Source organism: Scyliorhinus canicula, chromosome 18, assembly GCF_902713615.1.
Source record: "Scyliorhinus canicula chromosome 18, sScyCan1.1, whole genome shotgun sequence".
Classification (NCBI taxonomy): Eukaryota; Metazoa; Chordata; class Chondrichthyes; order Carcharhiniformes; family Scyliorhinidae; genus Scyliorhinus; species Scyliorhinus canicula.
In genome coordinates, this window is record NC_052163.1 from 109,622,792 (window position 1) to 109,885,065 (window position 262,274).

A 262,274-nucleotide genomic window follows, 5' to 3' on the forward strand; every position below is an offset into this window, starting at 1 on the left:
TGCTGCCACCCCTGGGAAACAGCGCCTCCTGCTGCCACCCCTGGGAACAGCGCCTCCTGCTGCCAACCCTGGGAAACAGCGCCTCCTGCTGCCACCCCTGAGAAACAGCGCCTCCTGCTGCCACCCCTGGGAAACAGCGCTTCCTGCTGCCAGCCCTGGGAAACAGGGCCTCCTGCTGTCACCCCTGGGAAACAGCGCCTCCTGCTGCCAACCCTGGGAAACAGCGCCTCCTGCTGCCACCCCTGAGAAACAGCGCCTCCTGCTACCAGCCCTGGGAAACCGCACCTGTTGCTGCCATCCCTGGGAAACAGCGCCTCCTGCCGCCACCCCTGGGTAACAGCACCTCCTGCCGCCTCCCCTGGGAAACAGCGCCTCCTGCTGCCACCCCTGGGAAACAGCGCCTCCTGCTGCCACCCCTGGGAAACAGCGCCTCCTGCTGCCACCCCTGGGAAACAGCGCCTCCGACTGCCACCCCTTGGAAACAGCGCCTCCTGCTGCCACCTCTGGGAAACAGCACCTCCTGCCTATCCTGGGCAGCCTGGAGGGGAAATCTGCAGATGATCTTTCTTCAAAACTGAGATAATTTAGGAATGTGACAGAAGCAAGTGGAGGGCGGGAGAGGGTTGGTGAAAAAGGTAGAACAAAGGGAAAGTGATACAAAGTGGACACAGGAGAGATTAAACGATAAAAGAGATGATGGTGAAAGTCACGTGCACCAGTTCTGACGCACTTCCTGCAGGATTTCTCCATTTCAGGGACCCGCATTTCTCAGGCCGCACCCACCAGGCTATTGATCGGCTGCCTGCTCTCAGAGAGACGAGTGAGGATTGGTGCGGAGTCCGAATACTGGCTGAATTGTCTTCCAGTCACATGACATCTCTACATACTGCACTTTGAATGAAGCAGAAAATGTTAAGAAATGGCAAAGTCCTTTATTAAAAGCTGTTACAAAGAGTCAATCAGACCAAATCCAGCAGATGGAAAGTAAAAAAAAAATACGTGAATATTAAACAAGTGAGAACATGCGCAAACACAGGATGGAACTTCTGTTAAAATTGCACTCCGTTTTTCACTGGATCAATCTGTGTCACAGTTCAAAGCAGAACCACTTGGATTTTAGAAGGCATTTGGCAAGGTGCCTCATCAAAGGTCATTGTGGAAAATAGCAGCTCCTGGTGTAGAGGGTCACATATTGGCATGGATAGAAGATGGGCCGGTTAACCGGAAACAGAGGGTCGGCATGAATGGATCCTTTTCTGCTTGCCAGGATGTGATGAGGTGTGGCGCAGGGATCAGCGCTGGAGCCTCAACTCTTTGCAATTTATATAAATGACTTGTATGAAGGAGCTGATTGGTAAAGCCCGATGTGTGTTCGGGAGTTGATGCTTGTGGGGATGCGGGAGGGCTGATGTGTGTTGGCAGTGATGGTGGGGAGGGGGAGAGGGAGCTCGATGACTGTTGGTGGGGGGGCGGAGGGGGAGATTGATGTTCAGTCCTGATCAGGGCGCCCTTTAAAGATGGCGCCCCGGTCCCGGTGGAACCGTCCTTGTCAGCTCTGTCAGAGCCCTCAAGACTGATGGGAAATCTTTGCCCACTCATTTTCTTTTCTTTACAGAGGCTCAAGATCTGGAATGAAAACTGGGCTGTGCAGCTGGAGCGTTCCAGGCCGTTTTCAGGCAGAGCCATATGTTATCCCTCTGCCCAGTCTGCCAACTCAGGCATTATTGGTTTTGACCTTTGACATTATTGGTGAGTCTTGACCAGTTCACTGGGTTGGTTGACTCGCCACATTAACACCTGAATTAACACACAGACAAAACCAGGCACTTGCTGCCAATCTGGGTGTTTCCTCCGGCCATGAATAAAATAAAAGAACACAACTTAAGAAACCCCCATTTGGCACAATTTGCAGGAAAGGAAAGTTAATACGGGCAGCAGTTAGCCTGGTCACGCAGCCCCAACAATACACAACAGCCATCAGTCAACATGCTTGCTCATTCCTCAAGGATATTGTGTCTGAGGGTGGGTGCCACACATTTACAGAAAGTACAAGCCTCAGCGTCAGTGTTGACCAACCCAAACAGCAACATTTACTCAGCGAACGGCAAAATAAAACCCTGGATTTAATTTATGGACGTCCTTTTGTTCCACTAGAGCAAGGTCCCAGAATAAGATGGTTAGATTGGTCTGTGAGCAAGGTCCCAGAATAAGATGGTTAGATTGGTCTGCGAGCAAGGTCCCAGAATAAGATGGTTAGATTGGTCTGCGAGCAAGGTCCCAGAATAAGATGGTTAGATTGGTCTGTGAGCAAGGTCCCAGAATAAGATGGTTAGATTGGTCTGCGAGCAAGGTCCCAGAATAAGATGGTTAGATTGGTCTGCGAGCAAGGTCCCAGAATAGGATGGTTAGATTGGTCTGCGAGCAAGGTCCCAGAATAAGATTGTTAGATTGGTCTGTGAGCAAGGTCCCAGAATAAGATGGTTAGATTGGTCTGCGAGCAAGGTCCCAGAATAAGATGGTTAGATTGGTCTGCGAGCAAGGTCCCAGAATAGGATGGTTAGATTGGTCTGCGAGCAAGGTCCCAGAATAAGATGGTTAGATTGGTCTGTGAGCAAGGTCCCAGAATAAGATGGTTAGATTGGTCTGAAGAACTGAGTGTAAAGGTGAAGGACAAGTTGCTTTTGGCACCATTGATTGACAGGTCGAATTGTCCCTTCAAGAAATGGTCTTTTTTTATTTGAAAAGGATTGGTTAATTAATTCAATCAAACACTCCCAGGACAGGTGCAGCATGGGGTTAGACACAGAGTAAAGCTCCCTAGACACTGTCCTCGTCAAACATTCCCAGGACAGGTGCAGCATGGGGTTAGACACAGAGTAAAGCTCCCTAGACACTGTCCTCGTCAAACATTCCCAGGACAGGTAGGTCACATTTGAATGCTGAATACAGGGTTAAAGACAGGATTCTTGGAAGTGTGAAGGAACAGAGTTATCTTGGGGTCCACATACATAGATCCCGCAAAGTTGCCACCCAGGTTGATAGGGTTGTTAAGAAGGCATATGGTGTGTTGGCTTTCATTAACAGGGGGATTTATAAAACCCTAGTTAGACCACACTTGGAATATTGTGCCAGTTCTGGTCGCCTCATTATAGGAAGAAGATGGATGCTTTGGAGAGGGTGCAGAGGAGATTTACCAGGATGCTGCCTGGACTGGAGGGCATGTCTTATGAAGAAAGGTTGAGGGAGCTCGGGCTTTTCTCACTGCAGCGAAGAAGGCAGAGAGGTGACTTGATAGAGGTGTACAAGGTGATGAGAGGCATGGATAGAGTGGATAGCCAGAGACTTTTCCGTGGGGTGTAAATGGCTGTCACGAGGGGACATAATTTTAAGGTGATTGGAAGAAGGTATAGAGAAGATGTCAGAGGTAGGTTCTTTACACAGAGAGTGGTGGCCGTGTGGAATGCACTGCCAGCAGAGGTGGGTGAGGCAGAGTCATTCGGGGCATTTAAGCGACTCTTGGACAGGCACATGGACAGCAGTAAATAGAAGGGGTGTAAGTTAAGTTGATCTTAGATTAGGATAAATGGTCAGCACAACATAGTGGGCTGAAGGGCCTGTATTGTGTTGTACTGTTCTATGTTCTATGTTCTAACATGGATTAGATACAGAGTAAAGCTCCCTCTACACTGTTCCCATCACTCCCAGGACAGATATAGCACGGGGTTAGATACAGAGTAAAGCTCCCTCCACACTGTCCCCATCAAACACTCCCAGGACAGGTACAGCACGGGGTTAGATACAGAGTAAAGCTCCCTCTACAGTGTCCCCATCAAACACTCCCAGGACAGGTACAACACTGGGTTAGATACAAAGTAAAGCTCCCTCTACAGTGTCCCCATCAAACACTCCCAGGACAGGTACAGGACGGGGTTGGATACAGAGTAAAGCTCCCTCTACACTGTCCGATCAAACACTCTGTGGTTGGATACTGAGTGGAGTTTCTAAATTACAACAGATGTCAACCATTAATATTTCACTTTTCAAGTTTGTAACAAGGTCAGAAGTCTAGCAAACCTTTAACTGGGATGAGAAATACTGAAAACTCTCCCAAGGAATGTCCAGCTGCTGTTTTACTTTCTGATTATCAATGGGTCACAAAGAATTGGCCTCAAACAGCCACTCCACACTTCACCAACAAGTGCACATGATGTCTAAGTGATCACGTTGCACAACTGGGGTCAGATCCTTGGCTGCGTTACACACTACTTTATCAAAGTGTGTACAATGATGAATTTAGCTTTCATTGATGAGAATTAGGATGATATTTTTAGTTCTCACAATGTTGTATCCTTGGTTGTAGACACATTCAATAGTTCTGTGCTGAGATGTACCAAACACATTGTTATCCAATCTTGTGTAAACCTGCGGGATTGAAAAATGTCTTATGTTGTCATAAATACATGGGTGACTCAAACTCTCAGCCAATCCTGATGCATCCTTTCCATCACTGTGACAGTAGCATTTGGCAGTTTTGTAATTTGCTGCATTACAAAAACTGCACTAACATTAAGATCGCCACCCCCCCCCCCCCCCCCCCCCTCCTCAAATCCATCTTGAATGTAACGTTTTCCAATTGTTCTGGGCTGGCACCTCTGCAGTTCAGTCTTTAACTCTTCCTTTCTTGCGATTTCGTGTTGACTTCCTGGCTGGGGCGTTTGAAACAATTGTGTTCTCCTCGTGCGCTTCCTGTTTCTCAGACTGGCTTTGCAGTTTAGTGTCTGTGCACATGGCACCCTCCCTGCTGCGTGTCGGTGCCTCCTTTCTGTGGTGCCCGGTTTCTGGTGGACTTCCTTCAGTCCTCAAGGAGCTTTGAGTCTTTCCCTGACAGCAGAGTAAATCTGACTGATGTGGGCGACGTACAGCACCCAGCGTGGTGGCCATCGTTTCCACCTCGGCATGCAACACCAGGCCCTCTGGCCTCAGCGTTGGCGCCCGCTGCTTCCGCATGCTGCTCGTTTCTGAGCCTCCTGCTGAGAACTGTCCAATAGGATCTTGACCCAAGCCTTGAATGGGACTGGTCGCATGACATGTCCATTCCACAGCTCCCCTTTGATAACTTTCCATCTCTGACTTATGAACTTCGATTTGTGGCACTGATTTCAGGCTGGAGGGTTCTTTGAGATCGGAATCTTCTTCAGATGTTGCGTCAGAGCCAAAGCTCCCCTTCACCCTTGCTGCTTTATACTCCGGACATTTCTCCTCTATTCTGCCTGCTCCCTCCCTCCCTCCACTCACTCCGCCTTTCTTCGTTCTTTCCCACTCAACAGCAACAGTTGTTACATCAGCTTCGTCAACGCTCACCTCCTGGACTGCTTCTTGTTTTTTAAATGAATCACGCCGTTCTGACCATATTAGCTTTTTCATTACGACTCTGTCTTGGTCGTTCTCGTGTCTCTCGGCCGTCGACTCCCTTAGCTTCTGAGTTCCAACAGGATCGTGGCCCAAGTTCTCTCCTGGACCCTGCCCGCCGGGTAAACTTTGGTCCTCGCCCACCTCACCCAGATTTCCGCACTCTTTCTGCAAAGTTTCATTTATTCCTTCACCGGGAGGTGTTGCCGCCTGTTTTCCTGAGCCACTCTGTTTCTTATCGGCAAGATAGGCAGCCGACAGCTTCTCTGCCGACTGCACACGTTTCAACAGCGGCGATCGTGGTGAATCCCCAGCGCGGGCTCGAATCGAATGCCTAACGGTGGTTGGGGGCGACAGCATCTTGCCAGGGTACGCCTGGATGTTCTTTGAATAGCCTGGTAAAGGAGATGGGGAGCGGTGTGGAGAGGGCACTTGGGGCGTTGGTGATGATGTGCATGCCAGAGGGGAGGGTGGGATACTGTTGATAGATTTCCGCCGGCCAGCCTTGTAACGCTGATTACTGGGTTTGGGACCCAGCCCATGGAGAGTGCAGGGTCTGACGCTCCCAGCTGGTGAAGTTGGAGCACTGGATCCAGGGGAAGTGCTCAGAGGCGAGTTGGTCCCTATAAGAAAGCGAGAGTTAGTTTCTTTTTTTTTTTTTTTTTAAATAATTTTTATTGAAATTTTTCGATACAAACATTTACCCCTACTACATTTTAAATTATAACACAACAAATCCCCCCTGGAAAATCCTCCCCACGCCCTCCCCCGCGCGCACCCCCCCACCCTCCCCCCCCCCTCCCCCCCCCCCCCCCCCCCCGCGCTACCAGTCTAGCAACCAAACCGTTTTTCCCTTTCTACCGATGGCCTCGGGCAGTCATTGCCCGCGACCCCCCGCTGACGTGCTCCCTTCGTTGCTATCCCCCCCCCCCTCCCTTCCCCCCCCCCCCCCCCCTTTCTCCCCGGGTTGCTGCTGTTTCGGCCTCCAGTTCCTATCTCTGATCCAGAAAGTCAAGGAAGGGCTGCCACCGCCGGAAGAACCCCTGTACCGACCCTCTCAGGGCGAATTTGATTCTTTCCAATTGGATGAAGCTTGCCATGTCGTTTAACCAGGTGTTAACACTTGGTGGCCTTGTGTCCCTCCACTGAATCAAGATCCTTCTCCGAGCTACCAAGGACGCAAAGGCCAATATTCCGGCCTCCCCTGCCTCCTGTACTCCTGGCTCCACCCCAACCCCAAAAATCGCTAGCCCCCACCCTGGTTTGACCCTGGTTCCCACCACTCTCGATACCGTCCCCGCCACCCCCTCCCAGAACTCTTCCAGTGCCGGGCACATCCAGAACATATGTACATGGTTCGCAGGGCTTCCCGAACACCTAACACACCTGTCCTCACCCCCGAAGAACCGACTCATCCTAGTCCCCGTCATATGGGCTCTGTGCAGCACCTTAAATTGGATGAGGCCCAACCTTGCGCACGACGACGACGAATTGACCCTCTCTAAGGCATCCGCCCATGTCCCATCTTCTATCTGCTCTCCCAGCTCCGCTTCCCACTTGTCTTTCAGCTCCTCTATCGATACCTCCTCCACCTCCTGCATTATTTTGTAGATGTCCGAGACCTTCCCTTCTCCGACCCAGACCCCTGACAGCACCCTATCACTCACCCCTCTATCGGGAAGCAAGGGAAATCCTTCCACCTGTCGTCTGGCAAATGCCTTCACCTGCAGGTATCTAAACGTGTTCCCCGGGGGGAGCTCAAATTTCTCCTCCAGCTCTCCCAGGCTCGCAAACCTCCCCTCTATGAACATGTCCCTCAGTTGCCTGATGCCCGCCCTGTGCCAGCTCTGGAATCCCCCGCCAGTGTTCCCCGGGACAAATCTGTGGTTCCCTCTCAGTGGCGCCGCCATCAGACCCCCCACTTCCCCCCTGTGTCGCCTCCACTGCCCCCAGATTTTAAGGGTGGCCGCCACTACCGGACTCGTGGTATACCTTGTGGGGGGGAGCGGCCATGGTGCCGTTACTAGCGCCCCCAGGCTTGTATTGCCGCAGGACGCCCTTTCCATACGTTTCCAAGCTGCCCCCTCCCCCTCCATCACCCACTTGCGCACCATCGATGCGTTCGCCGCCCAGTAGTATCCGGAAAGATTGGGCAGCGCTAATCCTCCACTGTCCCTACTCCGTTCCAAGAAAATCCTTCTCACTCTAGGGGTGCCATGTGCCCACACATAGCCCATAATGCTGCTAGTTACCTTCTTGAAGAAGGCCCTGGGGAGAAAGATGGGCAAGCACTGGAACAGAAACAAGAACCTCGGGAGGACCGTCATTTTGACTGACTGCACCCTCCCTGCTAGCGACAGCGGTACCATGTCCCACCTCTTGAACTCCTCCTCCATCTGCTCCACCAGCCTTGAAAAGTTCAGCTTGTGGAGGGTCCCCCAGTTCCTTGCCACCTGCACCCCCAAGTACCTGAAGCTCTTTACTGCTCTCTTAAAGGGGAGCCGCCCAATTCCCTCCCCCTGATCTCCCGGGTGTATCACAAAGACCTCACTTTTACCCACATTTAATTTATATCCCGAAAAGTCCCCAAACTCCGCTAGTATTTCCATTACCTCCGGCATTCCCCCTTCCGGGTCTGCCACATACAACAACAAATCATCCGCATAGAGTGATACCCGATGTTCCTCCCCTCCCCTTGTCAGTCCTCTCCACCCCCCTGAACCCCTCAGTGCCATCGCCAACGGTTCGATCGCTAATGCAAATAGTAAGGGGGATAGGGGGCATCCCTGCCTGGTACCTCGATGGAGCCCAAAATACTCTGACCTCCTCCCGTTTGTAACCACACTCGCCATCGGGGCCGAATACAGCAGCTTCACCCACTTGATAAATCCCTCCCCAAACCCAAACCGTTCCAGCGTCTCCCACAGGTATTCCCACTCCACCCTATCGAATGCCTTCTCCGCATCCAGTGCTACCACTATCTCAGCCTCCCCCTCCACTGCTGGCATCATAATCACATTCAACAGTCTCCGGACATTTGTGTTAAGTTGTCGTCCCTTTACGAACCCCGTCTGGTCCTCATGGATTACCCCAGGCACACAATCCTCTATTCTGGTTGCCAGGACCTTTGCCAACAGTTTGGCATCTACATTCAAGAGGGAGATAGGCCTGTAGGACCCGCACTGTACAGGGTCTTTGTCCCGCTTCAGGATCAAGGAGATCAGGGCCTGTGACATTGTCGGGGGCAGAACCCCCCCCTCTCGCGCCTCATTGAAGGCTCGCACCAGCACTGGACCCACCAAGTCCACATACTTCTTATAAAATTCCACCGGGAACCCATCCGGCCCCGGCGCCTTCCCCGCCTGCATCTGGCCTATCCCTTTAACTAGCTCCTGCAGCTCTATCGGCGCCCCCAGCCCCTCCACCCGTTCCTCCTGGACCTTTGGGAACCTCAATCTATCGAGGAAGTTCTCCATTCCCCCCCTCCTCCTGGGCGGCTCAGACCGGTACAATTCCCTGTAGAAATCCCTGAAGACCCCGTTCACCTCTTGCCCCTTCTGCACTACGTTCCCTCCCTTCTCTCTCACTCCCCCAATCTCTCTGGCTGCATCTCGCTTGCGCAGCTGGTGCGCCAGCATCCTGCTCGCCTTTTCCCCGTACTCATAGACCGCGCCCTGTGCCCTTCTCCATTGCGTCTCCGCCTTCCTAGTGGTCAGTAGGTCAAACTGGGCCTGTAAACTGCGCCGCTCCCTCAACAGCCCCTCCTCTGGTGTCTCCGCATATCTCCTGTCCACTTCTATAAGTTCCCCCACCAGTCTCTCCCTCTCCTGCCTCTCCTTCCTTTCTCTGTGTGCCCTTATGGAGATCAGCTCTCCTCTGATCACTGCTTTCAGGGCCTCCCAGACTACCCCCACCTTCACCTCGCCCGTGTCGTTCGTGCCCAGATATCTCTCAATGCCCTTCCGGACCCTTCCGCACACCTCATCGTCCGCCAGCAGCCCCACATCCAGGCGCCACAACGGGCGCTGGTCCCGTGCTTCCCCCAGTTCTACCTCTACCCAGTGTGGTGCATGGTCCGAAATCGCAATGGCCGAGTACTCCGTGTCCTGCACTCTCGAAATCAGCCCCCTGCTCAGTACAAAAAAGTCTATTCTGGAGTACACCCTGTGGACGTGGGAGAAAAAAGAATACTCCCTCGCCCTTGGCCTGCCAAATCTCCAAGGGTCTACCCCCCCCATCTGCTCCATGAACCCCCTTAGCACCTCTGCCGCTGCCGGCCTCCTATTCGTCCTGGAACTCGATCTGTCCAGCCCAGGGTCGAGCACTGTATTGAAGTCCCCCCCCATGATCAGGCCCCCTGCCTCCAGACCCGGAATGAGGCCCAACAGGCGCCTCATAAAACCCGCGTCATCCCAATTCGGGGCATACACATTCACCAGCACCACATTCTCTCCCTGCAGCCTGCCCTTCACCATCACGTACCTACCCTCCTTATCTGCTACCACCTGCGCCGCCACGAACGACACCCTCTTTCCCACCAAAATCGCCACCCCCCGGTTCTTTGCGTCCAAGCCTGAGTGGAACACCTGTCCCACCCACCCCCTTCTCAGGCGTACCTGGTCTACTACTCTCAAGTGAGTCTCCTGCAACATTGCCACATCCGCCTGCAGTCCCTTTAGGTGTGAAAAAAACCCTTGATCTCTTGACCGGCCCATTCAGCCCCCTCACGTTCCAAGTAATCAACCGGGTCGCGGAGCGACCCGTCCCTTTCCCCTGTCTGTTAGCCATGTCCTGTCCCCTGTTCGCCCCGGGTCGACCCTCCCCTTCTGACCCGTTCCCCATGGCGATGGCCCCTCCCCCTCTCTCCTCCCGTTCTTCCCTTCCCGTCCTCGGCCTTTCCAGCAGCAACCCGGTATCCCCCCCTAACCCCCCTTCCCCCCCCCCCCCCCCTGGCTAGGACCCCTCCTAGCCGCGGTGTATCCACCATCGTACTCCCGAGAGTCAGCTGGTTTTCGCTGACCCGGCTGCCCCTGCCACACTCCGACTCCTCCCGATGTGGGGGGGGAGGGGCCTCCCCCCCCCTTGCCATCCCTCTCTGACCCCGCTTCAGCGCGGGAAAAGCCGCCATTGCTGGCCACACCCCACTCTTCTCTCCTCCCCCTTCCTCCGTCCCGCGCGCGGGAAACAGGGGAAAGCCCGCGCTTTCGCCCGGCCACACCCTACCCCGCCATCTTCAATTCCACCCCCGTCCCCATCCAAGCCCATAAAAAAGCCCCCTTAAAACGAGAGGAAGAAAAAAGAGAAAAAGAAAACACGCATAACCAACTTGCACCCCCCCGTCCCGCCTCCCCAACTTAACAATATAACAATATAAATAACAAATCTCAAATAAATACATAAATACATAACTATGCCTGCATAACTAAATAACTACCCAATAATAACGTATTTAACCATCACCCTCCATCGAACAGAACAGTAACCATAACCCTTAAAGAACAGATCAAAAAGCAGTAAAAAAGTAAAAAAAAAAAAAAAAAAGGCCCCCCCTACAACAACAATAATTAAGGGAAGTTGGCAACGGGAAGAGACACACAAAAAGGAACAAAGAAACCCCCCATAACACAAGTTTCAAAGAAACCAAACGATCCATCAACTTTAACCAAGTTCCGACCTGGCCTAAGAAAGACATGGGCCACTTGATCAGTCAAGGGTACTCGGGCGGCCTCGACCGCCGGCGTTCCCAAGTTCTAGTTCAGGTCCAGCTTTTCCTCCCGAACAAAAGTCCATGCCTCCTCTGGGGTCTCAAAGTAATGGTGCTGGTCCTTGTAGGTGACCCACAAACGCGCTGGCTGCAGCATTCCGAACTTGATCCTCTTTGCGTGCAGCACCGCCTTCGTCCGGTTAAACCGGGCCCGCCGCTTTGCCACCTCCGCACTCCAGTCCTGATATATCCGCACCGTCGAATTCTCCCATTTGCTGCTTTTCTCCCTCTTGGCCCACCTCAGCACTTTCTCCCGATCACAGAAACGCTGGAATCGCACCAGCACCGCCCTCGGGGGCTCGTTTGCCCTAGGCCGCCTAGCCATGACCCGATATGCTTCTTCCAGCTCCAGGGGCGATGGACCGGCCCCCTCTCCCATCAGGGAGCTCAGCATCTCCGCTACATATTTCGGGAGATCAGGCCCCTCCAGGCCTTCTGCTAGGCCCAGGATCCTCAAGTTCTTCCGCCTCATTCGAGTGTCCAGCTCCTCAAAGCGGCTCTGCCATTTCAGGTGGAGTGCCTCGTGCACCTCCACCTTTCCCACGAGGACCGTGGCTTCCTCCTCCCTCACCGCCATCTCCTGCTGCAGCTCTCTTATCGACGCCTCTTGGGTCGCCTGGGCCCCCATCAGCCTTGTGGTCGTCGCGTTCATGGACTCTAAGAGTTCCACTTTCAGCTCCGTAAAACACCGGAGGAGAGCGGCCTGCTGCTCCTCCGCCCATTTTCTCCAATCTTCTAGCGCGCCACCGGCCGCCATTTTGGTCCTCTTCCCCCGCTTTTTTCGGGGAGCTGCTGCTGCTTTTTTTGTCGCCCCACTCCGAGTACCGACCATAAAGTTGGTCTCACTCTCCTCAGGGAGCCTTCCCCCACCGGGATTCGTCTTTACAGTACCGTCGGGGCCCTCCAATCGGCCCTTAAACACCTTTGTCGCAGGAGCTGCCAAATGTGCGACTTAGCTGGTCATAGCCGCAACCGGAAGTCGAGAGTTAGTTTCACTCATTGACCTTTACAAAACTATGTCCGTGTGTGTCTGCTTTTTAAATTGAAGCCGCAACTCTGTCTCTACTGTGAAGTCCGCTCAGGGACAAATTTGAACCGTTTACAACCCAGGGATGGGGAAAAAGATAAAGAAACATGCAGTTAACCGTAACAAAAATGGGGCTCGTTTGCCCCACAATCCCAACCGAAGAAAAGTAAATCAACCGCGGAATGAATTGCTTCGTCACCTGGCTGGAGCTCGGGGGCAGGGGTTTGACAAGGAGTTGCTGGGCCTGGAGATAGGCTGAGAGTGGGTGATCCAGGAACACTTTCGCCAGACGAAAGGGGCTGTTGCAGGGAAGACGAGAAGCTTTTGCTTGTGTGCATCGCCCGTGTCGGCTTGGAGGACTTCTGCAAATGTGATCTCTTCCTGTCAACAGCAAAAGTAACATTTCATTAATTTGCTTCCCTCAAAGGGGAAAACCAAGGCCCAGGCTTTTCCTGCAAACACAGCGAACATAGCAAAGATTGAAGATTTTAAATGTAGCACAGGCTGCGGGGCAGCTAACATTACGATTGTAATGAACTCCAATTGGCTTTATTGGTTGGCCAATTGGAGTATGAGCTCCCTCAATGATAGCTCATTGAGGGGGCCCATATAATCACCTGTGTAGGCTTTGTGAGCCAGTCTTAAGTTGACTGGACTGCTAGCAGCACTGTTTGTAGCTGCTCCTGTAACATCGTTATTGTAAATAAATATTGGTGTGGTGACGGAACTCCTGCCTCCCATGGATTACTACAAAGATCTTGTTCTATATGCCGCAAACATTAATGTGACTTTATACTTTGGTGAATAATCTGGTTTCAAACTGAGTAGTGCAGAACATTTTAATAATGTCACTGCCCTCCGTAAAACGATTCTGCAATTTCATCCACCTTTTCCTTATTCTCTCTTGCAGGGTTTCCAGCGTAGGTTAGTGACGTCCGACTTAATCCAGCATCAAGCATGTAAACAGGAATTTCAAGCTGCAATTTTCCAGGGACAACATGTTTTTGTTGTGAAAACTATACTTAACTTTACGTTGAGCAAGTAGATTGGGAGCTTTGTTCCCGAATGGGATTTGGAGCTTTTGCACATGTACAGACTGGGAGTGGCGTACACATGTACAGACTGGGAGTGGAATACACATGTACAGACTGGGAGTGGAATAGGCATGTACAGACGGGGAGTGGCGTACACACGTACAGACAGTGGGTGGGTTACACAGGTACAGACTGGGATTGGGCTACACACATACAGACTGGGGGTGGGTTTCATATACAGACCGGGAGTGGGCTACACATGTACAGACCGGGGGTGGGTTACACATACAGACTGGGAGTGGAGTACACATGTACAGACCGGGAGTGGGCTGTACACATACAGACTGGGAGTGGGCTGTACATGTACAGACTGGGAGTGGGCTACACATGTACAGACCGGGAGTGGGCTACACATGTACAGACCGGGAGTGGGCTGTACACATACAGACTGGGAGTGGGCTGTACATGTACAGACCGGGAGTGGACTGCATATGTACAGACTGGGAGTGAGCTACACATGTACAGACTGGGAGTGGGCTGTACATGTACAGACTGGGAGTGGACTGCATGTGTACAGACTGGGAGTGAGCTACACATGTACAGACTGGGAGTGGGCTACACATGTACAGACGGGGAGTGGACTGCACATGTACAGACTGGGATTAGGCTACACATGTACAGACTGGGAGTGAGCTACACATGTACAGACTGGGCTTGGGCTACACATGTACAGACTGGGAGTGGACTGCCCATGTATAGACTGAGATTGAGCTACACATGTACTGACTGGGAGTGGACTGCCCATGTATAGACTGGGAGTGAGCTGCACATGTACTGACTGGGAGTGGGCTACACATGTACAGAATGGGAGTGGGCTGCACATGTACTGACTGGGAGTGGGCTACACATGTACAGAATGGGAGTGGGCTGCACATGTACAGACGGGGAGTGGACTGCACATGTACAGGCTGGGATTGAGCTACACATGTACAGACTGGGAGTGGGCTACACATGTACAGAATGGGAGTGGGTTACACATGTACAGACTGGGAGTGGGCTGCACATGTACAGACTGGGAGTGGGCTGTACATGTACAGACTGGGAGTGGGCTGCACATGTACAGACTGGGAGTGGGCTGCACATGTACAGACTGGGAGTGGGCTGCACATGTACAGACTGGGAGTGGGCTGCACATGTACAGACTGGGAGTGGGCTACACATGTACAGACTGGGAGTGGGTTACACATGTACAGACTGGGAGTGGGTTACACATGTACAGACTGGGAGTGGGTTACACATGTACAGACTGGGATTGGGCTACACATGTACAGACTGGGAGTGGGCTGCACATGTACAGACTGGGAGTGGGTTACACATGTACAGACTGGGAGTGGGTTACACATGTACAGACTGGGATTGGGCTACACATGTACAGACTGGGAGTGGGCTGCACATGTACAGACTGGGAGTGGGTTACATGTGTACAGACTGGGAGTGGGCTGCACATGTACAGACTGGGAGTGGGTTACATGTGTACAGACTGGGAGTGGGCTGTACATGGACAGACTGGGATTGGAGTGTGCATGTACAGACTGGGAGTGGGTTACATGTGTACAGACTGGGAGTGGGCTGTACATGGACAGACTGGGATTGGAGTGTGCATGTACGGACTGGGAGTGGGTTACATGTGTACAGACTGGGAGTGGGTTACATGTGTACAGACTGGGAGTGGGCTGCACATGTACAGACTGGGAGTGGGTTACATGTGTACAGACTGGGAGTGGGCTGTACATGGACAGACTGGGATTGGAGTGTGCATGTACAGACTGGGAGTGGGTTACATGTGTACAGACTGGGAGCGGGCTGTACATGTGCAGACTGGGAGTGAGCTACACATGGACAGACTGGGAGTGGGCTGTACATGGACAGACTGGGATTGGAGTGTGCATGTACACAATGGGAGTGGGCTAAACATGTACAGACTGGAAGTGGAGTGTGCATGTACAGACTGGAAGTGGGCTACACATGTAGAGACTGGGAGTGGTCTACACATGTACAGACTGGACGTGGGCTGTACACGAACAGACCGGGAGTGAGCTACACATGTACAGATTGGGAGTGGGCTACACATGTACAGACTGGGAGTGGGTTACATATGTACAGACTGGGAGTGGGTTACACATGTACAGACTGGGAGTGGGTTACACATGTACAGACTGGGAGTGGGTTACACATGTACAGACTGGGAGTGGGTTACACATGTACAGACTGGGATTGGGCTACTCATGTACAGACTGGGAGTGGGTTACATATGTACAGACCAGGAGTGGGCTACACATGTACAGACTGGGAGTGGAGTACACATGTACAGACTGGGAGTGGGTTACACATGTACAGACTGGGAGTGGGCTACACATGTACAGACTGGGAGTGAGCTACACATGTACAGACTGGGAGTGGGCTACACATGTACAGACTGGGAGTGGGCTACACATGTACAGACTGGGAGTGAGCTACACATGTACAGACTGGGAGTGGGTTACACATGTACAGACCGGGAGTGGAGTGTGCATGTACAGACTGGGAGTGGGCTGCACATGTACAGACTGGGAGTGGGTTACACATATACAGATTGGAAGTGTTCTGTACATGGACAGACTGGGAGTGGAGTGTGCATGTACAGACCAGGAGTGGGCTACACATGTACAAACTGGGAGTGGGCTACACATGTACAGACCGGGAGTTGGCTGTACATGTACAGACTGAGAGTGAGCTACACATGTGCAGACTAGGAGTGGAGTGCACATGTACAGACTGGGTGTGGGCTACACATGTACAGACTGGAGTGGGTTACACATGTACAGACTGGGAGTGGGTTACACATGTACAGACCGGGAGTGGGCTGTACATGGACAGACTGGGCGTGGAGTACACATGTACAGACCGGGAGTGGGCTACACATGTACAGACTGGGAGTGGGCTGTATATGTACAGACTGGGTGTGGGCTACACATGTACAGACTGGGAGTGGGTTACACATGTACAGACTGGGAGTGGGTTACACATGTACAGACCGGGAGTGGGCTGTACATGGACAGACTGGGCGTGGAGTACACATGTACAGACCGGGAGTGGGCTACACATGTACAGACTGGGAGTGGGTTACACATGTACAGACCGGGAGTGGGCTGTACATGGACAGACTGGGCGTGGAGTACACATGTACAGACCGGGAGTGGGCTACACATGTGCTGACTGGGAGTGGGCTGTACATGTACAGACCGGGAGTGGGCTACACATGTACTGACTGGGAGTGGGCTACACATGTACAGACAGGGAGTGGGCTACACATGTACAGACTGGGAGTGGGTTACACATGTACAGACAGGGAGTGGGCTACACATGTACAGACCGGGAGTGGGCTACACATGTACTGACTGGGAGTGGGCTACACATGTACAGACAGGGAGTGGGCTACACATGTACAGACAGGGAGGGGGCTGCACAGACATGGCTCTGCATTTTTAGTATTTTGGGTACAATGCACGTGTGCATTAGCAGATGCTATGAATCTGCAGGTCAGGTCCCTGAAGAAGAGCAACATGATGTAGGCAAGTGTCTCAAGCAGCTGACAGGTAGACGGGTAAGAGATAGGTCCCAAAGGGAGAGGGGACAGGGATGTGTTCTGAAATTGTAAGTCCCAGAGAGGGGAGAGGGACAGGAATAAGTTCCATTATACTTACAAAAGGAGGACAGGGAAATACGCAGAAAACAGGAAAATGGATAGGGGGGAGCAGACTTTAAGATGGCAGCCAAACATTGGTGATCTCATCCTGCAGGCCATTGGGGCAAAGGTATACCTTTGGAGCAGTAGGCTTCTGCTTGGCACGGCTAAAGAGCTGAAATTGTGCTTGTGAATTTGTATTTGAGTGCATTGTGAACCATGGGAACGGAATCTCAGAAGGTGAGATTGAAACCCTGTGAGATGGGCTTTTGCTGATGCCACCTGAGGTCAAGCAACATTTGGAGAGAATTCCAACATTTAATGTTCGAAGGTGAAGACTGGAACCTCTCCTGACAGTGACAGAGTTTCAATGAGATTGGTTGACTGGCAGTGTTACTGACATCTGGGTGGTTTGTTGAGAAATCCATGGACTCCGCCTTGGTCACATCTGCCATTTATCGTGTAGTGTGGTATTTTGGATCACAATTGGCTTGTACCTCATATTTATCCTGAAGGTCAGAGTATTAGTTAGATATTGTAAAGAGTTTATCTTTCTGACCTTGTGTAATAAAGTTTATTTTTGTTTGCTCAGAACCTGTGGAATCTTGTGGCTTTATTGACTTGAGTAAGCATCTTGAATCTCAAGCTTTGTTTGCTTCAAATAGAGCTCTATGGGTCCCAACCCGATCTTCCCAAAGATTTGAGTATCTACATCATAAAGTGTCAGCATACTTGCTGTCATTTCCACTTTCAAAATACTCGCTCCCCTGGTGAGTACTTAATTTTGAAAATCACCATTGATTAGAAACCACAGCAATGGCGCTGCTGCATTGGTGCTACTGCACCAATGCTGGACCATAGTGGTGGAGCAGGGCAGCAATGCTGCGAGAATACTATCACCTCCAATTTCCTTCACTGTTGCCGATCAAGATCCTAGAACGCCTTAAGAACATAGAACATACAGTGCAGAAGGAGGCCATTCGGTCCATCGAGTCTGCACCGACCCACTTAAGCCCTCACTTTCACCCTATCCCCGTAACCCAATAACCCCTCCTAACCTTTTTGGACACTTAGGGGCAATTTAGCACGGCCAATCCACCCAACCTGCACGTCTTTGGACTGTGGGAGGAAACCGGAGCACCCGGAGGAAACCCACGCAGACACGGGGAGAACGTGCAGACTCCGCACAGACAGTGACCCAGCGGGGAATCGAACCGGGGACCCTGGAGCTGTGAAGTCACAGTGCTATCCACTTGTGCTACTGTGCTGCCCTTCTCTGACAGCACTGTAGGTGTACATACCCCACAGGGACTGAAGAAGAAAGACCATCAGCACCTTCTCATGGTCACTTGGAAAGAGCAATAAATGTGGCCTCAAGACAGTCAAGGCAGAAAAATGACAGCAGTTTCAAAAACTACTGCAGTCCAGATGTCCGATTCACGTAAGATATCTGCCATTACTCTTGAGCGCTTTATCAGGTTAGAGGATCAGAAGAGCCGCTGCAATTTTGCACCCATGTTTGCCGCAGGCTCTTTTAAAAGAAGGGAACCAGGCGCAGGAAACCCACCCTTCAAAAATGGCACCCTGATCTCGGAATTCCTGGCTGCCGGCTTGTTCCGGCCTGACATGGCCCTGCCCCCGGGGTGTTGGCTGTGGGCCACGCTTCCAGATTTCAATGATCTGGACAGAAAAGCTGGCTGTGCAGCCTGTGAGATGCACGCCTCCGCCAGCACAGGATGGAAATTTCCCCCATCGAATGGCGGGGCATCTGCCAATTAGCAACACAACAGCCGGCAAATAATGCTCGCAGTCCTGGGCGACACATGGAAGCAGAGATTATCTGGAATTAATACGTGACAACGACGACCAGGTAACTGAATCCACACCATCAATCCATCTCGCGGAATGATACTGATGTTCAATAATGATGTTCAATAATGAACATTCACCTTGGCACAGGGCCTGGTACTGACTGCAGGACTATTATTAACGACACAACTGAGATTGCGACCTCACAGTGCGAGGAATCTCATACTTCACCCAGCTGCCTTTGGCAACTAATGTCTCATTGAACAGATACTATTGGGGGGATTTTCTTCTCCCATTTTTGGTAGGCGGGATGAGCGTTGGAAGCGGACAGTCTGGTGGGAGGCCCAAAATGTGATTCACACCAGCGGGATTTCTCCTTGCGATTGTTCCCCACCAGCCCCGCCAATGATGTAACGTGAATCCCGACGTTGAACACCAGGGGCTCGATTAGAATACAATAACATGTAATCATCAAGCCTCTGTGCCTAATAATCCCCTCCCTGCTGCCACGTTGTGCATGTCAACTTGCCGTGAATCACGACAGGTCACCCACGATGTGCACCTGGCAATCCAGAGAAGTTCCGGCGAGTGCATCACTCAGTGGAGAGGGGGGGTCCATTGCCCGGGAAATGCCATGGGGCAGTGTTCAGGGGCAATGTCAGAGGGCAGTGTGAAGGGGCAATGCCGGTGGGTGGGTGGGGGAGGCTGTTCCGGGGGGGGGTGAGTTGTGGGGGGCGGCTGTTCTGAAGGGAGGGAAGTGGTGTTACGTCGGGCTTTTTCGTGAGGGGGGTGTTCCATAGTCGCTGGTGTGGTGTTGGCGGGGCGGTGTCCTTTGTTTGGGGGGGTGGGTGGAGTTCAATTGGGGGGGGGCGGGGGGGTGTTCTATTTTGATTTTTTTTGTATCGGGGCATCCTATAAAAAGGGGTGGCTGGCTGTTATTATTCCAGCCCTGACTGTCCTGGAAGGTGAGGAAGTTATATTTTATGTCTGTCTATATCCTTAGAAATGGTGCACTAAATGAAACTTACCTGTCCTGGCCATCCTTCTTTCGACCCTTTTTGCTACGTCGCGCCATCTTGCCCCTGAAGCTCAGCTTCCTGGCAGGGCCAATCTTTATTGAAGTGTTTTCCAGTGGAGTAGAGGACAGAACCACCTTGTTTCCGCTCTGTGTGAGAAAGAAGACAGTCCGTTATCGAGAATTGTTGGTAGCAAAAGGAATGTCATGGTCAAACTCTCCTGACAAAAGGATTTATGAAACAACTGTATTTACAAGATGGAAAAGATAAATATTGGCCCAGATCTTCCAACCTGTGTGTGTGTATATGTGTGCGTGTGTTTGTGTTGGGGGGGGGTGGGGGGGGACAGGGGTGGGCTATAACCTGGAGGCACCCCAGAAGATGTGCTGACGGACCCTGAAATTCCCCACATGAGGACTGCATAGGAATACTGTTGAAAATTTCCACTTTGATCGGGCAATGACCCTGCACTGGGAACCATCACAGTAAAATCAGAGCCTTTGAATGGTTCTGCCTCTCAGAGCAGCATATTCGGGAATTGCTAGAAGGATCAAAATCACTTCTAACCCCGAGCTAACTATAATACTGACCACCCCCGACCCCTCCATCGGACTCCCAACTACACCCCCGACTCCCAGCACCCCAACTTCAACTCTTCCCCAACGCCCAAAATCCCCCACTCCACATCCCTCCCAAGCACCTGACCACCCAATCTCCCACCCCCACGCATGATTACCGGCCCATCCCCCACTACCCATCAAACCCCCCCCCCCCCCCCCCGGTCATAATATCCACTCATGTATATACTGAGATGCAGAGAGACAGTGATTAACACATAGGATGACCAATGAACACACAACACAGAACAACCAATCACCAGACAGGACACCACCACTATAAAGCCCACAGGGCATTAAGGCTCCCGCTCTCTCGGGACCCAGACACTGAGACAGTCAGAGTGCACAAGTTTGTCAGCACTATTACCATGCGGTAGTTAGTAAGTCTGGTCAAGCCAGTAAGAGGTCATCAGTTGGATTAGTAGAGTGTCAACCCACAGCTGAACCTGCACAGCAGTCCATAGTTAAATAAAACCGTGTTGGATCATCTCCAGTGTCAGACGTTTGTTTCTAGCTTCCCTGCATCCAGTTGCAGTCAACGTCGAACCAACCTGCCTAACACATCACCCCCAACTTCCCCAGCGCCCACCAACCCCTCAACTCTGACTATCCGCCAAATACCCACCACCACCCCAACCACCCGACCAGCCCACAAGACCGACTAACTCTCGTTTACAGCCCCACCCCTCTGACCTACCAACTACCCCTACCTCCCCATTCCTCCCCCCCCCCCCCCCCCCCCATCTCCTTACTGGCCCCCCATCTCCAAACTGTTCCCCCCAGCTCCCCAAGCCCCTGACTTTACCAGCCCCTGTCTGCACAAATCCAATCCAATCCAACCCATCCCCAACTGTATCTCCCGATGCCCCTCAACCCCCATCAACCTTTCCCACCCTGTGGCTCCCCAGTCTCGGGAATCGTAGTTACACAAATTATAATATCATTAATGGGCTTCCCTGCTGCATTAATCCCCCCCTCCCCCCACCCCCTCTCCCCACACACACACACACACATTGGGAGCTTCCCCCTCGCCAATGTGACATCACATTTTTTTACAATTTCTTTTTAAAAATGGGAACCAGGTGAAGGGAATCCGCAGTGCCGGGGCAGTGCCAGAGATATCATAGAATTTACAGTGCAGGAGGCCATTCGGCCCATCGAGTCTGCACCGGCTCTTGAAAAGAGCACCCTACCTAAGCCCACACCTCCGCCCTATCCCCATAACCCAGTAACCCCACCCAACACTAAGGGCAATTTTGGACACTAAGGGGCAATTTATCATGGCCAATCCACCTAACCTGCACATCTTTGGACTGTGGGAGGAAACCGGAGCACCCGGAGGAAACCCACGCACACACGGGGAGAACGTGCAGACTCCGCACAGACAGCGACCCAAGCCGGGAATCGAACTTGGGACGCTGGAGCTGCGAAGCAATTGTGCTAACCACTGTGCTACCGTGCTGCCCTAAAAGATCCAGGGGGGTAGTGCCAGGGGGGAAATGTCAGGGGAAGTGCCAGGGAATAGTGCTGGGGGAAATGCCAGGGGCAATGCCAGGGGGCAGCACTGGGAGAGGCTGTCTGGGTAGCTCCATAATGGGTGTGTTCCTGTGCTTCTGATGGGGAGGGGGGGGGGGGGGGGGGGGGGGGAGGGGTGTCCCCATGTGCATGTGGGGCTGGCTGACTCCATGTGCGTGGGAGGGTGACTTTGTGTTTTTTTTATTAATCGGAGGTTGGGTTGCCCTTCGACATGGCCAGATACGCCCGGCCCTGCCCTGCCAGCGTGACAGTTTTGGCCATGCCTTCTGATTTCTCTTCATCCAAATGCTGCACAATATGCAAGAAAAGCCAGCTGTGCAGCCAGTGAGCCGTACGCTGCTTTTCCCGCCTGAGCCACCACTTTGATGAACAAAGGGAAAATTCTACCTCGAAACTGCACACGGCATTCCAGATGTGGCCTCACCAAAGCTCTCGGCAACTGTAGAAAAGCTTCTTTATTCTTGTACCCCAAACCCCTTATAATAAAAGCCAACAAGCCATTTGTCTTCCTAATTGCTTGCTGCACCTGCATTCTAATTTCTGTAGAAGAGTTTAACGGGCTTGAAACATTTAATCTGCTTCTCCCTCTACAGATGCTGCCAGACCTCCTGAGCAATTTTCCTCCGCATTTTATAATAATAATAATCTTTATTGCTGTCACAAGTAGGCTTACATTAACCCTGCAATGAAGTTTCCGTGAAAATCCCCTAGTCACCACATTCCGGCTTTTATTTCAGATTTACAGCATCAGCAGCATTTTGCTTTTATTTATGCCATCTTTCTGTGTTCCTCGTATGAGTATACACAAGCGTCTTTGAGCATCAACAGTTACAAGTTTCACCACCTTGTTAAAAATATTCTTCTTTTATATTCTTGTGACCAGAGTGAATAAATTTGAACCTCCCCATATTATATCCCATCTGCCACCTTGTTGCCCACTCACTTAACCTGTCTACATTTCTTTGCAGCCTCTCTATGTCCTCCCCACAGCTTACATTCCCACCTAACTTTGCGTTGTCAGCAAACCTGAGACACATTACTCTCTGCCATTATTATAGATTGCTAATGTCTGAGACCCCAGCACTGACCCTTGTAGAACTCCACTAGTCACAGCCTGCTAACTTGAAAATGCCCCATTTATGCCTATTCTCTGCTTCCTGTCCTTTAACCAATATGCCATCCATGCTAAGATATCACCTCCAACTCCATGAGCCCTTATCTTGCCTTTAATCTATTGTGAGGCACTCTACCTTCATAACAGCACTGTGGGTGTACAAACACCCCATGGAGTCCAACGGTTCAAGAAGGTGACTCACCCCCACCTTTTTCAAGGACAATTCAGGGTGGGCAATAAATGCTGGCCTAGCCACCAATGACCAGATCTCATAAAATGATGTTTAAAAAAAAAGGAATAATTGAAGAACAGACAACGTGGGACATGGAATGTGGAGGGGCGGACACTGTGAGATTATGAGTTGAGGATGGGATGGACTCTGTGGGATATCGATTGGCTGCATTTCCTATTCAGTGAATTATAATAAACTCGCGCCATTGAGAAATATGACAGAAAATACCTTCAGGAGGAGGCCCACCACATCTGTGTGAACAAGCCCCAGTACTGATTCGCCGTTGATGTGTGTGATAAGGTCACCAGCGCCCAATCCTGCCTCGTGAGCTGGACTTCCTTCTTCCACACCCTGTAACAAAGCAAAAACAAGAGCTGGGCTACAAGCTGGAAGGCCATTAACATGAACTCGCGGTTTCTGACCGCAGTACAGCCTTTCCCGAAATTATCTAGTAAAGCTGGAGCTCTGGCTGTGAGGCCACCATTTGTAAAGTTGACGAGCTCTTACCATTGCATTGCCCAAGGCACCCTGGCAGTGTCAAGCCTGCATTGTCAGGTAGGCACTGCCAGAGGGTGAGGCCTGAAAGGGGGCAGGCCTGACAGGGTCGGTGTCTGAAAAGGATGGGGCTTGAAGGATGGGGGCATGAAGGGGGGGAATTTGGTGACCTCATAGCACCTTGTTGGAGGGGGGTGCTATCACCGGCGATTTTGCTGGAGGAGCTTGATGCCAGTGAGTAGGTGGGAGGGGGGCTGAAGGGAGACCCATTGGCAGAGCCCCGATGCCAGCGATCTTGGGGGGAGGGGTGAGGAGGAGGGCCAGAGGGAGGTAATGTCAGCGAGAATGATGGAGTGGGGTGGGGGGGGGGGTACATTGAAACCCAATGCAGACGATGTTGGGGTGGGTAGGGTGCCCTTTTGATGGGTCAGTGCAGACTTGATGGGCCGAATGGCCTTCTTCTCACTGTAGGGATTCTATAATTCTATCGACAAGACATAAGTCAGGAGTGTGATGCGCATACTCTCCACTTGCCTGGATGAGTGCAAGTCCAACAACACTCAAGAGGCTCAACAGAATCCAAGACAAAGCAACCCATTTGATTGGCACCCCTTCCACCATCGATGAACAGTGGCAGCGGTGTGTAACATCTAAATGTTGCACTGCAGGAAATCACCAAGGCAGCACCTTCCATACCCATGACCACTACCATCTAGAAGGAAAATGACGACAGATGCCTGGGAACACCACCACTTGGAAGTTCTCCTCAAGCCACCCACCATCCTGAATTGGAAACATATCGCTGTTCCTTCACTGTCACTGGGTCAAGGTCCCTCCCCAGCAGCACTGTGGGTGCACCTACACCACTTGGATCACAGCAGTTTGAGAAGGCAGCTCACCACCTCCTTCTCCAGGGCAATTAGGGACGGGTTATAAATGCCTGCACAGTCAGCGACGCCCACATCCCATGAACGAACGAAAGAAAATAAAAATGGAAACAGACAAGTGAAGGCTGGAGGAGAAGGATGTTCCTCAGTCAGACACAGGCCCAGTGGGTTGCATTTAATGTCAGGGGCTCAAAGAGCCATCCAGCTTCAGCGGGACTCTGATAGCTCATTCCGCCGGCGGCCGAATAAGTGGGGGCTATGCTCGGACTGTTCTCCTTACAGAGGACAGTGGGCAGTGTTTTGTTCTGCTCTTGACGTAGCATAAGCTGCTTCCTTGATGTGCACTCTGACAAAGGAAGGTTCAGACTTGGAGATAGCTTTAACATGTTTATTAAACTGTTAACAATTCTCCTACTCGGATTCGACTCTCCTGTTAATCCTGCTAGAGCTACTCAGACTGACGAACCAGTCAGCTACAATCCACGTGGTGGGTGTGATGTGTTTCAAATCAACCCTGTGTACTCACTGAGAGTCTCCACTGGAAAGAGGAAGATCATGTGTGCTGTGTCCTTTTATATGGGTTGGTGTAATGCCCTCCTGTGGTAGTGTCACCTCTGTGTGTATCGTGAATGCCCATTGGTCGTGTCCTATCTTACTGACCTATTGTTTGAATGTCTGTGTGTCATGTCTCTGGTGCTCCCTCTAGTGTCTATCTAGTCTACGTGTATTTACATTGACCCCTTGTGTATTTACAGTGATGCATATCACCACAGGCAGTGTCCCAGAACTTTATCCAATCTGAGGCCCTGTTGCTCATCGGGAGCCTGTTCTGAGGCTTCAGCTACAGGTGAAGGCACTTCGATGACCAATTGGCAGCGCCATTGTGTCAACATATTTTAATAGAATCTCGGGGTGAGCTAGCAAAGGCACATATTTATTAATTTGTTAGAAAAAAGTGATGTCTGAAGACTGGCGGATAATTAATGCCATTCCTATATTTAAGAAGAGAGTTAGAATATGGCCCAGGAATTTCTAGGCCAATCAGTTTAACATCAGTGGTGCAAAAAATAATGGAATCCTTACTAAAGGTGAACATCCAGAAATGAGAACATTAGCAATGAATAGTCAGCATGGACTTCAAAAGAGTCGACCGACTTTGTTGAATTATTTGAGGAGGTAGCAGCCAGAGTAGACAGTGGTAATGCAGTAGATGTAGTTCATCTGGATTTTCAAAAGGCCTTCGACAAGGTGCTCCATGACAGATTAATGAAGAAGGTTAGAGATTGTGTAGTCATGGGACATGTAGCGAAATGAACTGGGAGCTTGCTTACCTCACAGCAGGGCCCCACCACCCCCACCACCGCCTCCTGCTCCCCACCCAATGTGAGCAAAATGCTTGCGGGGGAAGGAAAAATGCCCATTATTTGCGACGAAAGTTGTTCAATTGAGCTCCCATCAGTGGCACAGTTGCCAGTCTTCCTGCAAATGGTAAAATGCCACGATGATAGAAGACATCAGTATGCCCCTGACATCGTCCCCTGTCATTTTGCCAACCTTCCCACGCCCAGTCCATCACCAAGCACCGACAACATTTCAGCCAGTATCTCTTTCTAGCTTAGACCCCAATTAAGTTTAGTCTTACCCAAACCATGTGATGCACAGTATATACATCACTCTCTCCCACATAGACGCGAATTGCCCGTAATGTGAATCCAAACTTCCTTCCAGAACTGTGAATAATTATTGGAGGTCGCAGACTTGTGATGTTCAATGAGTTATCGCGACTTGGCGAGGAGTCCCTGGATGAGACATTTGATGAAAGAGACCTTGGGGACACTGGACTAACTGCTGGTGCCGCACCAAACTCATCTGTAGAAAGGAAACATTTAGACCTGTCAGAATGAGTCCATTGATTAAGGAATTGATTAATGAACTACTTGAACCACTTCGCTCTCTGATCAAGTGGACCATCTTAGACTGTTTTGAGATTGAGAAGATAATGTAGATGAGAGTTTGCAGTATCAAGATGAAAATTATAAAAATTGTAAAGTTAAGCGGCGTGATTCTCCGTCCTGCCAGATCCGTTTTCCGGCACGGCACCCCCCAGCCAGCAGCAGGACCCTCTGCCCCGGCAGCCGGCCAATGAGAGTTCCCATTGTGGTCACCCCCACGCCGGCGGGAAATCAGCGGGCGTGAGTGTGCTGCCGGCGAAGCGAAGGATCCCGCTGACAGAGAATCCTGCCCAAGGCATTGGATGATGGGACCCAACAGAAGATGACAGAAGTCAGACGCCCAACCACCCTCTCTTTGAGTCTCTGCTTCCAATGATCTCTCTGAGTCATTCACTCCCATAAAATACCAAGGATCCCGAGGTAGCTTGAAATCTGCACCCAGATCTTTTCTCAGCTACTTGGAAGAACTTCAACGTCCACCTATAATTTCCATCCCAGGCCCAATCCATTTCCTGCTTACCGCCTATGATTAGGAGCGAAAGGGCAGAGATAGACGCAGATTTGGGGACTGTAATTCCGGTGGACAACCGATTCTTCTCTGTGATTTCAAGCTGACCCTCGATTCTGTGAGTTGTGGGACGCACTCCTTTCGGCGTTGAGTTTCTGTGCCCCACACTGTTGCTACGCAGACGCATGAGATTAATACTGTTGCTGAGAACATCTGAAAAACATCCAACAAGTCAAAATACACAGGCTCCCAACAAAATGAATTCCAATAGACTCCGAGCAGCTACAATGGTCAAACCTTTGAGATAAAAGATGTAATTGTTTGAAAAATAATGATTCACTGCAAGGAGATATGATTCTGCAGACATGAGTTGTATATCATAGAGATCATAGAATTTACAGTGCAGAAGGAAGCCATTCGGCCCATCGAGTCTGCGCCGGCTCTTGGAAAGAGCACCCTACCCAAGGTCAACACCTCCACCTTATCCCCATAACCCAGTAACCCCACCCAACACTAAGGGCAATTTTGGACACTAAGGGCAATTTATCATGGCCAATCCACCTAACCTGCACATCTTTGGACTGTGGGAGGAAACCGGAGCACCCGGAGGAAACCCACGCACACACGGGGAGGATGTACAGACTCCACACAGACAGTGATCCTAGCCAGAATCGAACCTAGGACCCTGGAGCTGTGAAGCAATTGTGCTATCCTCAAGGCTACCGTGCTGCAAATGTGAGAATGTATAAGATGGTTATGTTTCCTTTCACCCCCTCCTCATAATGTACACTTGTAGAGATTCTCACCTGAGAATGTTCGGGCCCTTGGTCTGTTTGGCTCATTTTGCACCTGTAGATCCATCAGTCCTTGCCTGTCAGGCCGCAGCGCTTGTTGGGTCAGTGCACAGATCTCACTTTCATCCTCAGTGGAGAACGCAAACCATGGCACTGTCTCTGAGCTGGGATTGCAGGAGGTGGCAGTGGCACCTCTCTCAAAGTGGGAGCAAGCTGAGGATGCTCGCGGTCGCAGGCTGTTTAATAAAAGAGGTGGAAGATTACAGTTCACACAGCTGTGCACGATCTCCTCTTCAACAAAGTCTTAAACATTAGAATCATGAAACCAGAATGGAACAGCTGAGCCATTCAGTCCATCCAGCCCCCTGCTAGCTCTTTGTGCATCTACTCGCTGAAAGATCTCAAAAACTTGTCATCCTTGAAAGGTCTGGATGTATTTTTGTTTTTACAGAATGCCCCCCCCCCCCCCCCCCCCCCCCCCCCCAGCCCAGACTCCCCAACCAGCAGAGATCATTAAAAGCACAATACTGCAGACGCTGGAAATCTGAAATAAAAACAGGAAATGCTGAAAGCCCAACTGCATCTAACAGCATCTATGCAGAGAGAAACATAGGGACGGAATTCTCCGGCCCCCGCCGCTTGTCAATGGGATTTCCAATTGAAGCCAGTATGACTCTGGCCGTGATCGAACGTCCACGCTGCTCCGGAAAAGCAGCTCACCGCAGCGCAGCGTGGCTGGTAGAAGCTGGGAGACCCCCACTCCCGGGATCTATCCGGCTCGTAGCACCTCACAAGATTTTAAGTAATCTCACGAGATGCTGCGGTGTAAATCCCGCCCACAATGGCAAATCTGCATATTAGAGCGAGACGAACTTATCAGAGAATTTACAGTGCAGAAGGAGGCCATTCGGCCCATCGAGTCTGCGCCGGCTCTTGGAAAGAGCACCCTACCCAAGGTCAACACCTCCACCCTATCCCCAGAACTCAGTAACCCCCACCCCCCAACACTAAGGGCAATTTTGGACACTAAGGGCGATTTATCATGGCCAATCCACCTAACCTGCACATCTTTGGACTGTGGGAGGAAACCGGAGCACCCGGAGGAAACCCACGCACACACGGGGAGGATGTGCAGACTCCGCACAGACAGTGACCCAAGCCGGAATCGAACCTAGGACCCTGAAGCTGTGAAGCAATTGTGCTATCCACAATGCTACTGTGCTGCCCTACAGCTGAGACAGCTAGTCTCATTTTAATGTGCAGTTTACCGAAGTACCCAAAGCATTGGGATCTATCCCCTTTGTCTTGGAGACCTTGAGTGAGTGCAGTTCTGTACTGGTCTCCAAAAATGGGGACCAGGCGGAATGGCGCTCATGGGGGTCTCACAGGGAATTGGAGGCCCCCAGGTGCATGCCCCTTGGGCAGGGTTGTACCTTTCACAACCTCTCCCCAACGAAACATGGAGAAGTATTCAGTCCCCACCTAAAGCCAAGATCACCTTCTCCGTTTTGGTAACATAGCCCAACCCTGCCCCTGCCCTGTGAGACGCTTTCTTCTGTTAACGGCAATGTAAAGGTACCAGAATGAGGCTGGTTAGCTCAGTCAACCAGATAGCTGCCATGTGATTCAGAAGGTAACCAAAGCATAGGTTCGATTCTTGTTCTGGCTGAGGTAAATGTGGGCCTTGCCTCCCCATTCTGCCCCCTGAGAGTGGCAGGCGATGGCAAACCCCTGACCAGAATTTAAAAAAAACACAGAGGAAATGACTCAGGGTAAAGTATCAGCCGATAATGAGTCAAGGAGCTGCCTTTGGGCGGGCACCACAGGGCAATGACAATATACAGTTGCTGGTGGAGCAGTCGATGCTCCCGATGTCTCAGTATGTTATGGAGCTCTCTGCCTCACCCTTGAGTCTGCCTCTGGAGGGACATTCTCCCATCCTGAGGGCAGGACTTTCCAGTGCCATCAGCAGCGGGCGTCACGGCGGACAGGATGGGAAAATGTAGAGAATGCCCAAAAGTCAGTTTCCCGCCGACGTAAAAATAGGTCGGGATTTTCCACCCCCAACTTTCATGATGGAAATTTACATTGATTTCAATATCACGGATATTCACGAAAGAGGTAGCTTGCCAGAATCACGCCCACTCCATATTATAAAGCCACACAAGCCTCTAACTAAACAAACTTCATTCACGAGCTGCTCTTGTGGTTGCTCTGACGCTGTGTCAAGCTGTACAGTCAAAAAACCATTGGGGACTCAAGGGGGGGGGATCAAAGGCACAGGCCGTTTGTAATGAAGAACTGTACCCCCGGTGTAATAGAGAACTGTACCATCCTATTGTGTGTAATGGCAAACTGTATCCCCGGTGGGATACGGTTGGCGGCACGGTAGCATAGTGGTTAGCACTGCCGCTTCACAGCTCCAGGGTCCCAGCTTGGGTCACTGTCTGTGCGGAGTCTGCACGTTTTCCCAGTGTCTGCGTGGATTTCCTCCGGGAGCTCTAGTTTCCTCCCACAGTGCAAAGATGTGCAGGACAGGTGGATTGGCCATGCTAAATTGCCCCTTAGTGTCTAAAGGGGTTGGGAGGGTTCCCTGGGTTACGGGTATGGGGGTGGAGCTGTGGGCTTAAGTAGGGTGCTCTTTCCCAGGGCCGGTGCAGACTCGATGGGCCGAATGCTCTCCTTCTGCACTGTCAATTCTATGTCTATGTCAGTGTGTGTAATGGAGAACCATGCCCCCAGTGTGTGTGTAATGGAGAAGTGTACCATCCCATCGTGTGTGTAATGGAGAACTGTACCATCCCATTGTGTGTGTAATGGAGAACTGTACCATCCCAGTGTGTGTGTAATGGAGAACTGTACCATCCCAGTGTGTGTGTAATGGAAAACTGTACCATCCCAGTGTGTGTGTAATGGAGAACTGTACCATCCCAGTGTGTGTGTAATGGAGAACTGTACCATCCCAGTGTGTGTAATGGAGAACTGTACCATCCCAGTGTGTGTGTAATGGAGAACTGTACCATCCCAGTGTGTGTAATGGAGAACTGTACCATCCCAGTGTGTGTGTAATGGAGAACTGTACCATCCCAATGTGTGTGTAATGGAGAACTGTACCATCCCAGTGTGTGTGTAATGGAGAACTGTACCATCCCAATGTGTGTGTAATGGAGAACTGTACCATCCCAGTGTGTGTGTAATGGAGAACTGTACCCGAATGTGTGTGTAATGGAGAACTGTACCCCAGTGTGTGTGTAATGGAGAACTGTACCACCCCAGTGTGTGTGTAATGGAAAACTGTACCATCCCAGTGTGTGTGTAATGGAAAACGGTATCATCCCAGTGTGTGTGTAATGGAAAACTGTACCATCCCAGTGTGTGTGTAATGGAAAACGGTATCATCCCAGTGTGTGTGTAATGGAAAACTGTACCATCCCAGTGTGTGTGTAATGGAGAACTGTACCCCAGTGTGTGTGTAATGGAAAACTGTATCATCCCAGTGTGTGTGTAATGGAAAACTGTACCATCCCAGTGTGTGTGTAATGGAGAACTGTACCCCAGTGTGTGTGTAATGGAAAACTGTACCACCCCAGTGTGTGTGTACTGGAGAACTGTACCATCCCAGTGTGTGTGTATAATGGAGAACTGTACCATCCCAATGTGTGTGTAATGGAGAACTGTACCATCCCAGTGTGTGTGTAATGGAGAACTGTACCATCCCAGTGTGTGTGTAATGGAGAACTGTACCATCCCAGTGTGTGTGTAATGGAGAACTGTACCATCCCAGTGTGTGTAATGGAGAACTGTACCATCCCAGTGTGTGTAATGGAGAACTGTACCATCCCAGTGTGTGTGTAATGGAGAACTGTACCATCCCAGTGTGTGTGTAATGGAGAACTGTACCATCCCAGTGTGTGTGTGTAATGGAGAACTGTACCATCCCAGTGTGTGTAATGGAGAACTGTACCATCCCAGTGTGTGTAATGGAGAACTGTACCCCAGTGTGTGTGTAATGGAGAACTGTACCCCAGTGTGTGTGTAATGGAAAACTGTACCCCAGTGTGTGTGTAATGGAGAACTGTACCACCCCAGTGTGTGTGTAATGGAGAACTGTACCACCCCAGTGTGTGTGTAATGGAGAACTGTACCGTCCCAGTGTGTGTGTAATGGAGAACTGTACCACCCCAGTGTGTGTGTAATGGAGAACTGTACCATCCCAGTGTGTGTGTAATGGAGAACTGTACCGTCCCAGTGTGTGTGTAATGGAGAACTGTACCCCAGTGTGTGTAATGGAGAACTGTACCCCAGTGTGTGTGTAATGGAAAACTGTACCATCCCAGTGTGTGTAATGGAGAACTGTACCATCCCAGTGTGTGTGTAATGGAGAACTGTACCCCAGTGTGTGTGTAATGGAGAACTGTACCCCAGTGTGTGTAATGGAAATCTGTACCATCCCAGTGTGTGTGTAATGGAGAACTGTATCCCAGTGTGTGTGTAATGGAAATCTGTACCATCCCAGTGTGTGTGTAATGGAGAACTGTACCCCAGTGTGTGTGTAATGGAGAACGGCTCCAACCCGCACATGCGCGGATGACGTCATCGCACATATGCGTCAAACCCGCGCATGCGCGGTCCGTCATGCCCCTCAGCCGGGGGCGGCGGAGGGACAAAGTGTGCGGGAATCAGATCCACTGCCCGCGATCGGTGCCCACCCATCGCGGGCCCATGCCACCCTTGGCACGGCCGTGCCAATCGGTGGCATGGTTGTGCAGAACGGCACTTTGCGGCCGTTTTCACGAACGGTGAGAGCAGGTGTGTTTAAATTCGTGAAAACGGCCGTAAAGGCCTGGGAAATCGGCCCATCGGATAGGGGAGAATCGCTGCTCGCCGTAAAAAAACGGCGAGCAGCGATTCGTGTCGTGGGGCGGCCGTGGTGGGGGGGGGGGGGAATAGCGGGAGGTCGGAAAAAATGTCGGGAAGGCCCTCCCGCTATTCTCCGACCCGTCGTGGGGGCGGAGAATCGCGCCCAAGATCTTCTTTCCTGCCACATTTGTTCCCTTGGCCATGGTTTTGCTCGATAGTAGGTAGGACAGTGGGTATTTCAATCATCGAGGAACCCCCTAGTGCCTGTGCCATGGAGATCTCTGCCTCCACAAGTGTCTGTCTAATGAAACTTCTTAGCTTCTCTCTAGTGTCAGTGTATACTGGAGCTCTCTACCTGCCTGTGTCTAATACAGCTCTCTGTCTCCACCTAGTGTGTGTGTATAAGGGAGCTTGCTGCATTCACTGTTGTCTGTGTGCAGTAAGATCAGGGAGCGATTCAGCATTCAGTTGAATCTCGCCAGACGTTTTGAGCATCGCGAATCTTGAAGTCGGGTACGTCGAATTGCACCCCAGAACTTAATAAGTTGAACCAGGGGTCTGAGAAGCCGCAGTCAATAGAATTTTCCTAATATCTCTCTCTGATGACAACCACTACCTCTACCTGTGGTGTATGTTTCATGAAGCTCTCTGCCTCCTCCTGAATAAAGAATTTCACTTAATAGAGTCATACAGAGCAGAAAAGGCCCTTCAGCCCATCAGGCCTGCACCAACAAAAACTATCCCTAATCTCGCGCGAAACCCACTTACCAGCACTTGGCCCATATCCCTGAATGTGCTGGAGTTTCAAGAGCTCATCCAAGTACTTTTGAAAGGTTGTGAGGTTTCCAGCCCGCACTACCTTCCCAGGCAGTGCATTCCAGATTCTCACCACCGTCTGAGTTGAAATGCTTTTTCTCAAATCCCCTCGGAATCTCCTGCCCATCACCCTAAGACTATGCCCCTTGTGATTGACCCCTTATCCAACGGGAACAGCTGCTTTCTATTTATCCTGTCCAAACCCCTCATAATCTTATACCCCTCAATCATATCCCCCCTCAGCCTTCTTTGCTCTGAAGAAAACAATCCCAGCCTATCCCTATAGCTCAGATGTTCCATCCCAGGCAACATCCTGGTGAATCTCCTCTGTGCCCCCTTCCAGTGCAATCATCTCCTTCCTATAGTGTGGTGACCAGAACTGCACACAGTACTAACTAACGTTCTGTACAGCTCCAACATAATCTCCTTGCTCTTATATTCTTTGGCACGACTGATAACGGCAAGTGTACCAAATGCCTTCCTTAGTAACCTATTCACCTGTTCTGCCATCTTCAGGGATCTGTGAATAAGTACCCCAAGATCCATCTGTTCCTCTGAGTTTCCTAGTGTCCTGCCATTCATTACATACTCCCTTATCCTGTTTCTTCTTCCAAAGGGCATCACCTCGCACTTGTCAGGGTTAAATACCATCTGTACATCTGACCAATCCATCTATATATTCCTGTAACCTACAATCATCCTCTTCACTGTTAACCACCCTACCAATCTTGGTGTTGTCTGCAAACTGACTTATCATTACCCCCGAAAGTGAATATTGGGTGGATGTTCAAAGTGTGTGTTGTTCTTTCCATTACATAGTGTGGATTGCCGCTATGGTTTGCAAGATGTTGTTTGGACTCGAGGCTTCCTGCTCCTACTCACTGTCTGACCTTGGTCACGTCTCCAAATTCAGAAAATCTGAGGGCGCTCATTGTCTGAACCCACACTTGGGGCGCGATTCTCAGCTGGCCGATGGGCCGAGTTCCAAGCCCTTTACGGCTGTTTTTACGAACGGCAAACACACCTGGTCTGGCCGTTCGTAAAAACGGCCGTAAAGTGCCGATTTTTAAAACCATGGCACCGATTGGCACAGCAGTACCACAGCCGTGCTAAGGATGCCATGGGCCCGCGATCGGTGGGCACCGATCGCGGGCAGCGGGTCCGATACCCGCGCACTCTTTGTCCTTCCGCCGCCCGCTGTATCACTTCGCGGGGCGGCTGAGGGGCATCCCGGCCCGCGCATGCGCGGGTTTCGTGCAAATGCGCGATGACGTCATCCGCGCACGCGCGGGTTGGAGTCTTCCAATCCGCGCATGCGCGGCTGACGTCATGTGATGCGTCAGCCGGCGCAAACTCTGGCAAGCGGGCTTAATGAAATTCGTTAAGCCCGCGATGCTGGAGTTTACGGCGGCGGCATGCTAGCCCCGACCGGGGACCAGAATCGGTTCCCGGTCGGGGAGGGGGAGGCTGGCGTCAAACCCGCCCGGATTTGACGCCAGCCTTACGATTTCTCCCTGTCTGGGAGAATCGTGCCCATTGGGTTTGGATATTTCACGGGATCCAACTGGGCCGGACAGGAGCCAGCAACAGGCCCGGAAGAAGCTCTGATCTTACCTGGGGCTTGTGCTCAACATGTTCTTTGGGCTGCTCCACCCTCCTCGTTCCTCGCCGTGGCTGCATTCAGCCGATGACATGCTCGGGCTGGAGGGAGCTGCCAAATACTCGGAGCTGCTGTAAACCTGTACACATGTCCGAAATCAGAAAAAGTCACAACGTGAAAATTAAAACCAATGAAAGGCAGAATGATTAAGAATGGAGCGTGTGGCTTGTACGCCTCTAAAATGCAGCACAAAGCCCTTCACAGCAGGAATCCATTTTATGAATACATACATTCATTGACCCAGCCTCTGCTGTTCACTGGAGGAGAGGATCCCAAAAAATAAACTCTCCGAGAGAGCAAATTCCTCCTCATCTCCGTCGAGATGGGAGACCCTTCATTTTTAAACTATGCCCCCTATTTTTAGATTTTGCCAGAATAGGAATTATCCTGGTATCTGCCTTGTCGAGCCCCCTCAGAATCTTGTAACTTTCAGTAAGATCACTGGCGCGATTTAACGGGAAAAAAGCAGAGTCCCGTTTTGGGTCTGCAACGCCAAGAATGACCTCGCTATCAAACGGTACTCTGTTTTCTTTTAGCCTCAGTGAGACTGATCTCTGGACCATCACCGTAGCCTCAATACCCCCCCCCCAAAAAACTTGTTACATGGTCCTCGAGCCTCCGCCCCCCCCCCCCTCACCCTACCTCATGAGGGCAGGGTTCTCCCAATCCCTGGCAGTGCTAACCTGGCACCCAGGCACCTTGGCAATGTCAGTGTAGCACCCTGACAGTGCCCCTGCCAGCTTGACAGTGCCAAGGTTCCCGGGTGGCTGCAGGAGCCCCCCCCCCAGGAGCCCCCCCCCCCCCCCCCCCCCCCCCACCTGCCCATCAGCTGCCACCTTTGTGTGGACCAGTGCTAAATCCCACCGCGGCAAGATCTCCATGGCATGGGCGTTCGATCCTGGGCTTTTGGAGAATCCAGCGGCAACATCTTTAAAGTGAGCCTAACCGCTCACTAAATATGCAAATCTGGATCCCGCCCAGTGGGGGCAAGATCCAGGTTGCAACGTCTCGCGAGATCAAACGAGATTTCGCGAGGCGTCCTGAGCATCGCAAATCTCGGGAGCGCTGCGACGAGTCGGTTCGAACGGGTCCCACCTCTCATTCTTCTAAACTCCAATGAGTATAGGCCCAACCTGGTCAACCTTTCCTCATAAGGCAACCCCTTCACCCCAGGAATCAGCCCAGTGAACCTTCTCCGAACTGCCTCCAATGCAAGTTAACTCCCTTTTGAAATAACGTGACCAAACTGTATCCAGTACCCTGGGCGGACCTCAACAACGCCCTATATAGCAAGCCATCCTCATTTTATGCTCCATCCCCTTTGGCGAGAAATAATTTCTCCTCATCTCCATCTGAAACAGCACATCCCCTTATTATTAAACTCCCAAAAGAGGAAACCTCTTCACCACGTGCACCCTATCGAATCCACTCAGGATCTCATATGTTACAAGAGGATCATGTTCCATTCTTCTAAACCCCATTGGGTGTACCGAACCAGTTCAACCTTTCTTCCCTGTACAAGACCCTCATAACAGGAAGAAGTTGAGTGATACATTATTTGTTTTTGTATAAGTTTAAGATACTAGTTACAGACCCACGTTTTTGAGTCTGAGAACTAAAAGTCCAATTAAAACATGCTATAATCAGTCTTACCTGGCAAATACTTTACTATGAGGCCATTAATTAATCGTGAGCTCTCAGTATTTGCTCCCTTACAGTGCAGCACTCTCTCAGTACTGACCCTCTGACAGGGCAGCACTCCCTCAGTACTGACCCTCTGACAGTGCAGCACTCCCTCAGTACTGACCCTCCGACAGTGCAGCACTCACTCAGTACTGACCCTCAGACAGTACAGCACCCCCTCAGCACTGACCCTCCAACAGTGCAGCATTCCCTCAGTACTGACCCTCTGACAGTGCAGCACTCCCTCAGTACTGACCTTCTGACAGTGCAGCACTCCCTCAGTACTGACCCTCTAACAGTGCGACACTCCCTCAGTACTGACCCTCTGGCAGTGCAGCACTCCCCCAGTACTGCCCTCTGACAGTGCAGCACTCCCTCACTACTGATCCTCTGACAGTGCAACACTCCCTCAGTATTGACCCTCTGACTGTGCAGCACTCCCTGAATAGACCAACGGATCTTCACTAATGTTGTACTGCCATACCTTACTGAATCGGTGTGAACAAGATGAAAACTGTCTAATCTCCAGAGATGAGTCTTCATCATTCGTGTCCTCATCCTCCTCTGATGCAAAATGCTGATACTTCTCTGAGCGAGCTGCATAAACACATTGAAAATCTTACACAGTGATCCATGAATCGATCCTCATGAATATAATTACTGCACCCATGTCCAGACGGACTAATTACTGGTCATGGAGGCTAGGATAATCACTGGATACTGGGAAGCTGGGATAATCACTGGACCGTTGGAAACTGGGATAATCACTGGACACTGGGAAACTGGGATAATCACTGGACACAGGGAGACTGTGATAATCACTGGGCACAGGGAGACTGGGGATAATCACTGGACACAGTGAGACTGGGATAATCACTGGATACAGTGAGACTAGGATAATCACTGGACACAGTGAAACTGGGATAATCACTGGACACAGTGAGACCGGGATAATCACTGGACAAAGTGAGACTGGGGACAGTCACTGGACACAGTGAGACTGAGGATAATCACTGGACACAGTGAGATTGGAGATAACTGGGCACAGTGAGACTGGGGATAACTGGACACAGTGAGACTGGGGATAACTGGACACAGTGAGACTGGGGATAACTGGACACAGTGAGACTGGGGATAACTGGACACAGGGAAACTGGAGGATAATCACTGGGCACAGTGGGCGGGATTCGCCCGTACCCGGCTGGGCGGGGGGTCCCGGTGGGAAGGAGTGGCGTGAACCACTCCGGCGTCGGCCCGCCCCAAAGGTTTGGACCCCACCGGCCGGCGTGGAAGGCCTTTGGCGCTGCCGAAGGAACTCCGCTGGCCAGCGCGGGTCCGCGCGTGCACGGGAGCATCAGCGGCTGCTGACGTCATCCACGTGCATGCGCAGGGGGGGTTTCACCTAAATGTCAGCCATCGCGGAGGCTGACATGGCCGGTGCATTGGAAAAGAATGTCCCCACGGCACAGGCCCGCCCGCGGATCGATGGGCCCCAATCGTGGGCTAGGCCACCGTGGGGCCAACCCCCTGGGACCAGATCGACCCGCGCGCCCCCCAGGACCCCGCATGCACTGCCACGTCCCGCCAGTAAGGGACCTAGTCTAATTTACGCTGACAGGACTGGCAAAGAACAGGTGGGACTTCGGCCCATCGCAGGCCAGAGAATCGCCGGGGTAGCATCTGCGACGGCTGCGGACCGGCACGGCACGATTACCGCCTCTGCCGAATCTCCGGAGCCAGAGAATTCGGCGGCTGGCGGGGGTGGGATTCGCACTGGCCCCCGGCGAGTCTCCGATCTGGCGGGGGGGTCGGAGAATCCCGCCCAGTGAGACTGTAGATAATCACTGGATACAGTGAAACTGGGATAATCACTGGATACAGTGAAACTGGGATAATCACTGGATACAGTGAGACCGGGATAATCACTGGACACAGAGAAACTGGGATAATCACTGGACACAGTGAATCTGGGATAATCACTGGACACAGTGAAACTGGGATAATAACTGGACACAGGGAGACTGGGGATAATCACTGGACACAGTGAGACTGGGATAATCACTGGACACAGGGAGACTGGGATAATCACTGGACACAGGGAAACTGGGATAATCACTGGACACAGGGAAACTGGGATAATCACTGGACACAGGGAAACTGGGATAATCACTGGACACAGGGAGACTGGGGATAATCTGGACACAGGGAAACTGGGGATAATCACTGGATACAGTGAGACCGGGATAATCACTGGACACAGTGAGACCCGGATAATCACTGGACACAGTGAGACCCGGATAATCATTGGACACAGGGAGACTGGGGATAATCACAGGACACAGGGAAACTGGGATAATCACTGGACACAGTGAGACTGGAGATAATCACTGGACAAAGGGAGAGTGGAGATAATCACTGGACACAGTGAGACTGGAGATAATCACTGGACAAAGGGAGAGTGGAGATAATCACTGGATACAGTGAAACTGGGATAATCACATGACACAGGGAAACTGGGATAATCACTGGACACAGGGAAACTGGGATAATCAGTGGACACAGTGAGACTGGAGATAATCACTGGACACAGTGAGACTGGGGATAGTCACTGGACACAGTGAGACTGGAGATAACTGGACACAGTGAGACTGGGGATAGTCACTGGACACAGTGAGACTGGAGATAGCTGGACACAGTGAGACTGGAGATAATCACTGGACACAGTGAGACTGGAGATAACTGGACACAGTGAGACTGGAGATAATCACTGGACACAGTGAGACTGGAGATAACTGGACACAGTGAGACTGGAGATAACTGGACACAGTGAGACTGGAGATAACTGGACACAGTGAGACCTGGACAACCACTGGACACAGTGAGACTGGGGATTATCACTGGACACAGGGAACTGGAGAACATCACTGGACACAGTGAGACTGGGGATAATCACTGGACACATTGAGACTAGAGGCAATCACTGGATATAGTGAAACTGGATAATCACTAGACACAGTGAGACTGGGATAATTACTGGACACAGGGAAACTGGGATAATCACTGGACACGTGAGATTTGGGACAATCACTGGACACAGTGAAACTGGGATAATAACTGGACACAGTGTAACTCGGATAATCACTGGACACAGGGAAACTGGGATAATCACTGGACACATTGAGACTAGAGGCAATCACTGGATATAGTGAAACTGGGATAATAACTGGACACAGTGTAACTCGGATAATCACTGGACACAGTGAGACTGGGGATAATCACTGGACACATTGAGACTAGAGGCAATCACTGGATATAGTGAAACTGGATAATCACTAGACACAGTGAGATTTGGGATAATCACTGGACACAGTGAAACTGGAGATAATCACTGGACACAGGGAGACCGGGATAATCACCGGACACAATGAAACTGGGATAATCACTGGACACAGGGAGACCGGGATAATCACCGGACACAATGAAACTGGGATAATCACTAGACACAGTGAGACTGGGGATAATCACTGGACACAGTGAGACTGGGGATTATCATAGGACACTGACACTGGGATAATCACTGGACATAGTGAAACCGTGCCTAATCACTGGACACCATGAAACTGGGGTTAATCACTGGACACTGGGCTAATCACTGGACACAGTGAAACTGGGGCTAATCACTGGACACAGTGAAACTGGGGAGAATCACTGGACACAGTGAAACTGGGACAGTCATTGGACACAGGGAACTGGGGAGAATCACTGGACACTGACACTGGGCTAATCACTGGACACCATGAAACTGGGGAGAATCACTGGTCACTGACACTGGGCTAATCACTGGACACCATGAAACTGGGGAGAATCACTGGTCACTGACACTGGGCTAATCACTGGACATAGTGAAACTGGGGAGAATCACTGGTCACTGACACTGGGCTAACCACTGGACACAGTGAAACTGGGGAGAATCACTGGTCACTGACACTGGGCTAACCACTGGACACAGTGAAACTGGGGAGAATCACTGGACACTGACACTGGGCTAATCACTGGACATAGTGAAACTGGGGAGAATCACTGGACACTGACACTGGGCTAACCACTGGACACAGTGAAACTGGGGAGAATCACTGGACACTGACACTGGGCTAATCACTGGACATAGTGAAACTGGGGAGAATCACTGGACACTGGCACTGGGCTAACCACTAGACACAGTGAAACTTGGGATAATCACTGGGTACAGTGACATTAATTCTTGGGGCGACCGGCAGGGCACCATCCCACACCAACAATTCACTGCTAGTAATGCATTTTGGAAGATCTAATTCAAGAGCGGACTATATGGTCAACGGAAGAGTCCTGGGGGAAATTGATGTACAGAGAGATCTGGGAGTTCAGGTCCATTGTACCCTGAAGGTGGTAACGCAGGTCGATAGAGTGGTCAAGAAGGCATACAGCATGCTTGCCTTCATCTGACGGGGTATTGAGTACAAGAGTCGGCAGGTCATGTTACAGTTGTATAGGACTTTGGTTAGGCTGCATTTGGAACACTGCGTGCAGTTCTGGTCGCCACATTACCAGAAGGATGTGGATGCTTTGGAGCGGGTGCAGAGGAGGCTCACCAGGATGTTGCCTGGTATGGAGGGTGCTAGCTATGAAGAAAGGTTGAGTAGATTAGGATTGTTTTCGTTGGAAAGACGGAGGTTGAGGGGGGACCTGATTGAGGTCTACAAAATTATGAGAGGTATGGACAGGGTGGATAGCAACAAGCTTTTTCCAAGAGTGGGGGTGTCAATTACAAGGGGTCACGATTTCAAGGTGAAAGGGGGAATATTTAAGGGAGATGTGCATGCAAAGTTTTTTACGCAGAAGGTGGTGGGTGCCTGGAATGCTTTGCCAGCGGAGGTGGTAGAGGCGGGTACGATAGCATCATTTAAAATGCATCTAGACAGATATATGAACGGGCGGGGAACAGAGGGAAGTAGATCCTAGGAAAATAGGCGACAGGTTTAGATAAAGGATCAGGATCGGCGCAGGCTGGGAGGGCCGAAGGGCCTGTTCCTGTGCTGTAATTTTCTTTGTTCTTTTCTTAGTAATGAATGAGTAACTGCTCTTCTGTGATTTGCATCGTAGAATCCCTGCAGAAGGAGGCCACTCGGCCCATCGAATCTGCACAGATCCTCCGAAAGAGCACCTTAACCAGGCCCACCTTGCACCCTACCCCCAGAACCCAGTAACTTCACCTAACTTTTAGACACTTCAAGGCAATTTAGAGTAGCCAATCCACCTAACCTGAGCATCTTTGGATTGTGGGAGGGAACTGGAGCACCCAGTGGAATCCCACGCAGACACAGGGAGAGCGTGCAGACTCCACAAAGAGGGACACCCGAGGCCGGAATTGAACATGGGACCCTGGGTTTGTGAGACAGCAGTGCTAACCACTGTGCGACCGTGCCACCCAATTTTATTTTGAGGGTTTTGCGTTTTGACTTTTGTACTCACTGTCAAAGTAACTCGTGTCATCCTCAGACTCCAGCTGAGGGATGAACTCCGCTTTCTGTCGCAATAATCCATTCCAGTCCAGTTGTAGAAAGAAAATATGTTGTTTTACCTCAAGCGCCCCACCTAAATACCAGAAAACAGAAATCAGACAGCATATGGAGGGAAAAATCCACCAACCAATCCCATCCCCCACACAGCCCCACACCCAACCCAGGCCCACCCCAGATGTCCTATCCCCTATGTAACACTAACACTCACCCAGTCCCAACTCCCTTCACCCCAACCCCACCCAGTCCCAACCCAGTCCCAACTCCCTCCACCCCAACCCCCACCCAGTCCCAACTCCCTCCACCCCAACCCCCACCCAGTCCCAACTCCCTCCACCCCAACCCCACCCAGTCCCAACTCCCTCCACCCCAACCCCCACCCAATCCCAACTCCCTCCACCCCAACCCCACCCAGTCCCAACTCCCTCCACCCCAACCCCACCCAGTCCCAACCCCCACCCAGTCCCAACTCCCTCCACCCCAACCCCCACCCAGTCCCAACCCCCACCCAGTCCCAACTCCCTCCACCCCAACCCCCACCCAGTCCCAACTCCGTCCACCCCAACCCCACCCAGTCCCAACCCCCACCCAGTCCCAACTCCCTCCACCCCAATCCCCACCCAGTCCCAACCCCCACCCAGTCCCAACTCCCTCCACCCCAACCCCCACCCAGTCCCAACTCCCTCCACCCCAACCCCACCCAGTCCCAACTCCCTCCACCCCAACCCCCACCCAGTCCCAACTCCCTCCACCCCAACCCCCACCCAGTCCCAACTCCCTCCACCCCAACCCCCACCCAGTCCCAACTCCCTCCACCCAACCCCCACCCAGTCCCAACTCTCTCCACCCCAATCCCCACCCAGTCCCAACCCCCACCCAGTCCCAACTCCCTCCACCCCAATCCCCACCCAGTCCCAACCCCCACCCAGTCCCAACTCTCTCCACCCCAATCCCCACCCAGTCCCAACCCCCACCCAGTCCCAACTCCCTCCACCCCAATCCCCACCCAGTCCCAACCCCCACCCAGTCCCAACCCCCCACCCAGTCCCAACTCCCTCCACCCCAACCCCCACCGAGTCCCAACTCTCTCCACCCCAACCCTCACCCAGTCCCAACCCCCACCCAGTCCCAACCCCCCACCCAGTCCCAACTCCCTCCACCCCAACCCCCACCCAGTCCCAACCCCCACCCAGTCCCAACCCCCACCCAGTTCCAACTCCCTCCACCCCAACCCCCACCCAGTCCCAACCCCCACCCAGTCCCAACTCCCTCCACCCCAACCCCCACCCAGTCCTAACTCCCTCCACCCCAACCCCCACCCAGTCCCGAACCCCCAACCTGTCCCAACCTAATAACAAAAATAATGATAAAATGTTGGCGTTTAATTCAAGTGGTTTGTTTTACAAAGGGTCAGAAGTTATGTACAGAGCTCTGCTCCGATCTCACCTGGGGTAACTCAATTTAGTTATGGACACCGCACCTCAGGAGAGAGGAGTGAATCTTACATCAGGGAAGGCATCCAGCCTCAAGCCCCTTCCACATAGAAATCTAGTTTGCAGAGAGTGGATCGCAATCTCTGATTACCAAAAGGGATCACGCAGGGCTGTGGACCTGGTAAAATGCTCTTTCAGAGAACCAGTGCAGACCCATTGGGTCGAATGGTCTCCTTCTGCACGGGAAAGATTCTGTTATCCTGTGATTTGTTGGTATTTAATGGGGGAACCAGGCGGAGGAGGAATATTAATTTACATTTGGACAAATCGCCAACATTTGTGTAATGGCCAAAGGACAGGGCAAGGCGACTCAAGGGTCACGGGGAGGGGTTGAGGGACAGACAAGGGTCAATCAAGAGTTAGAGTACTTCAGTATCTTGCCACAAGCTCCAAGTATCTTTGGAAATTGACAAACCCTTTTGAGTTGCTCTTAAACATGGGACGACGAGCTCTTACCTGTCCCCAGGCGATCACGAGGATTCTGCCTCAACAACCTGCTGATGAGATCCTGGGCTTCGGGGGGAAGTATCTCTTCTCCCTCTGGCCAGATGATTTCATCTGCAACACACCAATAACTGGATTTCATTTCTATTGTCCTGGTTATACCTCCTGCCCAGGTCATCTCACTCAGGACCCAATCACCTCACATTGGACACCACTGCCTGCCTGGGTCACACCCCCAGAACCCAAAAAGATGTGCAGGGTAGGTGCATTGGCCACACTAAATTGCCCCATAATTGGAAAAAAAAATAATTGGACATTATAAATTTTTTAAAAAGCAAGGTATTCTCTTTAATACTGTATTAGATATCCGGGCCCGGATTCTCCCCTACCCGGCAGGGCGGGGGGGGTCCCGGCGTGTCGGGGTGGCGTGAACCACTCCGGCGTCAGGTCGCCCCAAAGGTGCGGAATTCTCCGCATCTTTATGGGCCAAGCCCTCACATCGAGGGGCTAGGCCCGCGCCGGAGTGGTTCCCACTCCGCCAGCTGGCGTGAACGGCCTTTGGCGCCATGCCAGCCGGGGCCGAAAGGACTTCGCCGGCCGGCGTAAGTACGCGCATACGCCGGAGCGTCAGCGGCTGCTGACGTCATACCGGCGCATGCGCAGGGGAGGGGATCTCTTCCGCCTCCGCCATGGTGAAGACCATGGCGGAGGCGGAAGAAAAAGAGTGCCCCCACGGCACAGGCCCGCCCGTGATCGGGGGCAGCCCCCAGGGTCAGATCGCCCCGCGCCCCCCACCCCCCCCCACGCCGGTCAGGTAGGTGGTTTAATCCACGCCGGCAGGAAAGGCCTGTCAGTGGCGGGACTTCGTCCCATCGCGGGCCGGAGAATCACCGCAGGGGGCCCGCCGACCGGGGCGGGATTGACGCCAGCCCCGGGTGATTCTCCGACCCACCGACGACCCCTCCCCCCTTACTGGTAAGTCTCAGTTCATCTTAGTATTTGCTTTTTTTTTACAATTTTAAAATAATTTACAATTTCTCTTCCCGATTCACTCCCAGCAAGCGTTGCGGGTGCAGGGGGGTGTGGGGGAGGGAGAGAGGGGGGGGGGGGGGGGGGGGGGGGGGGGGGGGGAGGTCCCTTCTCCATTGCATTCTGGAAATTCCGTATTCATTCACCAATGCAACCTACCACTAACCACTTGTCCAAAAAGCTCTTCTGGTGTCTCCCCAAAGAATGGAGCACAACCGACCAGGAATTCAAACAGAATGACGCCCATAGCCCACCAGTCCACAGGTTTGCCATATCCCTGTCGGAGGATCACTTCTGGAGCAATGTATTCGGGAGTCCCACAAACCTGTGAAAAAACACAAAGAAGTATCATCAAACATAGCCACACGATCCCTACAGTGTAGAAGGAGGCCATTCGGCACATTGAGTCTGCACTGTCCCTCTGAAAGAGCACCCTACCTAGACCCAATCTCCTGCCCCATCTCCGTAACTCCACGGGCGGAATTCTCCACTCCCGGGAAAAATCGGGAAGGCCGTCGTGAACACGGCCGAGTTTCACGACGGCCTCGGAGGCTGCTCCTCTCACCGTATTCACCCCCACCCGGCGGGCTAGGAGAATGACGCGACGGCGGCGCCTATGTGACGTCAGCCGCACATGCGCAGGTTGGCCGGCTCCAACCTGCGCATGCGCGGCTGACGTCACATCGGCTGACGGCTCAAACCCGCGCATGCGCGGTGGCCGTCTTCCCCTCCGCTGCCCCGCAAGACGTGGCGGCTTGATCTTGCGGGGCGGCGGAGGGGAAAGATTGCGTCGATTTTAGACGCCGGCCGACGATCGGTGGGCACCGATCGCGGGCCAGTCCCCTCCCGAGCACGTCCGCCCCCCACAAGCTTCAAACGGGCCTTTGGCGCCCATGTTCACGTCGGCAGCGACCAGGTGTGGTTGCCGCCGTCGTGAACCGGTCGCGAACGGCAGGCCGCTCGGGCCGGAGAATCGCCGGTCGCCGTGAAAAACGGCGAGCAGCGATTCTTCCGAGCGGGGGGTGGGAGAATCGCGGGGGGTACCAGGGGGGCGTGAAATCAGTCGTCCGGCCCTCCCGTGATTCTCACACCCGGCGTGGGGAGCGGAGAATCGCGCCCCACATCTTTGGACACCAAGGGGCAATTTTCCATGGCCAATCTATCTATCCTGCCCATCCAACCACACTCACCTGATCTCAAAATAGAGTGGCAAAAGTTCCCCTGTCCTTTGACTATTCAAATCTTCATCCTACCCCCGTCTTTGACCCTCCACCCGCCAATACCCCCTGGTAGCCAAACATTTTACCCTTTAATCCAATCCTATTCAGTGTCCCCTGGCATCTGCCTCCTGCCCTCCAATGTCTCCTCTCACCAACCCCAACACCATCTGAAGATCCCACATGCCAACCACTTGCACTCACTGACCCCGTTGTGTTTCTAACCCCAGCAGTTTTCAACACCCTCTCAACCCCCTCTCACCCCCACTTACCTGTTTATCAATGAACTCCCGGGTGTCCTTCTCAATGTGATCCTCATACAGGTTGGTAGTCATGTTCATCAATCCAACCCTTGACAGCCCAAAGTCGGTCAGTTTAATGTGACCCATCGAGGTGATCAACAGGCTGAAAGCAAAGCAAATGGTCATCACTAACTGACCATTCAACCCTTCACAACATCTCTTCAGTACATTAGAAACTCCAGCTGGCAGGATGTCTAACTCTAACCCCATGTATGGATTGGTGGAAGGGGTAGTAGCCGTCAGTACAGGATGAACATTATCAGTTCTGGGGAAATCAGTGGTCAGTGTGATGGGTAGCGGTGAGTGTGAAGGAGGGGTGCACTGTGGGAGGTGGGGTCTTTAGTATGAACGGAGGGGTTTTGGGGTGAGGAAGAGGGTAGATATGGAGGGATTTAATATGGGGAGGGATAGTCAATGCAGAAAAGGGATATATGCTGTGGGGGGAGGGGTCGGTGTGACAGCTGGTGTAGGGGGGGAGACAGGGGCTTCGAGGCTTCGCTATGCTCCCAAATTAAACTGTTCAAACTGTAGTTTGTTAAAACCATTTATTTACAGCTGCAATACATGTCAAATCTGGAAGTGGATATAAATAACATCCCTAACTGGGAGCGGGTGGAACATGGAGGCAATCCTTGTCTATAACAGATGCTTCGTGAAGCTTGCAAAACATTCCTTACTTGTCCGGTTTCAGGTCCCGATGCACAATGCCATAGTTGTGGAGATATTCTAGGGCCAGAACTGTTTCTGCAAAGTACATTCTGGTCATGTCAACAGGCAGGGGACCAATATTCTTCAGGAGATTGGCACAGTCTCCACCTAATTGACACAGAGCAGAGGCAGTCAAACCCAGTGCTGGTACCTTGCATATCCCAATATTGCTCACTGCAACATTGCTGATTATGTCACTATTCAGAGGCTGGGCCCCAGACTCTGGGATTCCTGCCCTAAACCGCTTTGCCTCTCTCTTCTCGTTTACGATGCACCTTAAGGTCGACCAAGATTGTGTTCAGCTGATACCTCCCTTTGTGATTGGTGTCAGATTTTGACCCATGTCCCTCCTAATAAGCACCACGATATGTTTTGTAAATACCAATGCACTACTGGTGTCCTGAGCACAAGAATCATAGAATCATAGAATTTCCAGTGCAGAAGGAGGCTATTCGGCCCATCGAGTCTGCACCGGCCCTTCAAAAGAGCAACCTGCGTAAGCTCACTCCTCCAACCTAACCCCGTAAACCAACCTCACCCAACCTTTTGGACACTAAGGGGTCATTTATCATGGTCAATCCGCCTAACCTGCACATCTTTGCACTGTGGGAGGAAACCGGAGCACCCGGAGGAAACCCACTCAGATGCAGGGAGAACGTACAAACTCCGCACAGTCACCTGAGGCTGGAATTGAACCGGGGTTCCTGGCACTGTGAGGCAGCAGTGCTAATCACTATACCGACGTGCCATACCTCAGTGATTTGCCTTTTACAAAGTTTTAATGTGTTTTCACTGAGGTTACAATGGTGATGGTGGGAACGGTGAAAATGTTTTGTCAGTCGCTACAGTCAAGTCTGTTAAATGCAGTGAATTTGAATCTCATGGGCTGGATTCTCGGGTCGCCAATGGCGAAATCGCATTCGGCGAACGGCCAGAGAATCAAAATTCCCAATCAAATCGGGGTGGAGCCGCTTTCGCGATGCTCCGCCCCCTCCAAGGCGGCGTACTCTGTGAGCACGCTGCCCCACGTCTTGAGCCCCCCCTCCCCCCCAACCCGGTGCTCCGCCCCAGAGCGGCCGAGTTCCCTTCGGCGTGGGTCTTGTGTGGGCTCACCCGTCGGGATCTCGGCCTGGCGGCTGCAGACTCAGTCCAGCGTCGCCACAGTCGGGGGTGGGATGATCCGCGGGCGGGGGGGGGGGGGGGGGGGGGGCATTATTCTGGGCTGAGGGTATTGTGGGGGCCTGGTCCGGAGTGCGTGAGCCGGCCGAAAGGGGGGGGGAACTATTTTGCAGGCCGTGAATCGGAGAATCCAGCCCCATATCTCTCAATCTCTTACCTCAGCCTAAGAACAAAGAAGAGTACAGCACAGGAACAGGCCCTTGGGCCCTCTAAGCCTGCGCCGACCATGCTGCCCGTCTAAACTAAAATCTTCTACACTTCCGGGGTCCTCTATTCCCATCCTATTCATGTATTTTTCAATTTGCAATGTTCAGCCCTGAACAAGTTCTGTGAATCATCCATTGAAGACCCCCAGCAGGGTCGGAGAATCGCCTGGGGCCGTCGAAAATCCCGCCCCCGCCGTGGCAGAGATTGTCCGCCACCCGGGAAGTGGCGGTGGTGGGAATCTTGCCACTCTGTTCGGCGAGGCCTCTGCGGTGATTCTCCGGCCCGATGGGCCGAAGTCCCGCCGCTGGGAGGCCTCTCCCGCCGCAGAGGTTTGAACCACCTCTGTAACGGCGGGATCAGCGGCGCGAGCGGGCCCCGGGGTCCTGGGGGGGGGGGGGGGGGGGGGGGGGGGGGGGGGGGGGGCGATCGAACGCCGGGGGGTGCCTCCACGGTGGCCTGGCCCGCGATCGGGGCCCCCGCTCAGACTCCGGGCCAGTGCCCTGGGTGCACTTTTTCTCCTTCCACGGCCACCACGGCCTCCGCCATGGCGGAAGCGGAAGAGAAACCCACATTTGCGCCAGTCTTCTGGTGCCAACCGCTCCGGCGCGGGGATGGCCCCCAAAGGTGGGGAGAATTCCCCACCTTTGGGGAGGCCCGACCCCTGAGTGGTTGGCGCCACTCCCCTAAGCCGGGACCCTCCGTCACGCCGGGTAGGGGAGAATCCAGCCCCAGGTATGTTACAGTCCATAAAGCCAGTTGGTGAGGGATGGTGCTGGAGGCAATCTTTACTCAGGCTTATATTTATTTACAGCGATTGATCATAAGCTTCCGCCTCCCAACTCAACCGCTCCTGGTTTCAGTAAGCATTTCCTTAAATATCCTCAAGTAAAGTCCCAATGAATGGCCTCTACCTGGAAACAAGATGTGGGCGTCGCTGGCTGGGCCGGCGCTTAGTGTCCATCCCTAATTGCCCTTCAAATTGAGTGGTTTGCTGGGCCATTTCAGAGGGCAGTTAAGTGTCAACCACATTAGTCAACCAGATGGCTTTTCACAACGATTGACAAGGGTTTCATGGCCACCACTGGACTTTTAATTTCAGATTCTTATTGAATTCAAATTTCACCATCTGCCATGGTGGGATTCGAACCCGGGACCCCACAGCGTTACCCTGTAGCACGGTGAATGCAATTAAACCTCACTGACATTCCTGGGCTACCCCACATAACCCACCCGCATTGTCTAGTTAGTCACCATTCCCCCAGCTACCTGGCAACAGATTAAAGCAAATTACTGCGGATGCTGGAATCTGAAACAAAAATGCTGGACAATCTCAGCAGGTCTGACAGCATCTGTGGAGAGGGTAAAGAACTAACGGTAGCAGTGGTTAGCACCGTTGCTTCACAGCGCCAGGGTCCCAGGTTCGATTCCCGGCTTGGGTGACTGTGCGGAGTCTGCACATTCTCCCCGTGTCTGCGTGGGTTTCCTCCGGGTGCTCCGGTTTCCTCCCACAAGACCCGAAAGACACGCTTGTTAGGTGAATTGGACATTCTGAATTCTCCCTCAGTGTACCCGAACAGGCGCCGGAATGTGGCGACTGGGGGCTTTTCACAGTAACTTCATTGCAGTGTTAATGTAAGCCTACTTGTGATTAATAAAGATTATTATTATGACATTTCTGCTAACAGCCTATAATAATAATAATCGCTTATTGTCACAAGTAGGCTTCAAAGAAGTTACTGTGAAAAGCCCCTAGTCGCCACATTCCGGCGCCTGTTCGGGGAGGCCGGTATGGGAACTGGATGACTCTTTGTCAAAGCTGGCAACAGTCTTCCCCGATAACTCCACCTTGTAGTGTCCACTTACACCACACCATTTCACGGTCAGTGTATTTAAATGTATTAAACTTGTTCTTTTTTCACTGTGTGCAGCAATGACCAAGCCAGGTAATAGCTTCCGCAGTGGCTAAATGGAGCTCTCTGAGCGCTCCACTGGATTTTGTCAGGGGGCCATCTTCAATGATGAGTCATTGATTGGGGTGCACCGCAGTTACAGTCCGGACTCCCTGCAAGGCCTCACTTTTCCCGATTTGCTGCACAAAGGCCTTGGCCAGTGGGGAAACGGTTGAGGAGTGACCAGTGTTGGCGTGGTAGGTTGGAGTCGGCTCGGCAGGATGTGGGATCTGTGATGAAGAAGTGGTTTTTAACGGTGACGTGTTTGTCTATTCTTGCCTCTGCTGTCATTCCTTGGCATGGTGGCCTTGGCCAGGCAGGCTGGTGTGAACTTGTGACTGTATAAAATGCATCAATTTCCATGGATTGTATAGATTCAATGGAGCTGAGTTAATTAAAATCAGTAGCACAGGTTCGAGGTCAGTACATTAGTTCACTGCTGTATAACCCATATGAATCCAGTAACTCCAATAGATACAAACGTCTGTGACTAAACAAACCTTTAATGATGATTCATTTCCCCCCTTGGGTCACAGGCCCAAGTTATAGTAATAGATATAAGATCACAATTTTGGGAAATAACCTTCACTACTTGTGACTCTCCAGCCCTACCTTCCACATACTCCATCACCATGCAGAGGTGGCGCCTAGCCTCGAAGGAGCAATACATGCTGACAACAAACGGGTTCTCGGCAAACGTTAAGATGTCACGCTCGACAAACACCTGCTGGATTTGATTTCTCAGGATCAGGTTGTGTTTGTTGACCTTCTTCATGGCAAATCGCTGTCTTGTTTCTGTGTGTCGGACAAGGTACACTGCTCTATAGGGGGCACAAATGTCTGGTTAAACACTCATTCACGCCAACTCGCTGCAACTTCTCAAGGGAAAGGATTTGACGGGCACCAGTCTTTGACCTACCCATATGCTCCATTACTGATCAGCTTAATGGTCTCAAAATCGTTCTCACTGGGTTTTCTCCGTGTTGGAATGGAAGCTGCTCGGTTCTGATGAAATAACGTTTTTTGAATTAAAAATGATCATTCTCCCTTTATCAAAGATTCAGCAAAAAATGTGGAATTGGCGTCATGAGAAACTTCAGAAAGCAACGCCAAACCCACTGATTACCAGGGTCCCTTGCCTCGTTCTGCTGCCTCCTCAATCTGTTCACTGGCCCCCTCACCCAGCTCAGATGTCCCTCTCGCCCGGATGTTGCCCCTTTGCTGTTCTGCTGTTCCTGTCCTGTGTTACTCAATCACCCAATTCTGTTACCCCCTCACCCTGTTCTGTTTATCTCCCACCCTGTGCTGTTACCCCCTTATCTTGGTGTTGCCTCCTGCACTGTTCTGTTGCCCCCTCGTCCTGTCCCGTTGACCCTCGGTGGGTCCTGTTCTCCCCCTCACTCGGTTCCGTTAGCCCTCGTCCTGTTCTGTTGTCTTCCTTCATCTCGAGACATCCCAAAACAATGAAGTGTTTTTGAAGGGATGTCACTGGAGAAGGAGATTAAGTTGCCACATTATACACAGCAAGCACCCATATGATGTGAATATTAGCCAGGAGAATTTAGGAACCCACTCATTCTGGGAACATTGGTGCCAAATGATCACTTCCAATTACCTTAGAAGGCAGATAGAAAGAAGTCTCGCAAGAAAAATGAGATAGAGCAGAATTTCCTCTAACCCTGAATGTGCAGCACAATCTCAGTGCTGTCCCTCTGACAGTGCAGCACAATCTCAGTATTGACCCTCTAACAGTGCAGCACTCCCTCAGTACTGACCCTCTGACAGTGCAGCACTCCCTCAGTACTGACCCCCTGACAGTCCAGTGCTCCCTCAGTACTGACCCTCTGACAGTGCAGCACTCCCTCAGTACTGACCCTCTGACAGTGTAGCACTCCCTCAGTACTGACCCTCTGACAGTGCAGCACTCCCTCAGTACTGACCCTCTGACAGTGTAGCACTCCCTCAGTACTGACCCTCTGATAGTGTAGCACTCCCTCTGTACTAACCCTCTGACAGTGTAGCACTCCTTTAGCACTGGCCTTCCGACTGTGCATCAATACTGATGCTCTGACACTTTCTCAGAACTGACACTTTGAGAGTGCCACACTCTCTCAATACTGTCCCATTGACAGTGCTGGATTCATTTAGGACTGATACCCTGACAGTGCAGCATTGACTTCAGTACTGACCCTCTTGACAGTGCAGCACTCCCTCAGCACTGACTCTCTGACAGTGCAGCACTCCCTCAGTACTGACCCTCTGACAGTGCTGCACTCCTTCAGTACTGACCCTCCGACAGTGCGGCGCTCCCTCAGTACTGACCCTCCGAGAGTACAGCATTCCCTCAGTACTGACACTCTGACAGTGTGGCACTCCCTCAGCACTGACCCTCTGACAGTGCAGCACTTCCTCAGTACTGATCCTCTGACAGTGCAGAATTCCCTCAGTACTGACCCTCTGACAGTGTAGTGCTCCTTCAACACTTACCCTCTGACAGTGCATCATGTATGCATTCCCCCAGTTCTGACCCTCTTGCAGTGCAACGCTCCCAGTACAGACTCTCTGACAGTGGGGCACTTCCTCAGTCCTGACCCTCCACCGGTGCATCATTCCCTCAGTACTGATCCTTTTACAGTGCAACGCTCCCTCAGAACTGACCCTTTGACAGTGCAACGCACCCTCAGTACTGACTGTCTGACAGTGCTGCACTTCCACAGTACTGACCCTCTGACAGTGCAACGTCACCTTAGTACTGACTCCCTGACAGTGCGGCACTTCCTCGGTACTCTCTGACAGTGCAGAGCTCTCCCAGTAGTGATGCTCTGACACTTTAGTGCTGCCTCAGTACTGACCCTCTGACAGTGCAGCACTCCCTCAGTACTGACTCTCTGACAATGTAGCACTCCCTCAGTACTGACCCTCTAACAGTGCAGCACTCCCTCAGTACTGACTCTCTGACAATGTAGCACTCCTTCAGCACTGACCCTCCGACAGTGCATAATTCCTTCAGTACTGACTCTCTTGTCATAGATATCATAGAATTTAGTGCAGGAGGCCATTCGGCCCATCGAGTCTGCACCGGCTCTTGGAAAGAGCACCCTACCCAAGGTCAACACCTCCACCTTATCCCCATAATCCAGTAACCCCACCCAACACTAAGGGCAATTTTGGACACTAAGGGCAATTTATCATGGCCAATCCACCTAACCTGCACATCTTTGGACTGTGGGAGGAAACCGGAGCACCCGGAGGAAACCCACGCACACACGGGGAGGATGTGCAGACTCGACGCAGACAGTGACCCAAGCTGGAATCAAACCTGGGACCCTGGAGCTGTGAAGCAATTGTGCTAGCCACAAGGCTACCGTGCTGCCTCAGTACACTCCCTCAGTACGGACCCTCTGACAGTGCAGCACTCCCTCAGTACTGACTCTCTGACAGTGCCGCACTCTTTAAGTACTGACCCTCTGACAGTGCGCTCTCCCTCAGTACTGACCCTCTGACAGTGCGCTCTCCCTCAGTACTGACCCTCTGACAGTGCGCTCTCCCTCAGTACTGACCCTCTGACAGTGCGCTCTCCCTCAGTACTGACCCTGACAGTGCGCTCTCCCTCAGTACTGACCCTCTGACAGTGCGCTCTCCCTCAGTACTGACCCTGACAGTGTGCTCTCCCTCAGTACTGACCCTGACAGTGCGCTCTCCCTCAGTACTGACCCTCTGACAGTGCGGCTCTCCCTCAGTACTCCCTGGGCTATTGGCCTAGACTGTGTGTTCTGGCCTGTTATTCAAACAAAAAACATTCTGTCTCCTTGCCATGTACCATTAACCCTCTCATGTATTATATTGCCCCTCTTTACGAGATCAACATTGCTACTTCCCATCATCAAAAACAATGACATTGCAAAAGAAAAAGGATAATTATGCTTACTCACATCCTGAAAATCAGAAGACTGCGGGGAAATTGAGTTTAAACCGTCCAATTGAAAAATGTCTGGATAAAGTTGGAAATAGAAGTAAACTGAGTACACGTAATAACTGAAATAAAAAACACTCCAATAATAGTGAGTGAGGATCGGTGAAAAAAAATGTATAAAGGAATTAAACATGTCGTAGAAAATAATCAATTAGACATCCCAGAGAGAAAATCGGAAAACACAATATTACCCTGGAGTGGATCCTTGGTCAAGCCCAGCTGACTGATGATGTATCGTGGTATATCTGTCTTTATTCCTTGCCCAATCTTTGCATGTCCCTCTGCTGCTTCCAATAAGTGATAAAACTCTTCAGGGTCAAACTCCTGCCACAAAAGTCCAGAAAAATGATTAGACCATAACTCAAATAAGCACCTAAGGCAGGGCAAGAGACACTCACTGTGTAACTGTACAGGATCACTGTTTATTCAGAGTAAGGGTCACTCACTGTGTAACTGTACAGAGTCACTGTTTATTCAGGGTAAGGATCACTCACTGTGTAACTGTACAGAGTCACTGTTTATTCAGGGTAAGGATCACTCATTGTGTAACTGTACAGAGTCACTGTTTATTCAGGGTTAAGATCACTCACTGTGTAACTGTACAGAGTCACTGTTTATTCAGGGTGAGGATCACTCACTGTGTAACTGTACAGAGTCACTGTTTATTCAGGGTGAGGATCACTCACTGTGTAACTGTACAGAGTCACTGTTTATTCAGGGTAAGGATCACTCACTGTGTAACTGTACAGAGTCACTGTTTATTCAGGGTAAGGATCACTCACTGTGTAACTGTACAGTCACTGTTTATTCAAGGTAAGGGTCACTCACTATGTAACCGTACAGAGACACTGTTTATTCAGGGTAAGGGTCACTCACTGTGTAACCGTACAGTCACTGTTTATCCAGGGTGAGGATCACTCACTGTAACTGTACAGAGTCACTGTTTATTCAGGGTAAGGATCAGTCACTGTGTAACTGTACAGAGTCACTGTTTATTCAGGGTAAGGGTCACTCACTGTGTAACTGTACAGAGTCACTGCTTATTCAGGGTAAGGATCACTCACTGTGTAACTGTACAGAGTCACTGTTTATTCAGGGTAAGGGTCACTCACTGTGTAACTGTACAGAGTCACTGCTTATTCAGGGTAAGGATCACTCACTGTAACTGTACAGAGTCACTGTTTATTCAGGGTAAGGGTCACTCACTGTGTAACTGTACAGAGTCACTGCTTATTCAGGGTAAGGATCACTCACTGTAACTGTACAGAGTCACTGTTTATTCAGAGTAAGGATCACTCACTGTGTAACTGTACAGAGTCACTGTTTATTCAGGGTGAGCATCACTCACTGTGTAACGGTACAGAGTCACTGTTTATTCAGGGTGAGGATCACTCACTGTGTAACTGTACAGAGTCACTGTTTATTCAGTAAGAAGTCTTACAACACCAGGTTAAAGTCCAACAGGTTTGTTTCAAACACGAGCTTTCGGAGCACGGCTCCTTCTTCAGGTGACTCACCTGAAGAAGGAGCCGTGCTCCGAAAGCTCGTGTTTGAAACAAACCTGGTGGACTTTAACCTGGTGTTGTAAGACTTCTTACTGTGCTCACCCCAGTCCAACGCCGGCATCTCCACATCACTGTTTATTCAGGGTGAGGATCACTCACTGTGTAACTGTACAGAGTCACTGTTTATTCAGGGTGATGATCACTCACTGTGTAACTGTACAGAGTCACTGTTTATTCAGGGTAAGGATCACTCACTGTGTAACTGTACAGAGTCACTGTTTATTCAGGGTGAGGGTCACTCACTGTGTAACTGTATAGAGTCACTGTTTATTCAGGGTAAGGGTCACTCACTGTGTAACTGTACAGAGTCACTGCTTATTCAGGGTAAGGATCACTCTCTGTGTAACTGTACAGAGTCACTGTTTATTCAGGGTAAGTGTTGTTCAATTTTGTTTTGTAATCAACGTGATGCAGGTTTGAAGCTCACCAAACATTCCAGGAGTCGAGCCGGCCTGGCGATGACCATCAGCAGCTTCTTCACTAACTGGGTAATAAACATCACCTCATCACTGGCTGCACGTTCATAGGCCTGGGAGAAAGTTCCAGAAAGATCGTAAATGTCAGAGAGGTTCAGTCAGACCCTCACACCTCACATAGTTATACAGACTGTAGCTGGGGTTGGAGAGGGAGCCGGTGCAGTTCGGGGCTTGAGTTTCAGGGACCATTTAGGAGTTCAGGATGGTGAGGGGCGTGTGTTGGGTTTATAGGGTAATTATGTGGGTGTGGAGTGGGGTGTTTAGGGGGTAAGGGGTGAATGATGGGAGTTCAGGGTGATATGTGGGTGTGGGGTGGGGTGTTTAGGGATTAAGGGGTGAATGATGGGGGTTCAGGGTGATATGTGGGTGTGGGGTGGGGTATTTAGGGAGTAAGGAGTGAGTGATCGGGGTTCAGGGTGATATGTGGGTGTGGAGTGGGGTGTTTAGGGAGTAAGGGGTGAGTGATGGGGGTACAGGGTGATATGTGGGTGTGGGGTGGGGTGTTTAGGGGGTAAGGGGTGAGTGATGGGGGTTCAGGGTGATATGTGGGTGTGGGGTGGGGTGTTTAGGGAGTAAGGGGTGAATGATGGGGGTTCAGGGTGATATGTGGGTGTGGAGTGGGGTGTTTAGGGAGTAAGGGGTGAGTGATGGGGGTTCAGGATGATATGTGGGTGTGGAGTGGGGTGTTTAGGGAGTAGGGGGTGAGTGATGGGGGTACAGGGTGATATGTGGGTGTGGAGTGGGGTGTTTAGGGGGTAAGCGGTGAGTGTTGGGGGTTCAGGGAAGAGAGTAGAGGGTTCAGAATTCACTGGGCACAGTTCTTTCGAGGGTTTATGGGAGTTGAGGAAGGGAGGGGTGCGAAGGGGCTGAGGGGTTTGGGGTGCTCTATGGGGAATTTGGGGTGTTAAGGGTGTGGTACCTCAAGGGTAGGGTGTGGGTTTAGGGCGTGTGGGGTTTGGGGGGTATTTCAGGGGCTTGGAGGGTGAGGAGTGGGCTGATGAATGAGGGAATACTTGGGGATATGGAGGAGTAGTGAATTTTCAGTAGGGTGATGGGGCAGTGATGTATAGAATGGACCTGCTGAAGTCTCTCCAGCCTCAGACTGGCCCCCTCGGAGGCAAGAACTCTACCTGGGCTTTTATCGTGCACCATCAGCCCAATCCAACTACAACTGCAACATGTGGTGGGATCCTGGGGAGGTTGGGGGCTTACTGCATAGGGTTGGTTGTAGTGGGCTGCGGGTTTGGGGTTTGGTATGGGGGGCTGGGTGGGTAGGGTGGAGGCTACATGGGGGTGGGGAGTTCACTGGCAGTGTCTGTGCCCCTGCAGGTTGAATATTGTGCCTCGGGTCTCTCCCTGAAGCACCCCAATCTCAAAATCCTTTCATTCTGTCATCTCACCGACCCTCTTACATTCCCATTATAAACCATTGACTGCTCTTCTCTCCTCCTGTTCCTCCCCAATGTAAAGCCTGTTCGGTGGAGGTGAGGGGTAAACTCAGTCACTATAGGACAGGCTACCATCGATGGATAAGAAACCTTCAGAGACAATGCTCCACGTCACCATGACTTGACACTTGGAAAAATAATTATTCTTAATAAATACAACCAACTCAAATTTGTCAAAAGCCCCTGTGCTCACTGGCCCCTCACCCCCTCTGCTGACTGAGCTCTCACCCCTGTGCTCACTGGCCCATCACCCCCTGTGCTCACTGACCCGTCACCCTTGTCTCACTGAACCCTCACCGCTGTGCTCACTGACCCCTCACCCCTGTGCTCACTGACCCATCACCCTCTCTGCTCACTGACCCCTCACTCCTGTGCTCACAGACCCTTCACCCCTGTGCTCACTGACCTATCACTCCTGTGCTCACTGACCCCTCACCCGTGATCACTGACCCCTCACCCCTGTGCTCACTGACCTATCACCCCTGTGCTCGCTGACCCCTCACCCTCTGCTGACTGACCCCTCACCCCGTGCTCACTGACCCCAAACCCCTGTGCACACTGACCCATCACCCCTGTGCCCACTGACCCCTCACCCCCTGTGCTCTTTGACCCCTCACCCCCTGTGCTCACTGACCCCTCACCCTATGTGCTCACTGACCCCTCACCCACTGTGCTCACTGATCCCTCACCCCTATGCTCACTGACCCCTCACCACTGTGCTCACTGATCCCTCACCCGTGCTCACTGACCCCTCACCCCTGTGCTCACTGACCCATCACCCACTGTGCTCACTGACCCCTCACCCCTGTGCTCACTGACCCATCACCCCCTGTGCTCATTGACCCCTCACCCCTGTGCTCACTGACCCCTCACCCCTGTGCGCATTGACCCCTCACCCCTGTGCTCACTGACCCCTCACCCGTGCTCACTGACCCCTCACCCCTGTGCTCACTGACCCCTCACCCCTGTGCTCACTGACCCCTCACCCCTGTGCTCACTGACCCCTCACCCCTGTGCTCACTGACCCCTCACCCCTGTGCTCTGCTCACTGACCAATCACCCCCTGTGCTCACTGACCCCTCGCCCCTGTGCTCACTGACCCCTCACCCCTATGCTCACTGACCCCTCACCCCTGTGCTGACTGACCTACATGGACTCCAAGTCCGGCAACACGTGAATTTTAAAAATTCTCACTTGTTTTCAAATCCCCCAATGAGATCGCTCCTTCCCTATCTCTGTAATCTCCTCCAACCTCAAAAGCCTCGAGGTCCTTGTTCTCTAATTCTGGCTTTTAGGCATCCCGATTTTAGTTACTGCTGTGCCTTCAGTTACCAAGGACCTGAACTCTGGAATCCCTTCCCTAAAGTTCTCTGTTTGCTACCTTCCTCTCCTGTAAGATACCCCTCAAAACCTATTTGACCAATTCTTCTATCTCCTTGAATCGTGTTGAAAAGAGAGACATCATACAGAAACTTTTCATTTCGTACTCTTCAGGACAGATGCAAAAATACCAAATTTCAAACACTTACCACAATTTATACTACTGGGGAAAAGAGTACTGACAGGCTGGCAGGTGGATCTGATTGGCCGAGGCACTGCATGGAGCAACCAACCGGAAACTATTGGTTCTCCAAGTTCGCGGGTAATTCAATGAAGGTGCATGGCTTGAACATTCTCCTTTTGTTTGCAGAGTATAGGACCCTGTGTATGAATGCATGTCACCTCCAACAGTCTGCCTGCTGTACAATTTTAGTGACGCTGTGTGTGAATCTCAGTCTTGGCTCAATGCCAGGTACATAGGCTGTAGTTCCAATGATTGACTGATCGAAGCAAACAAGATATTTCTTCATTTATTCATAATAAGCAGAGCACAGACTACTCTAGCCCAGCCTGCACTGGCAACCCCCCCCCCCCCCCCCCACCCCCCAACAGCCCCTCCAAATGTTCTTTTCTTCATTTATGTGATGTGGGCATCCCTGGCTACACCAGCATTTATTTCTCATCGCTAATTACCCTTGAGAAGGTGGTGGTGAGCTGCCTTCCTGAACCGCTGCAGTCCATGTGGTGTAAGTACACCCAGAGTGCTGTTAGGGAGCGAGTTCCAGGATTTTCACCCGGTGACAGTGAAGGAACAGCCGATATAGTTCCAAGTCAGGATGATTAGATGATGATTACTGTTAGATATGATTCTGTGATTGAGCAGCACTTTCTGAATAATCCTGAGTGCGCCAACACGTCTTAGGCAGTCCCTCGGAGTAGACAGTAAAACTGAGTTCCCAGGTAACTGAGGAGTCCAATGCATGATCTACGGTCTCTGTCACAGGTGGGGCAGGTGGTGGTTGGAGGAGCGTGTGGGTGGGTTGCGATGCGCACCTTTCGCTGTTGATGCTTGGCATCAGCTTGCTCTCGGTGGTGATACCCGTGGTGTTCGGCTCTTTCCCAGATGCTTTTCCTCCACTTCGGCCAGGTTGGGTTCGGGATTCCCAGCTATCAGTGGGGCTGCTGCACTTTTTCCAGGAGGCTTTGAGGATGTTCTTGAGGTGCTTCCTTGCTGTGTCAACATTCTGGATAAGGTGCTTGATTCGGGAGCCTCACGCCAGGCATGCGGACAATGTGGCCCGCCCAGCGGAGCTGATCAAGCGTGGCCGATGCTGGGGAGTTGGCCTGAGCAAGAATACAGGCGTTGGTGCGCCAATCCTGCCAATGTTTAGCAGGATCTTGTGGAGGCAGTGCTGGGGGCATTTCTCCAGGATTTCGAGGTGCCTGCAGTACATAGCCCCCATCTCTCAACCATTAAGGAGGCAGCTATCACTACTGTTCTGTGAACTATCAGCCTTGTGCTGGGTCTGAGCTCCTGATCTTCAAATACTCTCTTCCCCAGGTGACCAAAGGCTGTGCTGGCACACTTGTTGTTCCTTAGTTGCCGGGATTGTAACATTGTTCATTTATGCTTCCTAGAAGTGACATAAATTCATGCACAGAAACTCACAAACAAAAGGAATATGTTCAATCCTTGCATCTTTTTTTAAATTGCCCAGAAGCAAATGGAGCCTATCGTTCTCTCCTGCTTTCCCCATGGTCATGCCTTAGCCAATCAGAGTTGATTTGCCAACCAGTCAGCATCCTTTCGTCCTGTAGAATAAATTGTTGTGATTGTTTGAAATCTTGTTCTGATAAGTGCAAGATGGAAAGCTTCGACAACAGATTCTCACTTTTAGGTTTGGGCTTGGTTGTGTAGGGTAGGATTGAACTGGTCTGGATTGGGTTGGGTTGAGCTGGATTGGACTGGACTGGGTTGAATTGGACTGTGCGGGACAGGATTGAGCTGGACAGGGCTGGATTGGGCTGGATTAGGCTGGATTGAGCTGGACTGGGTTGAGCTGGATTGGACTGGACTGGGTTGAATTGGACTGTGCTGGACTGGATTGAGCTGGACAGGGCTGGATTGAGCTAGAGTGGGCTGGATTGGGTTGGGCTTAGCTGGACTCGCCTGGACTGGGTTGAGCTGAATTGAGTTTGACTGGATTGAGCTGGACTGGACCAGGCTGGGCAAGGCTGGGCTGGATTGGGCTGGATTGAGTTGGATTGAGCTAGACTGGGTTGGGGACTCACATCCTGCAGCAACTTCTCCAAATTTTCCTGTAGCTCAAGGAAGTAGCGGGAGGTGATGAGGGCTCCATGTGACTTCTCCAGACAGTCTCGCGCCAGTTCGATGATCTGATGGTGGATGAACCCGAGCAGTCCATCAGCAAGTGGCAAAACGCTTTCGGGCGAGTAGCTGCTGATAATGTCCTGAAGTCGTTCCTCCATCTGAGCTGTGGCCTAGCATCAAGGGAAGAAAAAACAATCCAGTTAACAGGACAGTAAATGGGTAAAAGGTTACACAGAAAACACATCCCAGCAGAGATTGGAAAGGGCAACTTCAAACTCAACAGGACATTGACGCGTCCGGAATATCCCACTCATTGGTACCAATGACATGGATAGAAAGAGAGATGAGATGCAAGCAGATTTCAAGGAAGATACAGAGATATGTGAGATCTATAATGTGGTGATATTGAGTGTGGGTGGGGTTATCTAAGTATTTGAACAATATTAGAGGAAAGGAAATGAAGGGGAGGAATTTATGAAATGTGTACAGGAGAATCTCTTTGAAGTTTATGTTCTCAATCCAACTGGAAAGGAGTTATTCCTGGATCTGGCACTGGGGCATAAGCTGGTCCAAGTGGACATGGTGGCTGAGAAGGTATGTTTAGGGAAGAGTGATCATCAAATCGTAAAGTTGGATTAATAACGGAGAAGAGCAAAGAACAATTCGAAAGTAGAACTTCCAAGTTTGAAGACTTCAATGAGATGAGCAGGGAAATACCAAGGATAAAATGGAAGCAAAGACTGACAGGACGAACCAACAGGACAATAGACAATCTTTAAAAATATGTTCCAGGAACAGACGTGATGCATTTCTGAAGGACAAAAGGTAAAGAAACCAAACTCAGGGCTCCTTGGATGATGCTGTTAGCTGAATTCTTCAACAGACCACCAGGCCAAACACAAAAGGGAAGCGAAGAGAAAAATAAGACTGACAAAGCGAGAGCATGAGAATAAAATGACAGTTTTAGAAGTCATAGAATTTACAGTGCAGAAGGAGGCAATTCGGCCCATTGAGTTTACACCGGCCCCTGAAAGAGCACCCTATCTAAGCCCACACCTCCACCACATCCCTGCAACCCAACCTAACTTTTGGACACCAAGGGGCAATTTAGCATGACCAATCGACCTAACCTGCACATCTTTGAACTTTGGGAAGACCCCGGAGCACCCGGAGGAAACCCACACAGACACGGGGAGAGCGTGCAGACGCTGCACAGATAGTGACCAAATCCGGGAATCAAACCCGGGCCTGGGCGCTGTGAAGCAACAGTGCTAACCACTGACCCAAGCCGGGAATCATACCTGGGCCTTGGGCGCTGTGAAGCGACAGTGCTAACCACTGTGCTACCGTGCTGTCTCTGTCCTAACAAACCCAACTAGGTGACTAGTGTCCCTATCGTCCTTACCCAGTTTAGACCTACATGTGACTCCAGTCCCACACCAACACAGCTGGTGCGTAAATATCCTCTGAAAAGGCCACACAACTGTATAAAACCCAAGCATTAAAGGAAATCCCAAACTATTCTGTGGTGTGTTACAGTTTACTAAGGGAGTCTGAGTTGCTTTGGTAACATGCACTTTCACTTTCATGTTGCAGTCCTGAAGCTATGGATAGTGATGGCAGAGGCTCCAATTTTCCCTCCACCACACGACTGACCAGGAATTTCTCACTCTCACCGCTTGGCATTGGCGGGTATTTGGAAGGATTTGCAAATAGATACTCAAACTGTTTGGCCATGTTATGAACACACCTTCCATGGCCATCAAGTCCTGGGTGGGACTCAATCCTAGAGCTTCCAGCTCAGAGATAGGAACACTACCCACTGCACCACAAGATCTCTGACATTCTTCTACTGACATGCAAATGAAAATTAGATGGTATTAGGGAGAAAGAGAGTAATAGATGCTGAGAAATGCAGGGAAACCAGAATATGAGCAGTGTGTATCGGTGTTTACTAAGGAATAAGATCACACAAATTAGGAGCAGATGGAGGCCATTCAGCCCCTCGAGCCTGCTCTTCCATTGAATAAGACCATGCTCTGATTGTGACCTTAATTCCACTTTTCTCTATGAAATAGAAGGCTGAGGGATGGGCTAATAGAGATAGTTAAGATTATGAATGGTTTTGATAGAGTGGATATGGAGAGTTTCTTTTCTTTGTGGAGTAGAGCAGAACTAGAGGCCATCAATATCAGGTAGTCACCCAGGAACCCAATAGAAACATCTTTATCTAGAGAGTGGTAAGAGTATGGAACTCACTGCCATAGGAGTGAGAGGTATATTGAAGTGAATAGTATGGACACATTTAAGGGGAAGCTGGACAAGGTGGAGGAGGGAATAGAGAGTTGGGATGATAGCTTTAGACGAGAAAAAATGGGAGGAGGTTCAAGTGAAGCATAAACGCCAGCATGGACTGGTTGGGTTGAATGGCCTGTATGCGTGCCATTTATCTCCGGTATTCATATGTAATAATGGGGAAGAAAGCTGTAGACTACAGGAAAATATACATGGACTCGTTGAATGGACAAATAGTATTCAATCTAGAGAAATGTGAGGTAATGCATTTGAGGAGGGCTAACAATGCAAGGGAATACTAAGGATGTGTTGAGGAACCAAGGGACCTTAGAGTGCATTTTAACAGATCCCTGAAGGTAACTGAGCAGTAGGATGAGATGGTTAAGAAAGCATATCGAATCCATTCCTTTATTTGTCAGGATTAGAATACAACAGCTGGGAGATTATGCGAGAACTATATAAATGCTAATTAGATCACAGCTAGATTACTGCATATAGTTCTGGGCAGTGCATCAGAGTGTCATGTGAGAGTGCCTTTAAGAAATGGATGTTTGAGCAATGTACCTTTAAGAAATGCCGTAATGACAGAGTATGGGTGGAGCTGGGCTTTTAGCTCAGCCATTTTGAAGTTTCTAGTTTCAGTTTGAGAGAGCAGCTGAAAAGTGCCTGGCTGGTTTGCTGAGAGCTGCAGGAAGGCTGGTCTGGTGATTTCTGCAAATCCAAAGACTATAAATGTATTGAATGTAACCAGTTGTGCTCCTATTTTGAAGGGTTGAAGTCTTTTGGAGGTTTAAAAGAACAGTTTGCAGGATTGGGTAGTGTTGTATTATTTTTGGGGATTATCTTTGAAGTAAGGGGTGTTAAGAGATCCAATGTTTATTTTAAAAGGTTAAGTTGGGTTTATGGAATAAACATTGTTTTGTTTTAAAAACCAGGGCCGGGATTCTCCCCTACCCGGTGGGGCGGGGGGTCCCGGTGTGATGGAGTGGTGTGAACCACTCCGGCGTCGAGCCGCCACAAAGGTGCGGAGACGGGCTAAGCCCTAACATTGAGGGACTAGGCCCGCGCCGGAGTTGGCGCTCCGCCGGCTGGCGTGGAAGGCCTTTGGCGCCACGCCAGCTGGGGGCGAAGGGACTTCGCCGGCCAGCGGAAGTCCACGCATGCGCCAGAGCGTCAGCGGCTGCTGACGTCATCCCTGCTCATGTGCAGGGGAGGGGGTCACTTCCGCCTCCGCCATGGTGAAGACCATGGCGAAGGCAGAAGGAAAAGGGTGCCCCCACGGCACAGGCCAGCCCGCCGATCGGTGGGCCCTGATCGCGGGCCAGGCCACCACGGGGGCACCTCCCGGGGCCAGATCGCCCGCGCCCCCCACAGGACCCCGGAGCCCGCCTGCTCCCACCGGTAAGGTAGGTGGTTTGATCCACGCCGGCAGGAGAAGCATGACAGCGGCGAGACTTCGGCCAATCGCGGGCCGGAGAATCGCCGGGGGGGGGGGGGGGGGGCACGCCGAATGGCGCAGAGCGATTCCCGCCCCCGCCGAATCTCCGGTGCCGGGATTGACGCCAGCCTCCGGCGATTCTCCGACCCAGCGGGGGGTCGGAGAATCCCGCCCCACGTGTCCATAATTGTAATACCACACCTAGGGAACAAGCCGTGTGCTTCAAGAGGAGATTTGCGAGGATATTTCCTGGATTGGAGAACTTTAGCTCCGAGGAAAGATTAGAAAGACTGCAATTGTTTCTTCGGAACCGAAGAGTCTGTGGGAGATTTAACTGAGGTGTGCAACGTTATGAGGAACCTAGATGAAGTGGACAGGAAGAATCTATCTCTATGAGCAGAGAGGTCAATAACCAGGGTGCATGTATTTAAATGAATTGCCAGAAGGCTCAGAAGAGAACTGTTTCACCCACAGGGCGAGAGGGTTCTGCAGTTCGCTACCTGAAGGAGCACCACAATTAAAAATGATTGTGCATCTGAAGTGACCGAACCTGTAGAGCAACCAAGAGGCAGGAAGTGGGATCAGGCTGGGCTTCTCTACTTTGGACATTACAGACAAAATGGGCAGAATGGCCTCCTTCTATGCCATATCCATGCCTCCCTGTTTAACCCACCACCTTCTGGTTCAAATTCAGGCATGCTACCCAGAGACAAAACTGATACCATGCAGTATTCAACGTCAAGCCTGCAATGTGACAGTGCGATGTTAGTATAACTTGACAGTGCAACATTAGATGTTTTATCACTTTGATATCTTACCTTAGGAAACCTCTCTCGGTAAACATGATTCATCATCACAATCTCATTATCAAAGGAGGCAGAAGATCGCCCAGGGCTGCAAGGAAATAGGAATCTTGAAACATTATTGATGTTAGAGACAGTTTTGCTGTTATCAGAGTCGGGATAATGTAGAAATGAATACACACCCAAAAGCAAGGGGGGGGGGGGGGGGGGTGGAGAAGGCACAAGTTGGAGAGCCCATTGCCCCAACTCCCCATTAAGTCAGGGGTATGAAACCTTGAGGTCACCTTTGTATGCCTTGAGCAACTGAGGCAATACTTAAGGGCCTCTTCCCACGACTGCTAGTAGAAAGGCTGACGGCCTATCTTTCAGGGGGGTGTTCATGTGCCCTGTGCCTATCAGGAGGCACTGTCAGCAGCAAGGGCTTCCCCAGAGCAATAGCCGCCCCCCCCCCCCACCCGATTTAAAACTGAGTATGGGTGGAAATCAGGAATAGCAAGAGTCAGAACACAGCTGGGAGTAGATTATAAGCCCCTTAACAGTGGTTGTACCACTCAGATTATTGGAGCCTGTAATAAATGAAATGCTATAATTGTGGGGGACTGTAACCTTCATATAGATTGGGACAATCAAATTGGCAAGAATTGGCTACAAGATGAGTTTATAGAATGTTTACATGATATCTTAGATCTAGTATACTGTAATGAAGCAAGATTATTTAGGAGTTTAATTGTAAATGATCCACTTGGAAATAGTGATCATAATACTTTTCAATTCCAAGTTACGTTTGAAAGTGACATATTCCAATCACAAACAAACATTTTAATCTTAAACAGGGCCAGTTACATAGTATAAGGGTCGTTCCTATTGATCCCCATATTTCCCCTTTCTTTATTTTTGGTGTTATTTTTGATCCATGCTGAATGATCATGTATCTTTAAGTCAAGCAGCAGCGAGAATGAGGAATTCAAGAAGTTGCAAAATAGTGTATGGTGCTGCTAGCTTTGAACAGCAAGATCCAGACTTTGTGGCACCTGAGAGCTGGGGTGGGACTCGGTTCGATTGGTTGGCTGGTGGCCAATGAATTCGTCAAAAGACCCTATTCCGCCTGGTAACAGGTGGTAATTGGATCCTGCCTGAGTGGCACGATTCTCTCTTTCTCTCTCATAGCCAAGCTGTTTCAGTGCAGCTACAACACTGGCACTTACCCAGCAATGTGGGCAATTGCCCAGCTATGTCCTGTACACTAAAAACAGGACAAATCCAACCTAGCCGATTGCCGCTCCATCAGTCTACTCTCGATCACCAGCAAAAGCAATGGAAGGTGTCGCCATTAGTGCTATCAAGTGCCACTTACTCAGCAATAATCTGCTCATTGTGGCTCAGTTTGGGATCCACCAGTCTCTGAACTCATTACAACCTTGGTCCAAACATGGACAAGAGCTGGACTCAGGAGGTGAGGTGAGAGTAACTTCCCTTGGCATTTGATTGAATGTGGCATCAAGGAGTCCTAGTAAAACTGGAGTAAATGGGAATCAGAGAGAAAGGAGACTAGTGGATTTTCACACTACTTCATTGCAGTGTTAATGTAAGCCCGTTTGTGACAATAATAAAGATTATTATTATAAGCTCTTCACTAGTTGGAATCATATCTGGCACAAAGGATGATAGTAATTGGAGGTCAATCAACTCAGCTCCAGGACATCACCACAGGGGCTTCTCGGGGGAGTGTCCTTGGCCCAATCATCTCCAGTGGCTTCATCAAGACCCTACCTTCCATCATAAGGTCAGAAGTGGGGATTTTCGCTGATGACTGCACAAGTGAATCTGTGGAATTCGCTACCTCAGAGTCTGGTGGATGCAGGGCCAGGAAGTAAATTTAAGGAGGGGTGTGACAGATTTTTAATTGGTAATGGGTTGAAGGGTTATGGAGAACGGGCAAGACGGTGGAGTTGAGGCCAGGATGGGATCAGTAATGATCACATTGAAGGTGTTTAGGCTCAGGAGGCTAAATTGCCGACTCCCGCTCCTGAGGCTTGTTTTTTAGGGAGAAGATGCTCTGGCTGCTTTCACAATCCAGCTCATGGTCTGTAGCATTGTAAGTAACAGAGAGGAACATATCAGCCACGGTAGAATGGCGGAGCAGACTCAATGGGCCAAATGGCCTAATTCTGCTCCTATATCTTATGAACTTATGAACCATGTTCAGCACCATTTGCAACTCCTCAGATACTGAAGAAATCCGTGTCTATATACGGTAATATTAGGGCTTGGGCTGACAAGTCACAAATAACATTTGCACCACCATCTTCTCAGGACAGTTAAGGACGGGCAATAAATGCTGCCCTAGCCAGGGATGCTCACATCTCGCGAAATAATAAATATCTGATACAAATCATGTCTGCTCCCCATGGGCTTGGGGAGATAGTGTAACCAGTAAAATCTTCACTGAGCTGAAAAACATCAGTTCACTATATCCACAGGATTCTCGGTGGTTTAACATTGATGATGCAGGTCCTTTCATTAATGTAGTCTACACTGCTCTATTTACTGCAAAGTAATCATGGGCTGGATTCTCCCGTACCCGGCGGGGTGGGGGGTCCCGGCGGGACGGAGTGGCATGAACCATTCCGGCATCGGGCCGCCCCAAGCCGCACCTTCAGGGGCTAGGCCCACCCCGGAGTGGTTGGCACCCTGCCGGCCGGCGGGATAGGGGCTTGGTGCCACGCCAACCAGCGCCGAAGGGCCTCCGCCGGAGGGCGCATGCGCGGGAGAGTTCATCTCCGCATCGGCCATCGCGGAGGACCATAGCGGCCGATGCGGAGAAATAGAGTGCCCCCACGGCACAGGTCCACCCGTGGATCGGTGGGCCCCGATCGCAGGCCAGGCCGCCGTGGGGGCACCTCTTGGGGCCAGATCCCCCTGTGACCCCCCAGGAACCCCGGAGCCAGCCCACGCCACCAGGTCCGGTTTTTCGGGGTGCGGGAGAATTGGGAGGATGGCGGGGGCGGGATTCACGCCGACCCCCGGCGATTCTCCCACCCGCAGGGGGGGTCAGAGAATCCCGCCCCATATTCTGGTTATACAGCAGACTTCATTAAACCTAATCCCAATAAAGAATAGAATAGATAGTGGGGTGACTTCCCATTTTGTGTCATGGATTCATGCAGCACAGAAAGAGGCCCTTTGGTCCATCATGTCTGTGCCGGCCAGCAAGCACTCATGTATTTTAATCCCATTCTGCAGCACGTGGTCAGTGACCTTGCCTGCTATGGCGTTTCAAGTGCCCATTCTCTGCAAGTTGAGTGGTGGTTTTGGAGTCCAGAGCTGCTGATTTATTTGTCCTGGGCTCATTATTTCCCGACGCAACGCAATGTGTCTTCTTGCTGGCCTTCCTACCTTAGACTCCTAGATCGAGGCCTAATGGTGGGTGAATGGCGTCCCTCCTCATCGGCAATACTGTCCGAACTGCGAAAGTGTTTGGAGAGGAAGCGAAGCTCCTCGGCTGTCGGCTGGAATGGCAACTGATGTAAATGCTCCTGAGAGGAGGAGGACGACTGGAAAATATCATCAAAATAGGAAGAAAAATGGTTAAAATTCACCGAATGAGAGATTAATAGGCCTGGACACCAGAGTTAATCACAAGTATGTCAGTTATGAGGGACTCACGGAGAGATTTCTCTTCTCCGTTCCACACATTCCCCCCTGCCTTCACCACTCAAGCTGGCTTTTGGCCGAATTCGCCCACCCTTAATAATAATAATCACTTATTGTCACAAGTAGGCTTCAATGAAGTTACTGTGAAAAGCCCAGAGTCGCCACATTCCGGCACCTGTTCGGGAAGGCCAGTACGGGAATTGAACGCACGCTGCTGGTCTTGTTCTGCATTACAAGCTAGCTGTTTAGCCCAGCCCCTTCCACCACAAACCCCAATTTTCCCATTTTCTACCACTTCCCATCATCCCCATCCTCCCACTACCTTGGTCCTCGATCTTCCCCCTCCATTCCTCCCTTCTCCCTACCAACCTCCTTTATCACATCTCCCCCTCCCCCTCCCACCCAACCTACCCTCCCTCTCCTACCCTTCTCTCCCCACCACTGTCTCACCTTCCCCATTCTCCCCTCCTTCCCACCTCCAGATGAGAAACGTCCCAGACTGGGAAGGATTCTGAGACAATCCGATGATCCCAAGATGAGTAACTTACTGAGAGGGTAGAGCTGGGAGTGTTGGTTCCATATCCTGATGATGGGAGTGAGGCCAAAGACCATCGACGACCATCCACCCTGACAAGAAGCAGTTAGAGAATGAAGAGTCAGCTGAACAAAATCCTCTCACAAACTCATCCAATTCCAATCAACTGGGCACTTGATCTCAAGCTGAAGGTGTCAGTGAAGTGGATCTAGCTGATCAAAGAACATCATTACTCAATCAGATAGCCTGAAACAGGGGACTGGGATCAGGATTGGGACCAAGGGCCTAGGGATTGGGGTTTGGAGACAGGGTCTGAGGTCAGGGGTCAAGGCTGGGATTTGAACTCGGGGTCTGGAGCCAGAGTAGTAATTGGGTTTGGGGGCAATGGTCAGGGCTGGAATCAGGTTTGGAATTTGGGGCTGTCACAAGACAGACCCCAGGAATGCAGCTATCACAGACTTGCACAGTTAGTGAAAGGACCTTGGTGTGAAGAAAAGACCTTAATCAGTACTTGAAGAAATAATCCAGACTAACATTTTGGGAGGAGGATCTGTTAGATCTGAAAGATAGAAGCCAACTGCAAGAGGAAAGAGCCTCAGTCCAATGGGCTAATTTCAGGAACTCTCAATTCTAGCTGATATTCAGCATAAATACAAATTGACAAAGTCCAAGATTTACTTCACAACCATTGCTATATTTACTAATCAGATTGACCCAGATTACAAGGAAATGTTTACAATGAGCAATGGGTTTTAGGTGTAATGGACTATGGACTATGGGGCATGCCCGCGGATGGAGGTGGCTAGCACGAGGGGACATAGCCTTAAATTGAGGGGTAATAGATATAGGTCAGAGGTCAGAGGTGGGTTTTTTACGCAAAGAGTGGTGAGGCCGTGGAATGCCCTACCTGCAACAGTAGTGAATTCGCCAACATTGAGGGCATTTAAAAGTTTATTGGATAAGCATATGGATGATAAGGGCATAGTGTAGGTTATATGCCTTTAGTTTTTTTTCCATGTCGGTGCAACATCGAGGGCCGAAGGGCCTGTACTGCGCTGTATCGTTCTATGTTCTATGTTCTATGATCATAATGGGCAAAGGGCCCTAAGTAGAATGGACACTGGGGATGGGCATTTTGCATAACTGTAAGGGACAGTGGGGAATGGTTGCAATAGGGTCATGTCTGAGATCGGCAAAAGGGCCATGAGTGTAATGGGCAAAAGGACCATGATTGTAATGGGCAATGGGACCATGAGTGTGATGGGCAAAAGGACCATGAGTGTAATAGGCAAAAGTGCCATGACTGTGATAGGCAAAAGGGCCATGATTGTGATAGGCAAAAGGGCCATGACTCTAATGCGCAATGGGACCATGACTGTGATTGGCAAAAATACCATGAGTGTAATGGGAAAAAGAGCCATGACTGTAATGGGCAAAAGGGCCATGACTGTGATGGGCAAAAGGACCATGAGTGTAATGGGCAAAAGTACCATGATTGTGATGGGCAATGGGACCATGATTGTGATGGGCAAAAGGGCCATGAGTGTAATGGGCAAAAGGGCCATGATTGTGATGGGCAAAAGAACCATGATTGTGATGGCAAAAGAACCATGATTGTGATGGGCAAAAGGACCATGAGTGTGATGGGCAATGGGACCATGATTGTGATGGGCAAAAGGACCATGATTGTGATGGGCAAAAGGGCCGTGAGTGTGATGGGCAATGGGACCATGATTGTGATGGGCACTGGGGCCATGAGTGTGATGGGCACTGAGGCCATGAGTGTGATGGGCACTGGGGCCATGAGTGTGATGGACAATGGGACCATGATTGTGATGGGCACTGGGGCCATGAGTGTGATGGGCACTGGGGCCATGAGTGTGATGGGCACTGGGGCCATGAGTGTGATGGACAATGGGACCATGATTGTGATGGGCACTGGGGCCATGAGTGTGATGGGCACTGGGGCCATGAGTGTGATGGGCACTGGGGCCATGAGTGTGATGGGCACTGGGGCCATGATTGTGATGGGCAATGGGACCATGATTGTGATGGGCAATGGGACCATGATTGTGATGGGCAATGGGACCATGATTGTGATGGGCAATGGGACCATGAGTGTGATAGACACCGGGGCCATGAGTGTGATGGGCACTGGGGCCATGAGTGTGATGGGCAAAAGGACCATGAGTGTGATGGGCAAAGGGGCCATGAGTGTGATGGACACTGGGGTCAGGACTGTAACAGGAGCATGCTGGTCTCAGATGGGTGTCCAGGAAGGAGACAAATAGGACAGTGGGAATTTAATTTTTTCCTATTTCCAATATTCTTCATTTCGGATCACTGGGACACTCTGCAATAATCCAATATACTTGGTGGAGTTCAAAACACAGAAATTCACATTACCTTCGAGCAAATGGGAAGTTGGGAGCGATACTGATGAGGGAATTCCTCGGACTGTCCAATGGACTTCCAGCTAAAAAAAAACCACAAACAAATTGTTGAGGAAATTAGGAAGTGCCATCCAAAGTAAACAACTTGGAAAAATAACTAAGGAATGATCTCCCTTTACACTGTCCCCATCAAACACTCCCAGGATAGGTTCAACACAGGGTTAGATACAGAGTAAAGCTTCCTTTACGCTGTCCCAATCAAACACTCCCAGGACAGGTACAGCACGGGGTTAGATACAGAGTAAAGCTCCCTCTACACTGTCCCCATCAAACACTCACAGGACAGGTACAGAACGGTGTTAGATACAGAGTAAAGCTCCCTCTATACTGTCCCCATCAAACACTCCCAGGACAGGTACAGCACGGGGTTAGATACAGAGTAAAGCTCCCTCTACACTGTCCTCATCGAACCCTCCCAGGACAGGTACAGCACGGGGTTAGATACAGAGTAAAGCTCCCTTTACACTGTCCCCATCAAACACTCCCAGGATAGATTCAACACGGGGTTAGATACAGAGTAAAGCTCCCTCTACACTGTCCCCATCAACACTCCCAGGATAGGTTCAACACGGGGTTAGATACAGAGTAAAGCTCCCTCTACACTGTCCCCATCAACACTCCCAGGATAGGTTCAACACGGGGTTAGATACTTAGATACAGAGTAAAGCTCCCTCTACACTGTCCCCATCAAACACTCCCAGGATAGGTTCAACACGGGGTTAGATGCAGAGTAAAGCTCCCTCTACACTGTCCCCATCAAACACTCCCAGGACAGGTACAGCACGGGGTTAGATAAAGAGTAAAGCTCCTTCTACACTGTCCCCGTCAACACTCACAGGAAAGTACAGCACGGGGTAAGATACAGAGTAAAGCTCCCTCTACACTGTCTCCATCAAATACTCCCAGGACAGGTACAGCACGGGGTGAGATACAGAATAAAGCTCCCTCTACACTGTCCCCATCAAATACTCCCAGGACAGGTACAGCACGGGGTTAGATACAGAGTAAAGCTCCCTCTACAATGTACCCATCAAATACTCCCAGGACAGATACAGCACGGGGTTAGATACAGAGTAAAGCTCCCTCTACAATGTCCCCATCAAACACTCCCAGGACAGGTACAGCACGGAGTTAGATACAGAGTAAAGCTCCCTCTACCCTGTCCCTATCACAGACCCCCAGCACGGGGTTAGATACAGAATAAAGCTCCCTCTGCACCAGGATTGTGCAACTTTCCTTGTACATTTCAATTTTTTTCTCACTCAAGGAACCCATTAGCAACAGAAGAATAAAGTTTGGCACAATGTTAAGTATGATTTTTTTTTTCATTTCAAGTATGAAAAGATTCAGCCCCTGCTGAGCAAAAAAATTGCCGAAATAAGAAATTGTGTGTGTGCATACATTATAAAGATGAGCAATAAATAAAGATGACCATTAGAGTGTGAAAGGGCGAGTGTGTGCGTGTCCAGCTCATTCCCAGTCTCAGGCTGCTCGCTCACTCACCTTCAGCCAGTGTGAGGATGGGTGAGTGCCTGATTATTGTGTGGGAGTGAGGGTGAATGGGAACCCTGAAACTGGAGTGAGTCAGACACAAACCCTCCCCTCTGTCTCACCTTTCCCTCACACACACTCACCCCTCTCACACATATACACACCTCTCACACACACACTCACCCCTCTCACACACACTCACCCCTCTCGCACGCACACTCACCCCTCTCGCACGCACACTCACCCCTCTCGTACACATACACACCCCTCTCGTACACATACACACCCCTCTCACACACATACACACACTCATCCGTCTTTCACATGCATACCCCTCCCTCTCTCACGCGCACACACACAAACACACACACAGCCCTCTCTCTCACACACACGCTCACCCCTCTCACACACATACACACACCTCTCACACACATACACACACCTCTCACACACATACACACACTCACCCCTCTCACACACACTCACCCCTCTCACACACACTCACCCCTCTCACACACACTCACCCCTCTCACACACACTCACCCCTCTCACACACACACTCACCTTTCTCTCACACACATACTCACCCCTCTCACACACACACTCACCTTTCCCTCACACACATACTCACCCCCTCACACACACACTTATCCGTCTTTCACATGCATACCCCTCCCTCTCTCACCCGCACACACACAAACACACACACAGCCCTCTCTCTCACACACACACTCACCCCTCTCACACACACTCACCCCTCACACGCACACACTCACCCTTCTCTCTCACACATACTCACCCCTCTCACACACACACACTCACACTCACCTTTCTCTCACACACACACTCACCCCTCTCACACACACACACACACACACTCACCTTTCTCTCTCACACATACTCACCCCTCTCTCACACACACACACTCATCCGTCTTTCACATACACACACACAAACACACACATACATACACACACACACCTCTCTATCTCTCTGTCTCACACACACATGTACAGACACACAGATATAAAGTAAACATTGGGCCAGTCAGGTATCTGGATTGGATATACACTTTACAAATGATGTCAGTATCCATATGGATTGTTGTTCAGCCCTCGATTTTTGCCAAGACAAATTGGATCATGTATTGGTTGAAAATCCACCATGATTCAGGGATATTATCAGTGTGTTCATTACCCATTACAAGGGACATTTAGAAAGATGTTATGGGGACAACTCGACACGACCATTAACACTCTGCCCATAAGAACTTTGTCAAATCTCTCCCCGTTTCCATCTACCACTGACCTTCAATCTATTTCCAGTCCCTCTTAAACAGTATAAAATTCATCACATTTCTCCCTCTCTTTAACTCTAGAGAAGAGTCATACAAACTCAAAACGTTAACTCTTTCTCTCTCCACAGATGCTATCAGAGAAAGGCTGGGTTAGCAGCCTGGCCTCCGGGCCCCGAAACCGCTCTCAGCGTATCGCCAACATTTTAAATGTGCATCAATTCCCCAGCGAAGGGCCCCAGGGCTGCTGCTGCTCCACTTCCCCATCCCCCCCCCCCCCCAACTCCGGGCCGACCCAGGCCGGTCAGTTGCCATGTCAGCCCAGGTCGAGTAGGCTGCCCACTCCCTGCCCCTACTACACCGGACATTTCTAGAAACTGTTTCATCTCCTGGACGGGAAGGATACGGGAAGAATAGGTAACACAAGTGGATAGCATTGTGGCTTCACAGCGTCAGGGTCCCAGGTTCGATTCCTCGCTGGGTCACTGTCTGTGCAGAGTCTGCACGTTCTCCCCGTGTCTGCGTGGGTTTCCTCCGGGTGCTCCGGTTTCCTCCCACAGTCTAAAGATGTGCAGGTTAGGTGGATTGGCCATGATAAATTGCCCTTAGTGTCCAAAAAGGTCAGGAGAGGCTATTGGGTTACGGGGATAGGGTGGAAGTGCGGGCTTAATTGGGTCGGTGCAGACTCGATGGGCTGAATGGCCTCCTTCTGCACTGTATGTTCTATGTTCAGAGCTGCTGCCTTTTCCAGTATTTTCTGTTTTTACTATGTCCTTCCTCTTTCACGTAAACATACCAAACATGCACAAAGTTTGGTGAAATAATAATGCAGGTCTTTACTTGAAAGTAAGCCATTATATAGATAATGTTGATTAGGGAGCTGTGAGTCCTGCAAAAATCCCACAATTCATGGGCCTAATGCATCACATCCTGTCAAGATCAGTCATGGTTGACAATAGTTTAAGATATGCTTCTTTAAAGCACATCGTATCACGACATCACACTTTTTTTCGAGCTAAAGGTTTACCTTACAGAATTAAACCATAACCATGACAGCACGGTAGCACTGTGGATAGCACAATTGCTTCACAGCTCCAGGGTCCCAGGTTAGATTCCGGCTTGGGTCACTGTCTGTGCGGAGTCTGCACATTCTCCCCGTGTGTGCGTGGGTTTCCTCCGGGTGCTCCGGATTCCTCCCACAGTCCAAAGATGTGCGGGTTAGGTGGATTGGCCATGATAAATTGCCCTTAGTGTCCAAAATTGCCCTTAGTGTTGGGTGGGGTTACTGGGTTTGGGGATAGGGTGGAGGTGTTGACCTTGGGTAGGGTGCTCTTTCCAAGAGCCGATGCAGACTCGATGGACCGAATGGCCTCCTTCTGCACTGTAAATTCTATGACAGCAAAACAAAATAATTTTCCAGACGCTTTCGATTGTTGCACCAAAGGCCTTTTTCCGGAAGCTAGACATGATTATTTCAGAGTTTGTGTGGGTGGGGGAGGTGCCAAGAGTAAAGAGGATCCTGCTGCAGAGGCAGAAGGAAGGGTTGGCGCTGCCAAACTTGCTGCATTATTATTGGGCGGCGAGCGTGAAGAAGGTGAGCCAGTGGTGGGAAGGACAGGGGGCCGAATGGGTTAGGATGGAGGAAGAATCCAGTCTGAGGTCTATGGTGACGGCGGCGTTGCCACTGGCGCCAAGGAAATACACGGAGAGCCCAGTGGTGCAATCCACAGTGAAAGTGTGGAATCAGTTGAATCCACATCGGCCCTTGGAAAGAGCACCCTATTTAAGCCCACACCTCCACCCTACCCCCACAGCCCAGTAATTCCACCCAACCTTTTTGCACACCAAAGGGAATTTAGCATGGCCAAGCCACCTAACCTCCACATATTTGGACTGTGGGAGGAAACTGGAGCACCCGGAGGAAACCCACGCAGACGCGCTGAGAACGTGCAGATCCCGCACAGACAGTGACCCAAGCCGGGAATCGAAACTGGAACCCTGGATTTGTGAAGCAACAGTGCTAACCACTGTGCTACCATGCTGTCCAATTTTACAGTTTGTACAGGGATGTCGGTGTTAATGCCGTTGTACGAAAACCATGGATTTGAGCCAGGGAGACAGACGGTATGTATGGGATGTGGAGAGAAGTGAGGTAGTCAGGATGAGAGACGTGTACCCGGAAGAGAGTTTTGCTAATATAAAGGAACTAAAAGAGTGGGTAGAGCTACCGAGAGGAAGCGAGTTTAGATACTTGCAGAAAAGGGACTTTGCACAGAAAATCTAGAAACAGTTCCCCAATTTACCAAATTGTATCTCCCTGGGAGAGGAGATAACATGGGGAGTATGGAGCGAGGCACTACGAAGGGTGAATTCAACTTCCTCGTGGGCGAGGATGAGCCTGATACAATTCAAGGTGGTAAACAGGATGCATATTGTGGTGATATGCATCACTGTAGATACACAAAGGGTTAATGTAAGTACACGTAGACTAGCTAGACACCAGAGGGAGCACCAGAGACATGACACACAGACATTCAACCAATAGGTCAGTAAGATAGGACACGACCAATGGGCATTCACGATACACACAGAGGTGACACTACCACAGGGGGCATTACACCAACCCATATAAAAAGGACACAGCACACATGAAATGAAAAATGAATGAAAATGAAAATCGCTTATTGTCACGAGCAGGCTTCAAATGAAGTTACTGTGAAAAGCCCCTAGCCACCACATTCCGGCGCCTGTTCGGGGAGGCTGTTACGGGAATCGAATCGTGCTGCTGGCCTGCTTGATCTGCTTTCAAAGCCAGTGATTTAGCCCTGTGCTAGACAGCCCCAGCCCCATGATCTTCCTCTTTCCAGTGGAGACACTCAGTGAGTACAGACACAGGGTGGATTCAACAACACACCCACCACGTGGATTGCAGCAGTTCGTCAGTCTGAGTAGCTATAGAAGGATTAACAGTAGAGGCGAATCCGAGTAGGAGAATAGTAAATAGTTTAATAAACGTGTTGAAGGGAGGTCCGGGTGGGGATGGTCTGGGAGGCTCTGAAAGCAGTGATCCGGGGGGAGCTGATTTCCATCCGGGCCCATAGGGAAAGGAGGGAGAGGAGGGAGAGGGAGAGACTGGTGGGGGAGCTCCTGGACGTGGATAGGAGGTATGCGGAGGCCCCGGAGGAGGGGTTGCTGGGGGAACGACGTACTTTGCAGGCCAAGTTCGACTTGTTGACCACCAGAAAGGCAGAGACACAGTGGAGGAGGGCGCAAGGCGCGGTATACGAGTATGGGGAGAAGGCGAGCAGGATGTTGGCGCATCAGCTCCGCAGGCGAGGTGCGGCTAGGGAAATTGGTGGAGTGACGGATAAGGGTGGGAATGTGGTGCAGAAGGGGGCAGAGGTGAACGGGGTCTTTAGGGACTTTTACGAGGAACTGTACCGGTCGGAGCCACCGGTGGGGGGGGGGGTGGAGAGCTTCATGAACAAGCTACGTTTCCCAAAGGTGCAGGAGGAGCTGGTGGAGGGGCTGGGGCCGCCAATAGAGTTGGAGGAGCTAGTCAGGGGGATTGGCCAAATGCAGTCAGGTAAGGCGCCAGGGCCGGATGGGTTCCCGGTGGAATTTTATAAAATGTATGCGGATCTGGTGGGCCCCCTGTTGGTGCGAGCCTTCAATGAGGCATGGGAGGGGGGGACTTTGCCACCAACGATGTCATGGGCATAGATCTCTCTGATCCTGAAGCGGGATAAGGACCCCTTGCAGTGTGGATCATCTCGCTCCTCAATGTTGATGCTAAGTTGCTGGCGAAGATCCTGGCCACCAGGATAGAGGACTGTGTGCCAGGGGTGATACACGAGGATCAGACAGGATTTGTCAAGGGAAGACAGCTTAACACGAATGTGTGGAGATTGTTAAATGTTATTATGATGCCAGCAGTGGAGGGGGAGGCGGAGATAGTGGTGGAGCTGGATACGAGAAGGCGTTTGATAGAGTTGAGTGGGGGTACCTGTGGGAGGTGCTGGAGCGGTTCGGATTCGGGGAGGGGTTTATCAAATGGGTGAGGTTGCTCTACGAGGCCCCGATGGCAAGTGTAGTTACCAATGGAACGAGATCAGAGTACTTCAGGCTCTACCGTGGGACCAGGCAGAGGTGCCCCCTGTCCCCCTTGCTTTTTGCACTGGCAATAGAACCTCTGGCTTTGGCGCTGAGGGAGTCGGGGAGGTGGAGGGGCCTGGTGCGGGGTGGGGAAGAACATAGGGTATCGCTGTATGCGGACGACCTGCTGTTGTATGTGGCGGACCCAGAGGGGAGAATGCCGGGGGTGATGGAGCTGTTGGCTAAGTTTGGGAGCTTTTCAGGCTATAAGTTAAATCTAGCCAAGAGTGAGGTATTTGTAGTACACCCGGGTGATCAGGAGGAGGGAATTGGGAGGCTCCCGTTTAAGAGGGCAGTGAAGAGTTTCAGATACCTGGGGGTGCAGGTGGCCAGGAGTTGGGGGACTCTCCATAAGCTTAATTTTACCAGGCTTGTGGAGCAGATGGAGGAGGAATTCAAAAGGTGGGACATGGTGCCACTATCGCTGGCGGGTAGAGTGCAGTCCGTCAAAATGACGGTTCTCCCGAGGTTCTTGTTCCTTTTTCGGTGTTTGCCCATCTTTATCCCTAGGGCCTTTTTTAGGAGGGTGACTAGCAGCATCATGAGCTTTGTTTGGGCGCATGGGACCCTGAGGGTGAAGAGGGTCTTCTTGGAGCGGGGTAGAGATGGCGGGGGGCTGGCGTTACCCAATCTCTCGGAGTATTATTGGGCGGCCAATGTGTCGATGGTGCGCAAGTGGGTGATGGAGGGGGAGGGGGCAGCATGGAAACGGTTGGAGATGGCGTCCTGTGGAGGCACAAGCCTGGGGTCCCTCGTAACAGCGCCGTGGCCGCTCCCTCCTACAAGGTATACCACGAGTCCGGTGGTGGCAGCTACCCTCAAGATTTGGGGGCAGTGGAGGAGGCATAGGGGGGAAGTGGGGGGCTCGATGGAGGCTCCGTTAGGGGGAACCATTGGTTTGTCCCGGGGAACATTGATTGGGGGGCTACAGGGTTGGCACAGAGCGGGCATCAGACAGCTGAGGGACCTGTTCATTGATGGGAGGTTTGCGAGCCTGGGGGAGTTGGAGGAGAAATTTGGGCTCCCCCGGGAACATGTTCAGGTATCTGCAGGTAAAGGCGTTTGCTAGGCGGCAGGTGGAGGGATTCCCTTTGCTTCCCGCGAGGGGGGTGAGTGACAGGGTGCTTTCGGGGGTCTGGGTGGGGGATGGGAAGATATCTGATATCTACAAGGTAATGCAGGAGGTGGAGGAGGCGTCAGTAGAGGAGATAAAGGCTAAGTGGGAGGGGGAACTGGGGGAACAGATCGAAGATGGGACATGGGCTGATGCCCTGGAGAGGGTTAACTCTTCCTCCTCATGTGCGCGGCTTAGCCTCATCCAATTCAAGGTGCTGCACCGGGCCCACATGTCCGGGTCTAGGTTGAGTAGGTTCTTTGGGGGCGAAGACAGGTGTGTCAGGTGTTCGGGGTGTCCAGCGAACCATGCCCATATGTTCTGGGCATGCCCGACACTGGAGGAGTTCTGGAAGGGGGTGGCGAGGACAGTGTCGAGGGTGGTAGGATCCAGGGTCAAGCCAGGCTGGGGTCTCGCGATTTCTGGGGTTGGGGTGGAGCCGGGAGTGCAGGAGGCGAAAGAGGCCGGTGTGCTGGCCTTTGCGTCCCTAGTAGCCCGGCGGAGGATCTTGCTACAGTGGAAGGATGCGAGACCCCCAAGCGTGGAGACCTGGATCAATGACATGGCGGGATTTCTCAAGCTGGAGAAGGTCAAATTCGCCCTGAGAGGATCGGTACAAGGGTTCTTTAGGCAGTGGCAACCTTTCCTCGACTTTCTGGCTCAGCGATAGGGTACTGGGTCAGCAGCAGCAGCAACCCAGAGGGGGGGGGGGGGGAATGGGGGGGGGGGGAATAGGGGGGGGGGGAAATGGGGGGGGGGGGAATAGGGGGGGGGGAATGGGGGGGGAATGGGGGGACGGACGTTGACTCTGTTTGCTTATTTAATTTTAATTTAATTTATTTTTAAGTTTTCTTGTTGTTTATTGGGTTTGGGGGGGTGGGGGGGCGAGATACATGCGTTTATACGGTCTTGGGGGTGTTACGGTTTTTATGGCGTTTTATTGTGGCTTTTCATTGTTTGTTGTTATATTTTCTGTAAAAATTTCAATAAAAATGATTTTTTTTAAAAAAATAAACGTGTTGAAGTTATCTCCACATCTGAACCTTCCTTTGTCAGAGTGAACATCGAGGAAGCAGCTTATGCTACGCCAAGAGCTTAACAAGACACATATGACTCGGACGAGGATGAGTGGGTTCTTCCAGGGAGTGGCAGATTAGTGTGAGAAGTGTGGGCGGGGACCAGCAAACCACCCACATATGTTCTGGTGCTGCGGGGAAGTTGGAGAGATACTGGGCGGGAGTGTTTGCGTTGCTAACGAAGATCGTGGGGGAGGATGTTGGGCCGGACCCTTTGTTGCCGATATTTGGAATATCAGAGAATCTGGAGCTGATGGAGGGGAGGAAGGCTGATGTTGTGGCCTTCGCCTCTCTGGTTGCCCGGCCATGTTCGTGACCATGTTTGAGAACTTGGTTGTCGCACAGGGGGGTGGGGGGGGGGGATTTACAGTGCAGAAGGAGGCCATTCGGCCCATCGAGTCTGCACCGGCCCTGACAAAGAGCACCCTACTGTAGCCACCTGGGGTGGCCACTGCCCAACACAAAATGGAAGATTGCAAGGAATGCAGGGAAAATGGACATGTTGTAAAGCAAGCAGCTTGCAAATCGATTGTATATTGGGACGACTGCAGAAACCAGTTTTGACTGTTGCAGAAACCAGACAGCACTGTGAAAAGAAACCAGTTAACATACTAATGAGGCGATACCGGGCGATCCCCAGATACAATGGAAACAAGTTAAACACAGATCGATACATTCGATGGAAGGCCAGACACTGTGGTGCCAGAGAAGCCCAAAACAATAAGTCCCAAGAACCGCCCCAGTGACTGAGGAACTACCCCATGATTGGAGGGTTCAAACATATCGATTGGGAAGAGACCCAATCGATTCCAAGCAGGTAAGTGAGTCCGCCCAAAGGGGCGCGGATCCCCTGGGATCTATAAAAGAAAGGTCCCACACCTGGTTCAGTCTCCTGTCTCCTGGCTCCTGTCTCCTGATCCAGCCTTCGGACAGCAGCCACCAACAAGTAAGTGCCTTCCAACGACCGCTACCAGAGATAGGCACTTCTGACCCCCTTTTCAATTGATACCAACCTGAAGTCTGCAGACCAGAGCAGAGCAAGAGGCCTTGTTCCCTGACCCAGCAGTTCCTTCGAGATAAGTATTAGTTGTTTAGTAGTAGGAATAAGTTTAATCCTTTTAGCGTGTGCATGGGTAGTTATTATAATTGTATTATAATAAACTCTAGTTGTTTGGACTTACTAATTGGTGTACGGTTTTATTGCTTTGAACTTCACCTTGAAGCTTGTGGCGGTGTCTTAACGACACCTGGCGACTCCAGAGCTTAGACAAGAAACAGAGCCAAATTGAGTGTTCAGCACACTCACACAGAAGTCACAACACCACTGAAGCCCAAGTATCTACCCTATCCCCGTAACCCAGTAACCCCCACTTAACATTTTTTGGACACTAAGGGCAATTTAGCTTGGCCAATCCACCTAACCTGCACATCTTTGGACTGTGGGAGGAAACCGGAGCACCCGGAGGAAACCCATGCATACATACATGAATGGGCAGGGAGCAGAGGGATACAGATCCTTAGAAAATGGGCGACAGTTTTAGATAGAGGATCTGGATCGGTGCAGGCTGGGAGGGCCAAAGGGCCTGTTCCTGTGCTGTAATTTTCTCTGTTCTTTGTTCTTTGACATGGGGAGAACGTGCAGACTCCGCACAGACAGTGACCCAAGCCGGGAATCAAACCTGGGACCCTGGAGCTGTAAAGCAACTGCACTAACCACTATGCTATCCTGCTGCCCGGGATCACAGCAATAAATGAACAAGGCTCTGAAATGGTCATTTGCTTATCTATTTAGCTCTAGTTATGATCATCGTTGCTAGAGGCTGATGGCGGTTTCAGAATGCTGGTTTAGGATGCTTTATGTTGCATTTCAAACCGTGTTCTGTTTGCGATATGTTTGCTCGATGTTTCTGGTTGTGGTGTTTCTCTGATTAGGCATCAGTGTTTCATCACACTGTCATGCCTCCTTGATATAATCTTGGGCAGGATTCTCCGCCCCCCCGCCGGGTCGGAGAATCGCCGGGGGGGGGGGGGGAGCGGGAATCGCGCCGCGTCGGCCGGTGGGCCCCCCCTCCGGCGATTCTCCGGCCTGCAATGGGCCGAAGTCCCGCCTGTTCCATGGAGGTCCCGCTGCCGTAAATTGGAGTTGGTCCCTTACCAGCGGGCAGGCTCCGGGGTCCTCGGGGGGGGGGGGGGGGCGATCTGGACGGGGGAAGCCCCCACGGTGGCCTGGCTCGCGATCAGGGGCTGTACCGTGGGGGCACTCTATTCCTATGCGCTAGGCGATGGGCGGCGCGAAGGTGACCCCCTCCTGCTCATGCGCGGGGATGACGTCAGCAGCCACTGACGCTCCCTCGCATGTGCAGACCCGCGCAGGCCGGCGGAGTCCCGTTGGCCCTGGCTGGCACGGCGCCAAAGGCCTTCCACGCCGGCTGGCGGGGCACAAACCACTCCGGCCTAGCCCCTGAAGGTGCGTAGGACGTCCGCACCTTTGGGGCGGCCTGACGCCGGAGTGGTTTGCGCCACTCCACTGCACCGTTTCTGCCCACCCCGCCGTGTCCAGAGAATCCCGCCCCTTGTTTTTTTTTTCATTCATGGGATGTGTGACAGTGGCTGGAACAACATTTATTCCCGATCGCTAATTGCCCTTGAACTGAATGGTGTTTGACCAGGTATTCAAGAGTCAACCACTGTGGATCTGCAATCACATGCAGGCCAGGCCAGGTAAGGATGGCAAATTCCCTTTGCAAAAGGGCATTAGTGAACTTAATGGTTTCATGGTCAAATTTCACCACCTGCCGTGGTGGACTTCAAATCTAGAGCCTCAAACTCGGAGTCTCTGGATCATTAGTCCAGGGACAATATCCCCCATGCTGACCATTTCGTTTTTAAAATAAACTTAATGTAGCTAATTCTTTTTTTTCCCCAATTAAAAGATAATTTAGCGTGGCCAATCCACCTACCTTGCACATCTTTAGGTTGTGGGGGTGAGACCCATACAAACACGGGGAGAATGTGCAAACTCCACACGGGCAGTGACCCGGGGCCGGGATCGAACCTGGGACATCAGCGCAGTGAGGCAGCAGTGCTAACCACTGCACTACCATGCTGACCATTTCTGCTGGATTTTCTATTTAAGCTTTCGCTCCGATGTTCAGGTTAGCTACTTCATTGCATTTTTTAAAATTTAATTTATGGGATGCGGGCATCGTTGGTTAGGCCTGCATTTATTGTCCATCCCTAATTGCCCTTGAGAAGGTGGTGGGTAAGCTGCCTTCTTGAACCGCTGTAGTCCCTGAGGTGTAGGTAAACCCACTCTGCTGTTAGGGAGAGAGTCCCAGGATTTTGCCCCAGCGACAGTGAAGAAGCGGCCAATATATTTCCAAGTCAAGGTGGTGAGTGGCTTGGAGGGAACCTCCAGGTGGTGGCGTCCCCATGTGTCTGCTACCCATGTCCTTCTAGATCAGTAGTTCTCAACCGGGGTCCACATGGACCCTGGGGGTCCATGTAACATTACTGGGGGTCCACACAAAGAAAATACCGAATTGGGGGTCCACGGTGATATTTTAGTGGTCCATAGAGCAATTCTACTTCAGAACAATTGTTATTACTGAGAATTAAATTTTTACAGTAATCTACGCCATATTAAAATACTAAAAGTAGAAATATTCATGTAGCTATGAATTGTTTATGGCAATCAAGTAGAAGAAAAAAACTTTACATTTGACAGTGTCGTAAATTTAAAGTTACCTAGAACAAACAGAGGTGAAAATCACCCATCGTTTCTCCTTGACAAGTTTAATGAATGATTTAACACAGTAATCACTAGAAACTGTGTATATTTGATATGAATTGGTTATTTTTAGAGTAATTTAATTCAATTTAGTAAAAAGTTTTTTTCATTACTTTTCATATTAGAATAAGTTTGGCAACGTACGAAAATACCGCTAATCCGTTTCCAACCCTCACGGTAAGGTAGATGGACTTTAGTCATCGGACAAAATATAAGGATTAGTTTACCACGCATATAAGAAGCTTTTTTTTCTGTGGAATAGCTATGGGGCCCACAAAAAAAAATTAAGAGGAAAAGGGGTCCATGGGTTAAAAAAGGTTGAGAACTCCTGTTGTAGATGGTCGCGGTTGTGGGTTTACCAGGTGTTGTTGAAGGAACCTTGGTGAGTTACTGCAATGCATCTTGTAGATGGTACTCAAAGCATGTTGGTCATGGGCATCTTTTAACTTCCCCTGTTTTTTTGAGTAATGCATCACATATTCCTGGAAGTATTTATGAGTGATGATGGGGAGAATTGACCACACTTATCTGCCGAACAGTATTTCTGTGTTGGTTCCACAATGCATTCAGAATGGGATACATATTTGGTTCCAACTGTGTTACGCAGCCTGTTAGTTGATGATTTGCATTGCAGAGTTAGGGGGAAAAGTGTAAACATTGGGTTTCTCATGGCACTCCTCACGGTCTCTCATCCTTGTCATTGTCTCGACGATGGCGACCGTGGGCATCTTGCATGTTGGTAGGCCTAAAATCATCGATCTGTGGTATCCATGAGATAAAGTATGTGGGGTGATAACGAGACTGGAGTGTAATTAATCCTAGGAATCACTGAGCGGGATTCTCCAACCCCCTGCCGGGCCGGAGAATCGGCGGGGGACAGCACGAATCCCGCCCCCGCCGGCTGCCGAATTCTCCAGCGCTGGGGTTTTGGCAGGGGTGGAAATTACGCCGCGCCGGTCGGCGGTCGCTGGCAGCGCCCCCACCCCCCCCAGCGATTCTCCGGCCCGCGGTGGGCCGATTCGCCGCCCGCTTTAGGCCGGTCCCGCCGGCGTAAATTAGATCTCGTACTTACCGGCGGGATCTGACTCTGCAGACGGCCTCCGGGGTCCTCGGGGGGGATCTGGCTCTTGGGGGTGTCCCCACGGTGGCCTGGCCCGCGATCGGGGCCCACCGATCAGCGGGGCGGGCCTGTGCCATGGGGGCACACTTTCCCTCCGCACCGGCTGCTGTGGACCTCCGCCATGGCCAGTGCGGTGGGATGACGCCAGGACATGCTGGCGCTCCCTGCACATGCGCCAACTCGCGCCGGCTGGCAGAGGCCCTTTGCCATCGGTTGGCGTGGTGCCAACCCCGCCGGCCTAGCCCCTGACGGCGCGGAGGATTCCGTACCTTCCGAGCGGCCCGATGCCGGAGTGATTCACGTCACTCCTCCACACCGGGACCTCCCACCCCGCTGGGTAAGGGAGAATCCCGCCCCTCATCTCTGAGCCGTTGTACAGTGTGTTTGGCAGAGGTTGGTCGAATCATTTGCCACTTCTGTGGGTACATATATTTCAGATGCGAAGTGGAAGGATGTTTGCACCCTCACCGATTTTTGCACAAACCTTATGCTGACCCTTCATCTGTGGATATATAATCCAGATGGTGATTCTGATGGTACCTCTCCATCAATACATTCTTTGGTGTGAAACATGCTGAATGTTGGCTCAGTTTGTGTATCAATGGTCTGATCATCTTTTGGCTTGACTAGACATATTGTGGGTCTTGTTTTGATGCTCTGGGTTGGTTAGAATGTTGTACCTCCCTGGCCCGTTTGTGGCTCTTCACAACATTGAACCACTTGTCTTGGTCTTTGCTTTCTGCATTCACATTTCCAATGTCCTCTGTTGCCACGTGAAATGAAATGAAAATCGTTTATTGTCACGAGTAGGCTTCAGATGAAGTTACTGTGAAAAGCCCCTGGTCACCACATTCCGGCGCCTGTTCGGGGAGGCTGGTACGGGAATTGAACCGTGCTGCTGGCCTGCCTTGGTCTGCTTTCAAAGCCAGCGATTTAGCCCTGAGCTAAACCAGCCTTGCATAGGGTGTTAAAAGCTGGGCAATTTCTGGGTATATGTATGAGGCCTTGCGAACTAGGCTTGGTGAACGAATTACACATAGTCTATAGACTCTGTTTACCCATCAGTATGGCTTTGTACTCGTGTCCACTTTGTAGTACTGTTTCCACACTGTAACCTTTGGGTTGGCCCATGATATCTTTTTGGGAACTTTTCCATTGAGTTAATGCTGTCATGAGCTTGATTATTCTGTCAGCTAATGCAGCTGCCATGAAGGGTCTGATCTCACCAAATGGGAACAGAGTACCACAGTGAGCACGCTCACAGTGTTGGGGAACATCCCGCCACCCAACACCCATTCAATTAGATACGGGGCCTCAGCGGGGAACGTGCGGTACTCAGCCCCGTGTTCTGCACTGAGGAGCTCCGCTCGCGAGAGATCCAGGCGGCACAGTGGTTAGCATGCTGCCTCATAGCGCCGAGGACCCGGGTTCGATCCCGGCCCCAGGTCACTGTCCATGTGGTGTTTGCACATTCTCATCTTGTCTGCAACCACAACCCAAAAGATGTGCAGGGTAGGTGGACTGGCCACTCTAAAATTGCCCCTTAAAAAATAGTCGTTCCCATTTTGAACTAGCTTACTGACATCCAATGCCTGAGGTAAGCTCCCAGATCAGAGGTACGGTGTGTAGAATCTATACAGAATTGCAGAATCACATGCACATGGTGAGTTTTGATGCTGTTTTGCTTTCACGCCAATTATTTTCCTCTGCTGGATATGGGAGGGTTGAAGATTGTATATTTTGCAGTCAAATCTTCAGAACCATGTTGCCCCATGTTACATTCCTCTTCTGATAAATGTAAACATGCAAACTGTGCACAAGGATTGGTGAATCAATAATGTGGGTTCTTTATTTGAAGGTAAGATTATGTACAGATAATATTCACAAAAAGAGAGGGCGGCACGGTGGCGCAGTGGTTAGCACTGCTGTCTACAACACTGAGGACCCGGGTTCGATCCCGGCCCCGGGTCACTGTCTGTGTGGAGTTTGCACATTCTCCCCGTGTCTGCGTGGGTTTAACCCCCACAACCCAAAAGATGTGCAGGTTAGGTGGATTGACCACGCTAAATTGCCCCTTAATTGGAAAAAAATAATTGGGTATTCTAAATTTACTTTTTAAAATATTCAATAAGAGGCTGTGAGGCACATGTGAAATGAAAAAATGAAAATGAAATGAAATTAAATGAACAAGTCTGATCTCGACCACTGCTGCTTTTGACTGTCCACACGTCATGGAAGAATACATTACATCCTCTTGAGGTGGGTAATGAGTGACAATATTATTCCTCTTTAATGGTTGATTCACACCATATCACAACACCTGTGGGATTCGCATCATCTCCAAGTCGCGGACACCCTCCTCACTTGGAATTATGTTGTCACCCCTTCAGTGAAAATCCTTCCCCAACACCTACACCACATGGACTGCAGTGATTCAAGAAGGTGACTCACCACTACCTTCCCAAGGACAGTCCAGAATGGATAAGAAATGCCAGCGAGTGATATGTTCAACATTGAACTTTATTTAAAACCTGTCAGTAGGGGTCACCTGAGGCTCGGTTCCTGAAGAACTGCTGCCCTTACGGCTTGAATCCCTTGGTAGATTCTGCAGCGGCCAGTCAAACAATGTGGCTGCTTAGCTCCAGTATAAACAGGAATCTGCCCCTGTGGGTGAGCAGGAGGTCAGTTCAGGTCAGCGAGCAGCTACTCCCCCACTCACTGAAATCTACAGCAATCGGCCAAACGGGTGATTCCTTGGGTTTGGAGTTTCAGCGTGAAATTCACACAGGAACCTGCTTCCACCGCATTGCCAATGAGTATACATTGCTGCTATGTCGATCGCACAGGTTTTCGAAGAAGATTCCAGAACACGGATTTACACTTTGAACCCCCTCCCCCCTCAGCGATTGCAAATCGTGGGCGAGGAACAAAGAACTGATTTGAAATGGTTCTGAACGTTGTGTTACCTACCTGCTGGCACAGAGAGTGGCGAGAGTGGCCGAGAGAGACTGGGAGATGGCGAGTTGACCACAAGGCTCTTCCTGGTGCTGCGGCAACTGAAAAATTAAGAAAACAACATTCAGCCTGTGACAGTTCAGGAAAGGGGTGGCGTCCATGTGGGCAGAAAGTGGGGAACCGTGAGGATGACCAAAACTACATGCATAACAAGAACAACAACGTGTACAACACCTGTAGCAGAATGGAACATCACAACCGGCGGGATTCTCTGATCCTGAGGCCACGTGCGGAGAATCGTAAAGGCTGCCGTGGGACAGGCCGTGACCCACGGCAGCCTTCACGCCCACTTCCGGGGCCGATTCTCCCCCCTGGGCGGGACTAGGAGCGCGGCCCCGTGCGTCACGCCAGCTGACGCGGCCGATGACGTTTGCCGCGCATGCGCAGGTTGGCGTCTTTCTCCTCAGCCGCCCGGCTTGATCTTGCTGGGCGGCGGAGGGAAAAGAGCGTCTGTTTTGGACGCTGGCCCGACGATCGGTGGGCACCGATCGCGGGTCTGTCCCCTCCCGAGCACAGTCGTGGAGCTCCCGTGCCAATCGGACCTCTAGATGCCCAAAACGGGCATCTGGCGCCCGTTTCACGACGGCAGCGAGCAGGTGTGTTTGCTGCCCAGGTGAAACGGGCATGAAGGGCCGGCCGCTCGGCTCATCGGTCTCGGAGAATCGCCGCTCGCCGTGAATGGGTCAGGCGTGGGGGGTGGGGGAGAATAGCGGGAGGGCGTGAAAAATGTTGGGAGGCCCTCCCGCTATTCTCCCACCCGGCGTGGGGGGGGGCGGAGAATCGCGCCCTAAGTGTTCACACTGTCGGAAACGCCGTCCCATTTCTCAATGGCGTTAACACAGCCTCAGGATCAGCAATTTTGGCCCCTACAGGGGCAGAGCACGGCACTGCTGGCGCCAATCCTCCGCTCCAAGGAGTAAGCTTGTAGATGACAGTCTTTGTTTTGCAGCCTGTACTGGTTTTCCTGCACCGTACTCACACCCTCCCTGGAGAGGGAGAGACTGATTTCAGCAAACCTTGCCATCAGTCCGTCGTTCACCTTCAGGCCTCTGTAGTTCCAGGAATCCAACACCCACAGGCTTACTGGAGAGTGTTAGCTGTGGGGCTGGGAACAGCGCTCCTTCACTGGAGAGTGGTAAGCTGGATCTTTTTGGAGAGGATCTAGTTGGATCTCTTCACCGGGCTGCCAGAATCAAAACTGAAACCAAACTAAATCCTTGGAGCTCTGAAAGAAAGTCCAGTGGGATCAGTTCCAATCACCACCTATTATCGGGCAGAGCCCAGCCCCTTGGGCCCATTCATTGGCCACCAGCCAAATCAATCAAACCAAGTCCCCACCAATCTCTGTTATCGACGTTGATCAGTCTCCAACTCCAGTTTAAACCAGCACAGTAATCTGTTCTGCTAAAGAATCCTCCTGCTTGAATTAAAGGTACACTACTTGTCTTAAAGACCCATGTATATTAATCATTCATGAATCAAAAATGTCAATTCAAAAAATAAAAGGGGAAATAAGGGAATCAACAGGGAAAAAACAGGAAGGACGCTTACATTTGTCACATCCAATCTCTTTTTGTTTCATTCATTTAAGAGTTATGGACAATTGACCATCCCAAATTGCCCTTGCGAAAGTGGTGGTGAGCTGCTTACTTGAACTGCTGCAACCCATGTGGCGTAGGTACACCCACATTGCTGATATGGAGGGATATCCAGGATTTTGACCTAGCGACAGTGAAAATACTGATGGAGGTCCAGTAGGGGGCTGATGCACAGCCGAATATAGAAGAAAAACCAAGGGTGCGATTCTGCAAAATGGAGACCGAGTGTTCGCGCCGTTGTGAACGCCGTCGCGCTTCACAATGGCACGAAACGAGCGTGGGGTCAACCGATTGTGGCCCCCACAGGGGGCCAGCACGGCGCTGGAGCAGTTCATGCCACTCCAGCTTCCCTTCCCGGCGCCAAATGGGCGCCGTGCCAACCCGCACATGCGTGGGGGACTTCTTCAACACGCCGGCCCCGACGCAACATGGCGCAGGGGTTCTGGGGCCGGAAGCGGAAGAAAGTAGGCCGGGGGGGGCGATCGGTGAGCCCCGATCGCGGGCCAGACCCCATCGGAGGCCCACCCCAGTGAAGGAGTGCTGTTCCTCGCCCCACAGGCCGCCCCCCCGACCCTTTGCGCAGAGTTCCCACCGGCATCAACCAGGGGTGAACAGCGCCGGCGGGACTCTGCCGTTTCCGCGCGGTCGCTCGGCACATTCGGGCTGGAAAATCGGCGACCCGGCCACAGAGAGCGGTCGGCTACCGGCGCCGCACCAAACACCAAATGCCGCCGATTCTCCGCACCTCGGGGAATCGCACGGCATCGTCGAGGCGGCGTGGCGCGGTTGCGGTGATTTTCCGGCCCGGCGCGAGGCTGGGTGAATTGCGCCCCAAGTGACTGTGGAAGGCAGGGTGAAGAGGAACATGTTAAGGCACAAGGGAATATGGCAAGGGTAGATGGCATTTTGTTTATTGCAAGGAGTCTTACAGGTAAGACAGATGAATCAAGGACAGTGATTAACACATGGGAGTATGATATTATTGCGATCAGAGAGACAGTGGGTGGGGCAGGACTGGCAGCTCAATATTCCAGGGTACAGAATCTTCAGGCAAGATGGGGATGTAAAAGAGGAAGTGGTGTTGCATTATTAATCAAGGAGTCAATAACTGCAGTGAATAGGGATGATATATTAGCAGGCTCCTCAATTAAGGCCATATGGATAGAACTTAAAAACAAAATGGGAACAATCACATTACTGGGAGTGTACAATAGGCCCCCAAACAGTCAAGGAGAGATAGAAAAGAAGACATGTAGGCAAATCTCAGAGAAGTGTAATAAGATAATAGGTTAGGATGGCGCTGTATAAACCACCACAGTTATAGTTCTGATCACTGCACCAGAGGAAGGATGTGATTGCACTAGAGAGGATACAGGGGTGATTCACCAGGATGTTGCCTGAGCGTTGCAGCTATGTAGAGACGGTGGTTAGACTGGGTTGTTTTTCTCAGAGCAGAGAGGACTGAGGGGGATATGATTGAGGTGCACTAATTATTTGAGGGTCAGAGATGGGGTAGGTAGGAAGGAACATTTTCCTTAGTAAAGGGGTCAATAACCAGAGGGCATTAAGGTTAAGGTTAGGGTTCGGCAGGAGATTTAGGGGGGATTCGAGGAAAAACGTTTTCACCCAGAGGGTAATGGGAATCAGGAACTCACTGCCTGAAAGGGTGGTAGATACGAAACCTTCACAACATTGAGGATACATTTAGTTGAGCACTCGGAATGGCATGGTGTACACTGACCCAAGTGCTGGAAAATGGAATTAGAATAGATAGGTGCTTGATGGCCGACGCTGACACGATGGGCTGAAGGGCCTCTTTTTGTGCTGTAAAACTCTATGACTCTGGCTCCCACTCAAGGCAGTTGCAGGGTTAAGGTTAGGATTGTAGGACTGTAATGAAGTTTTTTGGATATCCAAATCTTTTGAGTATGTTCCACAGAATCTTACAATTCACTGAGTCAAATGTTTTGGTCAGGTCAGTTCATACAATGGACAGACATATGTAACATACATGATCCAGAGTTTACAGATGACTGCAGTGTTGTTCGCCAATCAGCACCAGATCTGCAAACCGCTTTCAACCTCTTCAATTCTTCATTCAAGGAGCACAGCCTGTCCTCGAATGTTGTCAAAACAAAACTCATACCATCCCACATCTGGTCATCCAAATATTCCACCTCCCATATATGTTGAGGGAGAGACTCAGGAATATTTCCCACCTTGGCAGCCACCGCTCTCAAAAGACTACCACTGACCACGGGCTCCAACAATGAAACAGCTGCACCAGCTCAGCCTTCCCCAAACTACGACAGTGAGTGTCAGACAACAAAGACCCCCACAAGTGAACAAAAGTCTTAGTGTGCAGTCAGCACACTCCTGTACTGCAGCGAGACCTGGACCGTACATCAGCAGCAGAGAGATTCCATCAGCAATGTCTCCGCACATTCTCCGGATTCAGAGGGAGGACTTTTGAATAAACACTAGTGTTCTTTTTGAAACCAGCTCCACAAGGATTAAGGGAAAATTCCTGCAAAATCAACCATGATAGACTGGACACTGCGTCCAGATGCGTCAAAAACCATCTTCCCACCAGGCCCTGTTTATCCAAATCTCAAATGGGCAGCATTCGGTGCAGACTCGATGGGCCGAATGGCCTCCTTCTGCATGTTCTATCTTCTATTCCGGAGGACAAAGAAAACACGGGACACACATCCTGACTCTCTCCTTCAAGCACGGCATTGACATTAATAACTCCAAAAGAGCCCTTCACCACACCACACCCACTAAGGGGCTATTCAGCATGGCCAATCCACCTAACCTGCATGTCTTTGGATCGTGGGAGGAAGCCGGAGCACCCGGAGGAAACCCACGCAGACACGGGGAGAAAGTGCAAACTCCACATGGACAGTCACCTGAGGTCGGAATTGAATCTGGGTTCCTGGCGCTGTGAGTGTAGCCACCGAAGTTGGCCACTTCCCGACCCAAAATGGCGATTTACAAAGGTTGCAGGGAAAACTGGACAATTATAAAGAGACAAGCAGGTTGCAGAATGTTCCTGTGTATTCTGTCTGCAAAGAAAGCAGACAGCACCGAAACCAGCAGTTTGCATATTAATGAAGCGATCCCCGGGAACAATGGATACAACGATTAGCTACAATTGGGACATTCTATGGCAGGTCAGACTTCCTGGCGCCAACGGAGTCTGAAACAAAAGGAAACAAACCAGTTAGGAAGAACCGCCCCGCGATCGAGGGACAGCCTCAGTATTGGGGGATTCGTACCAATCGATTGGGATGAGACCCAATCGATTGACAGTAGGATCGGGGTCCGCCCAAAAGGGGGCGAAGCCCCTGGGACCTACAAAAGTCAGGTCTCAAGTCCAGTTCGCTCTCTTAGCCGGCCCTCCCAGCAAAACACCTTTGCAGCAGCTCTCTAAGAACTTGAACATGAGAAGGAGAGGCTGGACAACAGCTACACCGACAAGTAAGTGTCCAACCAACGCACGCTATGAGAATAGACACTCCTGACCCCTTAGCCCGTACCAACTGGGAAGCCTGCAGTCTCAGGACAGAACAAGAGGCCATTGTTCCCTTATCCAGTGGGTTCCCTTATGGAAGATAAGTATTGGCTTATAGTGGTAGGAATAGTTTAGTCCGTTAGTATTAGTTGCATGAGTATCGATTTACTGTGTAAATAATAAACGTGTTTGATTGAACCTTACTAACTGGTGTATTGAGTCATTGATCTGAACTTGAACTTGAACCTCGTGGCGGTATCATAAGGATACCTGGCGACTCTAGAGCTAAGGAATAAAACAGAGCCAATTGAGTGTTAAGCACACTCACCAGAACGAGCAACATGAGGCAGCAGTGCTAACCATTGTACCACCTGCCACCCATTCATGAATCATATTGAACACTTATATTTCCCTTTTTCACCAATATTATTCTAACTACAAGATTCTGTGGGAGATGGGGGTCAGAACAGCAGCAGAGAATGGCACCACATTCGGAACTGGGACAACATTGGGAAATAAGAGTCAGGAAAAACGCAGGAGGTGGAAGAAGTTACAGAATCGGGAGTATCGCTTCATGTCACCCAGCAATAGCAACTGCATTTTCATAGTGACTTTAAAGTGGTAAAGCATCCGAGAATCGATTATCAAATGTTGTCACCAAACCAAGATTAAAAGCTTAGTTAAAGAGTTTGATTATGAACAGTTTCTTAAAGGGGAGAAAGGCAGAGAGGTCTGTGAAGGGGAAATTCCAGAGTTTGTGGTCCAGGCAGCTGAAGGCACAGCCACCAAAGATAAAGCAATTAACATCGGCCCTTGGCATCCGGGTTCCCCAGTTTGCATATAGGGGTTGCCCCATTAATGCTCTGAGCATCCCTCCAGGAATTCCCCACGTAAGGGTTTACCCGGCAATTGCCCAGAAGAGCTAACTTCCTCTGGACAATTGCGCTGCGCTGGAAATAATCAGACAGAAACTGTTTGAATCGCTAACTTTGGAGGTTCTGCCAGTTTTACCCTGATAATTATTCTGAAAGAGTTAGAAGGGGAAAATAAACTTCTGACTGCAGAATAACTGCTGAAACATCCAGACCCAGCCTTGCACGGGACACCCCCCCCCACAAACACGGACCCCCCACCCCCCACGGGACCCACCACACCACACCCATGCCCAACCCAACTCCCCCCACCCACCCCCTGACATGAACCCACCAACCCCTGCCCAACCCAACCCAACACCTACTCCAGTGCGACCCACTCCGATCCCCCCCCCACTAACCCCCCCCACCCCACCACCACCACTGCATCCAACCCCCCCACCCCAAGGTGGCGAGGTTGGAACCTTTGTGTAATTAATCCAACAGTTTGGAAAGGTACATTGCTTTTCTGATTCTCGAGTTCTATTTTATAACACTCGCCATTTCACTGTCTCTCTTTATCCATTTGCAGCTTTCCTTGAATTTCTCTCTTTAAAATTCTGAAACAATCCACATCCCTTTTTCCTCTTTGCCTCCCTTCTTGACTTCAATCAGGGAAAAAGTCTCCTCAGATACCCATCCTTTCCATCACAGATACCCATCCTTTCCCATCACAGATACCCATCCTTTCCATCACAGATACCCATCCTTTCCATCACAGATACCCATCCTTTCCATCACAGATACCCATCCTTTCCATCACAGATACCCATCCTTTCCATCACAGATACCCATCCTTTCCATCACAGATACCCATCCTTTCCATCACAGATATCCATCCTTTCCATCACAGATACCCATCCTTTCCATCACAGATACCCATCCTTTCCATCACAGATACCCATGCCATCCTTTCCATCACAGATACCCATCCTTTCCATCACAGATACCCATCCTTTCATCACAGATACCCATCCTTTCCATCACAGATATCCATCCTTTCCATCACAGATCTATGGGGCAGGATTCCCGTTCCCCGCGCCGATTTTGTAATCGGCGATCGGGTTGAGAATCACTGTTTACGACCGAATCGAGGATGGCGCCTTTTTCGGATGCTCCGCCCCCATTGAGGAGTACCGCCGCCACGCACGTTGGGATGGCCTCAGGATGTTAGCTGAAGGCCCTCCCCTGATGGTCCGCCCCTGATGGGCCGAGTTCACAACGTCAAGGGGCACTTGTGCTCTCGGTCTCCGTGAACCTGACGTGGCGGCTGCAGACTCTGTCCAGCATCGCCACAGTCGAATGGGGAGCCATGCCTCTGGCCAGGGTGGGGGGGGGGGGGGGTCTTCGCAGATGGCCCTGGGACTGGGTGAGGGGTGGTCCGGGGCTGGCAAGGGAGTGTCCAGGCGGGCACTATCTTGCTGGTGTGGTCCACGCGCGGCCGGCGCCATGTTGTACGGCGCGACTGCTGCGGTCGTCGCGTGAGCATGCGCGGCCACAGACCCGGCAATTCTCCTGCCGTTTATAGCCGGAAGGCTGTGTGCTTTGTTTGGCGCGGATGCTCGCCCCTCACCGGTCGGAGGATTGGTGCTGGGTCTCGCCGATATTTTCAACAAAGAACTAAACACTTCCTCCAGACATAACCTCAAAATCGGAGAACCAGCCCCCGATATCCATTTCAGATATCCGTCCTTTCCCCCTAACCGGCTGCACAAATCCCCCCATTTCCTTTATTATGTCCTGCAGAACACTTTGTGTTTTGCCAAAGCTCTTCTGGTGGTCTCTCGTCAGTCACCATCTAAAGAGCTTTGGATTTGTTGGTGATTTCCACTGCATACGGAGCTGCTTATCATCCTTAAGCTCAACTAAATTCAGTTGTGTCATTAGAACCTGTTTTATATTTTTGCTCACTCTTACCTTCAGTATTACTATTGGGTAAATGAAGATCAGTGTTACCGTCTGCTTTTGGACACATCTTACAATTCTTTGGACAGGATCACAATCAGTTGCTCTAGCCTTGTAATCAATCTTCTGTTAGTTTGTCCATTTGGAGAGGTCTAGGTGTATCCTTGATGATACATAAACAATGTGTTGGCCAGAACCACATCATGTTCTTCACAAAATCCCTGGAGGTGTTCTCCAGCTTCATGAACCTCTCCTCATCCAAATGAACCAATCGCTAGCTGGGCTTGATCCATAAGTCATAAACCAACCTCTGTTTTGAAGTCACCCGTAACTAACAAAAGTCTTTCTTTGGACCTTGTTTCGTCACCTTCAACACGTTGTGATAGAAATCCACAGCATCTTCTTCCACAGCAGTCGATGTAGGTCAATAACTTTGGGAACCATCTGACAGATTAATAAGGGGATCAGAGTTATGGGGAGAAGGCAGGAGAATGGGAATATGAAACATATCAGCCATGATTGAATGGCGGAGCAGACTCAATGGGCCGAATGGCCTAATTCTGCTCCTTTGTCTTCTGGTCTTATGAATCAAAGTGATGTCTCTTGGTGTCGCACGAAAGTCCACAACTATGACACTACCACTAGTTCAAATCCAATTGGGCTGCAACCAAATGCTTGTGTATCCATGATGCGACTCAATATAGGCTGCATGCATCTGCTCCAGAGCAAACAATGTCTTCCCAGTGTTGTGAAGTGTCTTTACCATCCCAATGTACTTCTGCCAGCCACACATATCTACACCAATTCTCCACATTTCCTTTGCAAGTAACTGTACTTCGCCAAGGTGGAGCATGCTACACACGAGCAATGTTCCACCTCTGAACTTCTTGCAGAGTTGAACTAACATCACGTGATAAATTTCCTGGCCCTTTCATACTGAAAATAATGCCCATTTCCTTTTCTTCCGGGAGCACATTTTCCTTCAACCCTGTTACTCTGCAGGAGTCGTGGACTATGATTTGCTGGGTGATGTCAAGTTGGTATCAGTTCTGCTTTGCATCCATTGTGTTTGGGTAAATAAGACGGTAGGGCTCTTAGTCTTTCTGTCCTGCAGCAAGGGAACCATTCTCCTGCTGTACTGCACAGCAGGTTGGCCAATGCCACCTTAACTGTGGTCATCTATCCAGCCAATGTGCTGAAGAACCCACTGCTGCACAAGTCTTCACTTCCCACATTGCCGGGCACTTTTCAGAGTTCCTGTTGAACTTTGCGGAATGTGCTAGGTGTTACTTCAGTTAACAATTTCACCACTTATAGCATAGCCTCAACAAACAATCTCCCTACTTTGAGTTTACACCCTTTCACCATGCTGAGGCGCAGGTCAGATTTTTTTAAAAATAATTTTTATTGGAATTTTTTTACAGAAAATATAAAATATAATGACAAACAATGAAATGCAACAAAATAACCCATAATAACTGTAACACCCCCCAGACCGTATCAACGCATGTATCACATCCCCCCAGCCCCCCCAACCCCAATGAACAAGAGAACTTAAAAATAAATTAAAATTAAATAACAAACATAGTCATCGTCCCCTGCCCCTTTTTTCCCTCCCCCTTCCCCCCCTTTTCCCTCCCCCTTTTCCCTCCCCTTTTTCCCCCCCCCCCCCTTTTCCCCCCCCCTTTTCCCCCCCCCCCTTTTTCCCCCCCCCCCCCTTTCCCCCCCCCCCTTTTTCCCCCCCCCCCTTTTCCCCCCCCCCCCTTTTCCCCCCCCCCCTTTTCCCCCCCCCCTTTCCCCCCCCCCTTTTCCCTCCCCTTCCCCTCCCCCTTTTCCCTCCCCCTTTTCCCTCCCCCTTCCCCCCCCCTCCCCCCCGGGTTGCTGCTGCTACTGTCCCCGTACCCTATCGTTGAGCCAGAAAGTCGAGGAAAGGTTGCCACAGCCTAAAGAACCCTTGTACCGATCCCCTCAGGGCGAACTTGGCCTTCTCTAGCTTAATGAAACCCGCCATGTCATTGATCCAGGTCTCCACGCTTGGGGGCCTCGCATCCTTGCATTGTAGCAAGATACTTCGCTGGGCTACTAGGGTCGCAAAAGCCAGCACACCGGCCTCTTTCGCCTTCTGCATTCCCGGCTCCCACCCCAACCCCAAAAATCACGAGTCCCCATCCTGGCTTGACCCTGGATCCCACCACCCTCGTCACCGTCCTCGCCACCCCCTTCCAGAACTCTTCTAGTGCTGGGCATGCCCAGAACATATGGGCATGGTTCGCTGGATTCCCCGAGCACCTGACACACCTGTCTTCACCCTACTCATCCTCGTCCCAGTCATGTGGTCCCGGTGCAGCACCTTGAATTGGATGAGGCTAAGCCGCGCACACGAAGAGGAAGAATTAACCCTCTCCAGGGCATCAATGCCGGGGCCCTGCAAGGCTGCGGACTTAGCCCCCCTATTATACTCCTTAAACACACACAACTGTGTGTCAAAATATAGCTGCAACTTCATCTACACGTTTGTTGATAACACGACCATAGTGGGCCAGATCTCAAACAACGCTAAGTCAGAATACAGGATAAAATCTAGTGCAGTGGTGTAAAGACAACAATCTCTCCCTCAATGTCAGCAAAACTAAAGAGCTGGTCATTGACTTCAGGAAGCAAAGTATCGTACACACCCCTGTCTGCATCAATGGTGCAGAGGTGGAGATGGTTGACAGCTTCAAATTCCTGGGTGTGCACATCACCAACAATCTGTCCTGGTCCACCCACGTCGACACTATGACCACAAAAACACAACAGCACCTATGCTTTCTCAGGAAACTAAGGAAATTCGGCATGCCCAAACTGATTCTTACCAACTTTTACAAATGCACCATAGAAAGCATCCTATCTGGCTGCATCACAGCCTAGTATGGCAACTGCCCGGCCCAAGACCGTAAGAAACTACAGAGAATCGTGAACACCGCCCAGTCCATCACACAAACCCACCTCCCATTCATTGACTCTGTCTACACCTCCCGCTGCCTTGGGAAAGCGGGCAGCATAATCAAAGACCCCTCCCACTTGGCCTATTCACTCTTCCAACTTCTTCCATCGGGCAGGAGATACAAAGGTCTGAGGACACGCACTAACAGATTCAAAAACAGCTTCTTCCCCATTGTTACTCTCTTACCACCCTCTTATGGACTGATCTGATCTCTTCACACATCTTCTCTACTGAGTAGTACTACACTCCTGTATGCTTCACCAGATGCCTGTATCTATGTATTTACATTGTGTACTTTATGTTTGCCCTGTGTATTTTTTTTTCATGTACGGAATGATCTGTCTGAGCTGCACACAGAACAATACTTTCACTGTACCTCGATACAAGTGACAATAAACAAATCCAAATCCAATCCACACTGCCCTGCTCCCTTCCCATTGCCCTGTACCAATCCCAAACTAACCACACTGCCCTGCTCTCCTCCTAAAGCCCTGTACCATTCTTTGTTTAAATTTCTTCTTACTCTTGCTTGAAACATAGAACCATAGAAAATAGGGGCAGGAGGAGGCCATTCGGCCCTTCAAGCCTGCTCCGCCACTCATTATGATCTATCATCGAACTCAATAGCCAGACTCTGCCCCCCCCCCCCAATATATCCTTTGATCCCATTTGCCCCAAGTGCTATATGTAACTGATTCTTAAAAACACACAATGTTTTGACCTCAACTGCTTATTGTGGTAACAAATTCCACAGGCCGACCACTCTCTGGGTGAAAATGTTTCTCCTCAGCTCAATCCTAAATGGTTTACCCCATATCCTCAAGATTGTAACCCCTGGTTCTCGACACCCCAACTGTCGGGAAAATCCTTCTTGCATCTACTCTGTCTGGTCCTGTTCAAATTTTATACGTTTCCAAGTGATTCTCCACCTCATTCTTCTGAACTCCACCGAATACTAACTGACATAATCTTTCCTGACACGTCAGTCTTGCCATCCCAGGAATCAGTCTGGCAAACCTTCTTTGCACTCCCTCTGTAGCAAGAACATCCTTCCTGCATCTGCCATTCATTTGCCAACTGACTCAACTTGTCCAAACCACACTGAAGGATCTCTGCATCCTCCTCACAGCTCACCCTCCCACCCAGCTTTGAGTCATCTACAAATCTGGCGATATTACATTTTGTTCCCTCATCTAAGTGATTTATATATATATATATAGTGATTAACTGGGGTCCCAGCACACCAATCCCTGCGGTACCCCACGAGTCACTGAGTGCCATTTGGAAAAAGACCCGTTTGTTCTCACTCTTTGTTTCCTGCCTGCCAACCAGTTTTCTATCCATCTCACTACACTACCCCCAATCCCATGTGCTATAATTTTAAGCACTAATCTCTTGTGTGGGACTTTGTCAAAAGCCTTCTGAACGACCAAATGAACCACATCCACTGGCTCCCCTTCATCAATACTAGGTAAATTCCCAAAGAATTCCAATAGAATTGTCAAACATTATTTCCCTTTCATAAATCTATGCTGACTCTGCCAGTGCTGTCACCGTTTTCCACGTGTTCTGCTATAAAATCTTTGATACTGGATTCCAGATTTTCTCCACTACCAATGTCAGGCTGATTGGTCTAGAAGTCCTTGTTTTCTCTCGACCTCCCTTTTTAAACAGTGGGGTTACATTACCTACCCTCCAATCTGTAGGAATTGTCTATAGAATCTTGGAAGGTGACCACCAGTGCATCCACTATTTCTACAGCCACTTCCTTAGGTCCTGTGTGATGTAGATTATCAGACCCTGGGAATTTGTCGGCCTACAATCCCATTAATTTCCCCAATGCCATTTCTCTACTAATACTGCTCTCCTTCAGTTCCTCCCTCTCACTAAACCCTGCTTTCCCCAACATTTCTTGTATCTTATTTGTGTCCTCCTTTTTGAAGACAGAATCAAAGTATGTATTTAGTTGCTCAGCCATTTCTTTGTTCCCCATTATAAATTCCCCTGTTTCTGACTGTAAGGGGCCTACATTTGTCTTCACTAATCTTTTACTCTTCACATATCTATTACAGTCAGTTTTTATGTTCCTCGCAAGCTTACAATCTTACTGTACTTTCCCCCTCTTAATCATCCCTTTGCTGAATTCTAAACTGCTCCCAATCCTAAGGTCTGTTGTTTCTTTCTTGGCCAATTTGTATGTTTCTTCCTTGGATTTAATATTATCTCTAATTTGCCTTGTAAGCTATGGTTTGGCCATTTTTTCTGTTTTACCTTTGCACCTGAGAGGAATAAATAATTGTTGCAGTTCAACCATGCGCTCCTTGAATGTTTACCATTGCCTGTCCACTGTCATTCCTTTAAATAACGTTCCCCAATCCATCATAGCCAACTCACGCCTTTATATCATCGTAATTTCCTTTATTTAGATTCAGGACCCTAGTCTCAGAATCTACTACGTCACTCTCCATCTTGATGAAAAATTCTATCATATTATGGTTCTTCATTCCCAAGGGCCCTCACACAACTAGATTGCCAATGACTCCTTTCTCATTGCACAATATCCCTTCTAGGGTGGCCTGTTCTCCAGTTGGATCCTCAACATATGGATCCAGCAAAGCATCCCACAGACACTCCAGGAATTCCTCCTCTACAGTATTGTGACTAAATTGATTTGCCCAACATATATGCAGATTAAAATCACCCATTTTTACAGATGTTCCTTTATCACGTGCGTCTCTAATTTCCTGTTTAATGCCATTCCCAACATCGCCACTACAGTTTTGGTGTTTATATACAACCCCAGCTAACATTTTCTGCTCCATGGTGTTTCTCATCTCTATCCATACAGATTCTTTCCTCCCTATTGCATTAATTTCATTTTTAACCAACAATGCCTTTTCCTTTCTGTCTGTTCTTCCTAAATACAGAATTCCCTTGAATGTTCAATTCCCATCCCTGGTCACCTTGCAGCCATGTCTCCGTAATCCCAACAATACCATACCCATTTCCATCTATTTGCGCAATTTATTCATCCACTTTATTGCGAATGCCCACGCAGAGGCACAAAACCTTCAGGTTTCCATCCCCCTGCCATTTTAGATTAAACCCTCCCCAGTCACTCTAGCAAATACTCCCCCCAGGACATCAGACCCGGTTCTGTCCAGGTCTAACTGTCCAGTTTGTACTGGTCCCAGCTTCCCAAGAACCAGTTCCAATGCCCCAGGCACCTGAAACCCCCTCCCTCACGCCTTCTCTTCTGCCATGTATTTATCCGATACATCCTGCTATTTCTACACTGACTAGCATGTGGCACTGGTAGTAATCCTCATATTACTACCTTTCTTCCTAACTCCATATATTCTGCTTTTAGGACGTCATTTTTTTTCTAATCTATGTCGTTTGCATAAATGTGTACCGCGACCCCACCCCCCTCCCCCTCCCTTCCAGAATGTCCTGTAACCGCTCCGCGACATCCTTTACCATAGCACCAGGGAGGCAACATATCATCCTAGAGTCTCATTTGCGGCCACACAAATGCCTATTTATTCCAGAGACACAGTGGTTAGCACTACTGCCGCACAGCGCCAGGGAACCAGGTTCAATTCCAGCCTTGGGTTACTGTCTGTGTAGAGTTTGTACATTCTCCCCATGTCTGCGTCAGTTTCCTCCGGGTGCTCCGGTTTCCTGTTTCCTCTCACAGTCCAACAATGTGCGTATTAGGGGGATTGACTTCAGGAAGCAAAGCACTGTACACACCCCTGTCAGCATCAACGGGGCCAAGGTGGAGGTGGTTAGCAGTTTCAAATTCCTAGGGGTACACATCTCCAAAAATCTGTCCTGGTTCACCCACGTCGACGCTACCACCAAGAAAGCACAACAGCGCCTATACTTCCTCAGGTAACTAAGGAAATTCGGCATGTCCACATTAACCCTTACCAACCATAGAAGGCATCCTATCAGGCTGCATCACAGCCTGGTATGGCAACTGCTTGGCCCAGGACCGCAAGGAACTTCAGAGAGTCGTGAACACCGCCCAGTCCATCACACGAATCTGCCTCCCATCCATAGACCCCACCTACACCTCCCGCTGCCTGGGGAAAGCGGGCAGCATAATCAAAGACCCCTCCCACCCGGCTTACTCACTCTTCCAAGTTCTCCCATCAGGCAGGAGATACAGAAGTCTGAGAACACGCACAAACAGACTCAAAAACATCTTCTTCCCCACAGTTACCAGACTCCTAAACGACCCTCTTTTGGACTGAAGTCATTAACGCTACAGCCCTGTATGCTTCACCTGATGCCGGTGTTATGTGGCTATATTGTGTACCTTGTGTTGCCCTATTACGTATTTTCTTTTATTTCCATTTCTTTTCATGTACTTAATGATCTGTTGAGCTGCTCGCAGAAAAATACTTTTCACTGTACCTCAGTACACGTGACAATAAACAAATCCAATCCAATCCAATCCAATCCAATCTAATCATGGTAAATTACCCTTTGGTGTCCAGGGACGTGAAGAATATGGGGAATACGGGAATAGGGGCCAGTGGGCATGGGTCGAGTGCGCATTTGAAGGGTCGATGCAGATTCGATGGGCCCTTCTGCACTGTAGGGATTCTATGACTCCTCTTACATTGAATCCCCTATAACTATTGTATTCCACACAGACTCCTCCCCTCTGCAGCAGAATCACCCGCAGTGCAACAAATTTGGTTGTTGCTGCTTTCCCCTGGAGGCCATTCGCCCGAACAGTATCCAGAGCAGTGTATCTGTTTTGCGGGGGAATGGCCACAGGAGATTCCTGCACTGCCTGCCTCGTCCACTTACTCTGCCCTGTGGTCACCCATTTCCTTCCTGCCGAAACCACATGTTATTGCAAATTCCAATGATTGCGGAAAGAATGATCTCCTGATCTCATCTCACTCTCATGGTAACTTTAATTGATCTTCCTCATTACTGAATCCCAAGCCAGTGAAATTGGGGGCTGGATTTTCACCATCTGCATCTGATGTTAACGGCAGTCGAGTGAACAATGGGTTGAGAATGCAGTCGACAACCTCTTGTTCCATTGACCTCTTGCTCCATTGACCCTAGTCAGGCACTGTCATGTCAGGTGTCCATAGTTCCCACCTGTCCATGTGATGGACTCGTTCAATATTGAAACCAGGGTCCTGTGCTGTAGGGACATGTCAGGAGTAAAAGTGAGGCAGACGTGGAGCTCAGAGAGAGAGAGAGTCGCCAGAGTGAAGAGTCAAACAGAGATGGAAAATTAATGTCAGAGGAAGGAAGAGACTTGCATTTGCGTAGGACATTTCACAGCATCTGCCGCTCCAAAGCACTAGACATCCAGTGAGTACTTTTGAAGGGTTGTCACGATTGTAAAATAAGAAACACTGCTGCCATTTTGCACCCAGTAGGATGGCACAAGCAACAATGTGATAACGGCCTGGTCATCTGTTCTCTGATGTTGTTTGACCAATAAAATATTGGCAAGGGCCCTGGGGGAAACTGTCTGCTCTTCTTCAATAGTGCTCACGGGATTTTTGATATACACCTGAAAAAGCAAATGGGGCCTTCCCTCACCTAAAATACAGGACCTTGAGCAGTGCAGCCCTCAGCGCAGCTCTCCCTCAGCGCAGCCCTCCCTCAGCGCAGCCCTCCCTCAGCGCAGCCCTCCCTCAGCACAGCTGTCCCTCAGTACAGCCCTCCCTCAGTGCAACGCAGCCCTCCCTCAGCGCAGCCCTCCCTCAGTACAGCCCTCCCTCAGAGCAGTGCTCCCTCAGTGCCGCCCTCCCTCAGAGCAGTGCTCTCTCAGTGCCGCCCTCCCTCAGAGCAGTGCTCTCTCAGTGCCGCCCTCCCTCAGAGCAGCCCTCCCTCAGAGCAGCCCTCCCTCAGCGCAGCCCTCCCTCAGCGCAGCCCTCCCTCAGCGCAGCCCTCCCTCAGCGCAGCCCTCCCTCAGCGCAGCCCTCCCTCAGCACAGCTGTCCCTCAGTACAGCCCTCCCTCAGAGCAGCCCTCCCTCAGCGCAGCCTTCCCTCAGCGCAGCTGTCCCTCAGTGCATCTGTCCCTCAGTGCAGCCCTCCCTCAGAGCAGTGCTCCCTCAGTGCAGCCCTCCATCAGAGCAGCAGTCCCTCAGTGCAGCCCTCCCTCAGCGCAGCCCTCCCTCAGCGCAGCCCTCCCTCAGCGCAGCTCTCCCTCAGCGCAGCATTCCCTCAGCGCAGCCCTCCCGCAGTACTGCACTGGAGTGTGAACCTTGATTTTTGTGTTCAAGGCCTGCGGTGGGACGTGCAACTCAAAAGACAAGAGTACCTGATTCACACAGGATAAGTGATGATTTGGGATATTTCAGTCAACCGCAATTCAACCGCTCGGCCCTAAACTGAAAGATAGAACTGGGAAAGACAAAGCTCTTTGAGGAGACAATAATAAAAAGTAGGATTTCCAGTGGTAAGAGGAAACAGAGCATCAGAAAACAATGAATGAAATAGTGTTGATGTAACGTGGAAACTGTTTTCTGAGGATTATGTTCTCAGGAGAGGTGGGGATGTAGTGATGACTTCACTGGATCAGTAAACCAGAGACCTGGACTAAAGCTCTGGGGATGTGGGGTACTACAGCAACTGATGGAGTGTAAATTCAATTAATAAATCTGGATTTATTGAGCTAGTCTCTGTAATGGTGGCCATGAATTAATCGTGGAGTTTTGTAAAAGCCCTTCTGGTTCACTAATGTCCTTTTAGGGGAGGAAATCTGCCGTCCCGACCCGGTCTGTCCTACATGTGACTCCAGATCCACACCAATGTGGTTGACTCTGAACTGCCCTCTGAAATGGCTGAGCGAGACACTAAGTTCAAGGGCATTTAGTGCTGGGTAACAAATGCTGGCCCTGCCAACGATGCCCGCATTTCATTGAGGTAATTTTTTTAATGACTGGATAAGCCAGGACATGAGTCCGTCTGGTCTTTTCAGTCTGCGATTGCGAATGGAGTGCTGGTCACACTGCACTTTGTGAAATATCTGTGACTGAAATATCCCAAATCATCACTTATCCTGTGTGAATCAGGCCTCGGGGCCGGATGGCCTATTCCTGCTTTCGTTCCATCTCAAACAATTGGCAAGAGAGTTCAGCACTTACCAAAGAGTCCCGGGGAAAGGGGGGGGGGGGGGGGGCTGGGCACAAGCAGGGGCATCAAATACTGCAAATATCCACTTTAAAAATGTACCTTTTGGAGCGTTGAAGCAGACTTCCTGTCACAAAGTGGCTCTTGTAGTTGGGGAACCCCATCCAGTAAATCGGATCAGACATGTTTGCACCCAGATAGTTCCTGATTTGGAATTCTAAAGGTTCAAATCAAACGTCGGCTTGGGATGTTGAACGCAGGGCACCTCAGGTGTTTTCAGAATTGAGTCCGAAACTTGCATCTTCTCAGTGCTCAGCTCTCCGAATGCTTGCTGAATACAGTGTGGCCGATCAGCTCTTTGTGTGTGTGTGTCTGCTGCTTCCTCTCTCTCCCACACACACACACACACACTCTCTCTCTCCCTTACTACTTTCTATCCCATCCTCTCTCTCTTTCTCTCTTCCACTGACTCTCATCCATCCGGTCTCTCTCTCACTCACACACGCAAACACTCACATTTGCTGTCTTTCTTTCTCCCACTGACAAAAGATCATTGCTGAGGTCGGGCCTGACTGCTCCGCCACTCACTCGCGCAGAACTGCCTCGTAGACCCTGGCGGCTCAATCGGGGCCTCTGGTGAGGGACAGAATCCTCAGTCCAAGGGAGGGTCTGCAAGGGGACAGGGAGTGTCAAGGCCGAGCAGCTCCAGGCCGGCTACAGGGTCGGAAGCAGCTTTCTACTCGGGTGACAGGAAGCTGCCAGCCAGCTCTGACAGGGAGGAGTTGTGGTCAGGCTTGTTTATGCTGCCTGTCGTGAGGCCTTTGTTTGAAGTGAAGTTTTAGGGGGCAGGACTTTCCTACAGGAAGAACGTCCACAAATAACTGCTGAGAAGTGACAACAAAAGCACAAAACACTTTCCCCCAACTCTGTGCGACCACAGAACTCGTTAAACTGGAAAACACCCCCCTCCCTCCTCCCCTCCTCATCTCAAAGATGACTGTGAGCAGATCCACAACATATTCAGTCTCCACAGCATTTTGCTTAACTGGGATTAAGATGGAATAAGCATAGAACATAGAACACTACAGCGCAGTACGGGCCCTTCGGCCCTCGATGTTGCGCCGACCTGTGAAAGCATCTGAAGCCTATCTGACCTACACTATTCCATTTTCATCCATATGTCTATCCAGTGACCACTTAAATGCCCTTAAAGTTGGCGAGTCTACTACTGTTGCAGGCAGGGCATTCCACACCCCTACTACTCTCTGAGTAAAGAAACTGCCTCTGATATCTGTCCTATATCTATCACCCCTCAATTTAAAGCTATGTCCCCTCGTGTTGGTCATCACCATCCGAGGAAAAAGACTCTCACTGTCCACCCTATCTAACCCTCTGACTATCTTATATGTCTCTATTAAGTCACCTCTCAGCCTTCTCCTCTCTAACGAAAACAACCTCAATTCCCTGAGCCTTTCCTCGTAAGACCTTCCCTCCATACCAGGCAACATCCTAGTAAATCTCCTCTGAACCATTTCCAAAGCTTCCACATCCTTCCTATAATGTGGTGACCAGAACTGCACGCAGTACTCCAGGTGCGGCCGCACCAGAGTTATGTACAGCTGCAGCATGACCTTGTGGTTCCGAAACTCAATCCCCCTGCTTATAAAGGCTAGCACACCATATGCCTTCTTAACAGCCCTATTAACCTGGGTGGCAACTTTCAGGGATTTATGTACCTGGATGCCGAGATCTCTCTGTTCATCTACACTACCAAGAATCTTGCCATTAGTCCAGTACTCTGCATTCCTGTTACTCCTTCCAAAGTGAACCACCTCACACTTTTCCGCATTAAACTCCATCTGCCACCTCTCAGCCCAGCTCTGCAGCTTATCTATGTCCCTCTGTATCCTATAACATCCTTCAGCACTATCCACAACTCCACCGACCTTCGTGTCATCTGCAAATTTACTAACCCATCCTTCTACACCCTCTTCCAGGTCATTTATAAAAATGACAAACAGCAGTGGCCCCAAAACAGATCCTTGCGGTACACCACTAGTAACTGAACTCCAGGATGAACATTTGCCATCAACCACCACCCTCTGTCTTCTTTCAGCTAGCCAATTACTGATCCAAACCGCTAAATCACCTTCAATTCCATACTTCCTTATTTTCTGCAATAGCCTACCGTGGGGAACCTTATCAAACGCCTTACTGAAATCCATATACACCACATCAACAGCTTTACCCTGATCCACCTGTTTGGTCACCTTCTCAAAAAACTCAATAGTTTGTGAGGTATGACCTACCCTTCACAAAACCGTGTTGACTATCGCTAATCAACTTGTTCTTTTCAAGATGATTATAAACCCTATCTCTTATAACCTTTTCCAACATTTTACCCACAACCGAAGTAAGGCTCACAGGTCTATAATTACCAGGGTTGTCTCTACTCCCCTTCTTGAACAAGGGGACAACATTTGCTATCCTCCAGTCTTCCGGCACTATTCCTGTCGACAAAGACGACATAAAGATCAAGGACAAAGGCTCTGCAATCTCCTCCCTGGCTTCCCAGAGAATCCTAGGATAAATCCCATCTGGCCCAGGGGACTTATCTATTTTGCCATTTTCCAAAATTGCTAACACCTCCTCCTTTTGAACCTCAATTCCATCTAGCCTGGTCGACTGAACCTGAGTGTTCTCCTCGACAACATTGTCTTTCTCCAGTGTAAACACTGACGAAAATATCCATTTAACGCTTCCCCTATCTCCTCTGATTCCACACACAACTTTCCACTACTATCCTTGATTGGCCCTAATCTTACTCTAGTCATTCTTTTGTTCCTGATATACCTATAGAAAGCCTTAGGGTTTTCCTTGATCCTATCCGCCAACGACTTTTCGTGTCCTCTCCTTGCTCTTCTTAACTCTCCCTTTAGGTCCTTCCTGGCTAACGTGTAACTCTCAAGTGCCCTAACTGAGCCTTCATGTCTCATCCTAACATAAGCCTTCTTCTTCCTCTTGACAAGTGCTTCAACTTCCTTAGTAAACCACGGTTCCCTTGCTCGACAACTTCCTCCCTGCCTGACAGGTACATACTTATCAAGGACACGCAGTAGCTGTTCCTTGAAAAAGCTCCACATTTCGATTGTACCCATCCCCTGCAGTTTCCTTCCCCATCCTATACATCCTAAATCTTGCCGAATAGCATCATAATTGCCTTTCCCCCAGCTATAATTCTTGCCTTGCAGTATATACCTATCCCTGCCCATTGCTAAAGTAAACATAACCGAGTTGTGATCACTATCACCAAAGTGCTCACCTACATCTAAATCTAACACCTGGCCGGGTTCATTACCCAGTACCAAATCCAATGTGGCCTCGCCCCTTGTTGGCCTGTCTACATACTGTCAGAAAACCCTCCTGCACACACTGTACAAAAACTGACCCATCTATAGTACTCGAACTATAGTATTTCCAGTCAATATTTGGAAAGTTAAAGTCCCCCATAACAACTACCCTGTTACTCTCGCTCTGTCGAGAATCATCTTTGCAATCCTTTCCTCTACATCTCTGGAACTATTCGGAGGTCTATAGACACTTCCTCTTCAAGGTGGGCAATGAGAACGCGAGGGTCTCGCTCAAGCTGCTGCTGATGTGAGGCCAGAATTTTAAATTGGAATCAGGACGGATGTGAGAATGGTGGTGAAATGTGTGATGGTAAAGGGAGCAAGATTAGGGCTGGTTTAGCACACTGGGCTAAATCGCTGGCTTTGAAAGCAGACCGAGGCAGGCCAGCAGCGCGGGTTCAATTCCCGTACCAGCCTCCCCGAACAGGCGCCGGAATGTGGCGACTAGGGGCTTTTCACAGTAACTTCATTTGAAGCCTACTTGTGACAATAAGCGATTTTCATTTCATTTCAAGATTATAGAGAAGTGAGAATAGACGCAAAAATCTGCAATAAGAGAATCAGGTTGCTACGGAAAGCACAAGAGGTCAAAAAGCAAGAGGTCGAGAAGCAATGAGATTGAGAATAACAAAGTCCTTCGCAGAAACATAGTAAGAGAAAAATGAGCAACGAGGCTTTTTTCCAACAATTTAATTTGTGGCGGGTTTTTCAGGGAGCGTCCAGTCGACTCTGCCGGCGAGTTCCCCACCGCTATTCAATGACCCTTAGCCACTTTTTTTGGGTCCTGGGGAGTTTCTAACCGGTTTAGGCCACACTTAGGGCGGGATTCACTGGCCGCGTCCGTCCAGCGACCGGAGAATCCCGCCCGAGGTCAATGGACTTTTCCATTGTCCGCATCTCAGCTGTGGTGTTCTTGCGGCGGGCAGGGCGGAAGAATCCCGCCCTTAGAAATTTTTTTACCATTGAACTGAGAGACCAGGCCGCCATTTTGAAAAGGTGCCCCGATCTCGAAGTGAGATTGTGAGTCACCCCCCACACACATGGACACCACCCCACACCCTCCAAGTGACGTCCCCCCTCTTCAGGCCCCCCCAAGCCCCCTAAAAGCACCTCACTTCCACGACCACCACCTATCACCTATTAAACCTCCCAGAACTTCCTGCCTGCAGTCTCCCACCCTCCAAACACCCCTCCACCCTCATTTCATGGGGATGGCCTTCCTCAGCCCCTGACCATTGGTAGTGCCAACCTGGTACTCGGGCACCCTTGCACTGCCACCCTAGCACCCAGGCGGTGCTTCTGCTGGCTTGGCAGAGTGGCAGAGCCAAAATATCACCTGGGCATTGCCAAGGTGCCCACATTCCAGGGGAAGGGCCAGGGCGCAACGCTACACTTACCGTGACCACACTTGAGGTCTCCAGTGGTCCGGGAGGACCCCTGGGTGCCGTTCCACCCGGTCCATGTTTGTGCGGACCAGCACTGGTTGGTGCCCGGCTGTAGCCTCCATGAGGTGGCCGAAGAATCGAGGGAGGCTGCTGGATCCCGCGCAGGTAGGTCGTAAGTAGGTTTACGACCTACTTCCGGGAGCGACATTTGGTCATACCCGTTTGGGGCATAGTTCCGACTCCAATGTCTCGCGGGACTTCGGAGAATCTCATGAGGCACGGAGCCTGTCGGGAGGCTCGATGGAAGCGTCTCCCGGGATTCTCCAGCTGGAGAATCGTACCCCAGGTGTTGAAGCCGGACAGAATTCTTGGACTTCCACAACAGCAAAACTGGCACCGCACCTGGACCAATTCAGCGACTGTGGAGGGGCTAGCACCAGTGCCACGTGGAACACAATCGATTCCAATGAGAAACGATGCAGGATTCGGCTGGTCCGTGATTGACACTCGGGAGGCTGACATGCTGCAGCCGCACATACACATTACAATCTCCACACACACTCATCCCAGCCAACAAGGTGGCACTGGTTGCGCTGGAGTGTGCCAATCCTGCTGATGGGTCGGTTGAGGCCAGAGGACACCTAGGGGGGTGGTCTTTGGGGACGGCCATACGACCTATGGCCTTATATTCACAGTCGGCTATTAGCAGTGTGCGCATCAGTCCAAAGATGTGCGGGTTAGGTGGATTGGCCAGGCTAAATTGCCCTTAGTGTCCTAAAAAATAAGGTTAATGGGGGTTGTTGGGTTACTGGGATAGGTATACGTGGGCTTGAGTAGGGTGATCATTGCTCGGCACAACATCGAGGGCCGAAGGGCCTGTTCTGTGCTGTACTGTTCTAATTCTAAAAAAAAAAATCTGCATGGCTGCCTTGCAGACCACGGCAATAGTGTTTCGTGCCGATCCACCCTGACCCCATGGCCCACATCCTGCCCACCCCCCCCCCCCTCTACTCCCCCCGGCCCTGGCAGAAGCTCCCCTGGCTGTCAGCAAACTATGGTGACGTTGGACACTTTCGTACTCCCTCTCTAAGTTCCCATTTCACGATTTTTCAAAGCACAAGTGAACCGTGCCATCGGGAATTCGCCCCAGTGGAGACGGAGCATCGCAGAGGCCCCGGGGAATACCGGATCAGGCCCGCTAATGATATGCCAACAGTGTTTACTGTATATGTGGAGTGGAACACATTGACGCCGCTGTCGAGGTGACGGAGAACTGCGATCAGGCAGGAAACGGGATCGGTGCCTTCTGATACTCCAGCCCCCACTGGTATCAGGATCGAGATTCGTGCCCGGTGCCAGCGGGAGGATGCAAATGAGCCAAAGAGGGGTAAGTACAGTGAAATCACATGCTTGAGTTACTGGAATGGACTCAGTGCTGGGAATGCACTTACCTCTCTTTGATGTGGTCAATGTTTATAAACATTGGGGTTTCACCACTCTGGCCAGTGAACTGTGAAGGGAGATGAATGAATCAAAACTGCAGATGGTTTGTAGAAGCTGTAAATCACAGATCACTACGGGAAAGCTATGAATGGCTTGCAGTTAATGGATCTGTGGGAGCCAGAAGTAGGTCACAGCTGCCCTCCTTCCAGGAATGGACACGTGGAGCTGCAAGGTAAGTGTTACAGCCCTTCTTCTTACTGCCCCTGTCTGGACTGCTCTCTCTCTTCTGTGGGGGGGTGGGGGGTGGGGGGGTGCTGTGTAGGGAAGGGGGGTCTGTGGGGATCCTTTTAGGCAGGAGCTCCCTGTGTTGTGTCTCCCTATTACATGGGTCTCCTTCTGTAAGGGCCATGAAGAATCCAGCATGAGTTTGTAGAGTCAAACAGAAAGTAACTAACTGTATTGACAACAATGTGTACACAGCAGCAGTAGTTCCCTACTGTTTCCCTCTCGGGCTGGTACCACATTGGTCGGCTCTATTTATACAGATGAGCTGCTAATGATTATCTTCCTCCCTCATTGGGGGAGCTCATATTCCCCAAGGAACATGGGGGCAACCAATTGTCCCCAGCCAATAGGATCCGGGCAGGTTTTGACATCTCCCTATTACAGGGGTCCCTGTGGGGGAGTCTCCCTATTACAGGGGTCCATGGAGGGGGGGGGGTCTCCCTATTACAGGGGTCCCTGTGGGGGAGTCTCCCTATTACAGGGGTCCATGGAGGGGGGGGGGGTAGGGTCACCCCCGTACTTGGGGGTAGGGGGGCACCCAGGCATTCTGGGAGTGGGAGGCTGCTGTGCAGTCCGGGGGGGGGGGGGGGGGGGGGGGGGGGGGGGGGGGGTAGTCGGTCACGGGACCTCCCTATCGGGCCGCCCACTCAATACGGTGGCCATAAAGTGGGATTCCCTGGGAAGCTCTCGCATTCCACGCCACACAAATTTCCATGGCGTGGAACACTGAATTGTATCCTGCTTTTCGACCCCCAAGGGGATAATCGTGCCCTAAATACCAGTTTAACAACTCAACTACATACACCTCCAAGATGCAGCCCTGTATGGGTTCTGTCTCCATTCTGGCCTCCTCCAGCCTCTTCTACACACAGCCTAAGAACAAAGAACAAAGAAAAGTACAGCACAGGAACAGGCCCTTCGGCCCTCCAAGCCTGCGCCAACCATGCTGCCCGTCTAAACTAAAATCTTCTACACTTCGGGGGTCTATATCCCTCTATTCCTATCCTGTTCATGTATTTGTCAAGATGCCCCTTAAACATCACTATCGTCCCTGCTTCCACCACCACCTCCGGCAGCGAGTTCCAGGCACCCACTACCCTCTGTGTAAAAAACTTACCTCGTACATCTCCTCTAAATCTTGCCCCTCACACCTTAAAACTATGCCCCCCAGTAATTGATCCCTCTACCCTGTGGAAAAGCCTCTGACTATCCACTCTGTCAGTGCCCCTCATAATTTTGTAGACCTCTATCAGGTCACCTCCTTCAGTTCTAATGAGAAGAAACCGAGTGTATTCAACCTCTCCTCATAGCTAATGCCCTCCATACCAGGCAACATCCTGGTAAATCTCTTTTGCACCCTTTCTAAAGCTTCCACATCCTTCTGGTAGTTGGCGACCAGAATTGAACACTATACTCCAAGTGTGGCCTAACTAAGGTCTATATAGCTGCAACATGACTTGCCAATTTTTGTACTCAATTCCACGTCCAATGAAGGAAAACATGCTGTATGCCTTCTTGACTACCTTCTCCACCTGTGTTGTCCACAGGTCTTTCAGTGACCTGTGGACCTGTACACCAAGATCTGTCTGACTGTCAATACTCTTGAGGGCTCTTCCATTCACTGCATATTCCCTACCTGCAGTAGACCTTCCAAAATGCATTACCTCACATTCGTCCGGATTAAACTCCATCTGCCATCTCCAATCTGCCATGTCAAATTCCTATGTCGATCTGCCTAGTCTCCAAACGATCTAAATCCTGCTGTATCCTCTGATAGTCCTCATCACTATCCGCAATTCCACCAACCTTTGTGTCATCTGCAAACTTGCTAATCAGTCCAGTTACATTTTCCTCCAAATCATTTATATGTACTACGAACAGCAACGGTCCCAGCACTGATCCCTGCGGAACACCACTAGTCATAGCCCTCTAATTAGAAAAGCACCCTTCCATTGCTACTCTCTGCCTTCTATAACCTAGCCAGTTCTGTATCCATCTTGCCAGCTCACCTCTGATCTACTATCACGTGACTCTCTTTATACAAATTCGTGGGTGCTACTGTTTCCTCGCCCCATATGATACTTTGCTCTGCCCAAGCACTCTTCTACTACACTCTTCTACATCCCAAATCTTTACCCAAGCCCAAAACAAATTTTACTTCCGTGCTACCTCTTCTCCCACCCACAAATCTCTGATTTTCCAAATTCAGGCACTATGGAGGCTTGATAATTCTTCCAGATTTCATTTGTTTCACATCTGGGAGGAACAGTGGTCTCAGTTTGCTTAGAGTTTATTTTCCCAGTTTGGAGTAGAACTCATACTATTCAGTGTCTCCAGCTTTTAATTGCCACCGTTTGATTCACCTTTTGTGCTCCTTTGAGTTGCGTTTCTCTTCATTGGCAATACGTCTTCTGTGATTGGACAACAATCTTGGAGATTTACGTTTCAAAAAATGGAACCTTCATTTCACAATTTCACCCAAATACTCAGTTACTTCTTATTTTCCAATTCTTTTCCAAGCCAATTAATCTTTTAATTCAGCTCAGTGGCCACTCGAGTGAGCTCAGTCCTCTTTGTTTCAGAGTTATCTGCAGAACTCTTATATAGGTTTAACAAGCATCCCAGCTCTGGGTCACTGTCCGTGAGGAGTTTTCACATTCTCCCCGTGTCTGCGTGGGTTTCACCCCCACAACCCAAAAAGATGTGCAGGATAGGTGGATTGGCCACGCTAAATTGCCCCTTAATTGGAAAAAATAATTGGGTACTGTAAAAAAAAAAATTTTTAATTAAAAAAATATATAGGTTTAACAACATTCTGCTCCTTTCGGAATCGTCCATCCATGGTCCCTGACTGCTCCTTTGACTCGTTCAACTCACTTGCTAGATCCTCACTCTGTTTCTTGGAATTTTCCTTATCAGCTCTTATAGTCTGGATCTGACCTTACGCATTGCACGTCTCCTCTTTCATGTTATTCAGATTGGATCGAAGTTCAAGAATTTCATCATTTTTGCTCGATAATTCTGCATTCAACTACTGTCTGCACTCTCCCCAACTTGGAATTTAAAATATTTGTCAAAGGCTCTTAATACCTCATCGAAGTTAGCTGAGGATCCATCAATGCCTCACATTAGGATTGCTTCAGCCACAAACACACAAAACAAGTATGAAAACATCTTAATATATATTTTTCTGTTTCTGGCTTAATCCTGATGTACACGTGCAATGAAAATATTTTCTCCTCCATGACACCCAATATGGGTCTGGTTTGGCCCTTGATTTAGTCTAAGTTGGTCTGGAAGTTTTAATTTATTATCCATGGCAGTTTTCCGTAAGAGGGGAGTACACCTTTAAGTGATCGTTCTCTCTTCCAAGATGGCCGTCCTGTCAATACTTCTTCACATTGAGGTTCCCTGCACTTTCCAGTGTTTCTAGGCTCTCACTATTTTGTGTTTTATATTTTTCTGCGGTGGCACCTTGGACTGACTGTTCCGAGTCTTCGCAGCAGTATCTGAGGGTTCACGAGTCCTGCAACTGTCAATTCCCAGCTTTTGTTGGGGTTTAAAATGCTGTTTTTTGTTCGGAGTGAGCTCGGCCCCCATGCGGTCAAGTGCCGACTCAGGACTTAGGCTGTTTGCGGTGTGTTTTAAAACAGCAATTCTGACTGAAAAGCTTCTTTAAACTTCTTCTGCCCGGAAACCTAATTTGTTTAGCTCACCCTGCCAGGTCTTCTGACTCTGTGTTCACTTAGGTTCTTCTTTCCATCTGCAGAGTGGATTATTCTTCTGCCATTTAGCCTTCTTTCTTTATTGAACTTTGCTCAGTGTTTTGTGACCTTGTCTCTTCAGTGTTCGATCAGGTCTGGTAATGGAACTTCTTGAGGTGATGTCCAGCTGTGCCTTCTCGTATGTCAGACTGGAGTTTATTCTACTTCTTCAAGGTTTCAGGGTCCATTATTCACTGCCACCATGTTGTGTTATTATAATGACATAGAACATAGAACATAGACCATACAGTGCAGAAGGAGGCCATTCGGCTCATCGAGTCTGCACCGACCCACTTAAGCCCTCACTTCCACCCTATCCCCATAACCCAATAACCCCTCCTAATCTTTTTGGACACTAAGGGCAATTTATCATGGCCAATTCACCTAACCTGTACGTCTTTGGACTGTGGGAGGAAACTGGAGCACATGGAGGAAACTCACGCAGACACGGGGAGAACGTGCAGACTCCGCACAGTGACCCAGTGGGGAATCGAACCTGGGACCCTGGCGCTGTGAAGCCACAGTGCTATCCACTTGTGCTACCGTGAAGACACCAATCACTTATAAGGGATTTGAAGAACACATTGTAGGTGGATTTCTTTAGACTTGACATGTAAGAACAGCTTGAAGACATCGGGCGCGATTTAACGGGGGGAAAAGCGTCCCGTTTTGGGTGCGATTTAATGGGATATTTCTTGGCCCAAATAGCACCAAGAACAACCTCGCTATCAATTGGGACTCTGGGTTTTTTTCTGGTCTTGGCAAAGAATGCCGCGCCGAGACTGCATTTACCTTAATTTCCTGCACTGACAATCGCTCAAAACCCTCACAGCAGCCTCTGGACCCTCCCCCAAAGCCCCAACGTACTTGTTAAGGGGTCCTCGGGCCCCCCTCACACCACCGCATAAGGGCAGGGCACCCCCGGTTCGATCCCCAGCACGGGCAATCTGCCATCCGGTCACCTTGGCACTTCGAGCCTGATAGTGCCACCCAGGCATCCTGGCAGTGCCAGACTGGCAATGGCAAGGTGTGTGGGTGGCAGCGGGAGTGCCAGGGTACTACGCAGTCCAGAGCCCCATGATCCAGGAGCCGCCAATGGCCTGGGAGACCCCTCGCGAAGGCGCCATTAACATCTCGTCACTATTTGTGTGGACAAGTGCCAAATGGTGCCATGTCGAGATCTCCCGGGCGCTGATGTTCGAACCCAGGCCTGAGGAGACTCCGGCGTAACTGGCTCAGGCTAACTGCTCACTTAAATATGCAAATCTGGATCCTGTCCAGGGAGCGCAAGATATTGTTAGATCTCGCGAGGCATCCTGAGCATCGCAAATAAAGGCGCATTGCGCCCGAGTCAGCTGCCACAAGGCAGTTCGATTGAGCTCATCAGCAGCAGAGCTGTGTGCGCTGCATACTGCTCACAGGCCAAAGTGAAACTGAGACTGGATGACATGACAAACTTCCTTTCTGGTGAAGGCAGGCAGCTGTCCCTTAAGGTCGTATTACCACATTGTTCAACATGGGAGAATTATCCAGAGTGGCTTCACAGAGCTGAATAACAGGCACAGCACATTGGACACAATGCAACACCGGGTCTCAAATGTTGTTTGATTTCTCTCTTGTGAAGTACTTTGGGGGCATTAAAGTCAGTACAAGAATGAAAAAATGAAAATGAAATGAAAATCACTTATTGTCACGAGTAGGCTTCAATGAAGTTACTGTGAAAAGCCCCTAGTCGCCACATTCCGGCGCCTGTTCGGGGAGGCTGGTACGGGAATCGAACCGTGCTGCTGGCCTGCTTGGTCTGCTTTAAAGGCCAGCAATTTAGCCAAGTGAGCTAAACCAGCCCCTGGGATGCAAGTTATTGTTGTAAATCCAGCCAAAATTTGGGCTCATCGCTGGAAGGAAGAGCCCAAACTCAAGATCACAGTGAGTGTAATCCTGACACAATGACAATCAACATCAATTGTCAGTTCCTAGAACTTCAATCAAGCTTTCTGAAAAGCTGCAATCAGATCTACAACTACAAATTGACAGAACTCGAACATACCTCAAGGTCAATCTGTAGCTTGGGTTGTATGAACAACCTCTATGCTCATGCACGCGGATATTCTGGGCAGTAACGTGTTAACGTTTCTGTCAACCTCACACGAACTGGTTTGTGTGACCATTTAGGAATTGTATGGTGTGGAGGGTGAATGACTGGCCTCTCCTGCAAACCACAAGCTTCAGAGCTGGTTAGTATCTTAAAGCAGTGCGAGAAAGTGTTGAGTACTTACACACTGTGCTTCCTTGGCAAACTCAACTCCTTCTGCAAAAAGAAAGAAACAGCACTCAGCTCAAACAATATCCCAGTCATGGGAAAAGGTTCAGCCACAATGTTACATCTGCTGCAGCATAATCAGCCATGAAATATTTGTACAGGGACTGACCATGTCAAAAAGCATTTCATTGGAAAACCTGCATGACATTGAAGCCGGGGACGTTACTCTCTGTGTTATTCAATGACGTTTCCTTTTTTAAAAATTTAGAGTACCCAATTATTTTTCCCAATTAAGGGGCAATTTAGCTTGGCCGATCCACCTACCCTGCACATCTTTGGGTTGTGTGGGGTGAAACCCACGCAGGCACGGGGAGAACATGCAAACTCCACACGGACAGTGACCCAGGGCCGGGATTCGAACCCGGGTCCTCAGCGCCGTAGGCAGCAATGCTAACCAACGTGCTGCCCCTTCAATGACGTTTCTTACTGTGCAACACAATGTTTTTATTTATTCGTGGGATGTGAGTGTCACTGGCTAAGCCGGAATTTATTGCCCATTCATAATTGCCCTTGAGAAGGTGGTGGTAAGCTGTCACCTTGAACCACTGCACTCCATGTGGTGTAGGTACACCCACAGTGCAGTTAGGGAGGGATTTCCAGGATTTTGACCCAGCGACAATAAAGGAATGGCCAATATATTTCCAGTCAGGATGGTGAGATACCTGGAGGGAACGTTGCAGGTGTTGGTGTTCCCATGTGTGTGCTGCCCTTGCCCTTCTAGAATCATAGAATTTACAGTGCAGAAGGAGGCCATTTGGCCCATCGAGTCTGCACCAGTTTTGGAAAGAGCACCCTACTGAAACCCACACCTCCACCCTGTCCCCGTAAACCCAGTAACCCGACCTAATCTTTTGGACACTAAGGGGCAATTTATCATGGCCAATCCACCTAACCTGCACATCTTTGGATTGTGGAAGGAAACCGGAGCACCCGGAGGAAACCCACACAAACACGGGGAGAAAGTGCAAACTCCACACAGTCACCCGGGGCCGGAATTGAATCCGGGTCGCTAGAGCTGTGAGGCAGCAGTGCTAACCACTGTGCCACTGTGCTGCCCGGATGCTAGTGGCCGCAGATTTGCAAGGTGCTGGCTAAGTTCATCTTGTAGATGGTACACTCCTGTCCTCATGTATCGGTGATGGAATATGTTAAAGTTGAAGGTAGTGGATGGGGTGTCAATCAAGTGGAACTGCTTTGTCCTAGTTGGTGTCAAGCTTCTTAAGTGTTGTGAGTTACTCCCCTCAGAATTCCCAGCCTCTGACCTGCTACACTATATATATATATATATATATATATATATACACACATATATATACAAAATATAGGGCTAGCCCAGTTCAATTTCTGGTCAATGGTGAACTTCAGGATGTTGATAGTGGGGGATTCAGTGATGGTAATACCATTGAATGTCAAGAGGCGATGGTTAGATTATCTCTTGTTGGGGATAGTCATTGCCTGGGGGCACCTGTGTGGTGTGAATGCAACTTGTCATTTAACAGTCCAACTCTGAATGTTGTTCAGGTCTTGCTGCATCTCAGCAGGACTATTTCAGTATATGAGGAGTTATGAATATTATTAAACACTGAACAATCATCAGTGGACATCCATGCTTCTGATCTCATGATGGATGAAAGGTGAAGAAGCTGAAGATGAGGAGCTCCTGCAGGGATGTTCTGGGACTGAGATGATTGACCTCCAACCACTCCAACCATAACTACCTTCCTTTGTACCACGTATAACTCCAACCAGTGGAGAGGTTTCCCCTGATTCCCATTGGTGTCAATTTTGTCAGGGTTCCTTGATGCGATATTGAGTCATTGCGGAGTCAATGTCAAGGGCAGGTGCTCTCACCTCACTCAGAACATAAGACCATTAGAGCTGGAAGCAGGAGTAGACACCACTGCCTGTCAAGTCTGTTTCGCCATTCAATGTGATCAGAGGTGCTCAATGACTTCAATGCCAGTGTCTCGGCCATTCCTATGATTCCCCGAGGGAGAACAATCTGTCTTAGCCTGAAACATATTCAATAAAGGTGCAACTACGACCCTTTGGAATTCCGATGATTCGCGACGCTTTGAGTGAAGAAATTTGTTCTTATCTTAGTCCTAAATAATCACCCTCTTTGACCGGGGAGTCAGGGTGATGGAGCACTCTGAGACATTGCCTGAAGGTATGCATAATGGTTACTATGGTTATTTCAGGCTGCTGCCTGACTGGCATGTGAGACTGGTCCCCTAATCCTGGCACAAGCCCCCAAGATGTTAGTGAGCAGAAATCTGGGCAGGGGGCGTCTTTGCAATTTATGGTGTCAGCTGGTCCGTCCAGTTCTATTCTTATTCAACTTTTCCGTTTGATTGAACTGAGTGGCTTGTCCGGCCTTTTCACAAAGTCAGATGTAGGCCAGACCAGGTAAGGCTGGCAGATTTCCTTCCCTCAGGGACATTAGCGAACCAAATGGACTTTTAAGCAGTCAGTGGTCGTCCGGGTAATGGTGACACTGAAACTAACTTTCAATTGCAGGTTTTATCAATTGAATTTAAATGCCACCATCTGCCGTGGTGGGATTTGAACCCATGTCACCAGAGCATTAGCCTGGGCCTCTGGGTACCGGTCCAGTGACATTACCACTATACGACCGCCACTATCCCACAATGTCACACTCTGCATTATTGATGTTGCTCTCTGTCCTGGGATTTATTCACAGATTTACTCTGTTCCTCACTGTTGGAAGCCAAAAGTCTTCTGTTCTCTTACCTGGAGCCCACGGCGCCTCAGAATGTTTGGTTCATCCATCAACTGGCCACTCTTTACTCAAGTTCTCTCACCTCGTGATTGTGTCCCTGAGCTGTCCTGTTCCGCGTTTGTTTCCCTGGCCAGGTTTCTCTCTCGACCTCTTTCTATCTTTCTGTCTGATCCCTGGCTAAGGGAGTCTCACTTCACTCTCTCTCTGATTCTCTCTCGCTCTCTCTCTCTCTTGTATGCTGTACAAACACTGAATTAAAGAATTGCTTCCACCAGCTTCAGCTGGTCTGCATCAGCTGATCGGGTTGAGACTGAATGAACAGAGAAACAGGGAGAGAGGGCAGTGACACTGTGACAGGGGCTTGCCTCAGCCTCCCAGTTCCAGCACCAACAATTGAATCAATGTGAACCACATGCAGTTTTTTCTGAGTGCTGACATCATTGGGGCTGGAGCTTGCAATGGGATATCAGTCGCAACAAGTAGTCTCCATGGCAACCTCAAGAAACGGCCACTAAAACCTCCCACCCCCCCCCCACCCGCCATAGCCTGTATATCTCATTAAGCAAACAATTAGCATCCTCGAGTAGCACTTCCGCTGTCCCCTCCTGAGGAGCTTTACAATCGGCCCTCAGACACATTCGATATCACACACTTGAGGGGTTGGTTTAGCACAGTGGGCTAAACAGCTGGCTTGTAATGCAGAACAATGCCAGCAGCGTGGGTTCAATTCCCGTACTGCCCCCCCGAACAGGTGCCGGAATGTGGCGACTAGGGGCTTTTCACAGTAACTTAATTGAAGCCTACTTGTGACAATAAGCGATTGTTATTATTATCCTGACTCACTTGATTGGCAACTTTTCTGTGCCCCGAGCCTAGCCCCTTTCCCCACCCAAACCTTACTACCCCAGCCCCACCCACCTCCTGGCCCAGCCAGCTCCTCCCAACACTTGACCATGCCCCGCCGCCGTCCATGCCCCCCCCCCCCCCCCCCCCCCCCCCCCCCCCCCCCCCGATCCCCCGACGTCCCCGCTCACACAGCAGCTCAGCCTCTAATCTCATTAATTCATTTCTGTTTTGCCCGATCATCTTTGGTTTCCATTTAGCTGGAGCGGATCCATTCTCATGCCATTGGCTTGGGCTGTCCCTTGATTCATTATTTTCAATCTGGATTGTTCCTGCCCTTTTCCATAGCAGACCTAAACCCATGATGTTATGATCACTGTTTCCTCAATGTTCCCTTATTGACAGTTCATTCGCTTGTCCCACCTCATTCCCCAGAACCAGATCCAACACTACCTTCCTCCTCATTGGAAACATACTGATGTAAAAAATCCTCCAGAGCACACTTCAAAAACTCTTGTCTTTTTCTTACACCATTACAATTCCAGTCTATATGAGGAAATTTAAAGTCCCCCTTATAATACTCAAGTGTATCACCAATCAGTTGTCCAGCCAACCGAGCTAAACCGGCCCCCGTACCGGCTGAGGTTATTCATGGAGACCCCGCCTTCTCAACCTTGCCCCTCGCCTGAGGTGTGGTGTTCCTCTGGTTCAATGACCATCAGTCTGCACTCCCCCTCAAAGGGGAAAGCAGCCTGTGCTCATCTGGGACTATGATGACTTTACTTACTTTACTTTATTATACTCTTATCATTTTGCATCACTCTCATTTCCCTACAGATTTGCTCTTCTCAATCTTTCCCACTATCTGGTGCCTTGTTGAGTACACACAGCAATATAATGGTACCTCTGTTGTCCTTCAGTTCAGATTCTTTCCTTAACCCATCTGGGAAATCCTGAACATGTTCTTTAATCCATGTCACCACTCTTCCTCAATTCTTTCCTTATCTTTTCTCAACACCTTCTATCCAAGAAGGCACAAGAAGGCACAGTGTATCCAAGAAGGCACAGTGGTTAGCACTGCTGCATCACAGTGTCAGGGACCAGGGTTTGATTCCAACCTCGGGTCACTGTCTGTGTGGAGTTTGCACGTTCTCCCCCCCACGTCTGCATGAGCTTCCTCCGGGTGCTCCGGTTTCCTCCCATAGTCCAAGGATGTGCAGCTTAGGTGTCCAAAGATTGGGTGGGGTTGTGGGGATAGGGTGGGGCATTGGGCCTATGTAGGGTGGCCGTTCGAAGGGTCAGTGTAAACTCGATGGGCCAAATGGCCTCTTCTGCACTGTAGGGATTCTATGATTAATATTTTTTGCACTTTTTTGAGGCACATCTTGGGCTTTGTCACAACGTCATATTCCCAATTGGCTATCTCACCTGCAGCCCATTTATTTAGTCACCACCACCGGCAAGTTCCCCTCCAGGTCACTCACTAACCTGACTAAATATATCATCATTCCTTCATTGTCACTGGGTCGAAATCCTGGAGCACCCTTCCTAACTGCACGTTGGGTGTACCTGCACCATATGGACTGCAGCGGTTCAAGAAGACAACTCACCATCACCTTCTCAATGGCAACTAGAGATGGGCAATAAATGCTGTCCTAGCCAGCGATGCCCACATCCCTTTACCGAGTAAAAACACATTCTATCACATTCCTGTCTTGTAGGTAGTGGACAGGCTTTGAGGAGGCAAGAGGTGAGTTAATCATCACAGAATTCCCAGTGTCTGACCTGCTCGTATAACTATAATATTTATATGGACAATGCAGTTCAGATTCTGGTCAATGGTAACCACCAGGATGTCACTAGTGGGGGATTCAACAATGATAATGCCATCAAATGTCAAGGGGAGATGTTGTATTCTCTCTTGTTGCCTATGACAATTGCCTGGCACTGGTGTGGTGTGAATATTACTTGCCACTTATCAGCTCAAGTCTGGACATTGTCCAGGTCTTGCTGCAATTGGACATGGACTACTTCGGTATCTGAGGAGTCGTGAATGGTGCTGCCCATTGCGTAGTCATCAGCGGACATTCCCACTTCTGACCTTATGTTGGAAGGAAGGTCATTGATGAAGCAGCTGAAGATTGTTGCGCCTAGGGCACTACCCTGAGGTACTCCTGCAGTGATGTCCTGGAGCTGCGATGAATGACCTCAGGCTACCACAACCATCTTCCTTTGTGCCAGGTATGACTCCAACCATTGGTGAATAACACACCAATATACCCCATACCCCTCACTGTATCACTCTGATATACCCCACACCCCTCACTCTATCACTCTGATATACCCCAGACCCCTCACTGTATCACTCTGATATACCCCAGACCGCTCACTGTGTCACACTAATTTCCCCACACCCCCATTGTAAAACCCTGATAAACCCCACACCCCTCATTGTATAACTAGTATACCCCACACCCCTCACTGTATCACTCTGATATACCCCACACCCCTCACTGTATCACTCTGATGTACCCCACACCCCTCACTGTAACACTCTGATATACCCCACACCCGTCACTGTAACACTCTGATATACCCCACACCTCACTGTAACACTCTGATGTACCCCACACCCATTATTGTAAAACCCTGATAAACCCCACACCCCTCACTGTATCACTCTGATGTACCCCACACCCCTCACTGTAACACTCTGATATACCCCACACCCCTTATTGTAAAACCCTGATAAACCCCACACCCCTCACTGTATCACTCTGATGTACCCCACACCCCTCACTGTAACACTCTGATATACCCCACACCCCTTATTGTAAAACCCTGATAAACCCCACACCCCTCACTGTATCACTCTAACATACTCCACACCCCTCACTGTGTCACCAATGTACCCCGCACCCCTCACTGTATCACTCTGATGTACCCCACACCCCTCACTGTAACACTCTGATATACCCCACACCCCTTATTGTAAAACCCTGATAAACCCCACACCCCTCACTGTATCACTCTAACATACTCCACACCCCTCACTGTATCACACAGATTTCCCCACACCCCTTATTGTAAAACCCTGATAAACCCACACCCCTCACTGTATAACTAATATAACCCACACCCCACACTGTATCACTCTGATATACCCCACACCCCTCACTGTATCACTCTAACATACCCCACACCCCTCACTGTAACACTCTGATATACCCCACACCCCTTACTGTATCACTCTGATGTACCCCACACCCTCACTGTATCACTCTAACATACCCCACACCCCTCACTGTACCATTCTAACATACCCCACACCCCTCACTGTATCATTCTGATGTACCCCACACCCCTCACTGTATCACTCTGATGTACCCCACACCCCTCACTGTAACACTCTGATATATCCCACACCCCTCACTGTATCACTCTGATGTACCACACACCCTCACTGTATCACTCTAACATACCCGGCACCCCTCACTGTATCACTCTAACATACCCCACACCCCTCACTGTATCACTCTAACATACCCCACACCCCTCACTGTATCACTCTAACATACCCCACACCCCTCACTGTATCATTCTGATGTACCCCACACCCCTCACTGTATCACTCTGATGTACCCCACACCCTTCACTGTAACACTCTGATATACCCCACACCCCTTACTGTATCACTCTGATGTATCCCACACCCTCACTGTATCACTCTAACATACCCCACACCCCTCACTGTATCACTCTAACATACCCCACACCCCTCACTGTATCACTCTAACATACCCCACACCCCTCACTGTATCATTCTGATGTACCCCACACCCCTCACTGTATCACTCTGATGTACCCCACACCCCTCACTGTAACATTCTGATATACCCCACACCCCTCACTGTATCACCAATGTACCCCGCACCCCTCACTGTATCACTCTAACATACTCCACACCCCTCACTGTATCACACAGATTTTCCCACACCCCTTATTGTATAACTAATATAACCCACACCCCACACTGTATCACTCTGATATACCCCACACCCCTCACTGTATCACTCTAACATACCCCACACCCCTCACTGTAACACTCTGATATACCCCACACCCCTTACTGTATCACTCTGATGTACCCCACACCTTCACTGTATCACTCTAACATACCCCACACCCCTCACTGTATCACGCTAACATACCCCACACCCCTCACTGTATCACTCTGATATACCCCACACCTTCACTGTAACACTCTGATATACCCCACACCCCTCACTGTATCACTCTGATGTACCCCACACCCTCACTGTAACACTCTGATATACCCCACACCCCTCACTGTATCACTCTGATGTACCCCACACCCTCACTGTAACACTGTGATATACCTCACAGCCCTCACTGTATAACTAATATACCCCACACCCCTCACTGTATCACTCTGATATACCCCCACACCCCTCACTGTATCACTCTGATGTATCCCACACCCTCACTGTAACACTGTGATATACCTCACAGCCCTCACTATATAACTAATATACCCCACACCCCTCACTGTAACACTCTGATATACCCCACATCCTTCACTGTATCACTCTGATGTACCCCACACCCTCACTGTAACACTGTGATATACCTCACAGCCCTCACTGTATAACTAATACACCCCACACCCCTCACTGTATCACTCTGATATACCCACACCCCTTACTGTATCACTCTGATATACCCCACACCCCTTACTGTATCACTCTGATGTATCCCACACCCTCACTGTATCACTCTAACATACCCCACACCCCTCACTGTATCACTCTAACATACCCCACACCCCTCACTGTATCACTCTAACATACACCACACCCCTCACTGTATCATTCTGATGTACCCCACACCCCTCACTGTATCACTCTGATGTACCCCACACCCCTCACTGTAACACTCTGATATACCCCACACCCCTCACTGTATCACCAATGTACCCCGCACCCCTCACTGTATCACTCTAACATACTCCACACCCCTCACTGTATCACACAGATTTTCCCACACCCCTTATTGTAAAACCCTGATAAACCCACACCCCTCACTGTATAACTAATATAACCCACACCCCACACTGTATCACTCTGATATACCCCACACCCCTCACTGTATCACTCTAACATACCCCACACCCCTCACTGTAACACTCTGATATACCCCACACCCCTTACTGTATCACTCTGATGTACCCCACACCTTCACTGTATCACTCTAACATACCCCACACCCCTCGCTGTATCACTCTGATATACCCCACACCTTCACTGTAACACTCTGATATACCCCACACCCCTCACTGTATCACTCTGATGTACCCCACACCCTCACTGTAACACTCTGATATACCCCACACCCCTCACTGTATCACTCTGATGTACCCCACACCCTCACTGTAACACTGTGATATACCTCACAGCCCTCACTGTATAACTAATATACCCCACACCCCTCACTGTATCACTCTGATATACCCCCACACCCCTCACTGTATCACTCTGATGTATCCCACACCCTCACTGTAACACTGTGATATACCTCACAACCCTCACTATATAACTAATATACCCCACACCCCTCACTGTAACACTCTGATATACCCCACACCCTTCACTGTATCACTCTGATGTACCCCACACCCTCACTGAAACACTGTGATATACCTCACAGCCCTCACTGTATAACTAATACACGCCACACCCCTCACTGTATCACTCTGATATACCCACACCCCTTACTGTATCACTCTGATGTACCCCACACCCTCACTGTAACACTCTGATATACCCCACACCCCTCACTGTATCAGTCTGATATACCCCACACCCCTCACTGTATCACTCTGATACACCCCACACCCCTCACTGCATCACTCTGATATACCCCACACCCCTCACTGTATCACTCTGATATATACCCCACAGCCCTCACTGTAACACTCTGATATACCCCACAGCCCTAACTATATCACTCTGATATACCCCACAGCCCTCACTGTAACACTCTGATATACCCCACAGCCCTCACTGTATCACTCTGATATACCCCACAGCCCTCACTGTAACACTCTGATATACCCACAGCCCTCACTGTATCACTCTGATATACCTCACACCCCTTACTGTAACACTCTGACATACCCCACACCCCTCACTGTAACACTCTGATATACCGCACAGCCCTCAGTGTAACACTCTGATATACCCCACAGCCCTCACTGTAACACTCTGATATACCCTACAGCCCTCACTGTATAACTAATATACCCCACACCCCTCACTGTATCACTCTAACATACCCCACACCCCTCGCTGTATCACTCTGATATACCCCACACCTTCACTGTAACACTCTGATATACCCCACACCCCTCACTGTATCACTCTGATGTACCCCACACCCTCACTGTAACACTCTGATATACCCCACACCCCTCACTGTATCACTCTGATGTACCCCACACCCTCACTGTAACACTGTGATATACCTCACAGCCCTCACTGTATAACTAATATACCCCACACCCCTCACTGTATCACTCTGATATACCCCCACACCCCTCACTGTATCACTCTGATGTATCCCACACCCTCACTGTAACACTGTGATATACCTCACAACCCTCACTATATAACTAATATACCCCACACCCCTCACTGTAACACTCTGATATACCCCACACCCTTCACTGTATCACTCTGATGTACCCCACACCCTCACTGAAACACTGTGATATACCTCACAGCCCTCACTGTATAACTAATACACGCCACACCCCTCACTGTATCACTCTGATATACCCACACCCCTTACTGTATCACTCTGATGTACCCCACACCCTCACTGTAACACTCTGATATACCCCACACCCCTCACTGTATCAGTCTGATATACCCCACACCCCTCACTGTATCACTCTGATACACCCCACACCCCTCACTGCATCACTCTGATATACCCCACACCCCTCACTGTATCACTCTGATATATACCCCACAGCCCTCACTGTAACACTCTGATATACCCCACAGCCCTAACTATATCACTCTGATATACCCCACAGCCCTCACTGTAACACTCTGATATACCCCACAGCCCTCACTGTATCACTCTGATATACCCCACAGCCCTCACTGTAACACTCTGATATACCCACAGCCCTCACTGTATCACTCTGATATACCTCACACCCCTTACTGTAACACTCTGACATACCCCACACCCCTCACTGTAACACTCTGATATACCCCACAGCCCTCACTGTAACACTCTGATATACCCCACAGCCCTCACTGTAACACTCTGATATACCCTACAGCCCTCACTGTATAACTAATATACCCCACACCCCTCACTGTATCACTCTGATATACCCCACACCCTTCACTGTATCACTCTGATATATACCACACCCCTCACTGTAACACTCTGATACACCCCACAGCCCTCACTGTCTCACTCTGATATATACCACACCCCTCACTGTAACACTCTGATATACCCCACACCCCTCACTGTATCACTCTGATATACCCCACAGCCCTCACTGTAACACTCTGATATACCCCACAGCCTTTACTGTAAGACCCTGGATACCCCACATCCCTCACCGTAACAGTGTGATATACCTCACACCCCTCACTGTGTCACTCTGATATACCCCACACCCCTCACTGTAACACTGATGTATCCAACATCCCTCACTGTAACACTCTGATATATCCCACACCCCTCACTGTAACACTGATATATCCAACACGCCTCACTGTAACTGATATACACCATACCCCTCACTGTATCATTCTGATATACTCCCACACCCCTCACTGTGTCACTCTGATATATCCAACATGCCTCATTTTAACACTGATATATTCCACACCCCTCACTGTAACACTCTGATATATCCCACACCCTTCACTCTAGCACTGATATATCCCACAGCCCTTACTGTAACTCTCTGATATACCTCACACCCTCACTGTATCACTCTGATATACCTCTCATCCCTCGCTGTAACACGAGGGCAGCACGGTAGCAGAGGGCAGCACGGTAGCATGGTGGTTAGCATAAATGCTTCACAGCTCCAGGGTCCCAGGTTCGATTCCCGGCTGGGTCACTGTCTGTGCGGAGTCTGCACGTCCTCCCCGTGTGTGCGTGGGTTTCCTCCGGGTGCTCCGGTTTCCTCCCACAGTCCAAAGATGTGCGGGTTAGGTGGATTGGCCATGCTAAATTGCCCGTAGTGTTCTAAAAAGTAAGGTTGGGGTTGGGGGGGGGGGGTTGTTGGGTTACGGGTATAGGGTGGATACGTGGGTTTGAGTAGGGTGATCATTGCTCGGCACAACATCGAGGGCCGGAGGGCCTGTTCTGTGCTGTACTGTTCTAAAACACTTTGATATATCCCACACCCCTCACTCTAGCACTGATATATCCCACAGCCCTTACTGTAACACTCTGATATACCTCACACCCCTCACTGTATCACTCTGATATACCTCACACCCCCCGCTGTAACACTTTGATATATCCCACACCCCTCACTCTAGCACTGATATATCCCACAGCCCTTACTGTAACACTCTGATGTACCTTACACCCCTCACTAACACTCTGTTATGCCACATCTCTGACCTTGTTTGACTGATATAGGGAGCCTGCGCTTTCGCTGGCACAGACTGTTTCCCTGGCACTGAATGCTTTCATTGTTCTCGATGCTGGCCATGTGCCAGCGTAACCCTCCGGTGCCAGCATTCTAACTGATTAAGATGCAGGAGCCTCTAAATGGCCTTCTTTCAGCTCCAAGTCTCTCCCTGGGGAAGACAGTCAACTCTCTTCGCTCTTCTCCTTTCTGCTTTTTGTATTCCAGTTTCAGATTTCTTGATATTCGGCTCAAAGTTAATGCCTGCTTGATGCTCGCAGAATGTGGCAGCTTCAATGACCCATCGCAGCCAGCCATCAAACTTCACATCAGCTCCACAACACAAAGCACGGTGAATGAGTCAAGTACTGTCAATGACAGTGAGAGAGTTAGAGGGGTGATGGAGAGACACAGCGTGAAATGTTCTGCCCAACAGTCTGCACAACTAATCAGCAGAGCTTGGGATGAAGAAAGAGCACCTGATCCCAACCTCATCCCAGCCTCATCCCAACCCGATCACAACTTGTTCCCAGCCGAACCCCAGCAAAATCCCTGTCTGATCCCAGCCTGATCCCTGTCTGATCCCAACCTGATCCCAACATGACGTCAGCCCCATTGCAGCCCAATTACGTGCCTGGTGATCCCAGGCTGATCCTGGTCGATCACAGATGATCACAGCCTGATCCCGGCCCTTCCCTGAATGGATGTGAGCCTGACCACAGTGAGATCTCAGGCTAATCCCACAATGATTCCGGATTGATCCAATACCTGAGCAGTGGTGAAGAGGAGCATTCCAGTCAGGGCTCAGTTAAGAGGAGTGCAGGGTAAGGAAGGTTGAGGTGGGGGGAACGTCCAGAGGCGGGAATTGGGTGAAAGGAGGGAGACAGGACTTTGTATGGACGCAGGAGCAGCAACAACTGGTGAGTGTGAGTGACCCTGAGGGAGGAGCTGCCAGGGAAACAGGCTGCACAGCCCGGGGGAGCTTACAGTGGGCATATAGTAAAAGATCGCACCGGATATTAACTCAAACACAGGGAGGGAGCGGGGTTGGGGGCTGTACTGAGGAATAAGAGGGTTTCCCTTGTGTCTTGCCAAACTTAATGCCAGAACCTGATCAATATTTTTGTCTCCATTTCCTGTCGAAGCCAGATTGAGAGTCTGGAGTGTGTGTGGCCTTGGGAGCGGCCAGAGAGCAGAGATGAGGGAGAATGGGATTGGAAAAGCCAGAGTAAAAGCAGGGTCTGGAGCAGAGGAGAAATTGGAGGTCTGGGTGATAGGACACTGGGTGGCGAGTACCTGATTATGGGTGTTGGCGAAGCAGGTGATGTTTGGATGCAAATTGCTTTTGTTTAGCTACCAGATTTCCCGTGTGACCAGGGTTCAATTTCAACTGTGGTTAAATATGAGCTGTATTATAATATTTACATTAAAGAAGTAAGTGGGCAGGTTGCAACAAAGGAACATAGGCCTCAGGAGCTGGAATAGGCCAATTGACTCTCAAGGCTGTTCTCACATTCAAAAGGATCAAGGGCGGAATTTTCTCATTTTATGTCTGAGGCCACAATTTAGCAGCCCCATTGATCGCGGGCGCTGATTATACTAAATGTATTCAAATGAGATTTCTATCATTGCAGGGTGTGATCCCTATTACGTCTTTTAACAAAGACAAATGTCATTGTATTGTTGTGTTATTTACCCTGGGGTAACACAGACTGCAACTGGATGCAGTTGGACTGTAAAGCATACACCAAACTTAGACGTTAGTTCAATAAGATTTACTGAACTTCTTTAACAATGCACACAGCTTGTTGTGGGTTGATGCTCTACTACTCTAAGTGTCCTAACTCTAACTAACTAGACCAGACTAGCTCTGATCCATATGTAGAAGGTGCTAACTGATATATACACCCTGACTATCACTACAGTTGTCACCAGTGGAAAGAGGCGGAGTGCTGATGCCTCATATGTTTTATAGTAGGAAGCCCCCCTCACGTGTTCTGTCTGGTGATTGGTTGTGTTCTGTCCTATGTGCTGATTGGCTAACCTGGGTGTCGGTCACTGCCTGTCTTTACCTCATGATGTGCATGGGTGCACATTATGACATGTATATCAAAAGGAATTGAAGCATTGTTAATTTAACACAGCAGAGTTCCCGATGAGGTGGGGAATGCAGCATCGGATAAATAACAGAATCGATGCAGCCTCTAGTCCCCTACGGGCAGCGGCATCGAGGTTCACGCTCCGTGCCAGTAGGAAGATGGATCATTCCTATTAATGGGCTGGGCACCAAATTCACCATGCCCACAGGGGTCTCCGGTCCTCTGGGCCGGGACTCACCTGCACGAGAATTGGTGCAGCTATTTACCAGCGTGGCCTTGACACTGTGGACCTTGCAGTGAGTTAACCATTGTGGTTAGTTTCACACCTGACTACTTGAAATCCACTCAAGCACCAAGGGGGATGAATTAGACAATCCCTGGAAGCTGGGTATGGGTGGAAGCTGTCAATCAAAGCCTAGTAAAATCAATTTCACATAGATATGAATGAAAGGCTTTCAGATCAAAAATATGAATGGGTTTAAACGCAATTCTCTTTCCAGGAATTCACAAGTGCTGCATCCTTTGCCTGAGTCAGCAGGTGCATTGCACAGGTGAGTTTTTTAAACCAGTGATTTTTCTTTAAGGGAGTTGCCCCCAAAATCCATCGGAGGGCCATCCCCCCCCCCCCCCCACCAGAAATGCTGACCTCCCCGTCACCACCAGGCCCCCCACCATCCCCACACCAGAAACCCCCGACAAGAGAGATCCTCACCGGAACCCCGCCCCATTACAGAGACCCCCACCGGAACCCCTCCCCATTGCAGAGACCCCCACCGGAACCCCTCCCCATTACAGAGACCCCCACCGGAACCCCTCCCCATTACAGAGACCCCCACCGGAACCCCTCCCCATTACAGAGACCCCCATCGGAACCCCTCCCCATTACAGAGACCCCCACTGGAACCCCTCCCCATTACAGAGACCCCCATCGGAACCCCTCCCCATTGCAGAGACCCCCACCGGAACCCCTCCCCATTACAGAGACCCCCACCGGAACCCCTCCCCATTACAGAGACCCCCATTGGAACCCCTCCCCATTACAGAGACCCCCACCGGAACCCCTCCCCATTACAGAGATCCTCATCAGAGCACACCTTTAATCGAGACCGCCCCCCAATTACAGAGGCCCCTACCAGAGGTCCATAAGAGTGACCCCTGCTTGGAAGCTCCCTCTAAGAGAGACCCCTGCCCAGCTATTAGAGTACAGTCCAAACAGAGACAGAGAAAGAAAAATCACGGGTTTAAAAAACTCACCTGTGCAATACACCTGCTGACTCAAGCAAAGGATGCAGCACTTGTAAATTCCTGGAAAGAGAATTGCGTTTAAACCCACTCATATTTTTGATCTGAAAGCCTTTCATTCATATCTACGTGAAATTGTTTTACTAGGCTTTGACAGCTTCCACCCATACCCAGCTTCCAGGGATTGTCTAATTCATCACCCTTCGTGCTTGAGTGGATTTCAAGTAGTCAGGTGTGAAACTAACCACAATGGTTATAAACATCTAGCTATGATTGACAGCTCTTGGACCACATCAAAGGCAGTTAAGTGCTTTCTGCAGAGCAGAGAAAAAGAGGTAGTGAGAGCACTTAAATTGCTTTGGTCCAGGAGCTGTCAATCATAGCTATATGGGGAAGCCAGGAGGAGAGAGAGGAAGGTGTGGAAGGAAGAACTGTCCTTTTTTAAGCAATAATAACACAAGTTCCATTTGTCCATCTCTGCCTGTAGTTCGCCAATCTTATTAACCACACTCTGTGTGTTCACATACATGCACATGAATCTTGATTTAGGCTTTTTACCTCTTTCCCCTTATTCTGACCCAAACTAATGACTTACTATTGCCTACTCTAGTTCTTATCAAACCCTCCGAATATTCTATTTACCTTGATACAATTATCTGATATATTCTCTTTATCATAGAACATAGAACATAGAACAGTACAGCACAGAACAGGCCCTTCAGCCCTCGATGTTGTGCCGAGCAATGATCACCCTACTTAAACCCACGTAACCCGTATACCTGTAACCCAACAATCCCCCCATTAACCTTACACTATGGGCAATTTAGCATGGCCAATCCACCTAACCTGCACATCTTTGGACTGTGGGAGGAAACCGGAGCACCCGGAGGAAACCCACGCACACACGGGGAGGACGTGCAGACTCCACACAGACAGTGACCCAGCCGGGAATCAAACCTGGGACCCTGAAGCTGTGAAGCATTGATGCTAACCACCATGCTACCGTGAGGCCCCTTTGAAATGACAATTACATAGTGAGCATTCACATTGCCACAATGTGATTATCAGTTAATACTTCTCTATCGCCCACTGCTGGTCTGTCTCCTCTCTCAATTTCCCCTCAGATTCCGATCCCCCCTCCACTCGAGTATAACCACCCCCCCCCCCCCCATGCCCACCGCCACCACCACTACCACCCAAATAGCACTATCAAACGTCCCTGTGAGGACATTAGTACAAGTCCTGTTAAGGTGTAAACCATCTTCCGTGTACAGGTCCCACCAACCACAGAGCCAGTCCAAGGCATCAAAAATCTAAAACCCTCCCTCTTACTCCATTTCTCAAACCCTGTATTGAAATGCCCAGTTGTTCTCTTGCTATGCTCATTAGCATGTGGCACTGGGAGCAATTCTGAGATTACCACTCTCGAGATACTGATTTTCAATTTTCTTCCGATCTCCCCAAAAGTCTGGTTTCAAGATCTCATCCCCTTTTCCGCCTAAGTCATTGGTCCCCACGTAGGCCACAACCTCTGTCTGCTCGTCCTTCCCCAAAAGACTGTCCTGCATCCGTTCTGTGACGTCCTTGACCCTGGCACCAGGGAGGCGACAAACCATCCTGGAGTCATGCCCACTGCCACAGAAACGCCTGCATGCTCCTGTAACTAGGCAATGCCCTACTGCTATAGCACTTCCACTCTATCTGCTCCCCTCCTGAGCATCTGAGCCACATGTAGTGCCACAAACCTTGAAACCTCTGAGGGGCCATCTCCCTCACCAGTCTCCAAAGTGGAAAAGCGGTCAGATAGCGAGATAGCCTTGGGGGATTCCTGCACTACCTGCCTGTTTTTCTCAGATACTCTGGTGCCCAACCATTCCCTCACTGCCTGTGGACTGCTTACCTGCAGTGTCACCACCTCTCTCAACATGTTGTCCACGTAATCATCAGCCTTGTGGATGCACCACAGTGACTCCAGTTGCTGCTCAAGTTTCACAACGCAGAGCTTGGGTTTCTGTTGCAGGTGACACCTCCTGCAACATTGTTATCAAGGGACATTTGTGCCTGCACAATCTCCCACATCCCACAGGACGAACATTCCACATGGTCAAGCATCACTGACATACCTTAAAATGTATATAAAGTGTTTACTGCAATGTGGTACAGTATAAGAACTCACCTGTCACTGATTAATCATCTCCCCTGTGACAAGTCCAGAAATGCCTATATTTACCAACCAATCAATTTACTCTGACGTTACTTTTAACTACTTTCATGCTGTTTTTGACTGCTTGAACCTCTTCCCTCTTATTCTCAGAGCTATGCCATATCCTTTCCCTTTCTTTGAGACCTTCCAATATGTCAAATATCCTTGAATATTCAGGTCCTGGCTGTGGTCACTTTGCAACCGAGCACAAAGGAAAATGGTTGTGGCTGTTGGAGGCCAATCATCTCAGTTACCAGAGATCACTGCAGGAGTTCCTCAGGGGAGTGTCCTAGGCCCAACTATCTTCAGCTGCTTCAACAACAACCTTCCCACAATCATAAGGTCAGCTGTGGGAATGTTGGGGGTCACTGTCTGTGTGGGGTTTGCACATTCTCCTCGTGTTTGCGTGGGTCTCACCCCCACAACCCAAAGATGTGCAGGTTAGGTGGATTGGCCATGATAAATCGCCACTTAATTGGGAAAAAAATAATAATTGGGTACTCCAAATTCAGAACTCCTCAAATAATGAAATGGAATGAAAAAAATTAAATGAAAATCGCTTATTGTCACGAGTAGGCTTCAATGAAGCTACTATGAAAAGCCCCTAGTCGCCACATTCCGGCACCTGTCCGGGGAGGCTGGTACGGGAATCGAACCGTGCTGCTGGCCTGCTTGGTCTGCTTTTTAAAAGCCAGCGATTTAGCCCAGTGAGCTAAACCAGCCCCTGCAAGCCCTAATGCAGCAAGACCTGGACAATATTTAGGCTTGGGCAGATAGGTGGCAAGTAACATTTATGTCACATAAGTGCCAGTCAATGACAATCGTGAGCAAGTGAGAATCCAACCATCACCTCTTGACATTAAATGGCAGTACCATCTTTGGATCCCCTGCTATCAATATCAATATCCTCGAGGTTACCATTGACCAGAAACTGAGCTGGGCTAGCTATATAAATACTGTGGTGACAAGTATAGATCAGCGGCTGGGAATTCTGCGGCGAGTAACTCACCTCATGACTCCCCATCACCTGTCGACCATCTACAAGGCACAAGTCAGGAGTGTCATGGAATACTCACCACTTGCCTGGATGAGTGCGGCTCCAACAACAATCAAGAAGATTGACACCATCCAGGGTGGACCCCATCCACCACCCTCAATATTCACTGCATCCACCACAGTAGCAGCAGTGTGTACGATCTACACAATGACTGCAGTGATATCAGCTTCAAAACCTATTGATTGCCAGCAGGTTCCCAAGACCCGCTGGAGGTCTGGAAGCGAGGATGGTGTTGGTGTTACGACCCCAATTGATGGTATAACTGGGCAGGAAGATCCCAGAATGGAACCCTGGCTCAAAAGACCGTACCTTTTACATTTTTAATAAAAAGTGAAGGATCAGAGTCACGGAACTACTAATTAGTTTTAACAACAATAAAAAAAACATTTGTTAAACATCAAAAACTTGTATTATGTTACAACACGTCTTTACCACCCCCCCGCCCCCTTAGCTTAACAATTACACCCATGTTTTAGGATTAACACTGATTGCAAAGTACATCTTAATCTACAATGGTTTCATTAGCATAAAGTCCCTTTTAAGCACACAAGATGACTGTGCTCTGAAACCAGGTCAGTGTCTGCGGATTACTCCTCAGAATCCCCCCAGAAGATGATCACATGAGAGTTTCCAAACTTCACTCATAAAAATAAGCTGTAAAATCTTTTCTCAAAATATTGCTTTCGCTTAACAGTATGCCTTCCGAAATCCAGTCCAGGTTTTACAAATCACTCTTTGAACTAACTTTCTGCTCCACTTTTAACAGTGAATCTAGTCTACGATTTTAGACCACTCCCTTTTAGGTTTCCTTGAACTTAAGTGCTTTTACACAAATTTTGAAATCCAGCCACCGATTTCCATAATTATTTCAATTCACGTTCCACAAACCTGAAAATCACTTCAGATATCGTCCCAGCATCTCAGCGTTCTTCTCGGCTCAGTATGTCTTTACTGAACAGTTCTCTGTTTTAGTTCCTTTAAACTCAGACATCTTGGAAACGTCTCTTCATTTCCCTATTTTTCCTTAACTAGCTCTTCAGATCCCTGCATTTGCTTTCTTAACTATAACTTCATGGTATGGCTTTTCTTCTAGCAAAGCTGTGAGATACTTTCCCTCTCCAATCTCACAGACTAACTACTTCCAGCAGAGCTGTGAGAGCTGTCTTCTCTCTCACTACCTATCTCCGAACTGCAATCAAATTAGCTAAACTAAAACTTAAAGGCTTATCTACCTTACAAGGCCCCTGATGCTAAGCAACAACTTATCCTACTCTCAGCTTTTATTTATTCTTCATGCTGTAGCTCTCTCTAAGCACAATAGAATCCAAGTAGGAACTTAACGAACCCTCACACATGCAAACACCTTTATCCATAATGAATCTAACTATAGATTCTACCTTCCAGGAACAGAAATATTGAATTAAATCCACTTAAAACTATACCTTATTTCCATAGTGTTTGCCAATACAAGAATAATTAATTTAAAACTACCTTTGTTTTCTGAACAGTTGGAAACTCCATGATAACCTTGGTTTATTGCGGGTCTTCACAATGCCTTTGTTGCTGACAATGTGGTCCAGGAATTGAATTGGTGTTTTGGAAAACTCACATTTCTCATTCAGCATCAGCCCTGCTTCCTGCAGGTGAACTGAGACTGCTCTAAGTCTCTGTTCATGTTCCTCCACCAAGACACCACCATGAACCAACACAATTGTCCAAATGGCCAACGACCCCCTGAAGGCCCTGCAAAGTGGCTAATATTGGACTTGGGAATATTTATGATGCTGACGTAACTCCAAACGGCAGGCGGTTAAAGCAGAATCCGCTGAAGTGTAAAATGAATGTTAGCAGCCTGGACTCTTTGTCAAGAGGGTGTTGCCAAAAGCCTCCGTTTGTGTCCGGTTCTGAAAGTTCCGTGCTCTTTGAGAGATTAGTCAGCCTTTCATCCACTGACGGCATGGGGTGTATTGGTCTGGCTCCAGGTTTATTGAGCTGGGCCAGGTTAGCACAGACATGGCTGGAGCTGTTCCGCTTTGGGACTGGGATGATCCCGGAACACCATGCAGCTTTTTGTTGACCATGTTTGTCATCTCATCCTGCTGCTGCTACCACTGTCTCAGGAATGGGTGGGGAATCGTACGCGGTGTGAATTAGCACATGGGTTTAACAGCCTCTTTTATAGAATTTCATAGAATTTACAGTGCAGGAGGAGGCCATTTGGCCCATCGAGTCTGCACCGGCTCTTGGAAAGAGCACCCTACCCAAGGTCAACACCTCCACCCTATCCCTATAACCCAGTAACCCCACCCAACACTAAGGGCAATTTTGGACACTAAGGGCAATTTATCATGGCCAATCCACCTAACCTGCACATCTTTGGACTGTGGGAGGAAACCGGAGCACCCGGAGGAAACCCACGCACACACGGGGAGGATTTGCAGACTCCTCACAGACAGTGACCGAAGCCGGAATCGAACCTGGGACCCTGGAGCTGTGAAGCAATTGTGCTATCCACAATGCTACCGTGCTGCCCTTTTGTTGTGATCCTGTACGTGTTTTCCAGTTGCCCCAGTCCTATCAAGATTTTCCGGAATTCACATCTGTGCCAAGCCCTTGCTGGCTGACCTTGTCAGTTTACTCTAACAGCTTAAGATCAACACAGGTTTTGCAGCTTTAGTAGTGAACACACCTGGCTGAGGATCATAAATAGACTCTCCGGGATTGTTTTATTCTGGTATCTCAAGGTGCGTCAGGGCTGGTTTAGCACAGGACTAAATCGCTGGCTTTTAAAACAGACCAAGGCAGGCCACCAGCGCGGTTCAATTCCTGTACTAGCCTCCCCGGACAGGCGCTGGAATGTGGCGACTAGGGGCTTTTCACACTAACTTCATTTGAAGCCTACTTGTGACAATAAGCGATTTTCATTTCGTTTAAAATGGTCCTGTGTCCCTTACACAGTTCTGACTGCCCAACTACCTGGATTGCCTTTTTTTCCAGGGTTAGATCTTCCTTTGCTTGCATGAGGGAGTACACCATCCATCACTCCTATCACTATTCTGTCTATGATGAGTTTTCTTCATTTACAACCGTCTACCGTCCTGCACACACCATTGATTAATGAATCAACAGGTTCTCCTGGCCTTTGGCTTCACTTATTGAATTTAGCTCCTAGGAATGTCTTATTGGTTCTTAGATTAAAATTTTAGTAACTTTTCGAATTTTGCAGATGATTCATTAATTCCCTGTCATGCAATCATGTCATCTAAGAATAATAATAATCTTTATTGTCACAAGTAGGCTTACATTAACACTGCAATGAGGTTACTGTGAAAACCCCATAGTCGCCACGTTCCAGCACCTGTTCGGGTACACAGAGGAAGAATTCAGAATGTCCAATTCACCGAATAGCACGTCTTTTGGAACTTGTGGGAGGAAACCGGAGCACTTGGGGAAAACCCACGCAGACACGGGGAGAACGTGCAGACTCCGCACAGACAGTGACCCAAGTGGGAATCAAACCTGGGACCCTAGCACTGTGAAGCAACAGTGCTAACCACTGTGCTACCGTGCAAATCTGCAATCGGAGCTGTTGAGTAAAGCGGTGTGTTCACCTGCTCTTCTTCTGACTCTTCATTTGACCTGACCGATGATCTACCTTTGGAATCTTTTCTTCCACCATCTCCAATTTTGTGTTTGACCTGAGCCTTGGATTAATCAAACTGATTTGGAAGTGGGAAGGTTGATCCATGTTCAAAAATGTTTAAGTGTATGTGTAGCTTTAAGAGATTTCTGAATTCCATGATGCTGTTGCCATTCACTCGAAGACAAAGGGGTTGCCCACATTTGCCGGTTTTGGCAACACCGCAACGGTGCTCAGCTTGGAAAAACTTTTTTAACAATGGCTGCAAGGATCGGCTGCCTGTCGAATATCCTTGTTTCCTCTTCCTACAAATCTGTCAGACCCGCTGTGTTTTTCCAGAATTCTCTGTTTTTGTTGCACGGTTCTCTTATTCAGCATTTTAGCTTTTTTTTAGATTCACGTGTCCGTCAAATTCAAGTTTCTGCTTTTTACCGAGCTGAACAGTCTCAATGTTCACGAAATATTTAATTAATTATTTCTCTTTTGTTTCGGGTCAGCTTGGACGCCACATGTTCCGGCTCAAATTCGGGGTTTGGGATTCCGTAACATGTTTGTTTCAACCTGCACGTCTGACATCCAAATTATTTTAAAGATTACTTGGGACTTGCTGCAGCCTTGAAGTTTAAAAGATTTAGCTCACCCTTGCAAGTTCTGCTGAGTCTGCACTCTGAAGCTGGAAATTCCAAAAGAGATTCAATGGAGTTTTCTCTTGTGCTGCAATGAGGAATTTTAAATCTCTGCCTTCAGCTTCCAACCCTTTCTTTGGAGTTTTATTCTGGTGATTTTTCCTCTGCACCTCTGATTCTGGAGCTTCTTTTCAGGTCCAACTGCTTTGTTGAATTATTTTCTGTCTTCCAGAATTTCAGGCTGTCTCTGCATTTTAACAAAGTCAAGGGGTTGTATCCCTCTGTTGTGACTATATTGTAGAGTGTTGGTTACATCTTGGTAGGTTTGATGAAGTCTTCCTAGTCTTTAGCAGGTCAATAGTAAGTCCTTGTGAACTATTTGAACTATTTACAAATATACAATAATGGGTACAAGCTCCATGCTGAGGTTAGTGCACCTCTGATTAACACCAAGCTGACCCTGGATGCAGGTCATATGCTCTCTTTTTTTTAAGAGAAACAGACAACTTTATTCCTGAACAGAACAGTATCCAACTTTATTCAAGTAGCAAATTTAAAACTCCATGATACTTGGCAAAATAGGATTGAATTCAGTAAATGGAGTCAAAACACATTCCAAATACCGAATGTGTCGATAGGGGGAATATTGGAGATACTGCGAGTATTTGGGGTCTTTCTTAGGGTACAAGCTGAACCTGGACAAGAGTGAGTATTTTGTGGTGTCTCGGCCGGGGGTGTTGGGAGGGGGTGGGGGGGGGGGGGGGGGGGGCTGCCATTCCGTAGGGCAGAGATTCACGTTAGGTATCTGGGGGTGCAGGTTGCCCGGAAGTGGGGAGACTTCGCAGGTACAATATCTCTAGTTTGTTGGGGAGAGTGAGTGAAAGCCGATCTGGCAAGGTGGGATGGTCTCCCTCGGTCACTGGCGGGGTCGGGTACAGGCGGTTAAAATGAATGTGTTGCCGCGATTTCTGTTTATTTACCAATGCCTACCGATTTTCCTGCCAAAGGCTTTATTCAGGGGGATTGAGGGAAGGATTACCTCGTTCATATGGGGAGGGAAGGTGGCCAGAGTGAGGAAGGTGCTGCTACAGAGGGGAAGGCAGGCAGGGGGTCTGGGTCATCCGAACCTGATGTACTACTACTGGGCGGTGAATGTGGAGAAGGTGCGGAGCTGGGTCAGAGGGGTTGATTCCCACTGGGTCAGAATGAAGGAGAGTTTATGCAGGGGGTCGGGATTGAAAGCACTAGCAACAGCGCCGCTCCCGATAGCCCCGGGGAAATACTCAGGGAGTCCGGGTTGGGGGCAGGTTCAAGGGAAATGCCGATTCGGGGGAATCACAGATTTGAGCCAGGGAGGTGGGATGGAAATTTTCGGAAATGGGAAGAGAAGAGGATTAAGACACTAAAAGATTTGTTTCTTAGGGGTCGGTTTGCAGGATTGAGGGAGCTGGAAGCGAAGTGTGGGCTGGAGCAAGGGGAAATGTTTAGATACATGCAGTTTGAGATTTCGCCAGAAAGGAGATACAGAGCTTCCCAGAGGAACCGGCCTCCACATTGCTGGAGGAGGTGCTGACGACAGGGGGACTGGTGAAGGGGGTAGTGTCAGCGGTGTATGGAGCTATTTTGGAAAAGGAGAAGGTACCACTGGAAGGGATCAAAGCAAAGTGGGAGGGAGAGTTGGGAGAGGATATAGAGGAGGGGGTCTGGTGTGAGGTGCTCCGGCGAGTGAATGCCTCCACCTCGTCTGCGAGGTTGGGGCTGATACAGCTGAAGGTGGTATACAGAGCGCACCTCACGAGGGCGAGGATGAGCCGATTCTTTGAAGGAGTAGAAGATGTGTGTGAGCGTTGCGGGGGGGGGGGAGCTAATCACGTTCATATGTTTCGGTCATGTCCAAAGCTAGAGGATTACTGGAAGGAGGTTTTTAGGGTTATTTCCAAGGTGGTGCACGTGAAACTGGACCTGGGTCCTCAGGAGGCCATATTCGGGGTGTCGGAGACCAGCCAGGGTTGGAAACGGGCGTGGAGGCAGATGTTGTAGCCTTCGCCTCGTTGATCGCCCGAAGGCAGATCCTGTTGGGATGGAGAGCAACCTCTGCACCCTGTGCCCTGGCTTGGCGGGGGGACCTGTTGGAATTCTTGACTCTTGAGAAGGTTAAGTTTGAACTGAGGGGAAGGACAGAGGGGTTCTACAAGTCATGGGCACTATTTATTGTGCACTTTCAAGAACTGGATAACATCGAACATTAGTTGGGGGGGGATGGGTGGGAGGGTTGCGGGGGGGAGGGGGGCTGTGTGTATTAAGGTGACTATGGGTAATCCCGGATTCCTTTTTATCATTTGTTTATGTGAACATGCGGGCTAATGTTTGGGGGTTGGTGGGAGGATGGGATCGTTGTTATTGTTATAGGGACTGACATATTTGTTGCTGATTATTGTTTATTGTTGGTGGGTGTAAATTTGGGAGAAAATGTGAAAAAGGAGGAGAATAAAAATATTTTAGAAAAAACACATTCCAAATAATCTTTTCACTTTAAAACAGTTCTTTTTAAAAAGTTACATTTTTCACATTGTCCAATTGTCAAGCAAGAATAATTATTTATTTCACATGGAGAGCAAAAAATGCCACTAACAGCTACCAACATTAATAAATCTTCAAATGACAGCATAAATAGAAAATGGTTAAATTTAGGGGTTCAGGGAGCAAAAAAAGTTTAATCTCGAGCAGTTTCAGCATGCATGTCAGTATACAAAGTCTCCAGAAAGTAAAAACACACTGCAGAAATGTGCAACGTCTGCTCAATCAACCTACAAAAATGTTGCATTTATAAAAATTGATTAAAATATTCCTTTCAAGGGCAGCACGGTGGCCTAGTGGTTAGCACAGCTGCCTCACGGCGCTGAGGTCCCAGGTTCGATCCCGGCTCTGGGTCACTGTCCGTGTAGAGTTTGCACATTCTCCCCGTGTCTGCGTGGGTTTCGCCCCCACAACCCAAAAACGTGCAAGCTAGGTGGATTGGCCACGCTAAATTGCCCCTTAATTGGAAAAATGATTGGGTACACTAAATTGATAAAAAAAAAAAAAAATATTCCTTTCAATTGTACAAGTGACAGGAGATTAGCAAACTCTCCAGACTTGGACATGACTTTTTTGCCCACCAGCATTCTTCAATTCTCATGCCTCTTTATTGTCCCCATTTTGGGCAGGGGCAGCATTAGGCTCCTGACTCAAATCACTTGCTTTCCCTTTAGTGACCTTTGCTTTCGGTTTCTTGGTTTTCTTGGCTGGTGCCTTCTTAGTTAGAGCTGCAGGTTGGGCAGTCTGCTGCCTGGCTCGTGATGATCTCCTCAGTACTGTAGATGTTTGGACCAGCTTGCGGGGCATATTGGCTTTGGGTTTGACAGTCGGTGCCAAGTTGAAGGAGCAGGCCGTTAGGCGGGATTGTGATCTGGATATCAACGCTGCCTCTCCGGTCATGTGCTCTCTTATATCACTGTGTGGATGGTACTTTACTCAGTCCCACATTAACTCTCGATGTGCCAGAACCTTATTGTGACAGGAACAGGTGGAGAGGAGAACAGGGGCTGGGTTCTCAGCTCTCCAGCGCCGGAACCGCATTCGGAGGTGGGGGTGCAGAATCCATGTTCACGCACGAAATTGGGAGCGGCGCCGATTCCTCGATTCTCCGTCCCCCGAAAATTGCCGTACTCGGGGAGTACGCCACGCCGAGTAGCCACCGCTTCAGCCCATTGCCTGAGGCCTGCCCCGCTATTCTCCATCGCCGACCGGCCGAATTCCCGACAGCGTGATTCTAACATGGTCCTGCCATTCGAGACCCTGGGGTCTCAGCCCGGGCGTGCCACAGTCGGGGGAGGGCCGATCGGAGAGCGGGGGGGGGGGGGGGGGGGGGCTTCATTTGAGCCTGGGGGCTATGTGTGCGGGCAGTCCGGGGCGGGCGAGCGGCCGTTGCGGGGGAACTATTTCGGCGGTCCAGGTCCGCGGGCTGAGTCCGCCATGGAGCACGGCGCGGCCGCTGGAGGCCGCCGCCATGCGCATGTGCGGCCTCTGACCCGGAAGTGCAGGGGACCGTATCAGCAGCTGGTGCTGCGAGCTGTACGAGAGCTGCCTGCTAGCCCCCAGCAAGACGGTGAATCTGTGGCCTTTTGACGCCAGTTTTCCTGGCGTAACAGACCCCAGTTTGCACGTCGGCGTGGGGACGTAGTCCTGAAAACGGAGAAGCCAGCCCCCTATGTATGTGGCAGAATTTTTTATTAAACTAATCCTGAGGCACTTTCTTGAGCCCCACGCAGATCCCTCTTTTGTTTACATCTTAGACTTAACAAATATCTCCGCACCCAATGGGTGAGATTTTCCACACACCGCACGGTGTGTTTCATGGCAGCTGGGGCTGCCCATCATTTGCGGGCGGTGGGATCTTCTGGTCCCGTCGCTGTCAACGGGGTTTCCAATTGTACGCCCCCCCCCCCCCCCACCCCAACCCCTGCTGCTGGGAATCTATGGTGGGCGTTTCGGCATTGGCGGGATTTCCCATCGTCAATACCAAACTGAGTGAGGGCCACACTCATCCAATCTCTGCAGCCAGAGCTCCCTCTTGTGGCCAGCGAAATCAACATCACAAATGCACCCAAACTCGACCAAACCCATTTCTTAGAATCATAGAATGCTACAGCACAGAAAGAGGCCATTCAGCCCATCTTTTAAAAGAGCCGTCCAGTTAGTCCCACTTGCCCACAGAAGGAACTTTCATGATGCTGTTCTTTTTTTAAAAATAAATTCAGAGTACCCAATTCTTTTATTCGAAATAAGAAGCAGTTTAGCGTGGCCAATCCACCTACCCTGCACATCCTTTTGGGTTCATGGGAGTGAGACCCACGTAGACACGGGGAGAATGTGCAAACTCCACACGGACAGTGACCCGGGGCCGGGGTCGAACCAGAGTCCTCAGCACCATGAGGCAGCAGTGCTAACCACTGCGCCACCGTGCCGCCCTTTCATGATGCTGTTCAGCAAGTTAACAATCAGTTTGCTAATCTTGCTGACCTTTCCCCACCCTGCCCAAAAGGGAAAATAGCGTGTGTGAAGATACAAAATATACAATCCCACTCACCTGCCCTTTCCCCAAAGCCCTGCAAATGGCTTCCTTTCAAGTTTTTATTACATTCCTTTGAGAGTTACAGCTGAACCTGCTGTGGCTACCAGATCAAGTTGGATGCTGGGAATTTTGTGGTGAGCAATCCATCTCCTGACACCCCAAAGCCTGTCCACAACCTACAAGGTGCAAGTCAGGAGTGTGACGGAATACTCTCCACTTGCCTGGATGAGTGCAGCTTCAACAACACTCAGGAAGCTGTTTTTTAAAATTCATTTACGGGGTGTGGGTATCACTGGTTAGGCCAGCATTTATTGCCCATCCCTATTTGCCCTTCAGAAGGTGGTGGTGAGCTGCCTTCTTGAATCGCTGCAGTCCTTGAATTGCAGGTACACCCATTATGCCGTTAGGGAGTGAGTTCCTGCCTGTTGCCCGTGTGACAGTGAAGGTGTGATGCTGTATTTCCAAGTCAGGGTGATGAGTGACTTGGAGGGGAACGTCCAGGTGGTGGGGTTCCCAGGTATCTGCTGCTCTTGTCCTTCTAAATGGTAGTGGTCATGGGTTTGGAAGGTGTTGTCTACGGAACATTGGGAAGTGTGGAAGGAGCTTTACTCTGTATCTAACCCCGTGCTGTACCTGTCCTGACAGTGTTTGATGGGGACAGTGTAGAGGGAGCTTTGCTTTGTATCTAACCAAGTGCTGTATCTGCCTTGGGAGTCTTTGTTGGGGATAGTGAAGAAGGAGCTTTACTCTGTATCTAACTTTGTACTGTACCTGCCTTGGGAGTGTTTAATGGGGGCTTTATCTAACCCCGTACTGTACCTGTCCTGAGAGTGTTTGGTGGGGATAGTGTAGAGGGAGCTTTACTCTGTATCTAACCCTGTGCTGTACCTGTCCTGGGAGTGTTTGATGGGGACAGTGTAGAGGGAGCTTTACTCTGTATCTAACCCCGTGCTGTACCTGTGCTGGGAGTGTTTGATGGGGACAGTGTAGAGGGAGCTTTACTCTGTATCTAACTCCGTGCTGTACCTGTGCTGGGAGTGTTTGATGGGGACAGTGTAGAGGGAGCTTTACTCTGTATCTAACCCCATGCTGTCGCTGTCCTGGGAGTGTTTCAGCTATCTGCACTGGGATTCCGCTTTTCACTTTTAACTCATTTAAGTCAAATGCAGAAGTTCTCAGATGACACCACCTTAGGTGACAATGTGGGAAAGTGTGAAGTCAACAACTTTGGACAAAAGAACGGTAGACCACAATACTTTCTAAATGGTAAGAAGCCTGGGAACTGAGATGCAGGGAGATTTAGAGATCCATGTACACAAACTATGGAAAGCTAGTTGTGTAGCCACCTGGGGTGGCCACGTCCCGATTACAAAATGGACACTTGCAGAGAATGAAGGGAAAAATGGACAATGCTGAGAAAGCAAGCAGGTGCAAGGTTTGTCTGTTGATTGTAGTTTGTAGCTCCCAGACATGACCGGTACTGCAAAACCAATAGCATACTAATGAGCCATCTCCGGGGACAAGTGAGAAACATTTAGGTAAACAATACCAAGGCAGACAACCCGGCACCAGACGAGACTAGAACAAAGCAGGCCAACGGCCACCTAGGGCCTGCCCAGCAATCAGGGCAGCCACACCTTTATTGGAGGAAATCGATACCAATGATCAGGATATGGTCCAATTAATTGGGACCAAGTTCAAGGACCGCCCAAAAGCGCGCGAAGCCCCTTTGGGTATAAGAAGAAGCCCCCAAGAGAGAATCGTTCTACTTGGCCTTGGCTCTCAGCGACGAGAGGCCTGCCTAGCAGCTGCACAAGAACAAGTAAGTCCAAAGTCAACGCACGCTACGAGATAGACACTCCTAGCTGCTATTCCGTACCAGCTCGACCCCAGCAGCCTCAGAACCGGACAACGGCCATTGTTCCTCTGACTGAGTGGGCGCCCGAAGCTAAGTATAGGCTTTAGTAGTGATACTTTAGTTGGTAGAGTTTGTGCATGAGTATAATTGACTGTGTGTAAATAAATGAGCATTGATTTTGAACTTACTAACTGGTGTATTGAGTCTTTGATCAGTATTCGGTTTTGAACCTTGTGGCGGTATCGAAAGATACCTGGCGACTCTTGAGCATACGTAATTAGAATTAAGGAAGGCGACCATACTAACCGCCATAAACAGATCCAATTAAGGAGAGAACACAACGAGCAACAGTGGACATTATCAAAAGAGAATTAAAAAGGTGAATCAAACGTTGGGACCAGATTCCTGTCAAGGAGATGGGTATCAGAAGTCATGAATTTTCCAGAATACACGATCCAGTCTCCATCCTAGAGGTGCTTTCCACCCTATTTTTGTGTTTGGTAGACAGGCAAGAGCTGGAGACAGTCTGAACACAGCAACAGTGACTGGCAGACATTGGGGCAGGTAGGCTAAAAGCTCACATACAAGTTTCCCGCATGTTTTGCACTTAAATCTGGGCAAGCAGTAACTATCTGGGCTTCAAATGCCAATACTTCTCCACGTGCTCCAGTTAATTTGGCATGGAAGGAGCAGAAATCCTGGGAAACAGTAGGTGATATATGGGTGATTCTCCTCAATGCCAGTGGAGAGGGGATGGTTGCACGGACTTCTGTGCAAACACCTGAAATATTGAGAAGTCTTTCTGGAGAAGATGGCTATGAAGGTGCTGGTGAAGAAAGAAGGTGGATTGGACACCATCCAACAAGACATGTTGAGAATGAAGACCCAGGCGGCTGGCTAGTGTGAAACAGCTCTCAAATCTCAGATGGTCAAGTGAAATCTTCAGCAGACAAATACATATCTGATTAGGGTTTGTTTTTCAATGACTACTGAATGTAACACTGCTGTTCAGAGCCTGTCTGTTTCGAAGGAATGTTTAATTATTTTTACATTTATTGGGATATCAGCCCAGCTGTGATAATGACTGTTAAGCCCTCTAGCTCTCACCCCTCGCCCACCCCCCCTTCATGTCTCCATTCTGCATTGTATCCCCCATACCCTTACATGTTCCCTCGAGACCCCCATGACCTGTCCATCCCCATATCCTTTCCATACCCCTTCCACTACCGACATGCCTCTTCCATGCATCCTCCACATCCACTCTTCCAGTATCTTCTATGTACAGAACCAATGAAGAAGTATCACGTTTAGCAGCTCTTTGAAGTTCTCCTGAAACTGTCAACATTATCAAAGATGTTCTGGAAATCATCTTTGTAAAAGGTGTTGATGCTCATCATCTTGCAACCTGATAAAAGTGTCAATCGCAAACAGGCATTTGAAGTATCAATGACACAAAAGCTTTCATCCACTTCACACCTTTCAATCTTGTGCAAATGAATGAGACCATCTGGAAAAACAGATGTCTGTCCATCCCCTCAAAATCTACCAGTTGCCAGATAGCCTCATTATGAATGCCTGGGTAAGCTTTGAGAATGGCTAATGGACTCAGCCTTGAACACAACATTGACACAGCTTGCAGGAGAATGTTCACTTTGCTTGGTTGACATCTTTATCACCTTGTAATTGCTTGATCTCGTTTTTCGTTACCTGTGTGTTTATTTACACAATATGAAGACAAGTGAAGTGACTTGGAGGTTTCCTCAGTTGGGCTTTCACAGCCTGTGATTGATCATCAGCTTTTTGAGACGCTGAGAGGACCAATGTGTTTCAAAGGGCATGTTAAATGGCTGCTTTTTCTTGGTTGCCAACTCAGAACTAAGGCTCCGCCATAGTTCAGGAATCCTCTGACATACTAGGAACAACGTTGTGGGGGTGTTTGATATGTGCACCCCTGCAATGGAGCAGGCGAGGGCAATAGTACGGGGTGCAGGCCTGTTATCCACACCCTTGCCCGTTTTGGCAGAAACAGGAATGGGTTGTCTCCAGACTGTGTGTGAACAGTGCTCTCAGGTCATTGTTTCCTCGTGCAGGGAGCAATCAGTCATTCAACTTCCATTCATTCCTGAGTTTTAAAAGGCTTCAGCAGAAATGTTTCAATTGTTCTTCTGAAACTCCAGCAGTTGGTTCGCCTGAGCAACAGATGTCAATTTATTCAGTCGCACATTGAGGTCAAACCACTGCCTCTGACCTGCACATTTTTAATCTGTCCACGGAATTCAAGCTTTCAGTTCAGACCTGAGGATGTGTCAGTGAGAAGTAGCAGCAACTTGCAAAGTACCCTCCCTCACATGTGGTTTCTCTCGCTGTCCAATGGTTACAGCATCAACCTCTCTTTATTTCAAGGTTATTATGATCTCTGGGGAGGGACGGCGGGGCCGTGTGTGCAAACCCTACATCTGATGCGGAGAAAATGGGCCAACTGAAAACAAAACAAAGAAGCTGACAAACACCTCATGGAAATTCTTCACGTGTAGAAGTTGAATGTCTCCTGTTGGCCTGGACATTCCCCACTGATCTCCGTTCTCACTCGCCTCCTCAACTTTCTTTATTCTGCGACTGCCTCTCGGTCTTTCTCTCATGTTCCATGTGGTTTGTGGTCTCTGCTGTTCACGGTTATAGCTGAGCTAATCATCTCATTCAAGGAAAGACACGTCAAGAGATTTTTTTTTTTAACCTCAAAACCTTTCTGTTTTGGCAAGAATGGAGCCGGGTCAGATGACAATTAATTCATTAGTTTGCTGGTGTCAGAGTGAGTGAAGCAGAGGTTACCAGTTGGGGGGCTACGGTTAGAACGTGGGTTCGCATTAATCACGTTCGGCGGGAATTTTCTACAACGTGGCTGAGGTGAAAAGGCCCTGAGCACCCCAGAGAGATCACTCAATACACCGGCTCAGAACGTCGTGCCACGGTTCAAGAAATGGACTTGTTTCTGCTGCTGCCTGCTTCTTTGCTGCTATTTCGAGGTAAGTGTTGCGATAAGTAAGTGCTGCCCATGTGGTCGCGTATCTCACATACCAGAAGTGAAAGCAAACATTGTGGAGAATTATCAGATTCAAACATCCATTAAGATGTTATATAAAAGAGACGCGAGTTTATCAAATAACCACAAGATTTTTTATAGCCCATTTACTGTCTATCCCTAATTGTCCTTGGTGAGGTGGTGGGTGAGCTGCCTCCTTGAAACGCTGGTGACCCTGTGATGTAGGTACATCCACCATGCTGTTAAGGAGGGAGTTCCAGGATTTTAATCCGGTGACATCAGCTCACCACACCTTTGGAGTCCAGCTCTTATGTCCATGTTTGGGCTAAGGCGATAATGAAACCAGGAGACGAGTGGTCCTGGCAAATCCCAAACTAACAACGGAGTGAACCGTGAGCGTGCTTGATAACACTGCCAGTGACACCTCCCGTTATCAGATGGGGGTCTGGAGTCACACGTAGGCCAAGCCAGGTACTGGATGGCAAACGATCACTGATAGTTTCACAGTCAGCATTACTGAGACTAGCTTCTATACTCCTGTGGCGTAGTGATATTGTCACTGGACCCCAGGGGGTGGGTGGGGAGGGGGTGCTCTGGGGTCCTGGGTTCGAATCCCCACCATGGCAGCTGAATCCAAAGAATAACTGGAATTAAAAATCTAATGATGACCATGAAACCATCGCCAGCCGTCTTAAAAAAACACCCAGATGCCTCCCGAATGTCCTTCAGGGAAGGGAATCTGCCGTCCTTACCCGGTCTGGCCTACATGTGACTCCAGACCCACACAGCGAACTGGTTGACTATTAACTGACACCCCCCCCCCAACTGAAATGGCCGAGCAAACCGTTCAGTTCAAGGGCAATTAGGGACGGTCAACAAATGCTGACCCAGCCGGCGGCGCCCACATCCCGAGAACGCATTTAAGAATTTTTTTTTAAATTTGTCAATTGAATTTAAATTCCACCAGCTGCTGTGGTGGGATTCAAACTCATGTCACCTGGGCCTCGGGATTTCTAGTCCAGTGACATCAATGCTACGCCACCATCCACCTCCCCCCCCCCCCCCAACGCAATATTCTGGCATGTACAGGAAAACAGAATGATTTATTCTTCTGTAAGGAATACAAAGTGGAGTGCAATGTGAAGGAATAAGTTGAGACAGAACACGCATTGGGAGAGTTCAGAAATAGAAATGAAAACGTTATCAGGCAGTTCCGCAGAGAATGGGAGTGAGACAGAGAAAAGCATGTGTAAGTTGAGGTAAAAGTAATGACAGGGCATTAATCTTGGGTGATTTAACTATCCCGGAGAGAGTGTAATAAAAGTAATGCAGGGATAGAAGTGGGCAGTTGCCAGTGGGACCAGGAAATCCTGGCACCGGCGAACAGCCGGAGAATTCCTGCCGGAATGTTCAGGGAAAGGGTTCAGGAAACTTCAGTGAAGCAGGTCGATATATCAGGAGTAGAAATTGACCAAATATGGAATGGATAAAGTACAGAATAACTACATTCCTGTGTGGTAAGGAATGAGCCAACTAATAAGGAAGTTAAATGAATAAATAGAGACATTTAAATTTTAAAAGGCGTCGCAATCTGGCACAGTAGTACAGTAGTTAGCACTGTTACTTCACAGTGCCAAGGTTCCAGGTTCGATTCCCGGCTTGGGTCATTGTCTGTGCGGAGTCTGCACGTTCTCCCCGTGTCTGCGTGGGTTTCCTCCGGGTGCTCCGGTTTCCTCCCACAAGTCCCGAAAGACGTGCTTATTAGGTAATTTGGACATTCTGAATTCTCCCTCTGTGTACCCGAACAGGCGCTGGAATATGGCGACTGGGGGCTTTTCACAGTAACTTCATGGCAGTGTTAATGTAAGCCTACTTGTGACAATAAAGATGATTATTATTATTAACTGTACGGGAACACCCCAGAATGGAACCTTGGCTCAAAAGACAATAGGTGGGATTCACCGAAATCGGCGGGATAGCCCGACGCCGGCATCAGAAACAGCGCGCACCACTCCGGCTTCGGGCCGACCGGAAGTTACGGAAAGGAACCGCCGGCATATTCTGCCGCATGCGCAGAGCGGTGTCTTATCCGCTCCAGCCATGGCAGAGCCCTGCAGGGTCCGACACGGAAGGAAGAAGTGCCCCCACGGCACAGGCCTGCCCGCAGATCACGGGCCAGGCCACCGTGGCACCCCCCCCCCGGGGTCGGATCGCGCCCCCCCCCCCCCCCCGTCCCTCCGAGGACCGCCCCTGCCAACTTATCTGCCAAGTCCCGCCATGTGGGACCATGTCTAATCCACGCCGGCGGGACTGGCCAAAAACGGTCGGTCGCTCGGCCCATCGGGGCCCGGGGATTTGCCGGGGGGGCCGCTGCCAACGGCCCCCAACCGGGGTGGCGTGAATCCCGCTTGAGAACCGGTGCCAGAGAATACGGTAGCCGGCGTCGGAGCGGTGGGGCGGGATTCGCGCAGTTCCCCGGGAATTCTCCAACTCGGCCCGGGGGGGGGGGGGGGGGGGGTCAGAGAATCCCACCCCATAACTTTCATTGTTGTTTATAAAACTTGAGGAACAGAGTCACAGGACCAATAATTTGTTTGATCAACAAGAAAAAAACATTGTTAAACATGAAAATATTGGATTATGAAAGAATATTCCTTTACTCCTGTGATAACCCTCACAAGGATCACGGGGGGGGGGGGGGGGGGGGGGGGGGGGGGGGCGGTCACTGATTGATCTCCCTGTGGGCTTCTTAGAATACGGGTTCCTGTGGTGAACAGGTAGAGACAGCTCCTAGACCCGGATCGGGTATTCCTGATAGTCCTGGACTAGGACATTTACTTTTTGTGCCACAGTAGCGACTTTATTTTCAGTTTAAAATAAGCCAGTTTTGCCTTTCACTCCGCGCTGCCTGGAATTATTATATTGGTGATGAGGATCAAGCACGGGATTCTAAGCGATCTTTTTGAAACTCCTCAATGACAACTCTAGTAAGAAACAAAACAAAAAGAAAAACCCAGAAACACCCTTGATTGGGAAGCTCGAGACTTATGATGTGGACATGGAGGACTGACCCCAATTTGCCGAGCGCATGCATTACTTTTCAGCCCAGCAGAGCTGGGTTAACGGTAGGGTTCTGAAGAACGTGGAGGAGCAGAGAGATCTCGGAGTTCGTGTCTGTAGATCTCTGAACCCAAGTGGATAGAGCCGTGAAGAAAGCCGTGTGTTAGCATTTATTAACAGGGGGATTGAGTTTAAGAGCCATGAGGTTATGCTGCAACTGTACAAGACCTTGGTTAGACCTCATTTGGAGTATTGTGTGCAGTTCTGGTTACCTCATTATAGGAAGGATGTGGAAGCATTGGAAAGGGTGCAAAGGAGATTTACCAGGATGCTGCCTGGATTGGTGGGTGGGCCTTATGAGGAAAGGTTGAGGGAGCTAGGGCTTTTCTCATTGGAGCGAAGGAGGATGAGAGGTGTCTTAATTGAGGTGTATAAGATGATGAGAGGTATAGATAGAGTGGACGTTCAGTGACTTTGTCCTCAGGTGGATGTAGCTGTTACAAGGGAGCATAACTATAAGGTTCATGGTGGAAGATATAGGAGTGATGTCAGAGGTAGGTTCTTTACTCAGAGAGTGGTTGTGGTGTGAAACGCACTCCCAGCTATGGTAGTGGAGTCGGACACTTGAAGAACTTTCAAGCGGTTATTGGATATGGAGCATATGGAGTGCACTAAATGATTGGGAGTAGGTTGTTTGATCTTAGTTTCAGACTAGTGGGGCACAACATCGTGGGCCGAAGGGCCTGTACTGTGCTGTACAGCTCTGTGTTCTATATGTACTTCTTCCACATCAACGGTATAAATGTGAATGACAGACATAAAGTAATCCTTTTGACAGCATGCGGGGCCTCGACGTTCAGCATTATTATCAGTTTGACTTATCCTTCAGCCCCTGGCACTAAAACATTCAACAAGATTGTAAATCCAGTAAAAAACCATCACTACTCAAAGCCGTCTGTATTCCTCCAGGATTGCCTATTCAACACGGCTGGGTGGACCCCTGGTGGGAACCCATGATTGAATTCCTGGCTAAATTCAGGAAGCTGGCCGAATACTGCGAGTTTGGCCTATCCTTGACCGAGATGCTACGTAGGATCATTGATGTCGCGACACAAAACATTGTGGGCAAAAACCAGCCCAGACCTCAAAAGAACTATAAAATTAGCACTATTCATGGAGAACGCCAAGAAAGAGCTCAACAGCTCCCAAGGGTTAGTAGTGGTCTCAGGCTGGGGGTTGGGGGGGGGGGAGGGGAAAGACCCTCATACAGAAAAGCCAGAAATCCCAGTGAAGGATGCGTCACCCACCTCCAACTCAACATTCAGTTGGGTCATTCTGGCATCTCAATCGACAGCCGGATAATCCTAGATGTACGAGAGTAGCCTGACCGGAGGACTACAAAGGTCAACCACAAGACTGCTGTAAGTGTGGCCAAAGGACATGACCCAGATAAGGCTGCCAGAATCAGTAGTTTGAGTGCCACCCAAACAGAAGCCTAAGCTACCTCAGGCCCAGGCCTTGCAAGTCTATTCAGCCCACAGAGGACAAAACGATGCAGCTAAACTGCAACATGACCCCTAAGGTTGAACCAATAAATATAACATTCTTGGTCAACAGCCAATCCCTAGAAATGAAGGTGGATATGGGAGCTACCATCTCCATCGTCAGGGAACAGACCTTCCTGTGCCTTAGGGTGGGCATCTTCCCCTGAGGCCTGCGATATACCAGGGCTAAGTTGGCCACATATACAGGGGAACCTTTGAAGATTATAGGGACTACTATGACCCCGGCCACCTATGGGCAATAGATGACCCGACTCCTGCTCATAGTTTTACAAGGACCAGGGCCTTGTCTCTTGGGCAGATACTGGCTCCAGAGGATCCGTTTGGACTGGCAACAAATTTTGAAGCTAGGAACCAGTGGACTGTATGAGGTCATTGGCAAATACCCAGAGGTATTCCAAAAAGGTAGAATAAAGGGAGGGCAAAGATTTGTGTGGACCTCGACGCCCTACCAAATATTTCAGGACACAGCCAGTCCCATGCTCTTTACTTACCAAAGTACAGACTGGACTTGAGCGGTTAGAGAGCCTCGGGATAATACAACCAGTGCTGTTTGCAGAGTGGGCTACACCAGTAGTCCCTGTCCTCAAGCCCGACAAGTCGGTCCACATTTGTGGGGACTACAAACTTAACGGTTAATAAAGCTTCACGTTTAGATCAGTGCTCCATGCCACGCATAGACGTTCTACATGCCAAACTGTCAGGGGGGTCAAATGTTCACCAAACTAGATATGAGCCATGCCTACCTCCAGCTAGGTCTAGAAGAGTCATTCAGGAAGTATGTGACAATTAACACCCATACGGGTTTGTATGAATATACACGCCTGCCCTTAGAAGACTCATTGGCATGTGCCATTTTTCAGTGCGTGATGGAGAACATTCTCCAAGGGCTGCCTAACCACAGGGACCACAGAAAAAGAACACCTAGAAAACCTGGAGGAGGTTTGAGAAGATCTTTTGATGCAGGTGTCCACTTCAAATGAGAAAAATATGTGTTCCAGGCAGGTGAAGTGATTTAGCAAAGAGACTGAGTGGATAAAAAAGGCCGACACCCCGCGGAGAATAAAGTTAATATCATCAAGGCGGCACCGAAAAACAACAGAATTAAAATCGTTCCTCGGCCTCGTGAGCTACTGTGGGAAAATAATCAAAACTTGTCCACTTTATTGTCACCTCTGCAAAACACTGTTAAAAGGAAACGCCAGAAGAGGTTGTGGCGGGCACCACATGATGAAGCTTTCGTTTAGGTGAAGCTGCAGTTACTAGCATCAAACAACCTGGCTCATTACGACCCCAAGAGAGAACTGGTATTAACAGTGAGGCCTCGCAGCACGGCGGCGCAGTGGTTAGCACTGCTGCCTCACGGTGCCGAGGTTCCAGGTTCGAATCCCGGCTCTGGGTCACTGTCCGTGTGGAGTTTGCACATTCTCCCCGTGTTTGCGTGGATTCCGCCCCCACAACCCAAAGATGTGCAGGCTGGGTGGATTGGCCACGCTAAATTGCCCCTCAATTGGAAAAAATGAATTGGGTACTCTAAATTTATTTTTTAAAAACACAGTGAGGCCTCTCCATATGGAGTAGGGCCAGTCCTTTCCCATCGCTGGGATGATGGCACAGAGAGACCTATAGCATTTGCACCCAGAACCCTGGCAGACAAGGAAAGATGCTATTCTCAGATAGAAAAGGAAGGATTGGCTGTTACTTTTGGGGTGAGGTAATTGCACCCACATGTCTGTGGCTGACATTAACACAATATTAACAGACAAAAAAACCACAGAATCCCTGCAGCACAGGAGGCCATTCGGCCCATCAAGCATGCACTGACCCTCTGAAAGAGCATTCTACCGAGGCCCACCATCCAGTCTTACCCTCGTAACCTCACCTAGCCTGCACACTTTTGGACATTAAGGGGTCATTTTAGCACGGCCAACCCGCCTAACCTACACATCTTTGGACCCCTGCTGGGCCTTTTCAAAGGGACTCAAAGAAATCCTGCCCCCTAATCGTCTCGGCTTGGATTCAACGTTGGGCATTCTTGTTAGCGGCCTACGAATACTCTCTCGAGCAGCGCCCAGGAACACACATTGCCAACACAGATTGCCAACACAGATTGCCAACACAGATTGCCAACACAGAGGCCCTGAGACACCTCCCGCTGCCCACAAGCTTGGCCCCTCTGCCGGCATTGGAAGAATTCATCATGGCCTTGAACTTCCTGAATGAATACCATGCCAGTATCCACGAAGCAGATTCAAGCATCAGCCAAAAGGACCCATTACTGGCAAAATTGTACCGTATCATCCTTACTGGCATTATCCGAGGATACTCCATGAGCCCTTCCTCATTAAAATACAAGAGCTGGACCCCGGGAGGCCATATTCGGGGTGTTGCACCAGCCAGGGTTGGAAATGGGTGTGGAGGCAGATGTTGTAGCCTTCGCCTCGTTGATCGCCCGAAGGCGGATCCTACTGGGACGGAGGGCAGCCTCTCCACCCTGTGCCCTGGCGTGGCGGAGGGACTTGTTGGAATTCTTGACTCTTGAGAAGGTTAAGTTTGAACTGAGGTGAAGGATGGAGGGGTTCTACAAGTCATGGTAATTATTCATTATGCACTTTCAAGAACTGGATAACATCGAACATTAGTTGGGGGGGGTGGGTGGGAGGGTTGGGGGAGGGGGCGGTGTGTATTAAGGGTGACTATGAGTAACCCCTGATTCCTTTTTGTCGTTTGTTTATGTAAACATGCGGACTGATGTTTGGGGGTTGGTGGGAGGATGGGACCGTTGTTATTGATATGGGGATTGACATATTTGTTGCTGATTATTGTTTATTGTTGGTGGATGTAAATTTGGGAGAAAATGTGTAAATGGAGGAGAATTAAAATATTTTTTTAAAAATAGAAGAGCTGAGTGGGTAAGGTGGCATCATCCTGAGAGGAGCCCGCGTAGTGGCCCCCTCGCCCAAGCCAACGCCCAATTGTGATGGAATTACACAATGGGCACCCCAGGGTGTCCAAGATGAAAATGCTGACAAGGAGCTATGTCTGGTGGCTCGAGCTCAATACAGACATCGGGAATCTGGAGAGGTGATGCTCCTTGTGCCTGGAGGACCAGAAGCTCCCACCTTCGGCCTCTTTGCACCCATGGGAAGACCAGGAAGACCATGGGTCTGGGTGCACGTGGTCTTCGGTATCCCACTCTCGAGATCGATGTTCCATGCAACAATAGAAAAAACTCTGGCAAAGTTTTGGCATACCAGAGGTCCTTGTATCCAATAACAGTGCCCGCTTTACCGTGAAGAATATCAGCCAATTATGAAGTTGAACGGCATTAAACACATCCGAACGGTGTTTACCATCCATCGTCTAATGGCCTGGCCGAACAAGCAGTTCAAACATTCAGAATCAGAATGAAACAACAGCTGCTGGTTGCCTGGATATTCCAGGCAATTCCAGGCAGCGCCGAGTGAAAGGCCAAACTGGCTTATTGCCTGGATATGAAATTGGCCCAGTTATTCGTTGATTACAGAACCACACCGCACATGACGATGGGAGTCACACCAGCGGAATTGTTAATGAGATAACGACTGCGCACCAGGTTCAGCTGCTGTTTCCCAACTTTGGGAGGAAGGTGGAGTCAAAGCAGGAGACCCAAAAAAGGAACTAAGACAAGTTAAGAATTGAAAGGACCTTCAGAACAGGAGGAACTTTGGAGATGGCTCCTAATGGATCCCAGCAGCCGCGCTGGAAAAGATTGGTCCGGTTTCTTACAAAGTCAAAGTTCAAGGGGGGGGGCAGTGAAAAAACACCCGAACCATTGAGAAGCAGAGAACCCACTCCGGCAGAGACGATTTCAGCAGAGACTTTGTCCTTGACACCCGTTGCGACTACCTCCACGAGGGGACTCAGCCTACAGGGAACCCGAGAGTCAGTCCCCTGACGATGAAGATTCAGAGTCCGAAATGGAGACTGAGGTGATTCATCCTCCGCTGGAGGTCAGCGCCGAATATGAGTCTTCGTCTGTGGCCCTTTGGTGCTCAACAAGGAAACGACGATCCCTAGTCCGTTTCACGCCCCCCCCCGATCCGACATTGTCAGCAGCTGCTGATTTGAGGGCTTATGCCAAGCGACGAAAGAGGCCTCATTGCTGCGGGAGTGAGGAGAATGCTTCATATTTGAGGAGGGACTGATGTGTTAAACCTCACGAGGACCACGGGAGGAGGGGGGGGGGGAATTGCTAATTGAGGCCCACCCAGCTGCGGCTCATTTGCGAGAGCCATAAATGTAGCTCCCAGTCCAGGACCAGCAGTTCCCGATAATCCTGGGCTAGGAAGTTTGTTTTGTGTGACATAGTAGAAGCATTATTTTCAATTTAAAATAAACCAGTTTGGACTTTCACTCTGTGCCTCCTGGAATTATCATCGATTTTCCACAACAATTTCAAATAATGTCTCCCAAACTGTGGTAATTTCCTACAAACCTTAGCACTACTCCACATATCTTTCTGGCTTCTCACGATGCAATGCCTTTTCAACTCTGTGTGACTTTAATGAACAGTAGTCAGTTCTGAATCCCAGTTTCCTCTTTCTTCTCAACTTCAGACTTCTCGGAAACTTCTCTTCATTTTCTAATTCCCTTAACTAGCTGGACTTCAGGTTTCCAGCAATCAGGTTTCCGGCGTTAACGATTGTGCCATAGTATGGCTTTTCTTCTAGCAAGGCTGAAAGAGTTGTTCCGTCTTTAGCCTTCTAAAACCATCTGCATCTAGCAGAGCTGTGAGAGCTGCTTCTCTCTGACAACCTGCTTCCAACTGCAATCAACTTAGCTAAACTAAAACTTAAAAGAATCTTTACCTGTCAAGGCCCCAATTACCCAGAAAACACCACTCATTTATTTTTCTTCATGCCATAGTCCTCTTTAAGCACAATACGAACACATTTGGAATTTACCCAACCCCCACACATACAAACACCTTTGTCCAGCATGAATCTAACTGTAGGTTTTACAAATCCAGGGTGGGATTCAGATTGTGATGACTTGTAATATCACATTAGATCTCGGGAGACATAACGAGCCAGGTAGATCCCGGAAGTGGGATCCCCTGGCATCTACCGGTCATCCACCGCTGCTTTTCAGGTGCAACGCGACTGGTAGTCCTTCCCAGAGTTCCGAGAGTAAATTCCAGACTGGAATCTAATCAAGGGGTTCAGGGGTTTATATATAGAATAACAGTTACCCAGGAGTGAGTTACAAATTTGTTCTGATTTGTGTGAAGTTACTTTCAGGGTTTTGTGTGTTTTCTCTGTTGTGACTGAGCTACTTATTTCGACCATCCTGCTCGACGGTTCATGTTGTTCAACCTGTTGTGGCAATGTTTATTTTCAGATACACTGGGAAGCCAACACTGTCAGGAGGAGGAGGACACACCCAACAGCCTGATTACAGGTAAGAAATAAAGAGCAGGCACTTGGATTGCTACATCCTAATTGTACAAGCAAGGTGAGTACAGGCCCAGAGTGAGTACACCCCCAGAGTGTATAACCCCCAGAGTGTGTATACTCCAGAGTGAGTACTACCCCAGAGTGAGTACACCCCCAGAGTGTGTACACCCCCAGAGTGTGTATACCCCAGAGTGAGTACTACCCCAGAGTGAGTACACCCCCAGAGTGTGTACACCCCCAGAGTGTGTATACTCCAGAGTGAGTACTACCCCAGAGTGAGTACACCCCCAGAGTGTGTACACCCCCAGAGTGTGTATACTCCAGAGTGAGTACTACCCCAGAGCGAGGACAGGTCCAGAACAAGGACAGGTCCAGAGCGAGTACAGACAAGTGCCAGCATCATGTCAGCAACTACAGACCAGTCAGTTTGACTTCAGTGGTGGGGAAACTTCTGGAAACTCTCTGCCTGAACCTCATCTGCCACTTGTCAGCCCATTACACCACCATGTATATGTCCTTTCGAAGTTCAAGACGATCCTCATCACAGTTGACTGCATTTCCAATCCTCATATCAAATGTCATTAAAACCATTCGTCCCTTAGACAGGTGCAGGATCATTAACAAAATCCAGCATGGATTCATTAAGGGAAAATCATGTTTAACTAACTTGCTAGAGTGTTTTGAGGAGGTAATAGAGAAGGTTGATAAGGGCAATGCTATGGTGTGGTGTATGGATTTTCAAAAGGTAATTGATACAATGCTACACAACAGACTTGTGAGCATAATTCCACCTCTTGGAATAAAAGGGAAAATAGACACTGGGATAAGAAATTGGCTAAGTGATAGGAAACAGAGTGTAGTGATAAATGTTTATTGTTCAGATTGGAGAAAGATAGTGGAGCTTCCCGGGGTCAGTGTTGGGACCATTGCTCTTCCGGATATATATTAATGACCTAGACTGTGGTGTTCAGGGCACGATTTCAACATTTGTGGACGCTATGAACATTAGAAACAGTGTCAACTCGATGAGGATAGTCCTGAACTTGAAAAGGACAATGGTCAAGGACAGCAGGGTGTGACTGCAAGTGAGGCAGGTGGAGGATTCCTGAATTCAGAAATGGAGGAACCTCGGCTCTTGACCTTGTCCAACAGGTATGAGGTACTTGTTCCCTGTGTGGATGAGGAAAAGGATTGTAGGGAGGAAGAGCTTGCTGACCACTGCACCATGGAACATCGAGCAGGGAGTGCAAAAAGGCAAGTGGTAGTGTTTGAGCATTCCATAAGTAATAGTGACGATATAATAATCTTTATTAGTGTCACAAGAAGGCGTACATTAACGCTGCAATGAAGTTACTGTGAAAATCTCCTAGTCGCCACATTCCGGCGCCTGTTCCTGAGGGAGAATTCAGAATGTCCAATTCACCTAATAAGCACGTCTTTCGGAACTTTAGGTAGGGGAACTGATAACATCCTTTGCAAGCAGAACCAAGAGTTCCACATACTGTAGTATGTTGCCTACCCTGTGCCAGGTTGAGGGACCAGCTTGAAAAGATATTGGAACAGGAGGGGAAGGATCCAAAATTGGGGTTCACGTTGGAACAAACAACATAGGCAAGATGAGGAAAGAGGACTTATTTGGGGAATATCAGGAACTAGGAACAAAATGAAAGAACAGGGCCTCAAGGGTTATAATCCCTGGATTATTACTCGAGCCACCTGCAAATTGGCATAAGGATGAGAAATTTAGGGAAGTAAACACTTGGCTAAAGAAATGGTCTGGGAAAGAGGGGTTCCATTTCATGGGACACTGGCATCAGTATTGGGACAGGAGGGATCTGTACCGTTGGGACTTTCTCCACCTGAACTAATTTGGGATCCGAACGAAAAGGTGGGGGGGGGGGAGAGGCCTCAGGGAAAGTGAATACAGTTCCAAAAACAAGTAGCAGGGCAGAGAGTAAAGAAATAGTCAGGAACCCAACTTCAGGAATTACAACTAATAGCAAAACTACAAGTAGTATCCTGGCTAAACCAAAAGAGACAAATAATAAAAAAGCGAATAAAATATCAGTGCCGAGGGACAGGTTAGGGGATATGGCCCAAGTAAGAGTTCTATGTACTCATGCATGGTGTTTAAGGAATAAACTATAAGAGCAAGCGCAAGTTGAAGATCACGATGCAGTACCTAATACAGAGACATGACTGCAGGATGGTCAGGACTGGGAACTGAATATACCTGCTTCGAAAGTTTCCAGGGGGGACAGGGAAGATAGCAGTGGGGGTGGAGCAGCCTTTCTGATTAGAAATACTATCACTTCAATGGTGAGGGAGGATATAACGAGGGGAAAACATCCTGTGCAGACCATAGGGGTGGAACCGAGGAACAAAAAGGGCATCTAAAACTGTAATAGATGTTGTGTATCGACCCCTGGTAGCAGTTCCGAGGTGTTAGATTGTATAAATGCAGAAATTAGGCGAGTGTACAGCAAAGGCAGAGTAGTATTAATGGGGAAGTTTAACTTACACATAGATTGGGAGAGGCAGGAAAGCACCTGACAGGAAGGTAGTGAATTTCTGGAATGTATCCGGAATAGTTCCCTGCAGCAATATGTTCTATTTGAAAGCAGACCAAGGCAGGCCAGCAGCACGGTTCAATTCCCGTAGCAGCCTCCCCGAACAGGCGACTAGGGGCTTTTCACAGTGACTTCATTTGAAGCCTACTTGTGACAATAAACGATTTTCATTTCATTTCATTTCAAATGCAACAAGGGGACAGGCGATGTTAGATTTAGTTATGAGTAATAAACCAAATTTAATTAGTGGCCTAACTGCGCGCGAACGTTGATCAAATAGTGATCATAACTTGATTGAATTCAGTGTAGCATTTGAAAGTGAGAAGCACAATTCAGATTCTGAAATTTTAGACTTGGGTGTTGCTGACTTTAACGGGATGAGACAGGGACTATCCATGGGAAACTGGGAAGATCTGTTAATGATTCAAACGGCTGAAGATCAGTGGAGAATATTTAAAGAAACATTTAACTAGATAGAGATCATGTATATACCCCTAAGAGGAAAAGGCTCCACTTCACAGAAAAAAGGTCATGGACAACTAAAGAGATTAGGGACAGCATAAAACTAAAAGAAGCGGCTTAGAAAAATCCAAAACATAGCACAGACCCGGACGATAGGGATAGATACTGTAAGGGCCCCTCCTGTTCCTTCTTGTTTATTCCCTTGTTTGTCCTTTTCTTTTTATTTTGCTGTTACATTTTTGGTCCTTGGATGATTTATGGACATGTGTTTTTAAGGCAGCCAGACATTTTAATTCCAGCAGAAGAAAGCAAAGGCATTCAAATAGAAGTGTCTAGAAGGCTGGGCTGATTTAAATTGTGGACCAGCACCAATGGCAGAGATTGGCTTGGACGCGGTTTGATTGATTTGGCTGAAGGCCAATGAATTGGCCCAAAAGGTTGTGCTCTGCCTGGTAACAGGTGGTGATTGGATATTCTCCAATTGGAATGTTTTTCCAGAGCCACAAGGTCAATCTTCAGTTTCACTTTGGATTCTGTCAGCAGAGGAAACTTATCCAACTGTATCCTCTTCAGAAATCTGCTGCTAAGCATCTTCAAAAAAGGATCCAGCTAACTCTCCAATTTTTTTTTCAATTTTAGAGTACCCAATTATTTTATTTCCAATTGAGGGGCAATTTAGCGCGGCCAATCCACCTAACCTGCACATCGTTTGGGTTGTGAGGGTGCCAGTGTGTGGCTGGGTTTTGTGTGCCAGTGTGTGGCTGGGTGTTGTGTGCCAGTGTGTGGCTGGGTGATGTGTGGCTAGGTGTTGTGTGTGGCTGGGTGTTGTGTATCACTGTGTGGCTGGGTGTTGTGTGCCTGTGTGTGTCTGGGTGTTGTGTGTGGCTGGGTGTTGTGTGTGGCTGGGTATTGTGTATCACTGTGTGGCTGGGTGTTGTGTGCCTGTGTGTGGCTGGGTGATGCGTGTGGCTGGGTGTTGTGTGTGGCTGGGTGATGTGTGCCAGTATGTGGCTGGGTGATGTGTGTCAGTGTGTTGCTGGGTGTTGTGTGTGGCTGGGTGATGTGTGTCAGTGTGTGGCTGGGTGTTGTGTGTGGCTGGGTTTTGTGTGTCAGTGTGTGGCTGGGTGTTGTGGACCAGTGTGTGGCTGGGTTTTGTGTGTCAGTGTGTGGCTGGGTGTTGTGTGTCAGTGTGTGGCTGGGTGTTGTGTGTCAGTGTGTGGCTGGGTGATGCGTGTGGCTGGGTGTTGTGTGTCAGTCTGTAGCTGGGTGTTGTGGACCAGTGTGTGGCTGGGTGTTGTGTGTCAGTGTGTGGCTGGGTGTTGTGTGTCAGTGTGTAGCTGGGTGTTGTGTGCCAGAGTGTGGCTGGGTGTTGTGTAACAGTGTGTGGCTGGGTATTGTGTGTTGCTGGGTGATGTGTGTCAGTGTGTGGCTGGGTGTTGTGTGTCAGTGTGTAGCTGGGTGTTGTGTGCCAGAGTGTGGCTGGGTGTTGTGTAACAGTGTGTGGCTGGGTATTGTGTGTTGCTGGGTGATGTGTGTCAGTGTGTGGCTGGGTGTTGTGTGTGGCTGGGTGATGTGTGTCAGTGTGTGGCTGGGTGTTGTGTGTCAGTGTGTAGCTGGGTGTTGTGTGCCAGAGTGTGGCTGGGTGTTGTGTAACAGTGTGTGGCTGGGTATTGTGTGTGGCTGGGTGTTGTGTGTCAGTGTGTGGCTGGGTGTTGTGTGTGGCTGGGTGTTGTGTGTCAGTGTGTGGCTGGGTGTTGTGTGCCAGAGTGTGGCTGGGTGTTGTGTAACAGTGTGTGGCTGGGTGTTGTGTGTGGCTGGGTGTTGTGCGTCAGTGTGTGGCTGGGTGTTGTATGTGGCTGTGTGGTGTGGGCCGGTGTGTAGCTGGGTGTTGTGTGTCAGTGTGTGACTGGGTGTTGTGCGTCAGTGGGTGGCTGGGTGTTGTGTGCCAGAGTGTGGCTGGGTGTTGTGTGTCTGTGTGGCTGGGTGTTGTGTAACAGTGTGTGGCTGGGTGTTGTGTAACAGTGTGTGGCTGGGTGTTGTGTGTGGCTGGGTGTTGTGGGCCAGTGTGTGGCTGGGTGTTGTGGGCCAGTGTGTGGCTGGGTGTTGTGTGTGGCTGGGTGTTGTGGGCCAGTGTGTGGCTGGGTGTTGTGGGCCAGTGTGTGGCTGGGTGTTGTGTGTGGCTGGGTGTTGTATGTGGCTGGGTGGTGTGGGCCGGTGTGTAGCTGGGTGTTGTACATCAGTGTGTGGCTGGGTGTTGTGGGCCAGTGTGTGGCTGGGTTTTGTGGGCCAGTGTGTGGCTGGGTGTTGTTTGTCAGTGTGTGGCTGGGTGTTGTGGGCCAGTGTGTGGCTGGGTGTTGTGCGTCAGTGGGTGGCTGGGTGTTGTGGGCCAGTGTGTGGCTGGGTTTTGTGATTCAGTGTGTGGCTGGTTGTTGTATGTGGCTGGGTGGTGTGGGCCATTGTGTAGCTGGGTGTTGTGTATCAATGTGTAGCTGGGTGTTGTGTGTCGCTGGATTTGTGTCTGTTTGTGTCGCTGGTGTGTGAGGTGAGAGTGACCGTCCTTGACATCAATGTGGCATTTGATCGAGAAAGGGAAAGTAATATATCTGCGCCAGGCAATGACCATCTCCAACAAGAAAGAGTCTAACAATCGTTCCTTGGCATCCAATGGCATTACCATCACTGAATCCTGCACTATCAATGTCCTGGGGGTTAGCATTGACCAGAAACTGAACTGACGAGCCCTGTAAATGCTGTGGCAACAAAAGCAGGTCAAAGGCAAGGAATCCTGTGGCACCTCCTGAATCCCCAAAGACCATCGACCATCTACAAGGCACAAGTCAGCAGTGTGATGGAATAGTCACTACCTGCCTGGATGAGTGCAGCTCCAGCAACACTCGAGGAGCTCAACACCATCCAGGACAAAGCTACCTGTTGATTAGCATCCCTTTCAGGAATAGTCACCCCCTCCACCAACGATGCAAAGTCGCAGCCATGTGTACCATCTGCAAGATGAACTCTCCAAGGCTCCTTAGGCAGCACCTTCCAAACCCATGTCCGCCACCATCTAGAAGGACAAGGGCAGCAGTTACCACCTGGAGGCGCCTCTCAAAGCCACTCACCATCCTTCACTGTCGCTGGGTCAAAATCCTGGAACTCCCTCCCTAACAGCACTGTGGGTGTACCTACACCACAGGGGCCGCAGCGGTTCAGGGTGACAGCTCACCGCCACCTTCTCAAAGGCAATTAGGCACGGGCAATAAATGCTGGCTGAACCAGCGACGCCCACATCCCGTAAATGAATAAAAGAAAAATGAGACTGAATGAGCTCAGCGTGGCCTCAAAATGATTCAATGATGCAAAGATAATGCTGGAGCTGCGGCATATCGAAATTACAGAGACAGCAGAACATTTGGGAAGGTGTGAAGTTTGCTGCAAATGCGGGTGCATTCGAGTGACACAGGAGCGAAGAATGAGACACACATTCTCCAGAACAACAAAAGCCGTTTGCTTTTATTTGGTGTGTTGGGTTTTCTGCTGTTCTGTCTGATTTGTGGTTTCTGTGTTGGTCCGATGTTCATGAAAATCATGAGTAATAGCTTCCAGCTATCAGCAAACAAGCTCAGGTGCTGTCTTTATTCCAACAAACATGAATCTATCAATCTGCAACTTTTTATTTCTGCTCTGTTACTAAGTGACATCTTATCATTAATCAACTTTTCTTTGAAAACCTCTGGTTATTATGTTAAGTGATTATTTCCAGGCGTGATAGCTTGTATACACAGATTCTGTCCTTTCCCCGTTCCACATGCAGGCTTTCAGTCTGCTCTTTCTCCCTTCCCCGACCTCCTCCACAGCTTTCGTTTGATCAATAAGGTGCTAACCGCTATCTGCTAAACGTGTACCTTTGCTGATCCTGTGACATTCCCGAGAGGATTGTGTCCTTCTCACCTTCTTTATTAATCAAATTCCTGGACCCCTTGGCTGGAGTGAATCCTCTGGAGGAGGCAGGATCTCTGGCCGATGCCACAACTCTCTGGGAATCTCTGCACCATGGCACGGTCACATCCCAGATTGATCCTGCTTTTCAATTCCAACACTGAACGTTTTATTCTCCCTGTAGAATCACTCACCTTTGTTGCGTCTCTTAACAATTCACTCCATATTCTCGACAAGCCAATGGCCGCCTTCTAACCTCCCAATCCATGCATCTGTCCACTTGGAGCAGATGTTCAGCATTAATAAGTATCCACAAGACAATGTCCTCAGGGACCCCATATACCCCCCCACCAGAACTCCTTTTGATCCATCTGAATCGTTCACTTTCACAGGCGTGATGGCTGCAAAGAAAGATTTATATTTAGATAAGAGATCCTTGGGATGTGCTGAAGCTTCTTACAGACAATTAAATATTTTTGAATACTGGTGTTGGAAACAGAGAAGTCAATTTGTGCACAACAAGCTCCAGACTTGTGGCACTAAACGGGCCACCTGTTGTTCGGGCCGCCGATGCTTCTTGGGGATAAAGATGGTGCCCATTCCTTGCCCACGCGCACTTTTTGTCGTGAATTGTGCTAGATGCCAACTTCACCAAATGGCAGCATCTTTACAGGGCAGAAGGAGGTCATCCGGCCCATCGGGAGGAAGGGGCTTTTTATCCCTGGTAAGTGACTGGCAAGTAGTTTGTCTTTTCATTTGTATATTTATTTATTTTTCTTTCGTTTTTTGGAATTGTAGTTGTATCAGTTAACCTAAGGTTTAAGACATGGAGATCCCAGACCCGTGTCATACTCCTCGTGTGCGATGTGGGAGCTTAGGGACACGTCCACTGTCCCTGGCTCCTTCACGTGCAAGAAGTGTGTCCAGTTGCAGCTCCTGTTAGACCGCTTGATGGCTCTGGAGCTGCGGATGGACTCACTTTGGAGCATCCGCGATGCTGAGGACGTCGTGGATAGTACGTTTAGCGAGTTGGTCACACCGCAGGTGAAAGTTACTGAGGGAGATAGAAAATGGGTGACCAAAAGACAGAGCAAGAGTAGGAAGGCACTGCAGGTGTCCCCTGCGGTCATCTCCCTGCAAAACAGATATACCGCTTTGGATACTGTTGAGGGAGATGGCTCACCAGGGGAAGGCAGCAGCAGCCAGGTTCATGGCACCGTTGCTGGCTCTGCTGCGCAGCAGGGCAGGAAGAAGAATGGCAGGGCTATAGTGATAGGGGACTCGATCGTAAGGGGAATAAACAGGCGGTTCTGCGGGCGCAATCGAGACTCCAGGATGGTATGTTGCCTCCCTGGTGCAAGGGTCAAGGATGTCTCGGGGTGGCTGTGGGGGGGGGGGGGGGGGGGGGGGGGGGGGGGGGGTGAACAGCCAGCTGTCGAGGCACCAACGATATAGGTAAAAAATGGGATGAGGTTGTACAAGCTGAATTCAGGGAGTTAGGAGTTAAACTAAAAAGTAGGACCTCAAAGGTAGTAATCTCAGGATTGCTATCAGTGCCACATGCTAGTCAGAGTAGGAATGTCAGGATAGATAGGATGAATGCATGGCTGGAGAGATGGTGCAAGCGGGAGGGATTCAAATTCCTGGGGCATTGGAATTGGTTCTGAGGGAGGTGGGACCAGTACAAACCGGTTGGTCTACACCTGGGCAGGGCTGGAACCGATGTCCTGGGGGGGTGTTTGCTAGAGCTGTTGGGGAGTGTTTAAACTAATGTGGCAGGGGGATGGGATCCAATGTAGGAAGTCGGAGGGAAGTAAAACGGGGCCAGAAACAAAAAGCAGTAAGGGGGAAAGTGTAAGGCAGAGAAGCCGTAGTCAAAAATCAAAAAGGTCCACAGTACAGGGAACAGTGACTGAGGAGAGTGTGAAAAGGGAGGTGGCCAATGCAGGATTGAGGGTGTTGTACCTAAATGCGCGCAGTATACGGAACAAGGTAAATGAGCTTGTTACGCATATTGAAATTGGCCAGTACGATGTTGTGGGCATCACAGAGACGTGGCTGCAAGGGGATCAGGGCTGGGATCTAAATATCCAAGGATACATGTTTTATCGAAAGGACAGGCAGATGGGCAAAAGGGGCGGGGTTGCATTGTTAGTAAGGAATGAAGTTAAATTGATAGCAAAGAGATAGGATCAGAAGGCATAGAATCTCTGTGGGTAGAGTTGAGGAATTACAAAGGTAAAAAGGTCCTGATGGTAGTTATGTACAGGCCCCCTGGCAGTAGTCAGGATGTGGGGCAGAAAATAAATCAGGAGATAGAAAAGGCATGTAAAAGAGGCAATATTACAATAATCATGGGGGACTTCAATATGCAGATGGATTGGGAAAATCAGGTTGGTAGTGTATCCCAAGAAATGGAATTTGTGCAATCTCTAAGAGATTTTTTTTGGAGCAGCTTGTGACAGAGCCTATTAGGGAACAGGCAATTCTGGATTTGATGATGTGTAATGAGGCAGACTTGATTAGGGAACTTAAGGTGAAGGAACCCTTAGGGAGCAGTGACCACAATATGATAGAATTTACCCTGCAGTTTGAGAGGGAGAAGCTGCAATCAGATGTAATAGTATTACAATTAAGTAAAGGTAACTACAAAGACATGAGGGTAGAGCTGGCCAGAGTTGATTGGAGAAGGAGCCTAGCAGGCAAGACAGTGGAACAGCAATGCCAGGGGATTTTGGGGGTTATTAGGGAGGCACAACAGAAATTCATCCCAAGGAGGAAACATGCTAAGGGAGGACAAGGCATCAATGGCTGACGAGGGATGTCAAGGACAGCATAAAGGCTAAGGGAAAAGCATACAAAGTGGCGAGGATTAGTGGGAAACCAGAGGATTGGGAAGCCTTTAAAAGCGAGCAGAGGACAACTAAAAAAGAAATAAGGGGGGAGAAGATGAAGTACGAGTGCAAGCTAACTAGTAATATAAAGGAAGGTATGAAGAGATTTTTTCAATATATAAAAGGTAAGAGAGAGGCAAAAATAGACATTGGACCACTAGGAAATGTGACTGGAGAAGTAATGATAGGGAATAAAGAAATGGCAGACGAACTGAATAGTTACTTTGCATCACTGAATAGTTACTTTGGAAGACCCCAGTGGGATGCCAGGGCTCCAGGAAAACCAGGGGGTATAGGTGAGTGCAGTGACCATTACTAAGGAGAAAGTTCTGGGGAAACTGAAAGGTCTGAAGGTGGATAAATCACCTGGACCGGATGGACTACACCCCAGGGTCCTAAAAGAGATAGCTGAGGAAATTGTGGAGGCATTGGTGATGATCTTTTAGGAATCACTGGAGGCAGGAAGGGTCCCAGAGGACTGGAAGGTGGCTAATGTAACACCACTGTTTAAGAAGGAAGGGAGGCAGAAGACGGGAAATTATAGGCCGGTTAGCCTGACTTCGGTCACTGGTAAGATTTTAGAGTCTGTTATTAAAAATGAGATCGCGAAGCACTTGGAAGTTCATGGTAAAATAGGACTGAGTCAGCACGGCTTTGTCAAAGGGAGGTTGTATCTGACAAATCTGTTCGAGTTCTTTGAGGAGGGAACAAGCAAGTTAGACAAAGGAGAATCAGTGGAGATTATTTATTTAGATTTCCAGAAGGCCTTTGACAAGGAGCATAGCATGGAGACTGTTAAATAAGTTCAGTAAGAAGTCTTACTTCTGGCATGGATAGAGGATTAGCTGACTGGCAGAAGGCAAAGAGTGGGGAAAAAGGAGTCTTTCAGGATGGCAGCCGGTGACTAGTGGTGTGCCTCAGGGGTCTGTGCTGGGACCACAACTTTTTACAACATACATTAATGATCTGGAAGAAGGTACTGAAGGCACTGTTGCTAAGTTTGCAGATGATACAAAGATCTGTAGAGGGGCAGGTAGTATTGAGGAAGCAAGGAGGCTGCAGAAGGACTTGGACAAGCTAGGAGTGTGGGCAATGAAATGGCAAATGAAATACGATGTGGAAAATTGTGAGGTTATGCACTTTGGAAGGAGGAATCTAGGCATAGACTATTTTCTAAATGGGGAAATGTTTCGGAAAGCAGAAGCACAAAGGGACTTGGGAGTCCTTGTTCGCAATTCTCGTTCAGTCGGCAGTTAAGAAGGCAAATGCAATGTTAGCATTCATGTCGAGAGGGCTAGAGTACAAGACCAGGGATGTACTTCTGAGGCTGTATAAAGCTCTGGTCAGACCCCATTTGGAGTATTGTGAGCAGTTTTGGGCCCCATATCTAAGGAAGGATGTGCTGGCCTTGGAAAAGGTCCAGAGGAGGTTCACAAGAATGATCCCTGGAAAGAAAAACTTGTCGTATGAGGAACGTTTGAGGACTCTGGGTCTGTACTCGTTGGAGTTTAGAAGGATGAGAGGGGATCTTATTGAAACATACAAGATACTGCAAGGCCTGTGTAGAGTGGATGTGGAGAGGATGTTTCCACTTGTAGGAAAAACCAGAGGACACCATCTCAGATTAAAGGGACGATTGTTTAAAACAGAGATGAGGAGGAATCTTTTCAGCCAGAGGCTGGTGAATCTGTGGAACTCTTTGCCGCAGAAGGCTGTGGAGGCCAATTCACTGAGTGTCTTTAAGGCAGAGATGGATAGGTTCTTGATTAATAAGGGGATCAGGGTGTATGGGGAAAAGGCAGGAGAATGGGGATGAGAAAAATATCAGCCATGATTGAATGGCGGAACAGACTCGATGGGCCGAGTGGCCTAATTCTGCTCCTGTGTCTTATGGTCTTATGGGTCTGCACTGGCTCTCTGAAAGAGCATTCCATGTAGTCCCACTCCCCTGCCTTACACCCGTAACCTTTCACATTCTTTCTATTCAGACAGCAATCCAATTCCCTTTTGAATACCTCCATCGAACCTGCCTCCATCACCGTCTCAGGAAACTCTTTCCAGACTCCAACTATCTTCTGGGTGAAAACATTTTTCCTCCCATCACTTTAATTCCTTTTTGCCCTTTATTTTGAACCTGTGTCCTCTCGCAGTTGATCATCTCTCGAGTGGAAACAGTTTCTCACTATTTACCCTCAGGATCTTGAATACCTTGATCAAGTCTCCTCTCAGACTTCTTCTTTCCAAAGGAAACAGACCCAATCTCTCCAGCCTCATAGCTACAGTTCTTTATTCCTGGAATAATTCTTACGAATATCCTCTGTTCTCTGCCCAATGTCTTCACATCCTTCCTCAAGTATGGTGCCCAGAACTGGTCACAGTGCTCCAGAGGAGGCCTAACTGGTGTATTCTACAAGTTCCACATGACCTCCTTTCTCTTGTACTCAATGTCTCTATTAATGAAACCTAGGATGCAATATGCTTTATCAAACGCTCTCTCAACATGCCCTGTCATCTTCAATGATTTATGTACATACACACTGAGGTCCCTCTATTCCTGCACCCCCTATAGGGTTTCTCTATTGTATGCTGTCTCTCCAAATTGATTCACCTTACACTTCCCCGCATAGAACTTCGTCTGCCGCTTGTCTGCCCAATCCACCAACAGATTTGTTCTTTTGAAGTTCAAGATTATTCTCATCGCAGCTGAAAATGTTTCCAATCTTCATACCGTCTGCAAATTTTGAACTCATGCCCTGAACACCACAGTCTAGGTCATTAATATATATCATTTAGAGGAGGGTCCCAACACTGACCACAGGGAAATTCCACGGCAAACCTTCCTCCAATCTAAACAACTACTATTTATCGCTGCTCTCTGTTTCCTGTCACTCAGCCAGTTTCTTATCAAAGTGCTTACTTTCATTTTTATTCCATGAGCTAGAATTTTGCTCACAAGTCAGTTGTGTGTCTAAGGAAGATTATCAGTACTGCCTCTGAAATTTCCTTCTCATCTCCCACAGTCTCCTTGGCTGCATCTCATCTGGTCCTGGTATCTTATCAGTTCTAGGGGAGACAGTGGCATCATGGTATTATCTCTGGACTCAAAATCCAGAGACCCTGGGTAATGTTCTGAGAACCAAGGTTTGAATCCCACCAAGCCAATGGTGGAATTTGAATTAAATAAAAATATGGAATTCTCCCCGTGTCTGCAAGGGTCTCACTTCTGCCCCCTCTGCACCCCCCCCTCAACCTTCTCCCTGTAGTTCCCCTGAGTTTCCTCCTCTCTTCCTCCCCCTCTCTCAGAGTTGTGTGTCCCCGTCTGTTTTCGCCAGTCTCTCGCTTTTTCCCTACTTGTGTTGGCTTCGAACAGGTCTTGGAAGAGGCCGAGGAACTGCCCCCATGCTTTGAGGAAGCCTTCTTCCGACCCTGGGTGGTGTGCTTGATCTTCTCCAAATGGAGAAATTGCGCCAGGTCTGCCAGCCAGTCTGCAGCTGTGGGTGGTGCTGCTGACTGCCAGCCGTGCAGGATTCTACGATTTGGGAAGCGAAAGCAAGGGCGTCGTCCCTCTTCCCCATGTGTAGCTCTGGCTGTTCCGACACCCCAAAGAGTGCCATTCTCGGGCACGACTCCACCCTCACCAACACAACCTTGGACATTGCCTCGAAGAAGACTGTCCAGAACCCAGCAAGTTTGGGTCAAGCCCAGAACATGTGGGTGTGGTTGGCCGGGCCTCCCTGGCACCGTCCACATTTGTCCTCCACCTCCGGGAAAAACCAGCTCATTCAGGTTCTGGTCAGCTGCATTCTGTGCACCACCTTGAACTGCAGGAGGCTGAGCCTTGCGCAAGAGGAGGTGGAGTTGGCCCTGCTCAGTGCTTCACTCCATAATCCCCAGCTCTCTTCTGTCCCCAGTTCATCCCCCCATTTTCGTCCAGTGGCAGTCTCGCCCTGTCCAGTAGCTGTCTGTAAGTTTTCCCGCAGTTTCCCCCTTCCTTACTATCCGTGTTTATCAGGTCCTCTAGTAATGTGATCTCCGGGGCCCTGGGGTATCCTCCTGTCTCCTTGCGGAGAAAGTGCTTTACCTGGAGGGGTTCTGTCTGGAGTTATAGGTCCTCCGTCAGTTCGCTCAGTGTCACTAGTCTGTCCCCCGTGTAAAATTCCCTGGCAGCGTCCCCCCCGTAAATTGAAATAATTTTAAGTAAAGATAACCTTTCTCGCACCTCCTCCCTCCCCCTTCTCGAGTGTACCAGTGAGCTCCACTCTCATCTCGACCTGGGTAGCATCCTCTCCCTTTGTAAAGACCGATGCAAAATATTCATTTAATACTTCGGCTGCTGCCTCTTTATGCAAGTCTCCTTTTTTTTCTCTCTAATCAGCCCTATTCTTTCTTTTATCACCTTTTTACTATTTATAAGCTCATTGAAAACCTCAGGAGTTCCCATTTACGTTAGCTGCCAGTCTCTTTTCATGCTCCCTGATTGCCTTTCTGAATAGTTTTTCCACTTCCCCTCTGGTCCTTCTATATTCAGCCTGATTCCCCATTGTATTTTCTACCTGACACCTGTCACATGCAAACTTCTTCCTTTTCATCTTCATCTCTATCACGCTTGTCATCCAGGGCGTTTTAGATTTATTTGTCCTACCTTTCCCCTTCACGGGAATATACCTTGCCATTTCTTGCAAAATCTCTTTGAAGGTAGCCCGTTGTTTAGCCACCGTCTTTTCCGCCGATATTTGATTCCGCTCACCTGACTCTGGTGCATTCTCATCTCATTGAAGTTGGCTTTCACCCAGTTAATTACCTGCTCTGGTTAGCTCCTTCTCCTTTACCATGTGTAAGGCTCCCTCCTGTTTATTTCATTTGTTCCCATGTATTTTGTTTTATTATTTCTGATCCGTGGACCCATAATCGGAATGTGCCTTAAAGTAGAAGACTCAATCTCAAGCAGCCTGCTTGTCAGGACATTGTGTCCCAACTTTTATGTTTGGAGAGGAGAGTGCGATGTGATTGGTGGTGAAAATTCTACAGCGCGTTGTGATTGGTGGTGAAAATTCTACAGTGTGATGCGATTGGTGATAATTCTACAGTGCGATGTGATTGGTGGTGAAAATTCTACAGTGCAATATGATTGGTGATAATTCTACAGCGCGATGTGATTGGTGGTGAAAATTCTACAGTGCGATATGATTGGTGATAATTCTACAGTGTGATGTGATTGGTGGTGAAAATTCTACAGTGCGATATGATTGGTGATAATTCTACAGTGTGATGTGATTGGTGGTGAAAATTCTACAGTGCAATATGATTGGTGATAATTCTACAGCGCGATGTGATTGGTGGGAAAATTCTACAGTGCGATATGATTGGTGATAATTCTACAGTGCGATGTGATTGGTGGTGAAAATTCTACAGTGCGATATGATTGGTGATAATTCTACAGTGTGATATGATTGGTGGTGAAAATTCTACAGTGCGATATGATTGGTGATAATTCTACAGTGTGATGTGATTGGTGGTGAAAATTCTACAGTGCGATATGATTGGTGATAATTCTACAGTGTGATGTGATTGGTGGTGAAAATTCTACAGTGCAATATGATTGGTGATAATTCTACAGCGCGATGTAATTGGTGGGGAAATTCTACAGTGCGATGTGATTGATTTTTTTGATTTGATTTGATTTATTGTCACATGTACCGAAGTACAGTGAAAAATATTTTTCTGTGGCTGAGGGAACGTACACAGTACGTACATAGTAGACAAAAAGAATAATCAACAGAGTACATTGACAAATTGTACATCGACCCAAACAGTGATTGGTTACAGTGCGGAACAAGGGGCCAAACATAGCACATACATGAGCAAGAGGAGCATAGGACATCATGAAGAGTGTTCTTATAGGGAACAAAGCAGTCCAAGGGGGAGTCGTTGAGGAGTCTTGTAGCTGTGGGGAAGAAGCTGTTCCTATGTATGGATGTGCGGATCTTTAGACTTCTGTACCTTCTGATGATAATTATACAGCAAGATGTGATTGGTGATGATAATTCTACAGTGAGGTGTGATTGGTGATGAAAACAGGGCCTCAGCGGGAAACGCGAGGCCGAGACCGCCCACAGTCTCATTTCCTGCACCGAGGAATCACGCTCGCCAAATCTCCTCAGTGCAGGAAGAGATTGGGACATCATTTTTAAATGGCGTCTCAATCTTTTGAGCTCCCGACATGACCCCCTCAACCACCCCCCCCACAAACTGCGCAGGGCACGCCCGGGCCCGATCACTGCTGCACAAAAACAGTCAGCTTGGCATCTTGACAGTGCCAGCTTGGCAACATCCTGTTGAAGCGGGTGAGATCTCAAAGCTGCCAGCCCAGTCGAGGGTCCTGAAGCCTTGGCAGCCACACGGGCGAGGTGGGCACTGCGGAAAGAGTCTCAACATGGAGGCACCGTCAGAGGATCTCAGTATCATTTCAAAATATTGGATGACCGAGGGCAGAGGACAGCGGAGTGAAGGGAAAGCCCTCGGAGGGGGAGTTTTACACTCATGGGCCCCATCAAAAGGGGATGGAACCTCTGGTCCTGATGTACCCCCAACGTCCGCCCACTACAGGCTGCTGCTGGGAGACCGTGGTCTATGAAGCTAGCAGGCTCCTCACGTGGGATGCAGGGACCCTCGAAAGCACGCTAAAAGGGCCATAAATGTTTAACTTGACTGATTGACTCCATTCATTAGGCAACCGGTCCAGATTCAGTCCCAGTTGTGGGAATATATCAGGGCATCATACTGATGAATCCCCACTCCCTCATTTCCCAGCCCACCACCCACCCAAAGGGCCCCCACTTCTTCCAAAATGCCACTTACCCCGCCTCCCATCCCAGCACCGCGGGGACAGGTAAGTCCTGTCTGTGGGCTGGATTCTCAGGTCTACCAGCCACGTGTTTCTCGTCACCGCGCCATTCGCTGGCAGCTGAATTCTGTCTCCACGCCGCCGGGGAACCCACTCGCGGGGGTGCGCTGCCAGTGGGGAAAAGAGAATCCTGACATCCGGAGAATTCCCGGCCAGTATCTGGTGTCTGCGGGCAGGATATCAAGGGCAGGGTATCTTTGTTCTCACTCTTTTGTTGGTGTTCCTCCAACCGAGGGTCGCGGACACCTGAAAATAAAAAGGTCCAGGCTGTGATCAGGAAAGTGGGGAGGGGGGGAGGTCACGCCTGCACCATCTGGAACTTGAAAATCAGAAGAGATTTTGGCACGTGGAGGGAGTGGGTTGTGAAAAGGAAAATTGGTTGAACAGTTTCAGCTCCAGTCTGGGCCATAGTCTCAGGTGTGGCCTTTCCACGTGTCTCTGCCACGGCCCTGTCCCTGTTCCCCCGCGGGGCCAGAGGCTGCTGTGAGAGAGAGGGGGGGGGGGGGGGGGGGGGAGAGAGAAAGGGAAAGAAGAGGGAGAGGGGAAGAGAGAGAGTGGTCTATCAGTGAGTGGGATGCCGATCTTTTGGGTGATGCGGTCGCCATGGTTGAATATTCTGGGCAGTGAGATGTGGGTGGGAGGTTTACAGAAGCATTGAAAGGATTCTGGCACAGAAGGCGGCCATTCAGCCCATCATGCCCATACTAGAAAAGAGTGCTATGACTGTGGGGACTGCGGAGGAACTTATAAATGTCAGGTTTGAATCCTAATTGATAAAAATTGTTTCTGGTTAGTGATGTGGGTGCACTGAGCAGTCTCTGTGGCTAGATGTTCATTTGTAAGGATATCGCATTTGGAGATGCATTAACTGATTGTGACCACTTGTGTGAAATTATTGAACATCTTGTGGCAGTGCTGTGGCCACAATGCAACACTCCTGTATTGCAGCCGAGCTTTAACTGGCACAAGGAACTGATAACTTTGGGCCGTAATCTGATGCTTGAGTCCAAGACAGTGCTGGCTGCATACAAATGTTTGAATAAGCACACAGCACCAAGTTTGTTTGCAATCTGCATTTCAGTCAGTCAATAGTTTAATCATGTGTGGTGATGTAAAGGTCACTGTCTGTGATGCGTCTGCATGTTTTCCCCACATCTGCGTGGGTTTCCTCCAGGTGCTCCAGTTTCCTCCCACAAGTCCCGAAAGACATGCTGTTCGGTGATTTTGGGCATTCTGAATTCTCCCTAGTGTACTCGAACAGGCGCCAGAGTGTGGCGACTAGGGGCTTTTCACAGTAACTTTATTGCAGTGTTAATGTAAGGCTACTTGTGACAATAATAAAGATTATTGTTGACCCATTGACAGTACAGCATTCCCTCAGTTCTAGTCCTTCAACAGTGCATGCACTCCCTCAGTACTGACCCTCCGACAGTGCAGCACTCCCTCAGTACTGACCCTCCGACAGTACAGCACTCCCTCAGTACTGACCCTCCGACAGTGCAGCACTCCCTCAGCACTGACCCTCCGACAGTGCAGCACTCCCTCATTACTGACCCTCCGACAGTACAGCACTCCCTCAGTACTGACCCTCCGACAGTACAGCACTCCCTCAGTACTGACCCTTTGACAGTGCAGCGCTCCCTCAGTACTGGCCCTCTGACAGTGCCACACTCCCTCAGTATTGACCCTTTGACAGTGCCGCACCCCCTCAGTATTGACCCTTTGACTGTGCACACTCCCTCAGTACTGACCCTCTGACAGTGCCACACTCCCTCAGTATTGACCCTTTGACAGTGCAGCGCTCCCTCAGTACTGACCCTCTGACTGTGCACACTCCCTCAGTACTGACCCTCTGACAGTGCCACACTCCCTCAGTATTGACCCTTTGACAGTGCAGCACTCCCTCAGTACTGACCCTCTGACTGTGCACACTCCCTCAGTACTGACCCTCTGACAGTGCCACACTCCCTCAGTATTGACCCTTTGACAGTGCCGCACTCCCTCAGTATTGACCCTTTGACAGTGCAGCACTCCCTCAGTACTGACCCTCTGACTGTGCACACTCCCTCAGTACTGACCCTCTGACAGTGCCACACTCCCTCAGTATTGACCCTTTGACAGTGCCGCACTCCCTCAGTACTGACCCTCTGACAGTGCAGCACTCCCTCAGCACTGACCCTTTGACAGTGCAGCACTCCCTCAGTACTAACCCTCTGACAGTGCAGCACTCTCTCAGTACTGACCCTCTGACAGTGCAGCACTCTCTCAGTACTGACCCTCTGACAGTGCGGCGCTCCCTCAGTACTGACCCTCTGACTGTGCACACTCCCTCAGCACTGACCCTCTGACAGTCCAGCGCTCCCTCAGTACTGACCCTCTGACAGTGCAGCACTGCCTCAGTATTGACCCTTTGACAGTGCCGCATTCCCTCAGTATTGACCCTCTGACAGTGCGGCGCTCCCTCGGTACTGACCCTCTGACAGTGCAGCACTCTCTCAGTACTGACCCTCTGACACTGCAGCGCTCCCTCAGTACTGACCCTCTGACAGTGCAGCACTCTCTCGGTACTGACCCTCTGACAGTCCAGCACACCCTCAGTACTGACCCTCTGACAGTGCGGCACTCCCTCAGTACTGACCCTCTGACAGTGCAGCACTCTCTCAGTACTGACCCTCTGACACTGCAGCACTCTCTCGGTACTGACCCTCTGACAGTCCAGCACTCCCTCAGTACTGACCCTCTGACAGTGCGGCACTCCCTCAGTACTGACCCTCTGACAGTCCAGCACTCCCTCACTACTGACCCTCTGACAGTGCAGCACTCCCTCAGTACTGACCCTCTGACAGTGCAGCACTCTCTCAGTACTGACCCTCTGACAGTGCGACTCTCCCTCAGTACTGACCCTCTGACAGTGCGGCACTCCCTCAGTACTGACCCTCTGACAGTGCGGCACTCCCTCAGTACTGACCCTCTGACAGTGCAGCACTCCCTCAGTACTGACCCTCTGACAGTGCAGCGCTCCCTCAGTACTGACCCTCTGACAGTGCAGCGCTCCCTCAGTACTGACCCTCTGACAGTGCAGCACTCCCTCAGTACTGACCCTCTGACAGTGCGGCACTCCCTCAGTACTGACCCTCTGACAGTGCAGCGCTCCCTCAGTACTGACCCTCTGACAGTGCAGCACTCCCTCAGTACTGACCCTCTGACAGTGCAGCACTCCCTCAGTACTGACCCTCTGACAGTGCAGCACTCCCTCAGTACTGACCCTCTGACAGTGCAGCGCTCCCTCAGTACTGACCCTCTGACAGTGCAGCGCTCCCTCAGTACTGACCCTCTGACAGTGCAACACTCCCTCAGTACTGACCCTCTGACAGTGCAGCACTCCCTCAGTACTGACCCTCTGACAGTGCAGCACTCCCTCAGTACTGACCCTCTGACGGTGCGGCACTCCCTCAGTACTGACCCTCTGACAGTGCAGCACTCCCTCAGTACTGACCCTCTGACGGTGCGGCACTCCCTCAGTACTGACCCTCTGACAGTGCAGCACTCCCTCAGTACTGACTCTCTGACAGTGCGGCGCTCCCTCAGTACTGACCCTCTGACAGTGCGGCGCTCCCTCAGTACTGACCCTCTGACAGTGTCAGCCACGTCAAGTCTCTGACAATGGGATTGAACCCCAGGCATTGTGAATCTGAGGTGAGTATGGAACAAAACCCCCAATGCGCCAGCTGCATGGTGCATCCGTTTCAGCAGTGTATAGACGGAACCAGTTTATCGCTATTTAAGGATCAGTGCGATGAAGGTATGATTACATTGTACATACACCCCACCTCTCCTCACTGCTCCCATTTTTAATTCACTCATGTTACTGTTGCAGGGTCCTCAGTGGAACCATTCGTATTGGGGTGTTACCGAGAGGGGAGCAGAGATGCTGAGCCACTTCGCTGCACGTGGTCTGCGGGGATGGAGTTGGTGCAGAACAAACTGTGCTACTGGTCAGTGACACATGGGTCAGCAATGATAGAGGCTAGACACGGGTCACAGTGACACGGAACAGAGTTGCAAATTGGAAAAGGGAGACTGCCCCAAAGAAAGTTGCAATGATGTGACTGCGCTGCGCGAGGGGGTTTCCAGAATCATCTCATTTACACATCCTTTGGGGTTGGGATTTGTGTAAATTGGGTGTAAAACAGGTGCAATTGGGTGCAGTGCAGTCTTTTTTTAAGTGCGCTATTTGCAGCTGCAGCAGATGGGGACAGTCGGACACTGGGGGCGGGGACGGAGGGGGGTATAGAGAGATGTGGGAGGTAGGAGGGGGTGGTCAGAGGAGGCAGAGGTTCGGCCTAGAGGGCAGGAGGGGGGGGGGGGGCGGGCACAGAGGAGGGATTGTGTCGACTGGGCTTGAACTCACTGGAATTTAGACCAATGAGAGGGGATCTAATTGAAAGGTATAAAATCAACATCCTGGGGGTTACCATTGACCAGAAACTTATCTAAACATTGAGGCTATTAGAGCAGGACAGAGGCTGGGAATCCTGCGGCGTTTGACTCACCTCTTGACTCCCCAAAGCCTGTCCATCATCTCCAAGACACAAATCACGAATGTAATGGAATACTCTCCACTTGCCTGGATGAGTGCAGCTCCAACAACACTTGAGAATCTCGACACCAGCCAGGCCAAAGCAGCTGGATGTAGGGATTCTCCTGGCTGGAGAGTCTAGAATAAGGATCCACAGTCTGAGGATATGGGACAGGCTATTTAGGACTGAGATGAGGAGAAACCTCTTGACTCAGAGGGTGATGAACCTGTGGAATTCTCTACCACTGAAGACATTGAGGGGATGTTGAATGGCTCGAAGGGGCGAATGGCCTCCTCCTGTCCCTATTCTCTATGTTTCTCTGTGTCCGACGGGAGGTCCACACCTCTGCTCGGGACCAGAGTCTGAGAGTCGAAATCAATCCCCAACTCAGGAAGTCTTCACTTGAGCCCAGCAAAAGAGTGCATGAATCCCAGAGATAAGACTGACTGGGCAGTGGTGGATTCTGTAGCTGAACAGCATGGAGAGATACCAATAGTTTCCCTTGGATTTGTCTTTATTCATTCAAGGGATGTGGGAGCCGCTGGCTACGTCATCATTTATTGCCAATCCCTAATTGCCCTTGAGAAGGTGGTGTTGAGCTGCCTTCCTAAACTGTTGCAATTATATGGTGTAGGTACACCCACAGTGCTGTTAGGGCGGGGGTTCTAGGATTTTGACCCAGCAACAGTAAAAGGTCTATTTCCAAGACAGGATGGTGAATGACTTGGAGGGGAAGTGCCCAAGTGCCCAAGTGCCCTGCTGCCCTTGTCCATAGAATCCCTACAGTGCAGAAGGAGGCCATTCAGCCCATCAAATCAGCATCAATCCTTTGAAAGAGCACCCTACCTAGGCCCACTTCCCCATCCTATCCCCATAACCTCACCTAACCTGCACATCATTGGACACCAAGGGGCAATTTTTAGCATGGCCAATCCACCTAACCTGCACATCTTTGGATTGTGGGAGGAAACCGGAGAACCCAGAGGAAACCCACACAGACACTGGGAGAACAAACTCCACACAGAGAGTCACCAAGGCCCTGGAGCTGTGAGGCAGAAGTGGTAACCACTGTGCCACCCCTTCTAGACGGTAGAGGTCCCGGGTTTGGAAGGTACTGTCGAAGGAGCCTTGGTGAGTTCCTGCAGTGCAGCTTGTAGATGGTACACACGGCTGCCACTGTGCATCGGTGGTGGAGCGAGTGAATCTTTGCGGATCGGGTACCAATCAAACAGGCTGCTTTGGCCTGGCTGGTGTCGAGATTCTCAAGTGTTGTTGGAGCTGCACTCATCCAGGCAAGTAGAGAGTATTCCATTACATTCGTGATTTGTGTCTTGGAGATGATGGACAGGCTTTGGGGAGTCAAGAGGTGAGTCACGCGCCGCAGGATTCCTAGCCTCTGTCCTGCTCTAATAGCCTCAATGTTTAGATAAGTTTCTGGTCAATGGTAACCCCCCAGGATGTTGATAGTGAGAAGTTCAATGAAGGCAATGCTATTGAATGTCAAGGGGCAATTGTCTGATTCTCTCTTGTAGGAGGTGGTTATTGCCTGGTACTTGTGTGGCATGAATGTTACTTGCCACTTCTCAGCCCAAGCCTGGATATTGGCCATGTCTTGCTGCATTTGCGCGTGGAGTGGTTCAGTATCAGAGAAGTCGCAGATGGTACTGAACATTGTGCAGTCATCAGCGAACATCTCCGCTTCTGACCTTACGATGGAAGCAGCTTGTTGATGAAGCATCTGAAGATGGTTGAGCCTAGGACACTCCCCTGAGGAACCCCTGCAGTGATGCCCTGGAACTGAGATGATTGACTTCTAACCACCACAACCATCTTCCTTTGTGCGAAGTATGACTCCAACCAGTGAGAGTTTAGCCCTGATTCCCATCGGCTCCAGTTTTGCTCCTTGATGCCACACTCGGTCAAATGCAACCTTGATGTGAGGAACGGTCACTCACACCTCACCTCACCTCTGGAGTTCAGCTCTTTCATCCATGTTTGAATGAAGGCTGGAAAGAGATCAGGAACCCTGGCGGAACCTAAATTGAGTGTCCAGGAGCAGATTGTTGCTAAGCAATTGTCGCTTGATAGCACTATTAGTGAGGATGAGGTCAAGTATGTTGGTTCCCTCACCACCTGCTGCAGACAAGTAGCTATTTCCTTTAGGACTTGTCAAGCTAGGTCGATAATGCTGCCACTGAACCACTCTTGGTAATGTACATAGAAGACCCCCACCCCAGGTTCATTCTGCATCCTTGCCACCATCAGTGTTTCCCCCAAGTAATTTTCCACATAGAGGAGTGCTGATTCATCAGCTGAGGATGGATGGTTAGTGGTAATCAGCAGCAGGTTTAATTGCCCATGTTTGACCTGGTGCCATGAGACTTCATTAGGGTCCGGAGTCCATGCTGAGGACTCACAGGGAAACTCTGTCTTGGCTGTATCCCGCTGTACTGCCCCTTCTGGATGGAGGTCAGTAAGGTATGGTTCCTTGAGGATGACTTTGCCAGACTGTTGCTTGACTAATCTGTGTGACATCTCTCCCAATTTTGGCACAAGGGTTAACTGGGCTGGGGTTGCTGTTGTCATTGCTGGTGCCTTGGTCGATGCTGGGTGGACCATCCAGTTCCATTCCTTTGAGGCTTTGGAGTGTTATTTCAGAAGTATTTAAGAATCAACTATATTGCTGTGGGTCTGGAGTCACATACAGGCCAGACCAGGTAAGGATGGTGGATTTCATTCCCTAGGGGACCTTAATGAACCAGATGGGCTTTTACGACAATCGACAATAGTTTCATTGTCATCGTTAGATTTTCAATTCCAGATTCTTATTGAATTCAAATTTCACTATCTGCTGTGGTGGGATTCGAACCCAGGTCCCCATTAGCCTGAGTCTCTGGATTACTAGTCCAGCGGCAATACGTCACCGCCTACCACGCCCCCTGCCCAGTTAGTTACCGGTCGAGTAGAGAAAAGGCCAGAGAAACAGGATACGGGCAAAATATTTCCGCCCACCTTGTACTGATTGTTCCAGGGTCAACAAAAGAGATTCCTGATCAAAAACTGACTTAAGATGCTGGAGCTTGGGTCATTATCCCACTTCACCTTTTGCCTGTTCTGAAGTTTTCACTCTTTTATTTTTTCAGTTGCGACACGTGCAAGAGCTGCAGGTCCTTCCTGGCAGGGAATGAAAGTTGGTACGTAGTGCCCCGCAACGACTTGTACCTGGAAAAGAATCTGACCTTCTGGGTGGAAGCAACAGCTGGGGGCTCGAGGGTTAGATCGAAAAAGCTCTACATTGTGCCTAAGAACTCAGGTGAGTTGGGGTCTTGTCGGTGTGTCAGGTCCCATCCGCGTCCCTCTTACTTTGGGCCAATGCGTTGTGAATAGGACCACCTCCACTTGGTATTACTCAGTCAGCTGGAATCTCAGATTAAAACAAGAGGCTCTACACATGACGAAGGGTTGCTACACGGACAATGCCTGTGATTCATTTTTAGCCAAGTCTAAAGCACCCCGTTTGGAAGTTTGTAATCCAGGGGTTGGGGTTGGATGGGGGGGAGTTGGGGCAGTGGTTGGGGGGGGGGGGGGGAGCGGGGGGCCAGCAGTTAATATTTAAAATCGACTACACATGAGGTAGAACCTCTATTGCTCCTCTCCAGATTCCTGTTGCATTTTTGCCAGATATTGGGTCAGATGGGCCAGTTCTCCAGGATTCCAACTGCTCTCGGGCTATTTCTACAGCGAATGATGGACAGGAACCGTGGGCAGTTTGTATCTGCCACAGGCGACAATCAAAACCTACAATGACCCTGGTCTGAAACAGTCATTGATGAAACGCCTGGGAGCTGAGGTCAGGGCCTAGGATGGGGATCAGGAATCTCTAACAATTCCCATATTGTAACTGAGACAATGAAACAACTGCGTAAAAGTCCCTGCTTTTCCCAGGCACTGTCTCGGTGGGCATTGACTATTCTGATGGTCAAGGGAACATAAATTGACTAGCTGTAAAAGCCACAACCTGTGAGGTTTCTGCCAAATTTAGAAAAAAACTTAAAGAAACTACAGTTAGGGATGGTGGCCCAGCAAGGCACAGCCTGGCCTGGCACCGCTATCTGGAGTGTGGCCCAGCCAGCACAGCCTGGCCTAGCCTGGCCTGGCCTTTCACTGCTCAGAGGAATGGGGCCCAGCAAGGCACAGCCTGGCCTGACCTGGCACAGCTCAGAGGAATGGGGCCCAGCAAGGCACAGCCTGGCCTGACCTGGCACAGCTCAGAGGAACGTGGCCCAGCAAGGCACAGCCTGGCCTGACCTGGCCCAGCTCAGAGGAACGTGGCCCAGCAAGGCCCAGCCTTACCTAGCCTGGCACCACCATGAGGGGTGTGGCACAGCTTGGCCAGGCCTGGCATTATTACGAGGAATGGGGCCGCTATTGTCAATCCAGACAAAGCAACACGGTGCACAGAGGCATCTGGGAACAGGGGACTACATTTGTAGAGAACAACATAACTTGAATCAAGGTTAATTCTCCTTTGTTTAACTTCTTGCACTTTTAGTCAGATATAATGCACCTCAGAGAAAAGACATTGAGCTGGCGAGATCATCAGGAATACTCACCCTGACCTGGGAAAATCCGGAGGTCAGAAAGATCGATAATCAAATTCGGTATCAAAGACTCGCCTCTGGAAAGTGGAACCAGGTATCAGGACTGTCTCTTCCAATTTTAATTGACATTCTCAGTTTTGCCTCCCACTAACAGTTCACAAATCAGCACAGCAAAGCTTTTAATTTTATGTATAAAACAGAATAATATATATGGGCAATCATATCACTCCCAGGGGAGGTACAGCACAGTGTTAGATACAAAGTAAAGCTCCCTCTCCACTATCCCCATCAAACACTCCCAGGACAGGTACAGCACAGTGTTAGATACAGAGTAAAGCTCCCTCTCCACTATCCCCATCAAACACTCCCAGGACAGGTACAGCACAGTGTTAGATACAGAGTAAAAGTCCCTCTCCACTGTCCCCATCAAACACTCTCAGGACAGGTACAGCACGGGGTTAGATACAGAGTAAAGCTCACGCTACACTATCCCCATCAAACACTCCCAGGACAGGTACAGCACAGTGTTAGATACAGAGTAAAGCTCTCTCTCCACTGTCCCCATCAAACACTCCCAGAACAGATACGGAACAGCGTTAGGTACAGAGTAAAGCTCCCTCTACACTGTCCCAATCAAACACTCCCAGGACAGGTACAGCACGGGGTTAGATACAGTGTAAACTCCCTCTACACTGTCCCCATCAAACACTCCCAGGACAGGTACAGCACGGGGTTAGATATAGAGTAAAGCTCCCTCAACGCTGTCCCCATCAAACACTCCCAGGACAGGTACAGCATGGGGTTAGATACAGAGTAAAGCTTCCTCTATACTGTCCCCATCAAACACTCCCAGGACAGGTACAGCACAGGGTTAGATACAGAGTAAAGCTCCCTCTACACTGTCCCCATCAAACACTCCCAGGACAGGTACAGCACAGTGTTAGATACAGAGTAAAGCTCCCTCTCCACTGTCCCCATCAAACCCTCCCAGGACAGGTACAACAAGGGGTTAGATACAGAGTAAAGCTCCCTCTTTCTGCTCCCTCGGTTCGAGCAGGTAACCAACAATCCGTTGTCATATGCCCCATCAGCCCATAATTCACCCATACACACCATCACAGCTTCCGAAGTCAGATCGGCCATCCTGAAAGTGAAACCTCGTATGGCAATGGGCCCGGACGGGATCCCTGGTCGTGCACACAGAGCCTGCGCGGACCAGCTGGCAGAGGTATTCACAGACATCTTTAACCTGTCCCTACTCCACTCCGAGATCGTCACGTGCTTCAAGAAGACCACCATCATACCGGTGCCAAAGAAGAACCAAGCAACGTGCCTCAATGACTACCGTCCGGTGACCCTGACTTCAATCGTAACAAAGTGCTTCGAGAGGTTGATCATGAAGCGCATCACCTCCATACTCCCAGAACGCCTTGATCCACTGCAATTCGCATAACGTTGCACCCAGTCCACATCATACGCCATTTCCCTGGCCCTACACTCATCCCTAGAGCATCTCGAAAACAAGGACTCCTACAAGGGCAGCACGGTAGCATTGTGGATAGCACAATCGCTTCACAGCTCCAGGGTCCCAGGTTCGATTCCGGCTTGGGTCACTGTCTGTGCAGAGTCTTCACATCCTCCCCGTGTGTGCGTGGCTTTCCTCCGGGTGCTCCGGTTTCCTCCCACAGTCCAAAGATGTGCAAGTTAGGTGGATTGGACATGATAAATTGCCCTTAGTGTCCAAAATTTCCCTTAGTGTTGGGTGGGGTTACTGGGTTATGGGGATAGGGTGGAGGTGTTAACCTTGGGTAGGGTGCTCTTTCCAGGAGCTGGTGCAGACTCGATGGGTCGAATGGCCTCCTTCTGCACTGTAAATTCTATGATCTATGATCTATGATCAGACTCCTATTTATTGACTACAGCTCCGCCTTCAACACCATAATCCCAGCCAAGCTCATATCAAAGCTCCAAAACCTAGGACTTGGCTCTCCACTCTGCAACTGGATCCTCGATTTTCTGACCAACAGACCACAATCAGTAAGAATGAACAACAACACCTCCTCCACAAACCTGGGCCCCGCAAGGCTGCGTACTTAGCCCCCTACTCTACTCCCTGTACACACACGACTGCGTGGCAAAACTTGGTTCCAACTCCATCTCCAAGTTTGCTGACGATACGACATTGTGGGCCGGATCTCGAATAACGATGAGTCAGAGTACAGGAGGGTGATAGAGAACCTAGTGGAGTGGTGTAACGACAACAATCTCTCCCTCAATGCCAGAAAAACTAAAGAGCTGGTCATTGACTTCAGGAAGCAAAGTACTGTACACACCCCTGTCAGCATCAACGGGGCCGAGGTGGAGATGGTTAGCAGTTTCAAATTCCTAGGGGTGCAGATCTCCAAAAATCTGTCCTGGTCCACTCACGTCGATGCTACCACCAAGAAAACACAACAGCACCTATACTTCCTCAGGAAACTAAGGAAATTCGGCATGTCCACATTAACCCTTACCAACTTTTACAGATGCACCATAGAAAGCATCCTATTGGGCTGGATCATAGCCTGCTATGGCAACTGCTCGGCCCAGGACCACAAGAAACTTCAGAGAGTCGTGAATACTGTCCAGTCCATCACACGAACCTGCCTCCCATCCATTGACTCCATCTACACCTCCCGCTGCCTTGGGAAAGCGGGCAGCATAATCAAAGATCCCTCCCACCCGTCTTACTCACTCTTCCAACATCTTCCATCGGGCAGGAGATACAGAAGTCTGAGAACACGCACGAACAGACTCAAAAACAGCTTCTTCCCCACTGTCAGCAGACTTCTAAATGACCCTCTTATGGACTGACCTCATTAACACTACACCCTGTATGCTTCATCCGATGCCAGTGCTTATGTAGTTACATTTTATATCTTGTGTTGCCCGATTATGTATTTTCTTTTATTCCCTTTTCTTCCCATGTATTTAATGATCTGTTAAGCTGCTCACAGAAAAATACTTTTCACTGTCCCACAGTACACGTGACAGTAAACAAATCCGATTCAATCCAATCTACACTATCACCATCAAACACTCCCAGGACAGGTACAGCACGGGGTTAGATACAGCGTAAAGCTCCCTCAGCACTGTCCCCATCAAACACTCCCAGGGCAGATACAGCATGGGGTTAGATACAGAGTAAAGCTCCCTCTACACTGTCCCCATCAAACACTCCCAGGACAGGTACAGCATGGGGTTAGATACAGAGTAAAGCTCCCTCTACACTGTCCTCATCAAACACTCCCAGGACAGGCACAGCACGGGGTTAGATACAGTGTAAAGCTCCCTCTACAATGTCCCCATCAAACACTCCCAGGACAGGTACAGCACGGGGTTAGATACAGAGTAAAGCTCCCTCAACACTGTCCCCATCAAACACTCCCAGGACAGATACAGCACAGAGTTAGATACAGAGTAAAGCTCCCGCTACACTGTCCCCATCAAACACTACCAGGGCAGATACAGCATGGGGTTAGATACAGAGTAAAGCTCCCACTATACTGTCTCCATCAAACCCTCCCAGAACAGGTACAGCACTGGGTGTGTTATTCTGAAGTGAGTATATCCATTCTTGAGTAATAGAGGGAGCTTTACTCTGTATCTAACCCCGTGCTGTACCTGTCCTGGGAGTGTTTGATGGGGACTGTGAAGAGGGAGCTTTACTCTGTATCTAACCCCGTGTTGTACCTGTCCTGGGAGTGTTTGGTGGGGACAGTGTTGAGGGAGCTTTATTCTGTATCTAACCCCGTGTTGTATCTGTCCTGGGAGTGTTTGATGGGGACAGTGTAGATTGGATTGGATCGGATTTGTTTATTGTCATGTGTACCGAGGTACAGTGAAAAGTATTTTTCTGCGAGCAGCTCAACAGATCATTAAGTACATTTTTGGAGAAAGATAATTTTAATTGTTAAATCTGATTGTGCAAAAACTGATAATTGGAAGTGAAATTAAGGTTCATTGATTTTTAATTTCATTCAATATGATCTCTTTTTCCAGACAATCTGTAATTCACATGAAGCAAAGGCACAAGGTAAAAAAAACACATCATGTCCTAAGAATGAAAGTGGCTGGCAAAATGGCAAAATCAATTTCCCATTCACTGGCGGAAACAATTTCCCACTCACTGGCGAGATCAATTTCCCACTGACTGGCGGAATTAATTTCCCAATGACTGGCGGGATCAATTTCCCACTCACTGGCGAGATCAATTTCCCACTGACTGGCGGAATCAATTTCCCACTCACTGGCGGAATCAATTTCCCACTCACTGGCGGGATGAATTTCCCACTCACTGGCGGGATCAATTTCCCACTGATTGGCGAGATCAATTTCCCACTCACTGGCGCGATCAATTTCCCACTCACTGGTGGGATCAATTTCCCACTCACTGGCGGAATCAATTTCCCACTGGCTGGCGGGATCAATTTCCCACTCACTGGCGCAATCAATTTCCCACTGACTGGCGGGATCAATTTCCCACAGACTGGCGGAATCAATTTCCCACTGACTGGTGAGATCAATTTCCCACTGACTGGCGGAATCAATTTCCCACTGACTGGCGGGATCAATTTCCCACTGACTGGCGAGATCAATTTCCCACTCACTGGCGGAATCAATTTCCTACTGACTGGCGAGATCAATTTCCCACTGACTGGCGGGATCAATTTCCCACTGACTGGCGAGATCAATTTCCCACAGACTGGGGCGATCAATTTCCCACTCACTGGCGAGATCAATTTCCCACTCACTGGCGGGATCAATTTCCCACTGACTGGCGAGATCAATTTCCCACTCACTGGCGGAATCAATTTCCTACTGACTGGCGAGATCAATTTCCTACTGACTGGCGGGATCAATTTCCCACTGACTGGCGAGATCAATTTCCCACTCACTGGCGGGATCAATTTCCCACTGACTGGCGGGATCAATTTCCCACTGACTGGCGAGATCAATTTCCCACTGACTGGCAGAATCAATTTCCCACTGACTGGCGAGTTCAATTTCCCACTGACTGGCCAGATCAATTTCCCACTCACTGGCGGAATCAATTTCCCACTGACTGGCGAGATCAATTTCCCACTGACTGGCGGAATCAATTTCCCACTCACTGGCAGGATGAATTTCCCACTCACTGGTGAGATCAATTTCCCACAGGCTGGCGGGATCAATTTACCACTGGCTGGCGGGATCAATTTCCCACTCACTGGCGGGATCAATTTCCCACTGACTGGCGGAATCAATTTCCCACTCACTGGCAGGATGAATTTCCCACTCACTGGTGAGATCAATTTCCCACAGGCTGGCGGGATCAATTTACCACTGGCTGGCGGGATCAATTTCCCACTGACTGGCGAGATCAATTTCCCACTGACTGGCAGAATCAATTTCCCACTGACTGGCGAGTTCAATTTCCCACTGACTGGCCAGATCAATTTCCCACTCACTGGCGGAATCAATTTCCCACTGACTGGCGAGATCAATTTCCCACTGACTGGCGGAATCAATTTCCCACTCACTGGCAGGATGAATTTCCCACTCACTGGTGAGATCAATTTCCCACAGGCTGGCGGGATCAATTTACCACTGGCTGGCGGGATCAATTTCCCACTCACTGGCGGGATCAATTTTCCACTCACTGGTGGGATCAATTTCCCACTCACTGGCAAGATCAATTTCCCACTCACTGGCAAGATCAATTTCCCAATCACTGGCGAGATCAATTTCCCGATCACTGGCGGGATGAATTTCCCACTCACTGGCGGAATGTATTTCCCACTGACTGGCGGAATCAATTTCCCACTGACTGGCGAGATCAATTTCCCACTCACTGGGGAGATCAATTTCCCACTGACTGGCGAGATCAATTTCCCACTGACTGGCGGAATCACTTTCCCACTCACTGGCGGGATCAATTTCCCACTGACTGGCGAGATCAATTTCCCACTCACCGGCGGGATCAATTTCCCACTCACTGGCGGGATCAATTTCTCACTCAGAAATGTGAACACAGCATTAAATTGAAAGAGTTAAGCTCTGAAATAAAGATAAGATCCAGTGGGGGGTTGAGAAGGCTAGATGGGATTTGATAGATTTTCAATTCCCTGACTTTGATTTTGATTGATGTGTGTTGATTTTTTCAGACACCTGCACAATCCATCTGGAATCTCCAGCTGCCTTTCAGCTCCAGATTCGAAGGATTCTCCATTCCATCGGAAGCATCTGGAGTGAATGGAGTAAAATTATCTTCATTCCAGCAGGTTAAAAAACTGAATTATCCTTCATGGAAAACCCAACGGACAGTGTGCTGGTTGGGTGTGTGTGGGGGGGGGTTGCTGGAGGGGTCAGGATGTGAGGAGTCTGGGTGTGGGTGTGAGACTCAGAATGCGAGGGCCAGTGTGTGAAGGCCAGGGTACGAGGGTCACGGTGGAAGGGGCTGACTGTGAGGGTCAGGGTGAGAGGGGCTGACTGTGAGGGTCAGGGTTCAAGGCTTGGGGTGGGAGGGGCTAACTGTGAGGGTCAGGGTTGAAGGGTCAGGGTGGGAGGGGCTGACTGTGAGGGTCAGGGTACGAGGGTCACGGTGGAAGGGGCTGACTCTGAGGGTCAGGGTTGAAGGCTCGAGGTGGGAGGGGCTAACTGTGAGGGTCAGGATTGGAGGGTCACGGTGGGAGGGGCTGCTGTGAGGGTCAGGGTTGGAGGGTCAGGGTGGGAGGATCAGAGTGGAATGGTCAGGATGGGAGGGTCAGGATATGAGGATCGGGTGAGACGGTCAGGATGGGAGGGTCAGGTAATGAGGGTCAGGGTGGAAGGGTCAGGGTGGGAAGGTTAGCGTTTGAGGATCAGGGTTAGTTGGTCAGGGTGGGAGAGGCAGGTTTGGATATCAGTGTGTCGGGGGAGGGTCAGGGTTGGAAGGTCCGGGTGTGAGGATAAGGGTGGGAGGGCCAGGATTGGAGGATCAGGGTGAGACAGTCAGGGTGGGAGGGTCAGGGTGTGAGGATCAGGGTGAGGCAGTCAGGGTGGGAGGGTCAGTGTGGGAGGGCCAGGGTGTGAGGATAAGGGTGGGAGGGCCAGGATTGGAGGATCAGGGTGAGGCAGTCAGGGTGGGAGGGTCAGGGTGTGAGGATCAGGGTGGGAGAGGCAGGTTTGGATATCAGTGTGTCGGGGGAGGGTCAGGGTTGGAAGGTCAGGGTGTGAGGATCAGGGTTAGTTGGTCAGGGTGGGAGAGGTAGGTTTGGATATCAGTGTGTTGGGGGAGGGTCAGGGTTGGAAGGTCAGGGTGTGAGGATCAGGGTTAATTGGTCAGGGTGGGAGAGGTAGGTTTGGATATCAGTGTGTCGGGGGAGGGTCAGGGTTGGAAGGTCAGGGTGTGAGGATCAGGGTTAGTTGGTCAGGGTGGGAGAGGTAGGTTTGGATATCAGTGTGTCGGGGGAGGGTCAGGGTTGGAAGGTCAGGGTGTGAGGATCAGGGTTGGAGGATCAGGGTGTGAGGATTATGGTGGGATGGTCAGGGTGGGAGGATCAGGGTGGGAGAGGTAGGTTTGGATATCAGTGTGTCGGGGGAGGGTCAGGGTTGGAAGGTCAGGGTGTGAGGATCAGGGTTGGAGGATCAGGGTGTGAGGATTATGGTGGGATGGTCAGGGTGGGAGGATCAGGGTGGGAGAGGTAGGTTTGGATATCAGTGTGTCGGGGGAGGGTCAGGGTTGGAAGGTCAGGGTGTGAGGATCAGGGTTAGTTGGTCAGGGTGGGAGAGGTAGGTTTGGATATCAGTGTGTCGGGGGAGGGTCAGGGTTGGAAGGTCAGGGTGTGAGGATCAGGGTTAATTGGTCAGGGTGGGAGAGGTAGGTTTGGATATCAGTGTGTCGGGGGAGGGTCAGGGTTGGAAGGTCAGGGTGTGAGGATCAGGGTGGAAGGGCCAGGATTGGAGGATCAGGGTGAGACAGTCAGGGTGGGAGGGCCAAGGTGTGAGGATCAGGGTGGGAGAGGCAGGTTTGGACATCAGTGTGTCAGGGATGAGGATCGGAGTCGGAGGGTGAGGGTTGGAGGGTTAGGGTGAGATTGGGCATCAGTGTGTGAGGGTCAGGGTAGGAGGGTCAGGGTGGGAGGGTCAGGTTAACAAACTGACCTGTCTTGTGAAGAGGAGACTGTTCCTTGTGGTGGTATGATTTGCATAGCTGTCTGCCATTGGTGCAGAACACCGGCTTACCATTGGCCCTGGTCGGTCATGTGCCTCTCGACCGATTGGTTGAGACCAGTCATGTGACTGCTCTCCGACTGGTCGAGAGGCTGAGTTAACCACGCCTCCATACCGAGGTACAAATAGTCAGAACGCCTGGCGGTCGTCCATTTTATTGTAGTCGACCGCAGGGCTAAGTTCTAGCTTATTAAAGCCTAACTTTTGTATAGCAACTCGTCTCTCGTGCAATTGATGGCTCATCATTCCTGTGTGTTAATGTTAACAGTTTCTGACAGACAGCGCTTACAATAAAGTGATTTTATTTCTTTAACAGAAATCACCCAGAGCCTGTGTCTCCACTGGGAATTTACTGATGGCTTCAGTCCCGGCTGCTCAGGCCAGAGGAATGTGAAACTGCAATGGCGGGTGAGGGCAGGCTGCAGAGTGATCTCTCTCTCTCTCTCTCTGTTCGCTATCTGTCTCTCCCTCTCTCTGTGTCTCTCCCTCTGTGTCTGAATATCCCTCTGCCTCTGCATATCGCTGTCCATCTCCCCCTTTCTCCATCTCTCGTAGGGACAAAGAGCTCAGGAGCAGGAGGAGGCCACTCAAACTTTCGAACCTGCTCTGCCATTCAATAAGACCGTAACTGATTTGTTTATGTATCAACTCCACTTTCCTGCCTGTCGCCTCCCCCTCCCCCCCCCCCCCCCCCCCTCCCACAACGGGTTAATGACCGTCTGAGAGAAAATAATTCTCCTCATCTCCATCTTACACAGTAGACTTATTGGGCCGGATTCTCCGATTTTGAGACTATGCCCGGAAAATGTGTCGAGTTCCACGATGAAAAAATAGGCGAGGCCCCAGCCTCGATCCTCCGCCCGGTGAGGGGCTAGCAGCCGCATCACGTAATAACGTACGGCCTTTACGAAATAAACGGCCGGAGAATCGCCGGGTCCATGGCCACGCATGCATACGGCGATGACCTGTAGCAGCCGCGCCATACAACACGGCGCCGGCCGCGTGCGTACCCGACCTGCTAGATAGTGCCCCCTAGACACCCACTCACTACCCCCAGACCACCCCTCACCGGTCCCCCCAGCCCTCGCCGAAGCCCCCCCCCCCTGGCCAGCGGCACTGCTCCCGTCCGACTGTGGCAGCACTGGACAAACAATGGATGTACACTCTTGCTATGATTGACAGCTCTTCACTGCACCAAAGGCGGCTAAGCACTGCCTGCTGTGAATAAAAGGAAGTGAAACCATGTAGCCCTCATGTATGCATACTGTGGAGGGGTGACCCATTATACCCGTTGTGGGAGGGGAGGATGCCCCTCCTTGCCAGTAGGGGAGGGGCGGGGGTCAGGATTAACAACGTGGGGGAGGGGGGGCCTGCTGCCGGACCTTGGGATCAAGATGGCAGCTCGAAACCGGCATTCCGATGGAATCCGGTGAACACTCAGCCATGCATATACTTGCATGGCTAAGGCGAGAAACGCGCCCACTCCTGGGCCAGTGGAGACCAGTCCCAATTCTTTGCTGGCGGGAGCACATTGTCTCCAGAGCAGAGAATCCAGGCCTGTATCTTTTTCACATAAGGAGATCAAAACTGTGGACTGTATTCCAGATGTAGCCTTACCAAGGGTGCCGTAAAGCATCTCTACTTTTATATTTAATTCCCCTTGTTACAAATGTCAATATTCCATTTGCCTTCCTAATCATTTGCTGCACCTGAGTGCCAACGTTTTGTGATTCATGTACCGGGACACCCAGTTAACTCTGTACCATCGGGTTCTGCAATCGTCCTCCATTTAAATATACACTGTTCTTGTATTCTTCCTGCCAAAGTGGACAAGTGGCAGCTGCGTGTACCATCAACAAGGTGCAGCTCATCCCGACTCCTTCGAAGGTAACTTCCAAACCCACTACCATTACCTTTGAGAAGGATAACGGCAGCAGGTGCAAAGGAACACCACCAGGTTCCCCTCCAAACCACTCAAACATCCTGACTTGGAAATATATCGCCGCTCCTTCACTGCACCCCGCCTGGTAAAGGTCCTTCAACACCCGCCTCACAGCACTGTGTGTGTACCTACACCTCGTGGCCTGCAGCTCACCACCTTCTCAAGGGCAATTAGAGATGGACAATAAATACTGGTCTAGCCAGTCATGCTCGCATCCAATTAATTGTCCATGTGGCGTAGGTACACACACAGTGCTGTTAGGGAGTGCCAGGATTTTCACCCAGCGACAGTGAAGGAATGGCAATATAGTTCCAAGTCAGAATGGTGAGTGGCTTGAAAGTTTGGCGTTCCCATGCACTTGCTGCCCTTGTCCATTTAGATGGTACAGTTTGCGCATCTTGTAGATGGTTCACACGGCTCCTGCTGTGCGTCAATGGTGGAGGGAGTGACTATTGAAGTTTGTGGAAATTAAGCGGGGCTGCTTTGTCCTGGAGGGTGTTGAGCTTCTTGAGAATTGTTGGAGCTGCACTTATCCAGGCAGGTGGAGAATATTCCATGACGCTCCTGACTTGTGCCTTTTAGAAGGCGGGACAGGCTTTGAGGAGTCAGGAGATGAGTTACTTGCTGCAGAATTCCTCCTCTTGTGGCCACAGTATTTATGCGGCTAGCCCAGTTGAGTTTCTGGCCAATTGTAGCCCCCAGGGTGTTGAAAGTGGGGGTTCAGTGAAGGCAATGCCATTGAATGTCAAGGGGAGATACTTTGATCCTCTTTTGTTGGAGATGGTCATTGCCACTCATCAGTCCAAGCCTGGATATTATCCAGCTCTTGATGCATTTGTACATGGGCTCCTTCAGTACCGCAAGGTGTTGCCAAAGGTGCTGAATATTGTGCAATCATCAGTGAACGTCCCCACTTCAAACCTTATGATGGAAGGAAGGTCATTGATGAAACAGCTGAAGCTGGTTTGGCAAAGGACACCCGCCTGAGGAACTTCTGCAGTGATGTCCTGGAGCTAAGGTGACTGACCTCCAACAACCACAACTATCTTCCATTATGCCAGGTATGGCACCGACCAGCGGAGGGTTAGTCTCCTGATTCCCATTGACTCCAGTTTAGTTAGGGCTCCTTGATGCCACGCTCGGTCAACTGCAGCCTTGATATCAAGGGCCGTTGCTCTCACCTCAACTCTGGAGTTCAGACCTTTAGCCCATGTTTGAACCAAGCTGGTAATGAGGTGTGGGGCTGAGTGCCCCTGGCAGAACCCAAACTGGGCGTCAGTGGCCAGGTGGTTATATATCCCAAAAGAGACCTAATATTTTACATCCTTTCTTGTTGTTTCTTGTTTCTAAGATGGTGACTAATAAATCCAATAAAGAAACATCTTAATCAGGACTGTGAGGATGTGAGAACTCCTGCCACAAGGTGAATGACACAGACACAGTTTAAGGGGAAGCCGGATAAACACATGAGAGAAAAGGGGGATAGAAAATATTCTGTTTTTGATTTTGATCTGACTAACGACGAAACTGCTTCTTTAGTCCCCGGTTGAACCCTACGTCAGAGTCACCAGCTACAGCCTCATCTTCCAACCAGCGCTGGATAAAAGCAGCTTCACTCAAAAACTCCACAACACTTCAACCTACCAGACAGCCATCTCGCTGGCACCGTACAACATTTCCATAGTCGCCTTTAACAAAGTGGGAGCCTCCCAGACTGAGACCGTCGCCATCCCGGCCGCACCCCCTGAAGGTACAAGCCAGCCTGGTGATCATAGAATTTACAGTGCAGTAGGAGGCCATTCGGCCCATCGAGTCTGCGCCGGCTCTTGGAAAGAGCACCCTACCCAAGGTCAACACCTTCACCCTATCCCAATAACCCAGTAACCCCACCCAACACCAAGGGCAATTTTGGACACTAAGGGCAATTTATCACGGCCAATCCACCTAACCTGCACATCTTTGGACTGTGGGAGGAAACCGGAGCACCCGGAGTAAACCCACACACACACACGGGGAGGATGTGCAGACTCCGCACAGACAGTGACCCAAGCCGGGAATCGAACCTGGGACCCTGGAGCTGTGAAGCCATTGTACTATCCGCAATGCTACCGTGCTGCCCACTATGTCAGGGGTTGAGACGCAATGGATAGGTCACAGGCGGGTTCTGACTATCGGCACAGCTCGGTTACGGTATGGTGAATCGCGGACAAAATCAAAGCGTAAAAATACCTTGCCGTGCAATGACACATGTCTCAGGCACAACATCTGTGTATCCCTGACTCAGCAAGTGTCGAAGCCGCAAGGCCACAAAGTTGCTGCGTTGTGCTGTGGACAAGTGGGCCAGTGTTTTACGGCCCAGTCTTACGAGTGGCAGGAATCACTGTGAATGCCATCAGTAAATGTAAAAAGCAGCCGAGATTCTGTTGACTTTGGCCAGGATTTTCCATTCCCAGGAGTGGAGGGACTGGAAAATCCCCGCCCGCTGTCTCAAAATAAGGGATTGATTATTTACAACTGCGACTGGGAGGAATCTCTTCACTCAGAGGGTTGCGGATCTTTGGAATTCTCTACCCCAGAGAGTTGTGGATGCTCCATCGTTGAGCATATTCAAGCTTGAAGTCGAATTTTGGTCCTGGGGGAATTTAAGGAATATGGGTAGCGGATGGGAAAGTGGAGTTAGGGGCAATGGCCAGACTTGATTGGTGTTGGAGCAGGCTTGAAGGGCCAAATGGTCTACTCTTTTGCTTATTGCTTAGGTCTTACATTCTTATCATTTTCAATATGCCTTTTGAAATGGATACCAAGTGACTGGAGAGTTGGGAGGCGATGCTGTCACAGTTTGTATGGGTGCTTGAGGGTGGGTAATTAACCGGGGAACCACGCAGAGATAATGTCCCAGCTTCTGATATCTCTACTTGTGAAAGGAATCAAAAGGTCGACTAAACATTTACTTGGGAACCAGGCAGTATCTAACTTCAAAACCCCATAAATATGCCCAAAATGGTTCGATTTCGTCAGTCAAAAATACAGGCCCGCAATCACGAGGGTATTCTTGTGTACTGCCTGTTACCCTGGAACCTCCAAGAGACCTTGAAATCCGAAACCCACCTTCCTGCCCATGCCCGTGAGATCTTGAGATTCCGCACCCCCCCACCCCCACCCGCCGAACGTCAGGGACTATCCAGAGATCGTTTGGAATTTGCTGGAACTGCTCAGATTGTGCTGTTGTTCTGTCCTTGTTTATATCGCTCACTTCCTTCACTGTCCCATTTCTGCACAGGAACACCGAGGTTGAATATCATCGTCCAGAATAACCGCACTCTGAAAGCCTTATGGGATAATCACCATGTCAAATTCTACTGCATCATCCTGGAGCTGATGTCAGTGGGAATTCTGAGCAACACCTGCCACCCCAAAAAGCAACTGAGAACCAAGAACGAAAGCGGTAAGTGCCCATCAACAGGTACTGTCTCCCTGTCAACTGGCATTACCTGCTTGGCCATCAACATGTTTCACCATCTGTGTCTGTACACATGGCCCATGTTTTGAGCAGGTTGGGCCTATACTCATTGGAGTTTAGAAGAATGAGAGGTGATCTTATTGAAAGATATGAGATTCTGAGGAAGCTCGACAAGGTAGATGCTGTGGGGGGGGTGGGTAGATTCTGTTGGGGGGGGTTAGATGCTGTGGGGGGGGGTGGGTAGATGCTGTGGGGGTAGATGCTGTGGGTGGGTAGATGCTGTGGGGGGGGTTAGGTGCTGTGGAGGGGTGGGAAGATGCTGTGGGGGGTAGATGCTGTGGGGGGGGTTAGATGCTGTGAGGGGGTGGGTAGATGCTGTGGGGGGTAGATGCTGTTGGAGGTTTGGATGCTGTGGGGGGGTGGGGGGGTTAGATGCTGTGGGGGGTAGATGCTGTGGGGGGTGGGTAGATGCTGTGGTGGGTAGATGCTGTGGGTGGGTAGATGCTGTGGGGGGTAGATGCTGTGGGGGGTGGGTAGATGCTGTGGGGGGTAGATGCTGTGGGGGGGGTTAGATGCTGTGGGGGGGGGTTAGATGCTGTGGGGGGTGGGTAGATGCTGTGGGGGGTGGGTAGATGCTGTGGGGGGTGGGTAGATGCTGTGGGGGGGGGGTAGATGCTGTTGGGGGGTAGATGCTGTGGGGGGGTGGGTAGATGCTGTGGGGGGTAGATGCTGTGGGGGGTAGATGCTGTGGGGGGTGGGTAGATGCTGTGGGGGGTGGGTAGATGCTGTGGGGGGTGGGGGGTGGGTAGATGCTGTGGGGGGTAGATGCTGTGGGGGGTAGATGCTGTGGAGGGTGGGTAGATGCTGTGGGGGGGTAGATGCTGTGGGGGGTAGATGCTGTGGGGGGTAGATGCTGTGGGGGGGTGGGTAGATGCTGTGGGGGGTAGATGCTGTGGGGGGTAGATGCTGTGGGGGGGGGTAGATGCTGTGGGGGGTAGATGCTGTGGGGGGGGGTAGATGCTGTGGGGGGGTAGATGCTGTGGGGGGTGGGTAGATGCTGTGGGGGGTAGATGCTGTGGGGGGTGGGTAGATGCTGTGGGGGGTAGATGCTGTGGGGGGTGGGTAGATGCTGTGGGGGGTGGGTAGATGCTGTGGGGGGTAGATGCTGTGGGGGGTGGGTAGATGCTGTGGGGGGGGGTGGGTAGATGCGGTGGGTGGGTAGATGCTGTGGGGGGGTAGATGCTGTGGGGGGTGGGTAGATGCTGTGGGGGGTGGGTAGATGCTGTGGGGGGGGTAGATGCTGTGGGGGGGTAGATGCTGTGGGGGGTGGGTAGATGCTGTGGGGGGTGGGTAGATGCTGTGGGGGGGTAGATGCTGTGGGGGGTGGGTAGATGCTGTGGGGGGGGGGTAGATGCGGTGGGGGGGGGTTAGATGCGGTGGGGGGGGGTGGTTAGATGCTGTGGGGGGGGGGGTTAGATGCTGTGGGGGGGGTTAGATGCTGTGGGGGGTGGGTAGATGCGGGTGGGGGGGTAGATGCTGTGGGGGGTAGATGCTGTGGGGGGGGTGGTTAGATGCTGTGGGGGGGGGGTAGATGCTGTGGGGGGGGGTGGGTAGATGCGGGTGGGGGGTAGATGCTGTGGGGGGTAGATGCTGTGGGGGGGGTGGGTAGATGCGGGTGGGGGGTAGATGCTGTGGGGGGTAGATGCTGTGGGGGGGTAGATGCTGTGGGGGGGGGGTTAGATGCTGTGGGGGGGGGGTTAGATGCTGTGGGGGGGGGGTAGATGCTGTGGGGGGTAGATGCTGTGGGTGGGTAGATGCTGTGGGGGGGGTGGGTAGATGCGGTGGGGGGGTAGATGCTGTTGGAGGTTTGGATGCTGTGGGGGGGGTGGGGGGGTGGGTAGATGCTGTGGGGGGTAGATGCTGTGGGGGGTGGGTAGATGCTGTGGGGGGGGTGGGTAGATGCGGTGGGGGGGTAGATGCTGTTGGAGGTTTGGATGCTGTGGGGGGGTGAGGGGGTGGGAAGATGCTGTGGGGGGGGTAGATGCTGTGGGGGTTAGATGCTGTGGGGGGGGGGTTTTAGATGCTGTGGGGGGGGTAGATGCTGTGGGGGTAGATGCGCTGTGGGGGCGTGGGTAGCTTGCGTGGGGGTAGGTAGATGCTGTGGGGGGGTTAGATGCTGTGGGGGGTGGGTAAGATGCTGTGGGGGGTAGATGCTTTGTGGGGGGGGTAGATGCTGTGGGGGGTGGGTAGATGCTGTGGTGGGTAGATGCTGTGGGGGGGGGTAAATGCTGTTGGGGGGTAGATGCTGTTGGGGGGGTATATATGGAACTGGGGTACAGTTTACTGTGTACGTTCCCTTGGCTGCAGAAAAATACTTTTCACTGTATTTCGGTACATGTGACAATAAATAACTCAATCAATCAAGCAAAAGGTGTTTCCCATTTAAGACGGAAATGAGGAGGAATTTCTTCTCTCTGGGGGTCTTTAGTTTGTGGAACTCACTTCCCCAGAGAGCAGTGAAGTCGGAACGTTGAATATATTCAAGGCTGAGTTAAACAGATTTCTGATCTACGAGGAAGTCAAAGGTTATGTGGGTATGGGGTTTTGGAGGGGGGGGGGGGGGGGGGGGGGGGGGAGGATTGGGGGAGGCAGGAAAGTGGAGTTAAGGTCACAATCGGATCAACCAAGGTCTTACTGAATTGGGGAGCAGACTCACGGGATTGAATTGCCTCCGTCTGCTCCCGTGCTCTTATATTTTACATGGCTGGTATTGCTAAGATTCTGCTCTGATGTGATAGCACTGGATAGAGAACTTGATTCTAAGCGAAGCCATGCTCTTGCCTACTCTGAGTGTTTCATGGAAGTGGAGGTGAAGCTTTACACTGTGCCGTTTCTTCAAATGTTAACAATCGTAAGTATTCTTCACATCAAGTCGGCAACAGGGCCTTTCAGCCCATCTGATCCATTCTGGTTCTTGTTCCACAGGAACCCCCTCCCATTGTAGTTCATCTCATTATATCAGCAGATCCTTCTATTCTTTACCTCCGCTTGTGCTTATTGAGGTGATGAAGTATTTAAATCCCTTCACATTGTTGTGAATGGGATTTTTCTGCATTTGTCTGGGATAATTGTCAAGTGCATCTAATGTTGTGTTGTTATTTGCAGGAATGTTTCAGAAGGTGTTTGAGGGGCTGGAGCCCCTGAAGCTTTACCAGGTCACCGTCCACACCAATAGCACTAAGGGGAGAAGTGACTGCCACAGTATGAGTGGCTACACCATTGGATCAGGCGCGATCTGCACTCAGGAACAACGTAAGTTGCAAGCTGCGTCATCGGCCCCAAGGTTTTACTAATGGTGAAGGTTATCGTATCCAAGGCTCATTGGGCAATGGTGGAGATGCTTCTCTCACTTGCCTTTTGTGAAGAGTTTATTTTCTGTGAGGATCAAGGAGCTCAGAGCCCTGGTTCTGGCCAGCTGCCCAAGATAATCAACATGGTGCCATTGATTCTGTGTGAGGTGGATGATTCCAGTTTCAATTCACCTCCCGCGCCGTGAGGCTGACAGAGCCCCACCTAATACTGGGTGAAGCATGAGACGCAGAATGAGGTGGGACAACCTTGAGAATGAATTGCGAAAGATGGGTAGAATTAATGGGTCCTGTGCAATCATAAACCCTCGGGCCAGAAATGTATTTTGTGCTGTCGTTGCCCGAGAAAACCTGGAGCTGGGGATTTGCAAACACGGCAGAGTTGTTAAAACATCACTCCTGGCAAAGTGTGGATTGTGGATCATCAGATTAGGAGTCACGAGGTGCTGAACCCCTGGACCCTCCTTTGATTAATGGGTTTTCACTTCGCTTTGTGTCAGCTTCCAAATTAATCATTTCAGTCTAATGCAGAAACTGCTCCCAGTCTCAGCACTGAAACCTTTCTCAGCTGTTGGCTGCAGCTTTTTATATTATTAATATTTTAGGGGCTAATTGGAAAACTCTTACAAAGATCCAGTAATAAAATATAAATATAAAATCGCCTATTGTCACAAGTTGGCTTCAAATTAAGTTAGTGTGAAAATCCCCTAGTCGCCACATTCCGGCGCCTGTTCGGGGAGGCTGGTACGGGTACAATGGGCAGAATTTCTCCTTTGTGCACTGTGTGATTCGATGATGCTTTTTCATTTTAGCGCCAGTCCATGGACCCAGCAAGGTCAGTGTGACCAACATCAGGAAAAACTCGATATTCCTCGAGTGGAATGAGTTGTCACTGGGACAGTGTCAGGGCAGCATGCAGAATTACCTCATCATCTATAGAGACTACTGGAATCACACACACAGTAAGAAAAAGCAGCACTTTCCAAAATAACTCCCAATGCAATACAGCCCAGGGCGGCACATCCACAGTCCCAGAGCAGGGTTCACAGCGGTTTAACTCCAACACAATAGCAATACCAGACACCGCAGCTCCAGTCCCCTGAGCCACACCTCCTTCTGTTGGGTGCGTGTGCAGTTGGTATCGGGTGTTTGTGTGAGCATGCGTGCATGCATGTATGTGCATGTGTACTGGATTATGTCGGTTGTCTGTGTGTGCATGCATGCATGTGTGCGTTGGATTATGGCAGTTGTTTGCATGTGTGAGTGCATGCATGTGTGTGCTGGATTATGTTGGTTGTTTGTGTGTGTGCGTGCATGCATGTGTGTGCTGGATTATATCGGTTGTTTGCGTGTGTGCATGCATGTGTGTGCTGGATAATGTCGGTTTGCGTGTGTGAGTGCATGTATGTGTATGCAGGATTATGTCGGTATTTGTGTGCACATTCATGCATACATGTATCTGCATGTGTGTTGGATTGTTTTGGTTATCTGTGTGTCCATGCGTGTGTGTGCTGGATTATGCCAGTTGTTTCTGTGTGCGTGTGTGAGTGTGTGCATGCGTGCATGCATGCATATGTGTGTGGGTGTGTGTGCAGGATTATGTCGGTGTTTGTGTGTGCATGCGTGCATGTGTGTGCGTATTTGTGTGCTGGATTATGTCGGAAGTTTGTGTGTACGTACGCGTGTGGGTGTGGGTGGGTGGGTGCAAGATTGTTGGGTGTATGTGTGTGTGGGCACATGTGTACATGTAAGGTCGATTGGCCATGCTAAATTGCTCTTAGTGTCCAAAAGGTTGGGAGGGGGTTTTGGGTTACGAGGATAGTGTGGAAGTGAGGGCTTAAGTGGGTCGGTGCAGACTCAATGGGCCGAATGGCCTCCTTCTGCACTGTATGTTCTATGTTCTATGTGTGTGTGGGTAACCAGTAGAAAAAAGTATTGGTGAAAATTAAGGGACTAAATCTGCAGGAGCTGATGCCTATATCCTGGGGTTCTAAACAAGATAGCTGCAGTATTGACTCTAAAACACTGCCTATGGCCTGGAATTTAACAATTGCAACAACGCTATTCAAGAATGGTCGGAAGAGAAAAACGGGGAACTGTAGGCCAGTCAGCCTGACATCAGCATCAGGAAAATGCTGGAACTTATCACTGGGAAATCTGAAAAATGCACTTGGAAAATCTTAGCATGACTGGATAGAGTCAACATGGTTTATTTCCAAAGGGAAATCATGTTTGACATTTTGACATTTCTGTTTTTATTTCCAATTTCCGGCATTCGCAGTATTGTGCTTTTATATAATCAACAGAACTATAATCAGCAGTACGCTGCCACAATCTCTGACAAAACACAAACTTTATATATTTAAAATAAACAAAACAAGAGTCCTTAACGCTCTAAGTTTTATGTATTTATGTTACATGCTCAGTTTTACCATTTACTTCCCTCAAGTATTTTCCTGATAAGACACATCAACCTTGAAGTTATTTACTGCTTTAGGGACCACAGTATGCTGCTTTTGATTCTCCTCAGTTCCAGTTATTGCCTGATGTAAGAGTATCACTTACGACCTTGAGCAGCTTGGTGGCACAGTGGTTAGCACTGCTGCCTCACAGCGTCAGGGACCCAGGTTCGATTCCGGCCTTGGGTGACTGTCTGTGTGGAGTTTGCACTTTCTCCCCGTGTGTGCGTGGGTTTCCTCCGGGCGCTCCGGTTTCCTCCCACAGTCCAAGGATGTGCAGGTAAGGTCAATTGACCATGATAAATTGCCCCTTAAAGAGTTCTGGGATGTGCAGGATAGGTTATGGGGTTTTGCGATAGGGCGGGGGAATGGGCTTGGGTGGAGGGTCGGTGCTGACTCAATGGGCCAAATGGCCTTCTTCTGTACTGTAGGGATTCTGCGCGGGATTCTCTGATCCTGAGGCTAAATGTTTGTCGCCCGTAAACACCGTCGCGTCAACATGGCCTCAGGAGCAGCAATTCTGACCCCTACAGGGGGTCAGCACGGCACTGCAGTGACCCACGCCACTCCAGCTGCCACTCCCCAGCGTCAGATAGGCGCCGCGGATCGACACATGCGCAGTGAGGCCGATGCCAATGCGCGCATGCGCAGTGGACCAGCGCAATTGCCGCGCATGCGCAGTGGCTCCCTTCTCCGCGCCGGCCCCGCCGCAACATGGTGTAGAGCTACAGGGGCCGGCGCGGAAAAAAAGAGGCCCCCAGCCCGAGAGGCCGGCCCGTCGATTGGTAGGCCCCGATCGCGGGCCAGGCCACAGCGGAGACCCTCCGCCGCGGGGTTGGACCTCCCTCCCCCGGTTGGCGCCAGTTCTCCGCTCTCCGGAGAATCGGCGGACCAGCGTCAGGGCGGCATCGTGTGATTCTCGCCCGGCCCAGTGATTCTCCAGCCTGGCCCTGGGGTGAGAGAATCCCGCCCTCTATGTGCAGGTTAGGTGGACTGCCATGATCAAAGCACAGGGTTATGGAGATAGGGCGGGGGAGTGGGCCTGGGTAGGGTGCTCTTTCCTCTTTCGGATGGTCAGTGCAGACTCAGTGGGCCAAATGGCCTCCTTCGGCACTGTAGGGATTCTATGGATTCTATACCTCATGACTATACCTATGTCTCTTGTTCTTGTGACTTTCTCAATACTCACACGCTACTCTGCTGGTTGCTTTATTTTGCCACAAGACTCTGAGATCAGTGTGGGTTGTCTTCACTCACTCAAGCTGGAACAATTCTTTCAATTTAGCTCCCTCCCAAAATCCAAACTGAGATGAAGCCTCACCCACGGTCCACACAGTGAATTTAGCAATTTCTCTCTTTAACCTGCAGGCCTCATCAACTGTCCCTAACTGTCATTTAATCCATAGAATTCCTACAATGCAGGAGGAGGCCACTCAGCCCATCGGGCCTGCACCGACCCTCCGAAAGAGCCCTCTGCCCAGGCCCATTCCTCAGCCCGATCTCTGCACATTGATCATGGCCAATCCACCACAGTCTGCACGTCTTTGGACTGTGGGAGGAAACCAGTGCACCCAGAGTAACCTCACGGAGACACGGGGGTTGAAACTCCACGCAGATACTCAAGGCCAGAATCAAATCTGTGTCCCTGCCGCTGTGAGGCAGCAGTGCTAATCACTGTGCCACCGTGTCTTTTGCTACTTGGTTACTTTGGCTACATTCTCCCAGTGGGCTGCACCACACAAAATCCAGGTTGCAACTAAACTGTCTTTCATTGAGAGGATTACTGTAAATTACTGAGGATTACGGTGATTTCTTCCAAATAGATAAATCTTCCAGTCATTTTTTCCCATTTCAACTTTGCTTTCCACTGAATACCAGCTCCCCATCGCAGACTGTATCAGGGACGAGATAGCGTTCACTCTACCTCAGGTGTCGTACGTCTGGCTTCAACTCTTGGCACCCAAGCGACAGACGATCCAAAGCCGGCCCCATCTATTAGCCGTTTGTCTCAGCCAGTCTTGTCTGCTGGCTATGCAAAATCTGAATTCGCCCAGATCATTTCAAAACAAAGAGCTAAAACAAAAACAAAAACTAAGTTCCACCCATCTCCATGGCAATGTGACACGCAAGGCAAATTAAATGCAAATTAACTACCTTTTAATTGCAAAGCTTCACTTAATTCCGGGAAACCATATGAATAATTGTTTTACTTGAACAGCCACAAGACTTTGCGACGACGTGGTCTGGTCTCGCTGATAGCAGGCATAGTCACAGCAGAAAAACTGGAGAGTGGCCAGAAGTTGGCAAGACCAGGAAATCTCGCCACTTGTCTCCAGTTCTTTAGCTAAGTAAGCCCAACAGCCATTTTATTAACTTACCTGTCTAACTGTTAACCTCTTACATCAACATGGCCCCCAGCCTTTTAAGTGTAATAAACCCCAAGCTTGTTGGTTTGCATTCTTGCCCATCAGTTTCCCAAACCGGATACCTCCATTCTCCACTGTAAAAACTTTAATTCCTAAAACTAAAAGTAATATTTGAATGGTGGCCCAGTGGTTGGCACTGCTGCCTCACAGCGCCAGGGTCCCGGGTTCAATTCCGGCCTTGGGTGACTGTGTGGAGTTTGCACTTTCTCCCCGTGTCTGCGTGGGTTCCCTCCGGGTGCTCCGGTTTCCTCCCAGTCCAAAGAAGTGTAAATTGCCCCTTATTGTCCAGAGATGTACAAGTTAGGTTACAGGGATAGGGCCAGGGAATGGGCCTAAGTAGGGTGCTCTGTCAGAGGGTTAGTGCACACTCAATGGGCCGAATAGCCTCCTTCTGCACTGTAGGAGTTCTGTGATTCTATGAAAATAAATTAACCATGAGCAAGACATTCGCACCACAGGATATATTTCCCTTGGAGGCAGTATGGCAACCAGACTGGTCCCTGGGATGAGAGGGTTGTCTGATGATGGGAGGCTGAGTAAATTGGGTCTAAAATCTCTGGAGTTTCAAAGAATGAGAGTTGATCTCAATAAAATACTCAAGATCCTGAAGGGGTTTGACAGGGATGACACCAAGGTTTCTTCCCCCTCGAGAGAGAGAGAATGGAGACCTTATCGACACAGTCTCAGGATTAGGGGCCCATCATTTAGGACTGAGGTGAGGAGAAATTTCTTCAGTCAAAGGGTTGTGAATCTCTGGAATTCTCCATCCGAGAGGGTTTTGGAAGCTCCATCGTTGAACATCATTAAGGCTCTGGGACAGACAGATTTTTAATTTCTCGGGATCAAGGATTATGAGGACCAGTAGAAAAGTAGGGTTTAGGCAAAGGTTCAGCTGTGATCATATGGAGCAGTGGATTAGACTCGAAGTCGAATGGTCTACTCTTGCTTCTGCTCCTTATATTTTTGGATTGTGTCTGGTGTGTTTCTGCTCGTTGACCATGTCTGATTCTGTTTTGTTGTCAGCTGTTACAGTCAACTCCTCGACTCTAAGTTTCACTTTGTTGAATCTAAATTCCTCGACCCTGTATACCGTGGAGATTTGTGGTGTCACAACTGTTGGAATAGGAGCCAAAACTCTTCGAAACTTCCAAACCAGGGATTATGGTAATGTTGCCACAGCCTAGTGCTTGTGATTAACCCTGTCTATTTGCACAACCAGCTCTGATTTACATCAATTCATATAATTTGCATCTTCTCTGTGTGCAAAATCTATGTGTACTAGTGTGTACAAGCACTACGTGTACTGGTGTGTACAAGCATTATGCCTACTGGTGTGTACAAGCACTATGTGTACTAGTGTGTACAAGCACTATGTGTACTAGTGTGTACAAGCACTATGTGTACTAGTGTGTACAAGCACTATGTGTACTAGTGTGTACAAGCACTACGTGTACTGGTGTGTACAAGCATTATGCCTACTGGTGTGTACAAGCACTATGTGTACTAGTGTGTACAAGCACTATGTGTACTAATGTGTACAAGCACTATGTGTACTAGTGTGTACAAGCACTATGTGTACTAGTGTGTACAAGCACTATGTGTACTAGTGTGTACAAGTACTACGTGTATTCGTGTGTACAAGCACTATGTATACTAGTGTGTACAAGCACTATGTGTACTAATGTGTACAAGCACTATGTGTACTAGTGTGGACAAGCATTATGTGTACTGGTGTGTACGAGTACACTCTATGTGTACTGGTGTGAACAAGCACATGTGTATTCGTGTGTACACATTCACTCTATGTGTACTGGTGTCTACAAGTACACTATGTGTCCTGTTGTGTTCACGTACACACTATATGTATTGGTATATACACGTACATTCTATGTGTACAAGCACTATATGTTCTGGTGTGTACATGTACACACTATATGTACTGGTGTGTACAAGCACTATATGTACTGGTGTGTACAAGCACTATATGTACTGGTGTGTACAAGCACTATATGTACTGGTGTGTACAAGCACTATATGTACTGGTGTGTACAAGCACTATATGTACTGGTGTGTACAAGCACTATATGTACTGGTGTGTACAAGTAAACTCTGTGTTCTGGTGTGTACAAACACTTTATATGTGTACTGGTGTGTACAAGCACACTCTGTGTACTGGTGTGTACAAGCACTATGTGTACTGGTACATACAAGTGCACTCTGTGTACCCCTTGCCTGATACCCCAGAGATGGACCAACTGCTAAGATAGAAGCATTGTATTGGAGGAGGCCATTCAGCCATGAGAAAAATAGGAATTGCTCAATAGGAAAGTTCCAGCATCCATTTAATCCCCCATTCTACCTGGCTGATAGTCACATGATATGGGTATGGTAATAATGGAGTTATTGACTAATCACAGTGATCAATGAGTCCACAACAGAGGCAGGCATGAATTAAGGGAAGCTGTCAGTGATAAAGAGCTTTGGGATTCAGAAACTCAAAGTCACCTCTTCCTCCTGAACACTCACCACATGTCTGACCTCAAATTACTGATATACTAGATTCTGTTATCCCCTCACCTCATTAACATCTCACAATCGACGTTCCTCATCCAGGGAACTTACCTGGGGCAGCACGGTAGCATTGTTATTAGCACAAATGCTTCACAGCTCCAGGGTCCCAGGTTCGATTCCCGGCTTGGGTCACTGTCTGTGCGGAGTCTGCACGTTCTCCCCATGTAGGTTTCCTCCGGGTGCTCCGGTTTCCTCTCACAGTCCAAAGATGTGCAGGTTAGGTGGATTGGCCATGCTAAATTACCCTTAGTGTCCAAAATTGCCCTTAGTGTTGGGTGGGGTTACTGGGTTATGGGGATAAGGTGGGGGTGTGGGCTTGGGTAGGGTGCTCTTTCCAAGAGCCGGTGCAGACTCGATGGACCGAATGGCCTCCTTCTGCACTGTAAATTCTAAAAAAATTCTATGAGTCCCCCTCACCTTAGTATACCCTTCCCTTGTGAGCTCCTCACCCTGCTAACCCTCTTCTTCCTTCTTCACCTCCCCATGTCATTACCTCACTCCATTAATCTCTGACCCTGTTCTCCCCTCCCCCTTACTTCCTCAGCATGTTGTCCCCTCATTCCATTAATCCCCTCACCACATCATCCTCTCACCATATTACCTCCTCCCCTCATTAATCCCTCACCTCATCAACTTTACTCCATTGAACCCAGGTGCCATTAATCCCTCATCCAAAAACTCCTCACCCCATTAACCTCTCGTCTCTTAAACCCCTTCCCCCATTTCCCCTCCCCCAATTACCCCCGCACTTTTTTGCTCCCCATTCCCTGCTGATAACTCTGCATCAAATTGTGTTCCACAAAGACACTTCAGGTGATGCCAGTTATTTTCTTTCCCCCGCATCCTAGCCCTGCCCCTTCTCTTCAGCCCCTATCTCCCATCACCGCCATTTATCTTCAACCCACTGTCGCTTCCCCGGAATTAGTTGCTGGATGTCACTATGCAGCGTGAATTCCTCATGTCCAGTGATTACTCTGATCGCCATGACGTTGTTATGACACTTGGCACCCAGTGAGCTTTGAACCAGGGTTTATGAGCTGGTTGCTCCAAATCTCCCAGGAAAATACTGATGGAAACTTGCATAAAGTTCCAAGAAAGATTGGGGCATGAGCCATAACCAATGATCCATAATACATGACCCATAAACTATAACCCATGATCCATAACGCATGACCCATAAACTATAACCCATAATGCATGGCCTATAAACTATAACCCATGATCCATAATGCATGACCCATAAACTATAACCCGTGATCCATAACACATGACCCATAAACTATAACCCATGATCCATAACGCATGACCCATAAACTATAACCCATAACGCATGGCCTATAAACGATAACCCATGATCCATAATGCATGACCCATAAACTATAACCCGTGATCCATAACACATGACCCATAAACTATAACCCATGATCCATAACGCATGACCCATAAACTATAACCCATAATGCATGGCCTATAAACTATAACCCATGATCCATAACGCATAACCCATAAACTATAACCCATAACGCATGACCCATAAACTATAACCCATGATCCATAACACATGACCCATAAACTATAACCCATGATCCATAACGCATGACCCATAAACTATAACCCATGATCCATAACGCATAACCCATAAACTATAACCCATGATCCATAACGCATGACCTATAAACTATAACCCATGATCCATAACGCATGACCCATAAACTATAACCCATGATCCATAATGCATGACCCATAAACTATAACCCATGATCCATAATACATGACCCATAAACTATAACCCGTGATCCATAACACATGATCCATAAACTATAACCCACGATCCATAACACATGACCCATAAACTATAACCCATGACCCATAACACATGACCCAGAAACTATAACCCATGATCCATAACGCATAACCCATAAACTAACCCATAATGCATGGCCTATAAACTATAACCCATGATCCATAACGCATAACCCATGAACTATAACCCATAATGCATGACCCATAAACTAAAACCCATGATCCATAACACATAACACTCCCCCATTTATATCTGACAGATTCGCCAAAAACCGGAAAGATGTGAGGGGTGGCTGATGGCTGCTGGGTGACAAAAATTAATTCAACTAAATTTTTTGGTGATTACAGATGAGAACGAGCTCCGAATAATCATCACAGCAGCTTCCATCTCGGTCATGATCGCTGTCTTCATCAGTGCTTCTGTTTGTTATTGCAGCATCAAAAGGTACATCAGCCAATTTACCCCTCCCTCCAAAACCACCCACACACCAACCCACCCACACACCAACCCACCCACACACCAACCCTCCCACACACCAACCCGCCCACACACCAACCCACCCACACACCAACCCACCCACACACCAACCCACCCACACACTAACCCACCCACACACTAACCCACCCACACACCAACCCACCCACACACCAACACACCCACACACCAACCCACCCACACACCAACCCACCCACGCACTAACCCGCCCACACACCAACCTACCCACACACCAACCCACCCACACCACCCGCCCACACACCAACCCTCCCACACACCAACCCGCCCACACACCAACCTGCCCACACACCAACCCACCCACACACCAACCCACCCACACACCAATCCACCCACACACCAATCCACCCACACACCAATCCACCCACACACCAACCCGCCCACACACCAACCCGCCCACACACCAACCCGCCCACACACCAACCCACCCACACACCAACCCGCCCACACACCAACCCGCCCACACACCAACCCACCCACACACCCGCACACCAACACACCAACCCACCTACACACACCAACCCACCCACACACCAACCCACCCACACACCAACCCACCCACACACCAACCCACCCACACACCAACCCGCCCACACACCAACCCGCCTACACACCAACCCACCCACACACCAACCCACCCACACACCAACCCACCCACACACCAACCCACCCACACACCAACCCGCCCACACACCAACCCGCCCACACACCAACCCACCCACACACTAACCCACCCACACACCAACCCACCCACACACCAACCCACCCACACACCAACCCACCCACATAACAACCCACCCACACACCAACCCGCCCACACACCAACCCGCCCACACACCAACCCACCCACACACCAACCCACCCACACACCAACCCACCCACATAACAACCCACCCACACACCAACCCACCCACACACCAATCCACCCACACACCAATCCACCCACACACCAACCCACCCACACACCAACCCACCCACACACCAACCCGCCCACACACCAACCCACCCACACACCAACCCACCCACACACCAACCCACCCACATAACAACCCACCCACACACCAACCCACCCACACACCAATCCACCCACACACCAATCCACCCACACACCAACCCACCCACACACCAACCCACCCACACACCAATCCACCCACACACCAACCCACCCACACACCAACCCACCCACACACCAATCCACCCACACACCAACCCGCCCACACACCAACCCGCCCACACACCAACACACCCACACACCAACCCGCCCACACACCAACCCACCCACACACCAACCCGCCCACACACCAACCCGCCCACACACCAACACACCCACACACCAACCCGCCCACACACCAACCCGCCCACACACCAACCCGCCCACACACCAACACACCCACACACCAACCCACCCACACACCAACCCACCACACACCAACCGAACCACACACTAACCCACCCACACACCAACCCGCCCACACACCAAACCACCCACACAACAACCCACCCACACACCAACCCAACCACACACCAACCCACCCACACACCAACCCACCACACACCTATCCACCCACACAACAACCCCCCCCACACCAACCCCCCACACACCAACCCGCCCACACACCAAACCACCCTCAACCCAACCCACCCACACACCAACCCACCCACACACCAACACACCCACACCAACCCGCCCACACACCAACCCACCCACACACCAACCCACCCACACACCAACCCACCCACACACCAAACCGCACACACACCAGACCGCCCACACACCTACCCACACACCTACCCGCCCACACACCAACCCACCCACACACCAACCCACCCACACACCAACCCACCCACACACCAACCCACCCACACACCAACACACCCACACACTAACACACCCACACACCAACACACCCACACACCAAACCACCCACACACCAAACCACCCACACACCAACCCACCCACATAACAACCCACCCACACACCAACCCGCCCACACACCAACCCGCCCACATAACAACCCGCCCACACACCAACACACCCATACCCCAACAGAACCACACACCAACCCACCCACAAACCAACCGAACCACACACTAACCCACCCACACACCAACCCACCCACACACCAAACCACCCACACAACAACCCACCCACACACCAACCCACCCACACAACCTGCCCACACATCAACCCACCCACACATCAACCCACCCACACACCAACCCAACCACACACCAACCCACCCACACACCAACCCACCACACACCTATCCACCCACACACCTATCCACCCACACAACAACCCACCCACACACCAACCCACCACACACCAACCCACCCACACACCAACCCGCCCACACACCAAACCACCCACAACCCAACCCACCCACACACCAACCCACCCACACATCAACCCACCCACACCAACCCACCCACACCAACCCGCCCACACACCAAACCACCCACACACCAACCCACCCACACACCAAACCACACACACACCAGACCGCCCACACACCTACCCGCCCACACACCTACCCGCCCACACACCAACCCACCCACACACCAACCCACCCACACACCAACCCACCCACACACCAACCCGCCCATACACCAACCCGCCCACACACCAACACAACCACACACCAACCCACCCACACACTAACCCACCCACACCAACCCACCTACACACCAACCCACCCACACACCAGCCCACCCACACACCAACCCACCCACACACCAACCCACCCACACACCAACCCACCCACACACCAACCCACCCACACACTAACCCACCCACACCAACCCACCTACACACCAACCCACCCACACACCCACACACCAACCCACCCACACACCAACCCACACACCAACCCACCTACACACCAACCCACCCACACACCAACCCACCCACACACTAACGCACCCACACACCAACCCACCCACACACTAACGCACCCACACACCAACCCACCCACACACCAACCCACCCACACACTAACCCACCCACACACCAACCCACCCACACACCAACCCACCCACACACTAACCCACCCACACACTAACCCACCCACACACTAACCCACCCACACACCAACCCACCCACACACCAACCCACCCACACACCAACGCACCCACACACCAACCCACCCACACACTAACCCACCCACACACTAACCCACCCACACACCAACCCACCCACACACCAACCCGCCCACACACCAACCCACCCACACACCAACCCACCCACACACCAACCCGCCCACACACCAACCCACCAACACACCAACCCACCCACACACCAACCCACCCACACACCAACCCGCCCACACACCAACCCACCCACACACCAACCCGCCCACACACCAACCCACCCACACACCAACCCACCCACACACCAATCCACCCACACACCAACCCACCCACACACCAACCCGCCCACACACCAACCCACCCACACACCAACCCGCCCACACACCAACCCACCCACACACCAACCCACCCACACACCAACCCACCCACACACCAACCCACCCACACACCAACCCGCCCACACACCAACCCGCCCACATAACAACCCGCCCACACACCAACACACCCATACCCCAACAGAACCACACACCAACCCACCCACACACCAACCGAACCACACACTAACCCACCCACACACCAACCCACCCACACACCAAACCACCCACACAACAACCCACCCACACACCAACCCACCCACACAACCTGCCCACACATCAACCCACCCACACATCAACCCACCCACACACCAACCCAACCACACACCAACCCACCCACACACCAACCCACCACACACCTATCCACCCACACACCTATCCACCCACACAACAACCCACCCACACACCAACCCACCACACACCAACCCACCCACACACCAACCCGCCCACACACCAAACCACCCACAACCCAACCCACCCACACACCAACCCACCCACACACCAACCCACCCACACCAACCCACCCACACCAACCCGCCCACACACCAAACCACCCACACACCAACCCACCCACACACCAAACCACACACACACCAGACCGCCCACACACCTACCCGCCCACACACCTACCCGCCCACACACCAACCCACCCACACACCAACCCACCCACACACCAACCCACCCACACACCAACCCGCCCATACACCAACCCGCCCACACACCAACACAACCACACACCAACCCACCCACACACTAACCCACCCACACCAACCCACCTACACACCAACCCACCCACACACCAGCCCACCCACACACCAACCCACCCACACACCAACCCACCCACACACCAACCCACCCACACACCAACCCACCCACACACTAACCCACCCACACCAACCCACCTACACACCAACCCACCCACACACCCACACACCAACCCACCCACACACCAACCCACACACCAACCCACCTACACACCAACCCACCCACACACCAACCCACCCACACACCAACGCACCCACACACCAACCCACCCACACACCAACCCACCCACACACCAACCCACCCACACACCAACCCACCCACACACTAACCCACCCACACACCAACCCACCCACACACCAACCCACCCACACACTAACGCACCCACACACCAACCCACCCACACACTAACCCACCCACACACCAACCCACCCACACACCAACCCACCTACACACTAACCCACCCACACACCAACCCACCCACACACCAACCCACCCACACACTAACCCACCCACACACCAACCCACCCACACACACCAACCCACCCACACACACCAACCCACCCACACACCAACCCACCCACACACCAATCCACCCACACACCAACCCACCCACACACCAACCCACCCACACACCAACCCACCCACACACCAACCCACCCACACACTAACCCACCCACACACCAACCCACCCACACACCAACCCACCCACACACCAACCCACCCACACACTAACCCACCCACACACTAACCCGCCCACACACCAACCCGCCCACACACCAACCCACCCACACACCAACCCACCCACACACTAACCCACCCACACACCAACCCACCCACACACTAACCCACCCACACACCAACCCACCCACACACTAACCCACCCACACACCAACCCACCCACACACCAACCCGCCCACACACCAACCCACCCACACACCAACCCACCCACACACCAACCCGCCCACACACTAACCCACCCACACACTAACCCACCCACACACCAACCCACCCACACACCAACCCACCCACACACCAACCCACCCACACACCAACCCACCCACACACCAACCCACCCACACACCAACCCACCCACACACCAACCCACCCACACACCAACCCACCCACACACTAACCCACCCACACACTAACGCACCCACACACCAACCCACCCACACACCAACCCGCCCACACACCAACCCACCCACACACCAACCCACCCACACACCAACCCACCCACACACCAACCCACCCACACACCAACCCACCCACACACCAACCCACCCACACACCAACCCACCCACACACCAACCCACCCACACACCAACCCGCCCACACACCAACCCGCCCACACACCAACCCACCCACACACCAACCCACCCACAAACCAACCCACCCACACACCAACCCACCCACACACCAACCCACCCACACACCAACCCACCCACACACCAACCCACCTACACACCAACCCACCCACTCACTAACCCACCCACACACTAACGCACCCACACCACCCGCCCACACACTAACCCACCCACACACCAACCCACCCACACACCAACCCACCCACACACACCAATCCAGCAGTCCAAAACATTAGCCAAAATTGCTGACTCAAGAAATTGTTTGTCTTATTTTTACAGGTCAATACATATCATCTTTCCAAAAGTCCCCGATCCTGTCAACAGTCTTGCTGTCAAATATATGCACACGAATGCAATCGTAAGTTTAATACTCTATTTTTGAGAGAGCACATTTTAATATGTTTCCATATGGATGTGAAGATTCTATGTGCCCTTCAGATCGATGCATACCCATGAGGCCAGTGTGCCAGGACAATACACTTCATACATTCAGTGCCAGTTTGCAAGACTGAAGCCAAAGCAAATGGCTCTTGGGATACACTGTATCTGATACTGTGGTGGACCTGTCCTGGGCGTATTTGATGGGGACAGTGTAGAGGGAGCTTTACTCTGTATCTAACCCCGTACTGTACCTGTCCTGGGAGTGTTTGACGGGGACAGTGTAGAGGGAGCTTTACTCTGTATCTAACCCCGTGCTGTACCTGTCCTGGGAGTGTTTGATGGGGACAGTGTAGAGGGAGCTTTACTCTGTATCTAACCCCGTGCTGTACCTGTCCTGGGAGTGTTTGATGGGGACAGTGTAGAGGGAGCTTTACTCTGTATCTAACCCCGTGCTGTACCTGTCCTGGGAGTGTTTGATGGGGACAGTGTAGAGGGAGCTTTACTCTGTATCTAACCCCGTGCTGTACCTGTCCTGGGAGTGTTTGATGGGGACAGTGTAGAGGAAGCTTTACTCTGTATCTAACCCTGCGCTGTATCTGTCCTGGGCATGTTTGATGGGGACAGCGTAGAGGGAGCTTTACTCTGTATTTAACCCCGTGCTGTACCTGCATTGGGTGTGTTTGATGGAGACAGCGCAGAGGCAGTTTTACTCTGTATCTAACATCATAAAGTACATGCCCTATGAGTATTTGATGGGGATATTGTAGAGGGAGCTTTACTCTGTATGTAACCCTGTGCTGTACCTGTCCTGGGAGTGTTTGATGGGGACAGTGTAGAGGGAGCTTTACTCTGTATCTAACCCGTGCTGTACTTGTCCTGGGAGTGTTTGATGGGGGCAGGGTGGAGGGAGCTTTACTCTGTATCTAATCCCGTGCTGTACCTGTCCTGGGAGTGTTTGATGAGGACAGTGCAGAGGGAGCTTTACTCTGTATCTAACCCCGTGCTGTACCTGTCCTGGGAATATTTGATGGGGACAGTGTAGAGGGAGCTTTACTCTGTATCTAACCCCGTGCTGTACCTGTCCTGGGAGTGTTGATGTGGACAGTGTAGAGGGAGCTTTACTCTGTATCTAACCCTGGGCTCTACCTGGCCTGGGAGTTTTTGATGGTTATGAATGTGTTTGTGTAAATATGTGCGAGTGTCTGTGTCACTGTGTGTGTGTGTGTCTGTGTCACTGTGTGTGTGAGTGTCTGTGTCACTGTGTGTGTGAGTGTGTGCAGATGTGTGTGGTGAGTGTCTGTGTGTGAGTGTTTTTTAAATTCACATGGGCATTGCCGAATAGGCCAGTATTTATTGCCCATCCCTATTTGCCCTTCAGAAGGTGATGGTGAGTCCCTTTCTTGAACAGCTGCAGTCCCTGGGGTGTAGGTACACCCACAGTGCTGTTAGCTCCAGGATTTTGTGACAGTGAAGGAACAGCAATGTATTTCCATGTCAGGATGGTGAATACCTTGGAGGGGAACCTCCAGGTTGTGAAGTTCCCAGGTATCTGCTGCTTTTGCCTTTCTAGATGCTAGCAGTCGTGGGTTTGGAAGGTGTGTCCAAGGAACCTTGGTGAGTTACTGCAGTGCCTCTTGTAGATGGTACACACGGCTACCACTGTTCGTCAGTGATGGAGGTTTGAATGTTTGTGGCGTGTTTGTGTATGTGTGCATGTTTGTGTGAGTGTATTTGTGTCTGCATATGTGTGCGTGTGTGTGTGTGCTTTTGTGACTTGGCGTGTGTGTGCGTGGTTTGTGTGTGTGGTGAATGTGTCTGTGAGTGTTTTTGTGTGAGTGTGTGTGTGAATGTCAGTGTGAGTCAGTGAGTGATTGCAGGGTCGTAGGTTTTACTGGTTGCGTGGTTTTATTCTCTCTCATTCCCTCATCATGTCAAAGCTTCCCAGATTATTTTTAAATACTGGAGACAGATCCCACTTCACATCAGCATTTTATCCACTTACTATTCCGGTTGCTGAACACAGGCAGATCTGAGTGCCAACAGATGTGTAACGTTGTTAAATGCCAGACAAACCCAGCAGGTCTGGCAGCATCTGACATGACCTCTGCAGAAAACTCATAGACTCGAAACACACATTCGCACACACTCACTCACACAAACTCACATATTCACACTTCTCACTCACACACACTCACACCTCACACACACTAACACCCACACTCACTCACACATACACCACATTCACGCACACTCACTCACTCACCACACACGCTCATGCATACCTCACACACACACATACACTCACATGCACCCGCACACACACACACTCAGACACACCTCACACACTCACATATTCACACTTCTCACTCAGACACACACTCATACCTCACACACACTAACACCCACACTCACTCACACATACACCACAATTCACGCACTCACTCACTCACCGCACACGCTCATGCACACCTCACATACACACTCACACACACACTTACACTCACACACTCACATGCACTCGCACACACACTCAGACACACCTCACACACTCAGTCACACACACACTCACACACACACACACTTACACTCACTCACACACTTACACTCACACATGCAATCTCACGCACACACACACAAACCACAGATGCTGCCAGACCTGCTGAGTCTTTCCAGCATTTCCTGTTGTTATTTCAGTATTCCCAGCATCCGTGGGATTTTGCTTCTATTTGAGTGGGTAATGTTTGGGGCTGTGCGATGGGAACTCCAGCTGTTGTAATCTGGCTCTGTTTAATTCCTGCAGCACTGGGCAAATGTATCTGATGATCGTGATGTTACAGATGTCCTTGTCGTCATGGTTACCATGCAGAGTGATACCAACACCGCTTTGTCCAGCGGGAATGCGGAGGATGAAATGATGTCCTCGCTGGAAGAAGTGGACTTTTGCACCAATCGCGGTTCCTTCAGCTCCGAGAGCAATGTTACTTTTGCATATAAACGGCAGATGGGGACTCCTCTGGGGACAGAGAATGACCAATCAAGTGAGAAAGAATTAAAAGAGGACCTGGAGACAGAAGCCACCGAACTGTTGAACGATGACACCTCACCTCTCTGCCTGCAGCCTTACTCAGGATCTGGTCTGAACCTTTGTGGGAATTTGATTTCACTGCTGACTGTGTATGATCAGAATCTCGCCGAGGAGGGGAGGGAGATGAACGAGGCAGATTGAGCCCCCATTCCACTCTGCGCTAAGGTGGCCAAGGAAAGGGGACTGCTCGTGCCCCCCTTCCATATCTGTATTCCAGCCGTGTCTCAGTCATTCGTCGAATTGACACGGGACCTTGCGCCGAATTTTACTGACCACCCACAAGTAGGAAAACAGGTGGGCGGACCTGGCTGCCGGGACCTCTCCGCTCCTGCCCCTGTCCCACCACAGCCACAATTTTACAGGTGGCGGGAGAGGCATCGGGTGGCCTATCACATCACTGTGTTAGTGCACAGTCAATTCCAGCCCCACTTGACCCGGACTCACAACTCAAGTGAAATTTGATTTATTTAAATATTTTTTTTAATATAAAGGTAGAGTACCTAATTATTTTTGTATTTAGCGTGGCCAATCCACCTAGCCTGCACATCTTTGCGTTGTGGGGGTAAGACCCATGCCGACACGGGGTGAATGCGCAAACTCCACACGGACAGTGACGCAGGGTAGGGGTCGAACCGGATCCTTGGCGCCGTGAGGCAGCAGTGCTAACCACTGCACCACCCGATTTATTTAAATACACGAGGTCTTTGGTTAAGTCCAATAAATTACAGTCACCAGGTTTGTAACTTTAAAACACGAGTAACCTTTTATTCTGAACAGTATCTTTAATTAAACAGGCAGAAAATGTAGCTGGCTATCTACTACCCATTTTCCAATCCCTTCCATTTTTTTTCACTCGCCCCACTATCTACACACACACACACACACACACAGACACACACACACAGACAAACAACAGGGAGGGGGAAGGGTGGTGGAAAGGGAAAGAAAATATTAATAAAATAAAAGGATTGGGATATTTGATTTACAGGGATGATTTCCAGTCAATGTCATTCTGAAGTTCAGGCTTCCGGTTTGGTACTTCCTTTCTTCCAGGCTTGGTATGATCTTCTCCGGGAAAGTTGTCTACCTTCCCTGCAGATCTGTATCATTTCTGGTTCACAGCAGAGTATATGGGCGGGATTTTACCAGCCCGCGCCAGGTCAGAGAATCCCCGGGGGGCCGCCCGAAACCTGCCACGCCGCTCTGGCGCCGGGACGCGATTCCCCAGAGAGTGGAGAATCGCCGCCGGTGTGGTCGGCGCGGCGACAGTTGGGGGCCACTCTACGCGACCCCACCCCGGCGATTCTCAGCCCATACAAAAAAACCCGAGTCCCACCAGCGCCGTTCTAACCTGGTGTTACCCAGCGGGACGTCGGCATGAATGGATCCGAGGGCGGCCTGGTGGAGGGGAGGGGTGTCCGATACCGGTGGGGGGGGGGTCTCCGCTGTGGCCTGGCCTGCAATCGGGGCCTACTAATCGGCTGGCCGGCCTCGATCCTCAGGCCATGTTGACACTGTCGGGAAACACGATGGCATTTACGACGGCGTCGACACTTAGCCTCAGGATCAGAGAATCCCATCCATAGTAGATCAGTTATTTTGCCTCAGCCCCTGAAGAGTCTTTGATAGACTTAAAATATCTTAAGCTTCCACCTGCAGTCAGCAGGCTCCCTCCACTCCTAAGGTCTTGTCTCTTCTGGAAGACTCTCTCAGAAACATCACCCAGCAGGGACCAATCATTGACTGTTTTCAGGCAGAACACTGTCCCTGGCCAACCCACTGGTTGTCACTTAACCAATCAGACCGATTCCTTTCAAAACCAGTTCCTCCCACCTATCTGGTTTGGCTTATCCTTCTCCCAAACACTAAGTGCACGATCTTCCGGCCGCACTGTGTCAGAAAAGCAGCTCGCAGCGTGGCCGGTGAAAGCCGGGAGATGCCGCTCCCAGGATCTACCAAGCTTGTAGCGCCTCTCGAGATTCAATGCAATCTTGCGAGACATGGCAAGGAGAATCCCACCGACAATGGGAGGGATCGTTTTTTTGGCAAACCTGCTTATTAGAGCGAGGCAGTAAGCCTGACTCTAATGTGCAGCTTCCCGAGGTACCTGAGGTTTTGGGATTCAATCCCTTTGCCTCGGGGATCTTGGACGAGTGCTGTTTGGTGCTGGTCCCCACAACCGTGTACCAGACGGAATCGGAGACCCCCAGCTCCATGCCCTGGCACTGCTGGTGCCACCTGGGTACCCTGGCAGTACCAGTTTGGCAGTGCTGCCTAGTTGCCAGCCAGGTAGCACTGCCGGCTGGCAGGAGCACTGTCAGGTTGCCATTTTTTGCACGCGATTGCACGGGGGTGCGGGGCCCCCTCCCATGTTACGTTCGGGCTGAGGGAGGTCAGGGATTTGTTTTGTGGGCATTGAAGATAGGGACGCCATTGAAAAAAACCGGGCCTGTGTGAAGCCTCAGAAGCGTGTTCCCTGTTTAGGCCCCTTATTCAGCACGAGTGCCGGGAAACACGCGGCTAAACGCGCTTGCTAGTGGGCTTTGTTCCCTTTTGGGAAGATCCCGCCCAAAGGCTGAGGATTCAGTATCCTGACAAGCAGGCTGCTGGAACTGTGAGGCTTCTGCTTTAAGTGGATGATTAATGTCCAACTAAGAGCCTCTTCCCCTGCGGCTCAGATTTAACAGGCAGTGGGAGAGGCCTTTCCCCGGCGGCTCTCACCCTGGCACATGCTGCTGAATGAACAAGGAGACTTAGGCATTGCCTCTTTCCCGGACAAACCACTCCATGCCAATCAAGACCCCCGCCCGACAGTTTTGCCTCCCCCCCGCTCGCCCTCCCCCTCAGCCCCGTCCAACATGTGCCACCCACTAGAGTTTTACAACCTGACCCAGGTGTAATCCTGGATTTCCCTTGGTTTTGGCCCATCCATCATTTCACTTCCTTCTGTGCCTCTGGTCATACCGCCAGTGGCCACCAATCCTGGCCTCCGATTGGCTGGGAGCTCCATGTGGTGGGATGTCTTCCTGGAGACGGACATCCTAATTAAAGTGGAATCAACTGACCTTGTGACGCTGGGCTCATCCCCCCCCCCCCCCCCCATCTACACCCCCCACCCCCCTCTGTGGTCACCCCACAGCTTAAGGAAGTGCAGTCAGATAGAGAATGGGTGACCACAAGTCATAAGGAGGGGGCCAGGCAGGTACTCAGGAAAGCCCCAGGGTGCATCTCACTCAAGAACTGTTGTTCTGCATTGGAAAACGTGAGAGCGACGGTTCCTCTGGGGAGTGTAGCCAGAGCCAAAATCATGGCACTTGGGGGGGGGGGGGGGGGGGGGGGGAGCTCAGCTGTTCAAAGTGGGAGTAGAAAGAGTGGAAGAGAAATAATGTTAGGGGTCTCGATAGCGAGGGGTGCAGAGGGACGTTTCTGCGGCCGCAAATGTGACTCCAGGATGGTGCGTGGCCTTTCTGGCACCAGGGTCAGTGAACGGCTGCAGGGCATTCTGAAGGGGGAGAGTGAACAGTCAGAGGTCAGGGTTCACAGGGTGCCAATGACATTGGTAGAAAGAGGGATGAGGTCCTGGAACAAGAATTTAGGGAACTAGGTAACAGATTGAAAAGCAGGACCTCTAAAGGTTGTAATCTCTGGATTATCCCACTGCCATGTACCAGAGAAAATAGGAATAGGAGGATAGAGTAGATGAGTGTGTGCCTGAAGAGATGGAGGACTTTAGATTCCTGGATCACTGGGGACCGATTCTGGGGAAGGAGGGACCTGTACAAGTCGGATGGGTTGCACCTGAATCGGAACAAGGCTCTGCAGGGAGATTTGCTAGTGCTGTTGTGGGGGGGAGGGGGGTTAAACTAATTTGGTCGGGGGTTGGGATATGGGTGGAGATGTAGTAGGGGGTGATGGACAGCCATATATAGAAGAAAAACAAGTCTGGAAGGCAGAGCGAAGATAAGACACATGGGAATATGACAAGGCTGGATGGCACTTATTTAAATGCAAGGAATCTTATAGGTAAGGCAGATGAATTGAGGGTGTTAATACTTGGGAGTATGATATTATTGCTATCACAGAGACAGTGGGTGGGGCAGGACTGGCAGCTCAATATTCTGGGATACTGAATCTTCAGGCGAGACGGAAGGAGGAGTGGGGGAGTGAAGAAAGAGGTGGTATTGCATTATTGATCAAGGAGTCAATTACTGCCGTGAGTAGGGATGATATAATTGAATTTTACAGTGCAGAAGGAAGCCATTCGGCCCATTGAGTCTGCACTAGCTCTTGGAAAGAGCACCCTACTTAAGCCCACATCTGAATTCTTAAAGGAGAGCTTTTTGAGCCAGTACATAGAAAGACCTGCAAAAGACGGGATGGTACTAGACATAATTTTAGGGAATGAAGCCAAGCAGGTGATAGAAGTGTCAGTGGGGGAGCATTTTGGTGACAGTGACCATAACTCGATAAGGTTTCAGATAGTTATAAAAAAACAAGATAGACCAGAAATAAAAGCTCTGAATTGGGGGAAGGCCGATTTTAATATGATGTGACAGCATCTGGTCAAAGTGGACTGGAAGCAGATACTTGTAGGAAAATCCACGTCAGAACAGTGGGAGTCATTCAAAAAGGAAATAGAGAGAGTACAAAGCCAACATGTTCCCGGAAAGGTAAAGGGTGGGACCAACAAAACTAGAGAACCCCTGATGTCAAGGGATATACTCCTCATTGGATAAGGGAAAAAAAGGAGGCATATGACAAATACAGGAGACTGAAAACAATGGATGCCCCAGAGGAGTAAGGAAAGTTCAAAGGCGGTACTTATGAAGAAAATTAGGTGAGCAAAGAGGGAGCATGATGAAACACTGGCAGACAAAAGAGAAAATGCCACGGTGTTTTTTAAGTATATTACAGGCAAGAGAGTAAGCAGGGAGAGAGTAGAGCCCATTAGGGACCAAGGTGGCAATGGAGCCGCTAGACATAGGTAAGGTTTTAAATAAGTATTTTGCATGTGTCCACTATCAAGAAGGACGATGTAGGTATAACAATCAGGGAGAGGCCCTGTGATATAATTGTACAGGTTAGCATTGAGAGGAAGGTGTTATTAGCGGTTTTAGCGGCCTTAAAAACAGATAAACCCCCAGGCCCAGTTGAGATGTATCCCAGGCTGCTGAACAAGGCAAGGGAAGAAATTGCAGAGGCTCTGGTGCTAATTTTCTAATTCTCTCTGGCCGGTAGAGAGGTGCCAGAAGACTGGAGGACAGCTAATGTGGTACCATTATTCAAGAAAGGAAGTAGGGGAAAAAATAGATAATTACAGGCATGTCAGTCTCACATCAGTGGTGGGGAAATTATCGGAAAACATTCTGAGGGACAGAATTCACCTCCACTTGGAGAAGCAAGGATTAATCAAGGATTTGCCGGGGGCGGGGGGAAATCATGTCTCACAAGTTTTATTCAATTTTTCAAAGAGGTGACTAGTTGAGGGCAGAGCAGTTGCTGTAGTCTACATGGACTTCAATAAGGCTTAGATTGGCTTAATTGGCTCAGTGGCAAGAGGCAGATGGTAATGGTCAAAGGTTTTTTTGTGACTGGCAGCATGCATCCAGTGGTGTACCGCAGGGATCAGTGCTGTGTCCCTTACTGCTTGTAACGTACATTAATGATTTAGACTTGAATATAGGAGGTAACCCAGGGCAGCACGGTAGCGCAAGTGGATTTCACTGTGGCTTCACAGCGCCAGGGTCACAGGTTCGATTCCCCGCTGGGTCACTGTCTGTGCGGAGTCTGCACGTTCTCCCCGTGTCTGCGTGGGTTTCCTCCGGGTGCTCCGGTTTCCTCCCGCAGTCCAAAGACGTGCAGGTTAGGTGGATTGGTCATGATAAATTGTGCTTAGTGACCAAAAAAAGTTGAGGAGGGGTTATTGGGTTACGGGGATATGAGGGCTTAAGTGGGTCGGTGCCGACTCGATGGGCTGAATGGCCTCCTTCTGCACTGTATGTTCTATGTTAGTTTGCAGGTGACACAAAATTGGTGGTGTAAATAGTGAGGAAAAAAAGCTTTAGATTACAGAACGATATTCATACCCATTTCAAAGACAGTTGATCCTTTAATAGATCTTCAACTTGTCAATTAAGCTGTGAACTCAGAACACTCCCTACCCCCACCACCACCACCTCACTCCCCGCTACCATTACCACCCTCGCTGACATTGTATCTTTTGGAAATGAGCCAAACAGTGATAAAGGGTACTGAGGGAAATGTCAACAAATAGCCATTAAAATTGCTAGAACACAGTTTTTTTTTTAACTGCCACAAATACCAACAGCTGATGTATTTTGCTATTTTAAATGGATGGGGGTTTAAATAACTTCAGATCATGAAAGTTAAACAGACCTTATCCACCCTTCAAGAGCAATTGCCTCTACCTCATACATTTGTGATTCCCACGCTGTGGGTTGTGGCCTTTATAACAGCCAAAATAGTGTCTGTTTGAACTGAACGCGGAGTTCAAAAAGCCCTGCTGAGTTCTGGCTTCCCTCAGGTGTGAATCATGTCCCGCCCTCGGTCCCCTACCAACAATAATTGGATCTGTTAGAAATGGAGTTGGGACTCCCATATCCAGGCCGCACCCGAATCCATGGAAATCCGTCCAGTGACTCCTCACCTGAATTGTCCAAATCTATTACGTACTCTCTTTAATATTCGCACCCGTCGTCCCACACTCATTATCAAAGAGCATCCCTTCATCACTTGGGTTGAGGGGATAGTTTGGGATTAAGCCCTGCCACCTATGTGGGTCACGGGTTGTGACCGGTTATGTTAATTCATTTTTAAGAAATGTTAGTTCTCGGAAAGTGTGAATCATTTCAGTGGTTCAAAGTTTAGACGCAACTGAAAGTTAAAATAAAGAATGTGAAAACCATCCTTCTTTCAGAACATGGAATCAACGCTGTGGTCGAGGCTCGTGGTTTGACCTACTTAATGAGTTAAGCTGATCAGCATCTCTCTGTCCCCGTATCTCTTCCTCTTTTGTCATTAAATCTGTTCCTCTCTCCGTACACCTCTCCTTAAAAATTAAGAGAAAGAAACATAATAAACCGACTGGTTTAATATCTGTTGTGGTGACGGTATTGCAATTTGTAATTGAGGACAAAGTGACTAGGCACTAAAGTGATTTGGGGCCGATTAAAGAGAGACAACAGAGATTTGTAAAGGTGAGCTATGCATGAGGAACCCGACTGAATTTCTGGAAGAACGTAACTGAAGTGGCCCAGGGAGTATCGATAGATAGAAAGAAATAGAAAATGCTGAGGTCTGAAAAGGTCTGGCAAGCATCTGTGGAGAGAGAAACAGAGGTAATGTTTCGAGTCCATATGGCCCTTCTGCAGAACTGATGAGGGATGGAAATGTGAGGAATTGTACAGTTGGCGAGGCGGCTGGGGGGTGTGGGACAGAATAGAAGCAGAGGGATAGGTAGGAGCAAGGGAGAGATTGAAAATGAAAATGAAAATCGCTTATTGTCACGAGTAGGCTTCAATGAAGTTCCTGTGAAAAGCCCCTAGTCGCCACATTCCGGCGCCTGTCCGGGGAGGCTGGTACGGGAATCGAACCGTGCTGCTGGCCTGCTTTAAAAGCCAGCGATTTAGCTCGGTGAAGGTATCACGGGCACAAGACAAAGTGGGCGGGTGTTAATGGTGCAATGAAGGGCTGAAGAGTGCTAACAGTGGCAGAAGATAAGATAGCAGAATGTGTTAATCAGGGAACAGAGTTCAGTGCTCAGGGGGAGCAACACTGAACAGCAAGGGCCAGTGGCCATGTGGGGGAGGGCGGGGGTTGTGTTGGGGCAAAGCAAGGGAACCAAAAATAGAAAAATCAGAAAGTTGGCAGGGAAAGTGCAGTCTAAAGTTCTTGAACTCAATGTCGAGTCCGGAAGGCTGTAACGCGTCGAATCGGAAGACGAGGTGCAGTTCTTCCAGTTTGCGCCGGGCTTCACCGGAACATTGCAGCAGGCCAAGGACGGACATGTGGGCACGCGAGCAAGATGCTGAGTTCAAATGGCAAGCAGCCGAAAGGTTAGGGTCATGCTTGCAGACAGAGAGCAAGTGTTCCGCCAAGCGGTCACCCAGTCTGCATTTAGCCTCATGCCATACCTTCCTAATTGCACTGCTGCATCTGCATACTAACATTCTGGAGAAGAGTCGGATGGGTTTGAAACATTACCTCTTCTTTCTCTCTCCACAGATGCTGCCAGACCTTCCGTGTTTGTCCAGCATTTTCTGTTTTTATTGCCAGCATTCGCAGTATTTTGCTTTTAATTTGAATGTCCATAGATGTCGTTTATATGAGCTGCCGAAAGGCAATCAAAATGTCTCCACATAAGAGCCTGTTAGATCAAATTTAAACTCATGGAGTTCAGATAGAACATACAGTGCAGAAGGAGGCCATTCGGCCCATCGAGTCTGCACCGACCCACTTAAGCCCTCATTTCCACCCTATCCCCATAACTCAATAACCCCTCCTCACCTTTTTGGTCACTAAGGGCAATTTCTCATGGTCAATTCACCTAACCTGCACATCTTTGGACTGTGGGAGGAAACCGGAGCACCCGGAGGAAACCCACACAGACACTGGGAGACCGTGCAGACTCCGCACAGACAGTGACCCAGCGGGGAATCGAACCTGGGACCCTGGCACTGTGAAGCCACAGTGCTATCCACTTGTGCTCCCGTGCTGTCCTGGAATTGACCTGGTTAATTACATGGTAAAAGACAGCAGGGGGGATTTTACGAAGGGGTCAGGGATCTCACCTGCTGGCTGGAGATCTGACGAGAGACCCATGTTGCCTTCCCCAGGAAGGCCCACTATTAGTAGATTAGGCAGCTATTCGCGGCCTCTCCACGAGATAAAGGGCCCCTGGGGTCAAAATCCTGCCCACCACAAGTTGCTGGCCAATCAGAGGCCAACAGCTCTTTGTTTTCACAGTCTCACCATGGAGTCAGTAGCTACTGCGGGAATGACAGCCACTGAAGACCAAGTCTTCATGGCGTGAGGGGTTTTGTGGGATGAGGGTTGCAAGAGAGGGCTGTCTTTCCCCCTGTCCATGTTTCTCGATACCAGGTCCCTCGATCAGGCTCCAAGTGCCATTGAATGAGGGGCCCCATCCCTCACCCCCATAAAGCCCCCCGCTCCGCACCCCTTGTCATGCTTCCCCTGTGGTCACAAGCCTGCCTATGATTCAATTAATTTCAAAGGCGGTAGGGTCGAGACTCTTAAATGGTTATTAATTTCCCACTTAAGGCCGCAATTGGTGATGGGAGGAGGAATCCCACCAAGTGCTTTCCCATCCCAGACTTAATTCTGGTGGAGGTGGGGAAGCAGAAGGGTGCCTCAAGAGGGAGCATAGAATTCCCCTCCAGAGAATATACCGCTGAAATGGTGATGAGATATGTCCTACATGGGACAGCGTTGAAGCCTCAGCTAGTCCCTATACTTATTAACAACTTAAATATCACAAAAGAGGACCACAGAATCAGGTTTTCCAATTCCACAAAGATTGGTGGAACATTAGAAATAGTAACAGGAGAGGGCGGCATGTGGCGCAGTGGTTAGCACTGGGACTTCAGCGCTGAGGACCTGGGTTCGAATCCCGGCTCCGTGTCACTGTCCGTGTGGAGTTTCCACATTCTCCCCGTGTCTGCGTGGGTCTCACTCCCACAACCCAAAGATGTACAGGGGATTGGCCAGGCTAAATTGCCCCTTTATTGGGAAAAAATAAATAATTGGGTACGCTAAATTTAAAACAAAAATAAATAGTAACAGGAGTAGGCCACACCGCCATCAAGGTTGCTCCGCTATTCAATATGATCATGGCTGTTCTTGGGCGCCAACTCCACTTTCCCACCAGTCCCCAAATCCTTTAATTCCCTGAAATATCAAACATCTGTATATTCCACGCTAAATATAGTCAATGACGGATCATCCACAACCTGCTGGGCTGGTGAATTCCAAAAATATTCTCTTTTTCTATTCTTGTGACCTAATTGAATAACTTTGAACTTATATTCTACATTTTGCTCCATATTGCTCACTCACTTAACCTGCCTATATCTCATACAGCCTCTATGTGTTCTCCCCACAGCTTACATTCCTACCTCGTATGGCATCATCATCAATATAGATTTTTTTTAAAATAAATTTAAAGTGCCCAATTCTTTTTTTCTTCTAATTAAGGTGCTATTTAACGTGGCCAACACACCGACTACCCTGCACATCTTTGGGTTTGGGTTGTGGGGGTGAGACCCACGCAGACATGGGGAGAATGTGCAAACTCCACACGGACAGTGACGCAAGGCTGGGATCGAACCTGGGTGCTTGGCACCATGAGGTAGCAGTGCTAACCACTGCACCACCGTGCCACCCTTCATCAAACATAGATACACTGCTCTCTGTTTCTGCAGTTCCACTGACACTGGGGCAGTCAACTACACACTCACTGCCTGCCTACATGGAGATGCCCCGTTTCTGCCCCATCTCTGCTTTGGATCCATTACCTGTTCCTCTATCCATGCTATATTACCCACAACTCCTTGAGCCTTATCTGCCTTTTGTTGGCAATGTGGCACCACATTGAATGCATTTTGTAAATCCCGGGATACAACATCTATTGATTCCGCTTTACCGACACTACTGGTTACATCCGCAAAAAGCTTTAACAAACAGAATTTTGCTTTAGTAAAACCATGTTGACTAGTTCTAAACAATAATTTCCTTTTCTCAGTCTCTGACCTGAGCTGCACTGTCACCGAGCTGCACTGTCCCGGTGCTGCACTCTCACAGAGCTGCAGCGTCCCCGAGCTGCACTGTCCCCGAGCTGCACTGTCTCTGAGCTGCACTGTCCCCGAGCTGCACTGTCCCCGAGCTGCCCTGTCTCTGAGCTGCCCTGTCTCTGAGCTGCACTGTCCCCGAGCTGCACTGTCCCCGAGCTGCCCTGTCTCTGAGCTGCCCTGTCTCTGAGCTGCACTGTCCCCGAGCTGCACTGTCCCCGAGCTGCCCTGTCTCTGAGCTGCCCTGTCCCCGAGCTGCCCTGTCTCTGAGCTGCACTGTCCCCGTGCTGCACTCTCACAGAGCTGCAGCGTCCCCGAGCTGCCCTGTCCCCGAGCTGCCCTGTCCCCGAGCTGCCCTGTCTCTGAGCTGCCCTGTCCCCGAGCTGCCCTGTCTCTGAGCTGCACTGTCCCCGTGCTGCACTCTCACAGAGCTGCAGCGTCCCCGAGCTGCACTGTCCCCGTGCTGCACTCTCACAGAGCTGCAGCGTCCCCGAGCTGCACTGTCCCCGTGCTGCACTCTCACAGAGCTGCAGCGTCCCCGAGCTGCACTGTCTCTGAACTGCACTGTCCCCGAGCTGCACTGGCCCCGAGCTGCACTGTCCCCGAGCTGCACTGTGTCTGAGATGCACTGTCCCCGAGCTGCACTGGCCCCGAGCTGCACTGTCCCCGAGCTGCACTGTCCCCGAGCTGCCCTGTCTCTGAGCTGCACTGTCCCCGAGCTGCACTGTCCCCGAGCTGCACTGTCCCCGAGCTGCACTGTCCCCGAGCTGCACTGTCCCCGAGCTGCCCTGTCCCCGAGCTGCATTGTCCCCGAGCTGCACTGTCCCCGAGCTGCACTGTCCCCGAGCTGCACTGCCCCGAGCTGCACTGTGTCTGAGCTGCAGTGTCCCCGAGCTGCACTGTGCCCGAGCTGCACTGTCCCCGAGCTGCACTGTCCCCGAGCTGCACTGTCCCCGAGCTGCACTGTCCCCGAGCTGCACTGTCCCCGAGCTGCACTGTCCCCGAGCTGCACTGTCCCCGAGCTGCACTGTCCCCGAGCTGCACTGTCCCCGAGCTGCACTGTGTCTGAGCTGCAGTGACCCCGAGCTGCACTGTCCCCGAGCTGCACTGTGTCTGAGCTGCACTGTGCCCGAGCTGCACTGCCCCGAGCTGCAGTGTCTCCGAGCTGCACTGACCCCGAGCTGCAGTGTCCCCGAGCGGCACTGTCTCCGAGCTGCACTGTCCCCGAGCTGCACTGTCCCCGAGCTGCCCTGTCCCCGAGCTGCACTGTCCCCGAGCTGCACTGTCTCCGAGCTGCACTGGCCCCGAGCTGCACTGTCTCCGAGCTGCACTGTCTCCGAGCTGCACTGTGTCTGAGCTGCACTGTCCCCGAGCTGCACTTTCTCCGAGCTGCCCTGTCTCCGAGCTGCACTGTCCCCGAGCTGCCCTGTCCCTGAGCTGCACTGTCCCCAAGCTGCACTGTCCCCGTGCTGCACTCTCACAGAGCTGCAGCGTCCCCGAGCTGCACTGTCTCTGAGCTGCACTGTCCCCGAGCTGCACTGGCCCCGAGCTGCACTGTCCCCGAGCTGCACTGTGTCTGAGATGCACTGTCCCCGAGCTGCACTGGCCCCGAGCTGCACTGTCCCCGAGCTGCACTGTCCCCGAGCTGCCCTGTCTCTGAGCTGCACTGTCCCCGAGCTGCACTGTCCCCGAGCTGCACTGTCCCCGAGCTGCACTGTCCCCGAGCTGCACTGTCCCCGAGCTGCATTGTCCCCGAGCTGCACTGTCCCCGAGCTGCACTGTCCCCGAGCTGCACTGCCCCGAGCTGCACTGTGTCTGAGCTGCAGTGTCCCCGAGCTGCACTGTCCCCGAGCTGCCGTGTCCCTGAGCTGCACTGTCCCCGAGTTGCACTGTCCCCGAGCTGCACTGTCCCCGAGCTGCACTGTCCCCGAGCTGCACTGTCCCCGAGCTGCACTGTCCCCGAGCTGCACTGTCCCCGAGCTGCACTGCCCCGAGCTGCACTGTGTCTGAGCTGCAGTGACCCCGAGCTGCACTGTCCCCGAGCTGCACTGTGTCTGAGCTGCACTGTGCCCGAGCTGCACTGCCCCGAGCTGCAGTGTCTCCGAGCGGCACTGTCTCCGAGCTGCACTGTCCCCGAGCTGCCCTGTCCCCGAGCTGCACTGTCCCCGAGCTGCAGTGTCCGCGAGCGGCACTGTCTCCGAGCTGCACTGTCCCCGAGCTGCCCTGTCCCCGAGCTGCACTGTCCCCGAGCTGCACTGTCTCCGAGCTGCACTGTCTCCGAGCTGCACTGTCCCCGAGCTGCACTGTCTCCGAGCTGCACTGTGCCCGAGCTGCACTGTCTCCGAGCTGCACTGTCCCCGAGCTGCACTGTCCCCGAGCTGCACTGTCCCCGGCCTGCACTGTGTCTGAGCTGCACTGTCCCCGAGCTGCACTTTCTCCGAGCTGCCCTGTCTCCGAGCTGCACTGTCCCCGAGCTGCCCTGTCCCTGAGCTGCACTGTCCCCGAGCTGCACTGTGCCCGAGCTGCACTGTCCCCGAGCTGCACTGTCCCCGAGCTGCACTGTCCCCGAGCTGCCCTGTCCCCGAGCTGCCCTGTCCCCGAGCTGCACTGTCACCGAGCTGCACTGTCCCCGAGCTGCCCTGTCCCCGAGCTGCACTGTCCCTGAGCTGCACTGTCTCTGAGCTGCACTGACCCCGAGTTTCATTGTCTCTGAGCTGCAGTGTCCCCGAGCTGCACTGTCCCCGAGCTGCACTGTCCCCGAGCTGCAATGTCCTTGAGCTGCACTTTCTCCGAGCTGCACTGTGCCCGAGCTGCACTGTCCCCGAGCTGCACTGTCCCTGAGCTGCACTGTCCCTGAGCTGCAATGTCCTTGAGCTGCACTTTCTCCGAGCTGCACTGTCCCCGAGCTGCACTGACCCTGAGCTGCACTGTCCCCGAGCTGCACTGTCCCCGAGCTGCACTGTCCCCGAGCTGCCCTGTCTCTGTGCTGCACTGTCCCCGAGCTGCCCTGTCCCCGAGCTGCACTGTCCCCGAGCTGCACTGTCCCCGTGCTGCAGTGTCACAGAGCTGCACTGTGCCCGAGCTGCACTGTCCCCGAGCTGCACTGTCCCCGAGCTGCAGTGTCTCCGAGCTGCACTGTCCCCGAGCTGCACTGTCCCCGTGCTGCAGTGTCACAGAGCTGCACTGTGCCCGAGCTGCACTGTCCCCGAGCTGCACTGTCCCCGAGCTGCACTGTCCCCGAGCTGCCCTGTCTCCGAGCTGCACTGTCCCCGAGCTGCACTGTCACCGAGCTGCACTGTCCCCGAGCTGCATTGTCCCCGAGCTGCCCTGTCCCCGAGCTGCATTGTCCCCGAGCTGCACTGTCCCCGAGCTGCACTGTCCCCGAGCTGCACTGCCCCGAGCTGCACTGTGTCTGAGCTGCAGTGTCCCCGAGCTGCACTGTCCCCGAGCTGCACTGTCCCCGAGCTGCACTGCCCCGAGCTGCACTGTCCCCGAGCTGCACTGTCCCCGAGCTGCACTGTCCCCGAGCAGCACTGTCCCCGAGCTGCACTGCCCCGAGCTGCACTGTGTCTGAGCTGCAGTGACCCCGAGCTGCACTGTCCCCGAGCTGCACTGTGTCTGAGCTGCACTGTGCCCGAGCTGCACTGCCCCGAGCTGCAGTGTCTCCGAGCTGCACTGACCCCGAGCTGCAGTGTCCCCGAGCGGCACTGTCTCCGAGCTGCACTGTCCCCGAGCTGCCCTGTCCCCGAGCTGCACTGTCCCCGAGCTGCACTGTCTCCGAGCTGCACTGTCTCCGAGCTGCACTGTCTCCGAGCTGCACTGTCCCCGAGCTGCACTGTCTCCGAGCTGCACTGTCTCTGAGCTGCACTGTGCCCGAGCTGCACTGTCTCCGAGCTGCACTGTCCCCGAGCTGCACTGTCCCCGAGCTGCACTGTCCCCGAGCTGCACTGTCCCCGAGCTGCACTGTGTCTGAGCTGCACTGTCCCCGAGCTGCACTTTCTCCGAGCTGCCCTGTCTCCGAGCTGCACTGTCCCCGAGCTGCACTGTCCCCGAGCTGCCCTGTCCCTGAGCTGCACTGTCCCCGAGCTGCACCGTGCCCGAGCTGCACTGTCCCCGAGCTGCACTGTCCCTGAGCTGCACTGACCCCGAGCTGCCCTGTCCCCGAGCTGCACTGTCTCTGAGCTGCACTGACCCCGAGTTTGATTGTCTCTGAGCTGCACTGACCCCGAGTTTCATTGTCCCCGAGCTGCAGTGTCCCCGAGCTGCACTGTCCCCGAGCTGCACTGTCCCCGAGCTGCACTGTCCCCGAGCTGCACTGTCCCCGAGCTGCACTGTCCCCGAGCTGAACTGTCCCCGAGCTGCACTGTCCCCGAGCTGAACTGTCCCCGAGCTGCACTGTCCCTGAGCTGCACTGCCCCGAGCTGCACTTTCCCTGAACTGCAATGTCCTTGAGCTGCACTTTCTCCGAGCTGCACTGTCCCCGTGCTGCACTCTCACAGAGCTGCACTGTCCCCGAGCTGCACTGACCCTGAGCTGCACTGTCCCCGAGCTGCACTGTCCCCGAGCTGCACTGTCTCTGTGCTGCACTGTCCCCGAGCTGCCCTGTCTCTGTGCTGCACTGTCCCCGAGCTGCACTGTCCCCGAGCTGCCGTGTCCCCGAGCTGCACTGTCCCCGTGCTGCAGTGTCACAGAGCTGCACTGTGCCCGAGCTGCACTGTCCCCGTGCTGCAGTGTCCCTGAGCTGCACTGTCCCCGAGCTGCACTGTCCCCGAGCTGCACTGTCTCTGTGCTGCACTGTCCCCGAGCTGCCCTGTCTCTGTGCTGCACTGTCCCCGAGCTGCACTGTCCCCGAGCTGCCGTGTCCCCGAGCTGCACTGTCCCCGTGCTGCAGTGTCACAGAGCTGCACTGTGCCCGAGCTGCACTGTCCCCGAGCTGCACTGTCCCCGAGCTGCACTGTCCCCGAGCTGCAGTGTCTCCGAGCTGCACTGTCCCCGAGCTGCACTGTCCCTGAGCTGCACTGTCCCCGAGCTGCAGTGTCTCTGAGCTGCCCTGTCTCCGAGCTGCACTGTCTCCGAGCTGCACTGTCCCTGAGCTGCCCTGTCCCCGAGCTGCACTGTCCCCGAGCTGCAGTGTCTCCGAGCTGCACTGTCCCCGAGCTGCACTGTCCCTGAGCTGCACTGTCCCCGAGCTGCAGTGTCTCTGAGCTGCACTGACTCTGAGCTGCAGTGTCCCCGAACTGCACTGTCCCCGAGCTGCATTGTCCCCGAGCTGCAGTGTCCCCGAGCTGCCCTGTCCCCGACCTGCAGTGTCCCTGAGCTGCGGTGACCCCGAGCTGCACTGTCCCCAAGCTGCACTGTCCCCGAGCTGCCCTGTCTCTGAGCTGCACTGTCCCCGAGCTGCACTGTCCCCGAGCTGCACTGTCCCCGAGCTGCCCTGTCTCTGAGCTGCACTGTCCCCGAGCTGCACTGTCCCCGAGCTGCACTGTCCCCGAGCTGCACTGTCCCCGAGCTGCACTGTGCCCGAGCTGCAGTTTCCCCGAGCTGCACTGTCTCCGAGCTGCACTGTGCCCGAGCTGCACTGTCCCCGAGCTGCACTGTCCCCGAGCTGCACTGTCTCCGAGCTGCACTGTCCCCGAGCTGCACTGTCCCCGAGCTGCACTGTCCCTGAGCTGCACTGTGCCCGAGCTGCACTGTCCCCGAGCTGCACTGTGCCCGAGCTGCACTGTGCCCGAGCTGCAGTGTCCCCGAGCTGCCTTGTCCCCGAGCTGCACTGTCCCCGAGCTGCAGTGTCCCCGAGCTGCACTGTCCCCGAGCTGCACTGTCCCCGAGCTGCACTGTCACCGAGCTGCACTGTGCCCGAGCTGCAGTGTCTCGGAGCTGCACTGTCCCCGAGCTGCACTGTCCGAAAATCTTGGATATTAAAACTCTTATGGTACATGAGGGGACTTTTCTCTCTGGTCTCTGTGCTTGCCTCATAAGCAGCTGTTCACCTATTACTTCTGCCCTGCCTTCTTCTCCTGAACCTAGAAAATCTGCCTTTTTGGACAATGATCCAGTTTATTTTAAAGGCTCGACTGAGCCTCCCTCTACACTCAGCTCACAGAGATTTCCTTTTGACATTAAATCTGTGCCTTCCGCTTCTTGCCCCAGTCACCAGTCCTGTTCCCTATTTCCTGTCCAGAATCCTCATGAGTTTGAATCCCTCTATCAAATCTCCTCTCGAGCAAGGAGAATAATCTCCCTTCTGCAAGGTGAATAATCCCAATTTTTCCAATCCGTCAACCTAACTCCAGCTCTTCAGTACTGGGACCGCTGTGGTGAATCTTTTCTGCTTCATGAATACCTTTACGGGTTTAGATGGAAACTGTTGAGAACATTACCATCAAGTGAAGATGACACACAGTAGCTGTCATAGCTCAAGGTCAAGAACCTCCTTCAACTTTCAATGCAACACAGGCCCCAAAGATAAGTTTATAAATATTCATGATACATAACTTCACGTAGTTTTGATGAAAGCATTTTGACATTACTATTGCAAATCCTTGCTTGCTCAGTCTTATCTTGCTGCAACATGTGTCCCTCAGATTGCCCAGCCTCAGGTGCCTGAGTAACTCTGAATGGCTTGATGCTCGGCTCCTTCCATGACATGCTTCATTGACACTGCTATTGAGTGGCTTGTTTGTGAAGATTAGCTCGTAATGGGTGGATCAGTAGCTCGAGGGGTTCCCACCTCCTTCTCATTGTTACCAAAGAATCTTTTCCTGAGGAAGACATTTTTGTGTTGTTCGAGAGTTGGACTGAATTGATTCCTGATTGGTCCTCGTTCCCGCAGCAACACATCTCTAAATAAGGAAACTGAAGCCACAGAATAAGGGCGAGAAATAAGAGATGGAACGAGGGTGAGAAATGAAAACAAAAGAAGAAATTATAAGAAATTATAGGTGTCGAAGCACATTCACACACACGTGTTCCCATTCACAAACACTCACTCTCACACTCACTCACACGCTCACTCACACTCATACTTACACACACTTGCTCTCATTTATACACACTCACACTCACTGGCTCACATTCACACACATTCACTCTCCCTACATTCACACACACTTGCACACACATTGACTCACACACATACTCACTCTCACTCACATTCATTCATACACACATACTCACACTCACTCACACTCACTCACATACTCACACTTAGTCACACTCACTCATACTCACACATTCATTCACATACTCGCACACTCACACTCACTTTCACATTTGGACACACACTCGCACACACAATCACACACATTCATTCACTCACAGTCATTCACACTCACTCTGAGGTGCTCTCAAATGCACAATCATTCACACTCACATACTTACACTTACAGACTCATTTGCACACATACAGGCTCCTACTCGGACACTCGCTCACGCTCACATGTTCCGCTCACTCATTCACACTCACATTCACTCACATATACTCACACTCAATCACTCTCACACACGTTCACTCATGCTCACTCACACACACATTCACACTCACATTCACTCACATACAGTCACTCATACATATTGTCACATGTGCACTCACACACTTACTCACACTCACTCACACACCCCCACTCACTCTCACACACACACTCACACTTACTCACTCAAACTCTCAGTTGCACACTCACTTACCCACTCACGTGCACACAGAGACACTGCAGAGGTCCAGACTAAAGCTCTGGAGACACCGACTCAAATTTCCCCATGCCACCTGGTTGAATTTAAATTTGCTTCATAAATCTGGAATATAGAACTAGTCTCAGCAATGGTGACCAGAGAACTATCACCGATTACTGTAAAACCCCACCTGGTTCACTAATGTCCTTTTAGGGAAGGAAATCTGCCGTCCTTACCTGGTCTGGCCTACATGTGACTCCAGACCCACAGCAAAGAGGTTGCCCTCAGAAGTGACCCAGCGAGGACACTCAGTTCGAGGGCAATAAGTGCTGGTCTTACCCAGTGACACTCACATCCAGTGAATAAAGGGAAAGAAATCACAAAGAGAATAATCTTATTGTCACAAGTAGGCTTCAATGAAGTTACCTGAAAATCCACATTCCGGCGCCTGTTCGGGGAGGCCGGTACGGGAATTGAACCCGCGCTGCTGGCATTGTTCTGCATTACAAGCCAGCTGTTTAGCCCACTGTGCTAACATTAAGCACACTCAGTCTTCTTTCTGGAGACATTCTGGGGGAGTGAGATATAGGTTGGGAAAGAGAGGCTGGGCAGGCAGTGAATCCTGTCTCTGACTTGACTGTCCAAAGATGTGCAGGTTAGGTGGATTGGCCATGATAAATTGCCCTTAGTGTCCAAAATTGCCCTTAATGTTGGGTGGGGTTACTGGGTTATGGGGATAGGGTGGAGGTGTGGACCTTGGGTAGGGTGCTCTTTCCAGGAGCCGGTGCAGACTCGATGGGCTGAATGGCCTCCTTCGGCACTGTAAATTCTATGTCTATGTTTCTCACGGTCACAAGCCAGGAGATTAAAACAGTGGAAGGAAGAGGAAACGTAATCTTATTTGTTTTTCAACTTGAGGTATCCCTGTCGAAAGAAAAGTTCAGGAATCCTGAAGTGAGTGAGTCAGAGGCAGGGAGCCTCCCACCGAGCAAAGCTGTGCTTGACTCCACCTGCCTGCCCTGTGTCAGCTCCTGGGGAAAAGGGGAGGGAGAGGGAGCCGGCCCATCAGGGGGTTCGATTCCCCCACACCCCCCTCTTCGCTTCTTGCTGCTGTGGTGAGATGTGAGAGCTGATCCATGGGGACGTGCCCCGTGCCTGCTGCACAGACCACCCAAAGCCCCGCCTGAGGTTCAGAGCCCAGGCTGGGGGGGAGCAGCCAGCAATGTCTCCCCCGTCGGCAGCCACCCTCAGCCTGGCTGCTGCCGCCTGCCTGCTGCTGCTGCTGTCCGCCGCGGGTGCTGGCCTCCGACCCCGGCGGGAGTGGTGGCAGATCGAGGCTGCGAAGCGGGGCATTCTGGAGTCGCTGGGACTGGAGCGGCCGCCGGTGGTGAGGGAGCGGGCCAGCCGCCAGGAGGAGGACAGGATGTTGCAGCTCTTCCTGCAGCGAGGCAGCCGGCGGCAGCACAACGCGAGCGGCAAACTGACCTACTCCACACCCCCTGCCCGCTCACTCCACCGCCTGCCAGTGCAGAGTGAGTACACTGCCGTCCCACACACACACCATCAAAGGGAGTGTGAGGGAGTGAGACCCGGCTGAGTGTGATAGCGTGTGTGTGAGAAAGTGACAGTCTGTGTGTGAGAGCCTCAGTGTGTTTGTGAGAGGGAGTGAGTGTGACAGATTGTGAGCAAGTGTGTGTGAGAGAATGCGCGTGAGCGTGTGACAGATTGTGAGCAAGTTTTGAAAGTGTGAGAGAGAATGTGAGTGGGAGGGGGGGTGTGTGAGTGTGACAGATTGTGAGCAAGTTTTGAAAGTGTGAGAGAGAATGTGAGTGTGACAGATTGTGAGCAAGTTTTGAAAGTGTGAGAGAGAATGTGAGTGGGAGAGGGGGTGTGTGAGTGTGACAGATTGTGAGCAAGTTTTGAAAGTGTGAGAGAGAATGTGAGTGGGAGGGGGGGGTGTGTGTGAGTGTGACAGATTGTGAGCAAGTTGTGAAAGTGTGAGAGAGAATGTGAGTGTGACATATTGTGAGCAAGTTTTGAAAGTGTGAGAGCGAATGTGAGTGAGAGAGTGTGTGAGTGTGACAGATTGTGAGCAAGTTTTGAAAGTGTGAGAGAGAATGTGAGTGGGAGAGGGGGTGTGTGAGTGTGACAGATTGTGAGCAAGTTTTGAAAGTGTGAGAGAGAATGTGAGTGGGAGGGGGGTGTGTGAGTGTGACAGATTGTGAGCAAGTTGTGAAAGTGTGAGAGAGAATGTGAGTGTGACATATTGTGAGCAAGTTTTGAAAGTGTGAGAGCGAATGTGAGTGAGAGAGGGTGTGTGAGTGTGACAGATTGTGAGCAAGTTTTGAAAGTGTGAGAGAGAATGTGAGTGGGAGAGGGGGTGTGTGAGTGTGACAGATTGTGAGCAAGTTTTGAAAGTGTGAGAGAGAATGTGAGTGGGAGAGGGGGTGTGTGAGTGTGACAGATTGTGAGCAAGTTTTGAAAGTGTGAGAGAGAATGTGAGTGTGACATATTGTGAGCAAGTTTTGAAAGTGTGAGAGCGAATGTGAGTGAGAGAGTGTGTGTGAGTGTGACAGATTGTGAGCAAGTTTTGAAAGTGTGAGAGAATGTGAGTGGGAGAGGGGGTGTGTGAGTGTGACAGATTGTGAGCAAGTTTTGAAAGTGTGAGAGAGAATGAGAGGGGGTGTGTGAGTGTGACAGATTGTGAGCAAGTTGTGAAAGTGTGAGAGCGAATGTGAGTGGGAGAGGGTGTGTGAGTGAGTGTGACAGATTGTGAGCAAGTGTTGAGTGTGTGTGAGAGAATGCGCATGTGTATGACAGGTTGTGAGCGAGTTTTAAAAGTGAGAGCGAATGTGAGTGGGAGAGTGTGTGAGTGAGTGTGACAGATTGTGAGCAAGTTTTAAAAGTGAGAGCGAATGTGAGTGGGAGAGGGGGTGTGTGAGTGTGACAGATTGTGAGCAAGTTTTGAAAGTGTGAGAGAATGTGAGTGTGAGAGAGAGGGAGTGGGTGAGTGTGACAGATTGGGGGAGGGCACAGTAGCATAGTGGTTAGCACATTGCTTTACAACTCCAGGGTCCCAGGTTCGATTCCCGGCTTGGGTCACCGTCTGTGCGGAGTCTGCACGTCCTCCCCATGTCTGCGTGGGTTTCCTCCGGGTGCTCCGGTTTCCTCCCACAGTCCAAAGATGTGCAGGTTAGGTGGATTGGCCATCATAAATTGCCCTTGCTGTCCAAAAAGGTTGAGTGGGGTTACTAAAAGGTGTGAGGTTAGGTAGGGTGCTCTTTCCAAGGGCCGGCGCAGACTCGATGGCCCGAATAGCCTCCTTCTGCACTGTAAATTCTATGATTCTATGATTGTGAGCAAGTGTTGAATGTGTGAGAGAGAATGTGCTTGAGTGACAGAGTGACAGGGAGTATAGGTATGAGGGGGGTGTGAGTGAGAAACTGTGGGAGAGTACAAGAGTTTTTATTTATGGGCGACACTGGTGAAGCCAAGATTTGTTCCCATCTCTAATTGCCTTGAATTTGGCCATTTCAGAGTCAACCACATTGCTGTGGGTCAGGAGTCGCATAGAGGCAGATGGAGTTTTTTTCCTAAATAATCAGTGATAGTTTCACAGTCACCATTACTGAGACTACCTTTTGAATTCCAGGTTTATTAACTGAATCAAATGGGCCTCTGGGTTCCTAGCCCAGTGACATTACCACCACACCACTCTCTCCCCATTTAGAGGAGCACCTCACTGAGAGAGTATAGGAGCAAATAACTCTGAGTGAATCTGTCAGTGACTCAGCAGGTGAGTGTGCGTGAGAGCATCTCACTGAGCGAATGTGGGTGAGTGTGTGTGACTCACCGTGGGAGTGTGTAGTGTGTGTTGAAGTGACAATAATCTCAGTCCTAACCAGAGCTGACACCAGCATACACATTTATCGATGAACCAAGCAGATTGAGTTCACCAGCACTGTGTCCCCTCGCGTGTCCCGAGGTTCCCAAAGGTTTTTGTGGCATCCCCTATCCCGGGAGTCACGTGTCACCAATCGCACACCTAATTGGTGCCATGTTATTTTGTGAGGTCAGGAAGTGGAGTCAGTCATTAAAGAATATCCAACCTTTGAACTCTCCTTGTAGCCATTTCTAATCAGCGAGACCCCAAGCTGTTACAAACTGTCTCCTGCTGGAGATGTCTGTTGCCTGAACCAGCGTCACCGTTCCTCATTAATTGTCAGTAAAAACCATCACCTTTTCCTGCCCCTGTTGAGCACCAGTTACTATTTCTTAACCCAGTTTTATACCCAATTGTTCTCCCCACAGTTGAAACAGCAAGAGGCAGTGGAGTGAATGCTCAAGGGAAGATAGACTTTGCTGGGAGACTAATCTTGAGCATCTCCAGGAGTAAGGCCATTTACCCAGGTTTAAAGATTCTTCGGGCTGAATTAAAATTTTATAAACATCTCCGAATCACCGAACATCTGGAAAGGTTGAATTCCAGCTCGGGATGGCAGGTTACTGTTTACAAAATATTGGAGACCAGGAGTCAGGGTGAAGAGCAATCCCAACCGATCGATTCCAAGGTCCTGAACTCTGGGACCATCGTCACCTTCAGCCTCAATGTCACGCCAATTATTCAACTCTGGACAGACAGTCAGCAGCAGCAAGTCCAAATGCAGCTCAAGGTTTACCCATACCCCCCTGAGACTTTACTGTCGACCACACGTAAAAGTGATTACCTGAGACTGGAAGTTGAGACCGAGGAGGTGCAGAGTATCAGGAGAGGACGTCGAGCAATTAGCTCAACTGAGGACTGTTTGAGGAAACAGAAGAGTTGCTGCAGAAAATCTTTGCTGGTGTCGTTCAAAGAGATCGGGTGGAATGATTGGATCAGGGCACCTGAGTCCTACAATATGTATAACTGCGGAGGTTCGTGCCCTGCCAATTACAAACCGGCCAATATGCATGCAATGATTAAATCCGCAATGCATCAACTCTCTGGCGCTGCCAGCCCCGGACTCTGCTGTAATCCTGCAGCCTATGAACCTATGACACTGTTGCACTACAGCAGTGAGGGCAAGCTCACACTGACCGCCTTTGATGACATGATTGTCACCAATTGTCACTGCTCCTAATATCCCTGATACCTCTTTGCATCCTCAACCATCAGGGTCCACACTGCCAATCACCTACCAGTGTCCATACTATCCAATAGCCACCAGTAGGTGAAGGAGGTGAGCTGCTCGGAGAAAGGCCCCAAGCTCCGGGCAGGGGCCTAGGACCAGGGGAGTGACCTCAAACTGGAGGGAGAAGTGCTGGTGAGGGCGGGGGCGGGGGGGGGGGGGGGGGGGGGGGGGGGGGGGGGAATCAAACCGGGGGGGGAGGAGCCGCAAGCCAGTGGGAGGGGCATCAGGCCACGGACATTAAGATAGGTGATATGGATGTAAATTAGCAGAGGGCCCCAAAGGCAGGAGATGGAGCACCCTGGGCTAAATCGCTGGCTTTGAAAGCAGACCAAGGCAGGCCAGCAGCACGGTGCAATTCCTGTACCAGCCTCCCCAAACAGGCGCCGGAATGTGGCGACTAGTGGCTTTTCACAGTACCTTCATTGAAGCCTACTCGTGCCAATAAGCGATTTTCATTTCACATAGTTACCAGATCAAAGAACATCAGAGCCAGATTTACATATTGAAAAGATCCCACAACCGTGTCAGCCAATAACAGCAGGTTGAGCTTGTGGAAGGGGGAGGTCTGTCCAATTCTGTCAGTGTAGGGAGGTAGTCAAGTCACAAGAGGTCAGTGGGGGTCAGTCCCACTGGTTCAATGGGGTCAAGTCACACACAGGTTATTGGAGCCAGTCACACAGGTTCAGTCAGACGGGGGTTCAGTGGGGACAGTCACGGGGTTCAGTGAGGGGGGGACAGTCACACAGGGTCAGTCAGACGGGGGTTCAGTGGGGACAGTCACGGGGTTCAGTGAGGGGGGGACAGTCGCACAGGTTCAGTCACACGGGGGGGTCAGTGGGCACAGTCACGGGGTTCAGTGAGGATGCGGGGGGGGGGGAGTCACACAGGGTCAACAGGTCATCAGTCATATGGGGTCTGTGGGCGAGTTGGGGGGGGGGTTAATCCTGACCCACAACACACCATATTGCATTTGATATTTATTTATAAAGGTATTTATTGTTAATCTTTAATTTATTGGAATGTTTTCTTAGCTGATAAATCAAGTATTTTGTGAGGGGAATTGTTTGCAAAGTATGCATATTTTGGATGTATTTTGTACATTTATACAATAAAATATTTAAGATAATCATAAAAGCCTCCACGTTTTCCATCAGGGAAAAGACAAAACACTGTCCAAGTTTTAGTTCTTCGTGTTGAACAGTGAAATGTTTTTCCGATGAACCTTGGGGCTGACTAGGGACCAAAAGAACGATTAACGTTGAAGGCAAAAGGCATTAACATAGACAACTCTGCATTGGTGTTTACCAAGAAAAATGACCTTGCCAAAACAAAGCTGATCAAGGAGGTTGCTCAGACACAGGGTGGTACGGATATTGATAAAGAGGAGGTATTACAATGGCTGTCCATGCTTAAAATTTAATCACAAGATCGGCTGAGACACATCTGAGGGCACTGAGGGAAATAATGGTGGAAATGAAAGAGACAATGGCCATAATCTTTCAAACCTACTTCGATTAAGGACATATGAATTAAGGGCAGGGGTAGGCCATTCAGCCACTTGAGCCTGTCCCGTCATTCAATACGATCTTGGGCTTGGGTTTGTTTATTGTCACATGTACCGCGGTACAGTGAAAAGTATTCTGCGTACAGTCCAGACAGATCATTCCATACATGAAAAAAAAACATTGGGCATATATAAATAAATAATGCAAATACATAGACACAGGCATCGGGTGAAGCGTACAGGAGTGTAGTACTGCTCAGTAGAGAAGGTATGTGAAGAGATCAGGGACGGGATTCTCCGTTCGACACCAAAATCAGGAAAAGCGATTGGGCGGAGAATCGGTTCCAATGCCAAAATGCTCCAGCACCTCGACAGCAGCGTCAATGCGTACTCGGAACGCGCTCATTTGCATATCATTCGCGGGCCTGACCCTATATTCTCCGGGGGCCTCCGCGATTCTCTGCCTCCGATGGGCCGAGTTCCCGACAGCGTGGTTCACTTGTGTTTTTAAACATCGTGAAGCTGGCATGGCGGCTGCCGAGGGAGGGAGAGGGGGTACGGAAGGTGCCCAACACCAACATCGCCATGGTTTACTGACAGTTGTGCCACGGGGTGGGGGGGGGGGGGGCTGCTGCCAGATCCGGGGGAGTAGTGGGGGGTGGCAAGGAGGTGGGGGGTGGGGTCGGGGGGGGGGGGGGGGGGCGGGAATGGACCACCATTGCCGCAAGCAGCAAGGCAGCCATGCAGCTGCGCAAGCCACTGACTGCCCATTCTGAACTTAGGGGCAGGGGTCTCCCTCCCAGACCACTCCACTGGGTGCCCCTGGCCCCAGCCAACCCATCAGCTGGATGGGCCGCTCCAGCACAACCAGTGCCATTGTGTTGGTTGGGATAAATGTGTGTAGGGAGTGTAATGTGTATGTGCGGCTGCGGCTTGTCAGCCTCGCGAGGGTCCCGGTGAATCCCGCAACACTTTTCAATGGAATCGATTGTGTTGCACACGGCACCAGTGCTAGCCTCCCAAAGGTAGCGGAATCAGTCCAGGTGCGGCGCCGGTTTTTCTGTTGTAAAAGTCCACGGATTCTGCGTTGGCGCCAACACTTCGGGCTGGATTCTCCGCCGGCGGGATGCTCCATTTTGCCAGCACTCTGGGGGTTTCCCGACGACGTGGGGCTGCTCCACAATGGGAATCCTCATTGACCAGCCGGCGAAACGGAGCATCCTGCCGGCGGGGTGAAACAGAAATGTGGCACAGCGGGACGGAGAATCCAACAATCCGAGGCAGCTAGATCAACACTGAAAATGTGGCAGCCTCAGTGGAGACTTTGGTGCGGGCATTCTGTCCCGCACTGGCGCAGGGTATGAACTCCATGGTGCAGGCACTTGTGGGTATCCATGAGTACCAGCGTTAGAGAACAGAGGGGCTCCTGGCCCTCACACTAGCTTTGCGGTCCAGGAGGAAGCCATAGTGGGAAAGGGAAGCCGAGGGCCTTCCAGCAGGAGTCTCTGGGAGTGTCCAGCCATCTGACTCCCTTCCATCTGTGGCTATTCCAGCTCCAGCCCCGCACACCAAGGTGGGTGGTGCCACCATGCTGCAGCACCCTGAAAAGCAGGTTGGGGTCCTCTGGGTCCCAACCCTCCAGAGGACATCTGCCAACGTCATCACAAGCAACAGGGCGTGGCAGACAGCAGACTGCCTCCACCTCTGCCGTGGATCCTGGGCAGACACCAAGGCATAGCAGCAGGGTTAAGACTTGAAGAATGTTTAGTTGCACACAGTGGGCACAGGTGTTGTTGGGCACTTGTAGAAAGTCAGCTCTTAAGTAAGTGCCTCAACCACCTCTGTCAATGAATGAAAACTCATTCTTTGCACCCTCTCTGTGGCTCCCTGCACTCATTGGATTTCTCTATACAGTGCTGCTGAGATAACTGGGTCCATCCAACACTGAAAGGCTGGATGCTCAGACACAGAGCCTCCTCCAACTCCTCCCTGTAACGCAGGCAACACATTGGTTGACGTTCTCTCACAGTGACAGAACACAGTCGTGCCAGTGTCTCCCTGGTAATGAGGAGGCTCCCGCCCCGCAATGGTCAAGCCCACCATTCAACCCAGTAATTGGGGAAATTCAGATCTCAGCACATCGATACCAGTGGCTCGACCCTTGTAAGCACTGCGACACTGATTCTCATGGGCAGCTCTAACCATAGGCACCAGGAGAGATGAGCCTGTATGTGCAACATTGCCCTGATATCACTGGTCGCTGGGACTTTGCCTGAAGCCACACAAGAGTCAAACATTCACAGTAGCTCTTTGACGAGTAATGCTTCTCCTCATCATCATCTTCCTGCAATGATGTGAGGAGGGGCGACCGTTGACCTACTGTGGCATGAGCCATATCAGGTTTCAGTGAGCTGGGCCAGCAAACAGTCAACAAGGGACATTTCCCATGATGGGGCTCTCGTGGGCAACCTAGTCCTGGTCATCTGTAAAACGTGAGGCTATCAGAGGGTCCTGAGCTCTTCTTCCCCCTCTCGCCCTCACCACCGCATAGCAGCCTCCCTCTGCCTCCTCCAGGCTTCCTCCTCCTCAGCCACCTCTATGTCCTCCTCACCAGAGGAGATGTGCCGCTCCTCCATCTCCTCCCTGGCCAGCTCCTCACTGCATTGGAGCATTGGGTTGTGGTAACAGCACAGACAACCACAATAGCGAAGCCCTCTCGGAATTGTATTGCAGGGCTACACCTGATTAGTCCAGGTGCTGGAACCTCATCTTCAACATCCCAGTAATGAGTAGCATGCGCCTCATTATAAGGTGTCTCTGCTGCACTCTGTGACCTCTGCACAGGCATCATCAGACACGTCCCCAACAATCGCTACTTTACACTCCGATCTCAGAATGTTTCCATCTTTCTTCTTGTGTCAGTTGTGTTAGGAATAATTCTCTTTTGAACCTGACAATAAGTTTCAACTCAAGATCAATCGAACACAGGATTGGCTATAATCATTTTAAATATTTCAAACTCCAATCAATCCTGTTAAATAAAAATTATCGCACTCTTACAAGTGTGAGTTTGTATCCAGATTAAAATTCCCACATGTTGATCACAAATATCCTGGAATCATGCCTCTAGCCAGAAAAATATGACTCCAGGTTTTTTGCCAACTGTTTTGACTTAAGTCACTTAGACAAGGATCTCAAAGATCACAACTTCAACAGAAAACATGAACACTTGCAGCAGACACACAAATATCATTCTTTCACAGGCAGCAAAACATATGAACCTTAACGATAACATGACTCGAGAACACGCACATATTCATTTGCTTGTAAAGTTCAAACAGTTAATCATTTCTGCTTTTAACTGCTGTCATTGAGTGCCTATAAATCAACACTCAAACCTTATATCAAGTAATTCAGAGTCATCTTCATGGGCAATTTAAAAATCAATCAATTGTCTACTGAAATAGTTAACTTCTGTGCTTCACTTGTAATGTGTTTTGAAGAATCCAAGTTGAATCACTGCCAAACTACACCCTGACCTTGACCAGACGATACAATCTTGTATTTCTCTTGTCAGGATCTGTTTGCGCAGTATTTTCAATTCCAAGACACTTTTAATATCTTTCAACGATTTTCCGCTAATTTCTACTCCTAAATAGCATTTCTAACCAACCGGCCCGCCAGTCGCCGATCGCGTCCTAAAGAGAGCCAGGAGGTCCTGGTCATGGAGCTACAAGTCTACCACCTCGCTACTGCCGATCCGTTCTTTCCTGATCTGCCTTCACGGCCTCTGCTAACGTTAGCTTTTGTTGCTCTACAAGGACAGTGCTTCTCTCTCATGGGCCACCGACCTGCGTCAATAAATTAGCTATTGAGCTAGAACCCCATCTACTCCATTCCACCCTGGAACACGGTACGTCTCAGGTCTCGGCTCCTGAGGTGTTCGTCCGTTTTTCTTAAAGATTGCTACTGAAACCTGCCGACTGGGCCAGACCAGGGGCTGGTTTAGCATGGGGCTAAATCGCTGGCTTTGAAAGCAGACCAAGGCAAGCCAGCAGCACGGTTCAATTCCCGTACCAGCCTCCTCGAACAGGCGCCGGAATGTGGCGACGAGGGGCTTTTCACAGTAACTTCATTTGAAGCCTACTTGTGACAATAAGCGATTTTCATTTTTCATTTCATTTTCACATGTCTTGGATTACTCCAAGGGTTCTTTGTGATTCGGGCACAATGTAATTAAGAGAAGAATGACAGAAGTTCATCTACTCTACTTTATTGATAAGAATAATATGATATAAGAATATAAGAATAGTATAAGATAAGAATACAACACAAGAATCTCTCGCCCATCAGCTCCCCGTCAGGGACCCCAGTGACGACGGCGGCTTCAAGATTCAGCTCCTGACACCTGCTGCCACTCAGGTCCGAGGTGAAGTCCAGCGAACAAGCAGAAGGCCCTCTTATACAGTGGAATGCACAAGTCCAGGAGAGATAAGCGGCTGAGAAAGTCAGCAAGATGTTGCAAATAGTTGGATAACAAGCATAGTTTGGCATGAGATTGCCTGAGTTTGAACACCTGGCATTTTATGTCCCAGTCAACATCTTGGCCCTGGAAAGCTTCCAGGTATCCTCACAGTGGACAGAATTACCCCATCCCTTACAGTGCCATTGAGCCCATGTGGCGAGTGACTGAGTCCCTGGATGTGAAGAATCTCCTTCAACACTGGTTCTCTCTTGCCTCTGTACATTAGGTCCTGTCTGTAAGCCCTGGCCCACAGCTGGAGCCCTCCAAGCGGCTACTCTCAGTGATCCCCCCCCCTCTGTCCGTGGAGCAGGCCCAGTAACCCCTTCCTCCTCACGGTCCTGCCGCTGCCTCTGGAGAGCCACAAGTCAGCACATTCATTGTCTTTGTCGCCTCATGACAAGAAGGATCACCGGTTCAACTGACTCCACCTCTCTCTCTCCGCACTCACTGCTTGGGAAATTAGAGTGAACATTGTGGCATTCGACTCCTTGCCCTGGCCCACTGCCCAGCCAACACCCGGGAGCAGCCTTCCCATGGTACCAAACTGGTGTGCAGGCCATCAATCTGAGGTCCACTCCGGCTTAAATGCCCAAATGGACAAGCTCCATGCAGGACCCTCTTCCCATTCCACGTGATCTGTTGGCATCAGCCTCAGATATCCTCCTCTGCCCTGAGTTCTGGTGAAAGGCACAGGAATCTGCCACTTGGTAATCCGTAAGGCCCTGTGCGATAAGCGGCTACGTGGGTGGATTGTGGAGAGGGATTCGCCTTGAGAGGACGCTACCGCTGCAATGCCTGTTGGAGCAGGGCGACCTGCTGAGCTTTGAACTTGTCAGGGATGTTATATATCTGCTCAACCTTGTAGCTAATGCTGAAGGCAACCCTCGAGATTGACACGAGGGGGAGTTCAGCACGCAAAGGGTTAACTGCTGACCACTAATCAGTGCCACAAACACACATCAGGGAAAATTTGTTGTGCCAAGTGGCTCATTCATAAAAGCTAATAAATATTAATAGCCATCTGGCAGGTAAGGGGGAGATCGTTGATGTTATAGCTCAATATTCTAGATCACATGTTCCATCATTAAATCACTGGCTCACCCACCTCCCCCCTGCCCACCAACTTCTGCTCAAAGTGGTGGGCCCTACACGCTTTGCCTGCTGGACTCCCACTCACCCAGGCTTTCCAGGCCAGTGCCAGGAAGCTTCCAGAAGACAGAGGTCCTTCAGCCCAGATTTTCAACCTCAGGATGGCAGAGCCTCAGAAGTGGCTTCCCTCCCCTCCCCTTGCCGAATCATTCCTCCTTTAAGGGGAAGAGATGTTCAGGAAGCATTATGCATCTTAAAATCACGGATCCAGTTCATCCCAACTCACATATCAGCTGACATTGCAAAAAGTAAACGAACTTTCTGTCATGATATGCAGACATGGACATAGTGAGATACAAACAGACAGCCAATAAATACACAGAACAGGACATAACCAATCAGCAGGCAGAACACTTGGGGGTGGTTTCCCACTATAAAAGGCACGAGGCACTCACACTCCGCCTCTTTCCACTGGTGACATCTACAGAGTGAGTCAGGGTGTATATATCATATAACTCCTACAGCACGTGGCTAAGAGCTAGTCTGGTTCAGTCAGACAGATTAATCACACTAGGTTAGCAGAGAGTCGAACCCACAGAGGATTGAGCTAACTGTGTGACCGGTTCAATAAATCAGATTGAACTAACTTCAAGGTGTGGAGTATCTCTCAGGCAAATCTGCATCCAGTTGCAGCCTGTGTTATCTTACTGTGCTTAACACAACACTTTCCAATGCAAAAGCGATTTATATTTGTGGGTAAAAGTGTGCAGGAAACACCAGACGCTGTAATAATGCTGAGTATTGATATTTTGAATCTGTGTCATGTGTGCGACAAAACAGGAAAGATAATGGTTTTACAAACTGTGAAGATAACCGCAGGAGATAAGCAGTGTACACTCGATAATCACGTTCACCTTTACAATCACATTGGTTAATCTATAGAGAAACCCATTGTTCTCCGTTGGAAATATTGCCAGGGAATCTCATAGGTCAACTTTCGATGAGAGAGAGGGATTTGATTTAACATGTCATTCAAAAGACAGCATAGTATATTCCTGGATGTAGTATGTTGCTGAGTGTACTATGGGCTGGATTCTCCCTTCCTGAGGCGAAGTGCCAATGCCAACGAAAGGTCCGTGGCATTTCACAACAGGAAGATCGGCGCAAATCCCACACCAATTCTGCTACCGGTGAGGGGCTAGCACCAGTGCCGCTAGAAACACCCGTGGAATATGCTGAAAACGGTTGGAGAATCAACGGATTCCATGCTACACATGTGCAGGGCTGACATGCTGCAACCGCATCATGCCGGGCAAGATGGCGCTGGCCATGCTGGACCACGTACCCGCCCACCCTGACTCCACAGCCCACCTCCTGGCCAACCCCTATCTCTCTCCCCAGCCATGGAAGAAGCCCCTTAGCCAGCGGCACGGATCTCGGCCGGGTGTGGCGGCGTTGGGCATTGTCCACACGCCCTTTCTCGCTCCCCGCAGCCGGCACGCCAGGCACCAGACTGCTGAGACCACACATGGCTCGCACCATCGGGAACTCGGCCCATTGGAGGCGGAGCTCCAATGTAATGTACTGCTCACTGTAATATACTGATCAGTGTAATATACTGCTTAATGTAAGTACTGCTCAGTGTAATATATTGCCCAATGTAATGTCCTGCTCAGTGTAATGTACTGCTCAATGTAATATACTGCTCAGTGTAATGTACTGCTCAATGTTATATACTGCTTAACGTAAGTACTGGTCAGTGAATATACTGCACAGTGTAATATACTGCTCAATGTAATGTACTGCTCAGTGTAATATACTGCTCAATGTAATATACTGCTCAATGTAATATACTGCTCAGTGTAATATACTGCTCAATGTAATGTACTGCTCAATGTAATGTACTGCTCAGTGTAATATACTGCTCAATGTAATATACTGCTCAATGTAATATATTGCTCAGTGTAATATACTGCTCAATGTAATGTACTGCTCAATGTAATGTACTGCTCAGTGTAATATATTGCTCAATGTAATGTACTGCTCAATGTAATGTACTGCTCAATGTAATATACTGCTCAGTGTAATATATTGGTCAATGTAATGTACTGCTCAATGTAATGTACCGCTCAATGTAATTTACCGCTCAATGTAATATACTGCTCAATGTAATTTACCGCTCAATGTAATATACTGCTCAGTGTAATGTACTGCTCAATGTAATGTCCTGCTCAGTGTAATGCTCTGCTCAATGTAATGTACTGTTCAATGCAATATACTGCTCACTGTAATATACTGCTCAGTGTAATGTTCTGCTCAATGTAATATATTGCTCAGTATAATATACTGCTCAATGTAATGTACTGCTCAGTGTAATATACTGCTCAATGTAATGTACTGCTCAATGTAATGTACTGTTCAATGTAATGTACTGTTCAATGTAATGTACTGCTAAATGTAATGTACTGCTCAATGTAATATACTGCTCAATGTAATGTACTGCTCAGTGTAATGTACTGCTCAATGTAATGTACTGTTCAATGTAATGTACTGTTCAATGTAATGTACTGCTCAATGTAATGTACTGCTCAATGTAATATACTGCTCAATGTAATGTACTGCTCAATGTAATATACTGCTCAATGTAATATACTGCTCAATGTAATATACTGCTCAGTGTAATATACTGCTCAGTGTAATATACTGCTCAGTGTAATGTACTGCTCAATGTAATATACTGCTCAATGTAATGTACTGCTCAGTGTAATGTACTGCTCAATGTAATATACTGCTCAATGTAATGTACTGCTCAGTGTAATGTACTGCTCAGTGTAATGTACTGCTCAATGTAATATACTGCTCAATGTAATGTACTGCTCAGTGTAATGTACTGCTCAATGTAATATACTGCTCAATGTAATGTACTGCTCAATGTAATGTACTGCTCAGTGTAATATACTGCTCAATGTAATGTACTGCTCAGTGTAATGTACTGCTCAATGTAATATACTGCTCAATGTAATGTACTGCTCAGTGTAATATACTGCTCAATGTAATGTACTGCTCAGTGTAATGTACTGCTCAGTGTAATATACTGCTCAATGTAATATACTGCTCAGTGTAATATACTGCTCAGTGTAATATACTGCTCAATGTAATATACTGCTCAATGTAATATACTGCTCAATGTAATATACTGCTCAGTGTAATATACTGCTCAATGTAATATACTGCTCAATGTAATATACTGCTCAATGTAATATACTGCTCAATGTAATGTACTGCTCAGTGTAATATACTGCTCAATGTAATATACTGCTCAATGTAATATACTGCTCAGTGTAATATACTGCTCAGTGTAATATACTGCTCAGTGTAATATACTGCTCAGTGTAATATACTGCTCAGTGTAATATACTGCTCAGAGTAATATACTGCTCAGTGTAATATACTGCTCAGTGTAATATACTGCTCAATGTAATATACTGCTCAGTGTAATATACTGCTCAGTGTAATATACTGCTCAGTGTAATATACTGCTCAATGTAATATACTGCTCAGTGTAATATACTGCTCAGTGTAATATACTGCTCAGGTAATATACTGCTCAGTGTAATATACTGCTCAGTGTAATATACTGCTCAATGTAATATACTGCTCAGTGTAATATACTGCTCAGTGTAATATACTGCTCAGTGTAATATACTGCTCAGTGTAATATACTGCTCAGTGTAATATACTGCTCAGTGTAATATACTGCTCAGTGTAATGTACTGCTCAGTGTAATATACTGCTCAGTGTAATATACTGCTCAATGTAATATACTGCTCAATGTAATATACTGCTCAGTGTAATATACTGCTCAGTGTAATATACTGCTCAATGTAATATACTGCTCAATGTAATATACTGCTCAATGTAATATACTGCTCAGTGTAATATACTGCTCAGTGTAATATACTGCTCAGTGTAATATACTGCTCAGTGTAATATACTGCTCAGTGTAATATACTGCTCAATGTAATATACTGCTCAATGTAATATACTGCTCAGTGTAATATACTGCTCAATGTAATATACTGCTCAGTGTAATATACTGCTCAGTGTAATGTACTGCTCAATGTAATATACTGCTCAGTGTAATATACTGCTCAATGTAATATACTGCTCAGTGTAATATACTGCTCAGTGTAATATACTGCTCAGTGTAATATACTGCTCAATGTAATATACTGCTCAGTGTAATATACTGCTCAGTGTAATATACTGCTCAATGTAATATACTGCTCAGTGTAATATACTGCTCAATGTAATATACTGCTCAGTGTAATATACTGCTCAATGTAATATACTGCTCAATGTATATACTGCTCAGTGTAATATACTGCTCAGTGTAATGTACTGCTCAATGTAATATACTGCTCAGTGTAATATACTGCTCAATGTAATATACTGCTCAGTGTAATATACTGCTCAGTGTAATGTACTGCTCAGTGTAATATACTGCTCAGTGTAATATACTGCTCAGTGTAATATACTGCTCAGTGTAATATACTGCTCAATGTAATATACTGCTCAGTGTAATATACTGCTCAGTGTAATATACTGCTCAATGTAATATACTGCTCAGTGTAATATACTGCTCAGTGTAATGTACTGCTCAATGTAATATACTGCTCAATGTAATATACTGCTCAATGTAATATACTGCTCAATGTAATATACTGCTCAGTGTAATATACTGCTCAATGTAATATACTGCTCAGTGTAATATACTGCTCAGTGTAATATACTGCTCAGTGTAATATACTGCTCAGTGTAATATACTGCTCAGTGTAATATACTGCTCAGTGTATATACTGCTCAATGTAATGTACTGCTCAATGTAATATACTGCTCAATGTAATATACTGCTCAATGTAATATACTGCTCAGTGTAATATACTGCTCAGTGTAATATACTGCTCAATGTAATATACTGCTCAGTGTAATATACTGCTCAGTGTAATATACTGCTCAATGTAATATACTGCTCAATGTAATATACTGCTCAGTGTAATATACTGCTCAATGTAATATACTGCTCAGTGTAATATACTGCTCAATGTAATATACTGCTCAGTGTAATATACTGCTCAATGTAATATACTGCTCAGTGTAATATACTGCTCAATGTAATATACTGCTCAGTGTAATATACTGCTCATGTAATATACTGCTCAGTGTAATATACTGCTCAATGTAATATACTGCTCAGTGTAATATACTGCTCAGTGTAATATACTGCTCAGTGTAATATACTGCTCAATGTAATATACTGCTCAATGTAATATACTGCTCAATGTAATATACTGCTCAGTGTAATATACTGCTCAATGTAATATACTGCTCAATGTAATATACTGCTCAATGTAATATACTGCTCAGTGTAATATACTGCTCAGTGTAATATACTGCTCAATGTAATATACTGCTCA

General features: G+C 50.1%; 2 protein-coding genes across 3 annotated transcripts; one reads left to right on the forward strand and one right to left on the reverse strand.

Annotated features, from left to right (window-relative positions):
• Window positions 1-4,581: 4,581 nt before the first annotated feature.
• On the reverse strand, window positions 4,582-124,042 carry LOC119953077 (microtubule-associated serine/threonine-protein kinase 3-like). Of its 2 annotated transcripts, XM_038776900.1 has the most exons (27): window positions 123,766-124,042; window positions 120,968-120,999; window positions 90,323-90,408; window positions 73,266-73,335; window positions 70,873-70,951; window positions 70,067-70,224; window positions 66,686-66,761; window positions 62,095-62,304; window positions 56,986-57,087; window positions 55,185-55,317; window positions 54,953-55,011; window positions 51,940-52,025; window positions 51,633-51,841; window positions 47,655-47,793; window positions 46,948-47,080; window positions 45,618-45,783; window positions 44,442-44,543; window positions 42,446-42,568; window positions 37,422-37,534; window positions 35,209-35,333; window positions 27,931-28,154; window positions 27,137-27,337; window positions 26,307-26,533; window positions 23,511-23,633; window positions 19,796-19,932; window positions 12,400-12,581; window positions 4,582-6,032 (listed from the first exon to the last, which is right to left on the reverse strand). In XM_038776900.1, exons 1-27 carry the CDS (start codon window positions 123,802-123,804, stop codon window positions 4,660-4,662), a joined length of 4,707 nt encoding a protein of 1,568 aa, XP_038632828.1. In that variant the 5' UTR covers window positions 123,805-124,042; the 3' UTR covers window positions 4,582-4,659. The 2 variants fall into 2 exon arrangements, with proteins under 2 accessions (XP_038632828.1, XP_038632827.1); XM_038776899.1 differs by lacking the exons at window positions 120,968-120,999; window positions 123,766-124,042 and adding an exon at window positions 108,507-109,235.
• A 121,451-nt stretch (window positions 124,043-245,493) lies between these two features.
• On the forward strand, window positions 245,494-249,811 carry LOC119953754 (growth/differentiation factor 15-like). The gene is made up of 2 exons (XM_038778340.1): window positions 245,494-246,037; window positions 248,817-249,811. The coding sequence occupies exons 1-2, from the start codon at window positions 245,728-245,730 to the stop codon at window positions 249,626-249,628; spliced, it is 1,122 nt and encodes a 373-aa protein (XP_038634268.1). The 5' UTR covers window positions 245,494-245,727; the 3' UTR covers window positions 249,629-249,811.
• Window positions 249,812-262,274: the final 12,463 nt, after the last annotated feature.

Excerpts from the sequence above, each read along its gene's own strand:
- LOC119953077 (XM_038776899.1), bottom strand. The coding sequence starts at position 108,589 with ATGTCTGATCCGATTTACTGGATGGGGTTCCCCAACTACAAGAGCCAC. Across the intron at positions 35,334-37,421 it reads GTTCACACCGATTCAGTAAG|GTTTACAGCAGCTCCGAGTA; the intron begins GTATGGCAGTAC and ends ACATGTGTACAG. Across the intron at positions 19,933-23,510 it reads TGGTGGGCCTCCTCCTGAAG|AGCGGAAACAAGGTGGTTCT; the intron begins GTATTTTCTGTC and ends TTTCTCACACAG.
- LOC119953754 (XM_038778340.1), top strand. The coding sequence starts at position 245,728 with ATGTCTCCCCCGTCGGCAGCCACCCTCAGCCTGGCTGCTGCCGCCTGC. Across the intron at positions 246,038-248,816 it reads CCACCGCCTGCCAGTGCAGA|TTGAAACAGCAAGAGGCAGT; the intron begins GTGAGTACACTG and ends TTCTCCCCACAG.